The sequence below is a fragment of the Pituophis catenifer genome, unplaced genomic scaffold (assembly GCF_029215685.1).
Source record: "Pituophis catenifer annectens isolate HBS135680 unplaced genomic scaffold, rPitCat1.0.hap2 SCAF_6, whole genome shotgun sequence".
Classification (NCBI taxonomy): Eukaryota; Metazoa; Chordata; class Lepidosauria; order Squamata; family Colubridae; genus Pituophis; species Pituophis catenifer.
Genome location: NW_027256886.1, coordinates 97,554,601 through 97,842,958, shown reverse-complemented (window position 1 = coordinate 97,842,958; position 288,358 = coordinate 97,554,601). Strand labels below are relative to the sequence as shown.

Here is a 288,358-nt window from a genome sequence, read left to right as displayed (position 1 = left end):
TCAGCTGTACATCTCCACCCCAGACCACCCCAACGATGCCCTTGATGTGATGTCTTGCTGCCTGGAGGCCGTGCGGGTCTGGATGGGGAGGAACAGGCTCAGACTCAACCCTTCCAAGACCGAGTGGTTGTGGCTTCTGGGGTCCCAATATAGTCAGCAGCATCGCTAACTATTGGGGGTGAATCTTTACCCCCCACAGAGAGGGCTTGCAATCTGGGTGTCCTCTGGACACACGGCTGTCTTTAGAAGAGCATATGACGGCCGTGGCCAGGGGGGCCTTTTATCAGGTTCGCCTGATTCGCCAGTTGCAGCCCTTTCTGGACCGGGACGCCCTGCGCACAGTCACTCACGCCCTTGTTACCTCCCGGTTGGACTATTGTAATGCTCTCTACATGGGGCTCCCCTTGAAGAGCACTCGGAGGCTCCAACTGGTCCAGAATGCGGCCGCGTGGGTGGTTATGGGTGCAACCCGTTGCGCCCACGTGACGCTCCTCCTGCGCGAGCTGCACTGGCTCCCAGTGGTCTTCCGGGTGCGATTCAAGGTGTTGGTCACCACCTTTAAAGCGCTCCATGGCATAGGACCCGGGTACCTTGGAGACCGTCTTCTGCCACCAATAGCCTCCCACCGGCCAGTCCGCTCCCACAGAGAGGGTCTCCTCAGGGTGCCATCGGCCAAGTCATGTCGGCTGGTGACACCCAGGGGGAGGGCCTTCTCTGTGGGAGCCCCAGCCCTGTGGAATGAACTGCCCCCGGAAATTCGTAAGATTTCTGACCTCCGGGTATTTCGCTGCGCACTCAAGACCCTGTTGTTCTGCCAGGCTGGGTTAGCAACATAATTTTAAATTGGATGTTTTAAATTTTTGGGGTTTTAAATTAAGCCAAATTTATTTAATATTTTTAAATTATTTTAAATTGATGTCTATTCTGTTTTTAAATAGGCTGTACACTGCCCTGAGTCCTTCGGGAGAAGGGCGGTATAGAAATAAAATTATTATTATTATTATTATTATTATTATTATTATTATTATTATTATTATTATTATTATTAATTGGTTAATCTTTAGTGAGATTCACAGCCTTTGAGGCTGGTTAATAGCTCAGCAGCTCGAGTCCTAACCAAGGACCTAGGAACTGTTAAGGTATCGTCGGAGGATGTAAGCTGTTCCGTGTAAGGTGGTTTTTTGTAGAGTCAAAATGTTCAAGTCCGGCAAATTTAGAATTTCTAAATAGCGGGGTAGCCCTTTGGGTATTGCTCCGAGGGCTCCAATTACAATCGGGACAACACACGATTTCTTTTTCCATAGTCGCTCAACTTCAATTTGCAAGTCCCGGTACTTTGTGATTTTTTCTTGCTGCTTATCTTCAATTCGTGCATCACCAGGTATTGCAATGTCAATGAACCATACTTTTTTCTTTTCAACTATTGTTATGTCAGGTGTGTTGTGGACCAAGTGCCTGTCAGTCTGAATCCTAAAGTCCCACAAGATATTGAGTTTCTCATTCTCTAAAACTTTCTCAACCTGATGTTCCCAGTGGTTTTTGCTGTACTCAAATCCAAACTTCTGGCACAATTTCCAGTGAATGATTTTAGCAACACGGTCATGGCGTTGTAGGTAGTCAGTTTGTGAAATTTTGCTGCACCCACTGATCAGGTGGTCAACTGTCTCCTCTTTTTCATTGCAGAGGCGGCATTTGCTGTTGGTGGTAACATGTTGAATTTTTGCCTTCATACAGTTTGTGGCTAGGGCTTGTTCTTGAGCTGCCAAAATAAAGCTTTAAATAAAGTACTCCTGATCTTAACCAGTTCCAAGTTAGTTTCTGGTCAGCTTTGCCTTCAATACTTTTCAAGTATTGGCCATGCAGAGCTTTGTGTTTCCAATTTTCAGCTCGCTGCTCAATTACTTCTTTCTTATATTCTGCTTTTGTTTTAGTTGTCTTTAAAAGGCCTCCTTTATTTACTTCCTTAATCATTGGTTCTTCACTTTTCTGGATCTAACCATTCAAGCTGCATTTTTCTTCTTCCACAGTCTGCTTTACTTGTAGGAGTCCTCGACCACCCTCTGCTCTTGGTAAATATAATCGGTCAACATCACTTTTAGGGTGCAAGGCATGATTCATTGTCATAAGCTTCCTTGTTTTTCTGTCCAAATTGTCTAACTCCATCTGGGTCCAGTCAATTATTCCTGCAGAGTATCTAATCACAGGTATAGCCCAGGTATTTATGGCTTTTATGATGTTTCCTCCACTCAATTTGGACATTAATATCTTACGAATTCGCCGAATGTACTTGGCTGAAGTTAATTCCTTGACTTTATTATGCATTAAGTCAGAGGCTTCTAAAATCCCCAAGTACTTGTAGCCTTCTTCTGATTTTACTGCCTTTATCATTTCTTCATTCTCTAGTTCTATTCCATCCTCTTCTATGATCTTGCCTACATTGGTTGCTATTGTTGCACATTTGTCAATTCCAAACTGCATACCAATGTCTTGGCTGAATTCTTTTGTGTTTTCAATTAATAAATTCAGTTCAGCTTTTGTTTTACCAAACAGCTTCAAATCATCCATGTACATCAAGTGCGAGATTTTCAGTCCTTTCTTTGCAAGTTCGTATCCACAGTTCATCTTCTTCAAAATGATTGTCAGTGGTAGCATTGAGAGTATAAAAAGTAGGAGTGAAAGGGAATCGCCCTGGAAAATGCCTCGTTTAATTTCAACTTCACCCAGTTCTTCTTCATCAGCCATAAGTTTTGTTTTCCAGAGGTTCATTGAAGATTCCATGAATTTTTGTATGTTGCTGCTGATGCCTAATATTTCCAGGCATTTCTTGATCCAGCTATGGGGAACTGAATCAAATGCTTTCTTATAGTCTATCCAAGCCATGAACAGGTTGGTTCGTCTTTTCTTTGAGTTCTTTAGGATTAGCTTGTCGATCAGCAATTGATCTTTTGTTCCTCTTGAGTTTTTGCAGCATCCTTTCTGTTCTACAGGAAGCAAGTTATTTCTTTCCAGGTATCCATAGATTTGGTTTGCAATGATACCAGTAAGAAGCTTGTATGTTGTTGGCAAGCAGGTGATTGGCCTATAGTTTCCAGGGTCCTTTCCTTTTTCTTTATCTTTTTGGATCAAAAATGTCCTTCCAGTTGTCATCCATCCATCATTTCCAGGTGTTTTTAGGATCTGGTTCATCTGGGTTGCCAATCTTTTGTGCAGACTTGTAAGTGCCTTTAACCAGAAGCCATGCAGCTCATCCGGTCCAGGTGCACTCCAGTTCTTCACTTTTCTTGACTGTCTTTGCACCATTGCTTTTGTTATTTTCACGTCTTCCATTTTATGCATTTTAATAGAGTCCTCAACCTGTTTGATCCATTTTGCATTTCTGTTGTGCTTCTTGTTGTTTTCCCACAAATTCTTCCAGAATTTCAGAGCTTTCTCTTTATCAGGCTTTTCATTTGTTGTTACTCCATTTCCATTTTCTAAATTCTTATAAAACTGGTGCTGATTTGCTCTGAACTGTGAGTTTTCCTTGAACTGAGTTACTCGGTTTTCATACCTTTTAATCTTTTCAGCGATGGCAACAACCCTCTGCTTCAGCTCTTCAATTACTATTGCAATCTCCTTATTCCTTAGATCGTATCTTGCTTCCAGGCTGCTTTTGACCTGCTTGTTCTTTAGCTGACCTTGCCTTAGGTTCTTCAAGTTGCTCAAATCTCCACGGCCTTTTTTGATCTTCAATTCTAACCGAATTTTCCACTTAGGCTTCCCCTTCTTGCCTCTTTGGTTCTTTTGTATTTTCAACCCCAGTTCTTTGGTGGTTACGACAGCTGCTGCATACATCAGTTGGTTAGTTTCGGCTAATGTAGTGGTTCGAATAGTTTGCACAGCCTCATTGACCTTTTTTAGTACATTTCTCAATTCTTTCCGGTTCACTTGGTTCAGCTTTGGCAAACGTGTTCTTTCATCATCTTCCATTTGGTGCTTTATTTTTCCAGCTAATTGAGCACTATCTGTTGGTGTTTGTTCTTTAGTGCTTCCTTGTTCTTTATCTTCATCCATTTCAGTATCCTCTTCTTCCCTTTCTTCCTCAATTTGCTTTTGAGTCTGGAAATCATTCTTGATGTTACTCCTCTTTGTTGTTGTACTCAGACCATTAATTGCTTTCTCTTCTATTGCTATTAATTCTTCTGTAGTGAAAAATTTGTGGTTTAGGATTACACGTCATTGGTCCATTAACCTTTGTTCACTGGTGTCACAGTCCGTATGGTTCATCTTCCAAATCTGATACATTCTTTTTTGAAATCCATGTTTTGCTGGTTCAGACTGATAGTAAGCTTTCATAATAGAGGTGTTTTCTTCCCTGGTCCAGATTTTTCGCTTTTATTTAATTATTATTTAATTATTATTTATTTAATTATTATTTTTAAATTATTTTATATTATTATTATTATTATTATTATTATTATTATTATTATTATTATAGCTATCTCCCTGTAGAAGGGAATTATCACTTAGTCTCAACTGAGGCTGACTGCAAGGGTTGTAGGGAAGCCATAAAAGATAAATACGATTCAACATAATACTATTAATTTATATGTTACAATAGAGTCAGCATAGGAGAATCTGCAATCATTTTGACTGCACCAAAACTACTAATTTTATCACTCGGGATTTATTTAGCGTATGGCTGGTCACACACAGTATTAAAACACTTCGTTTTTACAGGTTAAAAACAATTAAAACAATAAAAAAACAGTAAGAAAACCTAAAAGGAAAACAGAAATAACAGAAACAGAAATCACTTGGGAAATATCAACTGATATTTTATCTCAAAATCTGTCAGCATCTTTTTATGACTAAATCTATTACTACACCAGCCTCATAATCAGCCAGAGACCGTTAATGTACAATAAAATTACATGAGATGCCTTTCAGCTTTTTGATGGCAAATATTACTAGAATGAATTTGATAAATCCCAGAATCATATTCAACAAAATCCTAAATAACTATTACAATGAAATGTTTGACTTCCATCAATTTATTTTCCTTCTGGCCCTGGATACATTTTGTACAACTTAGCCTGATGCAAGTGTGACCCCTGACGTTTCACGTGGCTCTATCTGTCAGCCCTAGAGGCCATTTTTTTCTTTGGATCTTCAGGGCTGCCACACTTGGAGGATGGGCATGCTTTGGGAGGGGGGTTGGATGATGATGGGGTGAGATGTATAGCCATAACAACAACATTCTTTCACTGGGAGTCAAGGACGTTCAGCCTGCACCTGGAGAGGTGTGACTAGGAAACTACTCCAGTTAGGATGGTGACCCGATTGGACCATGTGATAGACATGTGGGTGCAGGGGAAGGGGCCTTGACTTTCCTTTGGGTGGGGAAAACCCAAGAGACTTCAGATTCGGGTTTTCCCAGATGTGCCAATATGACATCTCTAATAAAATGGAACTTTAAGGAAATGCCAGCCTTGGAGTCTTACTCTGTTGAGGGAGGTGTTACTTGGAACCCTGACATTAACCCAAATCTCCTTTAAAACCTTAACCCAGCTCCCTGGGTCCAGCCTGGGATTTCGGGGAGAACCATTGGGGTTGCTAAGACCCAACACACCCACCCTCACCAATGGGTTGTCAGGCCGCGTCCTGTTAAGAATATTGTTGTGTCACCACCAGAGTCATGGAGTTCGTAAAGCAGAGTACCATCAGAAGTTTTTATGCACGGAAACGGTTTTGAGAGTAATTGTGAATAACATGCAGACAAACTGGTTTTATATTACTTTACTTTGAGGGTAAAGCGAAATCATAGTCATTTAACATTCCAAGTCTTAGCCATATAAAGTGCAATACAAGATCAATCCAGGGATATAAAACCTGTTTGTAGAAAAATACAAGGAACATTCAGGAACAATATAAAAACAGTTCAATAAATATCAGGAAGCATTAATAAATAAACCATGATCAAACATTGACTATTTAGAGAGATCAAAAATAGTTACAGCATAGTAGCAGGTAAAAATATGGTGTAGTGAACACAACTAACCATAATAAAGCTCTCCTTAAATAAATTGGCTACAGAGCTCATCCAATCAGGATGCAGAATGACTCAGCAATGTTCTTAAAGCAACCTAATACATTTACACAATACAAACATACAATGTTGGATTATATATTGCCTGGCCAACTAGTTAGGCAATGACCATTTCCTAACACATCCCACTGACCAAATCCCCCCTGGCTGGGCCTTCTACCCTAGCCAGGGGCGGATGCAGTACCAGTGGATGCTCATACTACCAAAGGAGGTGGGGGGGAGCAGCTAGTAAAGGCCTTAAGTTAGATTCTCTTGCTGGTTTCAATAAGCTACTGTGAAAAACTGGGTGCACTTTTCCTAATATGCGAGGGAGGCTAAGTTGGACAGTCACTGGGTTAATCACTTTCACTGTAGGGAAGGGACCTATGAATTTGGGTCCAAACGTCTTGCTAGGTAACCTCAATCTTAGGTATTTGCTTGACAAATACACCTTATCTCCTATTTGTGGTGCGATGGGCTCTCCTATCCTGGAGACACTTCCTAGAGGGGGTTAAGGAGCCTTTTGAAGTGTGGACTGTTAGTTTATCCCATGATCTCTGCTATGGTTCCAACCTCCCTGAAGACAAGTTGACAGCAGAGCTAAAAGTGGCGCTCTCAACCAATTCCTGGTTCAAGGAAAACCAGATGGACCTAACCCTAAGAGAGGGATTGGCTTGGAAGGGGAGTAAGATTTATGTGCCCAGCAGCATGCAATTCCTGGTGCTAAGGAGAGGTCATGATTCTCAACTAGGGGGCCACTTTGGATTTTTAAAAACCCTCCATTTGACTAGGAGACAATTCTGGTGGGCAAGAATGAAAGCTGATGTAGAAGACTATGTGAAAAGCTGCGCCACCTGCGCCACCATAAAGTCCAGACCAGGGAAGCCCCCTGGGCTTCTCCAGACCATGGCCGAACCCACCAAACCCAGGCTGAACTCCCTGACAGCGGGGGGAACAAGGTGATTTGGACTGTCATTGATTTATTCTCCAAACAAGCACACTTCACTGCCTGCAACAACTACCCTCGGCCAAGAAGCTGGCAAAGCTTTTCATGAAGCATATCTACAGACTACATGGGGTTCCAAGGAGAATAATATCAGATTGCGGGGTCCAGTTTACTGCTAAGTTCTGAAAGGAGTTCCTGTGGTCCATTGGGTCATCCCAGGGGCTTAGCTCAGCTTTCCACCCATCGACTAACGGATTGGCTGAAAAATTGAACATTAGATGTTATGTAAATTATCAACAAGAAAACTGAGTGGACTTATTACTGTTCCTGGAAGTGGCTTATAATAATGCAGTACACACCAGTACTGGGTTGACTCCTTTTCAGATAAGTACCAGCATGGATTTTGTGCTGATGCCTGAGTTGCCTAGAGAGCCGCCCACTTCCATGTCCCTAACAAAATGTATAACCTCATTAAAAAAGGGTTGGGAGGTTAAAGTTAAAGCATTTGAAATACTGAGCCCAGTGAACCTGCTTAGGGGAAAGTTTCCACGGGGTCTTCAGTGCCTCGAGGTTTTTGTGGTCAGTCCACACTTCAAAAGGCTCCTTAACCCCCTCTAGGAAGTGTCTCCAGGATAGGAGAGCCCATCGCACCACAAAAGCCTCCTTCTCCCATACCACCCATCTGCGCTCAGTGTCCGTTAACTTTCTCAATACATAAGCACATGGCATTAGTTCGTTTTGGGCATTCCTTTGCAGTAGAATATCAGCTACTGCCACATCACTCACGTCAGCCTGGACTACAAAGGGTTTATTTGGGTCAGGGTGCTGGAAGATCAGCTCCACTGTGAATAGGTGTTTTAATTGTTCAAAGGATTTTTGACAGCCCATTGTCCAAGCTAGGGGTTGGCTAGGTTTTGGCTTGGTGGGAGACAGACTGGTTTTTAGTAATTCCATCAAAGGGAGAGCAACCTCAGCGAAGGAAGGGATGAATTGTCTGTAAAAATTTGCAAACCCCAGGAAGCTTTGAAGTTGCTTACAGGTTCATGGGGATTGCCAGTCCAGCAGTGCCTTCACCTTCCCCAGGTCCATTTCTGTTAGGATATGGTGTAAGTCTAACCACAATATATGTGTTCTATAACTTTAAATGTATTCTGTAACTTTAAATGTAATGCTGAGTAATTGTACTGCTGAGTCATTGTAATGACTAATGAGTGCTGACTGAATGCTGACTGCAATTATCATAATTGTACTGTTGAGTCATTGCACTGCTGACTTCACTTATCTTAAGTGGATAATTACTAGTGTAAACTGTATATAAGAAGGAAGCCGAGCTACAGTCATTGTTGGACCTGCTTTCATCATTGTTTGACTTGCTGCTTGGCTTGTTGGTTTGAACTGTTACTGTTGTGTGTGAAGAAGTGGATGGATCTGCTACCATTGTGATTTGTTACCAGCGTGAATTGCTGTTTATTACCGACTGCTGTTTGTCTGGTAAGAAGATATCTGTAACTTCGGACTGATTTGAATGGCTAAAGACTTGGATTGATTAAAAGACTATGCAATTGTTTTTCACTACAAAGTAAAAGCTTTGTTAAACCAGTTTGTTTGTATTGTATTCATTGTTCTCAGTACCGTTTCTCTGTGCACTTATTCTGCTGGTTGGTAACACAACAATATCCTTAACATTGGTTATGGGCCCAGAGCCAACCAGAACTAACTAGGATTGTTCAGAGCTAAGACTGAGAGTTAATGTGAATAATACAGAAAACTGTGTTTGTGATATATAATCCAAGTGAAGATGGCACAAGAACAGTTTTTGAATATTTCCATGATAACCCAGCTGGATGGAACAAACTATGTATCCTGGTCTACAAAATGCAATCTACTTCTGCGTAGAGAAGGACTTTGGGACCTAGTAAATAATCCACCGGATGTAACAACATGGAATCCTGATGATGAAGAAGATGCGAAGAAAATAGCCAAGTTTGCCAGAGACAATGAACGAGCTCTTTGCATAATTGGACTGACACTGAGTGACCAGCAACTTGTTCATATTCGTGGTGAAGAGTCTGCTGCTAGGTGTTGGACCAAGTTGAAGAGACTATATGTTCGTGACACTGGGTGCTCATATAAATCTCAGATGGAAATTGTTTAAGCAACATCTTCTTAAAGGAGGAGATATGATGGCTCATTTGGAATCCATGACCAGAATTTTCCAGGAGCTGCACGAAAAGGAACTTGTTTTCTCGGAACTACAGCAAGTTTATATAATTCTTTCTTCTTTGGACGATAGTTATGACGACTATGTTTCTTCACTGGAGGTTTTGACCAGAGATGACCTCACATTGGCTGGCGTAACCGGTAGGTTGTTGGAAGAATACAGAAGAAAACAAGAAAGGGATCAGTTGAGCGTAAACCAACCAAAAGAAGAAAAAATGTATTCAACTGTCTATGTTGTAAAACGATGTTTTGCTTGTGGGGCTAAAGGGCATATAGCTAAGTATTGTAAGAATAAGAAAATGTCTGTTAGGGATAATAATAGACCCAAGAAGGGTTGTAATTTAGCTATATCCAGTTCAACAACTAATGTTAACCAGGATTGGTGGGTTGTTGATAGTGGTGCTTCTCAATCTATTACTAAGAATAGAAACAATTTTATGAAAATGAATAAGAGTAACCAACATGTTAGATTAGCAAATGGTTGGAAGGTTAAGGTAGCTGGAGAGGGTGTTGCATGTTGGTCATTTAGTAATGAACCATTGCCTATGTTATATAATTCTGGGTTAAAATATAATTTGCTATCTGTTAAATCATTATTGCAAGTTGGGTTTACAGTAACGTTTAAGAATGATAAATGTATTATTGAAAAAGATGGAAAGGTTGTTACTGCAATATTAGAAAATGATTTATTTATTCTAAGAGAGAACCCAGCATTAGTGACAAATTCTAAGTCGGTGTACAGGAATGATAAACCACATGATGAATGTATTCATCTATTACATCAGAGACTAGGGCATATAAATTTCAGGTCGTTAAAGAAAACAGTTCAGCTATCTGAAGGTATAAAACTACAATCATGTAGTAAGTATTTGAATTGCAATGCCTGTAATCAGCAAAAGAGTAAAGTAACACCAGCAAATCGTTTTAATGGTTTTAAAACCAAAAACCCATTAGAAGTTGTGTTTGTAGATTTGATTGGACCCAAGAAACCCAGTATAGGAGGTGCCTGCTATATTCTGAGCATAGTGGACCATTACTCTAGGTACAGATTCTGTTATCTTATGAAAACGAAATGTAACACATTCCAGCATATAAATAACTGGCTGAGATTTGTTGAAAGGAAACAGAAGTATAAAGTAATGTGTTTAGTAAGAGTTAATGGTACAGAATTCACTAACCAAAGGTTAGAGAAGTTTTTGCAAGAGGCAGGAATACAGCATAAACATAGACCACAACACAATGCTTATGTTGAAAGAAGGGGTCAAATATTACAAGCCATGACTAGAACAATGTTGGCAGATTCTGGTTTGCCTGAAACTTTATGGGGTGAAGCTGTTATGTGTGCTAACCATGTATTAAACAACGTGGTACTTTCATCTACTGGTGAAATACCATTTACATTATTGCATGGGAGGAAACCAAATCTTAGTTACTTACACACATTTGGAGCCCCAGCTTGGGTGCATATTCCATCTACTGTGAGAAGGAAGCAACAAGAAAGAGCCAGAAAAATGTTTTTCGTTGGCTATGATTCAAACCATAGGTCTTTTAGATTTTGGGCACAGGGAACTACTAGCATTTACTGTAGTGCTAATGCAAAATTTCTAGAGCACGAAGGATGGGAAAAACGTGAACGTGCAGATTATAGACAGGATGACAATACTGTTAGCATTGAGCATCAAATGAGTAACGATACTCCTGATGAGGATATAGATAATGTAGAATCTTCTATTAAGGTTGAAGAAGAGGAGGTAGCTTTAGGGGAGGATGAAATTGAATCATCTGCAATGAGTCCTGTATTACCTAGGAGATCCAGTAGGGAAAGACATCCACCTGATAGGTATAAAGCAATGGTAGTTTGTCAGGTTAACATAGAACCTTCAAGTTATGAAGATATCAGGTTGTATCCTGAAAAAGAGCAAAATGCTTGGAAGGAGGCAATGAGTAGAGAAATAAACTCATTAACTAAATTAGGTGTTTATGAGGATGTTAAATTACCACCTGGAGAGAAATTGATTGGTTGTAGATGGGTGTATAAAGTAAAGAAAAGTATAGATGGGACAGTAACCCATAAAGCTCGCCTTGTAGCTCAAGGTTTTGCTCAAACGGAGAAAGATTTCGATGAGGTGTTTGCTCCAAGTTTAAGAGCTAGCACATTAAGAACTATGCTAGTGTGGGCGGCAAAGAATAAGTATATTATTAATCATATAGATGTGGAGACAGCATACTTGCATGCTCCATTAAAACATACCATTTATATGAGGAAGCTGTTAGGAGTGAAAATAAATGATCAAACTGATTGTTGGAAATTAAATAAAAGCCTTTACGATTTAAAACAATCAGGGTTTGAATGGAACCAGTGTATAGTGAAAGAACTGAATAATATTGGTTTTCAGGAAGGTGTAGCAGACAAATGTCTCTTTAGAAGAGAGAATAATGGTTTAGTATCATTTTTGCCATTGTTCACGGACAATATAGCAATTGTAACTAAAACTGACAAGGAAGCAATGGATATTGTTAGACAGTTACAAGATAAATTCAAAATTAGAAATTTAGGACATATTAGACACTATTTAGGTCTTGATATTGTTCAAACAGCTAGAGGGTATAAACTGTCACAAGCTAGCAAGATAAGCCAGATGTTGAAACACTATAGCATGGAGCTATGTAAGCCAGCTAAAACGCCTATGGCACAGGATTTTCAACATGAAGAAATCCTGGATTTAGTAAGGAGATCTATCAATCGCTGATAGGGAGTCTATCATATATTAGCAATTGGTCAAGACCTGATATATCATATAACGTAAACCAATTAGCAAGGTTTAATGCAGAACCAACAGATAGGCATTGGCAGGCCACAAAGCGTATATTAAGATATCTGAAAATGACGATGCATTATACATTGTATCTAGAACCTAACAATGATTTAGTACTGAGCGCATATGCTGATGCCAGTTTTGCTACTGATTTGACCACCAGAAAGTCCACATCGGGTATAGCTATAATGTTAGGCAATTGTTTGATTGGATAGAAGTCAATAAGGCAAAAACATATTAGTTTATCCACTATGGAAGCAGAATTTTCCTGTTTGTCACTAGTATGTACTGATTTGATTTATTATAAACAGTTAATGATTGATGTAGGATTAAAGGTAGATTATCCTATTGTAATTTATGAGGATAACCAAGCTGCTATAAAAATGGCAACAAATTTAGCAGTTAAAACTAGATCTAAATTAAGGTGACCAGATTTTAACATTGGTAAAGCGGGACACCTACCATTTTGTGGGCGTGGCTTGGAGGTCATGTGACTGGGTGGGCATGGCTAGCCGGTCATGTGACCGGGTGGCCATGGCTATGTGTATAGAAAAAAGTCATTTCTGACAGGTCCTCGCACTTTTGACTGGTCCTCACACTTATGACTATCCTCACATTTATGCCCGTGTAGCATTCTTAACAACCATGTCACTCATTTCACAACTGCTTCTCTTCACCATGATGACAAGATAGGGCAAAAATGTAACATGTGAGGACAGTCGTAAGTTCGAGGACTGGTCAAAAGTGTGAGGACCAGACCAGTCAAAAATAACTTTTTCAGCCCTCTGAGTAGTCCATATGCATAAAAGGATACAGCAATAGATAGGGATGAAGGAAGGGAAGGGAAATTAGAGTAGGAGTGAGGGTAAGAGAGGGAGGAAGAGAGGAGGAGAAGGAGAAAGGAAGAGGAAGTGGGGAGGAGAAGAAGAGGGGCGGGAAGAGAAAGTAAGAAGGAACGAAAAGAGAGAGGCGGTAAGTTTGAGGAGAAAGATTGCTGTACAAAAAAAAAAAAAGATGAAAAAGAAGAAAGCCAACCCCAAACAAATATAAAGATATTAAGATAAAGAATGAATTGTTAAACTTTAAAGAATAAAAGAGAACAAATATGAATAAATAGCAATAATTAGAAACACACATACAAACATACAATGTATTTTCTTTGAACAGAGTATTTGGCCGGTTCACAAATTTAAACAGTGTTTAGTCATTTCAATTAAATTTACAATTTCTATATTTCCTTTTTGCCATATTTATTCCTCATCTATTTTTTAAAAAAACCAATATTACCCTTCATCCTCATCTCTAATCTTAATCAAATTCAATTTTTCCCTTCTATTCTATATTATACCCCTTCCCATTGTCATCTATTTTTATATACATCCTCACATTGGTTAATTATGTAATTATGTAATACAGTTGTTTAATACAAATTCAACATTTTAATATAAATCAATTAGTTATATAACTATCTTTTTTGTATATTAATCAATATGAACATGAATATTCCAATTATGTCCTTGTAGAGACCACACACACACAAAGGTTGAGGATGTATGTGGTAACTTTATTGTCTTACATAGTGACATTATATAGTTTGTTACTTTCAAGTTACAGTGTACTTGGCAGCATCTCATTGGCTACAGAATCTTCCAGGTAACTAGAGTCTTTGGTTAACCATTACTGCTTTGCTTAAGCACTTATAATGTTAGACTTTAATTAAAGTCTAATACACATATATCCCATTTCCTCTCCTGCTGTTCCTCTTATTTACAGAGTTAGGGTCTTAATGCCTACGTGCAAATAACCTTCCTTATCTGAGGTTTGCCATCCAATATAGGAAAATCCCTGCACATATGCAAACTGCAGATCCCTACATATCCTCTCTTTTTATTTAATTTTGAGGGGACAAAGATTTTTGTATATAACGCATTTGATGAGGAGGCAGAAAGAAAGGAGTAGGATGAAACATAGTAATTAATGAGGGAATACACTGAATGAAACAACAGTAAGCAACTAACATGACAATAATAATCACAGCATAAAAAAAACAACTCCTTAAACCAGGTCAACCAGTCAAAAGAAAAGGAAATAGCATGAACATTATTCTGAAAATATGATTGGAGTTTAGCAAGTTCATCTTCAATGGTTCTGTTCAAAGAGTGAAAATGAACAGCACATCCATGACGCCAACAAGTTTACAAAAATCTCCTTGTTGTGCTAACAAATAGTCAATAGCAAAATGTTGTTGGAGCACATCCTGATTCAGGTCCTCAATTTCATGTTGGAGATCATGAACAATAGCAGCAGTAGCATTAATTGATTTCTCCAGGCGACATGTTAAACCCAAGATAGAATGTCTATTTTTTTGAGCTATTATTCCAGGGTAAGCTCCTAAGGTGATCACCCCAGTAATAGCTCCAGCCACAGCACGGCCAAAGGTATTTAGAGAGGACAGTTGTGTATCAATGATAACTTCATCATTACATGTAGGACCTAATGGAGAACGTTGTTGTCGTGAAGAAGAAGAGAGAGCACCAATCTGCACAGGTGGGGAAAAGTAGCCAATAGCAGCACACTGATAGTTCTGAGGGTGTACGTTGGTTGCATATTTGTCAAAAAAGAACCACACAGAAGCGTTAAAAATAGGAAAATTATCAGGATACATTTCAGGCACAATATTAGGTCCATACAAAGAAGAATTAAAGGTTCCCCAGAGCCAATAATAGTCAGTACAATAACTATAATTCCCTACTTTCAATAAACTATGTCGAGCCTTAGCAAAATAATTCCAATTGTTAAGCCAAGTATGGTGAGCATAACAGCAAAAATATAAGCCTCTAGTATATTGATTAGTATGAAGATAACACCAATGAACAGAATTAAGTTTAGGATTAAGTTGTATAGGTTGAGTGTTATTCAAAGCAGTAACAACTAAGAGCAGACAAGAGAATACAAAAAAGAATTGTGACAGAATTAGCTGTAATAATAGCAAAAACAGCAGCAACTAGATTTTCAGGAGTCTGAAGAAGGTCAGCTTGACTCAATTGTTGTTGAGCTTGGTATGTTGTGGCCTTCACTTGCTCCCATGTGATTAGTGAAGGTCGTTACTCAGGATTAGGAGCAAGATGATACTTTACTAGCGGTCTTGTCAGTGGTTCTATTGCATGAAAATGAACATTAACAGGAATATCTGAAAAAGAATCTACAAGAGTTAAATAATTCCAAGTAAATAAGGCAACAGATAATAAATGTTCTCCATTTCCCATTTTTCTTGTTAATAAAAAAACAGGAGTATGACTGCGTATATGCTCCACATATAAGGGATGTTGTTGATTCTCCAAATGATGCTTAAGAGACAAAAACAAAGGTAGCAAATTTATATCTAATGACAATGCACAATAAGAAAATGGCAAAGATTGCATAGCTAAATAAACATATTGTGTGTCAACTACAAGATTAATGGGTTGCATTGGGAAAAGTTGTAAGGCTAATATCACAGCAGCTAATTCATCCCGCTGAGCAGAAGTCTGAGGTGATGTGAATTTAGAATGCCATTGGGAGTCAGTGTGCCCGACCACCACCCCTCTTTTTGGTGAACCATCTGTAAAAATTGTCAGAGCATCAATAAAAGAAGTACGGACAAAAATAGTAGAAAAAGATGGGTTTAGAGTAGTAGTAACCACAATTCTAGGATCTTTTGGTACTGAATATAAAACTTCTCCAAGATAATTGGAGAAGGCAATCTGATGACTTTCAGATATCATCATAAGATGATCATGCTCAATCTTTGTATGTGTGAACGCAATGCCTATCAAATCCTGTCCAATCAGTTGCAAAGCACGCTTTCAGCCTTTTATAATCAATTCTTCTAAGGCAGACTGGTAAGGATAAATGTTTCTAGGTGGAGTAGCAGATAAATTTAACCACTCATGAATAGCTATTTTTAATGTGCTCTTAATGGTATATAAACACCCAGTAGGCAATGGAGAAGTAGGAAGAATAGTTACTTCTACTGACTCAATTTGGTCAACATATTGTTGCTTAACTTTGTCCAAGATGAGCTGTAAGCACCTTTTTTTATCATTCAGCAAATGAACTGTATCACCAGGGGATTGTGTTCCTTTTAAAGGTTGGAATAGAGGTAACATATCACCAATTGTTATGCAGAAGAAAGGCCTAGCCCAGTTAATAATGCCTAGCAACTTTTGCCATTGAACTAAAGTATAAGACTTTTGTACCTTTAAGTCAGGCAATACTGGAATGGAAGAAGCTTTCAGTAACCTATGACCCAAGTATAGGTAAGGTTCAGTTTTCTGAATTTTATCATCTGCAATAAACAACCCCTTCTGTGCTACAATAGTTTTTAATTCCTGCAGAAGGGTTATAGAATCAAACTGAGGAGCAGCTATTAAGATATCATCCATGTAATGATAAACCAAATAAGATGGAAATTTCTCACAAAATGGCTGAAGTGCATTGTCCACAAAATACTAGGCAAAGTAGGAGAATTAAGCATGCCCTGTGGTAAAACATGCCAATGATATTGTTTAGTTGGCATGCTATTATTAAAAACACCTCACGGGGACAGTAGAGAGCAACTTAAGGAGAAGAGCCATCATCCAAAATCAATTTTGTATTTAAAAAAGAAAGGAGGTCCTGACCCCAAATATTAGTATGAATAACAAAATATAAGGTTGCAGGGCAAAGGATTTACCAGCTGCTGTGGAGAATTGAATCTCTTGTATGCTTCAGCAAGCTTCAGTATCAAGCAACCCTTGAAAAGGTTGCTTATTCAAATAGAGAGTTAAGAAAGGAAGTAACAGAGAGGATTGAACAATAGAGGATTGATCAGAAAGAGTTTGAAGAATAGACACCCAAGCCTGAATTAAAAGAGTTCCAGTGTAATCAGAATCAATAACACCAGGGACACAAAGCACCCCTTTTTATGAGAAGGTAGCGGGAGGAAGCACAGTTTGGGCAGGAATTGAAGCAAATTTTTCTTTATCCTGTAGTTGAAATGGAATAGTAAAGAAACAATCTTTTAAATCAACCGCCAATAATTGATAAAAATTAGAAATTAAATTAGGATTAGGAAGACCACATTGCAAAGGACCCACTAAACCAGAGGGAAGAGGGCCCTTAAATTGAGAAGGAATCAATTTAACCTCCAAAGGAAATTTAAATTCCACAGATTCCTGAGTTATTAAATCAAGCCCAGCATTACCTGCTGTGGCTGGAACTGCGGAAGAGAGACTAGGGGAGGAGACATGGCTACGGGGAAGGCACTCTTTTGTCCCCTCTACCAAGCCTCTGGCAAAATTACCACTAATGCCATACTCTGTATCAGCCTTTTTTAGTTCTCTTAAAATTTGATAAGGTAACCCTTCCCATTCTGCTATCTGCTGTCCTGCCAATTGGCTCTGGCCCTGATGATATTCTACTGGACATACAGACAACAATTCAGCAATTTACTGGGCTGGGAAAAAACCCAGAATAAAGATGAAAATTATACAAGATACACGTGAAAGGGGGGGGGGTCTCAAAATGCCTAATTTAAGATTATATTACGAAGCAGCAGTCTTATCACAAATTAGTGATTGGTTTAACTTAACTGAGGGGAGAATTTTGAATCTAGAAGGTTATGATTTATTATATGGATGGCATGCCTATTTGTTATATGACAAAAAAGTGGATAAAGTATTTAAGGGTTTGGAAAAAATATCAATATAAGTTAAATTATAAGATACCTGTATGGGCAAATCCTAGACATGCAATAGAAAATATAAGTATAGAACAAAAACAGGAGGTGATTACTTATAAAGAGCTTCTTATTATGGAAAGGGGGGTTATGTATTTGAAATCTTTAGATACATTGAGAGAAGAAGGTATAATTTACACATGGTTTCAGTACGGTCAGCTTCAAGTTAGATGGAAAGAAGATCAAAAAACTGGCTTCGTGCAAAATGAGGAGAATTTGGTAAAACAAATTAGAGATCAAAAACAAATGCATATTAAAAGATTGTATAATGCTTTATTGGAAATAGACTCTGAGAAGGAACTGGTTAAAGATTGCATGATTAAATGGGCGCAAAATTTTCAAGAGCCAGTGATGATGGAGACTTGGGAAAAGATTTGGACTAGAAATGTGAAATTTACACAAGCACAAAATTTAAGAGAAAACTTTTATAAAATGTTTTATAGATGGCATTTAGATCCCAAAAAATTATCATGTATGTATCCTAATGTGCAAGCTAAATGTTGGAGATGTGACTGTGATGATGCAACTTATTATCATATATGGTGGACTTGTAAAAAAATCAAAGCATTTTGGATAAAGATTTGGTGGGTGATGCAGAATATTTTTTAAAAAAGACTGAAATTTACTCCGCAGTTGTTTTTACTGGGTATAACTACGGACTGTACAGTTGCAGAGACTAAACTGATTTTGAACTTGATAACAGCAGCAAGATTGTTGATAGCACAACATTGGAAGAAGGACTTTTTGCCTACTATTGATGACTGGATATTGAAAGTAACTAATTTAGCTGAAATGGCTAAAATTTCAGCATATTTGAAGGATCACACACAAGAAAGGTATATACAGGACTGGAGAAGATGGATTGATTATATTCAAAATAAGTATCAGACTAAAAAATATCAAATAGCTTATGAATGATCTTTTTCTAATTGTATAAGCGCTATATAAGTGATATTAGAAATATTATGTCTAAGAAGTAGGATTTTATCTATGGGGGGTTAAGATTTTTTTTTAGGGGGTGTTAGTTTAATGGTTGGTTAAGCAATTTAGTTTATTGTTAAAAGTTAATAGAAATACCTTGTGTTCTGCTCTGGGAAGTCGGGGAGGGGGAGGGGGGTTGGGTGGGAGGGTTGTGGGGAAACTGTGTTTGTTTCACCAATAAAACTTTTTCAAAAAAAAAAAACAATTCAGCAATTTCTTCCCCAGGCATTTCACCATTTTTTGAAAAGAAGATTGAACAACAGAGTTAGAAGGTTTAGCAATCTGACCTGTGTCAGTAGGAGCTGAAGGAGGCAGAATCACATATTCTGGAGAGGAAGGAGGACAGACAACAGCATTGGAATAACTTGGAGGTGAAGGAGTTAAAAGAGACAGTTCAGCAATTCCAAATATTTCCAATAAATGCCATACCGGCAAAATCTCTACCTTAGCTCTTGGTTCAGTATGTAAAACTTTCCCAATTTTTTCCCAATCAGATAATCTTAAAGATCCCTTTTCTGGGTACCATAAACACTTATTTGCAATCTCCTGGACCAGCCTTAAGAGACTGCATTGTGGCACATCAATGTGATTTTTCTTAAATAAATAGCTTAATTCTTCCACATGCTTTCTTTGTCCCTCAGAAAGCGAAGCCCCCATTACTTACAGAAACCTTTAGAAGGTTGAAGAAGCCATGAAGGCTGTCTGGTGCACCAAAGTCCTTGCCAGACGAAGTAAGGGTCCCTGTTCAGGCGCCACTTGTAGAGACCACACACACACAAAGGTTGAGGATGTATGTGGTAACTTTATTGTCTTACATAGTGACATTATATAGTTTGTTACTTTCAAGTTACAGTGTACTTGGCAGCATCTCATTGGCTACAGAATCTTCCAGGTAACTAGAGTCTTTGGTTAACCATTACTGCTTTGCTTAAGCACTTATAATGTTAGACTTTAATTAAAGTCTAATACACATATATCCCATTTCCTCTCCTGCTGTTCCTCTTATTTACAGAGTTAGGGTCTTAATGCCTACGTGCAAATAACCTTCCTTATCTGAGGTTTGCCATCCAATATAGGAAAATCCCTGCACATATGCAAACTGCAGATCCCTACATTTCCATGCAATCCAATTTCTTACAAATCAATTAATTATATTTACCAATAATAATAAACCAAATAATTTCCCCCATATATTCCTCCAAAGCACAACTTAACCATTTCTGCTTTCAACACAATATACAATTAATAGTATCTCAATTATTACAATTCCCTAGTTAAATAGAGCTTTTTTTCTTTTGTGTTTTAAAATCTTGAACTCTCCTCTTTTGCCCTAAATTTCCCATTGTTTGCAGTTTTACACCTACCTTTTTTGGTGAGGAAAAAGAAAAAGAAATCTCTCTCTGCCTCATTTTGCCACATTGCAGCAAAGACCCTGCTTTACTTTCAGTTTCGCTTTTAAAGCATAGTTAGGGGGAAAAAATCTCCAGCACTCTGCAGCTAGCAACTACAGAGCCCTGAGCAAAACAGCTGAGAGCAAATCAGCTGAGAGTCGGGAAGCCGACTTGTGCTAATTAACCTATGCTGAAGCTTTAAGGGGCTGTTTTTTTCTATTTTTGCAGGCATTGGTTTACTCATTTGTTTTCTTTTAACACTGATCAGCTGCAGGGCGGCCCTTTGAAGCCCCGCGGCAAGATTTTAAACAGTTTTTTTCCCTCTAGCCATCAGCTGGAACTCAGGAGGCAGCCGAGAGCAACCCACCACTGCGCCGTGCATTCTTTCCAAAAATCGGGACTTTTTTAAAATGCCGCAGGACGCGGGACAAATTGTTCAAAAGCGGGACTGTCCCACCAAAAGCGGGACGTCTGGTCACCTTAATCTAAGTATACTGACATTCGTTATTTGAATGTTTTTCAGAGTATTCAAAGTAATATGGTTCAGTTAGAATATTGTATGTCTGAAAACAATATTGCTGATAACTTCACCAAAGCGCAGGGTGCAATTAAACATAAAATATGTTGCGAAAGGTATGGCTTGAGAATTTGAACAGGTATATATTAGCCTGTCCAAAGGGGAGAATGTTAGGATATGGTGTAAGTCTAACAAGTTGTCCAGGCAATATATGTGTTCTATAACTTTAAATGTATTCTGTAACTTTAAATGTAATGCTGAGTAATTGTACTGCTGAGTCATTGTAATGACTAATGACTGCTAACTGAATGCTGACTGCAATTATCATAATTGTAATGTTGAGTCATTGCACTGCTGACTTCACTTATCTTAAGTGGATAATTACTAGTGTAAACTGTATATAAGAAGGAAGCCGAGCTATAGTCATTGTTGGACCTGCTCTCATCGTTGCTTAACTTGCTGCTTGGCTTGTTGGTTTGAACTGTTACTGTCATGTGTGAAGAAGTGGATGGATCTGCTACCATCGTGATTTGTTACCAGCGTGAATTGCTGTTTATTACCGACTGCTGTTTGTCTGATAAGAAGATATCTGTAACTTTGGACTGATTTGAATGGCTAAAGACTTGGATTGATTAAAAGACTATGCAATTGTTTTTCACTACTAAGTAAAAGCTTTGTTAAACCAGTTTGTATGTACTGTATTCATTGCTCTCAGTACCGTTTCTCTGTGGACTTACTCTGCTGGTTGGTAACACAACAATATCCTTAACAATTTTGATTCCTTGATTTGACACCCTGTATCCCAGGTAGTTCAAGGACTCCTTATGGAACTCGCATTTTGACAGCTTTGCATAAAGTTTGGCCGCTAGGAGTTTTTTCAGCACTTGCCTGACTAATTTAACATGTTCTTCCATATTTTTGCTCAATATAAGAATGTCATTCAGGTAAACAAGGACCCCCTTATACAGGTGCTCATGCAGAACTTCATTGATCAGTTGCATGAAGACTGCAGGTGGCCCTTAGAGTCCAAAAGGCATGACCAGGAATTGGAAGTTGCCTAGCGGGCAGTTAAAAGCAGTCTTCCATTCGTCTCCCTTCTTTATACGAACCCGGTAGTAGGCTTCCCTTAGATCTAACTTGGTGAAAATCTTGCCTTTTGACAAGTCTTTCATTAGTGGTAGGGGGTAGGTATTTTGTATGCAAATGCAGTTTACTTTCCTAAAGTCGACACATAATCTCAGCCCCCCATCTTTCTTTTCTTTAAACTATATGGGGGTGGCCATCCTGGATTTCGCAGGCTTGATGAACCCTCTGGCTAGGTTGGTGTCAATGTACTTCCTCAACTCAGTCATTTCAGCAGGTGTCATGGAGTACATCCTGGGTTTTGGCAACTTGGCTCCCGGTTCTAATTCGATGGCACAATCCATGGGCCGATGAGGGGGGAGGAGGTTACATTCCTCCTCACTGAATGCTTCGACTAAGTCTGCATATACCTTAGGAATCTGGGGTTCACCTGGAGGCCTGTCTGAACAAGCCGCTGCTGTTTCTGGCAGCTGGCCCTTATGGGTAGCCTGTTCCTGGGGAGGAGGGGCAGGGGGTAATGGGCTGACCCCCATTATGATTTTCCGGTATCCATCTTCCCATTTGATGGTGGGGGCCCATTTGTCCAGCCAAGCCAGGCCCAGTATGACAGATTCTGAAATCTTTGGGGTTACTATAAATCGTTTAAGTTCATGATGTCTTCCGATTTCTAATCTAACCAGTTCTGTTATATGGGTGGTGGGGACCCCTCCAATTAATGTCCCATCCACCTGGTGAAATTTAATTGGGTGCTTTAAGACTGTTGTTTTGATCCCCAATTGTTCAACAATTGGAAGTCCAATTAAACATCTGGTGCAGCTGGTATCTATTATTGCTGGCAGTTCTCCTTGCTTCCCTGTCTCAGGCATCACCAGTTTCACTTTAATTGAAAAGGGGGGGAATGGGTGAATTCACCATCGGGTCTTCATCTCTGCTAGCCTTGCCGGGAGGGGCTTCTTTGGCCGGAGGCTCCTCGCACTCTTCAGTGGGGAGGGAACCTCTATGGCTTGTCTGGCGAATCGACTGGTGTCTGGGGCCTTCCTTTGAGCCCTTCTGCCTCGTACAGCTGTGGCAGGACATTGCTGTGGAACTGAGGTAGGGGCCAGGCACTCAGAAGCTCGATGTCCCAGTTGTCCACACTGATAGCATTTAATCACCCCTGCTGGTTGAGGGGGGGGTGAATTCAGCAGGCTTTGAAAAGGGCCGTCTAGCTGAATCTCTCCGAGGAGGTTTCTCTGCTGGAGTTTTGCAGTGGGGGTGGATTTCTCTGTCTAGAGCTATGGACATGGTATACCAGTCATGCAGTCGGACCCCACAGGCTGTTCTGACTTCAATGGTCTCTTTAAAATAGTGTAGGACTTTGTGGTCTGGCCAATGCCTCAGGTTCTCTGTGACCTGTCTAAAGTCCCATACAAAGTCTTTTATGGGTCGATTACCTTGCTTCATCATCTTTAGTGTGGCTTCATTTTCATTTATTCAATCTGGGTCTTCAAATCTGGCCCAGAGCAGTGCAACAAACCCATCGGCATCATTTAGTTCCACAGCGCCCTCATTGTGCAGCTGGGCCCCTCATTCATCCCATCAGAAATCGTCGATACCAAGTCCCAGTCTGACTCATATTGGTCTCCATATTCATCTACATGAGCCCAGACCCTGCTGAGGAAGTAAGCCAGTTTGGCAGGTGTACCATCAAAGGTTGCTCTGAAGCGGGGTGGCGTTAGCCTGATGTGTTGAGGAGGCCCGGCAATGGGTGGCTGAGCTGGAATCTGTGGTGGAGCTGCTGGTGGTTGTTGGACTCCAGTTGGCTGCTGGGGGAGGGGGGCCAGCTGCTGAGCTGCTTGCCAGGCTGCAGGGGGGGGGACTCCAGCCGGTTGCTGGATTAGTCCCCCCTGTGGTGCTGGGATCGTTGGTCCATACTGGGGCCATGGGGATCCCTGGAAACTTAGATCAGACGGTGCTGGATACAATTGGCACTGGACCCACCCCTGGCCAGGATAAAATCCCCAGCCTGGGGGTATGCATTCAGCAAAAGGTAGCACAAAGGCAGGCCGGCGAGGGGCCCCAAAAAGGGGTTTTTTGCATTACACATGCTGACTGCATCTGATGTCTTCCTGCTGCAAGATGGCCATGCTGCGCTAATCCGCTCATTTCACCCCTGGCCAGGTAGAGAGGTGTCTGCACCCCGCTAATTCCTCCGCCAGGTCCTGGTCAGGGAAGGTGAATGTAGGTTGCACTAATCTCCATCTCACTTGAGGAGGTTGGGAGGGGTGCATAACTTCCCACTTCCATCCATTCAAAATGCTCAGGGAGTCCAGTTAAGGATTGGCTTTGCATTGGGGGCAACAGGTCACAGTCCCAGGAGTCTCCAGATCCCATAACTGTCCCTCTTCTCCACTTTGGCTTATGGGGCAACTTCATTGGGCTGGGAGCAGCCCTATATCCAGGCGGTCTCTCCTCTGGTTTCTGGAGTTGGGTCAGACTGGCAACTTTTCCAGGAATCCAATTCCTTGGGCCGAGCGCCTAGCCATTGGGCTTCCTCTGCCGCCTCAATGGCTTGCACCACTTCTTCAGAAGGATAAAGCAGGGTGTTGGTAAATCCTTGAGTATCTGTCTCCATGGCGCCCTCTACAATCTCTCCTTTCTCCTCCATTTTCACTTACACACCACCCGAGGTTTAGGTAGATGCTGGGGGCTCAGCACCCCTGACAGCCCCCTTTCGGGATGCCATTATGCTTTAAGAGGGATTTGGATTAATATCAGCATTCCAGAACGCCCCCCCCCCCAGCTCCAAATAAAGACTCTGAAGCAAGCATTTTCAAAGTTCTATTTACTAGATAGGTAAACTGGCACATCTGGGAAAACCTGAATCTGAGAGGTCCGGGTTTTCCCTCAGTAAATCAAAAACCCCCAAATCATCCCCCAGTCCTCAGTCGATCACATGCTCCAATCAATCACTGTCCCATCTCGAGACATCACTCTGACTACTCCTCCAGATGCAGGATCGCCCTGACCTTGACCGACAGGAAGAATGCTATTATGTCTACAGACAACCCCTCTACTAAATCCCCGCTCCTACTTTCCCACACATGAGAAGGTGGCAGCATGGAAGCTTCCAGCCTAATATGGCTTCCAAAGCTGATAGCTAGCCTATTTTCTCAACTGGATTTGGTCCCACATTGACTGTTATGGGGACCAATATCAGACCAATCGAGACATAGTGTCAACAATTGCTGACAACATGAATGAGGGGGATGCAGGGGACTCGATAGCCCAGCTACACAATGAAGGAGCCCCGGAGATAAAGGACACTGACGAATTTGTGCAGCTACTCTGGGCCCGATTTGAGGATATGGCCCACAGGGAGGAAGCCACAGGCCAAATCAAAGCCATGAAGCAAGCGGGTCAACCCCCCAAAATAACTCATCTGGGAATTCCGTAGGCTGGCCAGAAAATTGAGAGATTGGCCTGAATACATCTTCATTTACCACTTCAAAGAGGCACTAGACCAGGCAAGCTTGTGGTTACAGGGGAGTTCCGGACCGCATACAGGACTGGTACTGGATGGCCATAGCCATGGACCTAGAGACCCACCTGAACCGGAAGCCCACCCCTGAGAAGCCAGCTAAGAGGGCTCTGGGTCACTGAGCCCCTGCAAAACCAGCTGAAGCACCACAACCGGCATGATCAAGTGCTTCCAATGTGGCCAGCAAGGCCACTGAGCTTCTGAGTGCCTGGCTCCAGCTCCAGCCCCTCAACTCCGAACTCCATCTCGGGCATCTCGGGGAAGGAAAACCCCAAGGAAGCCACCAGACAAGTGAAGGATCACCCGGCAAGCTGTTGAAGTTCCTCCCCTTCCCATAGGAGAAACCCCTTCTTCAGAAACCCCTCTGGGCTCCACTAATGGGAGCAGTGGGGAAGAGGATCCAATGGTGAGTGAAGCCTTCCACCCCTTCTCCATCAAGTCCCAGAAAATAGTACCAAGAACTGGGGCCCAAGGGAACATAGAGGCCATCATAGACACTGGCTACACCAGGTGCCTGATCAGCCTCCCCACTGTCCAACAGTTAGGGATTAGCATGAAAACCCTGGCCCCCAAAATGACTGAATCAATCATACTAGGTCTTGCTTGGCTGGACAAGTGGGGCCTGACCATCACATGGGAAGTGGCTATCGAAAGCTAAAAATAGGCATTGGGCAACTGTCGCCAATCACGCCAGATAAATGCCAACAGGCATCGAACCCCAGCAGCCCCAACCAGCTTAAAAACTCTGCAGCCACTACAGATGGGCTCCCTGGCTGTCCCCAGGTACCCAAAGAATATCAGGATTTGACGACTGCATTTAGTGAGCAGGACAGCAACTTCCTCCCTCCCCACTGCCCGACAGACTGCGCGATTGAGTTTGTACCAGGAGCCAAGTTGCCAAAGCCAAAAATGTACTCCATGACCCCAAAAAAGAAATGCCTGAACTGAGAAAATACATTGGCATCTAACTAGGGGCTTCATCCAACCCACCAAATCTAAAGTGGTGGCCCGCTTGTTGTTCAAAGAGAAAAAAGATGGGGGGGGGATGAGGCTTTGTATTGATTTTCATGGAATTAGTGCTGTGTGCATGGAGAAAACCTACTCCCTATCCTTAATGAAGGACATGCTAAGCCACCTGGCGAAGGTCAGGGTGTTCACCAAGCTGGATCTAAGAGAAGCCTACTACTGGATAAGGATTAGGGAAGGGACAAATGGAAGACTGCATTCAACTGCCCGCTAGGCAGCTTCCAATTTAAGGTCATGCCATTTGGGCTCCAGGGAGCCCCTGCCATATTCATGCAGTTAATCAATGAGGTGCTGCAAGGGGGTCCTAGTTTACCTGAATGACATTCTTTTATTTAGTGAAACGCTGGAAAAACACATTAAATTAGTGTGGCAAGTACTGAAAAAATTCCTCACTGCGAAGCTCTATGTGAAGCTCTCTAAATGTGAATTCCATAAGACTTCCCTACACTACCTGGGCTACTGAGTGTCAAGTGAGGGGATAGAGATGGATCCAGCGAAAGTGAAAGTGGTGCTGGACTGGCAACCCTCATGCAATCACAAGCAGCTCAAGACCTTCCTAGGTTTCACAAATTTCTATAGGCAATTCATTCAGGCATTTGCAGAAGTTGCCCTACCCCTAATGGAGCTACTGAAAACAAGGGCCTCCCCTTCAAAGCTGTGTCCACCCCAACCGCTGGTCTGGTCACTAGCATGTCAAAAAGCGTTCAACAAATTAAAAAAGACACTTCACCAAGGAACTGATCCTCCAGCAACCTGACCCTGAGCAGCAGTTCATTGTTCAAGCTGATGCCAGTGACACAGCCGTAGCAGCAGTGCTTCTGCAAATGATCCCCAGGGTCAGCTTTTGCCTGGCATGTATGTGTCCAAAAAACTCACTGACACTGAGAGATGGTGGGCAATATGAAAGAAGGGGACTTATGCAGTCTGCTGGGCTCTCCTCTCCTGGAGGCATTTCTTAGAAGGGAGCAAAGTGCTATTTGAGGTCTGGACTGATCACAAAAACCTCAAGGCCCTAAAAAAAAAAAACCCAAAACTCTCTCCCAAACAAGTCTACTGGGCACAGTATTTCAAACGGTTTAACTTTGAGCTAAAATACATCCTGGGGGGAAAAACCTGCTAGCAGAAGTGCTATCCAGAAAGGCACAATTCAAGAGTAGGATGGAGGGGCTTCCGGTCTGGCTTCCGTCGCCGCCAGACGGTCCTCTGAGACCGCCAGCCCCGTTGCCTGTAAAGAGCCGCCTTTACATCTAAAAGGCGGCTCGAAAAATTCCATTTCCTGAAGGAAATGTGAGACAGAGCAGGCGAGGGCAGGTAGAGCCCTCTGCGAAGTCCCCAGAGTTCTTTTTTTACTCTTGGGGACGAGCAGGTTGTGGCTCCCTATTTCCGCTCGCCGCTGCTCCGGGCTTCGGGAGAACTCTGCCTTTTTGCAGAGCCAGGCGCTAGGACTGGACCAATCAATGAAATTAACAGATGGTTTAATTAAAGAGGACGAGATTTGGACTTGGGACCCTAAATCGCAAGTATTTTTAATGATTTTACAAGCGTTTTTAAGTGAAGGAAAAAAAAGTTTAAAATGGCAACTGCTGAGGCTTGAGAAGAAGAAGAAAGCTGAAAGCAAAAGTCCTTCCATAACAAGCTACAAAGTAGCGGAATAAACAGTGCTGGCTAGAATCTAGAAGAAAAATATCCATTTTAAGTTTCTTTTTTCTTGGAGATTTGTACTTGATCTTGTTTGGGGAAAAGTTTTCTTTCTTTAAAAAGAGTTTGTTTGTGTGGCAGGATGGTGTTAAAACTAATAAAGCCTGACAAACAAGCAGTGGGGGGGTGTTCCCCCATTTACAATTATGTGAACAAGTTTTGAGCTTACAGACTCAGTAGAATGGCTTTAATTTAAAAGAATTTGTCCTGGAGGAAATGGCAAGATATCACAAGACTGTGAACCAGAAACTTGAAAAATTTAGGCAGGAAATTAAAGAAATGATACAACTAAAGTATGATAATCTGCAATGAAAGATTGTAATAGTGACTAATGCTTTTTCAGAAATTGTTATAAAGATGGATACAAATATCAAGTTATTAGAGTCCAAAATGGAGGAAGTTGATGATAAGATTTATAATCTGGACAATAAAATACAAAGAATTGAAAATGATTTGATAAATATTCAAGACAATAGTTTAGAAGTAAAGTCTAAAAAGGAAGCTGGTCACGAGACTTACAATGCAGAAGATATAAAGCAAGGGATTGAAAAAGAAGTTACAATGATGCAATACAGGCTCACGGAATTTGCGGTTAGAATGAGAGGGTTACAGGAAAATAATAGAGATGATTTAAGAAAAATATCTGCTCAAGTTCTGGCCGGGATTTTAAAGGTTCATCCTAAGGAGGTATCTTGTAAGATTGACAAGGCCTATAGAGTAAATTCTTGGATTGCAAAGCAAAGGCAATTGCCTAGAGATGTGGTGATTTACTTCACAGATAAAGAAATAAGAAATGATATTGTGCAAAAATCCTTTAATTCTACTCTACAATTGTATGGAAGAAAGATCTGGATATATAAAGAGTTGCCGCCTTGAATTTTTGGTGACTGAGCTAAAGAAACAAAATATCTCATTCAGGTGGGACGTTCCAGCTGGAATAATATTGAGATATCAAGGAGAAAGATATCAGCTAAATGCTGTTGAAAAAGCGGAAGAATTCTACTACAAGGTTCTCAAAAAGCAAAATCAACAAGAGATAGAAATTCAAGATAAGCAGAAGGAGGTGGAAGTAATGGAAAAACAACAAGTTACAGAGGTCTTTGTAGATGAGCCGCTTCTGGATTCTCCCTCAGAGGTCTCAGCTGGACTATTTATAAATACAAGAGAGGCGGCTCTGGATTTTAATGTTATCAAGTTACAGACCAGCATGGAAATCAATCAGTTGATATACTACTCATAGAACCAGAATGGAGATTTAAGCCACAAAAGCAAAACCAACAAGATCAAGTTATAGATCAGCATGAAAACCAAACAGTTGATATACAATTTATAGAAAGGAAATCAGGATGGAGATCTAACCCACAAAAAGTCAAGAAAAGAAGAAGCAGGTCTCACAAAAACAAAAACTGATGGGTGATTACACCCAGCGCTGACTTTGAACCAAAACACCGACTTGTACTTTACTTTTGACTGCAAGCTTATCATTGCCAAAGTAAACCCTGATTCTCTGTGTGTTACTGGTGATTATTTCCTATCGCAGTTCTGAACGAACGACAAGCCGAGAGGGGGTTAGGGAGGGGGGAAAGGGGGGAAAAATTTGTATTTGAAAAACTTTTTCAATAAAAAAAAAAAGTAGGATGGAGGAAGTCATCCATGCGATCATCCCCCATCCTCAACCAGCAGCACAAGCCACCACCAGGGGCCAAACCAAATGCCAAAGCGATTCCAAAGCAGGTCAACTGACAGCTGTGCTAAAAGCCACACTTCCAGCTGATCAGTGGTTTAATGAAAACTGGGACACCCTGACCATAAGAGAGGAACTGGCTTGGAAGGGGTCCAAGCTATATGTCCCCACCAGCTTGAGGCTGCAGGTCTTGCAGCGTAGCCATGACTCCTGACTGGCTGGTCACTTCAGCTTCCTAAAAACCCTCCACTTAGCCCAGAGGCAGTTCTGGTGGCCAAAAATGGAAGCCGATGTGGAGGACTATGTAAAAAGTTGTGCTACCTGCACCACCATGAAAATGAAACCAGGAAAGCCCCCCCAGGTTTCTCCAACAAGTAGCTGGCCCCAGAGACTGCGATGGACTTTATAGTTGAACTCCCAGAAAGTGGGGGAAACACAGTCATCTGGACTGTGGTGGATTTATTCTCTAAACAAGCCCACTTTGTTGCCTGCTCTGGATTGCTCTCTACTAGGAAGCTGGCTAAGATGTTTATCAAGCAGATTTACTGGCTGCACAGAGTGCCCTGCCAAGTAATCTCAGGCAGGGGAGTTCAATTCACTGCTAAATTCTGGAGAGAATTTCTGAGGTCCATCAAGTCAACTCAGGGATTCAGCTTGGCTTTTCATCTGAGCACGAATGGAGCCATGGAACATATGAACACCATGGTGCAAAAGATGCTATGTGGATTACCAGCAAGAAAATTGGGCAGATCTGCTGCCTTTCACAGAAGTAGCTTACAACAATGCAGTGCATAGCAGCACCAGACTAAACCCCCCTTTCAAGTCACAAGTGGCATGGAGTTTGTTCCCATGCCTGAACTGCCGAGAAAGCTGCCTTCCTCCATGACTCTAGCTGAATGGATGGAGTCATTCAAGAGGGGTTGGGAAAACCAAGAAAGTGCTAGCGGAGGCAGCAGAAGCATACAAAAAGCAAGTAGATAAATGTCGATCTCTGCAGCCCCCCCTTTCATGTGGGAGATCGAGTTTACCTGTCTACCAAATACATCAAGTTGAAATTGCCCAGCAAAAAGCTAGGATCTTAGAGCTGTTCCCAATAGTGAAAGTAACTAACCCAATAATGGTTCAACTTAGCCCCCCACACCTGTTAGGGAAAGTGCATCCAGTCTTTCACAGCAGCTTGCTGAAGCCTGCTGTTAGTTCAAGACTGAGACCACTACTGGGAGCCTGGGAAACTACTCCAGTTAGGATGGTGACCCGATTGGACCATGTGATGGACATTTGGGTGCAGGAGAAGGGGCCTTGATTTTTGGGTGGGGAAAACCCAAGAGACTTCAGATTTGGGTTTTCCCAGATGTGCCAATATGACATCTCTAATAACATGGAACTTTAAGGAAATGCCTGCCTTGGAGTCTTACTTGATTGAGGGGGAACCCTGACACTATCTTTGTCAGAAATAATGTCTTGAAGCCGGAAAGAGAAACGCACATGACAGTATGAGTACATTTCATTAGACATTATAGTGGGAGGCAATATTTGACATTCTGTTGCCAGTCTTAATTAGCAATCGGATAATTATTGTGATGTGAAGTTTGGCTTTAGTTAAGTCATATTATGATTGGGTGGAAATGTTGCCCTGATACACCAACAACATTTTTAAACAATGAAAGGGCTCTCCCATCTAAAGCAATAGCACTTAGACTTATATATCACTTCACAGTGCTTTCCAGCCCTCTCTAAGCGGTTAACAGTGTCAGCATATTGCCCCCAGCAAGCTGGGTCCTCATTTTACTGACCTCGGAAGGAGGGAAGACTGAATCAACCTTGAGCCTGGTGAGATTCGAACTGACAATTGCAGGCAGGCAGCAGGCAGCAGAAATAGCCTGCAGTACTGCACTCTAACCACTGCACCACCGCAGCTCTTAATAGAAACTGATCAGTGGTGGGTTTCAACAATTTTTACTACCGGTTCAGTGGGTGTGGCTTGGTGGGTGTGGCATGGCTTGGTGGGCATGGCTTGGTGGCGTGGCTTGGTGGGCGTGGCAGGGGAAGGATACTGTAAAATCTCCATTCCCACCATACTCCAGGAGAAGGAAACTGTAAAATCTCCATTCCCACCCCACTCCAGGGGAAGGTTACTGCAAAATCCCCATTTTCTCCCGATCAGCTGGGACTTGGGAGGCAGAGAATAGATGGGGGCGGGGCCAGTCAGAATTTTTACTACCGGTTCTCCGAACTACTCAAAATTTCCGCTACCTGTTCTCCAGAACTGGTCAGAATATGCTGCAACCCACCTCTGAAACTGATGTTGATTGTGACCAAGTCATACTTGAGAGTCAGCTTGGTGTAGAGGTTAAGACCCTTCACTAGAAACTGGAACATGAAGCCAGCTGGGTTATCTTGAGCCAGTCACTTTTTTTCATCCCTAGAAAGGAGGCAATGGCAAATGACTTCTGGAATCTTGTTAAGAAAAATGCAGGGACTTGTCCAGGCAATGACCAGGAATCAGTATTGACTCAAAGGCACATACACACTTATACACAAACAGAGTCATATGAAACCCAATAGAGGTATTCTAGCAATGGGCAACTGGCAAATTTTAGATGACCCCAGAAACCTCCTTTAACCATAACTATAACAAAATAACAGAGTTGGATCTTGGAGGTCTTTTAGTTCAACCCTCTGTTCAAGCAGGAGACCTTATACCATTCCAGATAAATGGCTGTCCTATCTCTTCTTAAAAAATCTCCAGTGTTGGAGCACCCACAATTTCTGGAGGGAAACTCTTCCATTGATTAATTCTTCTTGTTGTCATAAAATTCCTCCATGGTTCCAGGTTGGATCTCTCTCTGTCAAGCCATTGCTTCTTGTCCTGCCTCAGGTGCTATGGAGAGAAAATCGACACCCTCTTCCCTTTGGCAGCCCTATATATTGAAAGGCTGCAGTTTGGCTGAACTGAACCCCAAACCATCTTGGTTGCTGTATTTCAGCCAAGGCTGAATATTTCAGGTTAAATATGGCAAGGCAGATGTGCCTTTCTTCTCCTCTACCAAACCATCCCAGGCACCACATCTTTCTGGTGTTTTCCTCTTGCTTGAAAGTGCCACTGTGCTGAAATGTTATCTACCAGGCTTCCCAAACTTATGTTCCCTTAGCTACACCCACTTATAGCTTTGCTTTTGTCCCTGCAGTCTCCCACTCCAGAACAATTAGGACTGGAACTTCTGTCCTCCAGGTCCACCCCTGGATATTTTGATCAAGGTAGTGCCCACTTCTATCTGGTTATTTGCACATCTGAACTATTTTAGATGTAGACGGAGAAGATGATTACCATATTTTTCAGTGTATAAGATGCAGTGGGTAGAAATCAGGGATTAAATCCAGCAGGTTCTAACAGGTTCTGGAGAACCGGTAGCGGAAATTTTGAGTAGTTCAGAGAACCGGCAAATACCACCTCTGTCTGGCCCCAGAGTGGGGTGGGAATGGAGAGTTTGCAATATCCTTCCCCCAGGAGGGGAGGGAATGGAAATTTTGCAATATCCTTCCCCTGCCACGCCCACCAAGCCACACCCACAGAACCATATAAATTAAAAAGCAAAAGTAAAAAAAAAACCAGTAGGGAAAAATTTTGGATTTCATCCCTGGTAGAAATGTCTGTGCATCTTATAGAGCGAATGTTGCCGAAGCCCCACCCACCTGCCAACCCCCACCCTTTGGCCTCTGCCTCCCAGCAATTTGCCTCCTTGCAGCAAACAGTAAATAGCCTGGTCAGCTTCAGCACAGCCTGATTTAGCATGAGTAGCTGATTGGCAGTTGGATCTGCCTCCCGGAATACCACCTATCAGCTGTTCCAGGCTGCAGGGATTGCCACCACCCTTCACTGACGTCACCGCCCATCACCACCTCCGTCTATTGCTACCTCCATGCAGCCCAATTTCAGCCTCTGCGCATCCCGTTTTCGGCTCCACATGCTCCATTTTCAGTCCTTGTGTACCCCATTTTTGGCTTCTGTGCACCCCATTTCCAGCCCATTCCAGGTGGTGGTGATATCCACCACCTGGAACAGACCAGAAACGGGACATGCGGAGGTCAAAAATGGGGCGCATGGAGGCAGTGATAGGTGGTGGTTGTGGCAACAGCAGCGATGGGTGGTGGTGATTCCCGCAGCCTGGAACAGCTGATAGGCAGTATTCCAGGAGGCCATTCCAACCGCTGATCATTGCTGGAAGGCGGAGGCAGATTTTTTTTTTCTTGTTTTCCTCTCCAAAAGCTAGATGCATCTTATAGTCCGGAGCATCTTATAGTCCGAAAAATACGGTAAATGCATGGACATAGAATTGCCTGCTATGTGCAGGCAATGGAATTATAGGCAGTGCAATGGCTCAGCGGTTAAAAATGCTGAGCTTGCCATCTGAAAAGCTGACAAGCCATGTTCAAGGCCTGGATGCCACACCACAGAGTGAGCTCCCATTCCTTGCCCCAGCTGCTGCCCACCTAGCATTTTGAAAGCATTTAAATGCGAGTAGATACCACTTTAGCGGGATGGTAAAAGCATTCCATGTGTCTTTGACATATAATCATGACAATCACAGGATCACAGAAAGTTTGTTGGACAATACTGGCACCCTTGGTTAAGAAACAGAGACATGTCTGGAAAACAGAGGGAAAACCTTTACCTTGATAATGAAATTTATAGTACCTTTAGGAAAGTATAAGGGAGCCATAAGAATAAGTGAGATACAATTTTTGCAGCTCAAATCTGGTAGCCCAAGGCTAGTTGATCAGTTGTGTACATGCACAATCGCACGCACACAGCTCTGGAAAGCAAATCCCTTCTGAATTTCAAAAGTAATCTATCCTGCTTTAGTTCTAGGCCCTCAAAGGTTTAGAAGCTGGATGGTCTCCCTTTGAGGTCAAATGCCTTTAAAAGATTTTCCTATACTGAATTTTCCATTCTTGGGGCATGTTAGTGCATGTTAATGTCATGTGGAACCCATGACCTTTCTAGTGCTACAGTGACTGAGATAGGATTTGAGTGACTGGCAACTTGTGATAGAACAATCATAAATTTTGGGGTATACATGTGGGTGCAGAATAAACACAAGAGCATGGGAGAGTAAAATTGTACCATGTCTGCTTTTCAAAATTGCAGACAGTTTATTGCAAGTCCATAACTGCACATCCAACAAAACCATTCCCAAGAATGCAATCACTCCCCCCACCACCCCCCGCAAAATGTGAAGCCACTGTCAGGTATGCTTCCTTCAAAGTCCAAGAAAGAATGACCCGAACTCCATTGTTTATAGAAGCAGGTACTTTTACTGGAAAATGAAATGATCGCAACCAAGGAAAAGTAGAATCTGAGGCAAGAGCGCGAAAATTACAGATAGGAAGCATCCCTTCCCACTGTCCAACATAAATCATCCAATCCAAAGGTCTCTCAGGGGTCAGGTGGAAGCACACATCTGGCGGTGTCATCAATCAGGAATGCTGTGGCCGTTGACCCGATAGCAGCTTCAAAGATGCAGCATTATATCTTTTTCAGCTCGTGGAACTCTTGGGTGTATTCTGCCACCAATCTCCGGCCCTGCTGGATATCCTTCATTTGGAGTCTTGCCTTCCGCTCAGCTAGGTGGTCTTCAAACTGCCTCCTAAGAGCCCCCATGAATAGGTTGTAGTTTCTCAGCAAGGGGGAATTGTTATTGTGGAGGACCACCATCCATTCAGCTGCCATTCCCTCTAGGGCTTCGTGATGCATCTCACTTGTGCCGCATCTGACAAGTAGTCCTCCCCCCAGTCCTGCATGTGGTTCCACACTTGGGTCAGGAAAAGCCCCAAGGGCCTTCGGATTCCCTCCATACTTTTCGGTTGGGGGGGGGATTTTTGGTTTTTTGTGTCTCCGGGCTGAGGCCTGCAAGGCTGGGGGTCCCTGGGCTGCTGCATCCCTTGCTTGGGTCCCAGAAGCCTGAGATGTTCCTTCCCCAGCTTCCTCTTCCTCTCCCCCACAAGCAGTTTCCTCTGGATCCACACTAGGGTAGTCTCCTCCCTTCCCCACAGGAAATACATAAGACCCACGGTTTTTTCGGCTTTCTTCGGCATCGTGGAGGAGTTGCATAGCTTGAGCAATCATGAGGCTCTCCTTTTGCTCTTGCAGCCACACTGCCTCTCCCCTATGGGGTCTGGAGCTGGTTACTCCTTGGGGGGTCCTCGCCAGGTCCGGCAGCTTTCCTACTCCCCTCGATCATCTGGCTTCCTCTAGCTCCTCTCTCAGTCAATTTTTTTCCATCCACTCCGCAGCTTTCTTTTCTGCTTGAAGTGAAGTTATCGTAGAGCCAAAAGCCCCTATCTGATCTCCATCACTCTCTTGATCAGACATATTTTGGGTTCAGCCCCTTGGTAGTTATCTGGGATGGCTGGAGAAATGAGATTCTGCTTAATGTCAGGTATGTTTCCTTCAAAGTCCAAGAAAGAATGACCTGAACTCCATTGTTTATAGAAGCAGGTACTTTTACTGGAAAATGAAGTGATTGCAACCAAGAAAAAGCAGAATCTGAGGCAAGAGCGCGAAAATTACAGATAGAAAGCATCCCCTCCCACTGTCCAACATAAATCATCCAATCCAAAGGTCTCTCAGGGGTCAGGTGGAAGCACACATCTGACGGTGTCATCAATTAGGAGGATGGATAGCTCAACAGACAGAGCACTGTAATTTAACACCAGCTGTCTGCAATTAAAGTAAGATTGAATCTCGCCAGGCTCAAGGTTGACTCAGCCTTCCATCCTTTCTAAGGTAGGTAAATTGAGGACCCAGTTTGTGGGGGCAATAAGCTGACTTTGTATAAATATACAAAAGTATGAAGGCTATTGCTTAACGCACTGTAAGCCACCCTGAGTCTCGGGAGAAGACCGGCATATAAATCAAATAAATAAATAAATAATAAATAATCAGGAATGCCATGGCCATTGACCCGATAGCAGCTTCAAAGATGCAGCACTATATCTTAGGATTCACTTTTGTTTCTCTCTCCAGCATGTTTATAACTCTCCCTCCTCCTGTTACCATGGCAGCCAAAGCAGTAAAAAGCGGAGGCTGACAGCCACCTAAATAGAATTAGAACAGGCCATGCCAGAACTAAGGCAAAGCTTTCTAAATGGGGAATGGCTGTGACTGTGGTGCACTAGAACAAACAATAATACACATAGCTTGAGAAGGTCCACTCAGGAAATTCCAAGGCATCTGACATGAGTTCATCGTAGCCACACCAGAAGCAGTTAGACGGCAGTTAGCTTCCTTAAATCAGTGCCCCCCCAACCTTTTGGGCAATTCCATGGAGTGGATTTTCCATGGACCAGAGGGAAGTGGTTTTGTACAATGCCTACATCCCATGTGGATAGGGTTTCACTGCTTATGCAGCACAGTGTGCTGCCCCACTTCACCATTTATTCAACCCTTCCCCCCAAAAAAGGTCTTTGGAAAGCACCCCCATTCCACAGGTCCAGATTCCAAGCTCAGTACAGCAAGACTCACTCTGCAACAGTCCAACAGACACACTGTCAGGGCATTTATTAATCCCATGTTTGGCTCTGGGACTAATTACCCTGGTTTAGAGGAGATGGGTCGTGGCTTAATCCAAGTTGTCAATAATTTGAAAAGAAACGCGAGGAAGGTTTCTAATTGTTGCAATATTTTTAGGATCAGACTCAATAAGATTAGTGAGAGTTAGAGGTTTTAATATATTTTCTTTTATTTACAGCAGGCATTCTATATTCACTGAATATTCACAGATAGAAGCAAGGAAGAAGATGCAGGCAGCTCCTTATATATACAATGGGAGGAGCTAGATGTGGGAGTGGTGAATTATGAATACAATAGGGAATGAAGAATAAATTAACCCCTGATACCCCGTTCATATACTATTTACACATTGGAGAATAAGGCATTTACATCTGACAAATCCCCCTCTAAATGCCGATTCGTTATGCAACACCAATTACATTCAGATTCAGGACAATACAAAACATACAATTTAGAAGTTAAATATTTGTGCTGCTTAGAAGGTAAAGGCTTTGTCAATATGTCAGCTAATTGTTCTGAAGTATCACAATGCACTGCTTTAATAAATCCATCTTGAGATAATTGTCTCACATGTTTAAATTTTATATCTATGTGTCTGGACCTTTGTCCAATGGCGTCAGATCTAGATATTTCAATGGCTGCTTTGTTGTCTTCATACATAACAAAAGGCAAAGCAGGTTTTTTCCAAACATCTGAAATTAAATCATTAAACCATACAAGGTTATTTGCAGCTTTGGATAAACAAACATATTCTGCTTCTGTTGTTGAAGTGGCCACTAGTTCTTGTTTACCAGTGTACCAGTAAACTGGACAGTCATTTAAGAGGAATATATAGCCAGATGTGCTTTTTCTACATGAGGTGTCTCCAGCCCAGTCCACATCTGCGTAACATGTAAGCTTTGGTTCTTTATTATCGTTAGGTTCTAACATTAAACAAAAGTCTAGTGTACTTTTCAGATATCTTAAAATTCTTTTAACAGCTTCCCAGTGATACATTGTTGGCTTGCTGACATGTCTGGATAATAAATTGAGTGGTAAAGCGATATCTGGTCTTGTCCAATTAGATATATAAAGAAGTGAACCTATGATTGATCTATAAAATGTGTTATCTTTGAATTCGGGAGAAGATTCATCAGTATTTCTTAGAAAGTCAGTTTGCATAGGAGTATCACAAGGTTTGGCATTATTTAGATTGCATTTATTTAAAAGTTCTATGATCTTATCTCTCTGAGTAAGTTTGAATCCTCTTTTAGTCTTATTAATTTGAACACCAAGATATTTGTTTACTTTGCCTAGAGATTTTAACGAGAAATGTTCATTTAGCTTAGTTACAAAAGTTTCTCTTCTCTCTTTATGTTTTCCTATGTATAAAATGTCATCCACATAAATCAATACAAATTCTATGTAATCATCACCCTTTTTGACAAAGAAACAGTTATCAGCAGTGGTAGCATTGAAGTCCATGGTTTTAAGTACTTTTACTAAACAATCATACCATTGTTTACCAGATTGTTTTAACCCGTATAAACTCTTGTTTAACAACCAAATCTCATTTTTGTTTGTGTATTGACTGTGAGGTGCTCTTACATATATTTCCTTATCTAGTTTTGCGTGTAGATACGCAGTCTGTATGTCATATTGGAATACATCAAGATTGAGTGCTGATGCTACCACTAGAGCTGTTTTGACACTCTCTGTTCTTACTGTGGGGGAATACGTGTCAGTATAGTCCTCCGGATATTTCTGTGCATAACCTTGTGCAACTAGTCTAGCTTTGTATAGGGTATTGCCTCCCTCTAAGTTCTTAATTTTATATATCCACCTGGTACCAATAATTGTTTTATCTTTAGGTGCAATTGCAGGTGTAAATACATTTAGTCCTTGTAAACTTTCCATCTCTTTTTTCATCGCTAATTCCCATTTTTCTTTTTCTTTACTAGGGAGTTTTAACACTTCCTCATATGTATTAGGTGTTGTTGGCTCACCATCCATATGCATTATATAATCCTTGTATTTATTTGGTATTTGATTTCTGGTGTTCCTAATAGCTTTTTTAGGTTTACTATCGTTATCATGCAAATATCTTGCTTCCTTTTTTGTTAGTGTATCTGTTTTTATTTTGTGTTGGCTATTTGTCCATGTTTTGGTTTTGGTTTTATATTTGTTGATATCTTGCTTTTCTATAGTCTCTTCCTCATGAGGTTTTGTATCTTTGTTGTTATTTGGAAATATTTCATTAAGATGTATTTTAGACCAGTTGGCCTGTTCATGGAACACAGCTGTTCTGGAGACTATAAATTTGTTATTATTATCAATGAATCTGTATCCTTTAGTGCCTGTCTCGTAACCCATAAATCTGAGTCTTCTGGATACGTTTTCTCCCTTTCTTCTTAATTGCTTAGGTATGTGTACGTCTGCAGTGACTCCAAAAATGTGCATGTGTGCTAATTTTGGTTTCCTATTATACATCACTTCATATGGTGTCTTATTTACAATGCTGGACCAGGTTCTATTCTGTGTGTAATTTGAATAATGTAAGGCTTCTGACCAGAATTGTTTGCTTAAGCCAGCATCTTCCAATGTGCATCTAATCATGGTTTGTAATGTTGAGTTCTTCCTCTCCGCAATCCCGTTCTGGAACGCAGAAAATGGGCTAGATGTGTAATGTAACATTCCTTTGTCTTTTAACCATTGGGAGAATTCTTTAGACATGAATTCACATCCCCTCTGTCATAATTTGTTTTATTTTGATATTGTGTTGTGTTTCTATGCGTTTGTAAAATTCTTTAAATTTTTGAAAGGTTTCATCTTTGTGTTTTAATGTATAAACAAATCCATAGCGGCTATAATCGTCTACTATTGTCAAGAAGTAACGTTTTCTATAAGTGATTGATGGAGTTAATGGACCAACTAAGTCCATGTGTACTAAATCAAAAATTTTGTTAGTTGATCTAGTAGATTTTCTTGGTCTGGGACTAGTTTTTAGTTTTGTAGATTTACATACTGAGCATTCCAAATAGTTTTCACAATTTTTTATTTTAACACCTTCTGCGTGTTCAGTCATTTTTTGTACTACAGGAAAACTGGCATGTCCTAACTTCCTATGTAAGATGTGAGCACACTCATCATGAATTGGCTTACCTATTTTTGGTTTTTTTTCATTGTGTGTATCTATGTGATCATGAGATATTTTACATTCATCATTGTCACTGTTGCTAATATTTTCATTATCTACTTCAATACAATCTTCCATATTTGAATCAATGTTATGCAACCATTTTTCCTTTGTTATCAGATAAGGTAGGCCTCCTTTAATCATCACAGTGCCTATATTTATTTTATTCTCCAAAGTCGCTTTTCCTTTAGAAAAAACAATGTTAATGTCAGAATCTCTACTTAGTTTTATGGCACTTAGTATGTTATGAGGTATTTCAGGTATTAACAATACCCCCTCTATTTTTCCTAGACCAGGCAGGGTTACATTCCCTCTACCTAATACTTGAACCTTTTCTTGGTTAGCTACCTTTATTACAAATTTATCTTCTATAAATGAAGACAATATATTTTTGTTATTAGTGGTGTGATTAGTTGCTCCAGAATCAATAAGCCAATTATTGTTCTCATTTTGCTGTATGTTAGTGTTGTCTTGTTTATTTAATCCATTTAGTGAACCAGATTTTCTATCCTTTGAATTATCTCTGCCCCCTCTATTCTCTTTGTAATTTGGTGGGCTTCTATATCTATGTCTATCTATGGAAGACTGTCTATAATTGTATTTGTTTCTATATTCTGATCTATGTCTTTCTTTTGAAATCTTGGGGCAATCTCTCCTATTGTGTTCCCTGGATCCACAGTTATGACATTTAAATGTTTCATTATATTTTTCTTGGAAAGCTACTTTCCTATATGGTTTGTGTTCTATGTGATTGTTAGAACGATTCCTTCTTGAATTGTCTTCTGTTATTAATTTATTGGATAGACTTTCTATGGATAAGTATCCTAGATTGATTGTGTCTAAATGTGTTATATAATTGTCCCATGATGGATCAAGTGAGTTGATAATAACACTTTTCATTGTTTGGTCTGAAATCACCTCCCCCCTCAAATGCAGCTCAGCTCTTATTTTGTTTAAAGATATTAAGTGCTCACTTATGGAAACCCCTGGTTTTATCCTAGATGAAAAGAAATCTTTAGACATCCTTGTGGTGGTAGCTACACTGTCACTGTGAAACAAATTAAACATGCATTGAATAATTTCTGAAACAGTCAGATTTTGCTTAATGCTGTGATACATTGCAGGAGACACACTAGATATTAATAAGAAAAATGCTCTATGGTGTAAACAATCTATTTTTAGAGTCCAAGGTCTTTTTGGGGGACTAGTGATAAAAAACAGTAAGTTTTCCTTCATAAAGACAACCTGGAGCTGTTGATACCATTCTTGCAAATTAATGCCATCTACCCTTAGCTTTGGGAAGTCACTGGGTAAATTTCCGACATTATTAGGTCCATTACTTACAACCTGAGGTAGTCCGTGGTCTCGTAATTGCAGAAAGTTACAAAACGGCATGGGGATGCTCGCAACGAGCCTGCACGGTCTCCTCGCCAGTTCATGTCTTCCCGGGCCGTCTGCGTAGTCTTGCGCATGCGCGTTGTCCATTTCTTCCTTGGAGTCGTCGTGAAAGGTTCTCCTCACCGCGGCTCGCTCGTTCCGCTCCTCCTCAGATGAATCGGTCTCTGGTTCGATTTTGGGAGTCCTGACGACGGCGGCTGTTCTTCCTTTTCTTCTGAGGGCGTTGGTGCTTGCTTCGGTCTGTGGCGTGGGGCGGTATCGGCAGGGCTCTCTGGGTTCGGGCGTCGGCGCTCTCGTAGTCAGGATGGGAGCGGGCAGGTCTTGAGGCATTGGCTTGCTCGCTCGCTTCTTCGTTAGCTTTTTAGTAATTTTTAGTTTTGGCCCAAATGCAGCAAAAAGCGTTTTCATTGCTGATTTTATTTGGTAGTTTGTTGAATCACCTTCACTTTCTGATTCTGATTCTTCTGAGGAGTTTGAATCTTCTTTTTCATTTTCGTTGTCTGATAACGTTTTTCGCGCCAGAAATTTTGAATTGAGCTTTTTGATTGGCTCTGCTTCGCTCACCTTGGAGGCCTGTTGAAACCAAGATGGCTGCCATTCAAAATTTCGCGCTGGATCACCGTTTTTCTTCTTCACAATATTTTTTTCTGCAGTCATATCACTCACTGTTTTTGGGTCTTTAGACTTTTCATTAGTGATGTTTTTCTCTCTCGCTGCTCCGCTGTTCTTCAGCATATCTTGGAGGTTCGCGATGAGGCTTTCATCGTTCTTCTGGCTCTTTAATAGTTTTAATATTTCTGACCTGAGTTCGTTATTCTCTATTTCGATTTCCTCCTGGTCATCATTTTCATCTATAATTTCTTCGTCTTCAGTGGTGTATTCTTCGGATTCTCTCGAAATTGCGTTTGTGGATTCGTTGATTATTTCTTGTTCTGTTTCCATTTCTTTGCTGTATGCCCTGGTGTTGGGCCTATCTTTCTTAGACATTTTTAAGTTTTTATTGAGTCAATTAACCATCCTCTGCTACCAGCTTGTTGCAATATTTTTAGGATCAGACTCAATAAGATTAGTGAGAGTTAGAGGTTTGAATATATTTTCTTTTATTTACAGCAGGCATTCTATATTCACTGAATATTCACAGATAGAAGCAAGGAAGAAGATGCAGGCAGCTCCTTATATATACAATGGGAGGAGCTAGATGTGGGAGTGGTGAATTATGAATACAATAGGGAATGAAGAATAAATTAACCCCTGATACCCCGTTCATATACTATTTACACATTGGAGAATAAGGCATTTACATCTGACACTAATAAAACTCATTTATTTTGTTATAAAGAAAATAAAACACCTCACTAACTAAGAAAAGTTAATTGTTACATTTTTGAAAAGTATTTTCCTGCCGGTCCAAAGACGGACCTTGCTGGCAGGAGAACAAAGGAAAGAGAGTGAGAAGCAAGTGAAGGAATGTGGGTGGATGCGGAAACACGTAGCTTACTGATAACAATTCTTGGCAAGCTACGGAGGGTCAGATAGTCCAGAAATAATGAGCTCAGCTGGTAAATAAAATAACGCAGTGACACACACAAAGTCCAGGACAGCAGTGCAGGAGTCAGACAAACCAGGATACACAGCACGAGTACACAAGGAACAGAACTGAGTACATTATTCCAATAACTGTCAGCGTTCCAAATTAGGCTTTCTTCCAGCGCTGACATAACAAGTTGAAGCAGAAAGAGCGGAAGCTTGATTTATTGCTGAGATGAACTTTTACCTAGTTTTGTATATACAGATAGGGTGTCCTGGGAGACGAGGGTGGGGGGCTGCATTCCTGTGAAAAGAACGTGCCGGGATGTAGAGATGGATTTGTATGATGGCCAATGGGACGTTGGGGCTGGAGAGCGGAAGAGGAGGGGGTTGGAAGGAGGGGCCAGTTTGGCTGCAAATTTGAGTCAGAAATGTCGGATTCTGCTATGCTTAAAAATAAAATGTTTCATTAGACAGCTTGTGCTTGAGAATGAAGTTTATTCAAGATAGCACCGAAACCTGACAGACAGCCAAACTCTCCTCCAAATCCAGGCTGGCTGAGTTTAAATCATCCCGTTCCCTCCCAGACATCTGGTCGGACGGACTATGGCTGAAGCCAAGCTCTCGGAGGAAAGCCTGCTTCAAGAAACGGGAGGAGCAGAAGCGGCCGTGATTCCAGCCAACTTGGAAAATACAAAGGTAAAAGATAAAGAAAAACCCCTAAGTGAATTGGGAAGGGCGAGCTGGGGATGGGAATGGCAGCGAAGCCCAGACAAGGCAGCACCTCCCCACCCCAGGATGAGAGACGAGGCAGAGGACTACCAACACCAAGGCTGGCCCTCCAGAGCTCAGCACAGAGAGGAGAGGGCAGAGAGGGAGGAACCACCCCAGTTCAGAGGGAAATTCGATGGTGACCCAGACAACCTCGCCCAATTCCTCGATTCAGCTGAGATATACATAGAGCGGTTCGGACACCTCTTCCCTTTCCCCAGAGCCCTAGTGAATGCTATCTCGGAAGGGCTGGAGGGAGAAGCAAAGAGGTGGTCAGCATCACTCTACAAATACAGGGCCCCCCAGCTACAAAATGCGGATGGGTTCTTGCAACTATTGAGAGCCCGTTATGAGGAGGAGGAGGAGGACCCCTATGTGGAAGACGAGCTCAGAAACCTAATGCAGAGGGGGAAGCCTATCAGAGAGCATATCCGTGAATTCAGGAGAGTCATTGGGACACTGCCTCCCCTACCAGAGCGATTGCTGGTGTATTTTTTTAGAACAAGCCTAGATAAAAGAATTTCCCAAGTGACTGCCTATCGTGACATCCCAAACCGACTCGCTGAATGGTTCCGGGTAGCGATAAAAGTCGACAGAGGGCTGCGGGCGAGTGACACGTCAAAACCACCAGAGGAAAAGGAGAAAGGCCGACCAGACCAGGGGCCACTCAACAGACGAGAAACCCCAACATCACAGCCCTCCTACAGACCAACTGCCCCACGGAGCCCACTGAAATGCTACAGATGTGGAGGAAGCGGCCACATAGCAGCAAGATGTGGAACGCCTAGACCGGCACCGGCTCCACCGCCCAAAGCACGACCGGAACGAGGGCCCAAGCGCGTCATCCACGTACCACGGGAAGCTACCCAAATCCCTGAGTTTTTCGCTCATCTGACCGAAACCAGAGGAATCCCAGTGGAGGGAGATCAGTCCCCCGAACCCTATGACACGGAAGACGAAGGCGAGGATGACCCGATGGTGAGTGGACCCGTCCATCCTTTTCTTTTCCCCATACGCCTAACAGCCCCCAAAACAGGGGCCCAAGAGACTTTCCAAGCCCTAATAGACTCGGGTAGCACACGGTGCCTAATCAACCTACCCACAGTTCTAAAATTGGGAATCCGGGCTAAACAGCTCAAACAACCAATTCGCTTCGAGCAAGTTGATGGGTCCCTAGTGGGAGGAACGTACGCCACACACTTGACTGAACCCGTGAGACTAGAACTCGCAGATCACTGGGAGACGATCCGCTTCATAATAGCCCCCAAGATGACAGAACCAGTCATATTGGGACTCTCATGGCTCGACAAATGGGGCCCAATCATTTGGTGGCAAGAGGGAACCCGCAGGCTGAGAATAGCAAAGGGGCCCCAACCCCTGCCGCCCCGACCAGAAGAATTCCCTCCCACGCTGAGACCCCAAAGCAGCCCTCCACTACAGAATAAAACACCACCAACACAAGGGTCCCTCCCAGAAGGTGCAGCAAAGCAATTGGCAGCCGCACCCACCACCGCTTGTAACGCAAACCAGATCCCAAGGGAGTACCAAGACCTTGCGGGGGTATTCAGCGAAGCCGAGTGTGACATTCTGCCCCCCCACCGCGAGACCGATTGTGCCATCGAGATTATCCCAGGAGCGAAACTACCCAAACCTAAAATGTATGCCATGACGCCCCGAGAAATGCAGGAAATGCGGGACTACATAGACAAAAACTTACAAAGGGGATTTATTGAGCCAGTGAAACCAAGGGTAGCGGCGCCGGTCATGTTTAAAGAGAAAAAGGACGGCTCCATGAGACTGGTAGTCGACTTTCGAAGTATCAATGCTGTTTGCGTACACAACTTGTACCCCCTCCCCCTCATGAAAGACATGTTAGCCCACCTAGCTAAAGGGAAGGTTTTCACCAAACTAGACCTTCGAGAAGCTTATTACCGAGTACGCATAAAGGCAGGAGATGAATGGAAAACAGCATTCAACTGCCCCCTGGGTAGTTTCCAGTTTAAAGTAATGCCTTTTGGATTGCAAGGAGCCCCAGCAGTATTCATGCAGTTAATAAACGAAGTCTTACATGAACACCTTTACAAAGGGGTCCTCGTCTACCTGGACGATATTCTTATCTACACGGAGACCATAGACGAACATATACCCCTCGTCCGCCAAGTGCTGAAAAAACTGCTACGGGCAAACCTATATGTCAAGCTGCCAAAATGCGATTTCCACCAATCACGGCTAGACTACCTGGGCTACCGAGTATCAAATGAGGGGATAGAGATGGACCCAGCCAAGGTCCAATCAGTTCTACAATGGCAGCCCCCTCGCACCCGCAGACAACTGCAAAGTTTTCTAGGCTTTGCGAATTTCTACAGACAATTCATCCCCTCGTTCGCGAAGATTGCCAAACCTTTGACAGATCTCCTAAAGACAGGAAGCCCAGCGATGAAACCTCGCCCGGGACAACCCCTACAGTGGGACCTGACCTGCCAACAGGCATTTGAGACGCTAAAAGGACTGTTCGCGAAAGAACCTGTCTTAAGACACCCGGATCCAGAACAGCCTTTTGTCATCCAAGCAGATGCAAGTGATGTGGCAGTAGGAGCCGTGTTACTCCAAAAGAACAACCAAGGTGATCTACAACCCTGCGCCTACACCTCCCGCAAACTCACCGATACGGAGAGGCGATGGGCGGCGTGGGAGAAGGAAGCGTTTGCAGTAAGGTGGGCCTTGTTGACCTGGCGGCACCTTCTAGAGGGAGGCCAGAAACCATTTGAAGTCTGGACTGATCATAAAAACCTAGAGGCCCTAAAAACCCCACGAAAACTGTCGCCCAGGCAAGTGCGGTGGGCACAATACTTCAATCGTTTCAATTTCGAGCTTAGGCACATCCCAGGTGGGAGAAATTTCCTGGCTGATGCCCTCTCCCGGATGCCCCAATACAACAGTGAGCGGGAGCAGGTAGTGAATGCCATCATCCCCTCCACCCAAGCTGCGGCCCAAGTGGTAACCAGACGGCAACGACGTGACCAGCAAGGCCAACTTGCAAGTGACTTAACTGCGAAATTAAAAAATGAAATGCTGACAGACCCCTGGTATCGGGACAATCAACATCTCTTGACAAAAAGAGATGAACTAGCATGGAGGGGGACAAAGCTCTATGTCCCACAGAGTTTACGCATCCTGATTCTCAAGAGGAGCCACGATGTTAAACCAGCAGGACACTTCGGGTTCCTAAAGACTCTGCACCTAGTACGAAGGCAGTTCTGGTGGCCACATATGAGAAAGGACGTAGACAGTTATGTAAAAAGCTGCACCATTTGTGCCACGATGAAGACAAGGCCAGGGTGCCCGCCTGGGTTGTTGCAACCAGTAGCTGAGCCAACAAGACCATGGGAGGAGATTGCAATGGACTTTATAGTAGACCTACCGAGGAGCAGTGGAAATACAGTGATCTGGACTGTAATAGACTTATTCTCCAAACAGGCACACTTCATTCCTTGTAGTGGACTGCCTTCAGCCCGTCAGTTATCCAAACTGTTCCTGAAACACATTTACCGCCTACATGGAGTCCCCAGGAGAATCATTTCCGACAGAGGGGTCCAGTTCACAGCAAAGTTCTGGAGGGAGTTTCTACGGTCCATAGGTTCATCCCAAGGGCTCAGCTCAGCATTTCACCCGAGCACCAATGGGGGGGCAGAAAGACTGAACGCTATGATAGAACAGTATTTAAGATGCTACGTCGACTACCAGCAGTCCAATTGGGCAGACCTCCTATCTTTTGCGGAGGTTGCATATAATAATGCTGTCCACAGCAGCACGGGGCTAACCCCGTTCAAAATAGTGAGTGGCATGGATTTTGTTCCCATGCCAGAATACCCGAGGGAGCCCCCTTCCTCAGTCAGTTTGACCGACTGGATGGCAATGTTGAGACAAACGTGGGAAAATGTTAAGAGGGCGCTGGCAAAGGCGGCTCAATCTTATAAGGAACAAGCAGACAAGCACCGAACTCCCCAAAGACCATTTCAGCTAGGAGAGAAAGTTTACCTCTCCACCAAGTACTTGAGACTTAGACTCCCGAGCAGGAAATTGGGCCCAAAATTTATAGGACCATTTCCTATAATAAAAATAATCAACCCCGTTACAGTGCAATTGCAGTTGCCACGGCTTTTGGGGAAAATTCACCCCGTTTTTCACAGTAGCCTTCTAAAACCTGTAGTGGGGTCTACTTTAAGGCCAACGCCACGTGAACCCCCTGGGCCCCTGGTTGTTGGGGGCCAAACGCACTACGAAGTGCAGCGGATTCTTGATTCAAGATGGCACAGGGGGCGCCTTCAGTACTTAATTAAATGGAAAGGTTACCCATTGTCAGAGGCTTCCTGGGTGAAGAGCGCAAACATCCAAGCTGATCGCCTTATAGCAAAATTCCATGCAGACCACCCGGGAAAGCCGGGAGGGGGGGTTGCACAGCCAGGGAGGGGCTGATGAGACTAATCTTGTTGTGTTTTCCCTATGGGATAGGTGATGTCGCAGAAGTGAAGGGAGAGGGGCCGGATGTCAGCGTTCCAAATTAGGCTTTCTTCCAGCGCTGACATAACAAGTTGAAGCAGAAAGAGCGGAAGCTTGATTTATTGCTGAGATGAACTTTTACCTAGTTTTGTATATACAGATAGGGTGTCCTGGGAGACGAGGGTGGGGGGCTGCATTCCTGTGAAAAGAACGTGCCGGGATGTAGAGATGGATTTGTATGATGGCCAATGGGACGTTGGGGCTGGAGAGCGGAAGAGGAGGGGGTTGGAAGGAGGGGCCAGTTTGGCTGCAAATTTGAGTCAGAAATGTCGGATTCTGCTATGCTTAAAAATAAAATGTTTCATTAGACAGCTTGTGCTTGAGAATGAAGTTTATTCAAGATAGCACCGAAACCTGACAATAACACTCAAGTCCTCGGAGCAGGATTAAGTAGACATTGCCAGCATAGCCCTTCATGAAATGAAAGGTTGCCTCCTCATGAGTAGTCTAGCTGTTTGAGGTTTTGAAAGATACAAATTTTTTAGAGAACTTTATAAAATGGGTAAGATCAATTTACATTTTACAGAAGACACGAAGAATTGTTCATGGAGATCTAACAAAATCCAAAGAGATACAAAAAGAAACAGGACAGCAATGCCTGTTATCCCTCTCCTGTTCATTTTATCATGTATTGTATATAATCTTATATTGTACATCTACAATAAAGATGTAAAACAAGATGAAAGAATTCTGGGAATAAAGGTTTAAAAATAAATGTATAAATTAAAGGCTTTTGCAGATGATGTATTGGTTTTGGAAGATTAATGGGCAAATTAAAAGAATTTGATGCATTAGCAGATTTCATGATTAATAAACAGTAGATTTATTTATTTATTTTATTTATTTATTTTATTTTTCAGATTTCTATACCGCCCTTCTCCTTTCGGACTCAGGGCGGTGAACAGCCAAAGTAAAACACTTTATACACAAAAGTTAAAATAGATTTTAAATAATTAAATAATTTGGCCCATAATTTAAAACATTTCAATTTAAAACCAGATGAGGATGTTAACAACAATATGATGAACACACTTGTTGAGTTAAACAGGTTTTGAAATTGAGATAAAGGTAAAATATCTGGGTATCACTACGATAAATATGAATTATATGTTATTCCAAAATAACTATGTTAAGACACAGGGTGAAGTTAAAAATATATCTATAATGGGAGAAATTACAACTGTCACTTGGGGCAGAATTTCTGTGATCAAAGTGGAAGACAATACCTTTTTTTAAAAAAACTGATGCATTTTTTAAACAGTGACAGAAGAATACGTCTAAATGTATGTGGCGGGGGGAAAAACAAGAGTTAAATGTAAAATTTTACAAGATGGAAAGGAAAGAGGAGGATTTATTTATTTTCCTTGGTTTGAAATTGTATTTTTTGCTTGCTGATGGGAAAAAATTAATGGAATTTTGTTTTAGAGATGACAACCGTAACAAAATTATTGTATGCAGAAAGATAGAAAGATTTACATTATACACAATGTAGAAATGGCTGGTGATGGAACTCGCTAAAATGGCTTAGCTGGTTTCTTTGATTAGAAAAAAGACAATATCTAGATTTATTGCTGAGTGGAAATCCCTTATGGACTTTTGGTATAAAATAGAAAAAAGTGAATGTGATTTATGGTTTTCATGATCAGGGAGGTATCTTTTTTTCTTTATTAATTTTGGTTTAGTTTTTTCCTATCTTGCACTTTTGGCTTTTGTTTTGATTTCTTTCTTTTTACTTTATATTAATTTGCATCTGTTTTTACAAAAAATATGTTGAGACTCTAGAAAGAGTGCAGAGAAGACCAACAAAGATGATTAGGGGGTCTGAACAGCTGCAGGAACTGGGTCTGTCTAGTCTAATAAAAAAAAGAACAATCAGTCTTCCAATATTTGAAAGAAGAAGAGGGGGTCCACCTATTTTCCAAAGCACCCAAAGGCAGGACTAGAAGCAACCAGTGGAACCTAATCAAGGAGAGAAGCAACCTGGAATTAAGGAGAAACTTCCTAACAGTGAGGACAATTAACCAGTGGAACAGCTTGCCTCCAGAAGTTGTGGGTGCTCCATCACTGGAGGTTTTTAAGAAGAGACTGGACAGCCACTTGTCTGGAATGGTGTAGAGTGTCCTGCTTGAGCACCAGCTCTGTTATTCCATTATTCTGTTATCTTCCATGGATGGATGGATGGATGGATGGATGGATGGATGGATGGATGGACGGATATAGAAAGATGTGTGTGAGAGAAAATAGGATAGGATAGGATATGATAGGATAGGATAGAATAGAATAGAATAGAATAGAATAGAATAGAATAGAATAGAATAGAATAGAATAGAATAGAATAGAATAGAATAGAATAGAATAGAATAGAATAGTTGGAAGGGACCATGGAGGTCTTCTACTCCAGCCCCCTGCTCAAGAAGGAAACCGTATACCATTTCTTACAAGTGACTGTCCAATCTCTCCTTGAAAGCCTCCAGTCCCACAACATCTGAAGGCAAGCTGTTCCATTGGTTGATTGTTCTCACTGTCAGAAAATTCGTCCTTATTTCTAGGTCTGGTGAAACATGCAGCAAAGGAAAAGCTAGAAAAGATGTTAATGAATTGCCCACAAAACATTTCCCCAGCTAGATGTGTGTTTCTCTTCTAATCAGGCAGAATGTTTTTTAGAAGTTGAGACAATGAGGGCGAACTGCAATCTGAGCCAAGCTGACCTGGAAGATGCCACCTGTCTGAAAGACTAAAGGAGCATCCATTAACACCGGCTGCCCTCAGCCTGTCAGAGCAGTTCGTTTTCCATCCATCACACCAAATGAGATTTGCAGGGCAGCAATCTGGCCACGTTTCAAAGCAGGCAGTCCCTCATTTTCCACCATCCTAGGAATCCCTGTTTCTCTGTCCTTTTTGGGTCAGCCTGTCCATCTGTTCTTGAGTCACTTCTTGTGGCGGAATTCTGAGGCTCCACAGACACTTTGTTGTAAGGAACGTTCGGCCTGATCTGCGCAAAATCTTCATGTACTAAAGGGAGGTCAGGAGGATCAAAAATAGTTTGTGGTCCTGTTCTGGAGGAGAAGAATGGATTGATCAAAACTCTTGAACCTCTCCAAGGTCACCATCTGTTCATTAGCACCAAACTCTGAAGTTTCCTACTGTTTTTCAAAGAAGACAGCTTGCAATTAAAAGGAATTACAGGCTCCCTGTTTATTTATTAATGGGTCACATGTTCTAGCTCTTCTTTTTGGAGAAGAGCTTCAGCCAGAGTTTGGCCTCTAGGTCCACCAGAACCTGAAACAAATTATTTCCTGATTCCCTGGTGGAGAAGAAATACCTGAGGAATTAAGTCCAGTTTTCTCAGATTAATTAAACACTGAGTTCATTAATGGCATAATTTGCACATTGTGATATGCATAATCAGAATTCCATAAGCTGAATAGCACACAGAAGGATAATCGTCTATTCAACTTAAAGCATTAAGGTTTGGGGGGGGGGTGTTAATGGTTATATTCAGTGGTGGGATTCAAGTAATTTAACAACCGGTTCTCTGCCCTAATGATTTCTCCCAACAACCAGTGTGACAAACTGCTCAGAAAGTTAACAACCGGTTCTTCCGAAGTGGTGTGAACTGGCTGAATCCCACCACTGGTTATATTTTTATGTTTATGTTTATTATATATGTATACCGCCCTTCTCCCGAAGGACTCAGGGCAGTGAACAGCCAGCAGATAAAATACAGAAAATACAAAAATTAAAACAATATTAAAATCCAATTAAATTAATTTGGCCCACAGTTAAAACACCCCCATTTTTTTTTATTGAAAAGTTTTAAAATGTTTTACAAACAAATTCCCCCCCTTCCCCCACTCTTTCCCCTCTCCCCCCCCCCCCGACTTCCCAGAGCAAAATACTGGGTATTGCATTTAACAAACATAATCTAACATAAGCAAAGTAACTATAAACTCTTAACTTCCCCTTACTCTTTAACTCCGCCATAGATACTAAGATATCAAAGTAGAAGAAAGAAAAAAGAAATCCCCTTACAAAAGGAAGAATTGGAAGATTTATTAGGCCTCCAGACAGTTAGGAAAATAAAATACTTGGGAATATGGATCACTGCGAGATTCTCCTCATTAAAAGATGATAATTATATCCCCCTTCTGCAGAAAACACACCAAGACCTTGAAAGATGGAAAAAGCTCAAACTGTCTCTGATTGGTAAAATTGCAGCGATTAAAATGAATATCCTACCAAAAATTTTGTTCCTATTCCAAAACATTCCGTTATCTTTAGACAAAAAATTCTTTTTGGACTTGAACAAATATATCAGAAACTTTCTGTGGGAGGGCAAGAAATCGCGGATTTCTTTTAAGATACTCCAAGGGAAAAGGAATTTGGGAGGTTTTGGGCTCCCTGACTGGGAACTATATCAAAAGGCGGCAAAAATAATCTGGATCAAGGAGTGGATCAAGTTACAAGATAGGAGAACCCTGATCTTGGAAGGACATGACCTCCTAGAAGGATGGCACTCCTACCTTTGGGATATAAAGAATAAGAAAAAATCCTATTTTCATAAACATAAAATTAGGGAGACCCTTATTCGCACGTGGGTCGAAATTAGACAGAAGATCTATACGAAAGTACCCAACTGGCTTTCCATCATGGAAGCGTTGGCGGCACCAAACAGGAGAGATGAGTACAAATGGGGTACATACAAGGACATCCTCGATGAAGAAGGGAAACTTAAATCGCTGGATCTATTGAGAGATCAGGGCCTATACTTGGATTGGTGGAACTATTTTCAGATCAACTCAAGATTCCAAAAAGACAGAGACAAACTTGGTATAGCAGCGAAATATGGGAACTTTGACAAAATTATTTGGGGAACAGATAAGAAAATGTTATCAAAAATTTATAACTTTCTATTAGATGAAGATAGGGCAGAGTCCATAGCAAGAAATCAACTGAACATCTGGGAAAAAAATCTAGGACATAGACTAAATTTTAATGATTGGGAGATAGCTTGGAATAGAAACTACAAAATAACTAAATCGACAACGTTTAGGGAAAATCATTACAAATTGTTACACAGGTGGTATCTAGCCCCAGCGAGGCTAGCCAAGATGTTTCCAAATCTCTCTCCCACATGTTGGAAATGTGGAAAAACGGTCGGCACCTTCTATCACCTATGGTGGACTTGCCCTGAGACTAAAAAGTTCTGGTCCAAAATCCGACACTGGCTCTGTGAAATAACGGGACAGGAGGTAGTCCTAGCCCCAGAGCTTTTCCTCCTAGGCATAACCGAAGAAGGCTTTAACAACAATAAAACCCAACTGATAATCCAGATTATAACTGCGGCTAGGTTAGCCTTCACAAAATGCTGGAAAAACAAACTTATGCCCTCAGAAGAAACTCTAATAAATAAGATCCTAGAGTGCGCAGAAATGGCGAAACTGACAAGTGAGTTAAAAAACGAGGACAACTCAAAATATTATGACGTATGGGGTATTTGGTATCACTGGTTGAACAATAAGATGAAAACATGACCTTAGAATTTGACTTGGCACATGAATTATAGTTATATTGTATAAAATAATTTAGAGTTAAGGATGAAGTCTTTTTTTAACTTTTGTTTCACTATATTGTATAAACACTGCACCTCCGAAAGGAGAGATAGATTGTATATTTTCTTTTTTTGTTTTGGAAAACTTAATAAAGTATTTTAAAAAAAAAAAGAAAAAGAAAAAGAAAAAAGAAATCATCTGAATATTTCATTCATAAGCTATTTGCAACTTTTTAGTCCCGTATTTGTTTTGTATATAGTCAATCCATTTTCTCCATTCCAATACATATCTTTCATTCGAACAGTCCTTCAAATATGCAGAAATTTTAGCCATCTCCGCCAGATTGGCTACTTTTAATGTCCATTCTTCAATAGTAGGTATTTCTTCCTTCTTCCAGTATTGCGCCACCAAAAGTCTGGCTGCCGTTATTAAATTCAAAATCAAATCAGTCTCTATGACTGTACATCCTTCAATTATACCCAATAAAAACAACTATGGAGTAAATTTTATCTTCCTTTTAAGAATATTTTGTATAATCCACCATATCTTAATCCAAAATGCCTTAATTTTCTTACATGTCCACCATACATGAAAATATGTTGCATCATCACATTTACATCTCCAACATGTAGGTTGTAAATTTGGGTACATAGAGGCTAACTTTTGGGGATCTAAGTGCCATCTATAAAATATTCTATAAAAATTTTCTCTTAAATTTTGGGCTTGAGTAAACTTCACATTTCTAACCCATATTTTTTCCCATACATCCATAGATATTGATTCCCCAAAGTTTTGTGCCCATTTTATCATACAATCCTACACTAACTCAGTTTCTGAATCTATTTCTATCAGTGCATTATACAACATTTTAATATGCATTGGGCTTTGATCTCTGATTTGTTTTATTAAATTTTCTTCATTTTGCACAATACCAATTTTCTGACCTTCTTTCCACCTAGTATACAATTGCCCATATTGAAACCAAGTTTGAATTTTCCTTTCTTCCTTTAATAACTCTAAAGATTTTAATTGCGATATACCTCTTTCCAAAATAAGAAGCTCTTTATAGGTATTCACATCTTGTTTCTGCTCCACACTTATATTTTCTATCATATGTCTAGGTATTGTCCAAACAGGTAATTTGTTATTTAATTTATATTGATACTTTTTCCATACACGTAACAATTCATTTCTTAATATATGACTTTTAAAATTCTTATCCACCTTTTTATCATATAGTAAATATGCATGCCATCCATATAACAAATCATACCCTTCAATATTCAATATTCTCTCTTCTGTTAAATTAATCCAATCACTAATTGCTGAGAGCACAGCTGCCTCATAATACAATCTTAAGTTAGGCATTTTGAGACCTCCTCTTTCACGTATATCTTGCATTATTTTCCGTTTTATCCTTGGTCTCTTTCCTGCCCACACAAAATTGGTAATACCCTTCTGCCATTCGTTCAAATTTCCATCTTTTTTTAGTATTGGTATCATTTGGAAAAGAAATAAAAATTTTGGCAAAATATTCATCTTTACTGCAGCTATCCTTCCCAGCAATGATAATTGCAATTTTTTCCAACTTTCCATCTCTTTCTGGATTTTTTGCCACAACAATTCATAATTATACTTATATAATTTCACATTTGATGTCATAATATAAACCCCTAAATATTTAACCTTCTTTACTGTTTCAAATCCCGTTATTCTTTCTATTTCTTCTTTTTGACTTGTAACCATATTTTTAGTTATTATCTTTGTTTTCCCTGCATTTATTTTAAATCCAGAAACTTGTTCACATTGGTTAATTATATCCATTAAACCTATAACCGAATGTATTGGTTGGGTCAGAGTCACAACCAGGTCGTCTGCGAATGCTCATACCCTGTAATCCTCATTCCTAATTTTAATTCCCCTTATTTTATCTGAACCACGTATTTTATTCAACAAAATTTCCAAAGTCAAAATAAACAATAATGGAGATAAAGGACATCCTTGTCTTGTTCCCTTTTCTATATTAAAGGTTTCCGTTAAACTACCATTAATTATTACTTGTGCTGTTTGTTGCTGATATATTGCCTTAATAGATTGTATAAAGTACTCTCCAAATTGCATCTTTTCAATTATTTTCAATAAAAAATTCCAGGTCAATTGATCAAACGCTTTTTCCGCATCTAAAAATATGAGCACCACAGGGACCTGGTTGTTTTTTCCCAAATACTCCAATATATTAACTATTTGTCTTATATTACTCTTCATATATCGCCTATTAATAAAACCGGTTTGGTCATTGTGAATCATTTGTTGCATAACTGGCATCAACCTATTTGCCAATATTTTAGTAAAGATCTTGTAATCTGTATTTAACAATGAAATAGGCCTATAGTCTTCCTTTGGAATCAGGGAAATAAATGCTGTTCTCCAGGAAGGAGGCTCTTGTCCTCCAGTTTGTATTTTATTAAATAATTCTTTAAGTGGTTGCACCATTTCTGCCTGCAAATTTTTATAATAAACTGCTGTCAACCCATCTGTCCCGGGGGCTTTTCCCACCTTCAATTGTTTAATTGCTAAAATTATTTCCTCCACAGTTATCAATTGATTCAATCCTTCCCTTTGTTCTTCTGAAATTGTGGAGATATTCCCCCTCTGCAAATATTTATCTATATCTATACCTTGAATCTTATCACTAGTATACAACTTGGTATAAAATTCTGAAAATGCTTTTTTAATCATATTTTGCTGGTACACCTCTTTACCCTTATATTCTATTTTCTCTATAGTACGTAGCTTTTGTTTTTTCCTAAGCAAATATGCCAACCATCTGCCTGGTTTATTCGCATTACAAAAGGAGTTATGTTTGGCATATTGCAAATTAGTTGCTACCTGATCTGCCATCAACATATTAAATTGCCGGCCTTCCGGTTTGCGAGCTTCGGCGACGGCGGTGATTTTTTAAAGACCGCCAGCCCCGCCGCCTGTAGAGCCGCCCCGCGAACGAGGAGCGGCTCGAAAACTCCGAAATCTCGAAGATTGCAGGAGCAGAGACAGCAGGGTACAGGTTGAGCCCCTGTAACCCCCCCAGGGAATTGCTTCTGGGGGTGAAAACAGGAGCGGCTCCCTTCCAACCTGCGGAGACTCCGGGCGGCGTGGGACGATTCTGCCTTCAGCAGAACAAGCCGATAGCAGCAAACTTTTAAAGTGAGAGGAACTAATTCTAACAAATAGCGGAAATATTAACTTGAATCCAGAAACCTGAAAATTGCAAGTATTAGTGCTTTATTGACTTTTTTAAATCAAAGAGAAAGTGAGCGAGTGAAAGTGATTTGAAAAAATATGGCGTCCAGCATTTGAGTTAACGAGCTAGTGAAAGTGGATTTGTGAAGCCTCCCTGCTTTGTTACAAAGTTGAAAAGTTGCTACAAAGTTGTTCTACTTAAAGAAAAAAAAATTTTTTTTTGCTAAAATTTGACTTTGCTTTACTTCAGTTTTACTTGATTAAATCTGGGGGACTTTTTTAGAAGTTTCTGTGGAAGAGGGAAAGGAAAAAGAACTTCCCTCTTCAGAAAAACTAGCTTACGTGGCACGATGGCTTCAAAGAAGCAGGAAGGGAAGGCATCAGGGGGGGGATCCCCCACACACAAACATCAAACGCAACTTCCCCCTGCTCAACAGTTACAAACTCAGAAAAAAGAATTTGATGTGGGAGATTTAAAAGAATTTATTTCTAAAACTTTGGATGACAAATTTCAAGAATCTCAACAGGAAATAGATTGTAAACTTCAAAAATCACATGAGGAATTTTTGCAGGAAATTAATGAAGTTAAAGACATGGTGAAACAGAATCAAAATATGGTGACCAAAAAAATATCAGAAGTGGCGTCTGGCCTGGCAAATTTTATTGGGAAAGTTGATTTTAAACTTGAAGAATTCAAATCAGAAGTTAATGTTAGGATGAAAGATAATGACTATAAAATTGATGAAGTTGACAATAAAATGCAGAGAATTGAAGATGAGATTGTCATGATACAATTCCGGGCGATGGAATTTGCCATACGGCTTCGGGGAATTCGAGAGGAGGAGAGACAGGACTTGAGACAAGTTTGCTCTGAAGCCCTGGCTAAGATTTTACAAGTTAATCCTGATTTGGTATTTCATAAAATAGATAAAATCTACAGAGTGAACTCTTGGGTGGCCAGACAAAGACAACTGCCTAGAGATGTGGTCATATACTTTACTGAGAGAGAAATTAGAAATGAAATCCTCCAAAAATCTTTTCACACCTCTGTACAAGTGGGGGGCTCACGACTTGTAATTTTTAAAGAATTACCTCCTAAAATGCTGAAAGCTAGAAAGGAATTTGGTTTTCTTGTTAAGGAATTGAAAGACTTACAGATACCCTTCCGGTGGGATGCACCAGCTGGGATAATTTTTAGATATAAGGGAGAAGGATATCGGTTGAATACCGTGGAGAAGGCACAACATTTTTATAGTACTATTCTTAAGGAAAGAACACCATCTCCACGTACATCTACAGTTTTGGAGATTAAGGAGAGTGAAGAGAGGCAATTGGAAGAACAGTCTAAGCAGGAATTAGAAGTGCAAGGTGCAGAAGGAGGTTTTCTGAGTGAGCCCTTGTTGGATTCTTCTCCAATTTTGGATTTGATTCAGTTGACTGAAGTTAAAGATCAACGTATAACTAGAGCTCAATCCAAGTTACTTAAACAAAAGCAACAACAACAACAGGAAAGACAAGACAAGATGGCAGCTAAGAGTACCCCACAAGAGAGTGGAGCTATGGGAGGAGCAAGATCGAAGCTCTTGGATGAACTTCAAATATTTTGCTCTGCGCTCCAGAAACAGGCTGATGACTCTTAAGTGTCTATCTTGGAATGTTAATGGGTTGAATTCAGCACAGAAAAGGAAGAAATTATTTACATATTTGAAACAATTTAATAATGATATAATATGTTTACAAGAAACGCATATTACAACTCAAGATCAAAAATATTTGATAAACTCAAAATTAGGAGCACATTATATATCTTCAACTTCGCAGAAAAAGAATGGTGTGGTTATTTATGTAAATAAAAAATTAACAGCAAAAGTTATAGAAGTAGATCAAGATGGTAGGTTTGTAGCAATTGAATTGCTCACTGCAAATGGTCAAATTCTTTTGATTGGAATTTATGCTCCCAACCAACAACAGGATTATTTTTACAAGATGTTACATACTAAAATATTGCAATGGGACTATAGATCTATTTTACTTATGGGAGATTGGAATGGAGTAATTGATTCTAAATTAGATAAAAAGAGCTTGGCAAAGTCTAGAATTAGACTACCGCAGACCTTTTTTGATATGAAAGAAGATATGGAACTAAAAGATGTTTGGAGAATACATAATCCAAATGAATTGGATTACACTTTCTTTTCCGATAGACATAGATCCTTTTCTAGGATTGATTTTATCCTGTTGTCAAATGATCTACTTGTTAAGACAAAAAGAACAAAGATTTTTCCAAGAACTTTGACGGACCATAGCCCTGTATGGATAGAAATCGAGATGGATAAGGTTGAGAGACGTTCTTGGAGATTAAATGAGAACTTGTTTAGATATGAAAAAAATACAATAGAACTTAAAAAGCATTTGAAAGAATTTTTTGAAATAAATTTGAATAAAGGTACTCCAATTGAAATTGTTTGGGACGCAAGTAAAGCTTATATGAGAGGGGTACTTATCTACATGAATTCTAAACATAGACTGTTCCGACAAAAGAAAAGATCTGAGTTGGAAATGGAAATAAAAAATAAAGAACAGTTACTTATTAAAAACCCAACAGATGAAAGAATACGAAGCGCTATAAAACTTTTGAAAGACCAATTTCAAATGCTTATGGCAGAACAAGTTGCAACAAGTTTACAATACGCGAAGCATAATACATTTTGCAACGCTAACAAACCGGGCAGATGGTTGGCTTACACACTGAGGAAAAAACAAAGTATACGGACTATTGATAGTATTGACATTGGAGGGAAAGAAATTTTTCAACAAAAATTAATTAAAGAAGCTTTTGTGGATTATTATACTAAATTATATGCCAAAGAAGAGGTGCAGAATGGACTTATAGAAAAATATTTAAAGGATAAGAGAGTTACAAAAATTACTGATCAACAAAAGGAAAGAATGAATTATCCTATAACAGAGGAGGAGATAATAGCAGCAATTAAGCAGCTAAAAACAGCCAAAGCTCCTGGCACGGATGGTTTGACTGCAGTGTATTACAAAACTTTACAAGCTGAAATGGTGGGACAACTTAGAGATTTATTTTGCAATATTCAACAAGGGGGTAGAATACCCCCATCTTGGACAACTGCTTATATATCTTTGATACCAAAGGAACAAGTTGGTCCTAAAAAACCAGAGAACTACAGACCGATATCTCTTTTGAACACAGACTATAAAATTTATGCGAAGGTGTTAGCCAACAGGTTGATGCCAGTAATCCAAAAAGTGATTCATGAGGACCAAGCGGGATTTATTGAGGGCAGATACATGAAGGACAATGTAAGGCAAGTAATAGACTTATTGGAATATCTTGATAAGAATAAACAGATTTCTGCAGTGCTGGTTTTTTTGGATGCGGAGAAGGCCTTTGATAGAGTGGATTGGAATTTTCTACTAAAGACTTTAAAAAAGATGGGCTTTGGGGACCAATTTATACAGGCGATCTCAGCAATTTATCAAGAGCAAAAAGCACAGATTATTATTAATGGAAGTTTGACGACAGAGTTTAAAATTGAAAAAGGAACAAGACAGGGATGTCCATTGTCCCCACTTTTATTTATTTTAACATTGGAAGTCTTGCTAAATACAATACGGGACTCAAAAATTCTGAAAGGCATAGTGATAAGGCAAGAGGATTATAGAATAAAGGCATTTGCAGATGATCTGGTTGTTACCCTATCACAACCAATGGAATCAACAATCCTGATGAACGACATTATACAAGACTATGGTAGAGTTTCAGGTTTTAGACTGAATTCAAAAAAGACTAAAATGATAGTTAAGAATATGACACAAGATCGTAAACATGAGCTTGAAAGGAGGGCAGGTTTTGAAATTGTACCTAAGGTAAAATATCTTGGAGTTCAGGTTGCAGAATCAAATATGAAATTGTTTCAAAATAATTATGAGGTGTTGTGGCGAGAGATTCAGAAAGACATGGAGACTTGGAAAAAGCTGCAACTGTCTTTACTTGGAAGAATAGCAGCAGTTAAGATGAATATTTTGCCAAGATTTCTGTTTTTGTTTCAAATGATTCCGGTGCTTAAAAGTGATAAACAATTGAAAGTCTGGCAGTCTGGCGTGAATAAGTTTGTCTGGAACGAGAAAAAGCCGAGAGTGAAATTGAAAATTATGCAAGATGTTCCAGAAAGAGGAGGTCTTAAACTCCCAAACCTACAGTTATATTATGATGCAGCAGCTTTAACTTTAACAAGCGATTGGTTTGGAAATAAGAAGGCTGGAATATTGAATGCAGAAAGTTTTGATCTTGAATTTGGATGGCATGCTTACTTATTTTATGATGATAAAGTTGATAAAGTATTTAAAAGTCATATACTCAGAGATTCTTTGATGAGAGTTTGGAAGAAGCACCGACTCAAATGGGATTATAAAATACCGCTATGGCTGGATCTTGGTCATACCTTGTGGAATACAAATATAATGTCACTCGGGGGGTTTTTATACAAAGAGGTTCTTTTTACAGATGCGGGCAGATGGCAGCTGAAGACATTGCAGACACTGTTGGACGAAGGGATTAATTTAACCTGGTTACAATATAATCAATTACAATTGAGATGGAAAGAGGACCAAAAAACTGGTATTATATTGCATGAGGAAGAATTAGTTAGACATATAAGAGAGAAAGGTCCAATGCATATTAAAAGGCTTTATAATGTTTTGTTAGAAAGGGACTCAGAAACTGAATTAGTTAAAGATTGTATGATTAAGTGGGCACAAAATTTTGAAGAACCAGTGATGTTGGAAACATGGGAAAAAATTTGGGTTCAGAATGTTAAGTTCACACAGTCGCAGAATTTGAGGGAAAATTTTTATAAAATGTTTTATAGATGGCATTTGGATCCTAAAAAGTTGTCATGTATGTACCCTAATGTTCAGCCAAAATGTTGGAGATGTGAATGTTTGGATGCTACGTATTATCATGTATGGTGGACCTGTAGGAAAGTTAAGGCTTTTTGGATAAAAATTTGGTGGGTCATGCAGAATGTTTTGAAGAAAAAAATTCAATTTTCTCCACAATTGTTTTTATTGGGTATAGTTAAGGGTTTTACACGGGGTGAAATAAAACTAATATTGTATATGATAACAGCAGCAAGATTGTTGATAGGTAAATATTGGAAGAATGAAGCTTTGCCTACTATCGAGGAATGGACTTTGAAGATGGCTAGTTTTGCAGAGATGGCAAAGATTTCAGCGTATTTAAAAGATTGTTCACAAGAGACTTATGAATGGGAATGGAAAAGGTGGATAGAATATGTTCAGAACAAATACCAAACTAGAAAGTATCAAATAGCTTTTATTTGAAAATAATGTATTAGAAATATTTTAATGTAAAGAGACAAAGAGGAAAAATTATATAGGGGGAGGGATGGGTTCAGGTTTATATATTAGTGTTATTAGTTATGAGTATGTAATAGGGAAGTCTGGGGGGGGAGGGTTTGGGAGGGTTAGGGAGGATGGGAAGTTTGGGGAGGGAGGTGGGGGGGTGAAAAAAGGGGTGAAAATGTAATTGTAAAACTTTTGCAATAAAAAAAAAAAAAACATATTAAATTGCCCTCGCAGTAAATTAATTGCTTCTTTTGTTTTCTTATCAGTTGGGTTAAAAATTAATACTTGCTCTTTATTTTTTATTTCTTCTTCTAACTCCTTCCATTTCCTTTCCCGTTTATGTCTATGTTTATTATTCAAATAAATTAAAATACCTCTCATATATGCCTTACTTGCATCCAAAACCATCTCCATAGGTGTACTTTTATGCAAATTCATAACAAAAAAATTCTTTCATAAATTGTTTACATTCTTTCACATTTTCCTCATATCTAAACAAATTTTCATTCAGCCTCCAGGACTTCCTGGGTGCCTTTTCATATTCTAATTCCATCCAAACATATCTTCGTTTTCTTCACTCTAGAAAGGAATTCATTGGAAATTAATATAAAATCAATCCTGAAAAATGACTGATGCCTGGCAGAAAAAAAAGTAAAATCTTTCTCTTCTCCATTCCTCTCACGCCAAATATCTCTCAGCTCCATATCCTCCATCATATCAAAAAAAGATTTAGGCAATCTAGCACGTGTTTGAATATTTTGTAGAGATCTTTTTTATCCTTTTTAATATCCAAAACTCCATTCCAGTCTCCCATCATTATATGTGTTTTAAAATTCCACTGTATTAATTTAGCATGTAAAGTCTTATAAAAACTTTCTTGTTGGATAGATTATGTGCAGAACAAATATCAAACTAGGAAGTATCAAATAGCTTTTTATTGATAGCATTATATTATATTAAGATAGAAATATTTGAACTATGTGAAGATGAAAAATGATATGGGGGTTGGGGGGGTTTAAAGCTCAAGGTTTTTTTTATATAAAGGGATAATGATGGGGTATATTCTATGGAAGTCCGGGGGGGAGGGGAGGGTTAGGGGGGGTTAGGGAGGGGGGGTTGGGGAGTTCGGGGTGGGTTAGGGGGGTGAAAATGGGGTGAAAATGTAATTGTAAAACTTTTACAATAAAAAAAAAAAACTTTCTTGTTGCTGATTTGGTGCATATAGTCCAATCAATAATGTTTTTTTTCCCTTCTATTAAGATTTCAATTGCAATATATCTTCCTTGTGGATCTGCTTCAATTAATTTAGCAATTAAGTCTTTTTTTAGGTATATAACTATACCATTTTTCTTCTCCGGTGCAGATGCTATAAAATGTGTCCCCAATCTTGCATTTGTTAAATATTTTTGATCTTGCATTCTAATATGTGTCTCTTGTAAGCATATAATATCATTCTTGTACTGCTTCAGATAATGAAATATTTTCCTCCTCTTTTGTGGTGAATTTAATCCATTGACATTCCAAGTTAGAAATTTACTTGCCATTTTTGGCACTTTGAAGCTTTTCAAGCATCAGCTGAAGGTCATCTTTCACTTTGATCTTCGGCCTAGCTCCTCCCACTGCTTCTGATTTTGTGGTTTCTTGTGTTTTGATCTGAGCTTGCTGCACCTTTAATTCCTCTTGGCGTTTCTTTGCTGCTCGAGTCTGCCTTTGATCCCTCGGCTTCTCTACTTTGCCAAATAACTCCACATCTTGGGCAGAGCTCGTAAGTTGTAGTAAATCTTCTTCAACAATCGAAACCCCTCCTTGAGCCTCTCCCAGAGCCTGGGTAATTTCTTTCACTCCCATTCTTGTTTCCTCTATTTCCTTTCTTCTTCTGGTTTCTGGGGAAGAAGAACCTCTAGCCTTCAATACATTAAAGTAGAAATCCCTTGCTTTCCATAATGTATTAAGACGAAATCTCTGTCCTGAATAATCCACCACCAATCCAGTTGGAATCTCCCATCTATACTGTATCTGATGTTTTCTGAGTTCATCCACCACAAAAGCATAGTCCTTCCTTGCTCTCAACATTTTGGGAGGAATTTCTTTTAGTGTTAGAACTTCCTGCCCTGCCACTTGAAGTTTGTTTTTGAAGGAAGCCTGCAATATCATATTTCTTAGCCTTCTTGTTGTAAAGTAAATTACAATATCTCTTGGTAAATTTCTCTGCCTGGCCACCCATGAATTAACGCGATAAATTTTATCCATTTGCCAATCCAGATCCTCCTTTCTTTCTTGAATTATCTGTGCAAAGGCTTCTGCAAAGATCTCTCTCAAATTCTCTTGGGTATTTTCTTTCAGGCCTCTTACCGTATTTTCCGGCGTATAAGACGACTTTTTAACCCAGGAAAATCATTTCAAAAGTCGGGGGTCATCTTATACGCTGGGTACCCGAATCTGAGTTGCTGGCGCTGACCGATGACACTTTGGGAGCGCCGGCAACATTGAGGGGAAGCTGTGCTCTGAATTAGTTCCAACCTACAAGAGGTGCCAGGCAGTGCGGGGCCCACGAGAAAGGAACGCGTCCCCACTCTACCCCGGAATTCGGGTCACCTTCCTTCCTTTCCCAGCAGTCCACGGTGAAAGCGGCGCCGCGGTCGACCTGGGCCAGCGCCTTGCACACCTGGCTCTGCGTCTCCATTATGAGAAACTCCATGCGACTTCGCATGTCTCCGCCCCAGTCGCGCAGCTCTCGCAATCTGCTCACCGGAGGAGCCATGAAGTGCTCGCACTGCCTTGCCAGATCTTCCTCGTCCTCCTTTCCCCACAGCTTTTCCCATTGTAATTGCTGCTGCTGCTGCCGCCGAGGCTGCTCCTTCATCTCCGCCCACCGCACCAGACCCAGCCCGGCCAGCACCACCGTGGCTCCTGCAGTCCAAGCGGATCGGCGCCCGGGCTCGCAGGCGAAGGGTGGGAGTGCGCAGCGATCGACGCCGATCGCTGCCACCCACCATTACCCCAACGGGAAGAACCGTCCAGCAGCAATTCCAAGGAGCCCGAAGCGAACATCCTGGAGCAGCGCAGGCCGGCCCGGAGGCTTAAACCCCGGGAGCCCAGGTGCCGAACCCTGCACAGCAGAAAAGACATGACAGCCGGTGCCCAGTTCCTTCTGCAGCCGTCCGGATCAGCGCCAAGCCAGGAAAGTGCGCTGCGCACTCCCACCCTTCGCCTGCGAGCCCGGGCACTGATCCGGATGGCTGCAGAAGGAACTGGGCACCGGCTGTCATGTCTTTTCTGCTGTGCAGGGTTCGGCACCTGGGCTCCCGGGGTTTAAGCCTCCGGGCCGGCCTGCGCTGCTCCAGGATGTTCGCTTCGGGCTCCTTGGAATCGCTGCTGGGCGGTTCTTCACGTTGGGGCGATGGTGAGTGGCAGCGATCGGCGTCGCTTGGACTGCGGGAGCCACGGTGGATTCCTTCCCCACGAGGTATTGCTCTGTATTTCACCACCTCTTCCAGGCTCGCAGCACCCACCATCGCCGGGCTGGCCGGGCTGGGTCTGGAGATGAAGGAGCAGCCTCGGTGGCAGCAGCAGCAGCAATTACAACAGGAAAAGCTGTGGGGAAAGGAGGACGAGGAAGATCTGGCAAGGCGGTGCGAGCACTTCATGGCTCCTCCAGTGAGCGGATTGCGAGAGCTGCGCGACTGGGGCGGAGACATGCGAAGTCGCATGGAGCTTCTCATAATGGAGACGCAGAGCCAGGTGCAAGGCGCTGGCCCAGGTTGACCGCGGCGCCGCTTTCACCATGGACCTCCTTGGAATCGCCTTGGAATGCTGGAACCAGCTGGTTGCTGAGCGGAGCTTCCCCCAGGCATCTAGGGGGATATTACCGACGCTCTGACTTCCCCAGACCGGTGGGGCTCGCCATCAGTGGGGGTCAGCTGGGGAAGTCGGAGCGTCGGTAATATCCCCCTAGATGCCTGGGGGAAGCTCCGCTCAGCAACCAGCTGGTTCCAGCATTCAGCAGCATGCAGCCTTGACTAGATCGGCACAGCTTCCTGTCAATGTTGTCGGCGCTTCCGTAGCGTCATCAGTCAGTGCCAGCAATTCAGATTCATGAAGCTGTGCAGATCTCGACAAGGCTGCATGGGTGAAGGAAAAAAACCTGGTACAAAACAGCCCTCTTGCCACTACACGTAGCGTAGCCCATTACCTTTCTCTACAGTACAGCAACAATACATACAGTACAGCAACAGTACATACAGTATAGTATACAAATATAACAGTCAAGACCCCATCATGGCTCCACCAGCAAGAAGAAAGAAATATGAAGCCAGTTTTAAACTTAAAGTTGTAAACTTTGCCATGGAACATAATAACTGTGCTGCTGCAAGACAATATGGAGTAACAGAAAAGATGGTTCGGGACTGGAAAGCAAATGTAAAAGCATTAAAGAGTATGCCAAGGGGTAAATGTGCATTAAGAAGAGGCACCCCACATTGGCCAGAACTCGAAAAACATGTAGCAGACATGGTGAATGAGCATCGCCAAAACGGTTATGTAGTTACACGAAATAAAATACGTTTGTTTGCACTTCAGTGGGCCAAATCTAACCCAGATCACAGCAACAGATTTAAGGCCACTGTATCCTGGTGTACTAGATTCTTGGAAAGGCATAATTTGGTTCTGAGGCAAAAGACAAAAATTGCACAAAAATTACCTGCAGATCTTGATGCCAAAGTAAATAGTTTCCATCGATATGTAATAAAACAGCGCAAGAAACATGGCTATGTGTTAAGTAGTATCGGAAATATGGATGAAACTCCAATGAATTTTGATATGATTGGAAATAAAACTGTCCATCCAAAAGGTGAAAAAACAATTTTAATTAAAACAACAGGACATGAGAAGTCCAGTTTTACAGTGGTACTAGCATGCACAGCTGATGGCTCCAAACTGAGACCAATGATTATTTTTAAAAGAAAAACAATGCCGAAACTAAAGTTCCCTGTTGGTTGTTTTGTACATGTGAATGAAAAAGACTGGATGGATGAAGAAGGGGTAAAGCTATGGCTTGATAATATATGGAGCAGGCGACCAGATGGACTTATTCAAAAATGTAGTCTACTGGTGTGGGATATGTTCAGGGCTCATTTAACTCCCAGCACCAAGCAAAGGCTTGCAAGAATAAACACAGATGCGGCAGTTATTCCTGCAGGATTGACATCGTTGGTACAGCCACTGGATGTGTGCCTAAACAAGCCATTTAAAGATCGCATTCGAGAACAGTGGAATGAGTGGATGGTTAGCGGTGAAAAGTCATTCACAAAAGGAGGAAACATGCGTGCTCCACAGTTGGATGTTTTGTGCAAGTTTGTCATAAAAGCCTGGAATGATATTGATGCAGAAACAGTAATCAAGTCTTTCAAGAAGTGTGGCATATCAAATTCATTAGATGGTATGGAGGACGACTACTTGTGGCAAGATGAAGAGGAAGCCGAAGCTGAGACCACACCATCTGATACGGAATTAGAGCCATATGATGACTGCCTTACAAATGTATCACAAGATGTCCTTGATGTACTTATGATATCAGATGATGAACAGGAGGATTTTGAAGGCTTTTAAAGGGAAACTGTCATGCCAGCAAAACCTGTAAAAATAGCTTGCAGTTATGATGGGCGTTACTGACTCACCAGGGACTTGCCCGGCACTGGCTCTCTATTGTTTGTTATCTTCCTCCTATCATAATCAGTTCCAGTTTGGTTGACAGCTTAGAAAACAAACAGCATGGCAGCTCCCATGGGTTTATTGTCTTATCCTTCCTTTCAGCTTTAGAGTGAATTAGGAAAAGTTTAATCCAATTGCACTGTTTTATGTTGACATGTTTGATGACAAACAGCCTTATGTTTATAAGTGACAGTTTTCCTGCTAAGTACCTGCGTGTCATAAGCATTTGAATTAAAATTACCATATTGAAATCAAATCTGATGTTTTTTAATTTTTATTTGGTGTGCGTTGGAAGAGGGGTAGTCTTATACGGCGAGTATAGCCCAAACCCTATATTTTAACAGGAAAAGTAGGGGGTCGTCTTATACGCCCAGTCGTCTTATACGCCGGAAAATACGGTACTCTTAAAGCAAATTCCATCGATCTGTATTGCATCATCATCACCTCTGAATCTGCTTTTTCTATCTGAGTCTGAACTTCTCCCATTTTATTCTCCAAATTCATATTTGATTGATTAACTTCCTCTAGTCTTTCATCTAACCCCGTGATGGCGAATCTATGGCACGCGTGCCACAGGTGGCATGCAGAGCCCTTTCCGACGGCATGCCAGCCGCTGCCCCAGCCCAGGTCCACTGCACACGCGCGCACCTCCAATTGGCCAGCTGGTCTTCTGGTCTCTGCCACGCATGAACGGAGGCAGGGCCTTCCCCGATCTCTGCAGTTTCTACCCTCTGTAGATGCCTCTCCATGGCAGGAAAGCAGGAGAAAGCTAGCACGCGATGGGGGGAGAAACTGCAAAGATCTGAGGAGGCATGGAAGGCAGGAGGCACTCAATCGGGGGAGAAACTTTGGAGATCGTGGAAGGCAGGAAAAAGCTAGGATTTTCCTGCCTAGGTAGGTCTCATATTAAAACCTACCTAGTGGTGATAAAAGTGGTGAAATCTGAGTATTTCTCCGCTCTTATTGCCTCATCAAATAATCACCCAGCCACCCTGTTTAGGGTGACCCGTTCGCTACTCCATCAGGGAGCGAGGGAAGACCCCTTACAGGGAAGAGCTGAGGACTTTGTGCAATATCTGTATGACAAAATCGCTCAGATTCGGGAAGGATTGGACTCTGACTGGGTAGCTTCAGGCGGGGTGATGGAGGCGGGCCTTGAGAATGTCATTTGGGAGGAGTTTGACCCTGTGGCTCCCAAGGACGTGGACAGGATTCTGGGCAGGCTTAGCATGGCCACATATTTACTGGACCCGTGTCCCTCCTGGTTGGTACTGGCCTCCCGGGAGGTAACATGAGGCTGGCTCCAGGGGATTATCAATGCTTCTTTGAGTGAGGGTAACTTCCCCGCCGCCTTGAAGGAGGTGGTGGTAAGGCCCTTCCTTAAGAAGCCTTTCCTGGACCCGATTGTATTAGCAAATTATCGTCCTGTCTCCAACCTTCACTTTGTGGCGAAGGTTGTTGAGAGTGTGGTGGCGTGACAGTTTCCCTGGTTCCTGGAGGAAATGGTTTATCTAGATCCATTCCAGTCGGGTTTCAGGCCTGGGCACAGCACAGAAACGGCATTGGTCGCGTTGGTGGATGTTCTCTGGAGGGCTCAGGACAGGGATTGTTCCTCTGTCCTGGTCCTATTAGATCTCTCGACGGCTTTTGATACCATCGACCATGGTATCATGCTGCGCCGACTGGAGGGGTTGGGGATAGGGGGCACCATGTTGCAGTGGTTCTCCTCCTTCCTCTCCAACCGGTCGCAGTTCGTGTTGACGGGGACAGAGATCGACCTTGAGGCGCCTTGTGTGTGGGGTGCCGCAAGGGTCGGTTCTCTCGCCCCTTCTGTTCAACATTTATGTGAAGCTGCTGGGTGAGATCATCCGTGGTTTTGGGGTGAAGTGTAATCTGTACGCTGATGATACTCAGCTGTACATTTCCACCCTGGACCACCCCTTGATGTGATGTCCCGGTGCCTGGAGGCTGTGAGGATCTGGATGGGGAGAAACAGGCTCAGGCTCAACCCGTCCAAGACCGAGTGGCTGTGGCTTCCAGCATCCCGATATAGTCAGTTGGTACCATCGCTGACTTTTGGGGGCGAGTCGTTGGCCCCCACAGAGAGGGCTCGCAACTTGGGTGTCTTCCTGGATGCACGGCTGTCTTTGGAAGAGCATATGACAGCTGTGGCCAGGGGGGCTTTTTATCAGGTTCGCCTGATCCACCAGTTGTGTCCCTTTCTGGATCGGGATGCCTTACGCACGGTCACTCATGCCCTCGTCACGTCCCGCTTGGACTACTGTAATGCTCTCTACATGGGGCTCCCCTTGAGGAGCACCCGGAGGCTCCAACTGGTCCAGAATGCAGCCACACAGGTGGTGATGGGGGTGAGGCAGATCAAATTCTGATATTGGCTAAACTTCTAATATTAATGTCCTAAAACTGTTTGAACCGTGCACAATAAACTCTTTCCTGCATTGAAGAGCTTGGCCTGGTCCCATTTCTTTTCCTGCAACAGAGGCAACTCGGCGCTCCCATGTAACATCTCTCCTGAGCGAGCTACACTGGCTCCCAGTGGTCTTCCGGGTGCATTTCAAGGTATTGGTTACCACCTTTAGAGCGCTCCATGGCTTAGGACCTGGGTATTTACGAGACTACCTTCTGCCGCCAGTATCCTCCCACCGACCAGTACGCTCCCACAGAGAGGGGCTCCTCAGAGTGCCATTGGCCAAACAATGTCAGCTGGCAGCCCCCAGGGGGAGAGCCTTCTCTGTGGGGGCACCTACCCTCTGGAACGAGTTGCCCCCGGAGGTATGGCGGATCCCGGATCTGCGCACTTTCTGCCGTGCCTTAAAGACATTTTTGTTTCATCAAGCCGGGCTGACCTGACCAAACTTTTTTAAATTGCTTTAATTTTAAATTGTTAAATTATGGGTTTTAATATGGGGGTGTTTTCCAGAAGACTTCCAGTGGCAATGCGTCGTCGAGAGCAGCTCCTTTTGGAGCGCTAGCCCCGCGATCTGTTAAAGCCGCTAAAACAGCGAAAAACAGCTGTTTAGCAGTTTGAAAGTTTTCCCAGAAACAATTCTGGGGCATGAAGGGTGAGACCTCCCTAGAAGCCTGACACAAGCTCCGGACCCGGGACGCTTCTGCATTTAGCAGAACAAGACACCGCGACCATCCCTGAAACATTTTAACACTATTTTGGATACAAAGCAGGCAGAGCAAAGACAGGAGGAACTCCAATTGCAAGTATTAAACTTTAACTCCTGTGTATTGAATACTTCCTTCTTGACTGCTGTGGGAAGAAAGTGAAAGGAAATGGCACCGAGCCTTAATTGGGTGTGGTAGTGAAAGTTAACTTCAAAGTACTCATCTGCACTGACAGTTTCTGCTGCTAATAAATGAGACTAGTCTCAAAAGAAAGAAGAATTAAATTGAACTGTAGAGAAATTTAAATTAACCGAGGACTGAAATTAATTGGAAATTGAGTTAACGTCTGGGAGTGGTTGCTGTAAAAGTTTTACTTTGGAACTGAAAATTTGAAAATGGCTTCTAAGCAAATAAAGATTGCTGGAGCTAAAATTACTGTGAGCTCCCCTATTCCACCACCCAAACCGCAATCTTTGACAGTTCCAGCAGAACCACAAGTTTTAACCCTGGAAGCCTTGCAGCAAGCCTTAAAGCTGCAAGCCTTCTCTTTAGAAGAAAAATTTACTTCTGTTCTTGATGAAAAAATAAAAGTGGTGACTGATAAAATGGATGAAGTAACTCTAGAAGTTACAGAAATCAAGGATGAAATTCAAGCTCGCAATAAGGCAATTAGAGAAGACATTATTTTTGCATTTAAAGGTCTGGCAAGTCATATTGAAGGGTTAGATCAGTGATGGCTAACCTTTTTGCCATCGCGTGCCAAAAGCTTGGGGGGGGGTCACACATGCATGTGCCCACACCCATAATTCAATGCCCCCGTGCCCCCCCCCTCCGCACATGTGCACCCCACACTCTCCTCGCTTTTGGCATGTGATGGCAAAAAGGTTACTGGTGGGCCTGGTAGGCCTGTTTTTCACCTTCCCCAGTTTCCAGAGGCTTTCTTGGAGCCTGAGGAGGGTGAAAACGGCCATCCACACACCCCCGGAAGCCCTCTAGAGGCTCCTCCACTGGGCCCGGAAGGCCCAAAAATCAGCTGGCTGGTGCACACATGCATGCTGCAACTGAGCTAGGGCAACACTCGTGTGCCCACAGATATGGCTCCCCATGCCACCTGTGGCACACATGCCATAGGCTCACCATCATGGCCCTACATCATGGATCCACGCTTGCCTACCGAGCAAATGATGATGCTGTTAATATGACTCTGCACTACATCCTACAACATCTTGAATCTCCAAAGATCTATGCAAGGGTCCTCTTTGTAGACTTCAGCTCAGCATTCAATACCATCATTCTAGACATTCTTCTAACTAAACTAAACCAGCCAGCTGTACCTGACCACACTTGTAAATGGATCATAAGCTTCCTAGCAAACAGGAAGCAATAGGTGAAGCTAGGCAAAAACACATCAGATACCTGTACAATTAGCACACACACACACACACACACACACACACACCCCAGGCTGTTTGCTTTCTCCACTCCTCTTCTCTCTATATACCAATGACCACATCTCAAACGATCCATCTGTTAAAGTACTGAAGTTTGCAGATGATACAACATTGATGGGTCTCATTCGAGACAACGACGAATCTGCATACAGACGGGAGTTTGAACAACTAGCCTTGTGGTGTGACCAGAACAATCTTGAACTAAACACACAGTAGAAATGATGGAAGATTTTAGGAGAAACCCTCCTATACTACCACCTCTTACAATACTAGACAACACAGTATCAACAGTAGAGACCTTCACACAGAGCACTGCACACCAGAACAACTAGACACAAGAACAGTTTTTCCCCAAACGCCATCACTCTGCTAAGCAAATAATTCCCTCAACACTGTCAAACTATTTACTAAGTCTGCACTATTATTAATCTTCTCATCATTCTCATCACCCATCTCCTTCCACTTATGACTGTATGACTGTAACTTTGTTGCTTGTATCCTTACAATTTATATTGACTGTTTCCTAATATGATTTGATTGCTTATTTGTACCCTATGACTATCATTAAGTGTTCTACCTTATGATTCTTGATGAACGTATCTTTTCTTTTATGTACACTGACAGCATATGCACTAAGACAAATTCCTTGTGTGTCCAATCACATTTGGCCAATAAAAAATTCTATTCTATTCTTCAAGTTTCTAGGTTCTATCATACCTCAAGACTTAAAGTGGACACCTAACATCAAATACGTCATCAAAAAAAGCACAACAAAGAATGTTCTTTCTGTGCCAACTCAGAAAGCTCAGACTGCCCAAGGAGCTGCTGATTCAGTTCTAGAGAGGAATTATTGAGTCTGTCATTTGCACCTCTATAACTGTCTGGTTTGGCTCTGCAACCCAACAAGACAGACACAGACTTCAACAGATAATTAGAACTGCAGAAAAAACAACTGCTACCAACCTGCCTTCCATTGAGGACCTGTATACTGTACGAGTCAAAAAGAGGGCTGTGAAAATACCCCTCAAATACTGGACATAAATTGTTCCAACTTCTACCATCAAAACAATGTTATAGAGCATTGCACACCAGAACAACTAGACACAAGGACAGTTTTTTCCCAATGCCATCACTCTGCTAAACAAATAATTCCCTCAACACTGTCAAACTATTACTAAGACTATTATTCTTCTCATCCTTCCTATTACCTTTCTCCTCCTACTTATGACTATAACCTTGTTGCTTGTATCCTTACGATTTATATTGCTTTGTTTAGTTTCCTAGTATGATTTGATTGCTTATTTAGTAATCTATGACTATCACTAAGTGTTTTATCTTATGATTCTTGATTAATGTATTTTTTATGTACACTGAGAGCTTATGCATTGAAGACAAATTCCTTGAGGGTCCAAACACACTTGGCCAATAAAATTCTATTCTATTCTGGACAACCTTCAGTAATGCAGCACCCACAACTTCTGAAGGCAACTTGTTCCACTGATTAATTGTCCTCACTGTCAGGAAATTCCTCCTTAGTTCTAGGTTGTTTCTCTCCTTGATTAGTTTCCACCCATTGCTTCTTGTCCTACCCTCAGGTGCTTTGGAGAATAGCTTGACTCAGTGGTGAAATCTAAGATTTGTTATTACCGGTTCTGTGTGCGTGACTTGGGGGGGGTGTAATGTGACTGGGTGGGCATGGCCAATTTTTTTTTTTACTTTTAAAACAATTTTTAAAAGAAAAAGAGGTTGTAAAAATGCTTTCAAAAGGGTCTGACAATCCCAGCTGAGTTACCTGATCGGCAGAGACTTTTTTTTCTTTTAAATGCCTCTGACAATCAGGCAACTCAGCTTGGATCGTCAGAGGCATTTAAAAGAAAAAAAACAGTTTTTTTTTCTTTTAAAAGCCTTTGCAATCCCAGCTGAGCCGTGCAATCATCAGAGGCTTTTTTTTTTTAACTTTTAAAAGCATTTTTTTGGCCGAAGAGGTTGTAGAAAAAATGCTTTTAAAAGTAAAAAAAAACCTCTGATGATTGGGCGGCTCAGCTGGGCATGTGGGGGGGGCAGGAATTTTTGCTACCAGTTCTCTGAACCACCTGCCTCCATCGCTACCAGATCAGGCAATCCAGTCCGAACTGGGAGCATTTCACCCCTGGCTTGACTCTCTCTTCTTTGTGGTAGTCCCTCAAATATTAGAACACTGTTAACAGTGTTCTCTTTGTTACAGTAAACATACGTAATTTCCCAAATCACTCATCATACACTTAGTCTCCAGTCCCCTAACCATCCTTGTTGCTCTTCTCTGCACTCTTTCTGGAGTCTCAACATTTTTTTGTATCATGGTGACCAGAGTTGTACACAGTATTCCAAGGCATTATAAAGCGGTAATATCACTTCTTGATAAAGAAGTCTGAATAAAGACTGTCTGTTGGTGCACCCTTCACTGGCTTTTTAAAAAAATCATTTTTATAAAATGTTGTATTATTGGACAGTCTCAAAAATGGACAAGAGAATTTTAAATGTTTCCTGGAAATGTAATCAAACTGAGGTATTTCTTTTCATCTTTGGAGGACATGTAAGAAAGTGAAAGAAAATATTGGGATCAAGTGTGTATTTTGATTGCTGGTATCCTTAAGATTTATATTGACTGTTTCCTTATCACTATCATTAAGTGTTGTACCTTATGATGCTTGATGAATGTATCTTTTCTTTTATGTACACTGAGAGCGAATGCACCAAGACAAATTCCTTGTGTGTCCAATCACACTTGGCCAATAAAGAATTCTATTCTATTCTATTCTATTCTATTCTATTCTATTCTATTCTATTCTATTCTATTCTATTCTATTCTATTCTATTCTATTCTATTCTATTCAGAAGATTTTAAAAGTAAATGTATAATTGAAACCAGAGACTGATTTGGAGACTGGAAGCTAAAATATATAAAGAAGGGTTGCAGGAATTGGGTGTGTCTAGTTTAATGAAAAGAAGAACTGGGATGACATGATAGCAGTCTTCCAATATTTAAGGGGCTGCCCCAAAGAAGAGGAGGTCAACCTATTATCCAAAGCATGTCCTAAAGGAAGGAGAAGAAGCAACAGATGGAAACTAATCAAGGAGAGAAGCAACCTAGAAATAATGAGACATTTCTTGACAGTGAGAACAATTAATATTGGAAAGGCTTGTCTTCAGAAGTTGTGGGTGCTCCATCCTGGAGGCTTTTAAGAAGAGATCGGACAGCCACTTGTCTGGAATAGTATAGAGCAGTGGGTTGCACTAGAAGACCTCCAAGGTTCCTTCCAACTCTGTTATTCTGTTATTCTGAACCTGTCCATCCACCTTAACCAGAGTCTTCCCCTTCTTCTAATTCTCTCAATCTTGCCAAGCATAGTTTTTGATTTTTCCCAATCCATGTCAGATGCCCAAAATAGATGAGTTTCTGTTTCCCTCTCATCACCTTGAGGGACTGGTTGTTTCTTCCTGTTTAACATTAACCCAGTTTTCCCTCTTTTTTGTTATCTAATTAGCCCTTCTGTTTCTTTTTCACTTGTAGCTAATGAAGTGACATTGTGTACATATCAAAAAATGTTAAGTGCATTTTCCTCCAACTTTTATTCTAGCTGCCAACTGTTCTGTGCCTGTCAGACGTATAACAAATTTGCTGTATGTTAGTTACATGGGTGTAGGGACAATTTGCATCCTTGTCTAATTTTGTTGATTCTCATTATGAATCACCCTGTTTCTCTTAAGCATAGTTCTTATACCAGCTTCTTATACATTGCAAAAATTCATCAGAAGAATAATCACTTATTCTGGCAAACCCTTTAGTCATAATGTATTCTGCAATCTTGCATGATCTATATAAATTGCATTGTTATAGAGTAGACAATAAAGCAAACGAAAACTTCCTTCTTAATTTCTCTTGCTCCCACCTTCCTTTTAATATTTTGGAACTTACCTATCACCTACCCATTAGTTACCATGGATTCTAGGCAGTTTATAATTTTACATTATGTACACTTAAATGTGTTCCAGAAAATATTGAGCCAGAAGGACAATCTATGTTGGCAAGTTGGCAAGCTATTTGTGGTTTGTTTAAAAAATGTATTTACATTAAGTTAATTGCCATAGGAGAAGCTTCTTCCAACTTCAGTTTCCACTACATGTGCATTGAGCTGAAGTCTAACTCATCGCAAAGCCATCATACTGGCCATAGGAGGAAAGGAAAGGAAAGGAAAGGGAAGGGAAGGGAAGGGAAGGGAAGGGAAGGGAAGGGAAGGGAAGGGAAGGGAAGGGAAGGGAAGGAAAGGAAAGGAAAGGGAAGGGAAGGGAAGGAAAGGAAAGGAAGGGAAGGGAAGGGAAGGGAAGGGAAGGGAAGGGAAGGGAAGGGAAGGGAAGGGAAGGGAAGGGAAAGGAAAGGAAAGGAAAGGAAAGGAAAGGAAAGGAAAGGAAAGGAAAGGAAAGGAAAGGAAAGGAAAGGAAAGGAAAGGAAAGGAAAGGAAAGGAAAGGAAAGGAAAGATGAAATAATGGCAAAAGCTATGGCTGGTTTCTGGAGGCAGCAAGCCATTCCACTGATTAATTGTTCTCACTGTCAGGAAATTACTTCTTAATTCTAAGATCTAGGTTGGATCTTTCTTTGATAAGCTTCCATCCTTGTCCTGCCATCAGGTGCTTTGGAGAATAAGTCAATCTCCTCTTCTTTGTAGCAGTTCCTTGAGATTGGAACACAATTATTGTATCATCCTCAGTCCTTCTCTTCATTAGAAGAGACATACCTAGTTTCCTGATTCATTCATCATACATTTTAGCCTCCAGGGCCCTAATAATCTTTGTTGCTCTTCTCTACACTCTTTCTAGAATCTTAATATCTTTTTTTATATTGTGGTAACCAAAACTGGATGCATTATTCCAAGTGTGGTCTTACCAAGACAATATAAAGTGGTGCTCAGCCATGGTGACACAGTGGTTAAAATTGCAGTATTGCATGCTGACTCTGCCTACTGCCAGGAGTTCAATCCTGATTGGCTCAAGGTTGACTCAGCCATCCATCCTTCCGAGGTCAGTAAAATGAGGACCCAGATTGTTGGGGGGAACATGCTGACTCTGTAAACTGCTTAGAGAGGGCTGTAAAGAAAGCACTGTGAAGCAGTATATAAGTGCTATTGCTATTGACTCAGCCATCCATCCTTCTGAGGTCGGTAAAATGAGGACCCAGATTGTTTGGGGGCAATAGACTGACTCTGTAAAACTGTTTAGAGAGGGCTGTAAAAGCACTCTGAAAGTGGTATATACAGTAAGTCTAAGTGCTAGTGCTGTTGCTACTAATACTTTACTTGATACTCTCTCTCTATTGATGCAGCCTAGGACTGTGTTGGCTTTTTTGGCAGCTGCAGCACACTCCTGGCTCATATTTAAGTGATTGTCCACTAGGACTCCGAGATCCCTCTCAGTTACTGCTGTAGCCATGTATCTCCTATTCTGTTCCTGTGCACTTGGTTTCTCTTACCTAAGTTTAAAACTTTACTTTTCTCTACATTAAATTTCATTTTGTTAGATAGGACCCATTCTTCAAGTCTGTCAAGTACCTTCTGGACCTTGAGCCTATCTTCCAAAATGTTGGCTATTCCCTCCCAGTTTGGTGTCATATCATTATCACATGTCATTCTTGGTTTTGGGTCTGACACCAAAGGAAGAAACCAAATCAACCCTATATGGCAGTGGTTCTCAACCTTCCTAATGCCGCGACCCTTTAATACAGTTCCTCATGTTGTGGTGACCCCCAACCAGGGGTGGGTTCTAAATTTTTTTACTACCGGTTCTGTGAGTGTGGCTTATTTTGTGGGCGTGGCTTGGAGGTCATGCGACTGGGTGGGCGTGGCTAGCTGGTCATGTGACCGGATGGCCATGGTTATGTGGGACTACTCAGAGGGCTGAAAAAAGTCATTTCTGACAGGTCCTCGCACTTTTGACTGGTCCTCACACTTATGACCATCCTCACATTTATGCCTGTGCAGCATTCTTAACAACCATGTCACTCATTTCACAACTGCTTCTCTTCAACATGGTATAAGATAGGGCAAAAAACGTAAAATGTGAGGACAGTCATAAATTTGAGGACTGGTCAAAAGTGCGAGGACCAGTCAAAAATAACTTTTTCAGCCCTCTGAGTAGTCCCTGTGCACAAAAGGACTACCCAGAGGGCTGAAAAATGTGATTTCTGGCAGGTCCTCGCACTTTTGACCGATCTTCGCAGTTATGACTGGTCATCATTTATGCCCATTGTACCATTCTTAACAACCGTGTCACTCATTTCACAACTGCTTCTCTTCACCATGGTGACAAGATAGAGCAAAAACTTATGCATGGGAGTGGAAGAAATGGATAGATTATGTGCAGAATAAATATCAAACTAGGAAGTACCAGATAGCTTTTAGCTGAATGTTGTGTAGAAATGTATAGTTTATAGGGGGCAAAATATTGCTATGCAGAAATGTATAGCGCACAGGGGGGAGAATAGAGGGGTGGTAAAGTATGATACAATATAATGTGGATGGATTTCACCTTGGGGAAGTCATGCGGGGGGGGCCTGGGGGGGTTAGGGAGGGATGGGGGGGAATGGGGGAAAATTGATGTTTGTAAAACTTTTTCAATAAAAGATAGGGCAAAAACGTAAATTGTGAGGACAGTCGTAAGTTCGAGGACTGGTCAAAAGTGCGAGGACCAGTCAAAAATAACTTTTTCAGCCCTCTGAGTAGTCCATATGCATAAAAGGATACAGCAATAGAGAGGGATGAAGGAAGGGAAGGGAAATTAGAGTAGGAGTGAAGGTTCCTCAGACGGCCGGCTGTGAATCCCTCCTTGTGAAATGGGGCCACGGGGTTCAGATGGGTTTGCTGATCACATACCTGGCTCCCTGCCATGTGGCAGCAGCCCTGCCCGAGCTACTCAGTGTCATCGCCACGGTGGCGGTTGAGACCCCTAGGCTTATGGTCATGGGGGATTTCAACTTGCCGTCCGTTGGTGAGGCATCTGAGGTGGCTCGGGAGTTCATGGCTTCCATGACAGCCATGGACCTGACCCAGTTAATTCATGGCCCTACCCACACGGGGGGAAACACGCTGGATCTGGTTTTTGTCTCTGGACAGTGGTTGAGTGATCTCGAGATAGGGGATATAGTCACCGAGCCCTTGTCATGGTCTGATCACTCTCTCCTTCGTCTCGACCTTCGAACCGCTACACCCCGCCGCAGGGAGGCGGAGCCAGTAAGATGGTTCCGCCCCAGGCGCCTGATGGAACCGGATAGGTTCCAGATGGAGCTTGGGCCATTCCCTGAGGCTCTGGCACACGCCTCGACTGGAGACCTAGTGGCCGCCTGGGATAGGGCGGCCGCTGGAGCTCTGGATCGGGTCGTGCCTTTGCGGCCTCTGACCCGGCACCGATCTCATTTAGCTCCTTGGTTCACTGAGGAGCTGAGAGAGTTGAAGCGCCGGAAAAGACGCCTAGAGAGTAGTTGGAGGGCCAGTCTTTCTGAATCTGACCGGACACTGGTAAGAGCTCATATTAGGAATTACCTAGTGGCGATAAAAGCAGCGAAATGTAGCTATTTTGCTGCTCTTATTGCGTCATCAGATAATCGCCCGGCCGCCCTGTTTAGGGTGACCCGCTCCCTGCTCCACCAGGAAGCGCGGGAGGACCCCTTGGAGGGTAGAGCCGAGGATTTTGTCCAATATCTGTATGACAAAATCGCTCAGATTCGGGAAGATCTGGACTTCGACTGGATGGTCTCAGGGGGAGGGACTGGGGCAGGTCTTGAGAATGTTATCTGGGATGAGTTTGATCCTGTGACCCCTGAGGACGTGGACAGGATTCTGGGTAGACTGAACGCGACCACTTGTTTATTGGACCCGTGTCCCTCCTGGTTAGTGCTGGCTTCTCGGGAGGTGACACGAGGCTGGTTCCAGGGGATTATAAATGCTTCGCTGGGTGAGGGTGTCTTTCCTGCCGCCTTGAAAGAGGCGGTGGTGAGGCCTCTCCTCAAGAAGCCTTCCCTGGACCCGGCAATGTTGGTAAATTATCGTCCGGTCTCCAACCTTCGTTTTGTGGCGAAGGTTGCTGAGAGTGTGGTTGCGCAACAGCTTCCCCAGTACCTGGATGAAACGATGTATCTGGATCCGTTCCAGTCGGGCTTCAGGCCTGGGTACAGCACGGAAACGGCATTGGTCGCGTTGGTTGATGATCTCTGGAGGGCTCGGGACAGGGGGTGCTCCTCTGTCCTGGTCCTGTTAGATCTCTCAGCGGCTTTTGATACCATCGACCATGGTATCATGCTGCACCGGTTGGAAGAGTTAGGGGTGGGAGGCACTGTGTTGCGGTGGTTCTCCTCCTTTCTCTCTGACCGGTCGCAGTCTGTGTTGACAGGGGGACAGAGGTCGACCCCGAGGCCCCTCATATGTGGGGTGCCGCAAGGGTCGGTCCTCTCACCTCTCCTGTTCAACATTTATGTGAAGCCGCTGGGCGAGATCATCCGTGGTTTCGGGGTGGAGTACCATCAGTACGCTGATGACACCCAGCTGTACATCTCCACCCCGGATCACCCCAACGATGCCCTTGAAGTGATGTCCCGGTGCCTGGAGGCCGTACGGATCTGGATGGGGAGGAACAGGCTCAGGCTCAACCCATCCAAGACCGAGTGGCTGTGGTTTCCATCGTCCCGATATAGCCAGTTGATGCCATCACTGACTATTGGGGGTGAATCATTGGCCCCCACGGAGAGGGCTCGCAACTTGGGCGTCCTCCTGGATTCACGGCTGTCTTTAGAAGAGCACTTGACGGCCGTGACCGGGAGGATTTTTTATCAGGTCCGCCTGATTCGCCAGTTGCGTCCCTTTCTGGATCGGGACTCGTTACGCACGGTCACTCATGCCCTCGTCACCTCCCGCCTGGACTATTGTAATGCTCTCTACATGGGGCTCCCCTTGAGGAGCACCCGGAGGCTCCAACTGGTGCAGAGTGCGGCCGCGCGGGTGGTAATGGGAGCGACATGGCGCTCCCATGTAACACCTCTCCTGCACGAGCTGCACTGGCTCCCGGTGGTCTTCCGGGTGCGCTTCAAGGTTTTGGTTACCACCTCTAAAGCACTCCATGGCTTAGGGCCTGGTTATTTACGGGAGCGCCTACTACCACCAATAGCCTCCCACCGGCCAGTACGCTCTCATAGAAAGGGACTCCTCCGGGTGCCGTCAGCCAAACAGTGTCGACTGGCGGCCCCTAGGGGGAGAGCCTTCTCTGTGGGGGCACCTACCATCTGGAATGAGCTCCCCCCGGAGATACGGAGGATCCCGGATCTGCGCTCCTTCCGCCGTGCTGTGAAGACCTTTTTATTCCATCAAGCGGGCTTGGCCTGATCTCTTCCCTTTTTAAATATGTAAATTTTAATCTGTTTTTAAATTATTGGGGTATTTTAATTTGTCTGGGCCAAAAAGTTTAATTTGATTTTATCGGGTTTTTAAATTTTGTGTATTTATGTATTTTATTGTTGGCTGTTCACCGCCCTGAGTCCTTCGGGAGTAGGGCGGTATACAAATCAAATCAAATAAATAAATAAATAAATAAATAAATAAATAAATAAATAAATAAGAGAGGGAGGAAGAGAGGAGTAGAAGGAGAAAGAAAGAGGAAGTAGGGAGAAGAAAAAGAGGGGGGGAGAAAGTAAGAAAGAAAGAAAAGACAGAGGTGGTAGGTTTGAGGAGAAAGATTGCTGTACAATAAAAAAGATGAAAGGGAAGAAAGCCAACCCCAAACAAATATTAAGATATTAAGATAAAGAATGAATTGTTAAACATTAAAGAATAAAAGAGAACAAATAGGAATAAATAGCAATAATTAGAAACACACATACAAACATACAACGTATTTTCTTTGAACAGAGTATTTGGCCGGTTCACAAATTTAAACAGTTGTAGGAGGTTAGCACCCACCCATTTCCTAGAAGAATAAAATATTATATTTTATAAATATAAATAAATATTATATTTCCCTGGATGAGAAATGGAGAAGCATATTTTACAGACACAGCAGCTCCCACCTTCCTGCCCCCCACCCTTTGTTAATGGGCCAGAGGCAGAAAGTCAATCCTTTGTCAAAGGACATTTGCAACACAATAGCAACAGAAACTAACACAATGGGCCCCATCAAGCCATGTGATCCTGTCCACCATTAAACCATCTTTCCAAGCAGTCTCCATGTTTCCAGTGTCTTTTTCCCCACTTGGAGCAGAACCCAGAAGGATATTTCTTCCAACACAGTATTTAGTCATTTCAATTAAATTTACAATTTCTATATTTCCTTTTTACCATATTTATTCCTCATCTATTTTTTTAAAAAAACAATATTATCCTTCATCCTCATCTCTAATCTTAATCAAATTCAATTTTTCCCTTCTATTCTATATTATACCCCTTCCCATTGTCATCTATTTTTATATCCATCCTCACATTGGTTAATTATGTAATATTAAATTGTTTAATATAAATTCAACATTTTAATATAAATCAATTAGTTATATAACTACCTTTTTTGTATATTAATCAATATGAACATGAATATTCCAATTATTTCCATGCAATCCAATTTCTTACAAATCAATTAATTATATTTACCAATAATAATAAACCAAATAATTTCCCCCATATATTCCTCCAAACCACAACTTAACCATTTCTGCTTTCAACACAATATACAATTAATAGTATCTCAATTATTACAATTCCCTAGTTAAATAGAGCTTTTTTTCTTTTGTGTTTTAAAATTTTGAACCTCCTCTTGCCCTAAATTTCCCATTGTTTGCAGTTTTGCACCTACCTTTTTTGGTGAGGAAAAAGAAAAAGAAATCTCTCTGCCTCATTTTGTCACGTTGCAGCAAAGACCCTTCTTTACTTTCAATTTCGCTTTTCAGCATAGCTAGGGGGAAAAAAATTTGCTCCAGGAATTTACCTCTTTGCAGCTATTTAAAGTTTTTTCCCCTCTAGCCATCAGCTGGGACTCCGGAGGCAGCAATAGATTGGGAGTGGGCGGGGTAAGCGAACGGCGACCAGGCGATCCAACAGAGGCAGAGGGTGAGGGTGAGGGTGAGGGTGAGTGAAGGCGTATCAACAGGTATATCACCCTGTTGATATGTTTAATCTTTCTCAGATCATCCAAGACAGGGGTGTCAAACTCACATCGTCACAGCAGCATCACATGACATATTGGGACTTTTTTTTCCCTCCCCTAAACTGGGCGTGGGCATGGCCAACATGTGACACATCTGGCCCGCAGGCCGCGAGTTTGACAGCCCTAATCTAAGACAAGTTGAAGAGGAAATAACCATTAAGAGACGAATTGATACATCAGTAAAAATCTAATCAAACAGCACTTGTGGTTCTGAATTAGCCTTTTTGGACCTTAAGTGGTAGTCTTGAAGAGGAGGGGAGTTTTGGATGGAATGTTCTATTTAAAATGTACCTAAAAAGTTCCATCCTTTGATCTTTTATGTCCAAGGAGCAAATCTATTGCACGAGTTGGGTTGTCAAATACCCTGAAATCAAAACTTGATTATGTGGTACTTGCACAGAATTACAAATGCCAATAATTAGAAACATGTTAATATACCGGGTGAACTGATAGAGAGAGGCAGTAAGACAATTCATCTATTAAAAAAAAAAAAAGAATAAAAAATGTTTTTTAAAAAAAAGAATCTATAACCAAAGATTCAATCCTAAGGCATGTGTGGGGCAGGGAGGAATAAAAGTGGAGGAACATTCACTTCAAGGTGATCAGATTGTGACATCTGTGGCCCTATTGATCACCAGTTGGGTATCTTTGTTGTTTGTATCTTATGATTATCTTATGATTTACAATTTATGATTATGTTATTTGTAAGTACACTGAGAGCTTATGTGTGTACACCGAGTTTGTGTTTGTATGCTTGTATGTACACTGTATGTTTATATATACAGAGCTTCTGCACCAGAGACAAATTCTTTGTGTGTTTGTTTGTCTTTGGCCAATAAAGAATTGTGTTCTGTTCTGTTGCTCTATTCTATTCTATTCTATTCTATTCTATTCTATTCTATTCTATTCTATTCTATTCTATTCTATTCTATTCTATTCTATTCTACCCTACCCTACCCTACCCTACCCTGTTTTCCATCCTAGCCTAGCCTAACCATACAGATTAATCTGGTTGTTGAGCTAAAACTCACCCACAATCTATCAAATGCTCAATATGGTTCAGCTAGCTAAGAATGTTTCCTGCAAACTAAAGCCATGTAGAACAGTTGATTGCCTTCAACAGCATGAGGCTGGAGTTCACTTTTATATCCATGTGAGTTTAAATTCCTTACTTCTTCCTGCTTTTCCCATCTTCAAAAGTCTTCTTTGCTTTATGCTCTCTGGCTTTGAATAAGAGTAGTTGTTGACATAATTGATGTGCTACCCTGAGAACTTCAGGCTGTCAGTTTCTACTTCATGGCAGGGGTTCCCTCCATCCTTCATTGCTCTACCTTCACCCCTTCCAGCTGTGCACAGAGAAGACAATACTCAGCCTTGACAGGAACATACCTGGGTTAGAACGATCCAATCAGTTCAGATGTTAGAGAAATTCTGAGTGTGAATAGATGGAAAAGATCTGAGGGCAACATCTTTCATCCCATTGATCACTGGACTTAAATTAATTGACATGATTGGCTGGTTAGGAGGTGGAGTGTTCCTACCCTTCTTCCTCATTCTCTGTGAATCTCTGCTCAAGCTTGGTACTTACTGGAAGCAGATAATGAAAAGAATTTGGATATTCTAAATCTTTCCTAAGTATCCAATGCAGCTCTGCATTTGTTGGAAAATGCAGAATAGTCAAACTGACTGTCTTATATTCCTATTTTAACAGTGTTTCTGAACTTGCTGGGTTTTTTTCTCTCATAACTGCTTCATGCAGATCTCCACAAGTGACAGCAAGCCATGGCAAACCAACTCCTTAAAGTTGCCAAGAAACCTGCATGGATAGGTGTAGGTGGTCACCAGAATCCACCTGGGAAGGAATACTTTAGCTTGCGAAGGGGTGTGTGTGTGTGTGTGTGTGTGTGTGTGTGTGTGTGTGTGAGAGAGAGAGAGAGAGAGAGAGAGAGAGAGAGAGAGAGAGAGAGAGAGAATTTCATTTTAATTCAATTCAATTCAAACCTTTATTTTCAGAGAACATGTGTACAATGAGATTGGCTGAGCCTCCCTTCGTGCATTCCCCCAACACAATACAATTCAGTGAAAGACAAAAAAAAAATCCCTAGTCCAGTGAATCCTACTAACAAACACCCAATCGTATTGCACCATGTAAACTTATTGCATGTCGTGCCGGTCCCACAAGTCAATCGTGCTATGTTCTTGTAGAGTTATTTTTCATTCAGGAGTCTGACAGCCCATGGATAAAAACTGTTCTTCAGCCTGTTTGTGCAGCTGCCTATGCTTCTATATCTCCTTCCCAATGGAAGGAGAATAAAGAAGGGCTGACCAGGGTGTGAGTCATTCCTGAGGATTTTCCTCACTCTTCTAAGGCAGCAAGCCTAAGTAAATGGAGTCTCTGTTGGTTCTTCCTGGCCACCTGGATCGTGTTGTTTTTCCAGGTGAGATCTTCACTGAGATAGACTCCCAGGAATTTAAAGGAGGAAACTCTCTCCACACAGCCCCCCTCAATATAAAGTGGGGCAGGTTACTCTCTCTTCTTCCGGAAGTCTAACACCATCTCCTTTGTCTTGCTGTTGTTCAGATGTAGGTTGTTTTGTAAGCACCATGTGGTTTTTGAACCTCCCCCTGTATGCTGTTTCTTCTCCACCTGTAATAAGGTCTAATATGGTGGTATCATCTGCGAACTTAATGTTCACAGTGGATGGGTCAGACGATACATAATCATGTGTGTACAGTGAATACAGGTAGGGACTGAGCACACAGCCCTGTGGAGAGCCGGTGCGAAGCTTCAGGGAGGTGGATATGACAGACCCAACCCTCACTGTTTGTGGCCAGTCCCTCAGAAAGTCTTTGATCCAGTCGCAAATGGAAGTGGGAAAATCCAAGTAAATCAGCTTTTCAATAAGGATGCTTGGCAGAATGGTATTGAAGACCGAGCTATAATCTATGAAAAGCACTCTGATATAGTTTCTGGGTTTCTCAAGATGGCTTGCTAATGTGTGCCATTGTGCACACACAAGTGACCATAAAGGTTATCTTCTACCTTCTATCTTATTTGGTTTTGTCCGTGGTAGTTCCTTGATTAGTCTGTTGTTTGCTGCCTGATTGTTTACCTGGTGTTAATCCCATCCAGCACTGAAGATGCTAGTAAGGGCAGCACCCCACTGAAGATTTTCCAGTCTGTGGAACATTTCAGGTGGGACTATTTTGGCTCTGAGGTCAGGGGGTTCGAGTTTTCCATTTTGTGCACCTCCCTAATGGGTGCCCTCTGCACCAGATTTTGAACACGACTAATTTCTATTAAGTAGCATGGTCAGGGAAGACAACAACAAAAACAGCAATAACAATAAAAGGTAGCATTTGGCGGTTAGGCACCACCTCTAGGAAATCAAGAATTTACTGCATGCTGTGAATTTACAACATGCCTTTTCTGTCACTATCAAAACCACAGGAAAGGTCTATCTTCAATGCGACTGTCTTTGAGGAAGAGACTCAGAAAGATATTAAACCAGCCCAGCCCAGGAATATACATGCTCCTTGCTTTCACTCAATATCCCTTTTATTTCCCCAAGATGTCTTTCTGGAAACCGTTCCTGGGGAACCTGCTTGAAATGCCTTCAGCCAAGAGGAAGGAAAAGGAAGCCTCAAGAGGATGACCCTCTGTGCAGTTCTGGAACTAATTGCTACACAGATACGAATAATGTTGAGTATTTCATCAACCGATGGATTTTCCAGCCAGTATCTTAACCTTTAGAAGCTCTGCTATAGTCACTGCTGTTGTTTCTTTGCCAGAATCCTGACACTATCCTCTGGGTGAACAATTTATCATTTTCAAGTCTCAAATATTGTTTTGTCCAATTATTCATATGGCCAACAGCTGAGTTTGGTAGAGCTGCTTGGCTGGTTGCCCCACCAATAGAACATAGCATCAAAAAGCTGGAAGGGACCTCACAGGTCTTCTAGTTGTGTCCTCTGCTCAAGGCAGGAGACCTTATATCATCTCAGTCAGATGGTTGTCCGGTCTATTTTTGAAAACCTGCAGTGATGGAGCACCCACCACTCTAGGAGGCAAGTTGTTTCATTGATTAATTGTTCTCACTGCCAGGAAGGTCCTCCTTATTTCCAGGTTGGATGTCCCTCTGACGAGCTTCCCCCCCTAATTGCTTCTTGATCTGCCCTCAGGTGCTTTGGAGAATGAGTCTTCTCTGTGACAGCCCCCCAAGTACTAGAAGACATTTCTCATGTCCCCCTTAATCCTTCTTTTCGAGGGGATAGACCTACCTACTGTAGTTCTCTCAACCCTACATCATATGATTTAGGCTCCAAATCCTTTATCATCTTTGTAGAAGAGTATGGTGGCTTGTACGATTAAACACTGGGTTGGAGGTCAGCAAGCCTGTGTTTGAGACCCGAGTGCTGCTGTGGGATAGGGTGAGCTCCCATCCTTCACTCAAGCTCCTTCGCGGGACATGAAAAAAGTTCCCAACTGGGCGTTCCCTGGGCAATGGTAATGTCATCGGCTAATCCTTTCAACCTGGAAGCACCATTGACACAAGTGTAACATGATTGTCTTTTTCTTCTCTGCACGCTAAATTCTCAGAATCTTTTTTGCATTGTGGTGACAATGAAACATTAACTGGATTTCCTAAAAACATAGAAGGGTTGGAAGGGACCTTGGAAGTCTTCAAAATGAGATAGCTCGCCCCCACCTTTTTTTTTTTTTTTTTTTTTGGTGTTCTGTAATGGATTATGGTAAATAGACACTGGAAAATGGACAGTTTCAGAAATTTGAGTTGACAAAAGAGCTATGTCAAGGGGCCAATGGCTGAAAACCAATATGTCATTCTCAGCCTAATTGCCCCAGAAATGGAGATGCTCAGAACACACTTGCGATTCAGTACTGAAAGCCATCAACACTCCTAATTCTGGTTTCAACTATGCAGCATGAAATGATGGCTGTCCCCTATTCCCCAAAAATGAATCATTTTTCACCAGTCCACATCAGAAACTGTCCTCTCTGGCCATGGATATTCAGCAAACACAACTCAGAATGATTTGTATCCAGTGAAAAAACAACTGACACATTGCAAGAACAACTTTTTTCCCCCACCTTGGCAACGTTTTTGCTTCATTAGTCCACAAAAATAGGGCTGTAAATTCTCAAGAGGCGGGTGTGTTTTAAAACCAACTTTACACAAAACAGTAGCACCCAGTGTTCCTAGCAGAGAAAAGATCTATTTTAGACATGAGAATTGTATAAACAGTGTATAAATTAAAAATAAATTAAAAATGCCCATTGGGGAATATGGACTTGTTTAACAATCACAGTGTTCACTTAATGACCACAAGGTTGACTTAATGACCATGGTGTTTGCCTAACTCAGGGGTCTGCAACCCTAAACACTCAAAGAGCCATTTTTCTATTTTCTTTTAAACAGATATCTCTCTCTCTGTCTCTCTCTTTTCTCCCTCTCCTCTCTTTCTCCCTCTCTCTCTCTCATCTTTTCTAGCAGAGAAAAGATCTATTTTAGACAAGAGAATTGTATAAACAGTGCATTTTTATGGAACTGAATAGCTTTAAAAATATATAAAATTATACAAATTGAAGCTTCATACGGTGTCAGAAAGTTGCATTCCTGAAAAACCAACCACAATGAAAAGTTGTAAAATTCAAGCCACATTATGCACTTTGGCACCCTAATAATTTTCAAAGGACACTCAAACATGCATTTTTGTAGTGGTATGCAAATACTCAACATGGAGACTTACACATAAATAGAACATAGAATAACAGAGTTGGAAGGGACCTTGGAGTCTTCTAGTCCAACCCCCCTGCAGGAGACCCTTTTCAGATACCATTTCAAATAAATGGTTGTCCATTCTTTTTTTGAAAGCCACAACTTTCAAAACCCACAACTTCCGAAGGCAAGCCTTTCCACTGGTTAATTGCTGTCACTATTAAGAAATTTATCCTTAGTTCTAGGTTGCTTCTCTCCTTGATTAGTTTCCATCCATTGTTTCTTCTCTTGCCTTCAGGTGCTTTGGTAAATAAGTTGGCCTCCTCTTCCTTGTGGCAGTTCTTCAAGTATTGAAACACTGCTATCATGTCATCCCTCGTCCTTCTTTTTACTAGACTACATACCCAGTTCCTCCAATCATTCTTTGTATGTTTCATGCATTCTCTTCTCACTGTTGCCTTGAATTACTACTTGAATTACTACTAAGGTTGTAATGATAAACAGGATCACACTTTGCTGAATTGGAGAAATCAGGATGTTGGATACAAAATATGTTATCACAAATTCATTCAGAATCATTGATGCTTGTTAAAATTTAGGGCTGAATGTACAAACAGTTCTGATGTTGATGTGAAAGGGATGTTTGTACTTTTCATTAGACTACACATATCCAATTCCTGTAACTGTTCTTCATATTTTAGCTTCCAGACCCCTAATTATCCTTGTTGCTCTTCTCTGCACTCTTTCCAAAGTCTCAACAACTTTTTTATATTGTGGTGACCACAACAGGATACAGTACTCGAGGTGTGATCTTACTAAGGCTTTGTAAAACCTTATAGTTGATTTGACCACTAGATACTGCAGTATTAAATAGTATATGGTGGTCAAATCAAATTGGAAAGGCAATGTAAATTGTTGAATTGAATGCCTCCAAATCAAGACCAGATCTACACTTAAAAGACTACATCTAATAATAAACGTAACTCAGTTTTCTAAACTGAATTAGAAACCTGAACCAATCTGAAGACATCAGTCCAATTGTAGCTAATCAGCTTTAATGCTTAGATATTTTCTTAAAGTAGTCAAAGTGTTTCATGTCCAGTGTAATCCTCTAAATGCCCATATGGAAATACATCTAGTTAATAAGACTCTCTCCCAAGTAAGTGTGTATTGGCTAAATGACGTACTGTGAAATTATTCTAATAATCCCTGAAATACATAATTGACTACATTGTCCCAAAGCTGTATTTTAGAGGAATATAAACTGAAATTACTGAAGAACCCTCTAAGGTGTAAAAGCTCCAGTCATCAATGCCCATGACAATCACAGATTAGTTTCCTGGAAAAAATAGTGCACGTTCCATAAGACTCAACTGTATTCTTCACATTTTCAGAAAACAAAATTTTTGTCTGATATGTGCCAGATCATTGTCTTCTAAATTGGATCTGCCCTTCATCTTGAACCTGCAAGTCCTCAAATTTCCAACCTGCAGGCTTTGACCATTATTAGAAGATGCCCTGTTGTTGAGCTACAAGCCCCACTGGGCTACCTTCTCCAAAGAACTTGGAAAAGCTAGTTCAGTAAAACCTGAAGGACCACAGAAAATTAAACTCCTGTTTAATTTACAATAGACTGGGCAGGATGACACTCAGCTTTCATATCTGAAGGCCTTCCAGTTTTTATAGGCAGTTCAGCTTTCAGAGAAGCAGTAAATATGAGATTAAATAAGCTGTTGAAGACATCATGCATGGTTTATGTGTTCCAAGCACCAAAGACGTGTTGTAGACCCTTTTTTCAGGTTGAGCTAATGTCCAATAAGTCTAAGTACTCCAACTATCCACAGAAGAAAAGTGGACTATACATAAGGCATTCTGTGTTGTTTTCCCCTGTCAACACATTTGAATGTTAAAATGCATCCAATTTTTCTTTAATATTTAGGAAAACCAGTTTTAAATGCTATCATAGAGAGGGAGGGAAATAGAACGTATTTCAGTTCTATGTGTGACTTTTTTTTTAGAACTATACTTCATTAAATTTAGCAATGACAGTCAGTGAATGTGATTTTGTATCATGTGTAATCACTTCCTGCAATGTTAGCTATGCTGCAGAACAATACATTCTCTTTTCCAAACCTCTATAAATAACAAGACCAATTTTACAAAAGTCTAAAATAAAGAAATGACGAGAATCCAGTCTCGACACCAGAGAATGAAAAGAATAGCATTTGTTTGTTTGTTTTTATAAATCCACTTAGGTAAAGATTTTCAATCTGATGAGAGTTCCTTCTAAAGCAAAGCCAGTGTCCTCTCCAGATCTCATACCATCTCAAATGGATTAATTGGAACTGTTCCACAAGAAGAAAACACCCATCTTCTCTATGCATGAGGTCCAACCAAAGGGTTAAGGAAGATCAGGAATTGTTCATCCCACCCATCCATACAACTCTACATACATGGCTTCCATGTAAAAACTCACAAACAATATACTTCCATTTGTCAACATGCACAATATTCCCTGAACGTGTTTTCAGTATCAGCATAATCTTACAGGCCTTTCTCTCCCATCTCCACACCCTTAAGATATAATTATTTGGCATCGTGCGACTTCTTTTTTTTTTCTAGGCACTGATCAACATTTGGAATGTAACATTCTAATTTCAAAATATTGTAAAGAAAAAGGAGGAAAAAAGAAAATAGAGACAGTGGTCCTGATACGGACATCACTAAGAGGAGGTTGGGGTTGCACGCCCTGGTCTTCACCCATCAGCATGCAGAGGAAGGCTGGAGGTGAATGTGTCTCCTTCAAACAAAACAATGTTGAAAAACAATTCACAAAAATTAGAGCAGGAGGCCATCCAGCATTTTAACCAAAGACATATAGTGGCTTTAAGTTCTAGATGAATTCAATGTTTTCTAAGCCTCCGGCTTCCTTTTGTTTCCCTTTACAATCGTGGTACAAAGAATGATGATCAATTGGTCTTTGTGGATAGTTTTTATCTTGGTAAATAAAAGCCGGACTTCACTGCATCAATATCAGAAATCAGCGTCTTAGCCAGGAAAATCCCAAATATCTAATGAAAAATGGGGGGGTGGGAGGGGGAGAGAGAGAAGTCCAATTTAGAGTAGATAAGTGATTTCACACATTTCCCCAAATAACGACAGAAACCAATATTATCTTGTTGGCTCTTTCATGTCCACAAGGCACGAATGATCAGCCTAAAATTATTGTACCTTGGAGATGTTAGTCAAAGACCTAGTTCTCTGGAGAAGGCTCTGATGCTTGGAAAGGTGGGAAGAGGAACAGGAAAAAGTAGGAAGAGGAAAAGGAGGAGGAGGAGGGGAGGGGGAGGGGGAGGGAGAAGGAGGAGGAGAAGAAGAAGAAGAAGAAGAAGAAGAAGAAGAAGAAGAAGAAGAAGAAGAAGAAGAAGAAGAAGAAGAAGAAGAAGAAGAAGAAGAAGAAGAAGAAGAAGAAGAAGAAGAAGAAGAAGTAGTAGTAGTAGTAGTAGTAGTAGTAGTAGTAGTAGTAGTAGTAGTCTCATCTGGACTATTGTAACGCTCTCTATATTGGGCTCCCCTTGGGGTGCACCCGGAGGCTCCAACTGGTGCAGAATGCGGCTGCGCGGGGGATTATGGGAGCTCCTCTCCTGCGCGAGCTGCATTGGCTTCCGGTGGACTTCCGGGTGCGCTTCAAGGTGTTGGTGATCACCTTTAAAGCGCTCCATGGCTTAGGGCCAGGGTACTTACGGGACCATCTTCTGCCACCAATTGCCTCCCACCGGCCAGTTCGTTCCCACAGAGAGGGCCTCCTCAGGGTGCCGTCGGCCAGACAATGTCGGCTGGCGACCCCCAGGGGGAGAGCCTTCTCTGTGGTGGCACCTACCCTCTGGAACAATCTACCCCCAGAGATACGAGTGATCCCAGACCTTTGGACTTTTCATCGGGCCTTAAAACCTACCTCTTTCAGTTAGCCAGGCTGTCCTGATTTTATGATGGGGTTTTTAAAATTTGAAATTGGTTTTAAATTGAAATGTTTTAATTATGGGCCAAATTATTTAATTATTTTAAATCTATTTTAACTTTTGTATATAAAGTGTTTTACTTGGCTGTTCACCGCCCTGAGTCCGAAAGGAGAAGGGCGGTATAGAAATTTGAAAAATAAATACATAAATAAATAAATAAATAAATAAAGAGGAGGAGGAGGAGGAGGAGGAGGAGGAGGAGGAGGAGGAGGAGGAGGAGGAGGAGGAGGAGGAGGAGAAGCAGCAGCAACAGCAGCAGCAGCAGCAGCAATAGGGTGGACGGACTCTGTTTCAGTGGTGATTGGTGCACCATAGAAGATTTGAAGGATCAAGCTAGGGGCAGATTGTCATGTAGAACAGGGGTCTAGGACCAGCACTGGTCCATGGTATGCCAGAAACAAGCGCAGTCCCATCCTCTCTCCACAGAACTGGTCCCTGGTGCCCAAAGGTTTGGTGATGTAAAAAATCTGTCTATGTGGTTGCTAAGTCAACACAGACATGATGGCACTTAATCAATATTTCATGTGGTTTCAGGCAGTGGTGGTATTCAAATTTTTTTTACTGCCAGTTCTGTGGGTGTGGCTTGTTTGGTGGGCGTGGCTTGGTGGTCATATGACTGGGTGGGTGTAGCTTGGTGGTCATGTGACTGGTGGGTATGGCTTGGTGGTCACGATCCTTGTTCCCCCTACGAGGATTCCTGCATTCCGGACCTTTTGCAATCCCCCAAAGGGTCAAAGGAAACCAGATTCCATACAGCTCTGAACCCTTAAGGCAAACCAAATACAAGTGGTCCTCGCTTAATGGCCAGTTGCTTAGCAAGTGTTCAAATTTACGACTGATCTCCCCACAACTACTTGATCTGTTTTTAGAGTTTTGACAGCCATGCACATACACACACACACGACCAGTTACAACATCCCACACAGTCATGTGACTGAGGTTTTCTATGTTTTTGCCAGTTTCCAACAATTCCTCCTGGTTTCCATTTAAAAATGCCCATTGGGGAAAATGGACTTGTTTAACAACAGTGTTCGCTTAATGACCACAAGGTTCACTTAACGACTATGGTGTTTGCCTAACTCAGGGGTCTGCAACCCTAAACACTCAAAGAGCTATTTTTCTATTTTCTTTTAAACAGGTATCTCTCTCTCTATCTCTCTCTTTTCTCCCTCTCTCCCTCTCCTCTTTCTCCCTCTCTGTCATCTCCTCTCTTTCTCTCTCATCTCTTTCTTTCTCCCTATCTCTCTCATCTCTCCCTCTCTATCTTTCTCTCTCCTCCTCTCCTCTCATCTCTCTCTCATCTTTCTCTGTATCTTGTCTCTCTCTTTCCCCCTTTCTCTGTGTCTGTTCTCTCTTTCCCTTCCCCTCCTCTTCTCTTTCCCTCTCCCCTCTCTGTATCTGTCTCTCTTTCCCTTTCCCCGTCTCTTCTCCCTTTCCCTCCCCCTTCTCTCTCTGTGTCTGTCTCTCTTTCCCTTCCCCCCTCTCTTCTCTCTCTTTTTCCCTCCCTCCCTCTCTCTCTCCCTCTGTCCATGGGTGGGGGGGGGCGGAGGAAGGAACCTCTGAACTGGTGCTGGGTGGTGGGAATCTGACGTCCAGAGGCTGACGAGCCATGTACTGAAGACCAGATTGGGGCAATCCTGCAGTATCCCCAAAAATAACAGATGTTTTGTCACTTGTGAGCACTTCTGGTGAGGAGAAAGAGAAACGTGGTGGGAGGAGGCTTGGCGGGTGTCAGAAGGGCAGCGAGTGCTTCACGGCTCCAAAGGGGTTCAAGCCTCCCCGCTCACTTCTTCACCTGTGCCACCTTCACTGGCAGCTGCTTCCTGCATCGGGAGGTCTGTGCTCTTCTCACTGCTGCTTGGCCTCCTCAATGCACGGAGGCAGGAGGCAGCAGATTTTTCGCTGCCTTCAAGCTGCAGGCAGCGAGCAGCACAGCAAATAAGCCAGCAATCTGCCGGCTGCATCTACTCTGCAGTTTACTCATGAGCACCATGCTCACTAGTAAATGTGCTCACAAGTAAACTGCAGATTAGAGGCATCCGGCAGATCACTGACTTATTCGCTTTGCTGCTCGCCGCCTGCAGCTCGAAGGCGGCGAAAAAAACCGCCGCGTCCTGTCTCTGCGCATCGAGGCCGAGCAGCAGCGAGAAGAGCACAGACCTCCTGACGCAGGAAGCAGCTGCCAGCAATGTCCTCAGGTGAAGATGTTGTGAGCGGTGAGGCTCGACCCCCCTTATGAGCCTCAGTTTATTCGTGAGCACCATTGGCCTTTCTTCATGCCTCTCCTGGCCAATGTTGCTCACAAGTAAACTGCAGCTAGGATCTCCCGCGTGCTTCCCTTGCAGGCCAGGCTGGGAAACACACGGGAAGAGCTCCAATGCCGCGATCTCCCACATACTCCCCTCCCTCCCCATGCCACCCACCGCTGGTATCACCCCTCCGCCAGCTCTCCCTCCCCCACCCACCCACTGGCCCATGCCCTTCAGCCTTACCTTTGCCAGCAACGGTGAGGGGTTAGATTCTGCAAGTAGTGGCTGGGCGGGGTGGGGCAGGATGGGGCAAGGTGGGCAGGCAGGCAGGGCGAGCATCAAGTGGGCGGGCAGGGTGAGCGAGCAGGGACCGGGCAAGCGGTTTGGGGGCATGACCAAACAGAGGTCAGTACCAGTTCGGCGAACTACGCCAAATTTCCACTAACGGTTCGCCTGAACCAGTGCAAATCGGCTGAATACCACCTCTGGTTTCAGGGAACATAAAGTGTTTTGAATTCAAAATGTTCCACTTTCAAATTGAAGAAACTTCTTGGATGATAAGCAAAACATTATCAAAGGAAAAAGAAACCAAGAAAGTCCAGTTGCCTTTTTGGAATAAAACACCTTTGGGACCAGGTTCTAAAGAAAGACATTCTGGCTGAACCTCTGTCCTGGTATTTCTGAAAGTGGCGATGATATTTCTCCAACTTTAAATGATATAGTGAGGTGTTTCCATACTCCTCTGCTGTCTTCTTCTCAAGCTTTTAGAGATGAAAGGAGGGACTGTGATAGGTTTGAAGAAGAATTGAAGAATTGAGAGATGCCTTCTGGACAGGCCTTGTTACAGATGTGTGCAAAACAAGCAGAATTCAGAATAACCTGTTTTCAAACCTCAAGCAGGATGTTCTAACCCCACCAGAAATATTCTGATCTCAAAACACTTCTAGTAAGATCAGAAAAACCTTGAAACCTTCTCTTCGGTTATTGAAATAATTGAAATCTGTCGATTTTCTCAGAGTCATAGCCTTAGAAAAGGTTTTAGCCTTTGCAGTCTAATATATAGAAGTTTTCCAAAGCAGCATGCAGCTCAGTTCTCTCAACCTGGCTTTTACTATGGCCAATAATTCATCGGTAGCAAAAGAAGTATAAAAAAAAGGAAGAGCTGTATACTTCCTCATTCTACATTGCACTGCACTTTAGATAAAATACAGCATCTTTGAATGACATCGTTACATCTCTAACTTGGTGTCCCTCTGTAAGAAATATACAAATTGTAGTGGCGCTCTACAATTTGGTATCAATTTGGTATCTACTGGTATCAGGCTTCAAACTCTGTTCAGGACAAAACTTCACAGCAGGTTCACTTTCCAAGGCCTCTTTTATTCTCAAAATAATGTTAGAAAATGATCCCCCCAAAGCCCATTTGGCCTACAAAACAGGACATGTTGTGAAGTTTTCAGCTCAAACTCGTTTGTAATGAAATGTGTTGCAGACCATCTCTTACAGATGATGGGAATGGGGGTCAATCCTTGACAAGTTGGGAAATGCATAAATTAAATATGTAGCCTGCAGTCACTCACCTGCAATAATGAAATCGCAACAAAGACGCCTGCAACAATATAAATATTTCTGGGCAGCCAGGTTAGCAGAGCAGTGATGCAGCCCCTCATGAAGATTCGTTCATTCCAATTCGATGAAGGCTAAAAGAAGAAATGGAGATGGGTGAGATGGAGGACCCAAAGGAAGATTAGTACTTGGATCGAGACCTACCAAAAAAATTCCAGAACAAGAGAAGTTTTTATTTTATTTATTTAGATTGTTTTTGTTGGTTGGTTGGTTGGTTGGTAGGTTGGTTGGTCGGTCAGTCAGTTGGTTGGTTAGTCGACTGGTTGGTTGGTAGGTTGGTTGGTAGGTTGGTTGGTTGGTTGGTTGGTATGTAGGTAGGTAGATTGGTTAGTTAGTAGGTTGGTTGGTTGGTTGGTTGGTTGGTAGGTTGGTTGGTTGGTTGAAAAATCCCTGAAGACAATGGCAAACCATTTCTGTGATGTTGCCAAAAATACAGGTAGTCCTTGACTTATGACCATAATTGGAACCATTGTTAAGCAAGGCACTTGTTAAGTGAGATTTCACAACCATTTTTGCTATGGCTGTTAAGGAAATCACTGCACTTAGGGAAATCTGGCTTCCCTCATTCACTTTGTTTGTCAGAAGACAGTTGGGAAGTTTGCAAATGCCAATCATGTGACCCCGGGATGCTACAACCATAATATATTCATGCCAGTTGCCATCGCCTGGATTTTGATCATGTGACCATGGGGATGCTGATACAATTTTAAGTCTGAGGACCAATTGTAAGTCACCTTTTTCAGCCATGTTGCAACTTTAAATGATCACTAAATGAATGACTGTAAGGAGAATTAGATGTGAAACAAACAACCAATGAGGTGACATTCATTTTTTTTTCCAATAAAAAGAAGACTCAAAGAACAAGAACAGGAAACAATCTGCTTTGCTTAATAAAATGCTTACAATGATTTTCCTAGAAAAGCTAGTTTCAGCCAAGCAAACCTCATATTTGGGCCCTTTGGTCAGCAAATGTCATCAATGCGATGGATATGTGCGTTACTCAGCAAAATTCCTCCAAATTGCTACCAACAATTATCAGACAGACAGAAATGAACTGAATTGAATTGAGCGGATGTGGACACGAAGAACCATTCATGCAGATGTTTTGTGGGCAACCCTGGAGGGCATCTCTTTCTTCCACCAACATCATCACCCTAAATATATTTTGACTCAACCAAACCATCCTGCAGAATCTGAACATCAGGAGGAAAATCGGTGGTTGCCAGACAGAAAACAAGGCTGAGAACAATTGGATTTTGGTGTGGGATTGAACTAGGCACCATGCCAGTTTACGGTGATAAATAAAGAGGACCTGGAGGAAAAGCTACCCATTCATCCATAAGGGACAAGACAAAAAAATATATTGTGTACTTCTCAAAATTAAACACCGGAGGGAGCAATCTGAAAGTCAACTTGATCCTTACAGGGCAGCCAAAGCTCTAAACAAAATGGCAATTTATCCATTCTGAGAAACACAAGGTTCAAGGAACAAATCTTCAGTTCACCAGCTGCACAAAGGAACCACACCAGCCTGGAGGTAAGAAGTCTTCCATGCTTTAGAGCCGCGGTGGCACAGTGTTTAGAATGCAGTACTGCAGGCTACTTCTGCTGACTGCCAGCTGCCTGTAATTCTGCAGTTCAAATCTCACTGGGCTCAAGCTTTCCATCCTTCCGAAGTAGGTAAAACGAGGACCCAGGTTGTTGGGGGCATGTTTCATTGGCTAATCATTTGCTTTATTCTTTTTTTCCACCCAAAATCCCCTATCTTCTACAGCAGGGGTTCCTAATCCGTGAACCAGCACCAATCCATGGCAGGCCAGTCTGCACAAACAAGCAAAGCCTCATCTGTGGGACGTAGGCAGAACACAAAACCATGCCCCCTCCGGTCCACGGAAAAACCCTCACTCCACGGAACTGGTCCCTGGTGCCCAAAGGTTTGTGGGCTTCTGTTCTACAGAACACTAGGATGATGAAAGGATGTGAGGAATGAGGAAAGGGAAGGAAAGGGAGAATTAGGAAATACTCACCATATTTCTGACATCATAGCCACACTGGGTATTCACCACATTTTGCTGAAGAGAGAGAAGAAAAGGAGTTGACATAACTTCTCACAACACTTCAGGGAAGAGATTTATTTCACCTTTCCACCAAGGATTCTCAATGACACCGTTTTTGCTTCAATTTTCCAACATAGCAATCATAGCAGACCAAAACTGTCTCACAATATTCCAGAACAAAAGTACACCTGAACATGAAGCTCTGTAATCCTTCACTATTAATCTAAATTCTGTAAATGGCTCAATCTGGTTAAAAGGTTAAGCGTCAAGCAGGCTTCTCTGGCACTGCACATGAGGGAACATCCACATCGGTCATTCGTAGATGGCTGCACAGTTGTTGCATTCATACATCTGCAAATGTTAACATTTTGACTAGGGAGCACTTGAACAGCAAAGCACAGAACAGGACGATGGATCAACCAATCAACATGCGGGATGTGCATCTCTACACAACGCCCAGTTGGGCCTTGAGAGGTGTTTGCATTGACCCATCTGTGGCCATCTGGAACCTATGCTAACCCTAACTCTTTGCAGCATAGATATGTGGCAAGAGCTACGGGCAGTTGTGGGCAATCCTATAAATCAGCCTTTATGCATGTGACATGATCAATTCTTATGCCAGAGACCAAAGCTGAAACATGTGAAGCATTCCTGGAAAATGATGTAGCATCAATTTATTTTCAATTTATTACTTTGTCATTTGTGGATTTTTTGATTTAAAAAATACGGTTAAGGAACCAGTAAGAGAATGTATGATAAAGGGAGCTAAAAAAAATTTGGTTGTAATATGGATATGGATATGTAATATGTAATGCATGGAATAAGGGTAAAGACTGCAGCCAAAAGAATTGAAATTTATGTTATGTTATCACCTTGAAGAGATTTTTTACAAAATGACGTACCATTGATAGGAGTAATCAGAGACATTGTCTAGAATGTATAAAGGTGCATCAAATTTATGTTGAAATATGACAATGTGGAGGGATATTTTGTCATTATTTGGTGGATGTGTAAAAAAACTGTAAAATTCTGGATTTAGATATGTATTCTGAGTCAGAGGATTTTAAAGATTAATATGCAATTGAGGCCAGAAGTCTTCCTCTTGGGACTGATGGACAATCAGTGGGGAAAAAAATAATAGAACTTTGTTTTTATATATGATAACCACAACAAAGTTACTGTATGCACAAAGATAGATTTGGTATTGTCCACAATAGAGGAATGGTTGGTGAAGATTATGGAATTTGCTGAAATAGCTAAATCGACTTCTTTGATTAGAGAAAAGATGTTGAGACTCTAGAAAAAGTGCAGAGAAGAACAACAAAGATGATTAGGGGATGGGAGGATAAATATATGAAGAATGGTTGCAGGAATTGGTTAGGTCTTGTCTAATGAAAAGAAGGACTAGGGAGGACATGATAACAGTGCTTCAATATCTGAGGGGTTGTCAGAAAGGAGAGGCCAACCTATTTTCCAAAGCACCTGAAAGCAGGACAACCACCAATGGATGGAAACTAATCAAGGAGAGAAGCAACCTAGAACTAAGGAGAAATTTCCTGACAGTGAGAACAATGAATCAGTGGAACGGGTTGCCTCCAGAAGTTGTGGATGCTCCATCACTGGAGGTTTTCAAAAAGAGATTGGACAACCTTTTGTCTGAAATGGGATAGGGTTTCCTGCCTGATCAAGGGTTCAGATTAGAATGTTGAAGGTCTTCGAGTCCAACACCCTGATCAGGCAGGAAACCCTAAACCATTCCAGAAAAACGGTTGTTCAAACTGTTTTTGAAAACTTTCAGTGATGGAGCACCCACAACTTCTGGAGGTAACCTGTTCCACTGATTCATTGTTCTGTCAGGAAATTTCTCCTTAGTTTTAGGTTGCTTCTCTCCTTGATTAGTTTCCATCCGTTGCTTCTTGTCCTGCCTTCAGGTGCTTTGGAGAATAAGTTGGGACAAGGAGACAGGAAGTAGCTCACTGCAGGATCTTGGATACAACAGGAAAAGGGGACTCCGCATCTTTCCCGACTTTTGCTCGCGCTGCTACAGTTGAAATAAATGTTGAGGTTCCAATCATCTGGATCCTGAGCACCACAACATTGGTTCTACAAGAGAGGAAACAAAAGAGAGAAAATGCATTTGAGTATCTGATATACATAACAACAGCTGAGATGGGGCATGAAGAAGGTAAGCAACATCAGACTGTTTAAGAACAGCTCTTCATTCCAGAGCAGAAACCTAGACTACAAAATTAAATAGCATCCTAGGAAAAATAATGAATCGGAATACAGCTGGAAAGATCTTCTAGTCCAGCCCCCTGCTCAAGCAGGAGACCCTGTACCATTTCAAACAGGTGGCTCTCCAATCTTTTCTTGAAAACCTCCAGTGGTGAAGCACTCACAACTTTTGAAGGCAAGGTGTTCCACTGGTTAATTGTCCTCACTGTTAGGAAGTTTCTCCTTAATTCCATGTTGCTTCTCTCTTTGGTTAGTTTCCACCCATTGTTGCTTCCTCTCCTGCCTTCAGGTGCTTTGGAGAAAAGCTTGATTCCCTCTTCTTTGTGTGGCAGGTGCTTAAATACTAGAAGGATGCTATCAAGTTCTCCCCCTAGTCCTTCTTTTCTCTAGACTAGCCATACTCAATTCCTGCAACTGTTCTTCATATGTTTTTATCTCCAGGCCTTTAATCATCTTAGTCGCTCTTCTTTGCACTTTTTCCAAAGTCTCAACATCTTTTTTGTAATGTGACCAAAACTGGATGAAGTACCCCAGCTGTGGTCTTACCAAGGATTTATAAAGTGGTACTAATACTGCATGTGATTTTGATTCTGTGCCTCTGATTATACAACCAAGGACTTGTATTAGCTTTTTTGGCTGCCACCGCATATTGCTGGCTCATGTTTCAGTGATTGTTCACTAGGACTCCAAGGTCATTCTCACAGTTACTATTTCTGAGTAATCTGTACTTGTACCTTTGTTTTTTCTTGCCTATGTGTAAAACCTTGTTTTTCTCCATTGTAAAACACAACCAGTGACTTAGTGACTGTTTCAAGTTATGACCTACCAGGAAAATGGGACTTATGACCTGGATCCAAATTTCAACAGTCACCCTGCCACCATAATAACTTCAGATATTTGGCATATAGCCATATTTTTAGTATTTGTAGTGTCTTCTGGTCACATGACCCCATGTTATAATGGTTTTGTCTTCCTTCCAGTTTTGGGACTTCCAGTTTTCAGCAAAACTGCACTTTTGCAAACAATGGGTTTTGGCTTAACCACCACAGCATTTGCTTAGCACCACTGTGTTTGCTTAATGACCGCCATAAAGATTTTTAAATCACATGACTGATCTGTTTTATGACCATCACAACTTATGACTATAATGGGTAGGCTCCATGATATTCATAACTCAAGGATTATCTGTACCTCGTTATTATTCCCTGGAAAATGACATGGATGGGACCATGAAGACCAGGAACTAAATTTAGCTTCCATGGACAAAAGTCTTCAGAGGTTAAGAGAACTAAAATGTGGCTATTTAATCTTTTTTATTATTATTCCACTGTCTCCTATGGAAGACACAAATCACTCCTAACAGAAATCTGAACAGATCGCTTGCAAAAGCTTTGGAAATTATGCTGAAGGTCACATGAAATTAAATAGGAGTCTCCAAGCTGCCCACCTCTATGTTAGGAAGAAGAAAAAGTTTTGAAAAGACAACCCAGGAGAAAAACTTGCAAACTTACACAGATGTGCTTCCCCCTCTGTGGTCACCTACCCTGCTGTTCTCCTTGATCAAGTGCTTCCTCCCTTAGAAATGAGGTCTTTTTTTCTAAGTAATGTGGATAAAACAGTTTGGAACCTAATTTCTGCATATGGTGACAGCTGCAAGGATTGCCAAATATTCGAAAGAAAAAGGAATACAGACAGTGGAAGGATGGATTTTGAAATTGAATGAGTTAGCAGAGAATGCGAAATTAATTGCATTGATTTGAGGCAAAGGTTTTGGACAGATTTATAAGAGATTGGAAGCAGTTTGTGGAGTTTCTGGGAATTAAATATAATAATGGACTCTTAACAGAAGGCTTTGAAGTTCAATTTATTTTTGAGGTTCAACAATTAACAGCTTTCTTACACTGAACAGGTATTGGATCGGCTTGATTGACAAACAATATATTTGTATATTTGGGATATTCATTAAGAGAAAGAGATGTAAAATAGTGATTTAGCAAGCACTGATGGAAAATGTATAGCAATTTGTAGATCCCTAATGCAAGGGGAGAGGGGGAACCTATTAGATTTGAGACACAGGTATCAGCATTCAACCAGAGTGGAAGTTACATGCCTACTGTAAATTTTATATTTGTAATATACAGTTTTTTTTTTCTTTTTTGTGTCTTGTTTCTTAATTCTTTTTTTAAATTTTGTATTTTTATCTTTGGGAAGAAAGAAAGAAAGAAAGAAAGAAAGAAAGAAAGAAAGAAAGAAAGAAAGAAAGAAAGAAAGAAAGAAAGAAAGAAAGAAAGAAAGAGGACAGCATTCATTACTGGCTCCACAATTTAAAACAAAATGTGATGTAGATCAGCCATGGTTAACCCAACAACTTACCATTTTTTGCAATGAATCAATGAGGTTCTGCAAGTCAATGTCATCTCTGTAGGCCTTAATGTTGTTTTTGAAGAAAGTTTCTATTCGGTCTTTCACCCAGTCCTGGAACAAGAATGCCAGAACAGCCAAGGCCAACTCCAGAATGAAAATGAGCACGATGGTCCCACAGAACTACAGCAAAGAGAGAAGGAATGGAGAGAGAGAAAGAGTCAACCGATTTTAGGAAGGGGAAGAATGCTTCCATCAAAAACAGAAGAAATCCAGTTGAGGGATCCTTGGTGCTCTCTGAATGAACCAATGTTTCGTGACCCAAACTAGGTAACATCATCAGTGCTAGTCATCATCATGTACATCAATCTAGTTTACCTAATTTGGGTCATGAAACATCTGTAAGAAAACAACCAAGCTCAGAGAGTACCAAGGATCCTTCATTTCAACTCTGAACTACAAATATTCTCCTTTACTGGGAGCCAGTTGGTTTTCAACAGTGCTCCAGAGAATTCAAGCTGATCTTTAGGAGATCATCAGCAATTTAATTGGAAGATTATTCCATGGAAATGGCCAACTGCATTGAAAAGATCAACTGCTCCAATTACACAAGGGTGTAGATAATTCCCAACTGCGATATATCTTGGCTGTTCCCCATGATTGTTTAAGAGAATTTTGAGTTTGGCTCTGGATGTTATAGATGCCAAAGGTTCCCCCAAAGACAAAAAGTCTGAAAATCCTTGAAACAAATCAAGACTTTTCCTGCAGAAAAAAGGCATCTCTCTATTTTCATAAGGAAAATAAAAACTCCCCATGACCTCCCCACCCCAGCAAAACCTCCTAGATGGTGGCATCAACTAACACCCCATGCTTTGCTTGTAACAATCTTCAAAATCTATTAAGATATCATGCCATAATTCACAGCCTTTGACAACAAGGAAAGCTAGATAGAGAAAATTGCTTCTTTGAAAAAAATGGGAGCAGGAGAACAGCAGTCTTCAATAACACATATATCAGATTGATTTGAGCCACGAGATAAACTGAATTGGTAACAAAGAGAGAAACTGAGGTCTTTGAAGCTGCTCACCATTCTTTTTTGTTTCTTCTACCTAGCGGTTCATCAGCCAATTAATGTGACTCCCAAAAAAGCAATATTGTTACAGTTAGGATTTGTATTTTGCTTCATTTTATGCTTTATCTCTGCAGAAGTTTCGTTTTCAGCAATTTGCAAGATATAAAATTGCAGTAAATAAATAAATTGATAAATACAACAGAAAAGTATTGCATCATAGGAATGGTCAGTCACCTTACCTATCAAAAAGAAGTCCTCTTCTCTGATATTCCCTACCTCGTGAAATATTCCCCTGGTTCACACGCAACTACACACATTGTGAAAATTATCTTTGTTATCCCAAAGATGAGAAACTGATGGTATATCTATCTCTGACATTTAGGGCAGGAATTCTGGGATACATCTGGAGAGCAACAGGTTGGAGAAGGTTCATTAAGGCTTTTGTCCTCCTGTATCTTGGTTGATATTGTCCCAAAGGTGCTCTTTCAAAAGGCAACTGGACTTTGTTTTTCCTTGAAGACATTTCAAGCTTCTTCAGTTCTTCCTCTTCATAGATGAGAAGTGAAACGTCTTCAGGGAAGAAGCAGAAAGTCCAATTGCCTTTTGAAAAAGCACCTTTGGGACAGCCATGAACTGGATGACTGAGAATCTCCATAGACACTTGGCTGATATTATTAGGAACATCCAAGATATGAATTCAATTGCCCTAACAAGGCAAAAGCAGACACTCATGCTTAGGTTTGATGGAAGTGTTTCTCAGTCATACTGAATTCTAAGAATTTGTTTTTATGGTAAAGAATGTAGGTTGGAACTACTTTCTCATGTAAATATGTGAGTTTGTGCTCATACTTTGGAACCTGGTTTGATTCTGTACTTTATTTTCTCCTACAGAGGCAACCACAACAAAGAGCTTAATCTCTTTTCCAGAGTAACTGGAAACAGGAACAAATCTGCATCAAAACAATGACATTAGCAGCAATCTAGTAACATATGCTTCATTATATATTTGATCACCTGGTTCTTTCCAATTGTGATGGGATTACAACCTCCAGTATTCCCAAAAGCAGGGTAGTCTGCTGAGTAGTCTGGAAACTACTTTGAGAAAGTCATGTTCAATGTAAGGTAATGAAAATGCAAATTTTCTAAGGCATTGTTCAGAACTTTCCAATTAAGTGACAGCCTTCCAGTAATGCTGTTAGAATTGGGATACAAAGAAATAGATGGTCATTAGATGGCAGGAATGTTGCTGCTTTCTAATGGTGGTTTGGATTTTTTGATAGGGTAGTCCAGTTCTGCACAAATGGCTCCCCCCCACCCCACCCCACAACAAAAATACATCAGAATCCAGCAACTTACAAATTTCAAAAGGCAAATATTTTCACGCAGGGCTCCCACGCAGCCGGCAAACCCCAGAACGAACATCACCCCTCCAACGAACAAGATAAGGAACACAGGATCAAAGCCATGCAGGCGAGTCATCTTGGATAGGTCAGACAACACACCCTAAAATGGAACACAAACAAACAAGGACGAAGTCCTGCTGAAGCTTCACGTGTGACAAACAATGCAGGCATTCCCAATGACAATCAAGTGCCATGAGTATGCCAGGGTTCTACAAAAGTACAGAAAATGTTTAGCCTTTTTTTAAAAAAAATAATTTTTATTGAAGAGTTTTGTGGGGGGTTTTAAAAATGAAAAAGAATCTTTTACAATATTCTTCTTTTCAACAATTCGGTAAACATTTCTTACATATCCATTTTTTCTCCTTTATTTCCATGTATTTATACATATAATTCTAATATTGATTTATTTACCTATATACATATAGATAACAATGTTCACAATTTCAAACCTATGATCTGCATCTTTTCTGTTTCCTCTTGTTTGTTACTGCATTTCCACTCCTATATCTTCCTCATTTACTCTTGCCTTTTATCCCTCTCCTCTAACCATTCATACCATTTCTCCCACACTGTATAATATTCTGTTTCCTCTTTTTCTTGTATTTCCTTTGTAAGTTTGTCCATTTCTGCACACACTTGTTAGAAAACTTTTATAATCAAATTAACTTCTGTTGGTATATTGTTATTTTTCCAATTTTGTGCATATATTATTCCTGCTGCTGTTATAATATGTATAATTAAATATTTTATTTTTTTTGTAAGTCCCTGGGAGGATTCCTAATAAAAATATTTCTGGCTTCATCTCTATATGCTGTTTGGTTATCTCTTCTAATTCTATTCTAATTTTACTCCAATATTGTTTTGCTTTGGGGCACATGCACCACATGTGGTAATAAGTTCCCCAATGTTGTTTACTATAAGGATTGCCTCTCCTTCCAATTTAAGAATGTAAAGACTCTTGAAACGTGGTAGTTCAAAAGGATCCTTTTATTAAGCAGAAGTGATAGCAACCAAGTTAAAGCAAGATCTGAATACCCTTAGGCAAGACAAGTAGGATTAAAGCAGTAGAGACCCCTCCCTTTAAGTCAGAATGCAGATTTTAGCCAATACACAAGTGTGAAAATTTTCACACTATTTTCTTTACTATTTTCCCTGAGAACCTGAATAGCCATGTATTCACACCATTATCCTTTAAAGTGAAACATCCCACATGGCTATCATAAACATTCCTCCACATTAAGAGGATCTCAGGGCTCTGGCGCCAAGATATAGGTTGTAAAATATCTGTTGACACAGGCAATGCTAGTAAATCGAATCCAAGTCTCCCCCTTCTCCCAATTGATTGGCAGTGTTACTTTTAGGGATCTGACATTTACATTTCCAGCACATTGATGGGGTGTTGGGGAACATTTTAACCAGCCTTGCAAGTGGAAGATGCCACCTATAGAACATTTTGTACATATTTTCTTATAGACATTGTCAGTTCGTAATTTTTATTCCATAATTTCTCCCATTTATCCAATTCAATGTTGTATCCAAAATTTTTAGCCCAAATTATCATATTTTCTTTAACTACCTCCTCATCCATTTTGTATCTTAATAAATAATTATATTTTTTTTATCAATTTGTCCTCTGTGCCTTGAAGAATTTTATCTAATTCGTGTGTCTCTTTTTGAAATCCATATTCTGTTAAATCTGTCCTATATCTAGATTGTATCTCCATGTATGGCCACCAATCAATATCTGTACCCTGTTCTTTTAATTCTTGTCTTGTTTTCAATTCTTCTTGACTGTTTAGTAAATCTTTGTATCTTTTAATTTTATCAATATCCAATACATTTGGATAAATTAGCACCTCCATTGTTGAAAACCATTCTGGAGTTTTATTGTAATGATTCTTTTTTATCCTTTGTTTATCCCATGTTTGTAATAGTGCATCTCTAATTAAGTGTCTCTGGAAGTAACTGTGTTGTCTATTTTTCTATCCCATAAAAAGGCATACCACCCTATCTGTAAATCATGTCCCTCTGATGTTAAAATTCTTTTATTCCTTAATTCCATCCAGTCTTTGATCCAAATAAGAGTTGTTGTGTTATAGTATGTTTCCCAGTCTGGGAGTCCGAAACCTCCTCTTTCCGTACTATCCTATAATGATTTTATTTTGATTCTTGATTTTTTCCCTTGCCAGATATAGTTCGTTATTAATTTGTTTAGATCTTTAAAAAATAAAAATATTTTATTTTTTTGGTTGTTTGAATGCCCATTTTATCTTCCAGTTCATTCTCCTATTTTTTGGGTGATGTTTTTCATTAATGCCTTTGTTTTGAGTTTATTAATTTTAAGTCCTGCTACTTTTCCATATTCTTCTATTTGTTGTATTAGTTTGGGTCCTGTCTGTATTGGTTGCTCTAAAATAAATACTAGATCATCAGCGAAGGCTTGAACTTTATATTCTGTTTTTTATTTTCAAGCCTTTTATTTCATTTTCACCTCTTAATTAACAATATTTTTAATATAAGTATAAATAATAAGGGAGATAGGGGACATCCTTGTCTCACTCCTTTTACTATATTAAATTTTTCGGTGGTGTCTCCATTTATTATCTTTGATGTTTGTATTGAATATATCTTTTCTACCATTTTTTTTTTAATTTGATTTATATGCTGCCCTTCTCCGGAGACTCAGGGCAGCTTACAATGCGTTAAGCAATAGCCTTCATACTTTTGTATATTTATACAAAGTCAGTTTATTGCCCCCACAAACTGGGTCCTCAATTTACCTACCTTAGAAAGGATGGAAGGCTGAGTCAACCTTGAGCCTGGTTTTAATTTTAAATAATTTCTCTCTGAATTTCATGCTTTTTAATTGCAAAATAATAAATCTCCTATTTAAATTATCGAAGGTTTTTGGGCATCCAAAAATATTAGTGCCGCTTGTTTGTCTGGGTGTGCCTCATAATATTCTAATATATCTATTATAGTTCTCATGTTGTTTTATATTTGCCTTTTTGGTAAAAATCCATTTTGGTCAGAGTGAATACTCATTTATCACTTCTTTGAGTCTTTCCAAAATTATTCATGTGAATAGTTTATAATCTGCGTTCAGTAGTGAGATGGGTCTGTAATTTTTGATTTGTTGCTGATCTGTGTCTTCTTTTGGGATAAGGGTGATGAGGGCTTCTGTCCAGGAATTAGGTGTTCTGGCCTCCATGAGTGCTTCATTAAAGATTTCTAACAATATTTCAACTAGTGGTTCTTGAATTGCCTTATATAATTCTACCAGAAGTCCATCTGGGCTTGGTGTTTTGTTATTTTTCTGCTTCTTTCTTGCCTCCACTAGTTCCATTATAGTAATTGTCCCATTTACTATCTCTCTTTGTATTTCCTCTAGTTCTAGCAGATCTTGTCTAAGTATTGTTTAATGTCTTCTTCTGATATATTTTCTTGGGAATATAGATTTTGAAAGAAATTTTTTGCTATATTTTTTTTCGTCTCTTCTATAGTGTATCTGTCCCTCCTCATCTTGTAACTGGTGTATTATTCTTTTCTCTTTTCCTTTTTTCAATCTGTATGCTAACCATCACGCTGTTTTGTTTGCATGTTCGAAGTGGTTTTGCTTTGCCAATTTAATTTTCTGTGCCATATCAACTTGTGAAACCAAATTTAACTTGTGTCTTATTAAATCTCTTCTTTCTTTAATTTTATTATTTTGGGGTTCCTTCTGTAAGTCTAGTTCTAATCTTTTAAATTCTTCTTGCAAATTATCTTGTTTTGTTTTGTTTTGCTTTGTTTTCTTTTTGCTGTGTATGCAATTGTGAGCCCTCCTATATATGCTTTTGCAGTGTCCCATAAATTTTGGAGTGATGTTTCTTCTTTTGTATTTATCCTAAAAAATATATTCATTTCTTTTTCAATCATTTGTATATATTCTTTCTCTTTTAATATTTCTTTGTTCATCATCCATCTCTTTCTTTTCTTCTGGCCTTTCTATATCACCCTTAATGGATTATGATCCGCCCAGATATTTGTCATTATTTCCACCTCTTCTGTTTCTTTTCTGAGCTCTGGTGTCATCCATACCATATCAATACTAGACCACGATTGATGTGGATTTGAATAGAATGTATATTGTTTCTTTTCCTTGTTTATTTCTCTCCATGTATCGTGTAAGCATAATTCTTGTGTCATTTCATGGAATGTATCTGGTAAAGTCCTTTTCTTTGTCTTATTTTTCTTATTGCTTTTGTAATCTTTTTTAATATCCATAATTGCATTAAGGTCTCCAATTAACCATATATTTTCATATTCTAATTCTCTTATTTTGTTCTGTATCTTTCTATAAAATTCTTTTTGATTATCATTTGGTGCGTATATTGAGACCAATAGTATTGTTTTTTGTTCTGTTTTTATCTCGATCATTAAGATTCTTCCCTCCTCATCTGTGTATAGTGGTGTCACTGCATTTTTGTATTTACCAGCAGAGCTCATTATTTCTGGACTATCAGACTTTCCGTAGCTTGCCAAGAATCCTTATCAGTAAGCTAAACTGCGCGTGTACTCCACCCACATTCCTTCACACACTTTTTTTTTTTTGTTCTCTTGCCAAAGAAAGGTCCGGCTGCTGAGAAGCAGCTGGCACGAACTTTATTTCAAAATGTAACTAATTAGATCAGTTAGATGTTTTATTTTCTTTATAACAAATAAATGAGTTTTCTTAGAAAATATCTTCGGGTTTTGTTTTCTTAAAGTATGCTTGCAAGGAAGAGTCTCGATCCACCCCTCAAAATCAAGGTGTGATTATCCCAAAGGCAGAATGGGATTAATCAGCACCCTGACATCTGGTAGCCAGAGGATGGTTGAAATTATGGCTTTTTTCCTTGCTCTTTGATAAGACCTCTAGGCTAATTAGACAGATATTTATTTTGCAACCGAAGAACGCTGACTAATTATCTGCTAAGATGCCGAAACAGAAGAAAAAGGGAAAAATGAAACTCAGAGCATTCCCTATTAATGATTTCAACCTCTCCTACGAAAAAGAGGCAGAAAGGAGGATTTCAAACTTCCAGCCCCTTGCTACAGCCACACGCCTGGAACTAGAAGCCGTGGAAGCCGTGGGAGAAGAAACAGACCAAATGCTCTTAAAAAGGCATCAGGAGAGAGATAAGAGAGAAACTGCTTTTGAAGATAACGTGCTACAACTGAGGTCAGTAGCGTCTCCTTCTGAATATGCATGCTCTCAAATAGTCCTCCCAGAGCCTTCTGATTTTGTAACGCTTGGTGCAAGGCCAAAGCATTCACAAACGGCCGAGCATTTTCACCCCCACGCAGAGAGAGAAATAATTCATTATTCTCCTCGAAGCTCTCAGCTCACCCTGGATGAGCAAACTATAAAAGCCTATCATAACCATATAAAGTTTTATGAACATGAGCTATCCCAGGCAAAAATGGCTTTATCTATGCTTGAGCAAGATAAGGGAGACTCTCGTGACTTCAAAATCTCTAAAAGCATCATTTTGGCTCCTTCTTCTTCGGAGCCAAAGACACTCCCCCTGGTGGATTTTGTGTCAGGCCAATCAGAACAGACAGCAGTGCACACGTCATATGTCTTACATAATCACTCCTACTCTAAAGTTCCAAGTGCCACGCAGGCAGAAAGATTATCTGAGCTGCCTAGAACTAAAGTTGCAGCACCATCTGCTGGCGAAAGTAATTTACTAGAAACAGCTGCGATCACACACATTGCTCCTAGAAGCACGAAGCCGAGAACACCAGCCTGAAGATGACGAATGAGACTTCGTCGAAACGTTGCCAAGACACCTCCAATTTTACGTGGGAGAAAAACCGAATAACCAAAGACATACATATATATATATATATATATATATATATATATATATATATATATATATATATATATATATATATATATATATATATATATATATATTGATCTGTCCCCGTCCCCACACACACACACACAGCCAGTCGAGGGTTAAGGAAACACTTTGGAACGCACCCAGTTCTTATCTCCGACTTGGCAGCGATAGACACACCGTCTGCCAAGTTACTTTATTTTCACAAACAGACAGATAAGATACAAACGTTCAAGAAAGTCCAAACAGAAATAATATTCCTCCCAGCAGTTCCGGACAAGGCTTTAGTGACTGTCCAAGGTTTTGCTTTGTTCGTCACAAAAGATCCTTGACTACCACTCTCTATTATATAGTCTCTGGGGTGTGGTCTCTGGGGTGTGGTCCAGTGACTCAGTTCTAATCCCTAGCACGCCTCCCAAGCTGCTGCAAACGTTTATCACGCCTTCGGAGGCGTGCGTCCAGGAATGATGTGTCATTATCACTTTGACTCGAATCAGCTGTCTCCTCTCCCTCGGCCGGCACTTGAGACAATGCCAGAGGGGAGGGGCCTGGAGAGGGAGGCCTGGCTGACTCCTCTTCCTCATGCTCGGAGCTTTCTTCCTCCGATGGGACAGGCTCAGAGGGCGGGGCCACAACATATATATATATATATATATATATATATATATATATATGATTTATATGCCGCCCTTCTCCGGAGACTCAGGGCGGCTTACAATGCGCTAAGCAATAGCCTTCATACTTTTGTATATTTATACAAAGTCAGCTTATTGCCCTCACAACTGGGTCCTCAATTTACCTACCTTAGAAAGGATGGAAGGCTGAGTCAACCTTGAGCCTGGCAAGATTCGAACCTGCAGTAATTGCAGGCAGCTGGTCTTAATAACAGGGTGCTTTAGACCACTGTACTACCAAGGCTCTTGCTTGTTCCATTGTTTCCATTTTTCTGTCTGTTTGCTCCATTTTTCTCTCCACTATTTTAATTCTTTGTTCGTTTTTGAAGATATTTTGCTGGATATTTCCTATTTTGTCATCCATTTTTTAAATATCTTCTTTCTGTCCAAAGTAGATTTTTCCAGAATATCTGTAATGCTCTCTACATGGGGCTCCCTTTGAAGAGCACTCGGACGCTCCAAGTGGTCCAGAATGCAGCCGCGCAGGTGATTATGGGTGCAACCTGTTGCGCTCATGTAACACCTCTCCTGTGCGAGCTGTACTGGCTCCCAGTGGTCTTCCGGGTGCAATTCAAGGTGTTGGTTACCACCTTTAAAGTGCTCCATGGCTCAGGGCCTGGGTACTTACGAGACCGCCTTCTGCCATAGATAGCCTCCCACCGACCAGTTCGCTCCCACAGAGAGGGACTCTTCAGGATGCCATCGGCCAAACTATGTCAGCTGGTGACACCCAGGGGGAGAGCCTTCTCTGTGGGAGCTCCTGCCCTTTGGAACGAACTGCCCCCGGAAATACGCACAATCTCTGACCTTCGAGTTTTTTGTTGTGCCCTCAAGACCCTGCTCTTCCAACAGGCAGGGCTATCTTTGTAAAGGAGTTTTAAATTCAGAGTTTTAAATTTTTGGGTTTTTAATGAATCTTGGCCGTAAATGTAATAATTTTAATAATTTTTAAATTTAATTGGGATTTGTATTGTGTTTTTTACTTGGCTGTGCACCGCCCCGAGTCCTTCAGGAGAGGGGCAGTATAGAAATAAAATTATCTATCTATCTATCTATCGATCGATCGATCGATCGATCTATCTATCTAATATATTAGCTCTAGAGATATTAGCTATAAAAATACTACTGGTATAGCTATAAGTGTGTAGATATAGAAGTATGTATATTTTACTATAGTTCTAAAATCCTTATTCTCTATACTCTATATATTTATTTAAGTCTATGCATAGCTTTATCTATATAAAATTATATGAAGAATTTATACACTTATTACTTAAGATTTAACATAAAAAATAACATAATATATACGTATAGTTGTGTCTTTTTCTTTTTTCATAGGCTTTTATGTGCATATTCTTTCTAGCCAGGTTCCACCTATGTAAGCTAAGTTGTTCTTCAGCCCTAGTTCTGTGAAATCCCAGAAACTTGTGAATGAGATTTCACAGAACTAGGGCTGAAGAACAACTTAGCTTACATAGGTGGAACCTGGCTAGAAAGAATATGCATACGTATAGTTATATAAATATACTATTATATAGATATATGTATTTTATTATGAATATAAACTCCTTAGTTTGAATACACACACACACACACAATTTATATACCTTATTTTTTATTACTTAAAGCTAATCTAAAATACCCAAAATTAATTTTCAGATGTGAACCTTCAAATATATCTCATTAATTGCTTAAATATACAAAACTTTATAGACTTATTATAAATATTCCACAATCTTATCTTAACTACTTTCAATTGGGCAGTTATTTCATCTCTCACAAATGAGTCTATTTCTTAGATTTCTTATATTATTTGTATTTTTGTTTATTTATATTTGTCTTTTATTTTTCTTATTTATTCAATTATCCTCCAGTCCAGTATTCTTCCACATGCTTATGTCTCTTATATCATTTTAGTAAATCTGTACAATCTCCACTCAGTCTTGCATCATTCTTTATATATCCTGCTTCTTTTATCCTGTCAGTCCTTTAGCCTCCAGATGGCGTTTTCTTTTTCCTTCTTTGTTCAGTACCAATGTTCTTTTATAATTCTAATTTATAAAGTTATAGCAACTCTTCAGTTCTCTCCAATTATAAAGTTTTTATCTTTCTCCAGATTATCCGATTGTGACAGCTTTAATCACCAATCTTTTTGTTTTCTGCTTCTATTCCTTCTAGACAGCCAGTAAATTCACCGCGTCCTGAGTCACCACTCAATTTACACAGTTAACTATATCAACCCTTTCAATCCTTAAGATCTTCAGTAAATTTTACAGTCTTGTTAATAATAAAGAAATGGATAAATGCAGTTTCTAGTCACCAATCCACTCTGTCTCAGGATGTATCTAATCAGAGTTTCTTTCCTCTTTTCATCTGCTACTTCTCCTTTTTGTGCTGTCACTGCTTGTCAGTTTGTTTCCTTTGCTCCTCTCCATCCTCCTAGTCGCCATGTCTATTTGGCAGTGTCCCTGCCTCAATTCTTAGAGTCTCAATATTTCAATTCCACCATTCAACAGTATAATTGTATCTCCTTTTTGGGGTTTTCTCTCCTACCGATGCCATTATGTTGCTTTCTTAATCTTCACTTCCTACTCCGCGACTGTCAGTGCTTTGGGCCAGCCAAAATGGCTGGTTTCTTCCCTGCCAGAATCAAGGGGTTTCTCCTGAACCTTCGGGGGAATTGCCTCCCCCCCCCAAGGTCCTCAAAGTTTCCCCTCTTTTTTTCTATCAATCTCTCCAGATTGATAGTGCCTTTTTAGGCTTCCTGGCTGGGAAAGTCGGGCTTCAGGAATGGAGCCCCCTTCCTTCGCTCCATTCATGCTGGCGTCATGACCAGAAGTCCCTCCAGAAAATGTTTATCCTTTACACCACAAGTGCAAAGTCCTATTTTCCGTGAGTCTCATTTAATTTACTCTCTTTAAATAGGTTTATGGGGATATAGCAGAGGATACAAATTGGTTCAATGGGGGGTAGGGGGGAGATGGCAGGATGGGTGGCCAAAAATCATATAGTTAGATGAATGAATGAACAAACAAACGTATGAATCAATCAATCAATCAATCCACCATCAATCTCATGAATTGCCTCCTTCAAAAAAAAAATCATTAATTTCTTTGTAACATGTATCAGCTTTCTATAATCAAACAGTCTGCATATACATTACACTGCAATGTCAAATTCACACTAGCTAGGAAATAGCTTGCTGAGAATTTGGTTAGTTGGGAATGAAAAAATGGTGGAATCAGATTAGGAAGGTTACCTTTCTGGAGAGACCAGTTTGAATCCCAAATACTGAACTACTGGGCTAAAAAATAAAATCCACAAAAGGATATTTGTATATATCATTCTGACCTTAAGTCAGCCTAAGAAAAGACCAAATGAAATTTTCCTTCCTTCCTTCCTTCCTTCCTTCCTTCCTTCCTTCCTTCCTTCCTTTTTCCTCCTCCTCCTGCTCCTCTTCCATCATTTTCCATTTTGCAAACATTTCTTAGCAAACTAGTGTTGCAAATCCAAGGAAACTTTTCTATTTGCAGGATTGTATTAGTGGTATGACAGAATTCTTATTACACTAAACAGTTCATTTGTATTTATTAATCAAATTTGTATAGCCATCGGGAGAGGCGTGGCCAACATCACGGCAGCACAACGCTTTTCTCAGATGCTCCCGAGAAAACATTTTTTTTTTAATTTGATTTATATGCCGCCCTTCTCCGGAGACTCAGGGCGGCTTACAATGCGTTAAGCAATAGCCTTCATTCTTTTGTATATTTTATACAAAGTCAGCTTATTGCCCCCACAAACTGGGTCCTCATTTCACCTACCTTAGAAAGGATGGAAGGCTGAGTCAACCTTGAGCCTTGGCGAGATTCGAACCAGCAGGAATTGCAGGCAGCTGAGTTAATAACAGGGTGCACTAAACCACTGTACTATCAACATACTCTTAACATTGATATTGAAGTAGTTTGGGGTCTTTACTGACCGAAAACTGTCTCGGAGGGACAGTGAGCAAGAAGGGCATGGACTGGCTAACACAGGGAAATTGCAATTCCCTGGTTAGTCAGAAGTAGCTTTTCAACCAAACGATCTAGAAAGCGGCCATTGAGTGAGCTGCAACAAAGCCGGGGCGGTTACAGCGGGACCGGAGAGGCAACAGATGTGGATTCATCTGGGTGAGAAGCCGATCTTTCTTTTTGCTTTCTGATTTGAAGTTCTTTTTATAAAAACCCTGGGAAATAATTTAAAGGAAAGTGAAGTGCGCAAAGAGAAGAGGGGAGAGCTGGGCATGTGTCAGCTCTCTACCTTCAGCTGTGTAGTGACGAAGAAAGTGGATTGGTCCAAGCGGAAGAAATGAATTGAATGAAGTAACAAAATTAATTTTGGAGAGAAAAAAAATAAAAACAGGAAGCCTGATTGAATATTTGTAAACTTTGGACTTGCGGATTTATGCTAAACCAATGAGACTGGGTGGAAATTATTTACAGTTATAAAACTTTTCTTAAATTTTCTTTTTCCTCATTTTCTTTTTTTTCTGAGTGAAAGTGATTTACAGTGCCATCTAGAGACACAAATAAAAAGACTTTGTTTCAAATAAAATTGACTGAGAGGACTGACCTTGAGATGGTAAGATGTAAGCTGATAAGTAACAGCTGTGTCTGGGAAGAATTGCATATTGAGATAGATAGCTTTAACAGAAGTCGAAACAGTGTGCCTTTTGAAGTTTTTGGAAATAGAAATAAGAGTAAGACAATTGAAGAAACAATTCTTTTTCCCTTTCCTTTTTGTATACCCTCTTTTTTTTCTTTTTTTGGCTTGGGAATTGACCATTTTTAGTGATTTTTTTTCTTTTTTTTCTCTTGAATTATTTCATTGATTGGATTGAGATTTACCACCTCTTTTTTTTTTTTACCTTTTATGTTTTGTCCCTCCTTTTTGACTGGTTGGTTTTTGAGTAGTTGAATTTTGATGGCAAATAAAAATTGGATTAAGGTAAGAAGAACCTGAAGAATTTGAAGTTTTTGGTCTTTTCTTTTTCAATTTTTTTTTCTCTTCTTTTATTTTTTTCGTGTTTTATTCTCTTTTGTACTTTTGCTATGTGGTTTTGGGTGTGATGGAGTTTTTTTATTTTTATTTTTAACCAATCCATTCAACGGGGTGGATTGGGTATTTGGATTACAAAACCAAACTTGATTTTGATTACAAATTCAGTGGATTATAATAGACAAGACAGGACAAGATGAAGAAGACAACAACACAACACCTTCCACAACACCAGCTTCAAGTCCTGCAGTGCAGAGGACACTGGACACCATGGCCATCCAACTAGAACTAAAAAATATGATACAGGTCTTTCATGAAGACTTTAAAGAAAGAATGGAGAAAGTAGAAGGAGAACTCAAAGAAGTAAAGGTGATGATTGGAAAGAATGAAGAAAGAATACAGAAAGTGGAGGAAAAGGCAGATTCAACATAAAAAAAAGCGGAGGAAATGGATGACAGACTTACAATGGCTGACAAGAACCAGGAGAAAAAAATTATCTCCCTTGAAATGGACAGAGCGGAGTACTATTTAAGATTTCAAAATATAGAAGAAGAGAAGAGAGAGAATCTGGCAGAAGTGGTGGCGGAGATACTGGCGGAAGTGGTGGAGGAAACCAAGGAAAAGATATTAAATGAGATTGACGAGATATACAGAGTGCATACTTGATATGCAATGAGAAATGAATTGCCAAGAGAGGTGCATATAAGATTCCCTAGGAAAACAATAAAAACAGAAATAATACAAGTAGCCAGAAACACTCCAATAAAATACAAAGACAGAGAGATTGTAGTATTGAAACAGATTTATTTATTTCTTTATTTATGTAATGTATATGCCGCCCTTCTCCCAAAGGACTCAAGGCGGCTTACAAAAGAATGGAACAAAAATTACATAAACATTAAAAATCCAATTAAAATTGATTAAAATAATTTAAAAATCACCCCTGCGGATCAGCCCATTTGATGAAAGAGCCACGTCTTCAATCCGCGGCGAAAGGAGAGGAGGTCAGGGGCCGTCCTAAGGCTGGTGGGCAGCCCATTCCAGAGGATCGGCGCTCCCACAGAGAACGCTCTCTCCCTGGGGGTCGCCAGCCGACATTGTCTGGCTGACAGCATCCTGGGGAGGCCCGCTCTATGGGAGCGCACAGGACGATGGGAGGATGGCAGGAGATGATTCTGCAGCCATGTAGGTGAGCACCAGCACCTTGAAACGGACCCAAAGGACCACCGGTAGCCAGTGCAACTCACGCAGGAGAGGTGTCACACAGGAGTAATGAGAAGCCCCCGTAACAACCTGCGCAGCTGCGTTCTGGACTAGCTGCAGCCTCCGGGTGCATCCCAAGGACAGCCCCATGTAGAGGGCGTTACAGTAGCCCAACCGAGAAGTAACAAGGGCGTGAGTGACCGTGGCAAGGGTCTAGGAAAGGGCGCAACTGGCGCACAAGGCATACTTGTGTGAAGGCCCCCCTGGTCATGGCCGTCAGATGATCTTCTAAGGAAAGCCGTGAATCCAGGAGGACACCCAGATTGCGGGCCCTTTCTGAGGGAGTGAGCACCTCCCCTCCTATCACAAGTGACGGGGCCACTAGATCACAAGATGCCAGTATCCACAGCCACTCAGTCTTGGATGGGTTGAGTCTGAGTCTGTTTCTTCCCATCCAGGCCCGCATCGCTTCCAGGCAGCGGGACATCACAGAAAGGACATCCCCAGGGTGGTCCGGGGTGGAGATATAAAGCTGAGTGTCATCAGCATATTGATGGTACTTCACCCCAAAACCACGAATCATTCACCCAGCGGCTTCATATAGATGTTAAAGAGCAGGGGGGAGAGAATCGACCCCTGAGGTACCCCATATGTGAGGGGCCTTGGGGTGGATCCCTCTCCCGTCCATACAAACTGCACGCGGCAGAGGTAGGAGGAGAACCACCATAAAACGGTGCCTCCAACCCCCAACCCCCCTGCAGTAGGATACCATGGTCGATGGTATCAAAAGCTGCTGAGAGGTCAAGAAGGACAAGGATGGAGGACCAATCCCCATCCTGGGCCCGCCAGAGATCATTCACTAGGGCGACCAATGCCGTTTCCATGCTGTAGCCGCACCTGAAACCCGATTGGTATGGGTCTAGGTAGTCAGTTTCCTCCAGGAACTGCGGGAGCTGCTGTGCCACCACGGACTCAACAACCTTCGCTATGAAGTGAAGGTTGGAGACTGGACGATAGTTGTTAAGGGTTGTCTGGATCAAGGGTGGGCTTCTTAAGGAGGGGTCGAACCACCACCTCTTTAAGTGAGACGGGGAAGACCCCTTCCTTTAAAGAAGCGTTGACAACCGCTTGAATCCAGCCTCCAGTCACCTCTCTGGCCGCAGAGACAAGCCAGGAGGGACAAGGGTCCAATAAACACATGGAGGCACCCAGTTGACCCATAATCCTGTCCACTTCATCCATTGAAACAGGCTCAAACCCAACCCAGACGTTACCTTCAAGACAGACCCTTGTCTCCTCGATGGACTCTGCCCAGTCAGAGTCCAACCCAGTCCGCGATTTTATCTTGCAGAAACTGTACAAAATCCTTAGCTCTGCCCTGCAAGGGGTCCCCTCTCACTCCATGATTGAGAAGAGAGCGGGTCACTCTAAACAGGGCAGCTGGGCGGTTTTCTGCAGATGCAATGAGAGTGGCAAAATAATTATGTTTCGCCGTTTCCATCGCCACAAGATAAGACCTAATATGGGTTCTTAACTGTGCTCGGTCGGATTCAGACCGGGAGGATCTCCAACCGTCCTCCAGGCGTCTTTTCCGACGTTTCATTTCCCTGAGCTCCGTAGTAAACCATGGAGCCACCTGGGATCTGCGTCGGGTCAGAGGCCGCAAAGGCACAATTCGATCCAAGGCCCCCACCGCAGCCTGTTCCCAGGCTGCCACCAGGGCCTCAGACGAATCGTGGGTTAAGAAGGCGGAAAATGGCCCAAGCTCCATCAGGAACCTTTCCGGGTCCATCAGGCGCCTGGGGCAGAACCATCTCACTGGTTCTACCTCCCAGCGGCAGGGTGTGATGGAGAGAAAGTCCAGCCTGAGGAGGGAATGATCGGTCCATGACAGGGGGTAGATGGACAAGTCCCCCCTACCCCGATCATTTATCCACTGTCCAGAGAGAAAAATTAGGTCGAGTGTGTGTCCTCCTTTATGAATTGGGCCCTGTACAACCTGAGTTAAGTCCATGGCCGTCATGGAGGTCATGAACTCCCAGACTAACTCAGATGATTCCCCAGCCGATGGCAAATTGAAGTCTCCTACAACCAAAAGGTTGGGGAGTTCAACCGCCAACTCGGCCAGGCAATCTATAGTGCGGGCAGGGCTGAGGCTACGCAGCTGGGAGATAGGTACGTAACCAACAGACCCGACTGAACTCCAGGGTCCCACTTCAAAAGGAGCAATTCATACCCGCCTATCTGAGGAACAGTGACCTCCCTGGGACTGAGGCTTTCTTTAATATAGACCTAGGAGAGTGAGGGATTTGAGGAGAGAATATCAATTTTTGACAAAACTTTAAATTCAAAAAGGAATAAATTTCAGCTGGTTAATCCCAGAAGGAGTATTGGTCTATTGGCAAGCGCAAAGACATAGACTGGACTCGATAGAGAAAGTGGAATTATTTTATGACCAATATTTGGGGCCCCAAGAAGAACAAAGATTGATAGAGGAAAAAGAAACTAAAGTCCAAGATGAAGCAGTGAAAGAAAAAGATCAAAAAAGAGAGACGATAAAAGAACAAGAAGAAAAGGCAATGAGAGAGGGCGCAAAGCCAAATATCAATAAATATTAATGGTTTGAATTTGGTGATAAAAAGGAACAGAACTTTTAATAAATTAGGGAAACTAAAAATGGATATCGTATGCTTACAAGAAAACATATTAGAAAACAACATAAAAAATTATTGGAACATCCAAAATTGGGCGAGTTGTTTATCGCATTGACACATCAGAGAGGCATAGCATTATATATTAAAAAAAAGACTAGAACCTAAACAAATATATGCGGATGAAGAAGGGAGGACTCTAATGGTGGAAGTGACAATGAATTATAAACAAATATTGTTGGTGGTGATATATGCACCAAATGATAAACAAGAAAAAATTTATGGGAAATTGCACAGGAAAATAATAGAATTTGAATATGACAATATATGTATAATGGGAGACTTCAACGCAATAAAGGAAACAGACTGGGACTATAAGATGACAAAAGTTAGTAAGAAACCTAGAAAACGCTCCCCAAAGCCTTCTTGACAGTGATAGAGGAAATGGGTATCAAAGATGTTTGGAGAGAAAGACATTTGAAAGAAAAACAATATACTTTTTATTCAAACAGATACAAATCATGGCCCAAAATAGACATGATGTGGATGTCAACTGATTTACTAGCAAATGTACAAGATATAAGCATTGAAACAAGTATTTGGGCGGACCACAATCCGATTATAACTATATGGAAGGGACAAAGAAAGAGACTAAGATGGACATTGAATCAAACAATATTAAACAATTTTATATGTTCTGTTTTTTACTTTGGCTGTTCACCGCCCTGAGTCCTATTTGGAGAAGGGCGGTATAGAAATGGAAACAAATTAAATTAAAATTAAATGAAAAAGAGTTTCAACAATCTGTAGAGAAAGAATTAGTTTCTTTTTTAAAGAAAACAGAAAAGACACCTCACTGCAAAATGTGTGGGATACACTTAAAGCATATATTCGAGGGCTGGCAGTGACCTATTTGGGAAAAAGAAATAAAAAGAAAAGACAAACAGAGAGAAAATTGGAAGAAGAATACAAAGAATTAGAGATGGAATTACAAAAAAATACGCAAAATAGGAGGATTAAAAATCAAATGGATTTGAAAAAACATGAAATGAATCTAATTGAAAAAGAAGACTTGGCCTATCAAATAAAAATGCCCAAACAAAACTTTTTTGAAAATGCTAATAAACCAGATAGATGGTTGGCATACAAAATGAAAAAGGAGAAGGAGAAAAAATCAATTAATCAACTAATAGATGAGAGAGGACAGACATGTTACCGAAACGAGGAAAAGAAAAAAGTGGTACAGAAATACTATAAGAAACTCTATGAGCAAGAGATAGTATCAGAAGAGAAGATTATACAATACTTAGAAAAGTCTAATCTACCAAAAATACCAGAAGAATATAAGGAGGTCCTGGATGGAAGAATGATGATGGAAGTGATAGAGAGCATCAAAAGACAGAAGAATGGCAAAACACCAGGTCCAGATGGATTACCAGCAGAATTGTATAAAACTTTTCAGGATGTGCTAAGTAATATAATGCTGGAAGTGTTTGATGAACTTTTAGTAAATGCAGAAATACCTGATTCATGGAGGGAGGCGTATATTACTCTCATACCGAAAGAGGATACAGATCTACAACAAATTAAAAACTATAGGCCGATCTCTTTGTTAAATGTAGACTATAAAATATTTGCATCAATAATGGTGAATAGATATGAGGGATGAGTTGGGTCTTACGGATATATGGCGAGCGCTTCACCCTCAGACAAATCAATATACCTTCTTCTCTCCCAGGCATATAAATCTTAGTCGAGGCTGGATATGATGTGGGCAACTACAGATTTAAAGACCAGAATTGTAGCGACAGAGATAGAACCTAATACCTGGGCAGACCATAGTCCATTATTGGTTAGGTGGAAGAGGGATACAATCAAAAGAAATAAGAGGTGGATGTTGAGAGCAAGTATTTTAACAGAGATGGAATTTCAACAAATGGTAGAGAGAGAAATGGAAGCCTTTTTTAGGGTCAATGATAATAAGGAAACCTCGATACATATTTTGTGGGATACGGCGAAAGCCTATATGAGAGGGTTAGCTATTAAATATATAGTGGGGAAGAAAAGACAGAAATTTAAGGAGAGGGAAATGTGAACAGCGAAGTTGCGGACTGCAGAGAGGAATTTACAGATTAACCCACTAGATGTTAAAGCTAAGGAAGCAGTAGACGCAAGTAAACATCAACTCATACTTCTAGACCAGAAGGAAATAGCACATAATCTTAGAATGGCCAGATAGCACCACTTTGAACATGCTAATAGGGCGGGCCGATGGCTTACTTATAAACTAAAGAAGGAAAGGAAAAGTAGGTAGATAGATCAATTACAGGACAAGACGGGAGTCATATGAGTAGATAATGAACAGAAAAAAGGGATCGCACAGGAATTCTTTTCACAACTTTATGCTAATGAGCAAGTGCCGGATGAGAAAATCAAGGTATACTTGGAACATTTGGATCTTCCCAAATTTCCAGATTCAGTCAAGGACCTGTTGAATAAGGAGATTATGGAAGGAGAGATGGAAATTGCGATCAAGAGGCAGAAGGCCGGTAAAACCCCTGGTACTGATGGCTTGCCTATAAAACCTTTACAGATCTGTATATAAAATATATGAAGGAAATTTTTAATATGGTACTGATGGAGTCTAGGGCTCCCAAATCATGACTAGAGGCCTATATTTCTTTAATACCGAAGGAAGGGGTAGACCACACTCTGATACATAATTATAGGCCTATCTCACTTTTAAATGCCGACTATAAAATTTTTGCAACTGTAATGGCAGCTAGATTTAAGAGATACCTTAGCGAATTTATCCATATAGATCAAAATGGTTTTCTAATGGCCAGACAGTTGAAAGATATGTACGGATCATAATGGATGCCCTGGAATATTACGAGGCCCACCCTGAGAAGCAGCCATATATTTCACAATTGAAATATATGGAGGCGGGCGATCATTTCATGAATGCAATCCAGGCAATTTATAGTCAACAGAAGGCCAAGATTTTGGTAAATGGAGAAGAGTTGGAGGAGGTGACGATAGCGAAGGAAACGAGACAAGTCTGCCCACTCTCCCCATTGTTGTTTATATTCACGCTAGAACCTTTACTTAGGTCAATAAGACAAGAGGTGAGCATAAGAGGACTAAAGATCAAAGAACAAGAATACAAGGTCCAGGCGTTTGCGGACGACCTGGTCTTTGTTCTGGAAGAGCCACTAACCTCCGGAGGGCGACTTATTGACATAATATAGAAATTTGGTGAAGTAGCTGGATTACAAATAAATAGGAAAAAAACAAATATCATAGTTAAAAAGATGACGGAAACACAAAAATTAGAACTACAAAACATTTTGGGCCTCCAAGTAGTTCGTAAAGTTAAATATTTAGGGATTTGGCTGTCTGATAAATGCTCCTCAATAAAGGCGGATAACGATTTAAAATTAACTGAGCAACTAGACAAAGATTTGGAGAAATGGGGCAAGATACAATTGTTATTAATGGGGCGGATAGCCTTAATTAAGACTCACATAGTGCCCAGAATGGTATTTCTCTTTCAAACGGCCCCAGTTAGACTGGATAAAACCATTTTTAGGAACTTGGACAGGGCTACAAATAGATTTATTTGGCAGGGCAAAAAGCCTCAAATTAAGTTGAAAATGATGCAGAAACCGAAAGAACAAGGCGGGTTGGGGGTCCCAAATTGGAAGTATTACTATAATTTGGCGGTATTGGTTTGGATCCATAAATGGATTACACTACAAGGGAGACGTCTGTTAGCAATCGAAGGTCACGATCTCCAACAGGAGTGGCATGCCCACCTATGGTGGGAAAGAGGCAAACCCCCAGCATATTTTACAAAACATCACATGCAAGGAGTCCTGATTGAGAGTTGGATGGAAATTAGGAAAACATATTATAATAAGGTACCACTCTGGGTTTCACCTGTGGAAGCTATGATCTATCCGATTCTGTATAATCCAGAGAAAAAATTGACCTACAAAGAAATATTAGATATGAATGTGAAGTTAAAAACAAAATTGTCACTTCAGGAACAAGGAGTGAACCTAGACTGGTGGAAGTACATGCAAATTAGTAGTAAGTATATGAGAGATAGACAGAGATTTGGGATTAGCCGAGAGGTGCAGATTCTAGATAGGATACTATTGGGGGTAGATGAAAAGGTGTTATCTAGATGCTATAAATTCTTTATGGCTATGGAGGTAGGTGAGGAAGGTGCGAAGACTTCGGTTCATGCCTGGGAGAAGAATCTAGGTTATTCAATAGAGCCTGAGAGGTGGAACGAAATCTGAACTAAGAATATTAAACTAACCTGGTCAATAGGATATAAAGAAAATATATATAAAATGGCATATCGATGGCATTTACCACCGGCCAGACTCGCCAAATTGAACACCCTCAGTCAGTTGGAAATGTGGCGTTAAAGAAGGCACATATTTCCACCAATGGTGGACCTGTCGAGAGGCAATTAAATTTTGAAAGAATATTCAGAAGTGGCTTAATGAGATGTTGGGGCAGCGTATACAATTGCATCCTGAGGTATTTTTATTAGGGATAAGATCCGAAAATGTTAATAGAACGGCATGGTACCTGCTGCTACATTTAACAACAACTGCAAGATTGGCATGGGCCCAATACTGGAAGATGGATGTTAGCCCACCCGAACAAGTAGTAATTCAGAAAATAATGAATTGTGCGGAATCAGATCGGCTTACTATGATACTGAAAGGATGAGGGAACACAGATTACTATATACCTTGGAGTCAATGGTATAATTGGATGTCAAATCGATCTGCAAATAGAGGTACTGGATAAGCATGTCACTTGGTATATGTAATAGACTTTTGTAGGTTACCCTATGTATGTAATGGGACAATTTTATTCCCTTCTCGCGTTGTGATGTAGACCACTATAGATTTAATGTTTGTTGGATGTATAAGATAAAAGAACAGAAAAAAGAAAAGAAAAGAAAAGAAAAAAATAATGGCAAATAGACTGAAGAGATTTTGTACATGTAGATCAAAATGGTTTTTTACCAAAAAGACAAATTAGAGATAATATGAGAATAATTTTGAATATTTTGGAATACTATGAAACACACCCAGGAAAACAAATGGCATTCATGTTTTTAGATGCACAAAAAGCTTTTGATAACGTGAATTGGAAATTTATGACAAAACAATTACAGATTATGGACTTCGGGGGAAGATTTATAAAAATGATTGAGAAAATCTATAATAAACAATTTGAAAAAATAATAATAAATGGAGATATGACGGAAAAAGTTGATATTATGAAAGGAACAAGGCAAGGATGTCCTCTATCACCATTATTATTTGTGTTGACATTAGAAATGTTAAATAGAAATATAAGACAAAATGAGGAGATAAAAGGGACACGGATTAAGAAAGAACGAACGTTGCTTACCTGAACATTCCTTCTTGGCGCGCTGATGGAAAATCCAAAGCGTGGGTAATGTTCACGTTGAGCTTGTCAGAGACTTAGTGTATCACTTTAAATCTTCTGCCTTGGTTCCGCCTCTTCTGCTCGACTGATGTCAGTTTAGTTCACGAAGAACACGTAAGAAGACGACGGTAGTCCTCAGTCAAAGCGCCGGACCTGAATCCTTAAGGTAGGGAGGGTTGAATTCTCCATCAGCGCGCCAAGAAGGAACGTTCAGGTAAGCAACGTTCGTTCTCCAGCGCGCTGCTTGGAGAATCCAAAGCGCGGGATATACCCAAGCAAGTCAATTGGGGGGGCCATCAGGCAGGTCTGGGGCAGGCACTGGAGTAGCGACCGACTGCAGAACACGGCGGCCAAAGGAAGCATCAGCAGCCGCAAAATAATCAATCTTATAGTGCCTAATGAAGGGGGATAAGGTGGTCCAGGTGGCTGCAAGGAGGCTTGTGTCGCCCACGCAGCTGATGTACATTTTCCCCAAAAGAGTCGACAGGAGCAGCAACGGCACCTGGGTCAGCGACAGAACCTGGAGGACCAGGGAACGAATGCTGAGGCGACGATCCTCCGACAGAAAAACCATGCCCAGCTGAGAGTCCAGGATCACCTCTAGATGTATAATCCGAGTAGTGGGATGAAGATGGCTCTTTTTCTCGTTCAGGGTGAAGCCATGCGACCAAAGAGTGGAAATCACCAACTCGAGATCCCTCAGGGCGAGGTCGGGTGTCAACGAAAGGATGAGGATGTCATCGAGGTAACAATAAACCCGGATGGGTATCAGTCGGAGGGAGGCTGCCACGACAGCCAACACCTTCGTGAAGACCCGCGGGGCCGACGACAGGCCGAAAGGCATTGCCCAGTATTGGAAATGCTGGCCGTTGTAGGTGAAGCGGAGGAAGCGACGATGCGCCGCACGGATTGGAATGTGCAGGTACGCTTCCTTCAAGTCGATGGAAGTCATCAGATCCCCGGGGCGAATACAGTCCACAATCGACCGTAGCATCTGCATTTTGAATTGACGAACTGGTTGAGCGCCTTCAGATCCAGGATTCCTCTCCATCCTCCAGAATTTTTGGCCACCAGGAAAAAGATGGAGTAGAAGCCAGTCCCGTGATGACAAGGGGGGGGCCCTCTCTATTGCCCGAATGTCCAGGAGATGTTGAATTTCCATCTCGAACAAGTCCCGTTTCGTCGAGTTGGATAGGACGGGACACCTGATAAATCGTGGAGGAGGGAGAGAACTGAATTCTAGGGTGAGGCCCAAGCTGATGGTCTGGCGGACCCACGCATCTGTGGTGGTACGCTCCCATTGTTCCGCGAAAAGGTGAAGGCGGCCGCCAATGGGAGCTGAATGGTGGGCGTCACTTTCTCCTCCGGAAGGGGCGGTTGCCCGAGCCCCTGGAGGGTTTCCTGAAGGGAGGCTGTCGATGGCCGCGGTCCCGAAAGCTAGACCTGTCAGGCGGTCTGTAGAATCCCTGAGAAGATGATCGGAACTGGTAGGACCCAATGGTCCCAGATGCCTTCCGAAAAGGCGGCCTCTGAGGGTATGGCAAATAGCGACGATCTCCCCGCCGGAAGGAGGTCGGCATCACCTTTCGCTTGTCTTTATCCTCAACGAGGATGGGGTCAAGCGCATCACCAAATAAATTCGACCCTTTGAAGGGGACGGAAGTCAGCTGCCATTTGGACTTGTTATCCGCCTTCCATTGTTGTAGCCACAGGAGGCGGCGCGAGGCAACAGTCGTGGCAAGAGATCGAGAGGCGAACTTGGCGGCGTCCAGAGATGCATCAGCGGAGAATTCCGCAGCCGCAATGATTTTATTGATATCTTGGTGTAAACGCTTATCGTCCTGAGGAAGGCGGTCCTGTAACTGTCAGAGCCATATGATAGAGGCCCGATTGAAAAAGGATGCTGATGTTGCCGCCCTGATCGCCCAAGCTGCCGCCTGATGATTCTTGCATTGGAGGACCTCTGCCCGCCGGTCCTCAGTCCTCAGTCCGTCTGCCACATCGCCAGTGAGAACCGAGGACGCCGTTAGGTGAGCGACTGGGGCGTCCACAGATGGCAGTTGTAGCATCTCCTCCAGGTTAGGAGCAGCACAGTATAACTTCCGTTCCAGGCCGTTAGGAGCCGGCAAGGAAGCTGGCAGGACCCATGGTCTTTTGATGACTTCCGAAAATAGTTGAGGACATGGAATCATATCCTGAGCTGTCGTCTGAACATTGAATAGACCGTCAGAAGGGAGCGACGACGAAGATGCTACTTGTTGTTCGGGAGGAACTGCCAAATTAGTGGAGACCTTTGCTTTGTGCAATAGTGATTTGAACAAAGCCGGGCGAAAAAGTCGTGTGACTGGGGTTTTATCCAGCAGGAGACTGTCATCCTCTGAAAAGTCCGAATCTCGAAGTTCATCGTCCTCCCAGGTGGAGTCCTCACTGTGGACAGAATCCTGATAGGAGTCGTAATCAAGGTAACGACTGGACACATTTGCCGTTGGATTCCAGGTATGATGGTGTGAACCCACGACAGGGGCGGAAGGCCAGGCGCCCGAAGCCATAAGGTTAGAGATGGTAGCCGCCACAATGGACTGAACATCCAATGGTGCATCAGGACGGGAGTCCTCACCATTTCTGAGACCAGCCACTGTCGGAGTATAAGTAGACAACGGAGCGGCCCGGGGGAGGGATCGAAGAGTAGTTGATCCTGATGGAGGATGGGAGGTCACGGAAGTGGCCCCGCTCGAAACAGAAGATAAACCAGGCCTCCCCGAATTGGGTTGGGTCCCAGTGACTATCTGGGGTTGCGAGTCGGAACCAGTGGCGAAATCTGCTGGAGATGAATTGAGGTCAGCGGCCAAGGTCTTCTGCTGTGCAACCAGGAATTGACGTTCTAGGGCCCGATGACGCCTCTGTTCCTCCTTGCTTGACGAAGGCCCGCAAGCGGAGGGTTGGTTTGAAGAAGATGGAGGGGCAGAAGCTGCCCGTGGAGGACATTTTGATCTTGACTTAGCCACTTTTTTTACAGGCACCGGATCAACAGCAGGTTGAACATTGGAGGCATCTGAGTCGGAGGACGGCTCGAGATCCGCCATGGAAGGTTCAGCGTGGAATGAGGTAAGTCGGAAAAGAGGATAGTAATAAAATGAAGGCAAAAAAATTGTTAAGTAATTGTTTTTTTTTTTAAACAGGGACGAGAAAGGGGAGGAGCTTAAGTACAGGTGGTCAATGTACTTGGAGGGATGAAGGCCCTGTCACCAGCCAATGTAGACCTAAGGAGAGTTACTGCAGCAGTCTGGAATGGCAGAAAAAAACTCCTGAAAAAAATGCCCCAAAGTCAGGTAGCAGACAATACCCTGCGCTGCCCCTGATCCAATGCGATGAATCCTTTACTTGGGGCTATAGAAGAAATGGAGTCTGGCTTAGATCTAAAATGGCGGTCGGTTCAGATTCCAAAATGGCGGCCGGTTTCTGTTCCAAAATGGCGGCCGTTTGTAGTTCCAAAGGAGGCCGGTTGTAGTCCACAATGGCGGTGAGCGTAATGTAACGGTAGCATTTAGGAAGAGAACAGGCGGGGCAGTAATGAACAGCCGGGGCGATGCCACACAGGGTCGATCAGCTGCCGGATGATAACGGAGCTGCAGTTAGGGCGCAAACAAGGCGGCACAAGCCTCGCTGTCCAGGAAGTAGGTAGGCCCGAAAAAAACAAAGATGGCGGCAGGCGGGAATCAGACAGCCTCCCCTCCTGTGCCTGCTGAGGAGGTGGATTGACAGCTAGCGATTTTGGGGCGATGCCACGGAGGGTCGATCGGCCAATTTCAATAAGGCAGGGCACAATCTGGCGGTCGCTCAGGCAATTCCGCTCCAGAAGCCCGGGATCGATGTGACAGGCGGCAAGGATCGCAGGCAAGACGAAGGCGGCAAGCGAGGCGCGGGAAACAAAGGGCAGCCACTATAGACGCTAGCAAGGCAGCAAGCTTCAGGCTAAGCGTTTTGGCCAGAATTCTGAAATAATTTTTTTCTTTTTGGTGAAGTATTTTGATAGGAAAAAAATGCCAAGTAGTTAAGCAGGAGAGGCAAACGGCCTCCAAGGAGGGCAGGGAGCCCAGGGAAGACTCACCCAACCCTCACAAGTCCAGAACATTCCAAATTAAGAGCACTGAATTGAGTCAATAGGTCAAATAGGATAATGGAAGAAATCCAAAGCGTGGAGAATGATTAACGATGAGGTTGTCAGAGCAAGCCAAATTTCAGTCTCTTCCACTCGACTGAGTGAACTAAACTGACATCAGTTGAGCAGAAGGGGCGGAACCGAGGCAGAAGATTTAAAGTGATACACTCAGTCTCTGACAAGCTCAACGTGAACATTACCCACACTTTGGATTCTCCAAGCAGCGCACTGGAGAAGAATATAAACTACAAGCATTTGCCGATGATTTAGTGTTTATTCTAGAGGAGCCATTAGAAGTAGGATCCAAACTGATAGAACAAATAGAGGAATATGGAGAAGTGGCAGGACTGAAAATAAACAAAGATAAAACCAAGATATTGGTGGAAAACATTATAGAGAAGCAGAAAAGAGAATTAATGGAGAAATTATTTATTTATTTATTTATTTATTTATTTATTTATTTATTTATTTATTTATTTTCAATTTATATACCGCCCTTCTCCCTGAGGACTCAGGGCGGTGCACAGCCAGAATTAAAAACATGAAATACAAATATTAAAAACAATTAAAATCTATATAAATTTGGCCCAAAAATTTAAAAAAAACACAAAGCAATTAAACATTTAAAACATTTAAAAAATTTCTTCCTAAGCCAGCCCGGCCATTCAAAAGTGTTGAGGTGTCACAAGGAGTGGACTGAGGCTGGAGTCAGTGCATCAAGAGCCACCACACACAGACGGATCCTGGACATGGGCTTCAAATGTCATATTCCTCTTGTCAAGCCACTCCTGAACAACAAACAATGTCAGAAGTATCTTACCTGGGCTAAAGACAAAAAGAACTGGTCTGTTGCTCAGTAGTCCAAAGTCCTCTTTTCTGATGAGAGCAACTTTTTGCATCTCATTTGGAAACCAAGGACCCAGAGTCTGAAGGAAGAATGGAGAGACACAAACTGCAAGATGCTTGAAGTCCAGTGTGAAGTTTCCACAGTCTGTGTTGATTTGGGGAGCCATCTGCTGGTGTTGGTCCACTGTGCTTCATTAAGTCCAGGGTCAACGCAGCCATCTACCAGGAGATTTTGGAGCACTTCATGCTTCCTTCCGCAGACGAGCTTTATGGGGATGCTGACTTTATTTTCCAGCAGGACTTGGCACCTACCCACACTGCCAAAAGTACCAAAACCTGGTTCAATGACCATGGGTTTACTGTGCTTGATTGGCCAGCAAACTCGCCTGACCTGAACCTCATAGAGAATCTATGCGGCATTGCCAAGAGAAAGATGAGAGACATGAGACCGAATAATGCAGAAGAGCTGAAGGCTGCTATTGAAGCATCCTGGTCTTTCATAACACCTCAGCAGTGCCACAGGCTGATAGCATCCATGCCACACCACATTGAGGCAGTAATTGATGCAAAAGGGGCCCAAACCAAGTACTGAGTACATATGCATGCTTATACTTTTCAGAGGTCCGATATTGTTCTATGTACAATCCTTGTTTTATTGATTTCATGTAATATTCTAATTTTCTGAGATTGTGAATTTGGGGTTTTCATGAGCTGTAAGCCATAATCATCAAAATTATGACAAATCAAAGCTTGAACTATCTCACTTTGCATGTAATGAGTCTATCTCATATATTAGTTTCACCTTTTAAGTTGCATTACTGAAATAAATGAACTTTTGCACGATATTCTAATTTTTCGAGTTTCACCTGTATTACCTAGATTGCTGTTCTTATTTCAGGCAATACCAATGAAATTGGAAAAGAACTATTTTAATGTAGAGGTAGGTCAAAGGTCACGGTGCCAAGCTTTGAGCAGCACACTGCCTTAGCTCATGCGCTGTAGGTCTTTCCTGCTTCTATGATCTCATTCTTGGTTTTGATCTACATTATCTCACCTTCAGAGGATGGCATCTTGAGAGAAGGGTGAATAAGTTATCCAATTAGAACACTGTTACTGTCCTGTCTTTGATCTGCCTGTGTAAAAGTGTATAAAAATAAAGCTCTCTACGAAAGCGGGAGAGACATCTTGGAACAGAGCAAAAGCCTGGACCTCTGATTTATAACATTTTGAAAACTTGAATAAAATGATATTGAAATTTATATGGCAGGGCGGAAAAGCAAGAATTAATATGAAAATGCTACAAGATGCAAGATTAAGAGGGGGATTTGGATTACCAAACTGAGAACTATATTATCAAGTAGCAGCACTATCTTGGATAAAAGAATGGATTGTGGTGAGAAACACAAGATTATTAACTTTAGAGGAGCATGATCTACAACTGGGTTGGCGTGCTTTTTTATGGTATGGGAAGAACAAGATGCATAGCTATTTTCAAAAGCACTATATGAGAAATGTATTATTATTAGTATGGGAAAAAAATAGAGAGAAACATTATTTGAAAATACCAATATGGCTTTCAACAATGGGAGCGTTTGTGCATCCAAATCTTATTAACATGAGAAATATTATAAGATATAAAGATATGTTATCAGCAACAGAGGAATTGAAAACAAAACAAGAATTAGACGAACAAGGGATTGAAATGGAATGGTATACTCAGCTGCAAATACAATTGAGATATGAAAAAGATGCAAAGTTATACGGTTTTTACTTGGAAATGACAGTATTAGATGAGATACTCACAGGAACTGAGGAAAAAATGATTAGGAAACTATAATTATTTACTGGAAGTGAAGTTAGAAGAACAAGTCAAAGAAACAATGATAGCATGGGCAAAAAAAAATGGATATTCAATTGAGTTAGATAAATGGTAGCAACTATGGGAAAGGAATTATAAATTAACAATGGCCACAGCATACAAAGAGAACTTGTATAAAATGTTTTATAGATGGCACATGCCACCAGAAAGATTAGCAAAAATGTTTAAATCAGCTGAATCAGCTAAATGTTGGAAATGCCATCAGGAACCAGGATCATATTAGCATATGTGGTGGACATGTCCAGAAGCGAGAAATTATTGGACAAAGATTAGAATATGGCTTGAGAAAATGACACAGTAACATATTGACTTAAAACCAGAATTGTTCCTGTTGGGTATTCTTTCAGAGAAATACAGTAAAGAACACATATATCTGATAATACATGTAATAGCGGCGGCGAGAATTGTATTTGCACAAAACTGGAAAGCAGAAAAAATTCCTACAAAGGGAGAGGTAATTAAGAAAATATTGGTCTGTGCAGAAATGAGTAGGTTGACATTGGCAATTAAAGGGAAAGAAGAGTCAAAGTATTACAACATATGGGGGAAATTTTATCAATGGATAGAAAGTGAGTATAGACAATAACTGTGGCAGAGATAAGAATTTTGGGATAAGTAAAGTGTAGTATATTAGAATTAAATGAAAAAAGAAAGATAAATGTACAGTATGTATTAAGACATGATGATAAATTATAAAGATGGAGGCACAAAAATGTTATACCCAGATGATACATGGATTGATTAATAATGTACAGGGGAGATATATAATTATAAAATGGAAAAGAAATTTGAAATGAAGATATATGTGAATAGAAATTGGGGCTGCTCGAATACCATCTCAGACTAAATTGGAAAAGGGAACTCTTAGGAAATGGTTATTTGTCTAACTAGTTGGTCAGGCAATATATATGTTTGCAGTCAGAAAGATATTATACTGCTTTAAGACTGTATTGCATCATCCTATATCCTGATTGGCTAAGCTCTGTAGCCAAAGTACTTAAGGGAAGTCAGGTTCATGGTTTGTGTGAATACTACACCATTTTACCTGCTTATTTGCTGTAACTCTCTACCTGATCTCTCTGCATGATCACTGTTTGATCATAGCTACATGTTGCTTTCTACTATTTATTGAATGTTTTATATTGAACTTGTTCCTGTTTTGAAACTCAAGAACTGTTTTATTGTGTATGACTACAACTGGTAAGAAGACTTTGTACTTGGAATTTCCCTGGATTGATCTTTTAACTCTCGTCTTATCTGTGTATAACTTGGATTGTTTTTGGACTTTGCTTTATTTTTTTCTAAAAGTAAAAGATTACAACAACTCAGTGTGTTTGTATGTTAACTGTGATTGTTCACAACGACTCCCAGTCGCTTTTCATGCATTTACTCAAAGGGTACTCTGCTCAATAACCCACAACATCGGTTATGAGCCAGGAATAGCCTTAACAGGAACAATAAAGGAGTGGAAAAGGAGAGAGGAGTAGAGAGGGGAAAGGAAGAGAATTGGGAGATGAGAAGAGAAGAAAAGAAGAACGGGAAAAGGAGGGGAAGAAAGAAGGGGGAAAAGAGGAGGAGAGAGGGTAAGCTAGGGAGGAGGAAGAGAGGAGAGGAGAGGAAGTAGAAAAGGGAAGGAGAGGAGGAATGAAGAATAACGATTAATGATGAATAAAAAACTGCACATTTGAATATGTTGATAAAAAATAAAAATAAAAAACTTTATACCAAAAAAAAATTATATAGCCATCCATCTCACCCAAAGCAACCGATTGTGAATGAATCCAATTCTGTAATGGACAAATAGAACTCTGAATAAGAATACTCAAATGAAGGGATAATACAAGATTTTATTTTTTTTTATTTGATTTATATGCCGCCCTTCTCCGGAGACTCAGGGCGGCTTACAATGCGCTAAGCAATAGCCTTCATCCTTTTGTATATTTATACAAAGTCAGCTTATTGCCCCCACAAACTGGGTCCTCAATTTACCTACCTTGGAAAGGATAGAAGGCTGAGTCAACCTTGAGCCTGGCGAGATTCGAACCTGCAGTAATTGCAGGCAGCTGGTCTTAATAACAGGGTGCTTTAGACCACTGTACTACCAAGACTCTAGATTTTTAAATGGGCAAATGGATTTTCAGAATAAATGAAAAGAGAAAAGCAAATGTTGCTTGCCAATGCTGTTCCCAAACGGAATGTGTTTTAACATTTTCCTTTGGCAAGGGGGCAGATCTCATTTGCTTCAATATTTTAAACCATTGGTCCAACAAAATGCAACTTAATATTTACTTTGGATTTTGAAGGGAGGCCTTTTAACAGATAATAATTATTTGCCGTGCACCCAGAAAGCACAGTGCAATTCTATTTCTACTGAGATGTTTTTAAAAATACTTTCAGTCACTTTCTAAAAAGACACAAAAGAGGGCCATCTCTCACATAATTCTCTTGAGTTCTGCACAATGATGTTTTCCAAGAAATAAATTTATTGGAAACCGGGGCATTGTTCAACTAATAAATCCAGAGAACCCGAACAGGCTTCATGTTTTTGATCAGTGTGTCCTTGATGACAAACCAAGTTTATCGCTGGCCAAGGAGCCTCAGAAAGCCAGTCCATCTGAGAACAAGTAGTCCCGCCTGGACTACTGTAATGCTCTCTACATGGGGCTCCCCTTGAAGAGCACCCGGAGGCTCCAACTGGTCCAGAATGAGGCTGTGCGGGTGATTGTGGGAGCGTCATGGCGCTCCCATGTAACACCTCTCCTGAGCGAGCTGCACTGGCTTCCGGTGGTCCTCCAGGTGCGATTCAAGATGTTGGTGACCACCTTTAGAGCGCTCCATGGCTTAGGACCTGGATACCTACGAGACCGCCTTCTGCCACCGAGCCTCCCACCAGCCAGTACGCTCTCACAGAGAGGGGCTCCTCGGGGTGCCGTTGGTCAAACAATGTCAACTGGCGGCCCCCAGGGAGATAGCTTTCTCTGTGGGAGCACCTGCCCTCTGGAACGAGCTCCCCCCAGAGATACGGAGGATTCCGGATTTACGTACTTTCCGCCGGGTCCTCAAGACTTTTTTATTTCAACAAGCCGGGCTGGCCTAATTTCTCCAATTGCTTAATTTTAATTTTAATTTTAAAAGGGGTATTTTAATTGTTGGGCCAAAATTGTTTAATATGTTTTTTAAACTGTTCTTAAATTTTTGTACTCTATGTGTTTAGCTTTGGCTGTTCACCACCCTGAGTCCTTCGGGAGAAGGGCGGTATATAAATTTAAATAAATAAATAAATAAACAAGGAAACATAAGAAGCCTCCATTAGATGGAACAAATGAGCTGAAGATGGCACAGAGTGATTTTATTGCTGTTTGGGGCAGGGTTTGCTGGTGTTCTGCAGTGGTTTCCTGCTTCTGTGACAACAAAGCCACATAGCTATTCATTTGATGGCTGTTCATTAACTAGCACTTCTCAACAAAGAAGCCATCAATTCTCTAGAGTTGCTTCTTGTTTTTAGACACCTGGGCATTCAGCATAAAAGCAATCATAAAATACTTGGTTAGAAAGAGCTGCTTAAGCTAAGACTGCAGAAACAACAGAGGAAAGAATTGTGAAGATGGCAGAATTGCTGAAATGGCTGAATTGACTTCCTTGATCCGGGAGGGAACAGTCCTTTTATAAAGGACTGCAAACCTTTTATGGAGTTTCTGCTGAACAGGGATACGAATCAATTTCTGAATTTATTGATTAATAAGGGTTGAATATGAGGAGAAGGGAACCATGTTATTTAGAAGTGGCAAAACAGTTTCAAGTATATTTATAACTGCCATTAAGAAGATGAGAAGTCACTTTTTAAAGTTTCTTTTCTTTCTCTTCATTTTCTATTGTTTCCAACTCCTTCCTTCCTTCCTTCCTTCCTTCCTTCCTTCCTTCCTTCCTTCCCTTCTTTTCCTTTCCTTTCCCATATTTTCCTGTTAATCTTTTAACTTTGTGTGTTTATACATCTGTGTGTGTGTCTGTATGTAAAAGAATAGCTGTTTGAGTACACTACTCAGTGCAAAAACTACGGTGCAGGAAACAACCTAGACCAGTGTTGGCTAACCTTTTTGCCATCGTGTGCCAGGAGAGGGGGAGGCGGGGGAGGATTGTGGGCGCATGTGCCCACGCGTATGCGCGCGCAACCCCCCCCCCCCCCGCTCCTGGCACATCATGGCCTGGTAGGCCCGTTTTTCTTTCTTACCTGGTTCCAAATCCTCTCTATTTATCTGGGAAGGGTGAAAACAGCCTTTCTCACTCCCTCGGTGGCCTTCCAAAGGCCTGAAATGGCCCATTTCTCAACTCCCGGTGGGACAGGAAGTGACATTTTTTGCTGTCCCCAGCCCCCAGAGCCTCTCTAGGAGTCTCTGGAGGCTGGGGACAGCAAAAAAACATCACTTCCTGTCCCACCGGGAGTTGGGAAATGGGGCCTTTCAGGTCTCCGAGGGAGTGGCAAAAGCTGTTTTTGCCCTTCCTAGATAAATAGAGAGGATCTGGAGCCAGGTAAGAAAGAAAAACAGGCCTTCCCCACCCCCCCCATCCCCACCCCCAGCCCTCCAGAGGCAGGAAACAGGCTGTTTCCCTACTTCTGGTGGGCCCAGAAGGCCCAAAAATCAGCTGGGATGCGCCCCAGAGCTGAGCTGGTGTGCCCACTAATATGGCTTCGCGTGCCATAGGTTCGCCATCACGGACCTAGACAGACTAAGATAGGCAAGCTAGTCTACTTTCAGCTTGAACACACCCAATGAATAGAGACTACCACCTGAGAAGCTTTTGGTAACATCCAAGTGGTGTCGCCTTCTTCTGTATATGTCCTTTTAAGTGTTTGAAGACTATGACCATGTTCTTCCTTAGTCTTCTCAAAGTTAAATATTCCCAATTCTTAAGTACAGTATCTTTAGAGAACTTGGTTTCTAGTTCTCTGATGAACCAAACTGTTCACTCTATATTGGCCTGCACATCCACCAGAGAACATTCAGAAATTATTCATTTGCTTGCTAAGATAAACAAACTTTGGAAGAAAGTATATTGCAGCGTCCAGATGAAAGGCAAAGACCCTAGAAATTGTTTTAACTGCTTTGTAGGAATGTTAGTCATAAAGGACATACTCTTGGTAACTGGTTGTTTTTGGTTACCATTGTTGTTGCTGTTTGTTTGCTTAAATAATGGCACCAGCTATACAAACGGGGAAAGTGTTGGCAAATCAAAAAGGAAATATGAATTGCAGAGTCGAACCTGAACAAACATGGAATTCTGCGACAACTTCAGAAGTCAAACTGTTCCATTGATTATGCCAAACTTTTATTGCCTTTTTGATGAAGTGATTATGGATATGGTTTCCTTGGACTTCAGTATAAAGTAATGGCTCTTTGGCATTCTAGAGATGCTGAAATACCTACCTATTTTTTCAAACGGATGGTTTTGAAAACATTTTTCAAAAACTATCTTCAGCGCCTACGAAGTACTGTACTTCAGCCAAGGCATTTTCATTTAGATTCTATTGGCCTCAGATTTACATCACAACTGATATCCTTTGTGAATGCAGTGGTTCAATGAAGGACACAAATTGGCACAAAAACATACTTCTGAATTTAATGGAGAAGTTCTTCTTACGAAGTAAGAAGTTATATATGCAAAGAACATTGGCTTGAAAACACAAGCTACTCCAGTTTACTCAGAGGTAGGCCTAGTCATGTTTAATGAAACCTACTCCTAGGAAAACATGAAGTTAAAACTCTTACTTAGCTAGGTTTCATTTTGAGACATTGATAGGATTAAGACTAAACTTTTCATTCCTGAATGAAGAACTGATTTCACACCAATGAATAAAATCAGCATGGAGACACATTTTGTCATGTATTCCTTTATTTACTAGTCTTTCTAATCTAGCTCTCTAAAGATAGACGTGTCATATTTCTGCACTGGGAAGAGTCTAGATCCTATGATGGTTAAAAGGAATTCATTTCCTTACCTTTTCACTCCATGCCCAAAGACCAGCTCCAAGAAAGACAACACCAGCTAACTAAAAAAAAAGAAAAAAGAAAAAAATAGATATTATTTTGTGCAACCGATACAAAACAGTCAGCAAACACCAGATACAGAAAGTTCAGAAAATTCATGTGTAAAAGCTTCTCCATGTGATTTCCCTGTAAATGTTTTAGGTCTATGATGCATGTTGTTGGGGGGGGGGGGGCAAAAAGAACATGCCTTAGCAAATTTGCACCAACAAGATCCACACTGGATGTGAGTTGTCTAATAAAGAGATAATGCAATCATTGTATGCTGGATAACTTGGCTCAAACCTTTTCATTTCCAACAGTGGTAACAAATAACCAATATCCATTCTGGGGGTTAGAAGGAAAAGAATGGAAATAAAACTCACCAGGTTATAAAGATTGTACAAAGCTAGGGTGTGGAATATTCTGGGCAACCAATCTCAGAAAGGCTACTCAGCTGTATGGAAACAAGCAAGAGAAGTGAAGTCACAGAAGTGAAGCAAGAGAAGAGGAGCAAGAGAAGAGAAGCAAGAGAAGAGAAGCAAGTGAAGTGAGTAGTAGGGCTGTATTACTATTATCCTTCTCATCTTTCCTATTACCTTCTCCTATTAGTATCTTACGGTATATCATTTTGTTGCTTGTATGTACACTGGGAGCTTCTGCACTGGAGACAAATTTCTTGTGTGCCCAATCACACTTGGCCAATAAAAAATATTCTATCCAAAGGAGAGTGAAGCTTACTAATTGAAAATATGTGGGAAGGAAGAAAGAGAGGCCAGGTTTCTTGCATCCAATGGGAGTCCTGAAAGGAAATGGTGACATTAAAAAAAAGAAACATTGAATTAGTTAAAAAAACAAAGGAGAATAAGGACTCCATCTGGTAGTTGAAGGCACAGGAAGAGAAGAAAATCTCCAGGATGAGTTAACAGATGGTACCAAGTCAATTCTTCTGCTATCTTTTTTTTTAACAAAGGCCATTCTCACTTTCCAAAGGCCAGGGAGACAGCTGAGCTAGCAAGTTAACATGGCCTTCCTGAGCCCCCTTATTTGCTGACTCCACAAGTCTATTGGAAAAGAGAAACTCTGCAAGTAAATTATCAGCATGGCTTGTCCAAGCCTGCATCTGGCCAAGCAGCCTGCATGCAGGCAGAAGGCATAATCTTCACCTACAATTCTCTGGAGCAATAAAATGGGGGGAAAGACAAAACAGAAGTCTAGGGTTGTGCTGAAACAGTTGAAAGCATTCAGATACCATCTCAACATTCCCAAAGTCTTCTGAGACCCAAGCAACACTTTCAACTTCAAAAAAAAAAAATTCCTTGAGCAAAAAAAAAAAAGGTTGTGCTGAAACAGTTGAAAGCATTCAGATACCATCTCAACATTCCCAAAGTCTTCTGAGACCCAAGCAACACTTTCAACTTCAAAAAAAAAAAAAAAAAGACTCTTCCAAGCTAATAACATTTCTGAAAGAGTCAGAACACTTCATGCACGACGAAGCAACTGATTCAAGCTTGAATATTACAAGGTCAACATGCCATGGCAATCCCAACAGATGACTTTTGTCCTTTCTCCAGTAATCACTTTTTTTGAAAGTAACCGAAGGGGGGACATATTAATCCACAATATGAAGAGAGAACTTTGAGTAACTGGTGGCAAAATTGTGTGGACCAGTCAAAGAACTAATCTATACTTTTACCCCCCAAAAAATAAAAATAATAATACATCCTTTGATTCCAAAATCTATTTGTTGAGGAGTGTGTTAAATTGGACCATTCTACCTCACATCCTTGTTTTCTGTAGAAGAAAATTTTCTTATCTATTCCCCATATAAAAGGAATAAATATGAGTCTACGGAAGAGAAAGCAACACAGTAGAAACAGCAAATGGGGGGAGAGGAATACAGACAGATAGGTAAATTGGTAGGTAGGTGAGTAGGTAAGTAGACAGACAGTCATACAGAGAGACAAACAGTCATACAGAGAGACAAACAGGCAGGCAGGCAGGCAGACTTTCAGATAGGACTGGCAACTTTTGCATTAGAACCAATTTCCCCTGTTAACCAGAGTAGACATTGAGATGTGATATATCTTTTATTTTTCCATCACACTAGTACACGTTCCACCCCGTCTGTTCAAAGGAAGTTTATTCTGAGCTCAAAACAATCAACACAGCTGGGCACCATTTCTGCTAATTCACTGTTGCATAAAGTCAGAGAGGAAAACAGAATTTTCATGCGAAAAAAAATATTGAAGAGTAATTTGAGAGAGAGAGAAAGAAATATTCAGAGTTCTAGCTAAGATTAGGGAAATTTGAGGTCGAATAGAATATTAAAATTATAAATCATTATTGTGGCTATTTTGGAATCAAAAACACACCAGAGGAAGACCTTCATAAATTAAATATCAGTTTTTTTAATGTTCCTATTGTGTTTCTATATAAAATAAACTGTTGGATTGGGCGAGTGAAGAGCCAGTAGCCAGGTCAAAGTGAACAACTACTCTTTAATAGATAGTGAGAATCCAGCAACTTTGCAGTTCAACAGCTCTCCTTATATAGCTACTATCCAAGTGTCTTAACCAATGAGCATTGAGATTTTTCCTGCTCTAATTTCCCTCCAAAATTAGATACATAACACTACTCCCCTCCCAGAAGGCATTTTACCGAACTATTTACATACATAATCATGCAGGTGACTAGGGCGTTCCCTGATTCTAGTTGACCTGCGCAATTCAGTCTGAGGCAGGGATTTGGGCTGGTCTGAGGGACCCTTTGTGTCTCCCAGCCCAGCCAATGGGACCTCCTGGAATTTTTTATGGATGTTGCACATTTCGGATGGGCCTGGCTTTTTGAGGAGGCGGCGGTGGACAGCCAAGTCATCAGGTAAGTCTTCCGGCCACTTCGGGTTTGAGTTAGCTGTTGGAGGAATGATTGGTGAGTCAGGGACTGGTTTGTCTATTTTGCTTTCCGGCTTGTCAGGCATTGTTTGGGCCAGACATTTCCTTAACTGGTCAATGTGTCTTCGCCATACCCTTCCATTACTGACTTCTACAACATATGACCTGGGCCCAGTAATATCAGTGATCCACCCAGCCACCCAGAGGAGACCTTCCACGTAATTTCTCGCAAAGACAGCAGACCCCATAGAGAAACTTCTAGTCTTACTTTCGGCTTCCTCAGGGGAGTAATTGGGGTGTAGCCTATCTAGGGTGCAATGGAGTCTCCGGCCCATTAAGAGCTCTGCCGGACTTTGTCCCGTTGCCATGCATGGGATAACATGCTGGGCTGCTAAAAAAGTATCAATCTAGCTTGCCAGTCTCCCGGTCCAAGTCTGGCCAAGGCCTCTTTGGCCAATCTAACAAATCTTTCAGCTTGACCATTACTGGCCGGATGGAAAGGTGCTGTGAGTGCGTGACGGACTCCTATCTCCGCTAGGTACCCCTCGAATTGAGTAGCCGTAAGTTGAGGTCCATTATCTGACACCAGGGTGTCAGGTAACCCATGTGTGGCAAATAGTTTCCGGAGCGCTTTAATTACAGCCTCCGCAGTGGTGGAGTGCATTAGAATGATCTCCAGTCACTTAGAATAAGTGTACACCACAATCAGAAAGGCTTGACCATGGAATGGGCCAGCAAAATCAATATGAATGCGGGACCATGGTCCCGGGGTCTCTCCCACTTTTTGGACTGGGCAACCAGGGGAGCGGGGTGAGACTCTTGACAGGGAGTACACTTGGCCACCCAATCAGCAATACAATTGTCCACATTAGGCCACCATACATAGCTCTGAGCCAGCCTCTTCATTCTCACAATACTTGGGTGTCCAATATGCAATGTTGTTAAAATCTCCTTCCTTAGGCTGGGTGGAATCACCACCTGGTCACCCCATAGCAAACAACCCCCTTGCGTAGACAGCTCATGTTGTTTACATGCAAACGGTTTGAATTCCCCGCCGACCAGATTGATAGGCCACCCCCTATGCACCCAGCTCATAACGGTTCGCAATACAGAATCTTTAGCAGAGGCCCTTGCGACTTCAGCAGAAGTGACAGGGCTAGAGTCCGAAGCGTCAATAAGCAGGACAGGGATGTCCAGGGTTGGGTGCTTCAGCAGGTCAGGCACCTGCTGAGGGTATCGGCGTGTCCTAGGTGCTGGCCAGGCCAATGGATGATACGGTACGAGTAGACAGTCAGAAAAATGGCCCACCTAGTGAAACGGGGGAACACAGCCGCAGGAGTGGGTCTATCCCTGGCCAAAAGTCCGAGCAGGGGTCGGTGGTCTGTGACCAGTTCAAAAGTTCACCCAAACAGGTATTCATGAAATTTCTTGACCCCGGCAACAGCTGCCAGGGCTTCCCTGTCCAGCTGGCTGTAGTTCCGTTCAGCTCTGGACAGGGTGTGAGAGAAGTATGTGATGGGGGCTTCTAGACACGTCGGCAGTCTGTGGCTCAGAACTGCCCCCACTCCGAAAGGGGAGGCATCACAAACGAGGCCAAGGGCCATTTCATTATATTGGATCAGGAGGCTGTCAGCCGAGAGGAGTTTTTTGACAGCCGCAAACGCCGTGGCTTCCCTCCGTCCCCAAACCCAAGTAGACTGTGGAGTCTATGGATTGGTTCGGCCACTGTGGCCTTGTCTTTTAGAAATATTGCATAAAAGTTTAAAAGTCCCAGGAATGCCTGTAGTTCCGCCCGGTTTGTTGGGGTTGGCGTGCTGTGGATAGCCCACATTTTACTTTCATCGCTATCGGTCAGGGCTGATTCCCTGTGGATAGAGGTAGACTTTTGTGCGCCTGAGGTGGCGCCGGTTGCTGAAAGGATTCTGCTGCCTTAGTAGATGATTCATGAGCCCTGGCTTCATCTAGGGCAATGTGAAGGGTGAGGTTTGTCTTGGCCAGTAGTCGCCTCTGGAGGCGAATGTCCCAGGCTCCGCAAATTAGTTGCTCTAGAACAGTGGTTCTCAACCTTCCTAATGCCGCGACCCTTTAATACAGTTCCTCAAGTTGTGGTGACCCCCAACCAGGGGTGGGTTCTAAATTTTTTTACTACCGGTTCTGTGGGTGTGGCTTATTTTGTGGGCGTGACTTGGAGGTCATGTGACTGGGTAGGCGTGGCTAGCTGGTCATGTGACCAGGTGGCCATGGCTATGTGTATAGGGACTACTCAGAGGGCTGAAAAAAGTCATTTCTGACAGGTCCTCGCACTTTTGACTGGTCCTCACACTTATGACCATCTTCACATTTATGCCCATGCAGCTTTCTTAACAACCATGTCACTCATTTCACAACTGCTTCTTTTCACCATGGCGATAAAATAGGGCAAAAAACGTAAAATGTGAGGACAGTCGTAAATTCGAGGACTGGTCAAAAGTGCGAGGACCAGTCAAAAATAACTTTTTCAGCCCTCTGAGTAGTCCATGTGCACAAAAACACTACCCAGAGGGCTGAAAAAAGTGATTTATGACAGGTCCTTGCACTTTTGACCGGTCTTCGCACTTATGACTGGTCATCATTTATGCCCATTGTAGCATTCTTAACAACCGTGTCACTCATTTCACAACTGCTTCTCTTCACCATGGTGACAAGATAGGGCAAAAACGTAAAATGTGAGGACAGTCGTAAGTTCGAGGACTGGTCAAAAGTGCGAGGACCAGTCAAAAATAACTTTTTCAGCCCTCTGAGTAGTCCATATGCACAAAAGGATACAGCAATAGAGAGGGATGAAGGAAGGGAAGGGAAATTAGAGTAGGAGTGAGGGTAAGAGAGGGAGGAAGAGAGGAGGAGAAGGAGAAAGGAAGAGGAAGTAGGGAGGAGAAGAAGAGGGGGAGGAAGAGAAAGTAAGAAGGAAAGAAAAGAGAGAGGTGGTAGGTTTGAGGAGAAAGATTGCTGTACAATAAAAAAGATGAAAGGAAAGAAAGCCAACCCCAAACAAATATAAAGATATTAAGATAAAGAATGAATTGTTAAACTTTAAGGAATAAAAGAGAATAAATATGAATAAATAACAATAATTAGAAACACACATACAAACATACAATGTATTTTCTTTTGTAGGAAGTTAGCACCCACCCCTTTCCTGGAAGAGTGAAATATTTTAGGAAATATGAAAAAGGCAGAATATTATCCCTGGGATAAGCATGTTTTGAAGCAGCTCCCATCTTCCTGCCCCCACCCTTTGTCAATGGGCTATTAAGGCCTGGGCCAGTCTATTCTACATAACAAAGATCTACCTCCTTCAGGCAGAGCCATAATAGGAATTGCCCAAGATCCAATAAAGATAGGATTAGCTCTCTACCCATCTAGCAACAGAAACTCACCACATTTGACCTGGGAAGCACATGTGACCATCAGCCAGCAAGGCTAGCTAAGATCCCCACCCCCTGGGAGTCTGACAACCAATCAGGATATCCTTTCGTGGCCCCAAGAAATGCAGAGCCAGAGAGAGCATAAAAACCCGAGGATTTACTGTATCTGCCCCTTTTCTGTTCAGGAACTCAAGCCATGTGATCCTGTCCACCATTAAACCATCTTTCCAAGCAGTCTCCATGTTTCCAGTGTCTTTTTCCCCACTTGGAGCAGAACCTAGAAGGAGATTTCTTCCAACACTTTGAACAGAGTATTTGGCCGGTTCACAAATTTAAACAGTGTTTAGTCATTTCAATTAAATTTACAATTTCTATATTTCCTTTTTTGCCATATTTATTCCTCATCTATTTTTGTAAAAAAAACCAATATTACCCTTCATCCTCATCTCTAATCTTAATCAAATTCAATTTTTCCCTTCTATTCTATATTATACCCCTTCCCATTGTCATCTATTTTTATATCCATCCTCACATTGGTTAATTATGTAATATTAAATTGTTTAATATAAATTCAACATTTTAATATAAATCAATTAGTTATATAACTACCTTTTTTGTATATTAATCAATATGAACATGAATATTCCAATTATTTCCATGCAATCCAATTTCTTACAAATCAATTAATTATATTTACCAATAATAATAAACCAAATAATTTCCCCCATATATTCCTCCAAACCACAACTTAACCATTTCTGCTTTCAACACAATATACAATTAATAGTATCTCAATTATTACAATTCCCTAGTTAAATAGAGCTTTTTTTCTTTTGTGTTTTAAAATCTTGAACTCTCCTCTTTTTCCCTAAATTTCCCATTGTTTGCACCTACCTTTTTTGGTGAGGAAAAAGAAAAGAAATCTGCCTGCCTAATTTTCCAATTTGCAGCAACAGCAAAGCCAGCAGCCTCTTTACTTTCAGTTTTGTTTTTCAGCATAGCTAAGGGGAAAAAAATCTGCTCGAGCAAACAGCAGAGACCTGAGCAAAACAGCTGAGAGCAAATCAGCTGAGAGCCGGGAGCCGATCTAATCAAGGGCTAATTAGCCTATGCTGAAGCTCTGCAGGCCAATAAAATTACAAAAAAACACCAAACCATTTGTTAAATTGCTGGCGCCCCCGCCCCTCACCCACCACTATTTATTGGCAATAAATAGTGGTGCGGAGGGGTGGGGCAAGCCAGCAATTTAACAAATGGTTCGGTTGCACCACTGGCTATAGGGCAGCCCTTTGAAGCCCAGCGGCAAGAATTTAAACAGTTTTTTTTCCTCTAGCCATCAGCTGGGACTCAGGAAGCAGCAATAGATTGGGAGTGGGCGGGGTAAGCGAATGGCCGGCGATCCAACAGAGCAGAGAGTGAGGGTGAGTGAAGGCGTGGGGGGCGAGAGAGGGCTTTGGCGACCCCTGTGAAATGGCCGTTTGACCCCCAAAGGGGTCACGACCCCCAGGTTGAGAACTGCTGCTCTAGAAGGACATCATCTAGATCACGGTACTTGCAATGCATGGCGGCCTTGCATAGCACTGCCACGTATGTATTTATCGACTTGCTGTCCCTCTGGAGTCTTTGCCGGAACTCATAGCACTGAACGAATTTGGAAGGCACTGGGGCATAGTGCGTCCTCAGCGTGGTCTGCAGGACCTGCCATGGCACTGACTGCACCGGTGTTGGCTCTGACAGTGATTCGGCTGTGTCAAACACGTCGGGGCCGCAGTGGCTCAAAAAGAGGGCTTGCTTCCAATTGTCGGACAGCCCTTGAAGGTCATTTGCTTCAAGGAAGCATTCAAACCGCATCATGTACGATCCCCACTTCTCTTTCGCGGGATCGAACGGCGTTGGCAGTGCGAAGGCAGACATTTCTCTGCTGTGCTCGGCTCATGCAGATTTTCCCGCCTGGCTGGATTCAGTTGTCAGCTCTTATTTGCGCAACCTGTCTACCTCAATCCCACCTTCGTCGCCAATGTTAGGTCGGGCAAGTGAGGACCCAGGAGCCAGGTCAATGTGAACAACAACTCTTTAATATACAGTGAAAATCCAGCAACTTTGCAGTTCAACAGTTCTCCTTATATAGCTACTATCCAAGTGTCTTAGCCAATGAGCATTGAGATTTCTCCTGCTCTAATTTCCCTCCAAAATTAGATACATAACAGAAACTAACCAAGGAGAGAAGCAAGCTAGAACTAAGAAGACATTTCTTAATGGTGAGAGCAATCAACCAATGGAATAGCTTGCCTTCAGAAGTTGTGGTTGCTCCTTCATTGAAGGCTTTCAAGAAAAGACTGGTGGACAGCCATTTGTTTGGAATCAGATAGAATCTCCTGCTTGAGCAGGGGGTTGAATTAGAAGACCTCCAAGGTCCCTTCCAACTCTATTATTTTATGTTATATGTTCTAAGAATGAAATATGACCCTTAAAAGCCGTTTTGCTGCTTTGCCAGATTTCTTACTTGCTATGTATTTCCCAGTTTTGAGCAAGTATGTCTAGATATGGAACCAATTTATATTTAGCTCTGAAGAGTATCTTAGTTTATATGACATGATCCAAATCATCCCTAACCTGTTTGAGGAACATCGTTTCTATCTTCCTTAAGGAGGACCTCTTCTTCTGTCATCAACTCCTTTTGTGCATCTTGTACAAAATGCTACCAGATTACTAAGACTTCAAAACGGTCCAAATTTCAGACCTTTTATTTTCCACTTTTTTCCTGACAACTTGCAGATTAGTCAGGACATCATGAACATGTGGAAGAGAGAGGGAAAAATGGGATTCTAATTAGGTATAGTTTCCAAACAAGGAAATCAATTTTTCTATTTACTACCAAGCGAGAAATGGGATGGAGAGGATACAATAAATTCTGGCCTATTTTTTTTTGGTCTAATTATAGTCTCTCATCAACTGAAAGGATCCCTTCTCAAGATCCAGCTGGCAAAGGATCAGAATGGATTCAATGTTTCTGCTTTGACAAATGGACACAGCTGCTGTTTTTCTGCTAACAGATGTTTCTTGAGAGTACATGCATAATCGTTTGGTTTTGCTTTGCCTGTGAGGATACAACATTCTTCCTATTCTGTCTAGAAAGAGTGCAGAGAAGAGCAACAAAGATGATTAGGGGCTTGGAGCTAAAACATACAAAGAATGGTTGCAGGAATTGGGTATGTCTAGTCTAATGAAAAAGTCACATGAAGTATGAGTACTACTTTATAAATACTTAGTAAGGCCACACCTGGAATACTGCATCCAGTTTTCTAGTAGGTCATAACTTGAAACAGTCACTAAGTCACTGGTTGTGTTTTACAATGGAGAAAAACAAGGTTTTACACATAGGCAAGAAAAAACAAAGATACAAGTACAGATTACTCAAAAATAGTAACTGTGAGAATGACCTTGGAGTCCTAGCGAACAATCAGTGAAACATGAGCCAGCAATGTGCGGTGGCAGCCAAAAAAGCTAATACAAGTCCTTGGTTGTATAATCAGAGGCACAGAATCAAAATCACATGCAGTATTAGTACCACTTTATAAATCCTTAGTAAGACTACAGCTGGGGTACTTCATCCAGTTTTGGTCACCACATTACAAAAAAAGATGTTGAGACTTTGGAAAGAGTGCAAAGAACAGCAACTAAGATGTTTAAAGGCCTGAAGATAAAAACATATGAAGAACGGTTGCAGAAATTGGGTATGGCTAATCTAGAGAAAAGAAGGACTGGAGGGACATGATAGCAGTGTTTCAATATTTGAAGGGCTGCCACCAAGAAGAGGGGGTCCACCTATTCTCCAAAGCACCCGGAGAGCAGGATAAGAAGCGACTGATGGAAAATGATCAAGGAGAGATTCAACCTAGAAATAAGGAGAATTTTTTTAACAGTGAAAACAGTCAACGAGTGGAACAGCTTGCCTTCAGAAGTTGTGGGTGGTCCATCACTGGAGGCTGCACAGCCACTTGTCAGAAATGGTATAAGGTCTCCTGCTTGAACACGGTCTAGAAGACTATAAGGCCTCCAAGGTCCCTTCAAACTCTGCTATTCTGCATCTCGTTCTGTCCTGAAGTCTCAGAGATGTTTTCAGGAGGATCTTCCAGGTTATTGAACAGCAGAAAAAGGTTCATTGCTGAATCAAACTCACAGCCACTCAGATGTATGTGATTCATATGTGGACAATGCTGCGTGCCTCAGCTATTTTTTAAGGATAGCAATTTTTTGAAAGGATGGAGCAACCCTTCCCTATGGAGCTCTGTTCAAATCATGCACCTTGGTCTAGGAGTTTTTTTTTTTTAATTGAAAAAGTTTTATTGATGAAAAAAAAACCATAGTTTTCCCACAACCCTCCCACCCAACCCCCCCTCCCCCTCCCCAACTTCCCAGAGCAGAACACAAGGTATTTCTATTAACTTTTAACAATAAACTAAATTGCTTAACCAACCATTAAACTAACACCCCCTAAAAAAAAAATTCTTAACCCCCCATAGATAAAATCCTACTTCTTAAACATAATACTTCTAATATCACTCATATAGCGCTTGCACAGTTAAAAAAAAAATCATTCATAAACTATTTGATATTTTTTAGTCTGATACTTATTTTGAATATAATCAATCCATCTTCTCCAGTCCTGTATATACCTTTCTTGTGTGTGATCCTTCAAATATGCTGAAATTTTCGCCATTTCAGCTAAATTAGTTACTTTCAATATCCAGTCATCAATAGTAGGCAAAAAATCCTTCTTCCAATGTTGTGCTATCAACAATCTTGCTGCTGTTATCAAGTTCAAAATCAGTTTAGTCTCTACAACTGTACAGTCCGTAGTTATACCCAGTAGAAACAAATGCGGAGTAAATTTCAATCTTTTTTTTAAAATATTCTGCATCACCCACCAAATCTTTATCCAAAATGCTTTGATTTTTTTACAAGTCCACCATATATGATAATAAGTTGCATCATCACAGTCACATCTCCAACATTTAGCTTGCACATTAGGATACATACATGATAATTTTTTGGGATCTAAATGCCATCTATAAAACATTTTATAAAAGTTTTCTCTTAAATTTTGTGCTTGTGTAAATTTCACATTTCTAGTCCAAATCTTTTCCCAAGTCTCCATCATCACTGGCTCTTGAAAATTTTGCGCCCATTTAATCATGCAATCTTTAACCAGTTCCGTCTCAGAGTCTATTTCCAATAAGGCATTATACAGCCTTTTGATATGCATTTGTTTTTGATCTCTAATTTGTTTTACCAAATTTTCCTCATTTTGCACAAAGCCAGTTTTTTGATCTTCCTTCCATCTAGCTTGAAGCTGACCGTACTGAAACCATGTGTAAATTATATCTTCTTCTCTCAATATATCTAAAGATTTCAAATACATTACCCCCCTTTCCATAATAAGAAGCTCTTTATAAGTAATCACCTCCTGTTTTTGTTCTATACTTATATTTTCTATTGCATGTCTAGGATTTGCCCATACAGGTATCTTATAATTTAACTTATATTGATATTTTTTCCAAACCCTCAACAAAGCATTTCTAAGTATATGGGCCTTAAATACTTTATCCACTTTTTTGTCATATAACAAATAGGCATGCCATCCATATAGTAAATCATAACCTTCCAGATTCAAAATTCTCCCCTCAGTTAAGTTAAACTAGTCACTAATTTGTGATAAGACCGCTGCTTCGTAATATAATCTTATATTAGGCATTTTGAGACCCCCCCCCCTTTCACGTGTATCTTGTATAATTTTCATCTTTATTCTGGGTTTTTTCCCAGCCCAAATAAAAGTATTAACACCTTTCTGCCATTCTCTCAAATTTTCATCTTTCTTAAGCACAGGTATCATTTGGAACAAAAATAAGAATCTAGGTAACACATTCATTTTAATTGCTACAATTCTTCCCAATAAAGACAACTGTAATTTTTTGCAATTCTCCATATCCTTCTGTACCTTCTGCCAGAGATCCTCATAGTTATTTTTGTATAATTTTGTATTTGAAGCTGCTATATACACTCCTAGATATTTAACCTTTTTAGCTATTTCAAACCCTGTTATTCTTGCTAGTTCATCTCTTTCAAGTACAGACATATTTTTAGTTATCATCTTTGTCTTATGTGAATTAACTTTAAATCCTGATACTTTCCCGTATTGATCAATTATATCCAATATATATGGAGCCGACTCTATAGGTTGAGATAAGGTAACAACCAAGTCATCTGCAAATGCTCTTAATCTATAATCTTGATGTCTAATTACAATACCCTTCAATTTTTCTGAGTCACGTATCTTATTCAATAGCATTTCCAAAGTCAAAATAAACAACAATGAGGACAGAGGACACCCCTGCCTTGTTCCTTTCTCGATTCTAAAAACCTCTGTTAAACCTCCATTGACTATTATCTGTGCTGCTGGTATATCGCTCTAATTGATTGTGTAAAATACTCTCCAAAATGCATTTTCTCTATTATTTTAAACAAAAATTGCCAGTTCAAGCGATCAAATGCCTTCTCTGCATCCAAAAATATAAACGCTGCGGGGACTTGATTATTTTTTTCCAAATATTCCAGTAGGTTTACAATCTGTCTAACATTATATTTCATTTGTCTCCCTTTTATAAACCCTGATTGGTCATTATGAATTATTTGTTGCATAACTGGCATTAATCTATTGGCTAATATCTTAGCAAAAATCTTATAGTCAGTATTCAAAAGTGACATTGGCCTAACATTCTCAGGTTTGATGGAGTTTTGATCCTCCTTTGGAATTAGTGAGACAAAAGCTGTTTTCCAAGAAGGTGGTACTCCTCCTCCTACCTGTATTTTATTAAATAAAATTTTAAGTGGTTCTAGCATTTCAGATTGTAAAAGTTTATAATAAACAGCTGTTAGTCCATCTGTTCCCGGAGCCTTACCTATTTTTAATTGTTTAATTACCCCAACAATTTCCTCGGAAGTTATTGGCTGGTTCAATCTTTCTCTCTGTTCCAGCGTTAATTCGGGAATGTCTATCTTTAAATATCTATCAATATCAACATCTTGAATTGAATCTTTAGCATATAGCTTTGTATAGAAATCCAAAAAAGCCTTTTTTATTAAATTCTGTTGGTAAATCTCCTTACCTCTAAATTCTATCTTGTCTATAGTACGTGATTTTTGCTTTTTTCTCATCATGTAAGCCAGCCATCTCCCAGGTTTATTGGCATTACAGAATGTATTATGTCTGGCATATTGTATGCTGATTGCTACTTGTCCAGCCATTAACATATTAAATTGCTCTCTTAGAATGTTTATCATATCTTTTGCCTTTTTATCTCCCGGATTAATTATAAGCAATTGTTCTTTCTTTTTAATTTCCTCCTCTATCTCTTTCCGTCTGTTTTGTTGTTTTGATCTATATTTATTATTCAAAAAAATTAATGTTCCCCTCATATATGCCTTACTTGCATCCCATACCATTTCCATCAAGGTACCTTTATTCATATTGTTAACAAAAAATTCTTTCATTTGTTTTTTAAGTTCATTCAAGTTATCTTCATATCTAAATAAATTCTCATTTAACCTCCAAGACCTCCTTTCCCCTCTTTCCTGTTCTAATTCCACCCAAACTGGGCTATGATCAGTTAAAGTTCTTGGACATATCTTCGTTTTCTTCACCCTAGAAAAAAGATCATTTGTGGTTAATATAAAATCAATCCTAGAAAAAGATTGATGCCTATCTGAAAAAAAAGTAAAATCACTTTCCAATATGTTCCTTTCTCTCCAAATGTCTCTTAGCTCCATATCCTCCAAAATATCAAAAAAAGATTTAGGCAACTTAGCACGCATGGATATCTTGGATAAACTTTTTTTATCTTTCTGGGTATTTATTACCCCATTCCAATCACCCATTAAAAGTAAAGATCTGTAATCCCATTGTAGTATTTTAGTATGTAAAAATTTAAAAAATTTGTCTTGCTGTTGGTTAGGTGCATATATTCCAATTACAAGCAGCTTCCCGCTCTGTGTTGTTAATTCAATTGCGATATATCTACCTTGAGTGTCAGCCTCAATTAAATTGGCCGGTAGGCCTCTTTTAACATATATAACTAGGCCATTTTTCTTTTCTGGTGCTGATGCCACAAAGTGTGTACCTAATTTTGAATTTATCAAGTACTTTTGATCTGAAAATTTAATATGCGTTTCTTGCAAACAAATAACATCATTCTGAAATTGCTTCAAGTAGTGAAATATTTTCTTTCTTTTTTGTGGAGAATTTAAACCATTGACATTCCAAGATAAAAATTTATTTGCCATCTCTAGGCCCTCCAAGCTTTGAAAGCATCAACCGAACCTCCTCCGCCATTTTGGACTTCGGTCTAGCTCCTCCCACTGCTTGTGTTTTTTGGGCTTGTTGGGTTGAATCTTGAGATTGTTGTGCCAGATGCTGTTTGTAAGTGGCTCTTGTCAATCATTGTTCTCTTGGCATCTCTATCTTCTTTAATGGCTCAAGGGTTGGTGGTGGACCCCCACTCAGCAATAAGTCTTCTTCCAAATTAGCTCCTCCAGCTAAAGCTTGAGCATAGGTTTGTACTTGCCCTCCATCTTTCTCTTGTTGTATCATTTCCAATTGCTTGCTAGCACCCCCTGGTGAGGGTGGCCGTCCAGCCTTTAAGACATTGGCATAAAAGTCTTTTGCCTTTCCAACTGTGTTTAAACGATGTCTTTGCCCAGCATATGTCACTATTATCCCAAATGGGACATCCCATCTGTACTGGAGCTGTTGGTTTCTTAATTCATTCACCAAAAAACCAAACTGCTTTCTGTCTCTTAACATTTTAGGAGGAAGCTCCTTCAAAACCATCAACTCTTGTCCATCCACTTGAATCTTGTTTTTATAAGAAGCTTGCAGGATATCATTTCTAATTCTCCTTGTTGTGAAATAAATCACCACATCTCTTGGTAGCTGCCTTTGTTTTGCCAGCCAAGAGTTAACCCTATAGATTTTGTCTATTTGAATTGCCACATCTTCTGGCCTTTCTGAAATCAACTCTGCTAAAGCATTGGAGCAAATATCCTTTAAATTTTCACCATTCTTTTCTTTCAAGCCTCTCAGTCTCAGGGCAAATTCCATTGATCTGTATTGTAGCATGACCATTTCATCATCCACTTTCTCTGTTTGTATCATAACCTCTCCTAATTTAGTTGCTAGCTCCAAATTAGCTTCATCAACTTCCCGTACTCTCTCCTCAATCTTTAACATATGATTAGCCAGACCTGAAACTGCAAAAACAATGTCATCTCTTATTGCATCATATTTTTCCTCCACCACATCTTTAATTTTCTTTAACTCCTCCGAAAATTCTTTCATCATTTCTGCCTGATTGTTCAGGGCACCCATTATAAATTCTTTAAGGTCTTGTGACTGTGTATCAGCCGGAAGTTGTTGCTTTTGAGTCACTACAGGGGAACCTCCTCCCCCTTTAGAAGTTGGTGGCTTTAATTGTTTAGCAGCCATTTTATTTTAAAATGAGTTTTTTCTTTTACAGCCACAAAGTCTTATAAACAGTCTTGCAATATTTATTTCAAAGTTTTTCAGAATAAACAATCCTCTCTCCAGTCTTTTCTCAGTCCCCAGCAATTTTCTCTTCAAGCGGAAGACTCTTAACAAGCAGTTTCTCTTTAACTTTCACTTTCCCTTCTGCCCATAACAAAGGCTTCCTCTCCAGCCTCCAGCTCAAGAAAGTTCCGTTTGCAACAATGTATTCACGGAGTTAAGCTCTGTTTCTTTTAAAAAGCTTGCACTCTTGCTTCCGCTCTGTCTGCCTTGTTAGAAATCATTGAAACTCACTGTTTGCCGGCAGAATTGGAAGCGACGTCTGGCTCTGGCTAGCAGAGGCACCAGTGATCCGGAGCAATGGGAGGGGTGAACTGGCGAGCTCTCACCCTCCGAGTCCCTGGGATTAATCCAGGGACTTTCGGGGAGCTCTACCCACCCCCTCCGACTCTCCTCTCCTTCTTTGCCTGGAGGAGAGTTTTTTCAAACCGCCGGACAGCAGTTTAACGCTGTCAGGGCGGTTTTTACAGATTGGGTGGCTAGCGGTCAATGGAGACTGTCCTCGACGTCCGCAGAGCCACCGGAAGTCCGGTCTAGGAGTTTTTGATGTTTCAGTAAGGCACATGAAAATAACAAAGTTCTCCACTTCTCCTTTCATGCAACTCATTGGTGCAAATCATGAGGCTGGTTTACAGAGACGTAAAAAGCCATCCACCCAGCCCTACCTAGTTACAGAGGGATAGGAAAACCTGCTTCTGTCTCCCAGTGCAATAGATCTTACAACTGATCAGGTTCTTGGCTGATCTAGAGTGACAGCAACTTGTTCTCAAAAATCCTTCTGATCACCTGCTGTCCAGTTATTAAAGTAGGAGAGATCATCCACAAGTATAAGGTTTGGGATCATCAATACTCCAATGATATCCAATATATCTGTTAATTCAGATCAACCAATGAGGCTGTCAAGATTCTGTCTCAGTTTGGAGGCGTGAGAGCCTTAATTCTACCAAGGCTGAGTGGGGGTAAATATTATGGCATTCTGGATCTGGGAATATTCCATCTTTAACCTTGGATTGGGTTCCTGTTTCTCATTCAATGTGTATAATCTGGGAGAGTCTTCCTGGACTCACAACTCCTGATCAATGAGCAGAGGGCATCTGTGGCCAAAAGTACCTGTGCATAACTTTATTTGGTGCACCAGCAGTACAATTTCCTGAATCAGGAGCCCATCATTCAATCACCCATGCCCTGATCCCCTTCACCTATTGCAATGCACTCTACACTGGGATTCCCTTGAAGACCCCTCAGAAGCTGAGCAGGTTCAACAGAATGCAACAGCAAACACTAAAAACTAAAAATTATCAAGCAATTTGAAGATGACTGTGATGTAGGCTGAAGATCCAAGGTTATGCACATAAATTTATCTTTTCAGATTACAGAAGGCTTGAAGATAAAGACCCAGTTCCAGCATTAAATTTGGAAACTCTACTGAGATATGCAGAGACAGTCTATTCCTCTGGATATCATTAATCAAGTTCCACATATGGGGATTACAGGCAATGAACTTAGTCAGATCAAGGCGCTGAAAGATATTTAGGCTAACAAAAAGCTAACAGTTTACTAGATTGGTCTGATTTATGAGATGGACATTTTTTTTTTTATCATTCAGCAATTGCTCCCTGATAAAACACAAATATTTGTTGCAACAATTGATCACCCAAATTTTACATCAGATGATAAACCAAGATTGAAAAATGCTTCTCATAGCAGAGATTTAGACAGCTACTGTGGCATCCACCTTCACTAGGAATTGACCAGAATTTCCTAACAGTGACAAAAGTTTTCACAGCTGCACTGAAATGTCATCCACATAACATTAGACCCACAGACAGATGTGTTGATACACATTGCATTACCCAGAAACCATTTCACCAAATACTTCTCTCCAGTGGTGAAATCTGAACTGGTTTGCATGTGCAGTTCAAACCAAACGCGCATTGTGTGCGCATGCGCAATACGCGCCAAAAGGAGGTTTGGGAAGGTAAATAGAACAGCAAGGGGGGAGGAATCAGCTGTGCCATGCGATCATCAGAACCTCTTGTTTTTACTTTTTTAAAGCATTTTTTACTATCGGTTTGGGCAAATAGGTAGTAAAAAAATGCTTTTAAAAAGTAAAAAAAAGGCTCAGACAATCACAGCTGTGCCGCGCGATCGTCCAAGCCTTTTTTTAAACTTTTTTTAAAGCATTTTTTTTTTGCTACCTATTTGTCTGAACCAGTAATAAAAAAAATGCTTAAAATGTAAAAAAAAAAAGTTCCGATGATCAGCTGAGCAACGCGTGATCGTCGGAACTTTTGTTTTTACTTTTTAAAGGATTTTTAACTACCAGTTCCGGAGAACTGGTAGTAAAAAATGCTTAAAAAGTTTTTTTTAAAAAGTTCCAACGATCAGGTATTGCTCAGCTGATCGTTGGAACTTTGTTTTTACATTTTTTTACTACCGGTTTGGTGAACCTGTACCATTTTTTACTACCAGTTTAGGCAAACCAGCCCGAACCAGTAGCATTTCACCCCTGCTTCTCTCCTTTCCATACCTCTCCTTTCTCTTATTCCCAGTATTAGGAACGAGAAGAAGAGGATAAGCACCAGCAAGATGGATAGACTTGGTTATAGTAGCAATGAGTGCATCATTGGAAGACCTGAAAGGTCAGGTTAGGAACAGGTCATCATAGAGAAAATGGAACTATGTGGTTGCTTAAAGCCATAATCTTAATTCTAATTCTTGTCCAAACACCCAACACAATGAAGATCCTTTGAGTTGAATTTGACTTGTGGATTCATAAAGGATTCTTAGAACAATGTGGAAGGGATTTCCTGTACACCAATAGCTGAGCTCCAGATATAATCTTTATATCTGGAGCTCAGCTGTTATGCAAACTTTCTTGAGAACTCTATAATACTGGGAAAGATGGAAAGAAAAGAGAAAATGATGATGACCAGCAACAAGATGGACTCCATTACAAAAGTTGATAGGTGCACCTTTGGAAGACTTGAAGGACCAGGTCCAGATCATCCTGGAGAAGATCCATCTGTGTGATCACCAGAATGATCTGGCTTGATAGAGCACAACCAACCAACAACCAACCAAGTTATACTGTGCCATCAAGTCTCAGTCAATTGGAGTGTTTATAAAAAAAGAAACATTCCCACTATTCAATGGGTGGTTATTTTATTATTCAATTATTTCCTCTTAGCTACCATGAGGGGCAGCCAAAAAAAGCTCTGCTTTTAACAGCTCCTTCTTCCTTTTTAAAAAAATCATTATTATTATACATTTTCCTTTGTTGTACATAACGTTTCTACTGTCTGTATCAAATCTCTTTTAAACAGACATAGTTTTATACACACCATAATTATAACCATTATTCTCATAATACATACAATATAATCTTCCCTTCCAATCGCCCTATACAATTTAATCTATAATCAAATATAATCCAGTGATAATATTGCTTATGGTATTATTGCTTATATATATATATTCTTACTTCTTCGTAGGATTTATGTGTGTTTTTCCTCTAGCCAGGTTTTTCCTACGTAACCTTGGTTACGTAGGAAAAACCTGGCTAGAGGAAAAACACACATAAATCCAGACATAAACCAAGGTTACGTAGGAAAAACCTGGCTAGAGGAAAAACACACACACACATATATATATATATAAACATACATACATACATACACACTTTTATTTTATTAATCATCCTTAATTATAAATTACTAACGTCTGCTTCTATTTTCTAACCATTTATAGAATAGGTCCCAAGTTAAATAGTACTCTGTTCCTCTTTATCCTTGATTTCCTCTTTATCCTTGATCCTACATGGCTCAGGGCCAGGTTATCTTCGAGACTGCCTTCTACCACATAGCTCCCAGTGACCGGTAAGATCCCACAGAGGAGGACCTTCTCTGTGGCTGCCCCAGCTCTCTGGAACCAATGGTGTGAATGGGTATTTATTTATTTATTTATTTATTTTAATTTATATGCCGCCCTTCTCCCGAAGGACTCAGGGTGGCTTACAAAGAAAACATTCAACAAATTCGAAAATTACATAAAAATTAAAATCCAATTAAAAATTAATTAAAATTATTTCAATGTAAAAGTCCCCAACGGGTCAGCCCATTTGATGAAAGAGCCACGTCTTCAGTTCGCAGCGGAAGGAGAGGAGGTCAGGGGCTGTCCTAAGCCCGGTGGGCAATCCATTCCAGAGGGTCAGCGCTCCCACAGAGAACGCTCTCCCCATGGGGACCGCCAATCGACATTGTCTGGCTGATGGCACCCTGAGGAGGCCCGCTCTGTGGGAGCGCACAGGACGATGGGAGGATGGCAGGAGATGATCCTGCAAGTACCCCGGGCCTAACCATGTAGGGCTTTATAGGTGAGCACCAGCACCTTGAAACGGACCCAAAGGACCACTGGCAGCCAGTGCAGCTCGCGCAGGAGAGGTGTCACACGGGAGTAATGAGAAGCCCCTGTAACAACCCGCGCGGCCACATTCTGGACTAGCTGTAGCCTCCGGGTGCATCCCAAGGGCAGCCCCATGTAGAGGGCGTTACAGTAGTCCAACCGAGAAGTAACAAGGGCGTGGGTGACCATGGCACCGTTTTAATTTTTAAATGTTTTTATTATGGATTTTTAAATGCATTGTAAGCCGCCCTGAGTCTCTGGAGAAAGGCAGCATATAAATCGAACTAAATAAATAAAATATATAAATTTTCATTGTTAACCTGTCCATTTAAGCACAGTCTAATATTTTCTTTATTACATTTTCATCTATAGGTATATTTTCATATTTCCAATTTTCTGCGTACATAATTCTCACTGCCATTATCACATGTAATATTAAATATATAATTCTTTTATTATATTTTCCTGGTAATATACCTAGTAAGAACAATTCTGGTTTGAAATCTATTTGTTGTGTTGTCATTTCTTCTAACCACCTTTTTATTTTTAACCAATATTTTATCACCATTGGACAGGTCCACCAGATATGGTAATAGGAACCCGGTATCTGTTTACATTTCCAGCACTCTGGCGATATGTTTTGGAACATCTTCGCCATTCTTGCCAGTGGCAAATGCCATCTGTAGAACATTTTGTAAAGGTTTTCTTTATATGTTGTTGACATCATTAGTTTGTAGTTTCTTTCCCAGAGTTTTTGCCAATTGTCTAATTCTATAGTATATCCAAACTTTTTGGCTCATACTATCATAGTTTCTTTTAGACTCTCTTTTTCCATTTTAAAATTCAATAAGTAGCTTTATATTTTCTTTATTAATTTATCATCTGTCCCTAGAAATATCTCATCTAATTCTAGGGGTTCTTTATAGAATCCATATATTTCTACACCTTTCTTGTATCTCATTTGTATTTGGATATATGGCCACCAGTCCAAATCGATTCCTTGATTTTTTTAGTTCCTGTCTTGATTTTAAGTCTCCTTGTTCATTTAGGATATCTTTATACCTTATGATTTTTTCCAGTTTAAGAGCATTTGGATTTATTAGCGCTTCTTTATTCTTCACACACAGCTGTGACTTGTGCGGCTTTCCTTTAGAAGCTGTGTCTCCAGGTCTATGATAATTTGCTGCAGTCAATATGCCACAGCCAACTTGCCACAGCCCACTCACCATGGCCAACTCACCATGGTCAACTTGCCATGGCCAACTCACTGCGAGATAACTTGCCACAGCAGAACTTGTTGCGGGACAAGAGTTACACTAATATCAAAGAAATGGTGGAATACAGTCATTAAAGAAAGGATGCAAAAGAAGGGACAGAATGAAATGTGAATGATAAAAATTAAATTATTTTATTTATTTTAAATCATTGAATTGAATTATTAAATTATCCCACTGCAAGTTGGCCCACGATGAGTTGGCCATGGTGACTTGTGCCATGGTGAGTTGGTCATGGCAAGTTGTCCTATTCTGGTGTCCTCAATGCTATTGATGACACGCACAGAAGAGACTTCAGTTCAGTCTGAAACCCCAGATCTGAAGTGTCTCTTATTGCACAGACAAAGATTAAACTGTATCATTCTGAAAATCAAAGAACAATGCCGTAACCCTTTGAACTCTCTCTACGGAAATCAAGTAGCTATTCAAAAAGGCCAGACTGCTGCACTTGGGAGACAGGAAGTAACTGTAGATCTGCATACTCATAAAAGTGGAAGCAAGCTGGAATTGCTCAAATAGGTGGATGAAGGGACGGGATCCAAATCCATTGGCCACAACTTGTTCTTTCCACTTAGGTGTTAAACAAGCCTTTTAAAGTACCAAGGGAACAAGATCCATCCTTCGATTGGTGCACTGAATATATATAGAAAAACAGTAGAGTGGAATTCCTTTAGAGATGCGGTTTTTACAATACATTATGTGAGGATTTTAGCTCTTTGGAAAAGCCTCCAAAGCTGAGAAAGTAAAAGTAAGAAAGATCATGTGTAGGAGATGATTAGGCTGAGCACGAGGAATGGAGGGGTCAAATGCATCATCAGTCTTGAATCTCTTCATGCACATAAATCCAGCCCACCTTGAATTCCATTGACTCTTGTCTACCACCTATTTGCTTTGAGCGTTAGTAATTCAGATTCTTGTACAGATTATAAATTAGCAATAAACCTATATATTCATTTGAATTGCTTGGACTCCTGATTTCCTGTATTTGACATGATGAACTATCAAGGTGGGAGCTACATAGTTCTCAGGGGGAACCTTATTTCAGAGGGTAAAGAATTAGACAGTTCAAAGTCTTAGTTATGGCATTGTTCTTTGTTCTTTAATTTGCAGAAGGATACGGTTTAATCTGTACAATTGCCATGGTGATGAATACACTTTGGGAAGACCTGAAGGGACAGTTCATCTTGGAGATCTATCTATGTGATTGCTAAGAGTTGACACTGACATGATGGCAATTGAATAATTCAATCAATCAATTCAATATTTTCTCCCAGCTGGAAACCTGCAGCCTCTATCCTTAAGGATCATAATTCAAAACTAATAAAGGCACTGTTTTCAGCAAACTGTCCTTCACCAAGTATTGGAGGCTCCTGATCTGCTGGACTCCAACTTCATGAGGACTTTGTCAGTCAACAAAACAAATCAGCAGAGATTCTCTTAAGAATGATAATTTCCTTAGCGAAAGTCAGGAAAGAAGCTAGCGAAACTCATAACCCTGATGTAGAAACATGATTTAATGGACACAGGGTTCTTACACTATGCACAACGCTTCAGAGGTGATTCCCAAAAATGCCTTCGGGGCACGCTCAAACTTAACACCTGTCCACAACTCTTCAAAACAGCTTTATCTTTCCTTGGAAAGTGCATGTTTCTCTTTGTCCTTGGCAGCTGTTGTGCAATCCTAAAAAAGCTAAGGTTGCCCAAGTTTAGCCAAGAAAATGTGCCATAAAACAAACACTAAGACTGTCATAAGAGATCTCCAGGACTTCCTAATTCTGCTCCCAGAAATATCAGATCTGGATTATATCAGCAAAGTTCTTCCGAAGCGATGACCGTCTGGATGGAACGCCGTATTGAAAGCTATGTCACACAGTTTCCGATTCTCTCCTTCCTCCCTTTACACTTTACAATGGAAGTGTGGGCTTTCTAAACTGCTTTTAAATCTATTTTAGGGCACTGGCTAGCATTTGTGAATTTCCTGTCTGAAAACGAGAACCTTTTGCTGCTGATTTTCAATGATGATGCCCTTGAAATTCGAATTTACAGATGCAGGAGGCCGACAGAAACAAAAAAGCATCTCGTCTGACAAGATTGCCCATCTTTTAAACCAGTGGTCTGGTTTAAAAGGGTCAGGACCCTTTTGGGGGTCGAACAACCCTTTCACAGGGGTTGCCTAAGACCATTGGAAAACACATATTTTCAATGGTTTTAGGAATAATTTTATGGTTGGGGGTCACTACAACATGAGGAACTGTATTAAAGGGTCGCGGCATTAGGAAGGTTGAGACCCACTGTTTTAAACAAACCATTCCCATTGCAGGGAGTCCTCGACTTACGACCACAATCAGGAGCCAAAAAATTCCATTCTTAAGCAAGGCAGCTGTTCAGTGAGTTTTGCCCCATTTTATGACCTTTTTGCAGTCATTGTTAAGTGAAATTGGGCAACTGTTAAGCCAACCTGGCTTCCTGCATCGACTCTGCTTGTCAGAAGCCGGCTAGAAAGGGTTACAAACGGCAATCACATAGAGACCACGCAACTGTCATAAGTACATGCCAGTTGCCAAATTTTGATCACATGACCATGGGGATGTTGCAACGGTCGTAGGTGTGAAAACGATCAAAAGTCACTTTTTTCAGTGCCATTGTAACTTCAAACAGTCACTAAACAAACGGTTGTAAGTCAAGGAACTACTTATGTGCTTTCCTAGGGCTATTGACCTTTAACAGCATAGGTCTATTATTTAAGAAAAAGATCTCTCCATTAACAGTCATATTCCTATATTCTGAATATAGGAATATTCTAGTACTCTGAATCAAAGTGACAATAAAGTTATTCTACATTCTCTTCTAATGTAGAATGACAAACCTTTTCATTGTTACAGCCATCTTTACTATTAAATTACATTTAGCAAAATATTATTAATTAGAATCTACGGCTAACATCTCCAAAACACTACTATCTTCTTAACTGCAACTCAGGAAATTATTTCAATGTACCCAAGAGAGCTGTTGTTAAGGCTCATATTTCTGCAACCATCTTAAAAAAGAAGGAAAATTCAATGCAATCTGTAAAGCATTTATATTCATGAAGAAGACCACTAGGTAGGACCATGGCACAAGTTATTTTTTGGCTGAGTGCATCTTTTTCTGTGTCCGCAGAATGACAGCAATAATAATATGATTTCAGAACAATGTTCTTGCAAGTTCAGGTATTTATCATGGAACCATAGTAACCCAGTTGGCCAACCTCAGATGATTTCAAAAAAGCTAAGCGGAGTCAGCTCTGCTTAGTAGATAGAAATACCATTCGCTTATTTCTTTACTAGGAACAAGCTATAAAAAAAGAAATACCCAGGGCCAAAATATACTGGAAATCATATATTGTAATGGTGAGGCATCTGAATAGGGGCTTCAGTTGGTTGACCTTGTCTGTTCCCAGAAGTAAAGAAAAGTCAGAGACGGTTCTTACTTGGATGAGACACCAGCTAGGAAATCCCAGGGCTGGAACTCAGACTGAGAAGTGTTTTCTTTTCCTTGAAAATATTTCACTTCTCATCCAAGAAGCTTCTTCAGTTCAGAACTTCCTGTGGATGATCTCACAAGAAGGCAAGGTCAACCATGGCTGAGAAAATGAAATTAGCATCTTCATGAAATCATAAGGAAGCAGACTCAATTTAGGTGAGTCTTTACCTTCTCAGTGGCCAAAGTCAAACACACACACAAACACAGACACAGACACACAGACTTGGGACTTACCCAGAAGATGATGTTGTAGCTGAAGAGGAGATATTTATACCAACAGCTGATTTCAGCAGAAGGATACCGGTAGTAGTGCATCTTTTAGAGGGCAGCAACTGTGCAGAACCAGGGAGAGAGAATTGCTGGTTAGCAAGAGAGAAGTTATTGGATTCAGCTAATGTAGCTATCCAAATAAGACGGTGTGGTGGCCTAGTGGTGAAGACGCTCACCTCCCACTTGGAAGGTTGAGAGTTTACTCCTAGGTAGCAGCAGATATTTCTCTCCTAGATGCAAAGAAAAAAAAATCTGCTGTGAACTCCAGGTAGATGTCAGGACAGGCAGCCAGCCAGTAAATGCTCAGATACATCCAGTCGCCTTGACTCTACTCCAGATTAAGGGATTACAGAGTCATAAAAGGGAGTTTTATGTAGCTATCCAAAAAGGTTCAAATTAGGAGAATGTGCCCCAAAGAAATCTTTAGAGCACTGCATTCTAAAGCAAATTTCCAAGGGGTCAAATTTATATATGAAGTTTGAATGGTGTTCAAGAGATCTCTTTGCCCTTGTTCTAGTTTTTTTTGGGGGGGAGGGGGGAGTCTATATTCTCTTTTTGGGAACATTGATTGAAGATGTCAGTAAGAAAAAAAGAAAGAAAAGCTGAAGTGGTGAAACAAAAACCTAGAAATAAACATGACTCAGACATCAGCAGCTGTTAAGTTCTTATTTTTTAATAACTGTAATTATTCACTACTATAATGAAAATTTATTGTGCAAAACCCAACATCATGTACTTTTTCATCCTTTGCCAAGATTGCAACGATCGTTCCCTGCCCTAATGAAACCAAAAAAAAAATTAAGAATAAATCTTTCAGAATAAAGAAATGACTTTGGTTAAGAGAAGTATGGATTAAAACACTTTTGCTGTTATCTGTCCCAAGGTAACAAATCCTTGCAAACAAACATGACTGTAAGATCAGATTTAAGGCAGTCTTCAACTGGGTTTCTCCCTCCAGAATGCAAGGAAGCTGAAGACTGAGATTAATGCTTTTGCAAATGTTTCTGATAATTAAGAATTATGTGCAATTTTATCAAACTTCAGCTGTTAACATTTCCCCTACTTGCAACCATATCTGCCTTGCTTTCTCATGCCAAATTCCAGATGGAAAGGATAATGTGCCAACAGCTTTTCTCAAAAAAATCTATATACTTACTAAAACTCTGATTCCTGAAACCTTTAATTGGCCGAAACATTATACCATTGGGCAAAATATTTTGAACCCAGGGACTTCAAATGGGCCAAAAATCCATGTGGAATTGAAATTTGGCAAATTTTACCCAACATTTGATGACAAACATGATTATCATTTATGGCATAATGTACAGAATGTCCTAAAATGTTTTGTGCTGTGATGTTTGACAGTTCAACCTGTCATTTTTAAGGCAGAAACATCTCTGAACGTAGTCCAGCTTTTCGAGAGAAGGCAGCATATTGTAAGTTCTGTCACTGTTGAAAGCCTTGAAGCATCCAATAAGGAAATATCTCTGAAAGGATGACTCAAGAGGTCACCGGTTGTCTAGCAACAAACTAAAATGGTAGCCAAGTTAAATGGATTACCTTGCAAAATTTCTGTTAGCTTATCTCCCAGTGGCACACTCAGCTATGGGAAGCTAATAAATAAATAGTATGCAATACATACGCAACAGCTTCCAGGCATGGGTGAAAGCTCAGGAATTTTTATGACTTCCTCGCTTTTAAGGTTCACCATATTTCCTGCCTTAATTTCTGTGCATTTTTATTTTAAATTAGGATTTGTCATGAATCACATTGAGTGGTGATGTTATTGGAAAACAGAGAGTTAATGTCAAGCGCAGGAAATCAGGAGTCAAGATGGTTCAAATGAATGCAAGTTTGTTGCATGCTAAACATTCTCTACAAGAATCTGAACAACTAACAGTCAAAGCAAGTTGGCAGTACATAAGAGTCAATGGAATTCAAGGTGAGCTGGACGTGCATCTCTTGTGGGCACAAAAGGACTCAAGACTAATGATATGCTTGAACCCTCTTTCAGGCTCAGCTTGTCATTTTCTAGTTATCTTTTTTATCTATTGGCAACTGTCTGGGAAGGTTGCAAATGGTGATCACATGATCCTAGGATGTTGCAACCATTATCAATACATGATGATTGCCAAGCACCCAAATTTTGACCATGTGATTGCAGAGATGCTTCATCTATCATAAGTGCAAGGCCATGTCACCTTTTTTTTTAGTGCCATTGTTAATTTCCAACAGTCACTGAACAAATAGTTTTAAATCAAGAACTACCTTTATAGTAAGAAACATAACACATACTAAAATGTCATGGAAGAGTCAGCCTCTATGATGCTTGCTTGCTATCGGCTGCCATAGCAATGGGGGGGGGGAAATGTATAGGTATTTGGGTGGGGGAAGCGAGCTGGTGGAGATGTCTCGTGATGTGACCGAAAAGGGAAGAAAAGGGAGGGATACTCTCATCATCTTCTGAGCAGCTGAATGGACTTGTTGATAGTCAAGGTCAACTGTTCTGGCATACCAAATGGATGGGGCCATCTGAAGATGCACCTCACATGATACCTTGGGGAGCTGGGGATTGGACATTCAGCCAGGGTCCTTGTGGGGAGGGGTTTGGGGAATACTTTCAATATGTAATTTTCAAGCCTTTAGACTCCGATCTTACTTTTCTTTCATTACTATCAGTTCATACTCAGTAAAAGTATCTTTCTCTACAGATATGGAGTTGGGTTTTTTCTTTCTTAAGTTTTGAACGGAGGCACATCTGACAGTGTTCAAAGGGGTACAAATTTATTCCGTGCTAGTTCTGTACAAGAATCTGGACTACTCACAGTCAAAGCAAGTTGGCAGAGGATAAATTTAGAATTTAGAATAACGGAATTGGAAAGGATCTTGTAGGTCATTTAATCCAACCCCCCCCATCCAAGCAGAGACCCTACACCACTTCTGACAAATGGCTGTCAGCCTCTTCTTGAAAGCTTCCAGTGATGAAGATCCCACAATTTCTGAAGACAACTTCTGTTCCATGGGTTGATTGTTCTGTCAGAAAATTTCTGCTTATTTCCAGGTTGAATCTCTCCTTGATCAGTTTCCATCCATTGTTCCTTGTCTGACCTTCAGGTGCTTTGATCCCGTCTTCTCTGTGGCAGCCCCTCAAATATTGGAACACTGCTATCATGTCTCCCCTGGTCCTTCTCTTCTCTTCACTAGACTAGACATGCCCAGTTCCTGCAACCGTTCATCGTATGTTTGAGCCTTTAGTCCCTTAATAATCTTTGTTGCTCTTCTCTGCACTCTTTCTAGAGTCTCAACGTCATTTTTATAGTGTGGTGACCAAAACTGGATATAGTATTCTAGGTGTGGTCTTACTAAAGTTTTACAGAGTGGTATTAGTACCTCACATGATCTTGATTCAATCCCTCTGTTAATGCAATTTAGGATTGCATTGGATAAGAGTCAACAGAATGCAAGGAGGGCTGGACTTAAATCTCTTGTGGGTGCAAAGGGAATCAAGACTGATGACATCCTTGACCCCTCCCTCACTCTCAGACTGGGTGTCTTCTACAGTTATCTTTCTGTACATTATGTTTCTTACTATAAAGATAGTTCTTGATTTACAACTATTTGTTTAGTGACTGTTCAAAGTTAACAATGGCACTGGAAAAAAAGTGACTTATGACCTTACACTTATGACACTGAAGCATCTCTACAATCATGTGATCAAAATCCAGGCACTTGGCAATCGATGAAGGCTGCAACATCCCAGGGTCATGTGATCACCAACCTTCCCAGACAGTTGCCGACAAGCCAAAACAATAGGGGAAGGTGAATTCACTTTACAACTGCAATGTTTCACCTAACAACCAGGGCAAAAAAGGTCATAAAATCAGATACAATTCAGTTAATCCCCACCTAATGTAGCAATGGAAATTCTATTCCCAACTGTGGTTGTAAGTTGAGATCTGCATAATGATAGCAACAACTATTAAGTGTAGTAATTTGTAAAGTCCCAATCAGTCTTTAACAAAAAAACCTGGGAGCTACCTGCAATGTAATTTCACAATAATACTTGAGTTTCAAGATAGTTTATAGCTAAAATAACAACAGTTTCAGTGGGTATGTATTATGGTCCCTGTGAAAGGCCAGTAATCAAATTCTGTGCAGGATAGAAATGTATTCATTTCCAGCACCAAAGGACCATAAAAGAGAATGTCCTGGAAATCTCTATTTTTATTATATTCCTTTCTTTCAGTCAGGAAGTAAAAGCAAGCACATGTTTAATTATTATTATTTTTCTTTTCATGATAAAGTAGAGAAATGGGTTCTTTACCAGACCATGAATTGTACAGGTAGTTCTCAATTTACAAGAGTTCATTTAGTGACAACAACCATTTTGTTGTAAATCAAGCTTACAACACCACTGAAAAAGGTTCTCTTATGACCATTTTTCACATTTACGACCATTCCAGCATCCCTGTGGTCACATGATCAAAATTCAGATGCTTGGCAACTGACTCATATTTATGATGGTTGCAGTGTCCCAGGATCACATGATCCCCTTTTGCGACCTTCTAAGAAGGAAAATAAATGGGGAATCCAGATTCAAGTTACAACCTTCACAAATGCAACAATTCACTTAACAACTGCGTACAGAAAAGTCGTAAAAGGGGGCAAAACTCACCACTTAGCAACATAAATTGGACGTTGACTTACCTGAACGTCCTTTTTCAGAACACTGCGTATACACTCCAGCATTGGGTTCAATCCTCTTTTCTGACAGCAACTGAGAGAACCTTTTATTGATTTAACTTCCTACTCTGTGCTCTCACCACGCCCCCTTTTGCACTCGGATCCCCAGTCTTGAACGAAGACACCACAGGTGAACCACAACAAGCTTTATTAACACAAAAACCACAGTAACTCCAAACTTCTCAGAACAAACAGAACAACTAAAGGGAGGGAAATGGAGTGTATACGCAGCATTCCGAAAAAGGACATTCAGGTAAGTCAACATCCATTTTCCAGAACGCTGCTACTACACTCCAGCATTGGGACATACCCAAGCCTAATTCCCAGGGTCAGGCAAAACACTGCTCCCTTCAGAAGAACCAGAAACCACACTCTGCAACACCCTTCGCCCAAAGGACGCCTCTGCAGAAGCGTAAGCATCAATCCGATAGTGTCTAATGAAAGGTGATAAAGATGTCCAAGTAGCCGCCCTACAGATGTCCAACACTGAAGCCTGGGTAGCCCAGGCCGCCGAGGTAGCTGCACTCCAAGTAGAATGTGGTAGAATTCTCGCCAGAACAGGGCGGGCCTGCTTCTTATAAGCAGACGAAATACAGACTTTAATCCAACGACCAATCGTTGTCGATGACACCTTACGACCCATTGAAGCTGGATGGAACGAAACAAAGAGTGCCTCCGTCTTCCGAAACGACGCAGTCCTACGTATGTAGCGCCTCAGGGCCCTGCGAACATCGAGAGTGTGCCAAAGAACCTCGCGATGATGTCTGGGAGAAGGACAAAAATCCGGGAGAACCAGTTCCTGTGAACGATGAAACCATGAATTAACTTTGGGTGTAAACGCAGGGTCAAGCCGAAGTACCACAGTATTAGCGTGAAAAATGCACAAGTCCTTCCAGATGGACAACGCCGCTAGCTCAGAAATGCGCCTGGCCGATGTGATCGCTAGCAGGAAAGCAACCTTGAATGACAGAAACTTGAGAGAAACAGAACCAAGGGGCTCGAACGGTGGAACCGTGAGGGCCTGCAAAACCAGAGACAAATCCCAAGAAGGGTAACGATGAACCGTAGGCGGCCTCAGGTTTGTAGCTCCATGAAGAAACCCTCTCACCCACGGATGATGAGACAAGGAAGTGTACGGAGGAAAGGACAATACTGTGGCTAAAGCCGCCACTTGACATCTGAGGGTAGCAGGGGTCAGACCTTTGTCCAACCCTGACTGGAGAAAACCCAGAACATCCTGAATCGTCACGGACGTCGGATCCACATGAGCAACCGCACACCATCGGCAAAAAGCCCTCCACGAAGCTTCGTAGATTCTCGTCGTGGATGATCTACGGGCTGCCTGAGTAGTCCCAATCACGGTGTCTGGCAAATGGCCTTTCTTCAGGATGACGCGCTCAAATGCCAAACGGCCAACTGTAGCCATTGGGGCTCAGGATGGCGGATTGCCCCCTGACACAGCACAATCCGGTGAGGAGGAATCACCCACGGCTCCGTCACCGAGAACTCCACTAAGTCTGTGAACCACGGTCTGCGAGGCCAATTTGGCACCACCAGCAACATCTCCGCCTTTTCTTTTTTTTTTTATTGAAAAAGTTTTACAATTACATTTTCACCCCATTTCCCCCCCACCCTCCCTAACCCCCCCTAACCCCCCTAGCCCACCCCTCCCCCCCGGACTTCCACAGAGTATAATCCAAATCCAAATCCCCTTTTTATAAAACTTGAACCCCTCCAACCCCAATATATTTTCCATCTTAACAAAATCCACATATTTCTATCTCTATTTCTATCTCTATATAACACTTTCAATTAAAAGCTATCTGATACTTCCTAGTTTGATATTTGTTCTGCACATAATCTATCCACTTTTTCCATTCCCATACATAAGTCTCTTGTGAGCGATCTTTTAAATATGCTGAAATCTTCGCCATCTCTGCAAAATTGGCCATCTTCAAAGTCCATTCATCAATAGTGGGCATAGCTTCATTTTTCCAAAATTGACCTATCAGTAATCTCGCAGCTGTTATCATATACAATATCAATTTTGTTTCACCCAATGTAAAACCCTTAACTATACCCAATAAAAACAATTGTGGAGAAAACTGAATTTTTTTCTTCAAAACATTCTGCATAACCCACCAAATTTTTATCCAAAAAGCCTTCACTTTCTTACAGGTCCACCAAACATGGTAATATGTAGCATCTAAGCAATCACACCTCCAACATTTTGGTTGAACATTAGGGTACATACATGACAATTTCTTAGGATCTAAATGCCATCTGTAAAACATTTTATAAAAATTCTCCCTCAAATTCTGCGACTGTGTAAATTTAACGTTCTGAATCCAGATTTTTTCCCATGTTTCCAACATCACTGGTTCTGCAAAATTTTGTGCCCACTTAATCATACAATCTTTAACCAATTCAGTTTCTGAATCCCTTTCTAACAAAACATTATAAAGCCTTTTAATATGCATTGGACCTTTTTCTTTTATTTGTCTAACCAATTCTTCCTCATGCAACATTATACCAATTTTTTGGTCCTCTTTCCATCTCAGTTGAAGTTGATTATACTGTAACCAAGTTAGATTAATCCCTTCATCCAACAGAGACTCTCGTGTCTTCAGTTGCCATCTGCCCGCATCTGTAAAAAGAACTTCTTTATATAACAACCCCCCGAGTGACATTATATTTGTATTCCACATAATATGACCAAGATCCAGCCATAGCGGTATTTTGTAATCCCATTTGAGTCGATGCTTCTTCCAAACTCTCATCAAGGAATCTCTAAGTATATGGCTTTTAAATACTTTATCCACTTTGTTATCATAAAATAAGTAAGCATGCCATCCAAATTCAAGATCAAAGCTTTCTATATTCAATATTCCAGTCTTTTTCCTTCCAAACCAATCACTTGCTTGAGTCAAAGCTGCTGCTTCATAATATAATTGTATGTTTGGAAGTTTAAGACCTCCCCTTTCTGGAACATCTTGCAGAATTTTCAATTTCACTCTCGGTTTTTTCTCATTCCAGACAAATTTATTTAGTCCACTTTGCCATTCTTTCAAATATTTATCACTTTTAAGCACCGGAATCATTTGGAACAAAAAAAGAAATCTTGGCAAAATGTTCATCTTAACTGCTGCTATTCTTCCAAGTAAAGACAGCTGCAGTTTTTTCCAAGAGTCCATATCTTTCTGTACTTCTGTACTTCTCGCCACAACACCTCATAGTTATTTTGATACAATTTCATATTCGATTCTGCAACCTGAACTCCTAGATATTTGACCTTTGGTACAATCTCAAAACCTGCCCTCCTTTCAAGTTCGTGTTTTCGATCTTGTGTCATATTTTTGACTATCATCTTAGTTTTTTTCTGGTTCAGTCTAAATCCTGATACTGTACCATAGTCTTTTATAATGTCTTTCATCTGGATTATTGATTCCATCGGCTGTGTAAGGTTAACAACCAGATCATCTGCAAATGCCCTTATTCTATAGTCCTCTTGCCTTATCACTATACCTTTCAAGGTACTCGAGTCCCGTATTATATTCAGCAAAACTTCTAATGTTAAAATGAATAACAGTGGGGATAACGGACAACCTTGTCTTGTTCCTTTTTCAATTTTAAAATCTGTTGTCAAACTTCCATTAATAATAATCTGTGCCTTTTGTTCTTGATAAATTGCTGAAACCGCTTGTATAAATTGATCCCCAAAGTCCATCTTTTTTAACGTCTTTAATAGAAAATTCCAGTCCACCCTATCAAAGGCCTTCTCCGCATCCAAGAAAACCAGCACTGCAGGGATCTGTTTATTCTTCTCAAGATATTCCAATATGTCTATGACTTGCCTTACGTTGTCCTTCATATATCTGCCCTCTATAAATCCCGCTTGATCATCATGAATCAGCTCTTGAATAACTGGCATCAATCTGTTGGCTAATACTTTTGCATATATTTTATAATCGTTATTCAGAAGAGATATTGGTCTATAATTCTGAGGTTTTTTAGGACCTGCTTGCTCTTTTGGTATCAGGGAGATATAAGCTGTTTTCCATGATGGGGGTATTTTACCCCCTTGTTGTATATTACAGAATAAGTCTCTAAGATACTCAACCATTTCTGCTTGCAAAGTTTTATAATACACCGCAGTTAAACCATCCGTTCCAGGAGCTTTAGCTGTTTTCAGTTGCTTTATTGCTGCAATAATCTCCTCAACTGTTATAGGATAATTCGTTCTTTCCTTTTGTTGGTTGGTAATTTTTGTGACTCTCTTATTTTCTAGATATTTTTCTGTAAGTCCATTCTGCACGTCATCTTTAGCATATAGTTTAGTATAATAATCTACAAAAGCCTCTTTGATTAATTTTTGTTGAAAGATTTCTTTCCCTCCAATATCAATACTATCAATAGTCCATATACTCTTCTTCTTCCTTAATGTGTAGGCCAACCATCTGCCTGGTTTATTAACGTTACAAAATGTATTGTGTTTCGCATATTGTAAATTTGTTGCAGTTCGTTCCGCCACAAGCATTTGAAATTGGTCTTTCAAAAGTTTTATAGCACCACGTATTCTTTCATCTGTTGGATTTTTAATAAGTAACTGTTCTTTATTCTTTATTTCTGCTTCCATTTCAGATCTTTTCTTTTGTCAGTTCAGTTTGTGCTTAGAGTTCATATGAATGAGTACCCCTCTCATATATGCTTTACTCGCATCCCACACTATTTCAATTGGGTACCCTTATTTGAATTTATTTCAAAAAATTCTTTCATCTGCTTTTTAAGTTCTATTATATTTTTTTCATACCTAAACAAATTTTCATTTAGTCTCCATGATCTTCTTTCAGTCTTTCCAATCTCAATTTCTATCCATACTGGGCTATGGTCGGTTAGAGTTCTTGGAAAAATCTTTGTTCTTTTTGTCTTAACCAGTAAGTCATCTGATAATAAAATAAAATCAATCCTAGAGAAAGATCTATGTCTATCAGAAAAAAAGGTATAGTCCAATTCTTTTGGATTATGTATTCTCCAAATATCTTTTAATTCCAAATCTTCTTTCATGTCAAAAAAAGTCTGTGGTAAACTAATCCTTGACTTCGCCAGGCTCTTTTTGTCTAATTTGGAATCAATTACTCCATTCCAGTCTCCCATAATTAAAATAGATCTATAATCCCATTGCAATATTTTAGCGTGCAAAGTTTTGTAAAACTGGTCCTGTTGTTGGTTGGGAGCATAAATTCCGATCAAAAGAATTTGGCCGTTTACCGTATGCAGTTCAATTGCTATAAACCTGCCGCTTTCATCTGCTTCTATAATTTTAGCTGACAGTCTTTTATTTACATAAATAACCACACCATTCTTTTTTTCCGAAGTTGAAGCTATAAAATGTGTTCCTAATTTTGAATTTATCAAGTATTTCTGATCTTGTGTTCTGACATGAGTTTCTTGTAAACAGACTATATCATTATTAAATTGTCTCAAATATGTAAATAACTTCTTCCTTTTCTGTGGTGAATTCAATCCATTCGCATTCCAAGATAAAAGCTTAATTGTCATCTGAATCTTTTTGAAGCGACGAGCAGAATTGCCGAATATCTTCCGAAATCTTCAGTTTTGCTCCCCCCATGGCTTCACTTTCTTTTGTAGACCTCTTAGCTCCCTTTTTGTATTGTCTTTCCTGTTGTTGCTTTTCTTTAAGTTGCTTAGAAATTGCACGAGTTATACGCTGGTCTTTGGCTTCAGCCATCTAAGCCAGGTCCAAGGCCACATCTCTTGTAGTCACAATCAGAGAAGGCTCTAACAGGGGCTCCTCCAGAAAACCTCCTGTAGCACCCTGTACTTCCACTGGCTCCACCTGCTTAAGCTGCTCTTCCATCTCTTGCTGAGGTTGCTTCTCCTTATCACTCTCCTTTATCTCCAACACTGTAGATGTACGTGGGGATGGTGATTTCTCTAAAACAGTAGAATAAAAGTGTTCCGCCTTCTCAACAGTATGCAATCGGTATCTTTCTCCATTATACTTCAAAATTATGCCAGTTGGGGCGTCCCACCGAAATGGTATTTGTTGTTTTTTCAATTCATTCACTAAAAAACCAAAATCTTTTCTGTCTTTTAACATCTTAGGTGGTAGTTCTTTATAAATTCCAATTTGAGCTCCCTCAACTTGCACAGAGGAGAGAAAAGATTTTTGCAAAATATCATTTCTTATTCTTCTATCTGTAAAATATATCACCACATCTCTAGGCAATTGTCTTTGTCTGGCCACCCATGAGTTCACTCTGTAAATTTTATCTATTTTGTAAAAAAATCTCTTCAGGATTGATTTTTAATAACACAGCCAGAGCATCAGCACAAATCTGTCTCAAGTCTTGTCTATCATTCTCTCTAATACCTCTAAGCCTTATAGCGAATTCCATGGACCTGAATTGAATCATTGTAATTTCGTTCTCAACTCTCTGCATTTTATTATCAACATCAAAAATTTTATAGTCAGTGTCCTTTATTTTAGCATTAACTTCTGATTTAAATTCTTCCAGTTTGGAATCCACTTTAATAATAATTTCTGACAAGCCAGACACCACATTCGATATTTTGTTAGTCACCTTGCCATAATTCTCTTTCACCACATTTTTAATTTCATTAATTTCTTGCTTAATTTCCTGTTGAGATTTTTGAAATTTATCATCCAAAGCCTGAGTAATAAATTCTTTTAAACTTTCAATATCAAAATCTTTTTTCTGACTCTGCTGACCAGAAGGAGGCTGCAATTCAGGTTTGTGTGTGGGGGATCCCCCCCCCTGCTGCCTTTCCTTCCTGTTTCTTTGAAGCCATACTGCCACGTAGGTTAGCTTTTCTGAAAAAGGAAATCCTTTTCCTTTTTTCTTTTCCACCACCACAAAGTCCTCTAAAAAAATCCCCCAGGTTTAATCAAATTGGACATAGAATTAAACTGAAGCAAGCTCAAGCTTATTTTAAAAAGAATTTCTTCTCTTCTCCTGTTCCTCCTTGTTACAAGCAGCGCAACTTTGTAGCTGGTTAAAATAACTTTGAAAATCCACTCTCACTCTCAGCTTGTTAACGCTGAAGCGGGCGCCATTTTTTCAAGCCACTTTCACTCGCTCGTATTTTCTACTTAAAATGGAAAGTCACAAAGATACTTGCAATTTCCGGATTGAGGGTTCAAGTTATTATTTGCAGTAAATATTGAAGTTAATTTCGCTTAGTTTGAATGGTTGCTGCAGCCGACTTGCTCTGCAAAAAGCAGAGTCGTCCCACGCCGTCCGGAGTCTCCGCAAGTTAAAAGGGAGCCGCACCTGCTTCCTCCCCAGTAGCAATTTTCTGGGGGCTCGCAGGGGCTCAACCTGCTTCTTGCTCACTCTTCTCCTCCAATCCTACAGATTTCGGAGTTTTCAAGCCGCTTCTTGAAACCGCTCTACAGGCGGCGGGGCTGGCGGTCCTAAAAAAAGGACCGTCTTTCACCGATGGCAGACAAACCGGAAGTCAACATCTCCGCCTTTTCCGTAATCATCTTTCGGATCACCTGTTGAATCAACGTGACAGGAGGGAAGGCGTACAGCAGACCGGCCGGCCAGCAACACCGCAGAGCGTTTGTGGCCTCCTCCAGTGGAGTCGGGTAGCGCGAGATGAACTGGGGAAGCTGGGCGTTGGCAGGGCTGGCAAACAGATCGACCACCGGTTGTCCGAAGTGAAGCGAGGCCTCTTGAAACAGACTGGGAAGCAGTTGCCACTTGGCCTGATCGATCACTTCCCTGCTGAGTCAATCCGCCTGGATGTTGGCCGTCCCGGAAATGTGGTCTGCCTGGAGTGACCTTAGATGTCGTTCGACCCAGCTGAACAGACGGTCCGACTCGAGCATCAAGTTCTGCGACCTCGTCCCCCCCTTCTCGGTTTATGTGTGCCTTGGCGGATGTGTTGTCTGTGAGAATTAGCACATGACAACCTTGTATCAGCGACCGGAAATGTAACAGGGCAAGCCGAACCGCTCGCAGCTCTAGAAAATTGATACTGTGGGTACACTCCCCCGGAGTCCATTGCCCCTGGGCTACCTGGACGTCCATGTGGGCCCCCCACCCGTGAAAACTGGCATTGGTGGTGATCACGATCCGGTCCAGTTCCAGGAAGTAGCAGCCCTTCAGAATGGCAGGGGACTTCCACCAAAGCAGCGACAGACGGATCTGTGGCGGCCCGAGCACCTTCCTTACAGAATTGGAACAGCCTTTCCGCTGGAACAGGAGGAGTAGCCATTGTAGTGGACGGGAATGTCTGCGAGCCCACGGCACGATGCGGAAGCACGAGACCATCTTCCCCAACAGTTGCGACAGAGTCAACAGAGGAACTGACCTCCGGGCCAAGACCTGGTCCAGGAGCGACTTGATGCTCCTCACCCTTTCCGATGACAGGAAAACCTGACCCTTCCCAGAGTCTATCACCGACCCGAGGGGTAGAATTGAGGTCGAGGGGACGAGATGGCTCTTGTCCAAGTTGATGGTGAAACCGTGCTCCCGGAAGGCCAAAAGCACCCGATCTATGTCTCTCCTCGCTTGCACCCTGGAGGAAGAGAGGACCAGAACATCGTCCAGATAACAAAGGACTCGCACCAGAACGGCACTGAGGGTCGCAGCCACCACTGCTACCAACTTGGTAAAAGTCCTGGGGCCGAAGAAAGTCCGAATGGCATTGCACAGTACTGGTAATGCCTGCCCGCATATTCGAAGCGTAGAAACTGCCGATGCGAAGGAAGCACTGGTACATGCAGATAGGCCTCTCGTAAGTCCACCGACTGCATCAGATCCCCTCGACGAACTGATGCAAGAATTGAGCGAAGAGAGTGCATCTTGAAACGATGGTAACGTACCGCCCGATTTAAGTCCTTGAGGTTGAGGATCCCCCGGACGCCTCCAGAGTTTTTCAGCACTAAAAACAGAATCGAATAGAAACCGGTCCCTTGTTGGTCTAACAGAATCAGTTCTATCGCTTTGATCTCCAGTAAATGTGATATCTCGTCCACCATCAGATTGCAACAGTCTGTCAAGAGAGGAACAGGACACCGGATGAACCGCCTTGGAGGGCGATCCGTGAATTCGATTGACAGGCCCTCCGAAATCGTGTGACGCACCCACTCGTCCAGTGTGGAACTTTCCCATTGGCGGTGAAAGGATCGGAGGCGACCGCCCACGGGACCAGGAGTCGGTGAGTCATTTGCCCCTTCAAAATGGCCTGGAACTTGACCCACGGTAGGGACGCTTTGAAGCGGTCTGGGGTCTGCCACGGTCCCTGAACCTCTGTCTGTCAGCGAAACGGTCAGATGGCTGGAACGACTGTCGGTAAGTAGAGGGGCCTCCCTGCCCCGAAAAGGGATGAAAGGGCTGACGCTGTGTATATGGGGTATAACGTCTATCCTGTTTGCGAAAAGAGGTTGGCATAACCTTCCGCTTGTCTTTGTCCTCCACAAGTACTGGCTCTAATGCTGCCCCAAATAAATTAGAGGCTTTATACAGGGCCGCCGCCAACTTCCACTTGGTTTTAACATCTGTCTTCCACGGACGTAGCCAAAAGAGGCTACACGTGATGGAAGCCGCCAGCACCCTAGAGGCAAACTTGACAGAATTCAGCGAGGCATCCGCCGAGTATTCAGTGGCCGCAATGATCTTGTTTATATCGTGATGTAAACGAGTTTCTTCAGTACAGACGGGTGCAGACACGGACTGTTGAGCAGGTTCCGTGACCCGGTTGGAAGACGAGGCCGTGGCCTGCCTGGCTTTCTCGCATTGCCCCTCCAAGGCTTTATGGCGTCTGAGTGCGTCCTTGTCGGCCAAAAAGGAGGACTTAGAGAGCCGAGACTTGTGACCGCCAGAGGCGGAACGTTTACCTGACTGTTTCTTGCGGGATTTGGCAGATCTGACAGGGCTGGCCTCCTGATCACTATCTGAAGAGAATGAACAATCCGCCATGTTGTAAGCCCCTTCACCAAGCCTTTATGCAAATGAGGCGCGGCGGGGTTTTTTTTATTATTATTTATTTAATTAATTAATTATATATTTGGAGTTGTGCAAATCTTCGCACCGGAAAGAGATCACGCACAAATCAAAACCTGATTACAATACCAAACTTTGCAATCTGAGTTGCTGTGGGCCCTGCGCTCTACCCAGATGTGTAGGTAGGCTTCACGCACAAATAATGGTATGAATAAATCGTCACAGCCCACAGGGAGGTGAAAGGGGTGGCGAGAGCCTTTGAATACCCCCCCTTCTTTTCTTTTAGAATCTCTGCTCAGTAAGGGAAGTCCACAAACCACAAGCTACGGCCCTTTGAACTGGGGCTCGCGCTCGAGCGGGGTGAGTAAAATGGCGGCCGCCCGAAGATTCAAAATGGCGGCTGCGCTGTGATGATGCAGGTAGAAATGGCGCCCTGCCACACGGTCTCTGTGTTGCCTCCGAGCTTCCCCTAGCTCCCCTGCCACGGGCGCTACGCGGGGAGAGATCCTCGGACCACTTACACATAGCGGGAGGGTGGCGAGCAACCAACAGCCACGCCACACACCCCCCAAACGGCTACTTGTGAATCGGCTGCCTGGTCCCTATCGAGCCGATCTTCGCAGCGCCGCCTGCAGAAGCCTGACGGGACGGTCGCTGGCCACGGCGGTAGCAAGCACCACTAACCATCGGCTCCTCTGAAGTGCCGCCGCCTTGCGCTCATCAGCAGTGAAAACAGCAGTCGGGGAGCGAATCTCCCAGCCCCGAACCTGCCGATCGTAGGAATTCAGCCGGATCCGCCCCGCAGGGACAGAAACCGGCGGCTGGTAGCGCAATGGCGCGAGAGGTCGGCATGACCCGGATCCCCGGGCATGAAACTGACAGCCAGCTGATAGGTGGGGCAGCGAGAACGGCCAAAACAAAGAAAACAGGATTCCTAAACTCCACCGGGAAACAAAAGAAAGGGGCTAATCAAAAATAAACAAAAGCCTAACGCAACTCTCAGAGCACAGAGAAAAACCCTCTCAGTCTGTCAGCAACTGAGAGAAAGACTGGGGATCCGAGTGCAAAAGGGGGCGTGGTGAGAGCACAGAGTAGGAAGTTAAATCAATAAAAGGTTCTCTCAGTTGCTGTCAGAAAAGAGGATTGAACCCAATGCTGGAGTGTAGTAGCAGCGTTCTGGAAAATTTGAGCTTAATTGTGGTAGTAATTCGAGGTCTACCTTTACAGCAAAGTAGCTTACTAAGGGGCTTAACTACATTCCTGAACTGAAGAAGAAAAATAGGGATGTTCAGTTTCAAAGAGTTTTGCAATGCTCTCTTAATCCAAAGCAAATGATCACATGAAGTATTAGTACCGGTGGTGGGTTGCTACCGGTTCGCACCGGTTCAGGAGAACCGGTAGCGATAAATTGGCGAGGGTCGCAGAACCGGTATTAATTGCTGGCTGGCCACGCCCCTGAACCGGTTTCCCCCCCAGTCACTTCCTTTTCCTCCTTACCACCTGGGCGGCTTGCCTGCCTAAGCTGCCTTCCCACGTGGTGCTGGCCCTGCGCCCCAACTGAGCTGCCGCCTCCTGCCTATAGGTAAGTCGTGCTACCCCACTCCCACCGGGCTCACGACCTTCCCTTCCCCGCCCCTTACAGGAGTCCCCCCCGCACCCCGTTTTGGCTCCCTGGGGATGCAGGGAGGCTTGCTAAGACCAAAATGGGGCATGAGGGGGGGTGCCTAGCAAGACTCCCTGCAGCCCCCTGGAAGCAAAAACGGGCTGCGGGGGGGGGCTTCAAGGGAGAAAGAAACAAAGAAATCCTCACTGTTTAGGGAGATCCCCAGGTGCCCTGAGCTTGAGTTGAGAGCTTATTGTTAAGTGGCTGCTAGCTATCCTTGCTCAGGCTAAGATAATCAATAGTGGAGCTCTAAGAATGCCAGATTATCAATGCGCATGTTCTGAGTTTCAAAACGTTTGGCTTTTCTTCCTCCTACCAAAGATCTTCTGGGGTTCTTCACAGAAAGGGAGAAAGGAGAAAGGGAGGGAGAAAGAAATAAATAAAGAAAGAGAGAGAGAGAGAGAGAGAGAGAGAGAGAGAGAGAGAGAGAGAGAGAGAGAGAGAGAGAGAGAAAAGAAAGAGGCAAAGAAAGAAAAAGAAGAAGAAAAAAGAAGGGAGAGAGAGAGAATGCAGGTATTTCTTAACAGAGGCTTGAACTTGCCTGAAATTAGATCAAGCCCTACATCACTTAACCCAATGTATCAGATTAAATTGTTATTGAATTATTTTTGGTATATATACTACATTCTCTTGTGTAATTTAGTTATAGTGTAAAACTAGCCGATTATGTCTCAAAATAAAAGGGAGATCAAAAATCCAATTAGTGCCATGTAAATTCCGGAATCCCCAAAGACTTTTCCCACTGTATTTATTAAACAAATTTATATAGCTACCCAACTCATATACAGTGACTTTATCACTATCGTGTTCCTTTCATGTAGTTCTCAATGTGTCAATCTCCTTGCTACTCTATTTCCTCCACCAAAATTCTATTATAAATAATATTACCACATTACAGCTCTAATTTTGTGTATTTGCGCCAGTAATTTTCAAAAAAAGATTTATTCCTCTCTCACATAGTTATTTAGAGGTAGCTTCAGATGTCAGTTTACTTTTACCATTAAAAATGTTTTGTTGCATTATATGACTGCAAAAGCCTTTTAGCAGTTTCATGTAACAGGAAATATCCAGTAACAATTTTGAAAGTAGTTGTCATAGCCACAAACACTCTCCCCCCAAAAAGACAGAGAAAGAGAGAAAAAAAGAGGAAGGGAGAGAGAGAGAAAAAAAACCTCTGTGCTATTATTTTTAATTGTTCCCTTATTTATCATGTGTTAATATTTTACACTGTCCCTACACCTAGAATGATGTTACTGCCTGATGTTAATACCACTTTATAAAACCCTTGTAAGGCCACACCTGGAATCCTGCAACCAATTTTGATCACCATACTACAAAAAAGATGTTGAGACTTTGAAAAAACTTCAGAAAAGAGCAACTAAGATGATCAAAGGCCTGGAGACTAAAACACATGAAGAACGGCTGCAGGATTTGGGTTTGGATGGTCTAGAGCCATGATGGCGAACCTATGGCACACGTGCCACAGGTGGCACGCGGAGGCATATTAGTGGGCACGCCAGCTCAGCTCTGGGGCGCATGCGCATACCGGCCAGCTGATTTTCTGGCCTTCTGGGCCCACCAGAAGTAGGGAAACAGGCTGTTTCCTGCCTCTGGAGGGCCTGGGGGCGGGGTGGGGAAGGCCCGTTTTTCTTTCCTACCTGGCTCCAGATCCTCTCTGTGTATCTGGGAAGGGCAAAAACAGCCTTTTTCACTCCCTTGGAGGCCCTACGGAGGCTGAAAGGGCCCATTTCCTGACTCCCGGTGGGACAGGAAGTGACATTTTTTCCTGTCCCCAGCCTCCAGAGACTCCTAGAGAGGCTCCTAGAGACTCCTAGAGAAGCTCCTAGAGACTCCTAGAGAGGTTCTGGAGGCTGGGGACAGCAAAAAATGTCACTTCCTGTCCCACCGAGAGTTGGGAAATGGGCCTTCAGCCTCCATAGGGCCTCCAAGGGAGTGGGAAAGGCTGTTTTCGCCCTTCCCAGATACACAGAGAGGATCTGGAACCAGGTAAGAAAGAAAAATGGGCCTACCAGGCCATCATGTGCCAGGAGCGGGGGGGGAGAGGGGAGGGGGCTGCGCACACATGCGCGTGGGCACGTGCACGCGCTACCCTCCCCCGCCCCCCTCTCCTGGCACGCGATGGCAAAAAGGTTAGCCATCACTGGTCTAGAGAATCCCTAGTGCCGCGTAACAGGGTGAGCTCCTGTTACTTGTCCCAGCTTCTGCCAACCTAGCAGTTCGAAAACACATAAAAAATGCAAGTAGAAAAATAGGGACCACCTTTGGTGGGAAGGTAACAGCATTTCGTGCGCCTTTGGTGTTAAGTCATGCCAGCCACATGACCACGGAAACGTCTTCGGACAGCACTGGCTCTTTGGCTTTGAAATGGAGATGAGCACCACTCCCTAGAGTCGGGAATGATTAGCACATATCTGCAAGGGAAACCTTTACCTTTACCTTTAGTCTAGAGAAAAGAATAATTAGGGGAGACATGATAGCAGGATTCCAGTATTTGAGGTGCTGCCACAAAGAGGGAGTCAAATTATTCTCCAAAGCACCTGAAGGCAGGAGAAGAAGCAATGGGTGGAAACTAATCAAGGAGAGAAGCAACCTGGAATTAAGGAGAAACTTCCTAACAGTGAAGACAATTAACCAGTGGAACAGCTTCGGAAGTTGTAGGTGCTCCATCACTGGAGGTTTTTAAGAATAGACTGGACAGTCACTTGTCTGAAATGGTATACGTTCTCCTGCTTGAGCAGGGGGCTGGACTAGAAGACCTCCAAGATCCCTTCCAGCTCATTCAATATTGCCCACTAGGGCTCTGCCTTCAGCAGTGCAGTTGGTCCTACTTTTTGACCTACTTTGGTCCTACCGTTTTCTTTCAATCAAATTTAGTAATCCAGCATTTGTTCAATTGGAGGAATCAGAAGATTCACATGAAAGGAGGAGACCTTACAGGGTGACACTGCCTTTGATTCTGGGTGGTCATGGTGGGCTTTCTGTTATGTATCTAATTTTGGAGGGAAAATTAAGCGGGAAAAAGCTCGATGATTATTGGCTAGCACCCTGGGTAAGAAGCTATATAAGGAGAACTGTTCTACTGTACATTTGCTGGATTTTCACTGTGTATTAAAGAGCTGTTGTTCACATAGACCTGTCTCCTGTCTCCTCACTCGCCCGATCTAACACTGGCGATGAGGGTGGGATCGAGGTAGACAGGTTGCACAAAAAGAGCTGACAACCAACGAATCCAGCCAGGCGGGAAAGTCTTCACGAGCTGAGCACGACAGAACGATGTCCGCTGTCGCACCACCAATGTCATTCAATCCCGTGAAAGAGAAGTGGGGATTGTACATGACGTGGTTTGAATGCTTCCTTGAAGCAAATGATCTCCAAGGGCTGTCCGACAATCGGAAGTGTGCCCTCTTCTTGAGCCACTGCGGCCCTGAAGTGTTTGACACAGCCAAGTCGCTGTTGGAGCCAACACTGGTACAGTCTGTACCATGGCAGGTCTTACAGACCACATTGAGGACACACTATGCCCCGGTACCATCCAAATGTGTTCAGCGCTCTGAGTTCTGGCAAAGACTACAAAGGGACGGAGAGCCGATAAATGCCTACATGTCAGCGCTGCGTAAGGCCGCCACACTCTGTGAGTACCGAGACCTCGATGATGTGCTTCTAGAGCAACTAATCTGCGGTGTTAGAGATATTCACCTCCAGAGACAACTGTTGGCTAAGACAAACCTTACCCTTCACATCGCACTAGATGAAGCCAGGGCACACGAATCATCCAACAAGGTAGCAGAGACCTTGATAACGAGGAAGAGGGCGATGTGGACGTTTTCAAGATGGACAGAAATAAGTGTAATGAGGGTGACCAGAAAGAGAGCTGTGCTAGCTGTGGGGGATTCCACCAGAGGCAGACATGCCAGTTCAAAGATGCCATTTGCAGGCGCTGTGACAAAAAGGGACACTTGGCATGGGTGTGCAGGGCAAGTCAGCCATCCAGCCACAAACAAAGAGCATTCACCAGTCAAGCCAGCCAGCAGCGGCCGCAAAAGAAGGACAGAAACATCCAGCAAAAACGAAGTGCCTACTCCAAAACTCCTGAGACATTTCAGACCCGCATCAGCCAAGCTACCATGTCTCCGCATGTAACCGTCGAAATTGAGGGATCTCCATGTCAAATGGAAATAGACACTGGCTCATCCATCACTATCATGTCATGGGCCAAGCTTAAAGCTGCAATCCCGAATTTCAAAAAACACCAGCTGAAGCACCAGTGCCTGAGACTAAATGACTACCAGGGGAATCGCATTCCCGTTGAAGGCTGCGGGACATTCCAGGTAAAATTCGGCCAGTTCAACAAGCAGCTGCCCATCACAGTGGTCAGCAGATGTCTACCGAGTCTTCTAGGCCTTGACTGGTTCAAAGCCCTGGGCATGGGGGTCACTGGAATCCACTCTACCAGCAGCAGCTTGATGGACAACCTACTATGTGAATTCCAGGACATTTTTGACGACCGTCTTGGCAAGTATATGGGGACCCCTATTTCTTTTAACCTGGACCCTAATGTAGCCCCCATCAGAATGAACGCAAGGAGGGTGCCCTTTGTGCTCAAGTCTAAAGCAGATCAGGAGCTGAACAAGCTCATACCGCAGGGCATCCTAATACTGGTTGACCATGCAAAATGGGAAACACTGATAGTCACCCCGCTTAAGTCTGACGGGTCAGTGTGCATCTGCGCCGACTATAAGTGCACCCTAAACAAAGCCCTCCAACAAAGCGCCTATCCTGTCCCCATTGTGCAGCACCTATTACATTCCTTGGGCCCTGGCAAGGTTTTCGCTAAACTCGATCTTGCGCAGGCGTACCAGCAACTGCCAGTAGATAGCGCTACCGCAGAGGCACAAACTATAGTAACACATAGAGGTGCCTTCAAATGCACAAGACTACAGTTCAGGGTTAGTGTAGCCCCCGGACTATTCCAAAGTGTGATGGAGCGTCTGCTGCAAGGACTACCAGGGTTCGTCCCCTATTTTGACGATGTCCTTGTCACCACAGCAGATAAGCAACAACTAGGGGTCCGTTTAAGGAAGGTGCTGACTATTTTTCGAAATGCAGGACTATGAGTTAAGCGAAACAAATGTCAAATTGCAGTGCCTGCCGTTGAATTTTAGGGTACAAAGTAGATGGGACTGGCATTCACCCCACGGAAAGTAAAATAAGAGCTATCCACAACGTGCCAACTCCAAAGAACAAAGCGGAGCTACAGGCGTTCCTGGGATTTCTATTCAATTTTCTTAAAGGACAAAGCCACAGTGGCTGAACCCCTCCACAAATTGTTAGTGAAAAAATCCCTGTGGGTTTGGGATAAGGTGGAAGCCAAGGTGTTTGCAGCTGTCAAGGGACTTCTATCTGCCAACAGCCTCCTTATCCAACATAATGAACTACTTCCCCTTGTCTTAGTCTGTGACACATCCCCTTTTGGCGTGGGGGCTGTCTTGAGTCATAGACTGCTGAACGGACTAGAAGCCCCCATCGCCTATTTCTCCTACACCCTGTCTAGCACTGAGCGAAACTACAGAAAGCTGGACAGGGAGGCCCTGGAAGCTATGGCACGGGTTAAAAAGTTTCACGAATACCTGTTCGGATGGACCTTTGAACTCGTTACCGACCCCTGCTAGGACTTTTGGCTGGAGATCGCCCCACTCCGGCAGCCATGTCTCCCCGTCTGACTAGGTGGGCTATTTTTCTGGCTGCCTACTCCTACCGCCTCATCCATCGCCCCGGTCAGAGCCTTGGGCATGCCGATGCCCTCAGCAGGTGTTCATTGCCAGAATTGCTGGAAGACCCGACCCCGGGCATTCCTGTTCTGCTTATTGACTCTATGGACTCGGGGCCTCTCACTTCTGCTGAAGTTGCACGAGTCTCTGCTAAAGACTCTGTGTTGCGAACTGTTATTGGCTGGGTACATAGGGGATGGCCAGCTGGCTCTATGGGTGGGGAATTTAAACCGTTTATCAGCAAACAGCATGAGCTGTCTACTCAAGGGGGTTGTTTGCTGTGGGGTGACCGAGTGGTTGTGCCGATGTGTCTAGGGGAACAAGTGTTGGCTACATTGCATGTTGGGCACCTGGGAATTGTGAGGATGAAGGGGTTGGCAAGGAGCTATGTATGGTGTCCCAACATGGACGACAGCATTGCCGAATGGTTGGCCAAGTGTACCCATTAGGAGTCTCGCTCTGCTCCCCCAACGGCCCCAACTAAAGAATGGGAAAGACCCCGGGGACCCTGGTCGCGTATTCCTATCGATTTTGCAGGTCCATTCCATGGTCAAACTTTTCTTATTTTTTAATTTTTTTAATTTTTTTTTATTTATATGCCGCCCTTCTCCGGAGACTCAGGGCGGTTTACAATGCGTTAAGCAATAGCCTTCATACTTTTGTATATTTATACAAAGTCAGCTTATTGCCCCCACAAACTGGGTCCTCATTTAACCTACCTTAGAAAGGATGGAAGGCTGAGTCAACCTTGAGCCTGGTAAGATTCGAACCTGCAGTAATTGCAGGCAGCTGTGTTAATAACAGGGTGCTTTAAACCACTGTACTACCAAGGCTCCTCTTATAATGGTGGACGCTTATTCTAAGTGGCTAGAGATATTATTATTATTATTATTATTATTATTATTATTATTATTATTATTATTATTATTATTATTATTTATTAGATTTCTATACCGCCCTACTCCCGAAGGACTCAGGGCGGTGCACAGCCAGACAATAAAAACACATACAATACAAAATTTAAAAAATAGAATAAAATCAAATTAAATAATTTTGGCCCCGACAAATTTAAAACCCCAAACTTTTAAAACCAATTTAAAATTGAATATATAAATACTAAAAGATATTTAAAATTTTAAAAATCTTTTATAAAAGAGGGGGAAAATTAGGCCAGGCCGGCCTGGTGAAATAGCGGCGGAAGGTGCGCAGATCCGGGATCCTCCGTATCTCTGGGGGGAGCTCGTTCCAGATAGTAGGTGCCCCCACAGAGAAGGCTCTCCCCCTGGGGGCCGCCAGTCAGCATTGCTTGGCTGACGGCACCCGGAGGAGCCCCTCTCTATGGGAGCGTACCGGCCGGTGGGAGGCTATTGGTGGTAGTAGGCGGTCCCGCAAGTACCCGGGTCCTAAGCCATGGAGCGCTTTAAAGGTGGTAACCAATTAATGGTAACGCTTTAAAGGTGGTAACCATATTAATGCACTCTACCACTGTGGAGGCTATAATTAAAGCGCTCCGGAAACTATTCGCCACACATGGGCTACCGGACACACTGGTATCCAATAATGGGCTTCAACTCACGGCTACACAATTCAAAGGATACTTTGCAGGGATTGGGGTCCGACATGCACTCACAGCACCTTTTCATCCAGCCAGTAATGGTCAAGCTGAAAGATTTGTGAGATCGGCCAAAGAGGCATTGGCCAGATTCGGCCCGGGAGACTGGCAGGCCATACTTTCCTGACTGCCCAACATGTTACTCTATACATGGCTATGGGACAAAGTCCGGCAGAGCTCTTAATGGGCTGGAGACTCCACTGTACTCTAGATAGGCTGCATCCCAATTACTCCCCTGACGGGTATATGGAAGCCAAGAGTAAGGCTAGAAGTTTCTCCATTGGGTCCCCGGTGTTCATAAGGAACTACGTGGACGGTCCCCTCTGGGTGGCGGGGCACATCTCTGACATTACTGGACCCAGGTCTCATCTTGTTGAAATGGGAAACGGAAGGGTATGACGCAGACACATAGACCAGTTAAGGAAACGCCGGGGCCAAACAATCCTCACTGAGCCAGACTACCAAACAGATAAACCAGTCCCTGACTCACCAACCATTCCTCCAACAGCTAACTCAAACCCGAAGTGGCCGGAAGACTTACCTGATGACTTCGGTGTCCAGCGCTGCCCTCTCGAGAAGCCAGGCCCATCCGGAGGGTGCAACGCCCATAAGAAAATCCAGGAGGTTCCGTTGGCTGGGCTGGGAGAGACAAAGAGTCCCTCCGACCAGCCCAAATCCCCGCCTCAGACTGAATTACGCAGGTCAATTAGAATCAAGGAACACCCTAGTCACCTGCATGATTATGTATGTAAATAGCTGCCTAAGTGTCTTCTGGGAGGGGAGGAGTGTTATGTATCTAATTTTGGAGGGAAAATTAAGCGGGAAAAAGCTCGATGATTATTGGCTAGCACCCTGGGTAAGAAGCTATATAAGGAGAACTGTTCTACTGTACATTTGCTGGATTCTCACTGTGTATTAAAGAACTGTTGTTCACATAGACCTGACTCCTGTCTCCTCACTCGCCCGATCTAACATTTTCCATATTCTGATCTTGATCTGGTCCAACAAGGCTTCATCTCTTAAATTTGTAGTTTACAACCATTTGTTTAGTGACAATTCAAATTTACAATGGTACTAAGAAAAGTGACTTAGGATATTTACCACTGCAGCAGCCCCATGGCGATCAAAATTCAGACGCTTGACAACTGCCTCGTATTTATGACGGTTGCAGTATCCCAGGATTACGCGATCATCTTTTGTGACCCTCGGACAAGCCAAGTCAACAGGGGAAGTCAGGTTTGCTTAACAATCATATTACGAACTTAAGAACTGCAGAGATTCGCTTAACATCTCCAGCAAGAAAGGTCATAAAAGGGGGCAAAACCTCACTTAACAACTGTCTCATTTATCAATGGAAATGTTGGGCTCAAATTGTGGTCATAAAATCCAGGATTACCCGTGCAAGATATATTAATGACATGCTCTTTACTACCCTGTAGGAACAGAGGCTATTTCTACAGAGACCATGTATTAAAACAAAGTCCATCACAACGCACGAAAGTTCAATGAAGCCAGGCTGAATTGACAAATAAAATATTGAAAAGAGAAGTCTGGGTACAGTCTCAGTTCTGCATTTTGGATCCCAGCCTTTTCCTCTACAGAGAAATTATACCCAGCCACCAAACTAGAACTCACATCTAGAAAAAGGGCAAAGCTGACGCTGAATATGATAGGAAAACGAAGATCTAGAAAAGGGGGGGGTAAGCACCCTGCCCTGCTCGCTTTCTGGCAGATATAGAAACCAACTGCCATCAAGTTTGCACAAAGGAAACATTGGGGATGACATGGAAAGGGGACAGATGTGTTTGAACACCACACCCACCCACAACAGTTTTGGTTGTAATGAAATCTCCATTGTGGGTGGCTTTTACAGTTGGGATCCAAATCTGGTTTTCTTTCCCAACAGTAGATCTCTAGATAGAAGATCCATCAGGATTCCATCAGTGGCAACAGATAACCAGGGAATATAAACATACACAGAGATATACAGTCCCTTTGATGTTTCTCTCAAATGGCTGTCCTTGAGCAAACTAATTCAGTTGGGAATTTGTGTCCTATTAGAAACTTTTTAAAAAAAAAACCTCACAAGTGAGAAAGGACCTAATTCTTTAATTAGTCCTTGACTTACAATCATTCCCTTAGTGACCTTTTTGAAGTTACAACGGCAGCATCCCGAGGGTCACGTGATCAAAATTCAGATGCATGGCAACTGGCATGGATTTAGGATGGTTGCAGCATCTTGGGGTCATGCAACCAACTCTTGCAACCTTCTGAAAAGCAAAGTCAATGGGGAAGCCAGATTCACTCAACAACTGCAGTGATTAACACTTAACAATGGCAAGGAAGTTCACAAAATGGAGCAAAGCCCACTTAATAACCATCTTGGTTAGCATTGGAAATGTTGAGCTTAATTGTGCTTGTAAATTGAGGGCTAGACTCTGCGTTTCCTGCCCTTTTGTGACTCATCCCACTTAAATATTTAGGGAAAGATTGCCCAAAATTTAGCCTAACAATGAAGTAACTCAACTGGAGTTGGAGAGATGGGTCAGGAAAAACCATAGTCTTTTTTGTGACACAATGGGCTTTTGAACATTTCAGAAGAATCTGTTGAATGTCACTCAGGGCCCCAAGCTAAGGCTGAGAAAGGAATGGCATAGCAGCCAAGTTCTCCCACTCAACTTCTGATAGCACACAAGTGTTGAAGGAAACATTTCCCTCCTTGATTTATAAAGGCCTAGACTGCAGTTACTTTCAAAACAGGAAAGAAACAAAAGGTCTATTTTGTGGGCACATCCCAACTCCCAAACTGCCAGCTGGCAAGATCTCCTGGACCTTAAAATACAGGTTGTCCTTCACCTACGATGACAATTCAGCCCCAAATGTCTGTTGCTCGGCAAAATATTTGTTCAGTGAGTTTGGCCCCATTTTACGACTTTTCTTGCCACTGTTAAGTGAATCATTGTGGTTGTTAAGTTAGGAACATGATTGTTCAGTGAATCTGGCTTCCCCATTTGACTTTGCTTATCAGAAGGTCACAAAAGAGGATCAGGTGACCCCTAGGATTCTGCGACCATCATAAATATGAATCAGTTGCCAAGTGTCTGAATTTTGATCACATGGGAATGCTGCAATGATTCTAAATGTGAAAAACAGTTGTAAGTCGTTTTTTTTTCAGTGCTGTTGTAACGTCAAACAGTCAGTGAATGAACTGCTGTAAATCAAGGATTATCCGTACTGCTTCGAAAGCATGAAATAAAACCCAACTGGCAACTGCCAGCACTTGGAAAGTCAACATGCTTTCACAACGTGGTTGTATAATGCAAGCACTAAATCTTATTTCCCTTCTTCCTCTTCAGATGTTTGCATCCTATCTATGTTTCCTGATAATCAAGTTTCTCTGAGTTCAGCAAAATTGCATCACATCGCATTGGGCCCCATCTTCTCATCCTCCCTTCCGCACGTTTCCTCACTGACTCCAACTGACTGGATCAGGCTCCTGTCCACTCTTCTCTGGCTCTTTTAGCCCTGCTTAGGAGCATCTCTCCAAGAACCAGACACGCTTAGCGTGGAATGATGAAATTGTGTAGATGAGGAAGGAAGCCGCCCAGGAGACAAACAGCATTGTGCCTCACTTCTCGGCAAAGTGATTTCCTCCAATTGAGGAGGCAGATGGGACAATGGAGCTGTTGGCCATTGGAGAGGAGGAAGAGGATGCGTAAGACAAATGTGGCAAAACAAGAGATATATACCGTACTTTTCAGAATATAAAACACACTTTTTTCCCTCTAAAAGAGGGTGGAAATGTTGATGCATCTTATAGACCAAATACAGCCATTTTTGACCTCCCAAAGCCCCACCCGTGTCCCGTTTTTGCGAACAACGGGCCCTTTTTTTTTGCAAAAATGGGGTGTGCAGAGGCTCTGGGAGGCCTGCAGAGTGGTCCTGTGGGCTGGGAAGGGCAAAAACTTTTATTTCCTTGTTTACCTCTTCAAAATCTTGGTGTGTCTTATAGTCCAAAAAATACGGTATATATTTTTTTTCTTGGTTGCAAAAATTGTTCTTGTTCAAAATCTATCTGCAATCTCAAAAAGGGATTCCACACCTCAACTATGTTCATAGTGAAAGGTAGCTCCACTTGAAAAAACAAAAAGGACTATGGATGACATCATAGCAGTCTTCCAATATTTGAGCGGCTGCCACAAAGAAGTGGGAGTCAACCTATTCTCCAAAGCACCCTGAAGGCAGGACAAGAAGCAACGGATGAAAACTAATCAAAGAGAGAAGCAACCTAGAACGAAGGAAAAATTTAATAAACAGAACACACAATAAACCAGTGGAACACCTGCCTCCAGAAGTTGTGTATGCTTCAACACAGGAGGTTTTTAAGAAGAGATTGGGCAGCCAATAGTCTGAAATGGTATAGGGTTTTTCTACTTGAGCAGGGGGTCGGACTAGAAGTTCTCCAAGGTCCCTTCCAACTCTGTTATTGTGTTACTCTCCCTTGAGAATAAAAATTAAATATCTGGCAGATTTCCAACGGAGAAAAACTGGCTACATTTCCAAATTGAATATACATTTTTTTCTTATTTCACTGATTTAGAATACAGAGAGAGAGAGAATGAGAGAGAGAGAGAGAGAGAGAGAGAAACACAAACTCACCACTCTTTTACTGCCTGTGCGTAATTGGAAGGCAAGGTCTACAACAATTGAAAATAAAACTCCCTGCTCTGAGATATTCTCCTCCAGTCGGGCACGGCAGTCAGGATGGGTGGTGACTTGGAAGAGTTGCTATTGGACCAGGTTAACTTGGAAGGTCGGAAGTCCCTCCTCCTGCCTGTGACTGACAGTTTTTCGACTCGGTCGAGTCAGGACCGGTCGTGTTTAGGGAGACTTCTGTCAGTCCTAACCATAAAAATACAAAGAAAATAGAAGAGCAATACAAAGGGCGAAACATCAGAAGGCAGACTAAGCGAGGCTGATTTCCTCTCAGCGTTGCAGCTGCTTAGCTCCGCTGTTGTCTCGCTAGGTGGATTCGCCGGCTGGCGATCCACCTGCTGCACGCACGAGTTCGCTCCATCGCGTCGGCCATTCTGCCCTGCAGCCGGGGAGCGCTAATTTTAACATTCGAGCGCCCGGCTTCTTACTTCTTAGCGCGAGGTGTTTTCCGCGCTTTTCCAGTGCCTTGCCGGCTGGCTAGCACTCAGTTTGATTGCCACCTACAACGGGAGCCGCTGGAGAGCGGAGGAAGGCCCCCAAGGATGGTGGCGGCAGCATGAGCCTTTGAAGTCGGAAGAGAGGTTCATTTGGATAGCGTTTGCCTGGATTGGAGCGTGGGCGGACTCGACGCTATTTATCGTGCTACGACCGGCTGGCTAGCACCTTTTTCTGTGTACTGCCCCCTAACTATTGAACTTCGATCGGGCGCAGTAAGTACGATCATTGTGACAGTTGCGGCCTATTGATCTGAGGGAGAGCCGCCATTTTGGAGCCCTTGGGCTAATTCAGCCTCCATTTTGTGTCACTACTGTGAGCCATCTGCCTTGTCCCAGCGGCCATTTATTCAACCTCCCTTATGGCTGAGGTCATTATTTCTAGTAAAAGCAAGAAGGGGAAACGCCCTCACCCACAGCGAGGCACTGAAGGGGAATCTTCCTCGGGCTCCCAACCTAAGAAATCTAAAACGGGTATTCTGCAAGAGCTGACTATGTCCAGGGATGAACAGAGGAGACACAAGGCCATGGAGAAGGCATGTAATAAGGCAGCTTCCTCCTCTAAAGCGCTCCCGGAGGATCCCTCTAATCCAGAATCCCTTCAGGCAGCTCCCAGGTGTGAGGCCTTACCACAACAAGACCTGATTCCTCCTCTCTCTCCAGATATCTCCGTTACGGGGGATTCCTGGGTACCTGACACAGCCACTGTTTTTCCAACTGAGGCTTCTGTGGTTGCCCCAGCCCAAGGGGCTAACAATCCAAAGGCTGTTTCTAGTGAGATTGGACATCCTGAGTTGCAGGCCTCTCAAAATCAGAAACTGGATGTTACCCCTGCCTTAGCCCAATTAATCGCTGATTCCATACGACAGGGTATTACACAGGGGTTACAGGAGAGAGCATCATCTAAAGTCTCAGAGTACTTGAGCCGTCAGGCCCCTTCAGTTAGCTCTCAACCCTTGCAGACCTCTTCTCAGGCCCCGGCTAGGGCAGCTTCCCCTTCTAGAGACAGCCAGGCATCACTATCAGGGGAGGAGGACCAGGCAGTCATAGAGAATGACTTGTTGGAGGATGAGGGCTTAGAGCCTGAACAACCTTCCTTTGTCGGTCTGTTCCAGCCTCAGATGTTTCGATCTCTGTTGCACAAGGCCCAGATCACCACGGGACTTGGCCTCCCGGCGACCTCCGACCAACCGCAACCTGGGACTTCCACTTCTTCTTCTTCCTTATTTGATGTACCTACGGTACAAGCTGAGATCGTTCCAGCTCCTAAGCTATTTACAGAGGTTTTGCAGAGGCAATGGAAGAATCCTAGTACAGGGCCAATCCCTAACAGCTTGGATAGGCGTTTATTTAATTTGGCGGCGAAGTATGCTTCTCTCTTGCAGATTCCCTCCATGGATGCGCCGGTGGCGGCTTTATCTTCTCCTTTACCTTGGAAGAGTTGCTATTGGACCGGGTTAACTTGGAAGGTCGGAAGTCCCTCCTCCTGCCTGTGACTGACAGTTTTGAGACGAGGGAGGAAATACAGGAAAATGTATCTAGGGAGATAAACCAACAACATTAGAAGACCCCAACCCCCTCCCAGAGGAGCTAGTGCCGGGACCGGCCTCCCCACGTAGGGTGGGGCTGACTGCCGTGCCCAACAGTCCGAGAAGAGGCGTATCAGGTAAGTACCAATGCCCATTCTCCTCCAGTCGGGCACGGCAGTCAGGATGGGATATACCAAAGCCATGTGTCCAGTCGGGAGGGAGGAGGCCGATCCCAAGTTAGGAGGTTGAATGGACGCCTTGGAGGACTCTACGTCCAAAGGCTGCATCCGCCGACGCAAACGTATCCAAGCGATAGTGGCGCACAAAGGGGGAAGGCGATGTCCAGGCTGCCGCCCTACAAATCTCTTCAATGGAGGCTCTGGTAGACCATGCTGCCGAAGTGGCCGCGCTCCTTGTCGAATGCGCAGTTATCCTGCGTGGCACTGGAAGATCCGAGGCTTCATACGCCGCCGAAATGCACGCTCGAATCCATCGTCCCAAGGTGGTGGAGGAAATTTTTGATCCCAAGGAAGCTGGTAAGAAAGAGACGAATAGAGCGTCCGATCGCCGGAAGGCCGCCGTACGGGAAACGTACACCTTTAATGCTCGACGGACGTCTAGGGTATGCCATCACCTTTCAAGAGGATGCCGAGGATTAGGGCAGAAGTTCGGGAGCACCACCTCTTGTGCTCGATGAAAAATGGAATTTACTTTTGGGATGAAAGAGGGGTCCAATCTCAGTACTACCCGATCCTGGTGGAAGATACAGAGCTCCTTACGAATGGACAGAGCTGCCATTTCAGAAATCCTGCGTGCGGAGGTGACTGCCACTAGAAAGGCGACCTTGAAAGAGAGGTGTTTCAAAGAAACGTCCCTTAGAGGCTCGAACGGAGGGGCTGTAAGAGCCCGGAGGACTTTGGGCAAATCCCAAGACGGGTAGCGGTGGATTACAGGAGGGCGGATGTTGGTAGTGCCTCGGAGAAACTGGCGAATCAGAGGATCCCGTGACATTGGCTCTGACGAGGAACCGGACAAGACCGTGGAAAGGGCCGCTATCTGTCGTCGAAGTGTATTAGGCGAAAGGCCAGAGACAAAGCCATTCTGCAGGAACTCAATGACGGAAAGAACCGATGCCGATGTCAGAGAGATAAGCCGCCTTTCACACCACAGAGAGAAAGCCCTCCAGGTAGCATCATAAATGCGGGTAGTCGAGGCTCGTCGTGCCGCCTGGATGGTTGAAATAGCACCGGCCAAAAGGGGAAGTCTGGTCATAAACTCCCGCTCAATCGCCACGCGGTGAGATGGTACCAGTGCGGATCTGGATGTTCCAGCTGTCCTTGTTTGATGTTTTTTGTTTTTTTTTAATTTGATTTATATGCCGCCCTTCTCCAGAGACTGAGGGCAGCTTACAATGCGCTAAGCAATAGCCTTCATCCTTTTGTATATTTATACAAAGTCAGCTTATTGCCCCCACAACTGGATCCTCAATTTACCTACCTTAGAAAGGATGGAAGGCTGAGTCAACCTTGAGCCTGGTGAGATTCGAACCTGCAGTAATTGCAGGCAGCTGGTCTTAATAACAGGGTGCTTTAGACCACTGTACTACCAAGGCTCTAACAGTGTTAGAGTAACAGTGCTTTAGTCTGCTGCGCCACCAGGCTCCTTTGAATTCTGTTGACTCTTATTTCGCACTAATTTGCTTTGACTGTTAGTAGCTCAGATTCTTGTAGCGAGCTAGCATGGATTCAACTCGTTCTCATTTGAACAACCTTGGTTCCTTATTTCTTGTGCCTGACATCTGGTCGACAAGCACACACCCTGTTCTGCCGATCACATCGCCTCTTGTCTAATCAGTGAATTTCCTCTGTTCTGTGAATTTCCTTTTCACTTTCTCTGACCCATCTGAAGCCTCCTGTAGTCCCAGGCAAAACAGCTTAGCAGCTCTTGGATTGTAGGAAAGAATCTCACAATGATCTGGTTGTGGCTCCTCACTGGGAAAATGGGAAGATGATGCCAATTGAGGATGGAATCGTAAGCTTAAGCCAACTTTCCTTTCTACATGGATCCACATACGTATCTTAGAAACCCCCCAAGGCGTGTAGGTTCAGTTTCAATCGAGGCCACCCAAGTTGCAATAGTAAAGTAACTTGTTCCTACTAGGAATATAGGTGTAACATATACTGGTTACCCAAGAAGGAAAGACAGAAAGATGACTGAGAACAAGAGACTATTTTTCTCTTGTTTCTTTTCTTCTTTTTTTGCAACCACAGCTGTTTTTGTGAGCACAAACAGCTCAGCAGAAGTCATAAAACAAGAGCTTGCAATTATTCTGCTAATTAAACTCATTATTTTCTTCATCCAGGCAGTGAGTGGAGTAAAAAAAAAAAGTTCACTCTTTTTTTCTATGCTGGAATTTATTAAATAAATCTGCGACATCATATAATTAATTAGTCACGTCATGAAGGAATACAATACAGAGCAAAATATAAGTCTGATTATTAATCAACTATAAAATAAATGTAATTAGCAATCCTCCCAAGTAATTACATATGGATGTGCCCATGCAGAGGGTTTTTCAAACACAAATAGTTAAATCATTCTGAGCACTTTAGAGACTGAAATTCAGTTGTGGTTCAAGCCATTGGCAAGTACACCAATTAGGAACATTAAATGTTGTGAATTTAAACCAAATTAAGGTTAATTCATTAATTTCCTCTTAATAAATTATCCACTTCAGCTCTTTTAGATACCCATAATGCTTGTAGAATGTACAATTAATGGAGATATGTAAGATGCCATCACCTGCTCCTATGTCTTAGGGAAAATCTGCAGAGGTCCTTAATAACAACAAATTTCACCAGCATTGAGAATTTGATAATTGGGAATCTGGGGTTGCCACAAAGAAGAGGGAGTCAAGCTATTCCCCAAAGCACCAGAATGCAGGACAAGAAGCAATGGATGGAAACTGATCAAGGAGAGAAGCAACCTAGAACTAAGGAGAAATTCCCTGACAGAACAATTAACAGCTTGCCACCAGAAGCTTGTGGAACAGCTTGCCACCAGAAGTTATGAATTCTCCAACACTGGAAGTTTTTAAGAAGAGATTGAATAGTTATTTGTCTGAACTGGTATAGGGTTTCCTACCTGAGCAGGGGGTTGGACTAAAAAATCTCCAAGGCCTCCTTCCAATTCTGTTATTCTGTTCTGTTGTGTTCCTAATCCTTTATTCTCTTCCCTTCCCTTCCCTTCCCATCTCATCTCCTATTCTATTCTACATTCTCTTCTCTTCTACTCTGTTCTGTTCCTAATTGTTTATTCTCTCTCCTCTCCTTCTACTCTACTCTACTCTACTCTACTCTATTCTATTCTGCATTCTCCTCTATTCTATTCTATTCTATTCTATTCTATTCTATTCTATTCTATTCTGTTCTGTTCTGTTCTGTTCTGTTCTGTTCTATTCTATTCTATTCTATTCTGCATTCTCTTATCTTCTACTCTATTCTCTTCTACTCTCTTCTATTTTACTCTTCTTGTTGTTAGTTGCAAAGTCGTGTCCGACTCATTGCAACCCCATGGATAACGTTCCTCCAGGCTTTCCTGTCCTCTACCATCATCTGGAGTTCATTTAAGCTCACACCTACTGCTACAGTGACTCCATCCAATCACTTCGTTCTCTGTCGTCCCCTTCTTTTGTCCTCAATCTTTCCTAGCATTAGGCTCTTCTCCAGTGAGTCCTTCCTTCTCATTAGGTAGCCAAAGTATTTGAGTTTCATCTTCAGGATCTGGTCTTCTAAAGAGCAGTCAGAGTTGATCTCCTCTAGGACTGACTTGTTTGTCCGCCTTGCAGTCCAAGGGACTCGCAGGAGTCTTCTCCAGCACCATAGTTCAAAGGCTCAATTCTTTGTTGCTCAGCCTTTCTTATGGTCCAACTTTCACAGCCATACATTGCAACTGGGAAAACCATAGCACTTTTGTTGGCAGGTAATGTCTCTGCTTTTTAGAATGCTGTCTAGATTTGACATAGTTTTCCTCCCCAGGAGCAAGCGTCTTTTTATTTCTTGGCTGCAGTCCTCATCTACGGTGATCTTGGAGCCCAGGAAAATAAAATCTGTCACTACCTCCATTTCTTCCCCATCTATTTGCCAGGAATTGAGAGGGCCGGATGCCATGATCCTACTCTACTCTATTCTGCTCTGCTCTGCTCTGCTCTATTCTATTCTGCATTCTCTTCTACTCTATTCTATTCTACTCTGAAGAGCAAACACACTATGGAAGTCGCTACTATCAGACCAAACCCAGCCTGTTGATCCTGTTTTTCCTCTTTGAAAAAAGAAAGTATTTTGCAATGGAGCAGTTGAGCAAGGAAGACAGCTAGATCTGGAAAGTCAGATGTGCAGTTGTGTCAAAATATTCAGCTGAAGTCATTCTGCAAAGGTTCTCAGAAGACAAAAAGCTGATAAAAAGAGAAGCATATTTTAAAAAAGGTTTTAGAAGTATTGTTTTTTTTAACTAAATGATTACTCACTGAGATGATTACAATGATTACTCCCAGTTTAACTAAGAAGAATTCTCAGTGGGAAACATTTGAGACTGATTTTAAAAAGGAAGTAAGGGAGGGTCTGGAAGCCAGGGACAATATTCCAAAATTTCTGAGAGAAATATAAGATTCAGCTGGAGAAGGTTTGGTTGCATCCATGTCTACATTTAAAGAGATATTATAAACAAGGTTGCATGTACGGAAGGCTTTGGGAGGCATAAAGCTGAAGATTTGCAGTTCTGCCTTTTTACATGTGTTCTTCCTAGGAGCAGATCTACAACGAAGGGCTCGAAAAGAGTTACGAGCAAAATAAAACTGTCTCTTTTAAGGACGTTCTGTTTCTCCCCTTGGAGAAGAACCTTGAAAGTCATTTGGACATTTTCAGAACTTCAGCTTCCAAATCCAGATATGGTTCATAACACTATGGACACAAATTTCTGGGATGGCAAGAACCTCTTCAGAAAACAGATTTCCAAAAAGGGACAGACCACCCCTTCCCCATCAACCAAGTGTCAGACCTAGAAGCCATCTTTCTACCTTTGTGCCTTCAGGCTTCAGGCCTGCCACAAGCCTACCATGGGAAGTTGGGAGGGGGGATAGTATAGAGTGAAGAAAATATGTAGTCAAAATAAAATTCTTTATAGAAAGTCAAGGACAAGGTGCCCTGCAGCTGTGCTGAGAAGAGGAGGATGTCTTCTGTTCCGGACTGTATATGATTGGATGTGTGGTGGACATATGGGTGAGGGGCAAGGTCTTGAACTTTCTTTTGGGTGTAGAAAACCCGGAAGCTCTCAGATTCGGGTTTTCCCAGATGTGCCAATATGACATCTCTAATAAAAGTTAGCTTTGAGGAATTTCAAGCCTCAGAGTTTGATTTTGTTTGGGGTGTTACTTGGAATCCTGACACCAAGGTTTTGAAAATACAGCGTTCCAAGGAATACAACATTCCTATTTTGCACCTCCATATCAGAAGTCCTCTAAGTAAGGAGGAGGAGGCCTTTGGAGATTTAAGAAAAAAGAGCATTTAAACAGAGATTTGGGGTCTTGAGTTCCTGTAATTTTTTCTTAGAGCTAAGGCTCTAAGCATTTTAGCAAATCAAGGTCAGCCTTGGGAAACCTCATATACCATCTGCATATTTTTCTGGACAATAATATACAAGTGGTTTATCATTGTCTTTTTCTGGGTTCTTCTGTCAGATGCAATACAGCTTTTCAAGATCAGTGGAAGCTGTTTAAGTTCCCAACTGAGCAAAATCTTCACAAAAACGCTCAATCAAACCTTGGCCTACTGGAACATGGGTGGACTTCAACTCCCAGAATTCCCCAGCTAGCCTGCTGGGAATTGAAGTCCACCTATCTTCAAGGAGGCCAAGGTTAAGAAACACAGGTCTATCATTCTACAGAGATTCTCCATCATCCAGGACAGGTCATGGTTGTCCCAAAGGTGTTTTCCCCAAAGGCAACTGGACTTTTCTTGGATTTTTCCTTGAAAATATTTCGAAGAAGCAGCTTCTTGGATGAGAAGCAAAATGTTTTCAAGGAAAACAAAACTCAAGAAAGTCCAGTTGCCTGGACTTTTGTTTAGGATGTACAGAATGCAGACACAGCAAAGGTGGAAATGAGTGCTTTTTTTACAGAAGGGCCGAGCGATTTCTTCTTTCTGAGCTGTTGTTTTCCCTTTAAATATTAGCTGGGTTGAGCCTGCTTTAAAGAACACGCTGCAGCTTTGTGTCTCCACCACCTTAAAACCACATCGTCTTTTTCAGCCTCTGAGTAAAAGTTCTCTTTTCTGAGTTCTCTTGCCAAGAAAACGACTTTAGGCAAATGTAGCAACACTAACCTGACCCCCAAATACCTCTTGCTATGACTTTGTGTATTTTTAATAAATCCTTCTCTGTTGTACAGGACCATAATGCATCCATGAACTGGAAGGAATTGGGAATTTACACTGAATTTACCAATGGTTTGAAGCACTTGGGGGTGGGAATCTCTGGAGTCACGAAACAATTCGGTTTTTGTGGTTACTATGCTTGTATTTCCTCACTGTAAAAGTTTTAATAGGCCTATATGTCTATACACACCCTCGTTTCCTCCATTTCCTCCTTAAAGAAATTAAAGAATATACAACAAACAAGGTGAACATCCGGTTCCCTCCCCATTTCGTGCAATTAACCCCTCCCCTTGAAAGAACAGTGGGGACGTTGTGAACATTGTGAACAGTAAAGATGAAGAGACCTTGGAGTCCTAGTGGATGATCACTTAAATGTGAGCCAGCCTTGTGCGGCAGCAGCCAAAAAAGCTAATACAATCCTTGGTTGCATAAACTGAGGCATAGAATCAAAATCACGTGAAGTATTAGTGCTGCTTTATAAAACCTTAGTTTTAAGGTTGGAATACTGGGCTCCATACCTGGAATACTGCATCCTGTTTTGGTCACCACATTACAAAAAGAGATTTTGAGACTTTGGAAAAGAGCAAGTAAGATGATCAAAGGCCTGGAGACTAAAATATATGAAGAACCGTTGCAGGAATTGGGTTTGGCTAGTTTAGAGAAAAGAAGGACTAGGGGTGACATGATAGTGGCATTCCAGTATTTGAGGGGCTGCAACAAAGAAGAGGGGGTCAACCTATTCTCCTAAGTACCTGAAGACAGGACAAGAAACCATGGATGTCAATTAATCAAGGAGAGAAGCAACCTGGAATTAAGGAGAAACTTCCTAACAGTGAGGACAATTAACCAGTGGAACAGAAGTTGCCTTCAGAAGTTGTGGGTGCTCCATCACTGGAGGTTTTTAAGAAGAGATTGGACAACCACTTGTCTGAAAGGGTACAGGGTCTCCTGCTTGAACAGGGGGTTGGATTAGAAGACCTCCAAGGTCCCTTCCAGCTCTATTCTGAAAAAAAAAATGATTAAAACATCTTCAGTTTAAAAAGAGAAGCTATAGTCTATCCACTATAAGGGGTTAATTGGCAAAATTACACTGTATGGCTATTTTCTGAATAATACTAATCCATGGGTTGGGCCAACTCACACTAAAGAAAGCTTTGCATGAATGTTGCCATGATAAACTATGAGCTGTTCTAAGTCCTCACCAGTCTAACCTCCCAAAGTAACTTAAACATGTAAATTCATGCGGTATATCAGGGTTTTTGTTACTTTTTTCCCCCCCAGTCTGAGAACAACACTTTGTTTTGAATATCATGTCAGGAATTGCAAATCTCATTACTTAATTATTCCTCCCCACTACCGCTCCATCCCATCAAACATTTCAAGTTGGTGTTCTGTCCCCGTCTCACACACGCACACAAACAGACAGCCGGGGGTTAAATAAACTGGCAGACAACCAATTCTTCCGATAAGAAGCTTGGCAGCAACCCAGTAGCTGCTTGCCAAGAACTTTACTCAAAAACAAAATACACACAGTCAAGAATTGTCCACTTCGTAAAATAAATCCAAGGCCGATAATGTTGTTTCCAAAGATGCAATGTGACTCGATAGTAGTTAGTTTTGTCCGTCACAGAGTCTGAATGGCCACCTCACCCCCTTTTATACCCTGTGGGGTGTGGTCCAGTGACTCAGCTTAATCTCTGGCATGCCTTTTCTTCTGTTGCGCGCACTTATCTCTGCAACGCTGAGCCAAGACTCATTTCCCTCATCACTGTCCACCTGTGGCTGCGTGGACGTGCTTGGCCCCGGCCCTATCTCTTGCCCTTCAGTGGACACCGAAGGCATTGCCAGAGAGGGGGGTCCTGGAGAGGGAGGCCTTGCCAACTCCTCTCCTTCACTCTCGGAGTCCTCTCCTGCCGATGACACAGGCTCAGGTAACGGAGCCACAACAGTTGGTTAGAATGATTTGGAAATCTGGGAGGCACAGCAAGGGTTTTAGAGGTCACACTTGAGACTTCAAATGACAACTGAAGGTGGAAGCCCATGATCTAGTCTAGTGAAAAGAACGACTAAGGATGACATGATTGCACTGTTTCAATATTTGAGGAGCTGCCCCAAAGAAGAAGTGGTCAACTTATTTTCCAAAGCCCCTGAAGGCAGGACAAGAAACAATGGGTGGAAACTAATCAAGGAGAGAAGCAACCTAGAATTGAGCAGAAACTTCTCAACAGTGAGGGCAATCAACCAATGGAACAGCTGGCCTTCAAAAGTTGTGGGTGCTCTATCACTGGAGGTTTTTAAGAAGAGACTGGACAATCACTTGCCAGAAATAGCGTAGGATAGCATCTCCTGCTTGAGCAGAGTATTGGACTCGAAGACCTCCAAGATCTCTTCCAACTATGTTATTCTGTTATTCTGATCCTTTAATTGCTATCAATTTCAGTTCTCATCAGCTCTGTTCTGTAAAATCAATGGCCCAGGACATATATAATCCTCAGTGTACTGCCACCATTGAGCCCAAAATTTCTGTTGCTAAGCAACACAATTGTTAAGTCAATTTTGTGCCATTTCACAGCCTTCCTTGCCACAATGGTTAAGTGAATCCCTGCAGTGGATAAGTTAGTCACTTGGTTGTTAAGTAAATCTGGCTTCTCGATGGACTTTGTTTGTCAGAGGGTCTCAGAAGGGGATCATGTGACCCTGGGACATTGAGACCATCATAAATATGAGTCACTTCCCAAGTGTCTGAATTTTGCTCACGTGACCATGGGGATGCCGCAACAGTTGTTAAATGTGGGAAAGTCATACGTCACATTTTTCAGTGTCATTAAAATTTTGGATGGTCACTAAACAAACCATTGTAAGTCAAGAACTACCTGTAACCATAGACCACTAATAATTCTATTTATCTGATATAAACCAGCCTTTCTCTTCTTTAGTCCAAGAGCAATGTAGAACATTTTTTTTTCAGAGAAATGTCAGGATTGCGGGGTGGTATTATTTTTTATTTTATTTTAGGTTCCAATATTCTGAAAGTTTATTTGAAACTGACCTTCAAAGATAGCTAGGGAAGAAGTAGAAATATATCAAGAGGAATAGTAGCCCAAGTTTCTCTATCCAAAACGTGGCAATCTTATCCACTAATCCAAACAATGAATTAATTCCAGTAAAAGGAATAAAGTATATTTCAATGAGATCATCATGACTAGTTAGAAATGATGATCTCATTGAAACGTACTGTACTCCTCTTACAAGAATCACACCCATGTGCAAAACCAGGCATTCATGCAATCCTTAGACTCGCTTAGTGTTGCAACCATGTCTTGCACTAACTACAAATACTGGCTAGCATTAACATGTTCACCAGAACATGAAGTTTACAAAGCCTACTTCATTCTAATTATGATTTAACAGGATAACAGGATTGGAAGGGACTTTGGATGTCTTCCAGTCCAACCCCCTGCTCAGGCAGGAAACTCTGTACCATTTCAGATAAATAGTTATCCAAGCATTCCATGTATTCTCTAACATTCCGACTGGTATGTAACAAATATGCATGCCAGTAACCCAATTCAGCTCATAAGATATAGAATAGGGTTGGAAGGGACCTTGGAGGTCTTCTAGTCCAACACCCTTGCTCAAGCAGGAGACCCTATACTATTCTGGACAAATGGCTGCCAGACTCTTCTTAAAGACTTCCAGTGATGGAGCACCCACAACTTCATAGTTGTTCCACTGGTTAATTGTTCTCACTGTTAGGAAGTTTCTCCTTAATTCCAGGTTGCTTCTGTCAGAAGTTTCCACCCGTTGCTTCTTGTCCTGCCCTCAGGTGCTTTGGAGAATAGCTTGACTCCCTCTCCTTTGTGGCAGCCCCTGAGGTATTGGAAGACTGCCATCATGTCACCCCTAGTCCTTCTTTTCACTAGACTGGCCAAATCCAGTTCTTGCAACCATTCATCTTATGTCTTAGCCTCCATCCTCCTGATCATCTTTGTTGCTCTTCTCAAAAATATGGAATGCTTCACGAATGTGTGTGTTTTCTCAGTGCAGTTATAACTTTGAGTCATGGTGAACTCGACATAAGCGTTCATCCCTCTCCTGATCTGTTATCCAGTGTTAAAGAGTTCAGCAGGATTTTTTTGAATGGAGCCTCCAAATTATAACCTTTCACCACTCATCCCAAAACACAGTTTGCAAGAGTATTATTTTTAGTAAAGCCAGCAACAATGCTATCATTTGCTCTCCATCTTTCACTCTACCCAAGTATTTGCAAAAGATACAAAAAGCATTTGCAGGCAAAACACAAAAGTTTTTATGGACTGAAACAGAATGGCAAAATGTGTCCAGTATTTCCTATTTGGATTTTAACCTAAAGTTATATAAATTTGAAATTTAAAGCTATATAAATAAAGCTATAGGTATCACAATTCAGACATACAAATTACAATTTAATTAAGTTCCTCATGTGTATGAAGCTGGAATAAAACCTGGTTAAACCTATGGTTTTGAGGGATTGTTGTAAGGGAAAATTAGGGTCAACTGAAGTTAATCAGGAGTTGGGCATGTCTAGTCTAAAGAAAAGAACAATTATAGGTGACATGATAGCAGTTTTCCAATATTTAAGGGACTGCTACAAAGAGAGGGGGACAACCTAGTCTCCAAAGCATCTGAAGGCAGGACAAGAAGCAATGAAAAGAAACTAATCAATGAGAGAACCAACCTAAAACTAAGGAGAAATTTCCTGACAGTAAGAACAATTAATCAGTGGAACAGCTTGCCTCCAGAAGTTGTGGGTGCTCCAACTCTGGAGGTTTTTAAGAAGAGATTGGACAACCATTTGTCTGAAATGGTATAGGGCCTGCTTAAGCAGAGGGTTGGATTAGAAAACAGAATAACAGAGTTGAAAGAGGTTTGGAGATCTTCTAGTCCAATCCCCTCCAACATCATCCAAGATCTCTTCCAACTTTGTTATTCTGTTGATCATACCATGCTACTCCCCTTTAATACTCACAAAATTGAAGATGTGAGGAAGAAGTTCTAAAATGAACCCTACCTTGTGAAGGTTGCTCTCGAAACCTTAAGTTAAGTACAAAGATGGGTTCTTGCTGACTTTCCCCCTCAGTGCATGGTCTCTGAGACAATGAAAATGGGAGCAGATGAATAGATAAAGAATCCTGTCCACCAATTGTGGTCAATCAAAGCATGCCAAAATGCTGCTCCTAAATTATGAAATTTATCTTCAAATTAGAGCTGGGCCACAAAGGACTTTCTTTGCACAAAAATACACACAGTGATATTGGAAGTCACCATACCATCTAAAACACAGTTCTGCAGCTGCTAAGACACTGAGCCAGACTACAGAAAGCCAAACAGTGTGTGGATCTTAGATATTGATTCCACCATAATTCCAAAGAAAAGAGTTTGGCCAGTCTAGGAAGCATAATGGTTTTAGATCCTTGTAAACAAAATTCAAAAGGTCAAGACAAAGGGTCTTTCAAATGAAGCTGGACTGCATGGACACATCCATGTAATTTATCCTGGTAGCACTGCATAAAACCTATGCCATTGACTTCTTCTGGGATGTCTTCTTGTCTTTCCAACCAGCTTTTGGTCTTGGATTTTTGTGGTGTCCAACAACCTTTTTCAGCCTTGCTTTTGGCTTTTGGAGATCAGTCAAGTCAACTGATGTTCTCCTAGTGGTTGACCTATCTGAGCAGTGAAGCTGCAGGGAAGGGCTGAAACAGAGATAAGGCTTTCCCACCCTTGTGCTGATTCATCTTCCTTAAGCAACACAGCTGAACTGGCACAAGATATGGATGGAAGGTTCAGCCCAATACACTTGGACAAAAGCTCACAATACTTCTACAGTAGAACAGGTTGGGAAAAAACCAATGTATCCCAAAGATGGGGGGGGGTGTTTCCCAAAAGGCAACTGGAGTTTCTTTGGGGGGTTTTCTCTGAAAACATTTCACTTCTCATCTAAGAAGCTTCTTCAGTTCAGAACCTGAAGAAGCTTCTTGGATGAGAAGTGAAATGTTTCCAGAGAACAAAACCAAGCAAGTCTAGTTGCCTTTTGGAAAAAGCACCTTTGGGACAACCATGACCTGGATGATGGAGAATCTCCATAGCCAAAGACCCAATGTAGAGCATGCAAATACTAATGAGCACTTTCCTTCAGAAGTTCAGTTGCAAAGTTTCCTGCAGAGTTTCCTTCCATGAACTTTAGATCTACTGCATTGGGGACATATAGGAAGGAAGACAAGGCCAAATTTGATGGATTCAACCTGTCCTTTTCACCTAGAGCAGGGATGTCCAACCTTGGCAACTTTAAGACCAGTGTGGCAACACACTGGCTGGGGAATTCTGGGAGTTGAAGTCCACAAATCTTAAACTTGCCAAGGTTGGACACCCATGGCCTAAAGCATAGCCTACCACCAGCAATCTTTTTAGAAAAGATGGGGATAACCTATTCTTTGGTTTATCTTTAAACCAAAAACTCAATTGAAGCCCAACCCAAAAGCATGTAAGCACCTAAAGGAAAGTTCTCCTTCAACAATAAGAATAAGAGAGCTCTTATCCATTGCTCTCCATTCTCTTGAAACTGAAATAAAAGTAACATTTAACACAGGTTAGACCTTAGTTCAGGAATTTCTCTGGATGCTCAAATCCTTATCTCAGCACCTGCCCCAAATTTAGGAAATCCAGCTGAGAAAAGCCAAAGGCTGCTAACAAAACAATAAAGGCTCACTCAGTGTTCTCTTAGCCATAATACAGCTGCTGCATGATTTGCAAGCCATGACTTTAAGGCAGTCCTTGTCTTACAACCATCCATTTAATGACCAAAGTTATGATGGTGCTGGGGGGAAAAAAAGATTTTTTTTCTGGTCCTCATGCTTACAACTGTCCCAGCATCTTCACGGCCGAGGGGGGGGTTTCAACATTTTGGCATGTATTTAAAACCATTGCAGCATCTAGGGGTCCCATGATCCCATTTGTTTTACACACACACACACATACACACCACCAGGGTGTGTTTCTTTGCTTGCAAGAAACAAAGTCAGTAGGGGAAATAAGATTCACTTAACAACCGTGATGCTTTTTAACTACCGCAGCAAAAAAAAAAAAAAGTCATAAAATCAGATGTAACTCATTTAACGACTGCACTGCTTAGCAACGGAAGCTCCAGTTCCCAACTGTGGTGGTAAATCAAGGACTACTTGTATAGTTTGGACTTTGGGGTAATCCCAGGCCATAATGAGGCTTCGAATTAAGACAAGCCAATGACAGCACATGTGGGATCTAAATCCCTTCCAGCCTATTGTCAAGCTTCACCCCCAAAGACAGATGAGTCACTTCAGTATGCTCCAAAAAATGTCAGTCATTATTCACTGTTGTGGTGAGAACTAACTCTTTAGAGGCAGGAATGGTCAGGCTCATCCCATGAAATTCATCATCCAAGTTTTCGCCCTTTGGTTATATTCTTGTCGAAATTTCATAGCTAACTACATTACTCTCTATTTCCTTCTCCACTACAGTTTGGGTTGTCCTTTGACTGCATTTTTTTAATTTCAAATGTGTTTTTATTCATTTATCAAGCTCTAAATATAAAATACAAAAATACAAAGAAAAAAGTAAGAGTAAAATAAGGGAGGGGAAGGGGAAGAGAGAAAAGTGTAGGGTAAAAGAGATGAAGGGGGGAAAAAACATTGACTTCCAACTCCTTTGGGCACAGTAGAATAAGATAACACAAAACCTCAACGTTTTACGTTTTGCATAATACATACTAGCCACTTACTTTTGCATCATAATATATACACTAGCCATTTCTTACTTTTGCATAATAACATATACTATTTCTTACTTTTGCATCATAATATATACACTAGCCATTTCCATAACAAGAAACCTATCTAATCAGCAAAACCCCAAAGTTTCATTTTTTTTCCACTCAAGCACAAAGTCCAGAAACAGTTTCCAAGTACAAACAAAAATAACTATTTTTTTTTCTTTAATGAAAGCAGTAAATTTGGCCATCTCTGCTCACCCCATCACCATTCATCCATTGTGGGAATCAAAGTGTCCTTCCATTTTTGCGGGTAAAATAACCTTGTTGCCTTCAGGTTGTCCTTTAACTATATTAAAGGCATTGCCAATTACTTGGACATTACATTGTCAGCCATCAGCTAATTTTCCCAGAAGGCTAAATTTAATCTACCTCTAGATGGCCTTTTTTGTAAAAATGATTCCTAATGAACCATTTTATCCCTGTGATGAAGAGGCAGCAGAAATTTCAATGCACACTGTTCTTTCTCCATAACTTTCAAATCAATTAACCAAGTAGATTACTCACAGCCAGCTATCTGAATATCTCTGAAAGAATCTTGAGTGGTATTTGACATTTTTATGAGCAGACGCCAATAAAACTATTGCTCTCTGCCAAAGTTTGAAATTCTGCGGCAAACTTGCAAAAGTTTATTAGACACATTTCAGTTTAAGATGGTTCTTGCCTTTATAATCGATGGATTTAATTGTATTTATTGGGATTTTTATTTTTTATTTTATTTTTTATTATTTTTTATAATAATATTATAGATTTTAATTTTTATTATTTTTACAAATGACACAAGGTGGTGAAAGTATCCAACATGACTTCCTCCTCCTATTTTCCCCACAACAACAATCCTGTCAGTGGGCTGAGAGAGAATGACTGGCCCAAAGTCACCCAGACGGCTTTCATGCCTAAGGTGGGACTACAACACCCTGTTTTGGGTGATTGGCCCAAAATCACCCAGCTGGCTTTAATGAGTAAGCTGCAGAGGTGGTATTCAGCCAGTTTGGACTGGTTCAGGTGAACCGATAGCAGAAATTTTAACTAGTTCAGAGAACCAGCAAATACCACCTCTGGCTGGCCCCGCCTCCACCGCCCAGTCACCTGGTCGCTGCTCACCCCCACCTACCCACTCACCACTTCACCCGGCCCTGCCCGCTCACCCCGCCCCACCTGCTCACCATGCCACACCACGCCCAATCACTCCTCATCTTGCCCAATTGCCTGCCATTGCTAGCCTTCCCCCACCCGCCATTGCTGCCTGCCTTCTGCCATGGCCCTAATCTCCCTGGGTGAGTGAGCCTGCAAGCAAGCCCCAGTCAAGTTGACACCCGGGCCGGCCTAGGCCGTCACAAGCCCCAATAGAGTTGACTCCCGGCCTGGCCTACATGCCTCTGCCACAAGCCATGTTGATTGCCGACTTCCGGGCCGGCCTAGGCCGCCACCTCGAGGAGGACACAGTGAGGCTCAGCCACCTTTCAGACCTGGCTCTCGATATCCTTCCACCCGCATGCTGCCCACTCACTCGCCCTCCGCCTCAGGTCAGGGGATGTGCCAGTCCCTGGCAAAGGCCTTCCATGGGGCCTCTGCCCAGATGCCACCTGCTTGCCCTCCGCCTTGGGTCAGGGAACGCGTCAGTCCCTGGCTCAGGCCTTCCCCAGGGCTTCGACCTGCATGCCGCCTGCTCAACTTCCACCTTAGGTCAGGGGACATGCCAGTTCCTGGCTCTGGCTTTCCCAGGGGCCTCCGCCCACATGCCACCTGCTCACCCTCTGCCTCGCTCACCTTCTGAAGGACCGCCTTGGTGGGTGGGGGGGACACAGCAAGGCTCTGCCGCCTTTTGCAACAAACCTCCAGAACTAACAAAACTGATAGTTTTCGGCACGAGAAGCCTCCAGCCGCCAGTAGTTTTCGGGGCAAGAAGAAGCCTCCAGCCACTGCTGCCAGCTTGGTTCCGGCTGGCAAAGAGGCAGTGGCTGGAGGCTTCTTGTGCCGAAAAAGAGGCGGTGGCTGCAGGCTTCTTGTGCTGAAAACTACAGTTGGCTGGAGGCTTCTCATGCCAAAAAAGAGGCCTGGAGTCCTGTCGCCGCCCTGTTCTTCGTGCCAACCATGCATGCGCTTCCCATTGCCTGCCAGTGCCACTCATAGCCAGACCTAGCCAAGAGAACAGCCTGCTGACAAGCTTCAGGCTGATGCTGCATGGCATCTCCCTGAGCTCCCAAGGTTCGGCATACTGCACCAGACACTTTCCCAGCAAGAGCAGCAACAGAGAGAAGCAGCCACTGACTCGGAGAACACGTGGAGCGGCTCCATGTGCTCTCCAGGTCAGCGGCTGTTTCTCTCCTTCACTGCTTTTGCTGGGAAAGCGTCTGGTGCCACAAAGTGAAATTTAGCACCGGGAGTTGCTGCTTCGGGTCCTGTAAGTCCCATCCAGAAAGCACTGTGGGCAGCAAAGAGAAAACAGCATTCAACCTGGCTGCTTCTCTCTGCACAGCGCTTTCCAGATGAGACTTAAAGGAAAGTGGCAGCTCATGGCTGCTAAATTTCACTGTGCTGCGCAAGACACTTTCCCAGGGCCCCGAGGGCCACCCTCCCAGAGTGCTGCTGCCACCACTCTGGAGTTGTCCTTCTGCCACCTCTGCCGCTGCCACTCTGGAACTCCCCTTGGATGGATCAGTAAGTTCTTGCTTTGCTGCCCAGGAAGGGCTCCGTCATGGAGGACTGTCTGGGGTGCTTTCTCTCGGGCCTCCTGCCTCACATGGAGCAGTGGGAGTAGGAAGTGTGTGTGGTGGGGAAGGCTGCCTGCAGTTCTTGCAGCCAAAGCCGGGATGTCTGCAAACTTGCGTATGTATGAGGTCTTCTGCCTTGAGCAGAAGGTTGAACTATAAGACCTCCAAGGTACCTTCTGATTCTAAAGTCTCCAAAACAAGGGAAATTGCTTAAATTGTGTGTGTGTGTGTGTGTGTGTGTGTGTGTGTGTGTGTGTGTGTGACATGACCACCAAGTCACATGACCACCAAGCCACGACCACCCAGTCACACGACCACCAAGCCACGATCACAGAACCGATAGTAAAAAAAATTGAATTCCACCAACGGTAAGCTGGGATTAGAACTCACTGTCTCCCACTTTGTAGCCTGGTGGTTTTACCACTAGACTAGAGCAAACTGGCACTCTAGAAGATGCTTCTGAAGACAACCCTTCTTAAAGTTTTAAGTCTTGATTAATAAAACAAAATGAAATCTAACAGGAGTAACAGCCAGCCTTTCCTCTCAGAAACTGAAACAACTGCACTGCTACAATCATAAATGCAAGTCAGTTGCCAAGTTTCTGAATTTTGATCACATGACTATGAGGATGTTTGCAATGGTCATAAGTATGAACAAGCTCCTAAGTCACTCTTTTTCAGTGATGTTGTAACTTCGAACGTTCGCTAAATGAACTAATGTAAGTGGAGGACTTCCTGTATCTTGGACAGCCAAGAAAACAAGCAAATGGACCATCGAACAAACCAAGCCAGAGCTTTCACTCAAGGCATTAATGACCGACCAGGCTCTAATTATCTAATTTGGATACCTTATGCAAAGATCCAGTTCTCTGAAGGAAGTTCTGATGCTTGGAAAAGGTGGAAGGAAACAGAAGATGACAATCAGCAGCAAGGTCCATAATGTCAGCTATGATGGTGATGGGTGCAACCTTTGGAAGACCTGAAGACCACGTTAGCAATGGATCTTCATGGAGAAAACCTATCTTCATGGTGGCGCAGTGGTTAGAGTGCAGTACTGCAGACTACTTTTGCTGACTGCCAGCTGCCAGCAGTTTGGCAGTTCGAATCTCACCAGGCTCAAGGTTGACTTGCCTTCCATCCAGGGGTGGGTTCTACTTACCTTTAATACTGGTTCGCAGAGGGGCTGCACACATGTGCAGAAGCATTTTGGTGACGTCGGGGTCAGTGGGTGGAGCCTCCCGCCGGTTTTACTACCGGTTCTACAGAACCAGTGCGAACCGGTGGCAACCCACCACTGCTTCCATCCTTCCAAGGTCGGTAAAATGAGGACCCAGATTGTTGGGGGCAATATGCTGACTCTGTAAACCGTGTAGAGAAGGCTGTAAAAGCACTGTGAAGAGGTATATAAGTCTAAGTGCTATGGCTACTGCTATCAGTAGCAAATTGAGCCAAATTGAGGAGCTTTGGTAGTACGGTGGTTTAAAGCATCCTGTTATTAACACAGCTGCCTGCAATTACTGCAGGTTCGAATCTCCCCAGGCTCAAGGTTGACTCAGCCTTCCATCCTTTCTAAAGTAGGTTAAATGAGGACCCAGATTGTGGGGGCAATAAGCTGACTTTGTATAAATATACAAAAGTATGAAGGCTATTGCTTAATGCATTGTAAGCCGCCCTGAGTCTCCGGAGAAGGGCGGCATATAAATCAATTTTTTAAAAAAAAAATATTTTAAATTGCTTCTATTTCACATTTTTATATGTATGTTATTTTGACTGTTCACCACCCTGAGTCCTTCGGGAGAAGGGCGGTATAAAAATTAAATAAATAAATAAATAAATATCAACCATGACTTGATGGCACCTAATCTAAGTCAACCAACCAACCTTGATTGATCCAAAAAGCTGGTTGGCACCTGAATGGGGCAAATCATCAGGAAATTCTCCCAAATGAATTGTCACCTTCTTAGCTAACTCTACTAAGGGAAATAGCAGAGGGCATGGAAGAAGGGTTTCAGAGGCAAACCTGGAGGCCAAACAATGGAGCAGAAAGTGAAACTAGAATCAAGGAGGGAGGCTGCCTTCTGGCAGATTTTGAGGTATGAATTATGCACATCCTCCCCCTGCATTTATTTTAAGAGTTACTGAGAAAACTAGCAAAGCAGGCTGCTGAGAAAGAGACACTTTTGGGAAAAATTAGTCCCGAATCAATGCTTTACTATGCCACAAAATGAAACCTATATTTATCTCAGGAAAAGAAAAAAAAAAGAGCTGAATTATGCATTAAAAGGTTAGCTCCAGCCATAAATGCACTCACTCTGCCTTTAAAAATGTTGATGAAGAGAAACTTTCAGATCTCTTGATTGAAACTTCACGTTATCACTCCAAGCCCAACCTTAGCAACAGCATGCAAACTGCAGAGCCCTGTACCCCTGCACAAATTAGCACATCAAACAATAATAATCTTTCTGTATGTTGGGTTCTCATTGTAAACATGGGGACCTCTTCAAACCTGCTACTGTTGTGGGTGGAGTCTGAAGGGGTCAACGTTAGAAAGGGTTGAACCACTTTTTTTTAACAGTTTGAATTTAGACTGCACTCAACAACCAACAATGTGAATGGTCAGAGAATTCAGACAACCTAGATTTAACACATTTGGTATCTGGGGCTCAGCCGAAAATAAATTTCCCATTCCTGCTTTCCAGTCTACTCAAGTCACTCCACAACATATTATCCCAGACCATTCAATGTCTCTTTGTGCCATAAAAACTGCCACAAAAACAACTTAGGCAATATCACAACTGTCAAAGTCTTCACAGGTGGTGGCACCTGCTCAGCATGCTCTGAACTGGGAAATGAAGCAAAGTCCTAGGCCAAATTTGTGCATGGATGGGAGACCATCAAGAGAGCTCAGATCTGTGGTTAGCATGGAAAGTTGGGGGGGGGGATCCTTTAAAAAAAATCACAGCAAATCAGTTCAATACTATTCTCAAAAGACTGACAGTCCATGAAATTTCCTGGAGTTGAGCTCCACTCAAGAAATTTTTTAGTTGCTATATCCTGCATAAACAAGATACTCAGAGCTGTGAAAGGTTGTTTCTTCTCCAACAACAACAATGTCCACAACAAAGATTATGATTATCTGGAAGTGTTATTAGGGCCCTACATCAATATTTGTTTCAAAGTTGGCAAGTTTAAGATGTACAGACTTCAACTCCCAGAATTCCCTAGCCAAATCTGGATGTTGGAAGTACACACATCTCAACATTGCCACATTTGAAACTGCACTCCATGAGACTGCTTTGTATCTACAAGGAGATGCAAAATCTTGTGGCTACATAATCAGTCCCAAACCTCAAGATAAATTCAAGGTGCTTTTAACACGACTCAAGGGGAGCATTATTCCATACGTTATTTAACAGAATAACAGAGTTAGAAGGGACCTTGGAGATCATCTAGTCCAACCCCCTGCTCAAGCAGATGACCTTATACAATTTCAGACAAAGTAGCTGTCCAGTTTTCTTTTTACAGAATAGCAGAGTTGGAAGGGACCTTCTAGGTCATCCAGCCCAACCCCCACCCAAGCAGAAGACTCTACACCATTTCTGACAGATGGCAATCAATCCATTAAACATATGTTCATATGTTTAACATATGTTCACAAACCCCTTTATCCAGACTGTGAGGAAAAAAAACCCGCAAGCAGCATCTGCACAATACTTAGCCAATAGGATCCCATCCAAGCTGATCCAGCCACCCAGAGAAGTTGGATTAAGGGATCTCAACCCAAGTGACCTGAAGTTTTAATAATTCTAATTGCACTGATTTCAACAAAAGGCAGCTAAACTTCAAACTGCAGGTTCTTCCCCCTGACAGTTGTAAGTCGAAGACTTATACTCCTCGACTTACAACAGTTCATTTAGTGACCAAAGTTACAACGGCATGGGAAAAACAGTGACTCATGTTTGTTTTTCACACTTCTGATACCTGCAGCAGCCCCACAAGCACATCATCAAAATTCAAGTCCTCGGCAACTGACTCGAATTTATGATGGTTCCAGTGTATGGGGGTGGAGTTCACGTGATCCCCTCTTGCAACCTTCCGGCAAGCAAAGTCTGTGGGGGAAGCCAGATTCACTTAACAATGGTGTGACTAACTGAACAGCTGCAGGGAGTCACTTAACAACTGAAGCAAGAAAGGCCATAAGATGGAGCAAAGCTCACTTAACAACTGAGTCGCTTACCAACTGCGGTCGTTGCCAGCACAGCCCTTTCCACCACCAGGGCTGGATCAAGTCTGTCTACTCCTCCAGGGTTTCCCTCCCTGTCAATCGGGGGCAGAACCAAATCAAATTCAGTTTAAATGCAATCATTCACCCTGCTTACTTCTGCAGATGAGCCACGGTACCTCAAAGTTTTGCAATATTAGGGGGTGCAAGCTGAGAAACCAGTCCCCCCCTCCCCACTAAACTTACTCATGCAACTGCAATGGAAATATTGAGTGGATTTTTGGAATTAGGTTTAGGTTTAGGTTTATTAAATTTGTATACCACCCTGCTCCTGAAGGACTCAGGGCGGTGAACAGCCAAAATTAAAATACATACAGTATAAAAATTAAAATAAATTAAAACGGAATTAGATCAGTTTGGCTTCCCCAAATTTTAAAACCCTTTACCCATAAAATAGCCCATTAAAATTTTAAGCCAGCCTGGCTTGCTGAAATAAGGTCTTCAACGCTCGGCGGAAAGTACGGAGGTCCGGGATCAGTCGTATTCCTGGGGGTAGCTCGTTCCAGAGGGCGGGTGCCCCCACAGAGAAGGCTCTTCCCCTGGGGGTTGTCAGTCGACATTGCTTGACCAACGGTACCCTGGGGAGACCCTCTCTGTGGGAGCGGATTGGCTGGTGGGAGGTTATCAGTGGCAGAAGGTGGTCTCGTAAATACCCGGGCCCTAAGCCATGGAGCGCTTTAAAGATGAGAACCAATACCTTGAAGCGCACCCGGAAGACCACAGGGAGCCAGTGCAGCTCGCGCAGGAGAGGTGTTACATGGGAGCGCCATGTCGCCCCCATAATTACCTGCGCGGTTGCATTCTGGACCAGCTGGAGCCTTCGGGTGCTCCTCAAGGGGAGCCCCATGTAGAGAGCATTGCAGTAGTCCAGGCGAGAGGTGACGAGGGCGTGAGTGACCGTGCATAAGGAGTCCCAATCCAGAAAGGGCTGCAACTGGCGTATCAGGCGAACCTGATAAAAAGCCCCCCTGGCCACGGCCGTCATATGCTCTTCTAAAGACAGCCATGCATCCAGGAGGACGCCCAAGTTACGAGCCCTCTCCGTGGGGGCCAATGACTCGCCCCCAATAGCCAGTGATGGCACCAGGTGGCTATATCAGGACGCCGGCAGCCACAGCCACTCGGTCTTGGAGGGGTTGAGTCTGAGCCTGTTCCTCCCCATCCAGACCCGCAGGGCCTCCAGGCACCAGGACATCACTTCAAGGACATCGTTGGGGTGGTCTGGGGTGGAGATGTACAGCTGAGTGTCATCAGCGTACAGATGGCACCGCACCCCAAATCCACGGATGATCTCACCCAGTGGCTTCACATAAATGTTGAACAGGAGAGGCGAGAGGACCGACCCCTGCGGCACCCCACAAACAAGGTGCCTCAAGGTCGACCTCTGCCCCCCAGCCAACACGGACTGCAACCGGTCGGAGAGTTAGGAGGAGAACCACCGAAGGACGGAGCCTCCCACTCCCAACCCCTCCAGCCGGCGCAGCATGATACCATGGTCAATGGTATCAAAAGCCGCTGAGAGATCTAATAGGACCAGAACAGAAGAACATCCCCTGTACCGAGCCCTCCAGAGATCATCAACCAACGCGACCAATGCCGTTTCCGTGCTGTACCCAGGCCTGAAGCCGGACTGGAACGGATCCAAATAGACAGTTTCATCCAGGTACTGTGGGAGCTGTCACGCAACCACACTCTCAACAACCTTTGCCACAAAGCAAAGGTTGGAGACAGGACGGTAATTTGCCAAAACGGCTGGATCCAGAGAGGGCTTCTTGAGGAGGGCCCTCACCACCGCCTCTTTCAAGGCGGGAGGTAAGAAACCCTCACTCAAAGAAGCATTTATAATCCTCTGGAGCCAGCCTCATGTAACCTCCCGGATAGCCAGCACCAGCCAGGAGGGACACGGGTCCAATAAACATGTGGTTGCGTTCAACCTCCCCAGCATCCTGTCCACGTCCTTGGGAGTCACAGGATCAAACTCCTCCCAGATAACATTCTCAAGACCCGCCTCGGACACCTCGCCTGAACCCACCCAGTCAGAGTCCAGGCCATCCTGAATTTGAGCGATTTTATCATGCAGATAATGCGCAAAATCCTCAGCACACCCTTGCAAGGGGTCTTCCCGCGCTCCCAGGTGGAGAAGAGAGCCGGTCACCCTAAACAGGGCAGCTGGGCGATTATCTGCCGACACGATAAGAGCGGAAAAGTAGTTTCACTTTGCCGCTTTTATCGCCACTAAGTAGGTCTTGATATAAGACCTCACTAGTGCTCGGTCAGATCCAGAACGACTAGCCCTCCAACTACTCTCTAGGCATCTTTTCCGATGCTTCATCTCCCTCAGCTCCTCGGAGAACCAAGGAGCTGGGCCGATTCGGCACTGGGTCAGAGGTTGGAAAGGCACGACCCGATCTAAAGCACCAGCGGCCTCCCTATCCCAGGCGGCCAGCAGGTCTTCCGTCGAGTCGTGAGCCAGAGTCTCAGGGAATGGCCCAAGCTCCATTTGGAACCTATCAGGATCCATCAGGCGCCTGGGGCGGAACCACCTGATCGGTTCCGCCTCCCTGCAGCGGGGTGTAGCGGTCAGGAAGTTAAGTCTAAGGAGAGAATGGTCTGACCATGACAAGGGTTCGATGACTATATCCCCTGTATCTAGAATTAATACATATAAATGATTGGAAGCAGACCTGAACAAAAAAAATGACTTTTTGTTTGAGCTAGTTACAGAACTCGCTATCAGTTAGGCTTCTGGCTCAGCCCAACCCACTTCACAGGATTACTCTTGGAGTGGGGGGTTTTTAAGGGAGCAGAGATCCTCATGGAAGCTGGTTGGATTTCAGAGGAAAATACAGAGGAAGAAGCCACACAGGGTTGACCTGATCACTTCTAGATTTCTGCCAGGACAAGTACCCCAACTCTTATCCAAAAATTGCTTGGGAATCCCAACAGGTGATTGAAGAGTCAAGACCGGGCAGGTCAAAGTTTCGACGAAACGCAGGAAATGGGGAAACACTTTAAGGGGTAGGTGGGGGGAGCAGGATTCCCTTTTCCCTCGTTTAACAAAGCGACCAATAGATTCAACCAGCAAGCATCCAGGAAGAGGAAGTTTCAAGTTTGTTGAAGGTAAAGGGGAGGGGGGAAGGAGCGAGAAAAGCCAGAGCCCGCAACCAATCGGAACCGGTCCTCCCAAACCCGAACCGCGATTCGAAACGAGCCCGAAACGGAGCGCGGTTCCCACGTCCCAAACGCCAGCTTCAAGGTGTCTTCCGACCCACCGCCGCCCTTCAGAAGAGCGGATCGCTTCCTGCGGGCGATGGGCTGGGCCACATGGGCCTCGTAGACAGGGGGGTGACTCGTTGGAAGGGGGGTGGGGGTGGAGAACAAGGCCAGTGATCCCCCCCCCAAGCTCCTCAATCGCGCGATTGGGAGGAACAAAGGAAACCTCTTCCCCCCTTCCCCCGAAGAGGCAGGGTTCGGCCTTAAAGCGAAGGGTTTGCAGAGGAAGGGAGGACCCGGGATAGAATACCCCCACCCCCTCAAAAAGAGGGGGGACCCTAAGAGGGAAGAAAGACCCCCGCCTTACCGCTGGAGCAGCCTGATGGGAACTGGGGAACTTTGCGTCAAGTTGGCTCGGCTTTTTCAAGCTTGTGGCCGGCGCCAATGGGGTCCCATCGGTTCCTCTTCCTCTTCCTCGCCGGGAAACGGGGGTCCCCGCCGCCGCCTCCGCCCTGCTGGCCGAGCAAACAAGCCTCTCGGGGCCGCTTTGGCCACGCCCGGTGGCCGAGCCGCCCCAGCGCCCGCCCCGCCTGCCTGCCTCCGCCGCGGAGGAGCGCTCGCTTCAGAGCTCGCAAAGACAAACCCAGCGCCCAGAAATCGCTCCGTCCGGAAGCATCGCGGCTGCCGCATTGGAGTGCCCCCCGCCCTGCCTCCCCCAACCGGGAAGCGTTGGGGTCTGCGGAGAAGCTGAGCCGAGGAGGGCTTGGAGAGGAGGCCACCAGGAAAGGCCAATGTCTTTGCTAGCCTAAAAGAGCGCGGGCGGGCGGGCGGGCGGGCGGTGGGGGGAAAACAAGCCTTCCCTCTCTTTAGATGGGCTGGCAAGAAATACGAAATAAATATTTTTAGAATGTTTTTGTTAGAATACGGGAAGGGAAGGGATGAAAGAAGAGAGCTGGAAGGAACCTTTGAGGTCTTCTAGTCCAGCCCCCTGTTGGAACATAACACATCTAGTGCTCCTTGCTCGGTTTATCTTCCCTACAACAACCCTGTGAGGTGAGGGAGTGACTGCCCAGCTGGTTTTCATGGCTAAGGAGAGACTAGAACTCACCATCTCCTGGTGATTGGCACAAAATCACCCTGCCAGCTTTCAGGCCTAAGGCGGAACTAGAACTCATGGTCTCCTGGTGATTGGCACAGTCATCCAGCCAGCTTTCATACCTAAAGTGGGACTAGAACTCACCATCTCCTGGTTTCTAGCTACTAGACCAGATTGGTTCTTCCAGCTGCAGTTAATGCCATGGGCACAAGATCCTTCAATTTCACAGCTACTGAGAAATCAACATCCAGAAAAGTGGATGTTCCACTTCCATCTCAGCTCTGCTAAGAATCTACTACAAGCAACCTATGACCTCCAATAAGGTTGTAATATTTCCAGAGATATTCTAATAATTTTTTTTTATATGCCACCCTTCTCCGAAGACTCAGGGCAGCTACAATGTGTTAAGCAATAGCCTTCATACTTTTGTATATTTATACAAAATCTTTCTTAAACTCTCCATCCTTTTGATGGGTTGTCCTTCCTTTCTTCTGGGTCCTTCAGTAGCTTTCAAGACCTAAAACCATATTTTCTTTTTGTAGTCCATCATCCACTTCCCAAAGTATGGGAGTTTGGTGACTGGACATAATCTCAAGGAGTGACCATCCTTATTGAGATCCATCACGGATTGACTAAATCTCATTGTTATTAACTCTTAAGAGCCACCTTCAATCCACCATCTGAAGGCACCTTCTTCTTTCTCTAGCACTGATGATGCTACTTGGTTGGGTAATGAAACATCCGCAAGAAAACAACCAGGCTCAGTGAGCACCAAAGATCCCACAGTCCTCCTCCTCTGCAAGCGTCATTCCCTTCTATCACTGATGATGTTTATTTTATTTATTTTATTAAACTTATATGCCGCCCTCTCTCCCAAAGGACTCAGGGCAGCTCACAACAATAGAAAAAACACATAAAATTCAGTATTCAAATATAAAAACCAATAAAATCCCCTTTAAAAAACCCCTTCAGTCCAATCCGGCCAGGCCAAATAACCATGTTTTGAGGTCACGGCGGAAAGAGCGAAGGTCAGGGGCCATCCGGAGCCTCAGGGGGAGCTGATTCCACAGAGTAGGCGTGCCCACAGAAAAGGCCCGCTCCCTGGGAGTCGCCAGCCAACACTGTCTGGCTGACGGGACCCCAAGGAGGCCCTCCCTGTGAAAGCGCACCGGGCGATGGGGAGCTGTCGCTGGCCGCAGATGGTCCACCAGGTACCCTGGGCCTAAGCCATGTAGGGCTTTATAGGTAATTACCAGCACCTTGAATCTCACCCAGAGGGCAACCAGTAGCCAATGCAGGTCCCGCAGGAGGGGTGTAACATGAGAGTGTCGGGACACTCCCATCACTACCCGCGCGGCTGCATTCTGCACCAGCTGAAGCCTCCGGGTGGTCTTCAAGGGCAGCCCCATGTTACCTAGTTGGGTCATGAAACATCGGCAAGAAAACCACCAAGCTCAAGAAAGCATCAAGGACCTCCTCCTCCCTCCTCCTCCTCCACAAACCACTCTCTTTTCTAGCACTGATGATGTTACCTGGTTGAGTCATGAAACGTCTGCAAGAAAACAACCAAGCTTAGGGAACATCAGGGACCCTTCATTTCAACCTTGAGTTACAAATAATCTCCTTTATTGGCTCCTTCCTTTTGCTCTTCCTCAATTCCAAGCTCCCGGACCAAAACATTACTCCTGGAAAATTAATTGCTTTAACTATTGACCTTTCCTGTCCATCTTTGGCTGTTCTTCAGCCCAGGGAAACCAAGCCAAGTGTCTCATTAATGTCTTTTCAATCCGCAATACATTATTTCAGTGTATGAGTGGAAGTTAGCTGTGCAATTAAAAAGCAGCTGGGGGGGTGACTTTCTTCACCCTGTGTCCATCTGTACTTCTCCACTGCACCTTGAGAATTTTACAGCTGTAAACTGTGCAGTGGTGGAAAGTTAACATCTGGAAGATGATGAATGAAAAGTAAAGTAGGTTGGAAATAAAAAGCAGAGCCAGGTTTAATTCTCTGCCCTCCCCCTGCTTGTTTGCTGATTGTTCTACTGAACATGCTCTATTCTAAAAGTCAGGTATTATTAAGCATGTATCCACACTTACATATTAATACTTTTAACTATGCTAGAACAAGATAGAAAAATAAAATTGAAGATTCTTTGGGCTGACCAGCAGAGGGCAATATTGTAACAAAATTAGCAACAACTTTTGTAAGTAGGATAAATAAATACCATAAGTTTTCTAAATATTGCTAAGGATATCCGTATTTTAATCCTCAGAATAAATTACTCATGCAAGGCTTTATCTTTATTTGAATGTATTCCATCAGTTGGTGTAATAGTTTTGAGTCTTCATTCATACTTCCTTAAAAAAGGAAAGAGAATTCAAAAGGGCATTAACGACACTACCTAAATTATTACTTATTTATTTATTATTATTTAACTTAAAAGAGGAAAATTAAGGTTTGAAATTCCATGTATTCTGAAACAATCTGACTGGCCTGTAACAAAGAGACATGCCAGCAAACAGATTCATCTCACAGAATATAAAATAGGGTTGGAAGGGACCTTGAAGGTCTTCTAGTCCAACCCACCTGCTTGTGGAAGGAGATCCTACACCATTCCAGACTTTCTTTGGGCTTGTTGAGATGGATACACATGATCATAGAAAGAATAATAGAATAGAATACTAGAGTTGGAAGGGACATTGTCCAACCTACCCAAGGAGGAGATCCTATTCCATTCTGTCCAATCTCTTCTTGAAAACCTCTAGGGATGGAGCAACCCACAACTTCGAGAGGCAAGTTGTTCCACTGATTGATTGTTCTCACGGTCAGGAAATTTCTCCTTAGTTCTAGGTTGGATCTCTCTTTAATGAGCTTCCACCTTCTTTCTTCTCCTGCCTTCTGGTGCTTTGAAAAATAAGTTGACTCCCTCATCTCGACTAGACGTACCTAGTTCCCTGAATCATTCAGGGAATATAAATTATTGGTTAAATAAATCATATGGTTTATCCTCCAGACCACTTACCATCTTAGTTGCTCTTCCCTGTGCTCTTTCTAGGACTTCCCGCAGTCACTAAGTAATGAGTACACAATACCTGTATTGTGCTTTAATGTCATTCCACACTTAATGCAGCGGTGAAATCCTCCCCGGTTCTATCCGGCTCACCGAACCAGTAGCGCCAGCGGTGGGAGGCTTTGCCCACCCACTGGGATGTCATTACATCCTGTTTTTTTACCATCTGCGCATGTGCAGAAGGTTCTGCGCATGTGCAGAAGGTTCTGCACATGTGCAGAAGAGGTGCATGTATGCATAGTGCGCACCTGTTCCCGAACCTGTAGCAAAGGTAAGTGGATTTCACCGCTGACTTAATGCTGTAGGAAGTTAGCACCCACCCTTTTCCTAGAAGAATGAAATATTTTAGGAAATATTAAAAAGGCAGAATATTATGTTTCCCTGGATGAGAAATGGAGAAGCATGTTTTAAAGACGAAGCAGCTCCCACCTTCTTGGCCCCTCCACCCTTTGTCAATGGGCCAGAGGCAGAAATTCAATTCCTCCCATCTTTGTCAATGGGCCATCATCTGCAACACAATAGGACCCATCTAGCAACAGAAACTAACCACATGGCACCTGGGAAGATTACATCAGCCAGCAAGGCTAGCTAAGACCCTCACCCCCTGGGAGTCTGACAACCAATCAGGATATTCTTTCAGGGCCCCAGGAAGTTCAAAGCTAGAGAGGGCATAAAACCAAGGGATTCTCAGCATCTCTGCCCTTTTTTTCTGTTCAGGAATTCAAACCATGTGATCCTGTTCACCATTAAACCATCTTTCCAAGCAGTCTCCATGTTTCCAGGGTCTTTTTCCCCACTTGGAGCTGAACCCAGGATATTTCTTCTAACAATTTGGTGACCCAGATGGGACTCCACGCTAACCTAACCAATGGACTTGGCCCAGGTAAGCCTCCCTTGCTAGCAGGAGACCCATTGAGTCTGTGGGCATGTTTTCGTGGACCTTGGCCATTTAGAACTAGATTTTAAAGGGGTTTTGAGTGTTGAGCTCAAAGGCTGCTTGGAAAGAAGGTGAGTACCTCTAAATTTTGGGAAATATGTGTATGCCTGCATGTATGTGTGTGAGGGCCCTTCTCCCAATCACAGCTGGATCTTGCTTCCTCTGTGCATTTCCTAACCGCAGAAAGACCAACAGTCTGGAGAGCATGGGGGTTTTGCCAGAGCACACAGGACCTTCTGTTAGGGAAGGAGGAAGTGTGTGTGGGGCGGGAGGGGATTCCACCTGAAAAACAGTCTGATTTCACCTCTGAGCGACCTCTAGCCACACCTCTGCCTACCGCTAGCTCCACCAAGCTGTGACTGGTAGGATAGAGAAAGCAAGGGGGGGTCGCCAAACGTGGAACTTTGTGTTTAAAAGGAATGGAAGCTGAGCGAAAGCCAAGCAAAAATGAAAGGGGTATTAAAAGTAATAAAGGGAGTCCACGGTGTTCCAAAGAAAGCAGCCCGGTGTATGTGTATTGCACGGGGAGATACTGGTACTAGCTGTAGGGGCAGTGAGATCCTCCCAGATCCCTTTTTGATCCACAAACCCAGGCAGATTCCGCTTCTGTGTCCTTCTCAGAACTATTTTTTCTGAAACGAAGGAGATTCACCCGGCTAAGCCAAGTATCATGGGAAGCTGTAGCTCGAGGGTGAGGGAAAATCCCCTGTGGCCTGGGATGCCAGGTGGATGCCAGTGTTACCTGGCATGAGCAAAAGGAAAGCTCAGAAATTGTGCAGGAAATGGGCTATGCTAAGGGACAACACCAGGAGACAAATTTGGCTAAATAAAGGTACTTAGAAGAAAAGGGAAATATATAAATAGGAACGTTGGAGTTTTTGTTTGTCTCTTTCTCTGTCTTCTATGCAACCACATGGTATGTTTAAGATTTGTGCCTTCCCTAATTTAACTGAGATTTATGGCGGGAATGATCAGTGTGTGTGTAAATCTTAGAGTTCTGTTTTCCTTTCTTTTGTCCTCCTTGTTTTTATGTGTGTATGTCTAAGTCTTTGTGCCACCCTCGAGGTAATTGTAACTGTAAAATGTATCTGATCCCTAGAGACAAGAATTTGAAATTGTTAGGGGAAAAAAAATAGATTGAAGCAATGAAAAATGGGGGAGAGAGAGAGAAAAGAAAGAAAGAGCCTTTGCCCTGTGTTTGTCTGGCCAACAAGAATAGAGTAAAGAGAACTTTTCATTTTATTTCTACTTTTTCCCCTCCTTCCTTCTCTGTATCTTAAAGTAACAACTCAAGTTTATGAGGAAATGTTTTACGTTCATTTACAAGAAAAAAAATTCAGTCTTGCACTCACTGTATCTGTTTAAATGGTTTTACATGTTCATCTCTTCCCTGAAGCATGTGAATCCAGGTTTTTCTTTCTCATCTGTTGTGTCTCCATTTTGTTGAAACTGCATTATCTGTTTAGTAACTGCAATACTGATGTGTTGTTGTTTCCTTTCAGCTATCTACCCCCCATCTCTAATCCTGTTACAATGCCTTTCCTGGGAAGATTACCCACAAAAGGGGGGAGGGGACCCTGTTCTAATGTCTTTCAGCCCTGCACAAATGACTCTGCAACCTGTGTAAGCAGAGCACATGGATCTAGATGCTGCCTCCAGAGGAGACCTTCCATCTGTTTGAACCAGGAATTGGGTTTGAATTCAGACTCCACTGAAAGCCATCACAGCAACCAGAGTGAAGCAGACCTTCCCAAGCCTGACTGACCAGCCTTACCACCAAGCACGTCACCCAGCAGACATGAAAAAAAAGACACTGAGATGTACAAGTAGGGCCTGGTGGCTCAGCAGACTGATAGCATTGTGATTAACACCAGCTGTCTGCAGTTACTGTAAGTTCGAATCTCACCAGGCTCAAGGTTGACTCAGCCTTCCATCCTTTCTAAGGTAGGTAAATTGAGGACCCAGTTTGTGGGGGCAATAAGCTGACTTTGTATAAATATACAAAAGTATGAAGGCTATTGCTTAACGCATTGTAAGCCGCCCTGAGTCTCTGGAGAAGGGCGGCATATAAATCAAATTAAAAAAAAAAAAGTAAAGACCAAAAGACTCTTTTCAATTCCCAGAAGACAGCTGGAAAGACTATGGGGGATGGTGGAAATTCATTGTAAGGTTTTCTTTTTTTCCCATTTATATTGTAATCAGTTTATTATAAGAATTGTATTTGGGAGCAGTTGCCACAGCAAGTTATGTACATCTTAGTTTTCTGTCTGGTGGGGAGGAGAAATATGTCCAAAATGTTTGTATTGCCTGTATTGTAAAAGTAGCTGCATACACATGCACACACAGAGAGACACACCATTCAGAATTAGACTGAAATATTCCCTTCACTTACCTCCACACAAAGCTTCTCCTAGATTGACTTTGGCTCTGTGGAATTAAAAGCCCAAGTAGTCACATCTCCTTTCTAATTCCATGGGGGAGGGGGCAATCCCCCTCAGGCAATTCCCTCACTTGAAGAGATAGCAAAAAAAGTGATATCCAAAACCCAAGCCCTGACTGTGACTCACAAATGATGCTGCCCAGTTGCCCAGTAAAGCACGATTGCGCTGGTGGTCTCATGAGTAGAAGTCCCAGGGCTCATTGTGTGTAATTTAAAAAAGAAAAAGAAAAAAAGCCTAGATTGCACAGACTAACCTCAATTCGGACTCACAAATCCTGGATGCACTAAAGTAAGAGCTAGGCAGGTTTAGTAACAAACCCATGAAATGGGCAGCCTGTAATTTAAAGGAAAACCATGGCTGTGAAAAATTTTGGGATGTGTGCTTGCTTGAAACCTGACTGGAAGCTCACAGAAAGTGATATCTGAAATCTGAAATTAATTGGCATAGAAATTGGATACTGTAAAATTCTTACCAGAACTTTTTTCCTGGCTGCTAGACCTTCATGGTTGAAAGCTTTTGGGAGCCACTGAAGGAATCCTTTTCTGTTGCCTCTATCAATGCCTGCCCCTTTGCATCAGAACAACTAAAAGCACCCATCAAGCCTCCCTGACCTGATCAATTTTAATCTTTTGCCAAGAACATGTTTCAAAACTCACGTTTTTTTTTTTAAAAAAAGGAGGGATTGTAGGAAGTTAGCACCCACCTTTCCTAGAAGAATGAAATATTTTAGGAAGTATTAAAAAGGCAGAATATTATGTTTCCATGGATTAGAAATGGAGAAGCATGTTTTAAAGACGAAGCAACTCCCACCTTCTTGCCCCCTCCACCCTTTGTCAATGGGCCAGAGGCAGAAACTCAATTCTGTCCCATCTTTGTCAATGGACCATCATCTGCAACACAATAGGACCCATCTAGCTGTCAGCCTTGGAAGCCATATTAGGCCGGAAGCTTCAATGCTGCAACCTCATTTGTGGGAAAGTAGGAGGGGGGATTTAGGAGAGGGGAATTAGTAGACATAATAGCATTCTTCCTATCGTCAAGGTCAGGGGTTGGGTCGAGGTGGAACGGATGTTGATTGGAGCATGACTGGGGAGAAGGGGGATGGTTTTAGGAGCTTTGAATTACTGAAGGAAAGCCCGGGCTTTTCAGATTTGGGATTTCCCAGATGTGCCAGTTTACCTATTCTAGTAAAGAGAACTTTGGAAAATGCCTGCTTCCGCGTCTTTACTGGGAGTTGGGGGTTTTCTGGAATGCTGACATTATCCCGAATCTCTATAAAACCTAACAGCACCCCATAAGGGGGCTGTCAAGGGTACTGAGCCCCAGCATCAACCTAAAACCCCAGGTGATGCAAAGACTCAGTGAAGATGGAGGAGAAAGGAGAAATCGGAGGGAGGCCTGCCAGGATGCTCGAGGAATTGCCTATCTTTCTGAAAAGATGGGACGAGCCATGGAGGCTGCAGAGGAAGCCCGTCGGCTTGGGCCGAGGCGTCAGATTTCTGGGAGAATTTTGAGCGGATGGAAGTGGGGAGCTTGCCCCCCCCCCTTCCCAACCCCTGGAGGTGAGCTGGAGGCTAGCAAAACCAACATTCACCCTCCCTGATCCAGGACATGGGGGAGGGATTCGTAGGACGCAGACCCCCCCCTTACCCACCCAGAGGCCAAACAACAGGATTAGTGCAACATTCCAATCCTGCAGCAGTGGGGCATCAGGCTCAGCCGGCATACGGAAGGCAAGACCCCCTTTTTGGGACCCTTGCCAGTCTGCATTAGCATTACCTCCTGCGGAGAGCATACCACCCGGATGGGCTTTCTGTCCCAGCCAGGGATGGATCCAGTGCCAGTGGTATCCCGCGCCGTCTGTTCCAAGCTTCCAGGGATCCCCCTGGCCCCCCTCCTATGGCCAAACGATCCTGGCACCACAGGGGGGACTAATCCAGCAGCCGGCTAGAGTGCCCCCCCCCTCCAGCCCAGCAAGCTTTACACCAGTCTGTTGGAATGCAACAGCCTGTTAGAATGCAACAACCAGGAGCAGCCCCGCAGCAAGTTCTACCCCAACCAGCCGCGGCCGCTGCCCCCCCACCTGCGAGGCCACCACCACCCCGCTTCAGAGCAACCTTTGATGGGATGCCAGCCAAGCTAGCTTATTTCCTCACCAGGGTCTGGGCTCACGTGGATCAGTATGATGAGCAATACGAATCAGAACAAGACTTACTGTTGGCAATCTCAGATGGAATGAATGAGGGGGAGGCTTCTTCTTTTTTTGATAATTTTTTTTTATTTTTTTTAAACATAAACATAAAATACATCTTTTAGAACGAAGCATTGATCCGGTTATTAATTGGTACAATCAATAATTCATCTTTAATAATATTTCATCTCCACTAATTATCATCTTGTAAAAATAATCACAATAAAAAAAAAAAAGAGAAAAAACCAGCTCACAGTTCACTCAAAAATAACTACCTTTCTATTTTTTCACCTCAAATCTTAATTTCCAAATAACACAACTTAATGTTTTAAACAATTGTTTCCCTAAATTCTATCTATTTTATAATCCCATTATCCAAAAACCCGTTACTTAAATCTTTAGATCTTAACTCAATATCTTCTTATTATCTTTTTAGTTTACTATTATCTTAAACAGTATCTTAACAATTACTCACAACAAATCATCTTCATTATTATTTATCTCAATATAGTCATCCTAATTTAACTAATAATCGCAACATATTTATCTTTAATTATTTATCCCAACACATCATCTTCATTTTAGATCATTTATTATTACTGTAATTTCCAGCAAAATCATCTTTATTTTTATTATTAAACCCAATATAATCATATTTATTTTTACTATTAATCCCAACTTCAGCATCTAAGTCTTACTATCACACCCAGTATGGTCATTCTTGTTTTTGCTGTCAAACCCAGCATAATCCTCTGAATTTTACTGTTAAAACCAGTAGAATCACTTTATTTTTTGCTGTCAATCCCAGCATAATCTTCAAAGTTTTACTGTTAAACCCAGTGTAATCCTTTTTGTTTTGCTGTCAATCCAAGCATAATCCTCTGAATTTTACTGTTAAACCCAGTAGAATCATTTTATTTTTTGCTGTCAATCCCAGCAGAATTATCAAAGTTTTACTGTTAAACCCTGTAATAATCGTTCTTGTTTTGCTGTACATCCCAGCATAATCTTCTGAATTTTACTGTTAAACCCAGTGTGGTCATTTTTAATCTCAAGATAAGTTTCTTTAATTTTACTATTATACCCAATATAATCACCTTATTTTATAGTCATTCATATCATTCACTTATTCATATTCATTCACATTCTCTAATTCAGTATATCTGATCTTATTTTCATTCTCAGCTTTGTTTACAATTTAACATTGAGGCTTAATTCTTACCTCTAGCATATCCACATATAAAGTCAATAAAGTTTCTTGGATTCTTCTCATAATCATATATTTTCTTATTCATCTATAAAAAGCTCCTTTTTATCAAAACTATCCATCTTTACTTCATTTTTCTATTTTAATCACATTATTTTATTTTCCATACAAACACCTCCTTTTTAATGTACATCTAAACAATACAATTTCATTTTTTAATCAGACTAGTTTTTAATCTTCTTTCCAGCCGTGGATATTTTATTTCTTCATTTCTTTGTCTATCAAGTTATAATCCATTTCAAATTCAGTGTTCCCAATATTAATCTTTCATGTATCATTTTAATTCTTTTTTGTTCTTTATATTTCCTGCAAAGTACATCGTCTTCCTTCTTTCATTCTTACGCCATCTTGCTTCTTTTGTTCCTATGCCAAATAATATCAATTATAAAGGTTCCGTTGTATTTCCTCTTTTTTTTCCATCAAAAAACCATCTGTAGACAAAGGGAAAACTTCTAATCCAAACCACTCACGACTGTTTCTCCGTAGTTTCACCATGCTCCCAGACAAATGGCAAGTTACAATGTTTCTTTTTAAAATGGAAGGTGTTACTCTGCAATCCTCATTCCTTTTCATCAGATCCATCTCCATTTTATTGTAGTTATATAACAGTCCAATTCAGTCCATTTCTTCTTTTAAATTTTAAAAGTATTAAGTCTCTTCTTTTTTCCAAGTCCAAATCTAATTTACACAAATTCTTTCCAAATACAATATGCCTCAATGTTTTTTTTATTCTAATTAGTTCAAAGCCAAAGTAGTTTGCCTCCGGGTCTTTTCCTTCTAAAGTCACTTTTCAAAATCTTCTATGCCCCTGTAATACACAGCTGCTCTATTTAGGCTAGAGGTCTTTCAAATGTTAATTATTGCTCTAGCGTTGTTAAAAGCCTAGGTTGGTGTCACTCACCCAGCTTCAAAGAGCTCCGTTCTTTTCACTTTCCTCCTGCACATCTCTTGTTTCGGTTTGTCCCAGCTTCGTGGCAGCCGCCATGGCTGCCGCCCCCCACCGCCGATGCAGAGAGTTCTCTCCCACCTCCGAGGAACTTGCCTGTTCCTCTTGGTCGTCCGAGGCACCTCTCTTTCACTCCTGTCCCTGCAGGACAGTTCGGGTCCAAAGACCCACCGGCAGTGGTTCGGCAGCCGGGGTTTTTGCGGGGCTCATCAGAGCCCACTATTTCCCCGACTCTCTTGCCGCGACGTCAAACTGGAAGTCTGAGGGGGAGGCTTCTGAATGGATAGCCCAGCTGCATAATGAGGGTGCTGTTGAACTGAATTATGCCAATGGGTTTATCACGCTGCTCCGGTTCCAATTTGAGGACCCAAACTGCGTAAATGAAAACAAAGCCACACTAAAGGTCATGAAGCAAGGTAATCAACCTATAAAAGTCTTTGTATGGGATTTTAGATGAGTTGCAGGGAATCTAGGCCATTGGCCTGACCGCATACTCCTGCACTACTTTAAAGAAGCTATTGACCCAGAAGTCAGAAAAGCCTGTGGGATCCGGGGGGTGCCTGAGCATCTCCACGACTGGTATACCACGTCCATTGCTCTAGACAGAGAAGTCCACCCAACTAGCCAAACCTCAGCACAGCAGCTGCCTCGAAAAACGTTATCCAGAAAGCCCATTTCAAAAGCTACAGATCTCACCCCCCCCTCAACCGGGGGGGGGGGTGATTAAGTGCTATCGCTGTGGACAGACAGGACATCAAGCTTCTGAGTGCCTGGCCCCTGCCCCAGTTCCACAACAATGACCCGCCACAGCTGCACGAGGCAGGAGGGCTCCAAGGAAAGCCCAAACACCAGCTGATTTGCCAGACAAGCCATGGAGATTCCCCTCCCCACTGAAGAGAGCGAGGACCCTCTGGCAAAAGGAGTCCCTCCCGACGGGGCTAGCGGAGAAGAAGACCCGATGGTGAGTGCACCCATCTCCCCCTTCTCAATTAAAGTAAAACTAGTGCTGCTAGAAACAGGGAAACAAGCAGAACTCCCAGCAATAATAGATACCAGCTGCACCAGATGTTTAATCGGGCTTAAAGTGGTAGAACAGCTGGGGATAAGAACAACACCCTTAAAGCACCCGATTAAATTTCACCAGGTGGATGGGACGTTGATTGGGGGAATCCCTGCCACCCATATTACTGAACTGATTAAATTAGAGATGGGGAAACATCATGAACTTATACGATTTATAGTAACCCCAAAGATGTCAGAATCTATCATACTGGGCCTGGCTTGGCTGGACAAATGGGGCCCCACCATCACATGGGAAGATGGATACCGAAAAATCAGAATAAGGGTTGGCCCAACACCCCCTGTCCCTCCCCCCAAACACCAACCTACCCAGAATGGCCAGAAGCCAGAAACAGCAGCAGCTTGTTCAGACAGGCCTCCAGGCGAACACCAAATCCCTAAAGTGTATGCAGACTTAGCCAAAGCCTTCAGTGAGGAGGAATGTAACCTCCTCCCCCCTCACCAGCCCACAGACTGTGCCATCAAATTACAACCGGGGGTTAAATTGCCAAAACCTAGAATGTACTCCATGACACCTGCTGAGATGACTGAATTGAGGAAGTACATTGACACCAACCTAGCCAGAGGATTCATCGAGCCTGCGAAATCCAGCATGGCCGCCCCAGTATTGTTTACAGAGAAAAAGGATGGTACTTTAAGATTATGTATTGATTTTCGTTCTGTCAACGCCATTTGCATACAAAATTCCTACCCCCTCCTACTGATGAAGGACTTACTGAACCACCTATCAAAAGGAAAAATTTTCACCAATCTAGATCTAAGAGAAGCCTACTACCGAGTTCACATAAAGGAGGGAGACGAATGGAAGACTGCTTTTTTTTTTAACTTGATTTATATGCCGCCCTTCTCCGGAGACTCAGGGTGGCTTACAATGCGTTAAGCAATAGCCTTCATACTTTTGTATATTTTTATACAAAGTCAGCTTATTTCCCCCACAATCTGGGTCCTCAATTTACCTCCCTTAGAAAGGATGGAAGGCTGAGTCAACCTTGAGCCTGGTGAGATTTGAACTTGCAGTAATTGCAGGCAGCTGATGTTAATAACTGTTAATAACAGTGCTTTAGTCTGCCGCGCCACCAAGCTCCAGGCTTTTAACTGCCCCTTGGGCAACTTCCAATTCTGGGTCATGCCTTTTGGACTCCAGGGGGCCCCAGGGGTCTTCATGCAACTGATCAACAAAATGTTGCATGAGCATTTATATAGGAGTTCTTGTTTATCTCGATGACATTCTTATATTCAGCGAAAATATGGAAGACCACATCAAATTGGTCAGACAGGTGCTGAAAAAACTCCCAGCGGCCAAACTTTATGCAAAATTATCCAAATGTGAGTTCCATAAGGAAGCTCTTGACTACCTGGGATACAGGGTGTCGAATAAGGGGATCGAAATGGACCCAGAGAAGGTGAGGGCAGTACTGGACTGGCAGCCCACACACAACCCTAAGCAACTCCAGAGCTTCCTGGGGTTTGCAAACTTTTACAGACAATTCATCCCTTCCTTCGCTGAGGTCGCACTCCCTTTGACAGAATTGCTAAAAACCGGCCCGTCTCCCACCAAGCCAAAACCTAGCCAGCCCTTAGCTTGAACAATGGACTGCCAAAAATCCTTTGAATGGTTAAAACGCCTATTTGCTGTGGAGCCGATCCTACAGCATCCTGACCTGAATAAGTCCTTTGTGGTTCAGGCAGACACAAGTGATGTGGTGGTGGCGGCTATTCTACTACAAAGGGACCCCTGGAACAACCTAATGCCGTGTACTTATGTATCAAGGAAGTTAACGGACACTGAGCGCAGATGGGCAGTATGGGAAAAGGAGGCGTTTGCGATGCGATGGGCTCTCTTGTCCTGGAGACATTTCCTGGAGGGGGTGGAGGAGCCTTTTGAGGTTTGGACTGACCACAACAATCTCGAGGCACTGAAGATCCCGAGGAAGTTTTCTCCAAAGCAGGTTCGTTGGGCTCAATATTTCAAATGCTTTAACTTTAACCTGAAATATATCCCGGGGGGTAAGAACCTTCTGGCTGACGCTCTCTCCCGCAAACCCCAATTTGACAGCCGATGGGAAGAGATAGTTCACGCCATGATCTCAGAGACTCAGCCAGCCGCCCAAGCCCGCACCAGAGCGCAAACGCGCCAGGGTTCTAATCTCCCCAAAGACAAGTTGACAGCGGAGCTAAAAGCGGCGCTCTCTAATGACTCCTGGTTCAAAGAAAACCAGGCGGATCTAACCCTAAGGGACGGGTTGGCATGGAAGGGGACTAAACTTTACATGCCCTACAGCCTGCAGCTCCTGGTACTGAAGAGAAGTCATGATTCTCGCCTAGGGGGCCACTTTGGTTTTTAAAAACCCTCCATTTGACTAGGAAGCAATTCTGGTGGCCAAAGATGAAAACTGATGTGGAAGACTATGTGAGGAGCTGTGCCACCTGCGCCACCATGAAATACCGAACAGGGAAGCCCCCTGAACTTCTCCAGGCTGTGGCAGAACCCACCAAGCCCTGGGAGGAGATTGCGATGGACCTCATAGTTGAGCTCCCTGACAGTGGGGGCAACCGGGTCATTTGGACTGTCATTGATTTATTCTCCAAGCAAGCCCACTTCAGTGCCTGCAGCGGACTACCCTCAGCCAAAAAACTGGCAAAGCTGTTTGTGAAACACATCTACAGGCTATATGGAGTCCCAAGAAGAAGAATATTGGACCGCGGCGTCCAGTTTATCACTAAATTCTGGAGGGAGTTTCTACGATCCATTGGGTCATCCCAGGGACTTAGCTCGGCTTTTCACCCATCGACTAACGGATCGGTTGAAAAATTGAACTCAATTGTGGAACAGTACATTAGGTGTTATGTGAATTATCAACAGGAGAACTGGACGGACTTGCTACCATTCGCAGAAGTCGCTTATAATAATGCAGTACACAGCAATAGTGGGTTGACTCCTTTTCAAATAACTACGGGCATGGATTTTGTGCCGATGCCTGAGGTGCCTAGAAAGCCACCCACTTCCATGTCCTTAATGGACTGGATGACCGCATTGAAAAGGGGTTGGGAGAATAATAAAAAGGCTTTAGCAGAGACAGCGGAAAAATATAAGGCCCAGGCCGACAAACACCGGGGTCTCCAACCATCTTTCCGAATAGGTGATAAGGTGTATTTTTCAACCAAGTACCTAAGATTGAGGGTGCCCAGCAAGAGGCTTGGACCCAAATTCATAAGTCCCTTTCCTATAGTGAAAGTGATTAATCCAGTGACTGTCCAATTTAGACTCCCTTGCATATTAAGGAAAATACACCCCATTTTCCATAGTAGTTTATTGAAACTGGTCAGAGAATCTACCCTCAGACCTTTGCCAGCTGCTCCGACCCCTCCTTTAATAATACAAGGGGAGACTCATTATGAGGTGAAGAAAATCTTGGACTCTAGACACTACAGGGGTCGATTACAATATTTGTAATCGGCTACCGTTTGGCTGAAGCTACTTGGGTTAAGAGTTGGGATGTGAAGGCTGATGCACTCGTGAAACAGTTTCATGACAAATTTCCGGACAAACCGAAAGGTCCTCCAGGGAGGGGTGGTGGTTAAAGGGATTGGTGCTAAGAGAAAACCCCTTCTTTTGTGTTTTGTCTGTTTTATTTTTCAGGATGTGGTTCTTTCTGCAGGGGGGGGGGATGCCTGTCAGCCTTAGAAGCCATATTAGGCCGGAAGCTTCAATGCTGCAACCTCATTTGTGTGAAAGTAGGAGGGGGGATTTAGGAGAGGGGAATTAGTAGACATAATAGCATTCTTCCTATCGTCAAGGTCAGGGGTTGGGTCGAGGTGGAACGGACGTTGATTGGAGCATGTGATCGACTGGGGAGAAATGGGATGGTTTTGGGAGCTTTGAATTACTGAAGGAAAGCCCGGGCTTTTCAGATTCGGGATTTCCCAGATGTGCCAGTTTACCTATTCTAGTAAAGAGAACTTTGGAAAATGCTTGCTTCTGCATCTTTACTGGGAGTTGGGGGTTTTCTGGAACACTGACACTAGCAACAGAAACTAACCACATGGCACCTGGGAAGATTACATCAGCCAGCAAGGCTAGCTAAGACCCCCACCCTCTGGGAGTCTGACAACCAATAAGGATACTCTTTCGGGGCTCCAGGAAGTTCAAAGCCAGGGAGGACATAAAACCAAGGGACTCGCAGCATCTTTGCCCTTTTTTTCTGTTCAGGAATTCAAACCATGCGATCCTGTCCACCATTAAACCATCTTTCCAAGCAGTCTCCATGTTTCCAGGGTCTTTTTCCCCATTTGGTGCTGAACCCAGAAGGATATTTCTTCTGACAATGCCATTCCATAACTCACAGAAGTCTGCCTGAAATCCATCAAAGTGCTAGAAATAGCACCTAAATAAGTATGTCACTAGACAGTAATAATTTAAATGACTATGTTTTGCTAATTTGAAAAAACTGAGCATAAAAGACCTGGTTAATACTTAGACCCATTAAATGTCAGGAATGCCCACCAGGATAGAAAGTAAAAAAAAAGAAGAAGAAGAAAAGTACATGGACGTAATCCCAAAACTTGATTGCAGTTTTAGGGAGTATTTAATTGTTACATCTTTTCATTCAAGACAGAACATGATGTTGAGACATCCACCCACAAAATAAAGGCCTCTAACACGTTATCCTCTTTCAAATGCTTATCTTGTCATTTTTAATCTCAATCTGATGTAATCTAATATTTTCAGAAATAGATATTAAATATTCTTAGCTGCCTCAGGTGCTTTTTAAAAAAAAAGAAAAGCAAAATTACAGATATTTCCCACCAGCACATGATTCACAGTGATTTCTAGCCAAACATTTGTGAGACAGTAGGGTTTGTCCTGAAAAACAAGGACAAAAACCCATTGAGTTAATCATCTCACCTGTCTTTGAAGACCAGGTTGGTGGAGTCTGCAGTACTTAGACAAGAAGAGACGAGAAGTGGGCGTGGCCATACATGACACATCCGGCCCACGGGCCGGGAGTTTAACAGGCATGTTCTAGTCCAACCCACTGCTTAGGCAGGAAACCCTACACCACTTCAGACAAATGGTTATCCAATCTCTTCTTAAAAACTTCCAGTGTTGGAGCTTTAACAACTTCTGGAGGCAAGTTGTTCCACTGATTAATTGTTCTGTCAAGAAATTTATCCTTAGTTCTAGGTTGCTTCTCTCCTTGATTAGATTCCATCCATTGCTTCTTGTCCTGCCCTCAGGGGTTTTGGAGAATAGCTTGACTCCCTCTTCTTTGTGGTAGCCCCTGAGATATTGGAAGACTGCTATCTTGTTACCTCTAGTTCTTTTCATCAGACTAGACATACCCAATTCCAGCAATCATTCTTTATATGTTTTAGCTCCAGTCCCCTAATCATCTTTCTTGATCTTCTCTGCACTCTTTCTAGTGTCTCCACATCTTTTTTATATTATGGCGACCAAAACTGGATATAGTATTCCAAGTGTGACCTTACCAAGGCATTATAAAGTGGTATTAACACTTCACGTGATCTTGACAAGTATGAACTTTGTTCATTGCTGGTTGGCATCACATCCCCGGCACATTTATTTGTATTTTTGAATGGTCACCTTTCTGCCTTTTCCCCAAGAGATGGACGATAAAGGAAGGGAATGACATTCAGTGATGTAACTCTGCCTCTTCTCAGCAGAGGGAAAATTATCTTTCATGATGGAGACTTGGTGACCTCACCACGTGGGAAAGTCCTACCTCAGCTGAAAGTTGACCCAGGTCTGGGAACAGGCTGGATTAGAAGAACCAGAAACAGGTGTGAGATCTTCCAAGGAGGCAAAGGTTGAGCAGAGGATGGGGGCACGGATGTTGGAAAGGAATGAGGAGGGGAAAAGCACCAACAAATAACAGAGCTGACTCAACTAGATTATGATGTAAGTGTAGGACATTTTCTCCCAGAAATGGGTCCAACTACTGGTATATGTAATAGATTTAGTACTAGCTAGCACAGGTAGAGGGCAGCACCTAGTTTATCTTGGCAAGCTCAGATTGTCAGTGTTCCAGAAAAATCCAATTCCAACTAAAAACTCCGAGACAGTCATTTTGTCAGGTGTGCTTCCTTCAAAATCCAGGAAAGAATGATCCATGATTTATAGAGACAGGTACTTTTACTAGAAATGAAATGAACGCAACCACGGCTAAGCTGAAATTAAAGCAATAGGCGCGAAAAGTGCATATAGAAAGCATCCCCTCCCACTGTCCATCGTAAATCATCCAGTCCAAAGGTCTTCCAGGGTCAGGTGGAAGCACGTTGGCAGCATCATCAATGGAATGCCATGACGGTTACCCGATAGCCACTCCAAGGATTCAGTTTCGTTTCTTCCGAAGCCACACCCCTCCTCCAGCATGCTTCCCCCCCCCAAGCTCCCTAGTTCTCCCCGCTCCCGGTTCCTATGGCAGCCAAAGCAGCAAAAGCGGAGGCTGACACATTTTCTCAAAGTTCCCATTTATTGGAGTAGGTACTCTGGCACATCTGGGGAAACCCGAATCTGAGAGCTCTGGGTTTTCCCTCAGGAATTCAAAACCTCGAGACACCATTTCAACCACTCCTTCTCCAGATGCAGGACTGTCCCGACCTTGACCAAAAAGAAGAATGCTATTTTGTCTAACTACATTCCCTCTACTAAATCCCCCCCTCCAGAGATGAAATCTAAACATTTTCGCTACCGGTTCTGTGGGCGTGGCTTAATTAGTGGGTGGGGCTTGTTGGTCAGGTGACTGGGTGGGCATGGCTTGTTGGTCAGGTGGGCGTGGCCAAGTCGACGTCACTTCTTTGCCCTTTTTTAACCTACAAAACACAACACAACACAACTGGCTCACCCAATGTAAAAGCAGCTGTGCTAGACCCAAAATGGCCCCTGCAAGAAGCAGGAACCTCATACAGCCACAAAAAGCCCAAAAAAACAACGTTCACACTTTACACACACACAACACAACACAACACAACTGGCTCACCCACAATGTAAAAGCAGCTGTGCTAGACCCAAAATGACCCCTGCAATAAGCAGGACTCTCACACAGCCACAAAAAGTCCCAAAAACCAGCTTTCACACTTTACACACACACAACACAACTGGCTCACCCACAGTGTAAAAGCAACTGTGCTAGACCCAAAATGACCCCTGCAACAAGCAGGACTCTCACACAATGACAAAAAGCCCAAAAAAAACCAACTTTCACACTTTACACACACACAACACAACACAACTGGCTCACCCACAATGTAAAAGCAGGGGCAAAATGGCCCCTGCAACAAGCAGGAACCTCACACAGCCACAAAAAGTCCAAAAAACCAACTTTCACACTTTACACACACAAAATTCCACATACAGCTTTATGAGATTTTGTGTGTTTGTGTAGTTAGAGTGAAACACTACAGAAACACACAAAATCTCAAAAAGCTGCACAAATATTATTTTATTTTATTTTTATTTTTATATAGAAGCAGCTAAATTTAAAACTTCCTAAACTTTAAATGGCTAGATCTAAAAAAAGAACAACTAAAAAAAAACCCAATTAACTATTTTTTTTAAAGCTCCCAAAGGGGGAAAAAATGTGCAGGCAGGCAGATAGGCAGATAGAGTTGCTCACCGATGAGCAGGCAAGGAGATTCAGTTGCTTGCTGATGCAATGGATTGCAGGGATTACAGCAAGCGAAGCAAGGCAGGCATGCGAAGGTAAGCAAGCTGGAGGCTGGGGGAGAAGGTATTTTTGCTACCGGTTCTCTGAACTGCCCACCGCCATCCTACCTACTCGCCTGAGCCAGTCCGAACCGAGAGCATTTCACCCCTGCCCCCCTCCTACTTTCTCAAGCACAAGAAGGTGGCAGCGTGGAAGCTTCCAGTATTAATATGACTTCCAAAGCTAACACAGATGTCATGCATCCTACCATATAAACCAGCCTTACAATGAAGTAGAATTAGCCAGAACCCAGACAGGACACAAGACTGGGCGAGCTAATTCTACTTTATTGTAAAGCCAAATTAACAGAATCTTGCAAGTCTGAAAGTACAAATCTCTCATCATCTTTTATACCTTGATTCACCAAAGGCAGGTTCTTCCCAAGTTATTTTTTCTGACTGTTAAGCCATTAGGGAATCGTGCCTCCCTTCTCTGATCCTTCCCCTAGGCAGCATCTCTTTCCCTTGTCTGTCAAGTTCATTCCCACATACTGTAGTTACTGTTAAACACGGTTGAAGCCCATCAGACTTTGGGGCCTAAGACCACCCAATCACCTGCACTGTAGCCATGTGTCCATGGGGTTAGACTAGAAGACCTCACAGGTCCCTTCCAACTCATTATTCTAGTTGCTAGAAGCCAAACTCACAGCAGGCAACAGCACCTGGGCTGATCTCAAAACACCTAAGCAGAGTTTACCCTGGTGGCTCTTTGGATGGAAGAACATGAAAAAAACACCAGTGCCACTGTGGACCAGGTATCTTATCTTGAAAAATAGACCATGAGTAATTCTTTTGTATAATTGGCTTGAAAACATAACTAGAGGCCTAACTAGGACATCGCTGGAAATTGAGCTGACTCAAGATTTTCTTTTATGTTCTCTAGATCAGCGTAGATACTATGGTATTTACTATCCAAGTCATCCAGTTCACCACCTGCAGATTACTGACTAATACATTGGGAAGAGAGACCTGCCTGAAGGAAAGGATTTAACCAGAGATTTCCCAGCTTGTATTTCTATCAAGTGCTCCAAGCCTGGATTCAGTATCAGTTCTCCAGATCGGTTATTTTCTTTGCTCCAAGTAGTAAACCCAATTTAATAACAGTAATGCCTACAGCAACCAATCATCTCAGTCTGGAATCAACCATCTTCTGAACCACATATCACACAGCTGAAATGTGGAAACATTTTCATGTTGTTTTTTTCCTCCCGTCATTGACGAAAACTTTGGAGAATTTGGAACCTCCACCTCTTTTGATAGTCCTAATGAATATCTTTAATCATCATGAAGACGAGTCCATAACAACAAAAAAGAAAATCAGTGGAAAGATTGGAAAAATAGATTTATAAGCAGTGGTATTGCAGAACTATGCTTGAGTAGCGTTTTCTAATTCATTGATTCCTTTGGATTTTCCTGACTTCTTCCCACGGACTGAAAGCAACATACTTTCATTTAACTGTTTGTTTGTGTACATCAGGGGTCCTCAAACTTTTTAAACAGGGGGCCAATTCACGGTCCCTCAAACTGTTGGGGGGCCAGATTGGCTGGGAGGGCGTGGCTAGGTGGTCATGTGACTAGGTGGGCGTGGCTAGGCCATGTGACTGGGTGGGCCAATTTAACAGTCCATTGAACAATGCACACAAATTAAACTTTGTTTTTCTCCTGGAGGTGTTTTGCTTTTGTTTGCATGTTGCTCTTTTGGTTGCCTTTTCTTTTTACTGGATCGTTTTTTCAGTTGTTTAGGAGTCTAGTGGTTGCTGCAATTCTCAGCCCCAAGGAGTTTGAGAAATCTGTCTCTGTCTCTTTTTTCTCTCTCCTTCTCTCTCTCCCTTTCTTTCTCTCCTTCTCTCCCTCATTTTCTCTCTCCGTCTTTGTCTCTCCCTCCCCTTTTCTTTGACTCTCCCTTTCTCTCCTTCTCCCTTTGTCTCTCTTTTCTTTATTTCTCTCTCTTTCCTTCTCTCCCTCCCTCCCTCTTCTCTGTCTCTCTCTCCCTCTTTTCTCTCTATCTTGTGCAGGCGGTGAAGGTGAAAAATGGGCTGTTTTTGCCTCCTTTCATTTCCCCCCCACCTCCACAAGCATTCTGCAGGCTAAAACCAGGCAAAAATGGCTCATTTTTTTGGCCAAAAACGGGCCATTTTTGCCTGTTTTTTTTTTTTTTTTGCCTCTTCTAACCCCCACCCCTCACCTCCACAAGCATTCTGCAGGCTAAAATTGTTGAACTTACCTTTTGGTTCCAGCCTGTAGCTCTCCCGAAGGCAAGTCCTGCACTCTGCTGAAGGGTGGGTTGGGTGATGTGGGTGGGGCAACCTCGTGGTGCTCCGTGGGCCAGATTAATTGGTTCAGCGGGCCGCATGCAGCCCGCGGGCTGTAGTTTGAGGGCTGTAGTTTGAGGACCCATGGTGTACATGATGCACTTTGGTTATTTAGTTTTCTAGAATACAATGTTTTAACAAAGTTTGTAAATAAATTGGTTGAATTTGTGGAAACGCAGCCTTGAGCTGAAGAGAACCTTAATGCATGTTGTTAAATAGGGTGGCTTACTACTTACTCTTACTACTTAATTTTAAATAAAGGTTTACAATGCTGTCCAGGGTTATTCATTTTTTATTTTAATGTTGAAGATAATTTCGTTTACACCCAGGCCTACTGAAAGATATGTCCTTTCCCACTGTACCAATTATCCTCTTGGTGCCAATAGACTCTGTGCATGAATGGGTGTAAAAGTATGCATTTCCTAATGGCTTCAGGAGGAAAGAAAATTTAAGGTTTTGTCCCATTTTGAACTGGCATCTCCCAGTTCAGAATGGAAACTCCTTTATCTTTTATTAAAATGCTTTCCAAAAATTGCTGTTCCATAAAGGCAGAATGCAGAATCACAAATCCAGATGCAAAGCAGATCTTTTTTCTTTTTCTGTCTTTCCTTCCTTCCTTCCAATCTTTTCTTTCTTTTTTCTTCCTTCCTGGGCTTTCCTTCCTATTTTTTCTTCTTTCTTCCATCTTTCCTTCCTTCCTTCCTTCCTCCCAATTTTTTCTTTTCTTTCTTCCTTTTCTTCCTTCTTTGTCTTTCCTTCATATCTCCCTATTTCTTTTTCCTTCGTTCCCTCCTTTTCTTGATAGTAACCTCAGACGTCAATATATTCCCCTTTTTGGACTATTTGCTGAATGAATAAGAGCTTTGGGAATGATCTTGATTGAAGAAAATAGCACTGTTTGAAATATTTTTTTAATTTTGCTCGTTGGATTGTTTTAGTTCTACAGAGAGACGACATAGAACTTCCCCCTCCACCTTCCTCATCATCACAATAAAAACCATGGGATTTAGATTGTGGGCTGGAAGTAACTGGCCCAGTTATCTTTCCACTGCTGAAGGTAGAATATCCAGTCACCATTAAACACCTTAATTGTTACATCTTATAAACTTTAGTTCTGCTGAGTCCAAGTGCTGCTCCAATAAGATATGTCCATGTTATTATCAAAAATGATAATATTCTGAAAAGGCCTCCAAGGTGATGACTACTTACCATTTTTAAGATGTCTAGTTTGACCTTCAGCCCTGAAATTATCCAGCCTAACTAGATGCCATTTGAGTCATGGAAAGTGGCAAGTTCGCACACTGGGTTTTCAAAAATCATGACCAAAACCACATCATTTAAACTTCCAAACAATGTTTATTAAGCTTTCCATCATCCCCGATACCCTGATGCACCTGAATGTTTTGTTCCAACTGGAAAGGATCTTGGTCAGATCTTCAAATTTCAGATCTGGCCTTTCATTGACCCAGTAGAACAAAGACAGAAGGAATCAGTGGTGTCTGAAGAGCAAATGGAAAGAGCTACTAGGAGCTGGACTTTTTGATGAGGGTATTTGGGAGAAATTGAGAACCTGGCAGAAATACGGCCCACGTTTGCGCGGCAACATTAGCATTTGCAACAAAAAAAGAAAGGGTGCTTTATTCTCCATGGTCTGAAGGTTGCACTTTGATCTTCTTAACAGCATCAAGGACAGCATCATGGCTGACTTTATCTCCAAATTCTTTCTCACGGTGTTCCAAGAGAATCCCCTGAAAAAAGATACAGAGCTCAGGAACAGTTTTCCCCCAAAAAACTGCAATCTGAAAACTCTTTAACATCTCCACAATTCATTTAGTTATCCCCTTCTGGAAGTAGGAAGAATGTTATACTGAGATTTTCAAATTTAAAATCATCGATATTGTCAACTTCCAGTTCTCCATATTAAATTTTATAAAATTAAATAGAAATTTGGTTGCCACACAAGAGAAGATTTATATCATCAAAATAACAATTAAAATAAATGGAAACATGCGGGGAGAGAGAGAGAAATAGAGAATTAAAGAGAATGAGAGATAGGGAGAAAGAGAGAAGGAGAGAAGGAGAAAAAGAGAAAGGGAGATAGAAAGGAGAGAGCAAGAGAAATAGAAGAGAGAAGAAGATAGAGGAAGAATGGAGAAAGAGACAGAAGGAGAAAAAAGAGCAAAAGAGGCAGAAGGAGAGGGAAAAAGAGGAGAAAGAGAAGGAAAAAAGGGAAAGGGAAAGAAAGGAGGAGGAGAAAGAAAAAGAAAGAAAGAAAGAACAGAAGGAGAAAAAAGCAAGAGGAAGGTAGAGAAAGAGAGAGAAAGAGAAGGAGGAAAAGACTGAGGGAGATAGAGACACAAAGAGAGAAGGGAGAGAGCAAGAAAAATAGAAGAGAAAGAGGGAGACAGAGAAAGAGAAGGAGAGCAAGAGGCAGATATTGAAAGAGAAAAAGAGAAGGAGAAAGAGAGAGGGAGAGAGGAAAAGTGTGTGTGTGTGCGTGCATGTGTGTGAGAGAGAGAGAGAGGGAGAGGGAGAGAGAGAGAAAGAGACATCCTTCAATCTGGAGTAGAAAGCCAATTGCCAAGGTCCTTTTTCATGGGCTGAAAGCTGCAGAGAAGCAAGTCTGCCAAGCCAGACACAGAATATGTGGCGTTCCCAGCCCCATTTCTCCACTCTTCTACCTGTTTGCCTGGGCCGATCACAAAAACCCCTCCCAGGATCATGCCTTCTCCATCAATGTTGCCGGTGTAGCCGCTCCTCCAAGCACGCCAGAAGTTCCTCCAGACGTTCCAGCGGAAAAGAGCCAGGAGCAGCATTGTTCTTCTCTGAGGACCGTAGAATTTTCTCTGGAAAGGGGATGAGAAGGAACTCAGCTCAAAACTGGAAGTCTTCCTATAGAGAAGACCTCCTGAAAAATGACCCACTGATCTTGGAAAAAAGAAACAGGATCCAACCTGGTAAGTAGAGGTATCTGTCGACTTACGAGTCCCCAAATTCCTGTTGCTAAGCGAAACAGTGGTTAAGTGAGTTTTGTCTCATTTTACGACCTTTCTTGCCAAGGTTAAGCGTTAAGCAAATCACAGCAGTCATTAGTCACACAATTGTTAAGTGATTCTGGCTTCCCCATGGACTTTGCTTGTCAGAAAGCCACAAAAGGGGATCGCTTGACTCCGGGGACACTACAACCATCATAAATACGAGTTAGCAGCCGACTGTCTGAATTTTGATCAGGTGACCATGGGGAAGATGCAATGGTTGTTTGAAAAACGGTTGCAAGTCGTTTTTTTCAGTGCCATTGTAACTGCGAATGGTCACTAAATGAACTGTTCCAAGTCAAGGACTGTGTTTTCCCAAAAATAAGACCCAACCAGGAAAATAAGCCCTAATGCATCTTTTGGAGAAAAAAATAATGTAAGACCTGGTCTTATTTTCGGGGAAACATGGTACCTGTATTTCAAGGAGACATCCCCTGGAAACCCGAGGGCTGTAGCCTAGATTGGAAGGGGGCACATGATGTGGCTCAGAAGGGAACATGGATGGGTCCCATGTACACATTAGGAGACTTCACACTTTTTTTTTTTGTAGTGGTGTTTCACCTCCGCAAACAGACCACAAGGATGTAAGCTATGTCCACCTCTTCATTTTTCACTATCGATTGATGGCCTGGGCTTTTAGAAATAGGATTTGGAGAACAACTCAACCATCTCCATTGCCCAGAATTTAGATAATTAATCATTTTGGGAGCTTTAGCCATGATCAAGTTCCCTATGGCAATGAAGTTGATAGTCAATGAAGTTGATAGTCAATGAAAATGGTACTAGAATATTCATAGGTTGGGGTTGTTATGGGGCTATCTGAGCCTGGGCATTTTCTTGCAGACATTTCATTACCCAACTAGATAACTTCATCAGTTTAGAAGGCAATGAGGTTTGCAGGGAGGAGGAGGAGGACTGTGGGTCTCTCTTCAAGTTTGGTTGTTTTGTTGCAGACATTTCATTACCCAAGGTAACATTATCAGTGCTAGAAGAGAGAGCGGTTTGTGGAGAGGAGGAAGGGGGGGGTTGCTCTCTGTGTATATACTACTGACTTACCTTGTCAGTATTAGTGGGAATGTTCTTGGTGGTTCCTTTATTAGGCTGTGGTTTATTATTAGGTTGTTCATTTGAGTTGGTAGTTCCTTGATTTTTCTACCCCCCTCCCTTCTAGCACTGATGATGTTACCTATTTATAGCTCAAGGTTGAAATGAGGCTCTCTGAGCTTGGGTGTTTTCTGGCAGACATTTCATTACCCAAGTAGGCTACCTCATCAAGGCTAGAAGGGAGTGAGGTTTACTCTCTGTTTATGGACAAGTGGTTTGCTCTATCAGTGTTGGTGGGAGTGTTCTTGGTGGTTCCTTGACTGTTTACTCTTAGCTTGCTGATCTGAGTTGATAGTTCCATTATTCCTCTACCCCACTCCCTTCTAGCACTGATGACATTACCTAGTTCGGTAATGAAACATCTTCAAGAAAATGACCAAGATCAGAGACCACCAAGGACCCCTAAAAGAAAACCACAACAGAATATAGAAGAATCAGCTTGCCTTTTCCTAACTTCGTCTTATTAGGAGACAATAGTAGTGGTACAGTGGTTACAATGCAGTATTGCAGGCTAACTCTGTTCACTGCCAGGAGTTTGATCTTGACTGGCTCAAGGTTAACTCAGCCTTCTGTCCTTCCGAGGATGGTGAAATGAGGACCCAGATTGATGGGGGCAAGATGCTGATTCTATAAACCGCTTAGAGAGGGCTGTAAATCACTAAAGGGGTATGTAAGTCTAAGTGCTATTGCTATTTTCCTTCCTTCCTTCCTTCCTTCCTTCCTTCCTTCCTTCCCTCCCTCCCTCCCTCCCTCCCTCCCTCCCAGTGGTTAGAAGGCAGCATTGCAGGCTGACTGCCCACAGCCAGAAGTTTGATCCTGACCTGGTCAAGTTTGACTCAGCCTTCCATCCTTCCGAGGTCGGTAAAATGAGGACCCAGATTGTTGGGGACAATAGGCTGGCTCTGTAAACTACTTAGAGAAGGCTGTAAAAGCACTGTGAATCGGTAATAAGATTATCCTGCAATGGAGACTCCTGTTGTCTATAAAGGCTTCTTCCTCAAAATATATCTGCAGGGCATACCAACCAATCCTCCCAAGATCAGCACTGCCATGTTCTGTTACTTCCCCCTGTTGATTTAATGTCAATCCTTTATTTTTTAACGTTTGAGAAGACAGGATGACTCACTGGGGAACACACCTCAATTTCTAGAAAGGATGAAAAGGGCAGGCGGGGTGAATCTTTTTTGTTGATCTAGTGTTTAATATCAGGAATCCTGCATGAGCAAGTCAATCCTTCAAAGGCAAAGCGTGCTCTATCCGTGACAATTAATGACACAACGGTGAAATCCGATTAACCTCTTAAGGAGCAACTCTGCAAAGCTAATTTCAAGGCCAGCAGCTTCCCTCGGCAAACCCCTTATTGTAGCTCATTTGATGGGATCCATATTCCTGTTCGCTCACATAGGGCTGCTCTCCTCAGGGTTCCGACGGCAAGCCAATGTTGTCTGGCCGCGCCCAGGGGTAGGGCGTTCTCTGTGGGTGCTCCCACCCTCTGGAATGAATTGCCTACCGAGCTCCGGACGGCTCCTGAACTCCGCTCCTTCCGTCGGGACCTGAAGACTTGGCTGTTCAAGCAAATAGGCTGACTCTGATTCTGGGTTTTATTATTTATTATTTAATTTGGATTAAAATGGGATTTTGTTGTACATGTTTTTAACTTGTGTTCGCCGCCCTGAGTCCTTCTGGAGAAGGGCGGCATACAAATACATGAAATAAATAAATAAATAAATATTCCATGGCTTGAGACAATGGGAAATCGCAGGCCCAGAAAACTCAATTTATGGCTGGAATGTCAGTTCCGCATTCTTGTGTTCCTGTCAGGACATTTTTCCATTAAAAATCAACAAGCAATCAGCCTCTCTGCAGAGGGTGCATTCATTCCCCCAAATCTTTTGACACTGCTGTTCTAGATTCTCTATCAATATGTCTATGGAGATTCTCATTCATCCAGGTCATGGTTGTCCCAAAAGTGCTATTTTTTCAAGAGGCAACTGGTCTTTCTGGTTTTTCTCTGAAGACATTTCGCTTCTCATCCAAGAAGTTTCTTCAGCTCTGACTGGATGGTGGAAGGATTTATACTCCTTGCAGACAGCTGGTCATTTGCATCCTTTTAGAGAGTTGTTGAGGCCACCTGGAGGTTTATCTGTGTCCTCAAGAGTCACCTGAATGGTGCAAATGTGTGTGGAGCCTTCTTGGAACTGCTGAAAGGACTGTGTTGTAGACTGGAGATAGATAAAGTCCTATCCCTCACCCTGTCAAGAGAAGGCTGTTCAATTTTGACATAGATGGCCTCTTTGACCCCTCTTTCAAACCAGAGATTCTCTCTGTGCAAAATATGGACTTTGCTGTCTTCAAAAGAGTGGCCTGTGTCTTTGGAATGCAGATGGACTGCTGAATCTAGTCCTGATGGGTTTGTTCTCCTATGTTGTGCCATGTGTTTATGAAGTGGCTGTTTTGTTTCCCCAATATACAGATGTGCAAATCTTTCCATTCCCCACCATCCAGTCAAAGCTGAAGGAGCTTCTTGGATGAGAAGTGAAACGTCATCAAAGAAAAAGAGCTGAAGAAGCTTCTTGGGTGAGAAGAATCAGGTTAATTTTAAGTCCATTTTAATGTTAATATTTATTGTTTTCATGTTTTATCTTGTTGCTTTCATTTGGTTGCGAGCCACCTATATTCCTCTAGGCATGATGGGAGGCATATAAATTTAAAAATAATTAAGAAAGAAATAAGGTCTGGATCAGGGGTGAAATGCTCCCCGTTTGGACCGGATCGCCCAATCCGGTAGCGATGGAGGCGGGTGGTTTGGAGAACCGGTAGCAAAAATCCCCACCCCCACCCCATGCCTAGCTGAGCCGCACAATCATCAGAGGCTTTTTTTTTTAACTTTTAAAAGCATTTTTTCTACAACTTCGGCCGAAAAAATACTTTTAAAAGTTAAAAAAAAAAAAAGCCTCTGATGATTGCGCGGCTCGTCAAAGGCATTTAAAAGAAAAAAAACCCTTTTTTTCTTTTAAATGCTCTGACGATCCCAGCTGAGTTCCTTAAAAAGCCTCTGCCGATCAGGGAACTCAGCTTGGATCGTCAGAGCCTTTTGAAAGCATTTTTTTACAACCTCTTAGCCGAAGAGGTTGTAGAAAAAATGGTTTTAAAAGAAAAAAAAAATTGGCCACGCCCAGTCACATTACACCCCCCCCCCAAGCCATGCCCACAGAACCGGTAGTAACAAATTTTAGATTTCACCCCTGGTCTGGATATCATCCAGAATTGCAAAATCTCAAGTTTTTAAACTCTGAAGCTCAAGCCACAGTGGGGCCTTTTCCAAACACATAGAATCCTTACTCCAAAAAATGCCAGGCGTTTGCTAGGTGATCAAAGGAACCAAATATAGGAACCGAATTCACAATATAGGAACCAAAATATCTCCCCAAATAGGGCAAGGATAGCCTTATGCTTCAATAGGTCATCTCCTCCTTGTCAAAAAAATCCCACCTACCTTTTCATCCAGAAATATTTCTCCCTTGAAGTATGGCCGAAAGTCTGCCACCTCCGTCCCAATGTTCTCTTTCACCACAGCATAAAGAGGGACCCCGACCTGGTCGAGTTGGGGTTTCAGAGAGGACAGCTCAGAGGCCTCCTACAAATAGAAAGACAACTTGAGTCAACAATCATCCAGCCCAACTGTAATAGATCTATTAAAACAGATGGTTATTCTCAATGAATGACTACAACAGAGCCTGAAATTTCTGTTGTTAAGTGAGACATTTTTAAAGTGAATTTTGCTCCATTTTATGGCCTTTCTTGCGAAGGTTCTTAAGTGAATAATTGTAGTCGATCAGTTAGGAACCCGGTAGTTGAGTGAATTTGGCTTCCCCATTGCTTGTCAAAAGGTTGTCAAAGGGGATCACATGATCTTGGGACACAGCAGTGGTCATATCTATGAGCCAATAGACAAACATCTGAATTCTGATCACACTATCATGGGGATGCTGGAAAGGTCGTAACTGTGAAAAATGGTCATAAGTCACTTTTTTCAGTGCTGTTGTAAAAAGCCAGCCACTTTTCTCATGCGTCAAGGATCTGATGGCGCAGTGGTTAGAATGCATTGTAGGCGAACTCTGCCCACTGCCAGAAGTTTGATCCTGACTGGCTCAAGGTTGACTCAGCCTTCCAAACTTCCGAGGTCAGTAAAATGAGGACCCAGATTGTTGGGGGCAATGTGCTGACTCTGTAAACTGCTTAGAGAGGGCTGCAAAAGAAGCGGTGTAGAAGTCTAAGTCAGTGGTGGAATTCAAATAATTTAACAACCAGTTCTCTGCCCTAATGACCAGCTGGGTGGTCATGTGACTGGGTGGGTGTGGCCAACTTGATTCATTTCACCCTTAGGAAGTTTCTCCTTAGTCTAACTCTTACTCAAAATAAAATAGCACTGTTCCAATATATAGAACAAAACAGAACAAACTGAGTTGGAAGGGACCTTGGAGGTCTTCTAGTCCAACCCCTTGCTTTGGCAGGAAACCCTACACCACTTCAGACAAAGTTATCCAATCTCTTCTTTAAAACTTCCAGTGTTGGAGCTATTACAATTTCTGGAGACAAGTTGTTCCACTGATTAATTGTACTGTCAGGAAATTTGAGGGGCTCCTTCAGAAATGAGGGGGTCAATCTACCGTATTTTCCGGCGTATAAGACGACTTTTTAACACATGAAAATCTTCTCAAAAGTCGGGGGTCGTCTTATACGCCGGGTGTCGTTCTCCTGTAACCAGGCAGATCAGCCCGAAAGGCTCTGACGAGCCTTAAGTGGCTCTGGCAATCCCAGCTCTGACAATCCCAGCTGAGTTCCCTGCAGCTCAGCTGGGATCGCCAGAAACCACGTAAAAGGAAAAAAGTTTTTTCCCTTTTACTCTGACGATCCCAGCTGAGTTCCCTGCAGCTCAGCTGGGATCGCCAGAAACCGCGTAAAAGGAAAAAAGTTTTTTCCCTTTTACTCTGAGGATCCCAGCTCTGACGATCCCAGCTGAGTTCCCTGCAACTCAGCTGGGATCGCCAGAACCATGGCTCTGACGGTCCCAGTTCTGACGGTCGATCCCATCCCAGCTGAGTTCCCTGCAACTCAGCTGGGATGGCCAGAGCCATGTAAAAGGGAAAAAGTTTTCCCCCTCCAGCTTGCTTACCTCAGCTGCTAGTCCCAACGCTTGCCTTGCTTTGCTTGCCTGAATCTATTCAGGCAAGCAAGCAACTCCCTGCCTGCAATCAAGCAAGGAGTTAGTTGTGGACTTCAACTCCCAGAATTCCTCAGCCAGCAAAGCAAAGCTGGCTGAGGAATTCTGGGAGTTGAAGTCTACAAGTCTTAAAGTTGCCAAGGTTGGAGACCCCTGTTCTATTGGGTAAGTTTTTTTCCCCTTTGGGAGCTTTAAAAAATATAGTCAATTGAGGGTTTTTTAGTTGTTCTTTTTTAGACCTAGCCATTTAAAGTTTAGGAAGTTTTAAATTTAGCTTTCATATAAAAATAAAAATAAAATAAAACAAAACAATATTTGTGCAGCTTTCTGAGATTTAGTGTGTTTCTGTAGTGTTTCACTCCAACTACACAAACACACAAAATCTCACAAAGCTGTATGTGGAATTTTGTGTGTGTAAAGTGTGAAAGTTGGTTTTTTGGACTTTTTGTGGCTGTGTGAGGTTCCTGCTTGTTGCAGGGGCCATTTTGGGTCTAGCACAGCTGCTTTTGTGGGTGAGCCAGTTGTGTTGTGTTGTGTGTGTTTAGAGTGTGAAAGTTTTTTGGGGGGGCTTTTTGTGGCTGTGTGAGGTTCCTGCTTGTTGCAGGGGCCATTTTGGGTCTAGCACAGCTGCTTTTACATTGTGGGTGAGCCAGTTGTGTTGTGTTGTGTGTGTTTAGAGTGTGAAAGTTTTTTGGGGGGGCTTTTTGTGGCTGTGTGAGGTTCCTGCTTGTTGCAGGGGCCATTTTGGGTCTAGCACAGCTGCTTTTGTGGGTGAGCCAGTTGTGTTGTGTTGTGTGTGTTTAGAGTGTGAAAGTTTTTTGGGGGGGCTTTTTGTGGCTGTGTGAGGTTCCTGCTTGTTGCAGGGGCCATTTTGGGTCTAGCACAGCTGCTTTTGTGGGTGAGCCAGTTGTGTTGTGTTGTGTGTGTTTAGAGTGTGAAAGTTTTTTGGGGGGGCTTTTTGTGGCTGTGTGAGGTTCCTGCTTGTTACAGGGGCCATTTTGGGTCTAGCACAGCTGCTTTTACATTGTAGGTGAGCCAGTTGATGTTTTTTAATTTTTATTTGGTGTGCATTGGAAGAGGGGCAGTCTTATATGGCGAGTATAGCCCAAACCCTATATTTTAACAGGAAAAGTTGGGGGTCGTCTTATACGCCCAGTCGTCTTATACGCCGGAAAATACGGTATTTTCCAAAGCACCAAAAGACACAAGAAATAATGGATGGAAACTAATCCAAGAGAGAAGCAACCTAGGACTAAGAAGAAACCAATCAACCAATGCTTGCCTGGGAAACCGGAAGCGTCACGACAAGACTGACTGGAAAATAGCGGGCTCCGATGAGCCTCATGAAAATCTAGCCAGAAAAACCACTGTCTTCGGACCGGAACCATCCTATAGGAATGGTGAAAAAGGAGAGGAGCCTCAGACGACCAAGAGGAACAGGCAAGTTCCTCGAAAGGTCAGAGGCAGCTCTTCGAACCAGTGGTGGGGGTGGCGGCCATTAAAAAGACCGCTTTGAAGTTGGGGCAATAAGATTTTGTGCAGGAGCGGTGTCTGAACGGAGTACTGGTACTGGGTGAGTGATTGGCCAACTCACAGGTAAAAAAGAAAATTTTTAAAAACTTTAAAAGGTGTCCCGGCAAGGAAACAAGCAGCTAATTGGCACGGGGATTTTAATGGAGGGAGAAGAACAAAGAGGTAGTTAAAGTACTAAAGCCCGAAAAAGAAAACTTTATATTTGGATTTAAAATTGGACTTGGGAGAAATTAAAACTAATACAAGAAAAAGAAAGCTGAGGGAAAGCACCTTTTAATGAGGATTTGAATTATTTCTGACAGTTTTGACATTTGAAGGAAGAATAAAGAGGAGGTCAAAGTATTAAAGCCTATGAAAGAAAATTTTACAATTGGATTTAAAACTGAATTTGGAGAAATTAAAATCATTAAAATGAAAAGAAATCTGAGAGAAAGTATTTTCTATGTGGATTTAAAACATTTTTGTAAGCTTGATACTTTGTTGTTCTGGGAATTGTGGATTGGAGACATTGCTGGTGGAAAGAAAGCACTACAACAACCAGCCTGAAAATTGAAGGAAATAACTGCAGTGACCTTGACGACTGTGAGAAACTTTAAGGAGTATTTGTTTCTTTTTAAACTGCTTGGTCTCGATTTTTAAAGGAGGTGAAAAACAACAAAGCTTTAAATTGGAGTGGATTGGACAAACATTTGAACTGGATATTATCTGGAAATAAAAAAGAGACTATGGAGTTAAACCTTAATTAAACATGTTAAAATATTAATAATTTTTAAATTGATAACATGGAGCCTTGGATATATGAGGAATTGAGATGCTTAAAAACATGCGTGAATTATTAAATAAAATAAAAAGTCAGAAACTTTGCTAGAACACATGAAACAGGTAAAAGAGAATATAAATGAGAAGCAAGAAAATAATATTGAAGGAAAAGGAATTGAAGGTAAAAAGTTAAGATGATTACACTGGGATTTACAGTGACAAAAAAAGAATGGATGGGGGGGAATATCCCCCCAAAAAGAATCACCTAAAGGGAAGCGAAGGAAATGGAAAAAGATAAAAGGTAAAAGCTGGGGGAGAATTATCCAAGTAATAAACTCAAAAGTTAGAGAAAGGATTCAGGAGAAAAGATACAATAAATATAAAAAGAAGAAGAAGAAGAAAACAGAAATTAAGGGAGAAAATCATTAAGATTGCGCGCAAAGAGCGTGTGCAAAGAGAACCAGTGGTAACACCGGTTGGAACCCACCACTGGTCTAAGTGCTATTGCTTTTGCTGTCTTCCAATAGGAAATTGCTGCCTCATCCTGCTTTAGGGATATCTGAATCAAGTCAAACATTCCAACTTGTGAAGAACTCAGAGGTCTGGAGGATGAGAATGTCTGCATGGTTAACTGAATTTATCTTCTTCTCCGAAGGAATGTTGGTTTAGGAAGAGCCAGGTTACAAGTTTAGCTTCCCTGAGTTTTTTCCTATAGTAACCTAAACTTTACATATCAACCTCAAATTCTTCCTCCTTTGACCAACTAGGTACCCAACTATTGTTAACAGCTCTACTTCTAATGGAGCAGAGAACATCCTACCTCTGTCCTTTGTGCACTTTGCTCCCTTCCCTCTCTATCCTGCTAAGTTTTAATTGGATTTTTTTATTTTAAGATCTTTTAATTGTTTTAATGTTTTATAGGGCATTTTAAGCAATGCCTGTAAGCTGCCTTTCGCATACAAGTTTAATACATAAAGAAAAGAAACCACCACAAAATTCCAGGGTTGTAAGCTAGGCTGTTTGTTAAAAAAAAAAAAAACCACACAATCTTGAAAAAAGGCAGAAGAAGAAAATTAACACGGATGTGTTTGTGAATTCACTAAAAGCGCAGCATGACTCAGAAGGGGATTTTATTTCGAATTTCTAAGCAGAAGCTAACAAACCATAAGCTGTTTTCCTTTCCAGGTGCCCAAATAATACCCATAACTACTAGAAGCTCCTTGGGGCCCTGAGCAAGCAATTGGCATGTAAAGGGATATTCTTAAAAACTGGTCTAAACTTGTCTTGATTTAGTTCTTTCTAAGATCCAGCATTTGTACTTGGGGTAAACAACTTCAGGTTGCTCCTAGGATTTTATGCTCTGAAACACACACACACGAAAACAACGAACACATAAACCTTCTGCCCCCATAGGAAAATCAGATTGCAGGAATGAGATGTGTTGTTTTACTAGGTTGAGGAAGATAGGTAAGAAAAGAAAGACAAATGTGGAAAACAGGAATCACTTAAAATGGACATTGACTTACCTGAATGTCCTTTTTCGGAACGCTGCGTATACACTCCAGCATTGGGAAAATCCTCTTATCTGACAGCAACTGTGAGAACTTTTTTTCCACTTATCTACCCACTCTGTGCTCTCTCCACGCCCCCTTTTGCACCCGAATCCCCAGTCTTGAACGAAGACACAACAGGTGAACCACAACAAAATTTATTAACACAAAACAACCACAAGCCAACATTCAAAAAAGGGGAGGGAAATGGAGTGTATACGCAGCGTTCCGAAAAAGGACATTCAGGTAAGTCAATGTCCATTTTCCAGAACGCTGCTACTACACTCCAGCATTGGGACATACCCAAGCCTAACTTCCAGGGTCGGGCAAAACACTAGTCACCTCAGTAGACCCAGACACCACTGCTTGCAAAACTCTTCGCCCAAAAGACGCCTCAGCCGAAGCGTAGGCATCAATCCGATAATGTCTTATGAAGGGCGACAAAGAAGTCCAAGTAGCCGCCCTACAGATGTTCAACACAGAAGCCTGGGTAGCCCAGGCGGCCGAAGTAGCCGCACTCCGAGTTGAATGAGGTAAAATATTCCCAGGAACAGGACGCCGCTGATTCTCATAAGCAGAAGCAATACAGGCCTTAATCCAACGACCAATTGTGGTCGACGACACTTTCTGACCCATGGATGCAGGATGGAACGAAACAAAAAGGGCTTCCGTCTTCCGAAACGCCGCCGTCCTACGCATGTAACGTCTCAATGCCCTGCGCACATCCAGAGTGTGCCAAAGAAACTCACGGTGATGTCTCGGCGATGGACAGAAATCCGGAAGCACTAATTCCTGCGCCCGGTGAAACCACGAATTAACTTTGGGCATAAAGGCAGGGTCCATCCTCAGGACCACAGTATTAGCATGAAAAATGCACAAGTCTTTCCTGACTGATAAAGCAGCGAGCTCCAAAATGCGTCTAGCCGACGTGATCGCCAGGAGAAATGCAACTTTGAACGACAGGAACTTAAGCGAAGTGGAACCCAGCGGCTCAAACGGAGACAAAGTGAGAGCCTGCAAAACTAGAGATAAATCCCAAGAGGGATAACGATGAACCGTAGGCGGTCTCAGGTTCGTAGCTCCATGAAGAAACCCCTTCACCCACGGATGATGAGCCAAGGAGGTGTACGGTGGACAGGATAACACAGTGGCCAGGGCCGCCACCTGACGTCTGAGAGTGGCAGGAGACAAACCCCGTTCCAATCCCGCCTGTAGAAAAATGAGGACATCCTGAATCGTCGCAGATGTAGGATCCACATGAGCAGTCGCTCACCAACGGCAAAAGGCTCTCCACGAAGCTTCGTAGATCCTCGTCGTGGATGGCCGACGGGCCAACTGAATCGTACCGATCACCGTATCCGGCAAACGGCCTTTCTTCAAGAGACGCGCTCAAATGCCAGACGGCCAACTGCAGCCACTGGGGCTCGGGATGACGAATGGCCCCCTGACACAGCACGATCCGATGTGGAGGAATCACCCACGGGTCTGTCACCGAAAACTCCACAAGATCCGCGAACCACGGCCTGCGGGGCCAATGTGGTGCCACCAGTAACATCTCCGCCCTCTCCGCTATCATCTTGCGGACCACCTGCTGAATCAGTGTGACGGGAGGGAAGGCGTATAATAGACCCGCTGGCCAACGACACCGAGAGCGTTTGTGTCTTCTGCCGCTGGAGCCGGATACCGAGTGATGAACCGGGGAAGTTGGGCGTTGGTCGGACTGGCGAACAGGTCTACCAGAGGTCGTCCGAAGCGAAGAGAAATCTCCTGAAATAGACTGGGAAGCAGCTGCCATTCGGCCTGGTCTATCACTTCCCTGCTGAGCCAATCCGCTCTTGTGTTGGCTTTCCCCGAAATGTGGTCTGCGAGGATTGACTCCAGATTTCTCTCCGCCCAGTTGAACAGACGTATCGACTCGAGCATCGACGTCTGTGACTTCGTCCCCCCTTCCCAGTTTATGTGCGCTTTGGCAGATGTATTGTCCGTGAGAATCAGGACATGACGACCCCAAACCAGCGCCCGGAAATGCAGAAGAGCGAGACGAATGGCTCGCAGTTCTAATAGGTTAATGCTCTGTGCACGTTCCTCTGGAGACCATTGTCCTTGGCCCACGTGGGCACCCAGGTGGGCTCCCCAACCATGGAGACTGGCGTCGGTGGTGATCACGACCCGGTCTAGTTCCAGGAAACTGCATCCTCGCAGGATGGCCAGCGACCTCCACCAACTCAGTGACAGTCTGACTTGTGGAGGCACGAACACTGTCCTTGCGGAGTTGGAACTGCCTGTTCTCTGGAACGGAAGAAGTAGCCATTGCAGTGGACGAGAATGTCTGCGTGCCCACGGAACAATGCGGAAGCACGAGACCATCTTCCCCAACAATCGTGATAGTGTCAATAGAGGAGCTTTCCTCCGGGTCAGCACTTGGCCCACAAGCGACTTGATGTTCTTCGCCCTCTCTGAAGACAGGAAAACCTGACCCTTCTCGGAGTCTATCAGGGCCCCGAGGTGTAGATTTGAGGTCGTGGGGACGAGCTGGCTCTTGTCCAAGTTGATGGAGAATCCGTGCTCTCGGAACGCCGAAAGCACCCTGTCCCTGTCTTGCGCTGCTTGTGTCCTGGATGAGGACAGGATTAGAATGTCGTCCAGGTAACATAACATTCTCACCGGAACGGCATTGAGAGACGCGGCCACTACCGCCACCAGCTTGGTGAAAGTCCTGGGAGCCGAGGAAAGACCGAACGGCATCGCACAGTACTGGTAATGCCTGCCCGCATACTCGAATCGCAGAAACTGTCGATGCGAAGGAAGCACTGGAACATGCAGGTATGCCTCTCGCAAATCCACCGACTGCATCAGGTCCCCTTGGCAAATAGATGCCAGAATGGACCGAAGAGAATGGATCTTGAAACGACGGTAACGTACCGCCCGGTTCAACTCCTTGAGGTTGAGAATGCCTCTGACCCCGCCCGAACTTTTGGGAACCAAAAACAGTATCGAATAGAAGCCGGTCCCCAGTTGGTCCAACGGAACCGGTTCTATCGCGTTGATCTCCAGCAGGTGTGCTATCTCTTCCACCATCAGGCTGCGAGAATCTGTGGACAGGGGAACTGGGCACCGGATGAACCGTCGTGGGGGCCGATCCGTGAAGTCGATTGCGAGGCCCTCCGAAATTGTGCGACGCACCCACTCGTCCGGAGTGGACCGGGCCCACTGATGACGAAAGGCCCGGAGACGTCCCCCCACTGGCCCCGGAGTCGGGGAGTCATTTGCCCCTTCTGAAGGGCCTAGAAGTGGACCCACGATAGGGGCGCTTGGAGGAGGACTGTGATCTGCCACGCTCTCTGAAACGCTGTCTATCGGAAAAGCGGTCTGGAGCTTGGAACGACTGTCGGTAAGTAGAGGGGCCTCCCTACCCCGCGTAGGAACGAAATGGCTGACGTTGCGTGTAAGGGGTGTAACGCCTGTCTTGTCTGTGAAAGGACAAGGGCATAATTTTGCGTTTGTCTTTGTCCTCCACAAGGACCGGCTCCAATGCCGTGCCAAACAGGTTCGGGGCTTTATACGGGGCCGCCGCCAACTTCCATTTGGTTTTCACATCGGCCTTCCACGGGCGTAGCCAGAAAAGGCGTCGCGATGTGACAGATGTCGCCAACGCCCGCGATGCAAACTTGACAGAGTTCAACGAAGCATCCGCCGAATATTCTGTGGCTGCAATAATCTTGTTAACATCGTGGCGCAAACGGGTATCCTCTGGAGGGAGCCGTTCCTGAAGTTGGCGCAACCAGATCAAAGAGGCCCTATTGAAGAATGAAGTAGCCGTGGCAGTTCTAACAGTCCAGGCCACGGCTTGATGAGACCTACGAAAAGCCAATTCCGTGCGCCTGTCCTCCGATTTGAGACCCTCCAGCGGATCAGATGAAACCATCGAATGAGAAGTGAGAGACGCTACCGGTGCATCCACTGTGGGCAAGTCCAACATGGCCTCAAGTTCGGGCGCCGCACAGAACAGTTTCTTATCTAAATTGCTTGATGCAGTGAACGACCCTGGTTGGGCCCAAGGCGCCTGCAGAACATCCGCGAACAGTTGAGGGCACGGAATAAAGTCCTTCTCCTGCTTGACTTGCTTAAATAGGGCATCATGAGGACCGGTCTCAGACGGGGTTGTCGGGGGTTGTGCTCCCACCGAACCCAAATTAGTAGTCAAGCGAGCCTTGTGAAGGAGGGACTTAAAAAGTGCGGGACGAAACAAGCCCGTGAAGGCTGGAGTGTCAAGTACCAGTCCTTCATCCTCAGAGAATTCGAGGTCGTCAGGGCCCTCCTCGTCATGGCACGAGCCCTCCGACGAAACAGACTCACGAGGCGAGGGGGAGCGAGCCCTGCGGGAGCTTGAAGTGGCCAACGTGCTTGAAGAAGTCCCCGCCGCCGATGTCTGGGCCGCTGACTGCGCTCCAGCCGCCATAATAGAAGCCAACGCCATAGACAACATCGTCTGGAAGTTGAACTGAGACGGAGGCGGAGGATTGTCCACCGCTCAGAGTCCCGCTGCTGTAGGCGTGAAGGTGGCCAAAGGTTGGCGCCGAGGGGGCGGAAAGGCTTCCAAACCCGCTGAGGAAACATCAGGCATCGACTGGGACACGCCCTTCTACCAGGCCAAAGAACCGGATTGGACCCCTCTCCGCTCTGAAACGTCTGGAACAGGAACAGAATGTTGGGCGGATCCCGCATCACCACTGTATAAAGAGGCTGACGCCCGCTTGGCTTTCTCACATTGTTTCTCCAACGCCTTATGACGCCTGAGAGCATCCTTATCAGTGGCAGAGGAAGTCTTAGAGTGGCGGGACTTGTGACCGCCAGACGCAGAGCGTTTGCCCGATTGGTTCTTGCGGGACTTAGATCTGACAGGGTGACCTCCTGATCACTGTCTGAGGAGAACGAACAGTCCGCCATGGTGAGAAAGCCTCAAGCTGAATAGTAATTAGTTATTAATTGATTGACAGATTGATTTGTAATAAGAATAAGAAATGAATCAATAATTGATTGATTGATTAATAGATATCAGCTTGCTTGATTAATTGATTGGATGAATGCTTGATTGCTTAATTAATTGGTTGATTGAATGACTGGTTGCTTTGATTGCTTAACTGATTAATAGATATCAGCTTGCTTGATTAATTAATTGATTGATTGATTGAAGGAATGCTTGCTTAAATGATTAATTGATTGATGAATTGATAGTCTGGCTACAGCTCTGGGCAATGCACTATACCCAACAAGCAGTGCTGGCACTCCTGCCACGCTAAGTACGAGGGCACCCCTGTCTCTGCCCAGGTGCGTGGGAAGGCCTTGCACAAAAGGCTGCAAAAGGGGTGAGCGATAAACTGCCAACGCTCCCCCCCCCTTTTTCTTCCTCCTGAGTCAATGCCCAGACCGGGACAGAGACTCAGTCAGCAAGCCCTCACAATAAAGGCTGCGGCCCTTTAATTAGGGTCCGCGTTGCCACGAGGTGATTCCAAAATGGCGGCCACCCTGATGGTTCAAAATGGCGGCCGCAAGTTGGTGGCGTAGTAATAAAATGGAGGCCCGCCCGAGCTTCGAAGGATGGCGGAGCGCTTTCCCCTGGCGCCGCTCTCACGCGGACGCCAATTAGGGATGGTGACCGGGCCGGCTGCAGTACGGCGGGAGGGTAGCGAGCCCCGACAGCCACGCCGCACCCCCACCCAGCGATCACTTACAGCAGAAGCCTTGAGGCAGAATACGCCGTCAATCTCAGCGCCACCCGCAGAAGCCTGACGGGACGGCCGCTAGATGAGTCACGCCACCAAATACAGCGAGCCGGTAGCCGCTCCTGATAACACCTCCGTTCCGGCTCGCTGGTCCACACGGGAGTCGGGGAGCGATCCACTCAGCCCCGACCTCTCCGGCAATAAAAGACCCTTACCGGATCCACCCCGCAGGGACAGAAGCCAGCAGCAGCAGGCGCAGAAGCGCGAAAGCCGGCACGACCCAGCTCCCTGGGCACGAAACCGACGAGCAGCTGATTGACTCACAGGAAATCAATTTAAAGCTAAACTTAACCGAAAGAAAGCAGAAATAAAAAAAGGGGGCTTGTCAGCATCAGCTTTCCTGCTTTAGCTGCCATAAGAAACGGGGAGGGATTAGGTATGGAGCAAAGGGGGGGGGAAGAGAGCAGGAGGGGGTTTGTCTTTGTAGGAGGGGACTTCGTGGGAATCGAAACTGGATTTCAGAAGGGGATGAGCGACCAACTGTCTCGACATTCCTGATGGATGACGCTGCCAGACGTGTTGCCACCTGACCTTTGGAAGACCTTTAGATTGGCTGAGAAAATATAAACACGAGGGGGGGGAAGAAGCTTAGTAGATGCATTTCGCGCGTTTTGGTCACTTCCAGCTTTTCACTGGGATGTTAATCTTTTCATATTCAGTAAAAGTACCAAATTCTTCAAAATGCTTGAGTTTGGGGTTTTCTTTCCTGGATACTGAAGGAAGCATACCTGACATTAAGCTGGAAGTCATCTCAGTCATCCCGGACAAAACCCGAGGGGACTGAAAATCCAAAGTATGTCAGATCGAGGGAGTGATGACGAAGGGAAGATGGGGGCAGCGAGTTCAACCGCCCTCCAGTCGGAAAGAGAAACTACAGAATGGCTGGAAAAACTCAGTTTGGAACCGGAGGAAGCTAGATGGTCCAAAGGTGTGGGCAGACTGCCGGACTGGGGGGAGAATCCCCGGGGAGTGACGACTTCCAGACCCCGAAAAAGGGAGGCAGTGTGGATGCAACAGCAGAAGGAACGTCTCATGATAGATCAAGCCTTGCAGCTTATCCGTGATGTGGAAGAAAGCAGAAAAAACCGTGAGTCTTTTGAAACTCCTGTGGAGAAGGGGGAAGCAGACCCCAGGGGGGAGGCCGAAGAGACAGCCTGCGGGGGAGAGGAAGAGTTTGAGGAGGGAACATCCCAGGCTTCGGCAGCTTGAGGAAGAGATGCAGCCGGCCAGAGAACCCCAGCCCTGCAGGCCCCCCCCCCGCAGACGTAAAAAGCCAAAAATCCCCCCCCTTCCTGGAAAGTTTGATGGAAATCCTAAAACCTTGGGATTTTTCCTGACCCAAGTGTGGAACCACATGCAGGATTGGGGGGAGGACTACGAAACAGATGCGGCTAAAGTCAGAAGCGTTGCGAATGCCCTAGAGGGAGTGGCGGCTGAGTGGATGGTAGTTCTCCACAATAACAACTCCCTCCTGCTGAGAAATTACAACCAGTTCATGAGGGCCCTTAGAAGACGTTTTGAAGACCATTTAGCTGAACGAAAGGCGAGACTCAGAATGAAGAGCATTCAGCAGGGCCGGAGGCCGGTGGCAGAGTATATCCAAGAGTTTCGTGAACTGGCACCTTATATGACAGGCTGGTCAGAAATGGCGCTTTTGGAGAGCTTCAAGGATGGATTGAATGATGAGATATATCGAGATTGCAGGAGCATGGGGGTCCCCGATGATTTGGATAGATGGTACATAGTAGCTGAGGATGTGGAGATCGAGCTGAAACGGAGCGAACTCCGAGGAAGGCGGATGGGGGACCAGTCATCCTCTCTCTACCGTAAGGGGGCGGCCAAGATGACTGGCGGGAAGACCGAATTCAAACCCAAGTCAAAGCCCTTCACCTGTTTCAAATGTGGGAAGGAGGGTCACCGGGCGGCCGAATGTTTCTCCAAACCACCGCCAAAAGCCACCGGGGCCAGCCAAAAGAAAAGCGATAAAATACCCGCCAAAACCCGCGGCACCGCCCTGAAAGGAGAAGTCGTTGAGTTCACTCCCCGGAACCAGCGTGAGTTGGGAACTCCGACCAACGATGACGACAGCGAGACAGACTCCGACTCGGACATCGATGAACGGGTGAGTCACACGGAAGAACCCTTACTCATCCCCGTAGAAGTAAGGGTGCCCTCCACAGGAACTCACGCGCAATTGTTAGCCCTGTTGGACTCGGGATGCACTAGGTGCATAATTAGCCCCAAAGTAGTGGAGGAAATGGGACTGAGACTGAAAACTTTAAAAAGACCCATTGCATTTTGTCAATTAGATGGGTCGATTGCAGGGGGGGGGGGGGCCCAGCTAGTTTTATGACCGAACCCCTTGAACTACAGTTGGGGAATCATATAGAAAAGCTCAGCTTTATCGTAGCACCTGGCATGGAAAGGCCCCTAATTCTAGGACTGCCTTGGCTTCGTAAATGGAACCCACGAGTAAATTGGAAAACGGGGGTCCTGCGCATCCGTACGGCAGAACCACCTCCGGAAAAGGAAGGCCCCTCCCTAAGGGACGACGTAAGACCAGAAGGGGCAGCAGTAGCCATTAACTATATTGAGGGAGAAGAGAAAATTCCAAAGGAATATTGGGACCTCAAGGAAGTGTTTAGTGAAAAAGCGTCTGATAATCTGCCTCCCCACAGGGCCACTGACTGCACCATTGAAATACTCCCAGGGGTGAAGCTTCCCAAACCAAAAATATACCCCATGACACCTCGAGAATTGGAGGAATTGCGGAATTTTATTGACAAAAACTTAGAACGGGGATTTATCGAACGAGCCAAACCCAAGGTAGCAGCGCCAGTAATGTTCCGCGAAAAGAAAGATGGATCCTTCAGATTAGTTGTTGATTATAGAAACATGAACGCCATTTGCGTGGAAAATGTCTATCCCCTCCCACTTATGAAGGACATGTTGGCCCATTTAGGAAAGGGAAAATTTTTTACCAAACTTGATTTAAGAGAGGCATACTACCGAGTGAGAATAAAAGAGGGAGATGAATGGAAGACAGCATTTAATTGCCCACTGGGGTGTTTCCAATTTAGAGTACTCCCTTTTGGACTACAGGGGGCCCCGGCCGTATTCATGCAGTTGATCAACGAAGTGTTGCATGAGCATCTATATAAGGGGGTGTTGGTCTATTTGGACGATATTCTAATTTATTCTGACAACATGGCCGACCATATAAGATTGGTTCGAGCGGTCTTGAATAAACTCAGAGCAGCTGAACTCTATGCTAAACTTTCTAAATGTGAATTCCATCAAGACAAAATCGACTATCTTGGATATCGTATATCGCATGAGGGAATAGAGATGGACCCGGAAAAGGTCCGGGCAGTAATGGAATGGGCCGCACCACGCACCCGTAAACAGTTACAGAGTTTCTTAGGGTTTGCTAACTTTTATAGACAATTTATCCCCTCTTTCGCAAAAATCGCACTGCCAATTACAAACTTGCTCAAAACCAAAGGGGAAATAAAACCCAAACCCTCGAAACCACTAGAATGGACTATGGACTGTCAGGCCGCTTTCGAAAAACTGAAACGGTTGTTTGCAGCTGAACCTGTGCTCAAACACCCCGACATAGAACAACCTTTTGTAATACAAGCGGATGCTAGCGACGTTGCCGTAGGAGCGATACTCTTGCAAAAGAATGAGAATGGAATATTACAACCTTGTGCTTACACATCCCGTAAACTATCTGAAACAGAAAGGAGATGGGCCATATGGGAGAAGGAAGCGTTTGCAGTTAGATGGGCGCTGTTAACATGGAGACAATTTTTAGAAGGGGCAAAACATCCTTTCGAGGTGTGGACTGACCATAAGAATCTAGAAGCATTAAAAACACCACGCAAATTGTCACCCAAACAGGCACGCTGGGCCCAACATTTCAAGCGTTTCAATTTCACTTTACGTTACCTTCCTGGGGGAAAAAATTTCATGGCAGACGCACTTTCCAGATTACCACAGTACAACAGCATAAAGAAGGAACTGGTTCAACCAATGCTCCCTTTAACGCAATTGGCAACACCTGTCACTACCAGAGCGCAGAGTAAAACCGATCCAGAACTCTCAGGAGATTTACTTGAAAAGTTACGAGAAGCACTAAAAGCTGACGAGTGGTTTAAAATCCACTCGAATGAATGCACACTTCGCGATGGACTAGCTTGGGTTGGATCAAAATTGTATGTTCCGGCCACATTAAGACCAACCGTATTGCAATATGCGCATGATGCCAAAGCCGCAGGACACTTTGCATTTGTCAAAACTTTACATCTTGTTAAGAGGCAGTTTTGGTGGCCTGCACTAAAAAAGGACATACAGACATATGTGGCTAGCTGTCCAGTATGTGCCTCGGCTAAAAGACCTCCAGGAAAATCCCCTGGATTACTGCAAAGTGTGGCTAGACCGAACGCCCCATGGAAGGAAATATCTATGGATTTTGTGGTGGACTTACCCGACAGTGAGGGCTGCACTGTCATTTGGGTAGTAACTGATTTGTTTTCCAAACAAGTACATTTCATACCTTGCTCAAAGATCCCTTCAGCAAAAACCCTCGCAAAATTATTTATTCGGCAGATTTACCGACTACATGGGTCTCCGAAAAGAATAATTTCTGATAGGGGTGTGCAATTTACTTCCAGGTTCTGGAGAGAATTTTTAAGATTGATAGGCTCCGCACAGGGGTTGAGTTCCAGTCACCACCCTCAGACAAATGGTGCTTGTGAAAGAACCAATGGGGTGCTCGAACAATACCTTAGGTGTTACGTGAATTACCAGCAGGACAATTGGGTAGACTTGTTGCCATTTGCAGAAGTGGCGTATAACAATTCTGTGCATAGTAGCACCGGATTCACCCCTTTTAAGGTTGCATCGGGCCAGGATTTTGTACCCATTCCCGAGTTACCTCAAGATGATCCCCAAAATCCCTCTTTGATAGATTGGATGGAACAATTAAGGAGCACCTGGACAGTGACTCGGAAGGCATTAGATGAGGCACACCGAGCTCATAAGGCACAAGCCGATAAGAAAAGGTCCCCAGCTCACATTTACAAAGTGGGGGATAAAGTCTATTTGTCTACCAAATACTTACAAACCACCCAGAGGTCAAAAAAGCTGGGGCCTAAGTATGTAGGACCATTCCGGGTGATTAGACTGATAAATCCAGTGACAGTTGAATTAGAATTACCAAAAACCTTGAGACGGATACATCCTGTATTTCATGTTAGTTTATTGAAACCTGAACACTCATCTCCCCTAAGGGTTGATCATAGCAACCCCCCAATTCCCATCCTCATAGAAGGGGAGCAACATTTTGAGGTTAAGGAAATCTTGGACTCTAGAAAACACCATGGTAAAGTCCAATATCTGATTGCCTGGAAACATTTTCCACTATCTCAGGCTGAATGGGTGAATAAACGGGATGTCCGAGCTCCCAAGAAAGTACAACAGTTCTATGCCAAATACCCTGATAAACCTTGATCATTGTATATATTCTGTTTCTCTTTCTCTTTTTCCTTTTAATTAGGACTAACGTCTCTTCTGCAAGAGGGGCCGAATGTCAGCATCAGCTTTCCTGCTTTAGCTGCCATAAGAAACGGGGAGGGATTAGGTATGGAGCAAAGGGGGGGGAAGAGAGCAGGAGGGGGTTTGTCTTTGTAGGAGGGGACTTCGTGGGAATCGAAACTGGATTTCAGAAGGGGATGAGCGACCAACTGTCTCGACATTCCTGATGGATGACGCTGCCAGACGTGTTGCCACCTGACCTTTGGAAGACCTTTAGATTGGCTGAGAAAATATAAACACGAGGGGGGGAAGAAGCTTAGTAGATGCATTTCGCGCGTTTTGGTCACTTCCAGCTTTTCACTGGGATGTTAATCTTTTCATATTCAGTAAAAGTACCAAATTCTTCAAAATGCTTGAGTTTGGGGTTTTCTTTCCTGGATACTGAAGGAAGCATACCTGACAGGGCTAATCAAAAATAACCAAAAGGCCTAACGCAACACTCAGAGCACAGAGAAAATCCTCCCAGTGTGTCAGCAACTGAGAGAAAGACTGGGGATTCGGGTGCAAAAGGGGGCGTGGAGAGAGCACAGAGTAGGTAGATAAGTGGAAAAAAAGTTCTCTCAGTTGCTGTCAGATAAGAGGATTTTCCCAATGCTCGAGTGTAGTAGCAGCGTTCTGGAAAATAGTAATGGTATCTCAATGTAAGACTCCACTTCAACATAGTGTCACGTTATTTTGTCAGACAGCTGGTCATTTGCATCCTTTCAGAGAGTCGTTGAGGCCACTTGTGTCCATTCACAAGTTCCTGTGCCTGTGTTCATCATGACGAGACACAGGGTGGAAACATCCTGCAGAAAGCACAGCTCCACAATCCATTTGCACTATTCAGGTGTCCCTGAGGACACAGACAAACCTCCAAGTGGCCTCAACGACTCTCTGAAAGGATGCAAATGACCAGCTGTCTGCAAGGAATATAAATCCTTCCGTTCCCCACCATCCAGTCAGAGCTGAAGAAGCTTCTTCGATGAGAAGCGAAACATCTTCAAAGAAAAAACAGAAAGTCCAGTTGCCTCTTGAAAAAAAGCACCTTTGGGACATCCTGGACAAATGTTGTCTAATCGTTCTTTAAAAACTTCCAGTGATGGAACATCCACAACTCTGGGAAGCAGCTGTTCTATAGTTGTTCTGCCAAGAAATTTCAAGTTGGATCTCTTTAACAAGGTTCCACACATTGTTTCTTGTCCTGCCTTCAGGGCCCTGCAGAATAGTTAATCGCCTCTTCCCTGTGGCAGCTCTTCCAGGGATTGTCCATGACTGTGAACCTGTACCAAGAACTCCTGCTAAGCCAGTTCAAACCAGTCATCCCGCTAGGTATCTGGCCTATTTCCAGTTTAATAAGCTGCTGTCTCTGCTAAACTGCAGTGTTTCTTCTTTTCGGTTCGATGTTTTCAAATCCCCGTTCTCTGCCTTTTGTGCTCCTAGAGATTATACAGCGTTTTGTTCTTTGCCATTTTATTTTTGTCCAATTTCCCTGTACCTGCCAGGTGTTGTTTTTTTTAACATAGATTTAGAAATGTTTAAAAGCTTTGCTCTTCTGTGTTCCTTTTGATTCACTGCCCAAAGGATTGGCAGCTAAGGAACACAGAATATAATGGTATGCTTGAAACCAGAGAAAGATTTGCATTCTAACTAACTGAACATTCCTCCATTCTCAGTTAACAGAACAAACTTATAATCATGTTTACAGGAGAATTATAAATAAAAAGTCACCAGATGAAATGAGTTGCTGAGATTTCCATAATCTTATTCTATCCTCTTTCAATAAATCTTACCAAACCTATTACTGGAAAAAGCCTTGCTTTCTGGCCTGATATAATAGAGTAACAAGAGTTGGAAGGGACCTTGGAGATCTTCTAGTCCAACCCCTTGCTCAAGCAAAAGACTCTATACTGTTTCAGACAAAAGGCTGTCCAATCTCTTCTTAAAAACCTCCAGCAATGGCGCAGCCCAACTTCTGGGGCAAAGTCATTCAGGTGGGGTAGGTTATCCAAGAACTTGGTACACAAGCTGGAATTATTGTTCACATGTTGTGTGCACAGTGGTGGTAACAGAGAAGGCTCATGATCCAAGATGATCATGAGCCAAGTTGTGTCAACTTGGAGACATGTCCTTCTTTCCAGCCTCCTTCTGTGTTCTATTCATCCATAAGGTTCGATTGTTTACAACCTCATGGGTTTTATCAAAAATATGAGCCGCACAGTGCTTAGAATGCAGTACTGCAATTTGGCAGTTCGAATCTCACCAGGCTCAAGGTTGACTCAGTCTTCCATTCCAAGGTCGGTAAAATGAGGACCCAGATTGTTGGGGGCAAGAGGCTGACTCTGTAAACCACATAGAGAGGGTTGTAAAGCACTGTAAAAGCGGTATGTAAGTCTAAGTGCTATTGCTATGCAAGCTAGGCTACATTTTATCCAGTTTGAGGTGCATTCATTCATTTTAAAATTTGTGAACTATGGGCAGACTACCTCAATATAAATACAGTCCTGAATGAATATATCTAAACCAAAGCAATACCTACCCAAGGCTGGATATAGCAAAACATTCTTGTAACAGAACCAGACCATCTATCATCATGGTCCAATGCTTGTTCAAGTTTCACAGCTCTACTGAAGGCCAATGAAATATTTTATCCCACATCTCATATACTTTATTAACCATTTCTAAGCTCTGGTGGCGCAGTGGTTAGAATGCAGTATTGCAGGCTAACTCATTACCTACAGCCAGCAATTTGATCCTGACCGGCTGGCTCAAAGTTGACTCAGCCTTCCATCCTTCTGAGGTTGGTAAAATGAAGACCCAGATTGTTGGGGGCAATAGGCTAATTCTATAAACTGCTTAGAGAGCGCTGTAAAAAAAACATGAAATGTATGGTATGTAAGTCTAAGTTTAATTGCTATTAGCTTTATTCCTCTCCTGTAGATCTATTCTATTCCTATATAATGATCCTATTTCCTTTCTTGTAAACGCTGATCCTTTATTTCAGAAAATTGTCCTTTAGATTCATTCATTCATTCATTCATTCATTCATTCATTCATTCATTTATAAAGAGTTGTGGTGGCACAGTGGTTAGAATGCAGTATTGCAGGCTGACTCTGCTCACTGCCAGCAGTTCAACCCTAACCGGCTCAAGGTTGACTTGGCCTTCCATCCTTCCGAGGTTGGTAAAATGAGGACCCAGATTGTTTGGGGGCAAGAGGCTGACTCTGTAAGCCTGTACTCTTTACAGCCCTTAGAGGCTGACTCTGTAAGCCTGTACTCTTTACAGCCCTTAGAGAGGGCTGTAAAGCACTGTGAAGTGATATATAAGCCTAAGTGCTATTACTATTCTACTAACCTGTTCAGATAGATCTGAATAGGGTCTGCACCATGCATGGCATGTGTCAAATCTGTTTAAATGGGGCAGAAGATTCTTTCCTGAATGTGACTTTATGATACTCCTCACCAAACATTGGATCATGTAATGACTAGCTGCCATTTGAGAGGAAATGGGATTTCAGATTGAGAGGAAATCAGATTTTCTCCAACTAACGAATACTCTGTTTAACTGGATAAATGGCCTAGATACTAATATATAGAACATTCCATTCTCATTAAACAATGCATTTCTAAATGTGACCTATAACTAACATGGAGAAGTATCTTCTCTTGCATTATGAATTTGTATTATTAGTGATTCTATTATAAGTCTCCTGCACATAGCACCAGATCACCGCATAGTTTTGCTAGAGTGTTATCACTGCATTTTTGTGTCTAGGCGAGTCTTGTTGGTACATTAGTATTCAGAAAATGTAGACAGCACATCAAGCACCCAAGCTGTGATTTCTGTCCAAGACAATAACTGATGGGCAAGTCAATAGGGCAGCTGGTTTCAATCAATTCTGTTCTACTGGAGAACATACATTACCTCTCTGCACAAAAATCATCCAGGCCGCCTCACCGCCATGATGACCGCACCCTTCATCTTCCACAGATCCTTGGCTTTGAATGTTCTCTGTTCTCCTTGAGGTCCAGGGAAAGAAAGTTAAAGTGAAGATCCTTTAAATTGTGCTCACATCCTGGTAAACTCATGGAGAAGTCCAGATTGTTGTTTTAGCAGCCAAGATGGAAGTGATTACCAAACTAGGTAACATCATCAAGGTTAGGACCACTAGCACTGATGATGCTATTTAGAAAACAACCAAGCTTAGAAAGCACCAAGGACCCCACAATTGAACCCTGAGCTACAAATATTTGCTTCTATTGGTAGCCTGTAACTCTGAGATTCTCCCATCCAACTTCTAAACAAGTCCGACTCTGCTTGGCTTTTCAAGATCAATCAAAGCGTACCTTAAATCATGAAGAAATGATCTGGAGACAATTAATTCTATTACCATCTATTGGGTCAGTTTGAGCCATGCTTCCCAGGAGTTGTAACCCAATATATTGAAGAACAGCAAGTGGAAGAAAGTCTGTGCTATTTTAACTCCATTTGCATTTACTTTCTCCTGAAGAGTGTTTTGGAAGAACATCTGAATTCTAAAAGTCCACAAGTTCACCTATTTTCCAAACTAAGCCCCACCTTCTGTTCCCAAACTATAGAACCACAAAGGTGTTTTTTCAGGAGGCAACTGGACTTTCTTGTTTTTTCTTTGAAGACGTTTCGCTTCTCATCCAAGAAGCTGAAGAAGCTTCTTGGGTAAGAAGTGAAACGTCTTCAAAGAAAAAAACAAGAAAGTCCAGTTGCTCTTCAAAAAGCACCTTTGGAACAATCATGACCTGGATGCTGAGAATATTTAGACTTACAGAACCACAACTGGAACACAAGAGGGAATGTATTTTTGTATGCATTCTTGTATTTTGAGTGGAAAGGGGGTGCTTTTTTCTGAAAAAACAAACTTCACACGTAAATGAAATGAAACTCTAGACAATTTTCCAAGTGATGAATGTTTCCACCTCTACATCTCTCTAGCAGAGTAAAATCTGAGGTTTGCTATTAGCCCTTTACTCACTCCAGAAAAAAAGTAGATTTGTCTCTCCGGTGCATTTCTATAATTTGCAATTAGGAACTGGTGTGTTCTGGTCCACCAGCAGCCCGCGGAGCTGGCAGCGGAGTCAGACAGTGAGGAGGCTGGGGAGGACCATGAGCCAGTCCTGGAGTCTGGGGAAGGCCCGGACGAGGGCTCTGCGTCGGAGGCAGAGATGGGGCCGGGCCATCTGGGAGTGATGTGCAGACTCCGGAGCCTCCAGAGTTGGACAGCAGAGAGGCAGAGGAACAGGCAGAGCCTGTTCCTAGCGCACGCATGCGCAGAGCTGCCAGAAGGCAAGAGCAGCTAAAGCAAAAAGGATGACTCGGGAGTAAGGCCAGGAGATGATTGGCCCCTCCCATAAGGCTTAAAAGAGCAGCAAAGGCTCTTGGGGTCTTTGTAGGAAAGCAACGTTGCTAAATCTGTTTTCCAGTCGGCATCTCATTTCTGAACTTTGTGGGGCTTTGCCAAGAAAGGCCTTTGGCAAGGTGCCAAAGAAGATAAAGGTTTGTGATAAGCCTGAAGGACTTTTTCTGAAGGACTTGTTTTGGAATTAATTTGGACTAAGCTGGGAATGAAGTAATTCTCAGCTGTTACAATAAAATAGTTTTGTTTGAGACTAATTGTGTCCTGTAATGACTAAGAGAGCCTAGGTCACAACATGGTGAAGGATCTTCCTTCTAAGTCTTACCTTGGCCCAGAGTCTTCAGATCAATTTCTTCTAGAAAGTCCATTGAGGCCATTTCTGCTTTAGGGAGAAACAAATCCGTGTTGGCGAGGATCATCCCTGTTACAGCAGCCCCGATGGCTCCAAGTCCGAGCGTCCACATTGCTACCGAGAGGTCAATCGGTAAAGACATCTCTAGAAAATGAAGGAAAGACCGGTCACCCCAGCTGCCCAAAAGATTTTAAAATTTTAAAAAGGAAATGAAGACGAGCTGGAAGGAATAACTTAAATTGAATGTCTAATTAATTAATTAGAACAGATTTTAAAAGTGTGATATATGCACTGAAAGGAAGTTTTAAGTCAGTTTTGTATGTATAAAATGAGTAGGAAAATGCATGTTCTGTTTCTTTAAGTAATGCTGAATAATTCCAAAGTCTGTAAAATACTATTGATTAGATTTTGAAGTAAGAAAAGAAAAAAGTTCCATTGCATGAGGATAAACTCGAGGGAGAGATTCGAATGTCATGAACTAAATGGACTTAATTGGACCTATAATTAGTAAAATACCAAAACTAAAAAAAAAAAGAAAGAAAGAAATGTTTTCTCCCTTTAGGGTTAAAAAAAAAATTAAAATGCTGTATTATTCCCCAAAACAAAGAGAAGCAGAGATGGTCAAATTGATTCTTTTATCCAAAGGAGAGAATATATGTAATTTTGTCTTTATTCTGAAATTGCTTCCAGATTTTGTGCTTGCAATGGAAAAAAAAAAAAAAAGAAACTTTGATTTTGTTTTTGTTAACTAGATAGGCTTATGGTTATAGAAATGGCTTGTACATACTGTTGTGTAAAAGTTGTGATTATAATATTCTCTTCTGAAACTTCTGAAGTCAGTGCCTTTTTCTTTTCTTTTCTCCCTTTACACTATTATCTCTTTTTTCCCCTTTTCTTGTTTTTCATGTCTTTTTATTTCTTTGTATTTTATACTTGGATAAACTAATAAAAAATTTTCAAATTTTAAAAAGGGAGAAAAGGAACGAATCTCATCCAGGACATCAGTACAACGGGAAGGTAAATAAGGTTTCTGTTGAGTCAAACTCAGCTTCTACTGTAGTGACCACAGAGATACGTCCGTGCAATGTTTTCTCAACAATTGCATTACCCATTTGATAATGAAATAATCTTGCTTGCTTTGCTGCAAAAAAATGGAAATGCTTTCCAGAGCAGAACTGGACACTGGGGCTGGCTGCCAAATTAGAGTTCACATCATGCCCCAAGCATTGATAATACAGGCAGTCCTTGACCCTACAACCATTCCTTTAATGAGCATTTGAAGTTACAATGGCATCGAAAAAAGGAACTTATGACCTGTTTTCACACTTATAACCGTTGCAGCATCCCCATGGTCACATGATCAAAACTCAAGACGCTTGGCAACTGGCATGTGTTTATGACAGTTGCAGTGTCCTGGGGTTACGTGATCCCCTCTCACAAGCAAACTCAATGGGGAAGCCAGATTTACTTTACATCCGAGTTACTAACTGAACAACTGCAGTGATCCGCTTAATAACAGTGGTAAGAAAGCTTGTAAAATGGGGGCAAAGCTCACTTCACAACGGTCTTGCTTAGCAGCAGAAATTTTGGGCTTAACTGTGGTTATAAGTCAAGGACTACCTGTGCACATCGCAAATAATTTATTCTGGAGTTACGAGAACATGGGTAATTGATCCCTGTCCGGAAAGAAAAGAATTTTGCAATTGGATTTCTACTAAATAGCAAGAAACCAGAAAGGCAACTGAGCTTTTAGATTAGACTGCAGGAAGGAATGAAATTTCCTCCAGGATGGCCGCCATTGCACGAGCCATTCTACTAACCATGTTCGTGGAGGTGTAGGGAACTTTCACGCAATCCCAAGCACGAATGGAGTACATCCAAGGCATCTCCTTAACACAGGGCTTCTGAATCCAAACTTCTGTGAAAAAGTAGACCTTAGCAATAGTCCTTAAACTTATCTATCATTTCACAGTGTTTTACAGCCCTTTCTAAGTTGTTCAGAGTCAGCCTCTTGCACCCAACAATCTGGGTGCTCATTTTACTGACCTCGGAAGGATGGAGGGCTGAGTCAACCTTGAGCTGGTCAGGATCGAACTGCTGGCAGCTGGCTGAGTTAGCCTGTAATTCTAACCACTGCGCCACCACGGAGGGACGGACAGTTAGATGATTAGATAGATAGATAGATAGATAGATAGATAGATAGATAGATAGCAATAGCACTTAGACTTATATACCGCTTCACAGTGCTTTTACAGCCCCCTCTAAGCAGTTTACAGAGTCAGCCTCTTGTTCCCAACAATCTGGGTCCTCGTTTTACCAACTTCGAAAAGGATGGAAGACTGAGTCAAAGTATCACTTTGAGAACTTTTCCTTCTGGTTCCCAACAAAGTAAACTCTCCTCGCCAGCAACCTAGTTTCCAGAGGGGGACACTGAGTCAGAAGTTGTTTCTGAAGCCAGACCTTGGAAGCTATCAAAGTCTCCCTTAGGGCAATCTTCCAAAACAAGGTGTGATTGCACAATGTTACAAGCCACCAGCTGGGAAGGAAAGGATCATCTCAGATGTTTAACATGGAGGATTTCATGTGCAAACTCATGCAGAGCTGATAGGCTTAATCTGTATGTATGCACGCGCGCACCCACACACATTGATAAAAAGGAAGATAATTTCAGGCAATCATGGAGCATCCTTATCCTAGCATGGTGGGGAAAGAGAAGAATAGGAAAAGGATTGTTTTTGGAGTTCTGATATACAACACAACCACATCCACGTGACACCGGATTGCCAAAGACAAAGTATTGAACTGAGTCTTATCATCCCCAGCCAGTAACGGCCTATGTGCTCGGCTCCATGAAAGAACCCCAATGGAAATAATTCTGATCAAGACATATGGCTCAGTCTCCTGTTTGCATGTGCTTGTATTTGAGAGCTTTAAGGAAGTGAAAGCAAGGAAAGCCAAATAATGCTAAAAATTGGCCACCTGAATTTATGCCATCGAGTGCTGCGATGACCCAGATCCTGAGGATCATCAAAGCCTCAAACTAAGTCTCAGCAAATGACAAACTCTACTTTAATCTAGATTTATCCCAGGCTTTCTGGGTTCTAAAGGGGTAGCCCATACTTGCTAATGAAAGAACAGTTGTCTACTGGCAAGTCTATGAAGAGTGGAACTGGAAGAACAGAAGCTTAACTAGCTACCTAGCATTATGCCCATCAAATTTATTATTACTGCTTATGACTGAATGCAAAATAATGATTTATTAAATGTATATACTGCCCAACTCCAAGCAAACTTGTTTCTCTTATCATCATTCAATGAAATTCTAGCCAAACTAATATCTATGAAGTTAGCATTTTTTAAAAAAGAAATCCAAGGTTTAAATTGTGTGTCCACAATTGGTTAACAGCTGAATAATATTATTAATGCTGGAACCAATCTTCTCCCACATAAGCATTTTCCAGATGTTTAGAATTCTTTGAACCTAATCTAGTTACTTCACAATTCAGGTTTACATCCTTTGGATAGATCCTAAGTTTCTGCCTAGTGTGTAGTTCAAAAAATTAAAAACACTGAACCATCCATCATTCCCAGTTTTCCTGAAATATAAATTTCTTTGTCAAATGTTTGTGACAGTGTTTAAGCAAGGTTTTTTTAACAGCTTTGTTCATCTCATATAACAGATTAACAGAGTTGGAAGGGACCTTGCAGGTCATCTAGTCCTGCCCAAGCAGGAAACCCTACATCTGCCTCTACCCAGGATTGAACTCACAACCTCCTGATTGTGAGGCAAGAGCTCTATCTCTAGGCCACAAATAGCACATAATCGTGAATGTGTAATGCAAACACTAAGACCATCATTAATCTGGAAAATTGCTGACTGTGACATTAATCCATGCTTGGTGCTATCTGCAATGAGAAAGAGGCAACACCACCCCGAACCAGTGGTAAATTGCTACTGGTTTGCCCCGGATCAGATGAACCAGTAGCGGCGGCAGCAGAAGGCTCCACTCACCTGCCCGGACGTCTCTGTACATGCTCAGAAGCATTGTGCGTGAGTGCAAGTGCGCACGCACCCACGAGTGAACCGTAGCGATGGGATTTGAATCCCATTACTGCCCCGAACCCACTGATGTTGTGATGCTTTAGAGGTTTCACAGAAGTACACAACTAACAGGAAGATGTTTTGACGTCTGCCCTGTTGCAAATCTGTCTTGTAGGGTCTCCTGAATTGGCAACAGGAAGAACAGAAGTGAGAAGAGAAAGTCTCCCTTGGGTCAAGCTCAACTTCTGGTGACCTTCCAAGAAATTGTCCTGACAAGAACAACAATGTTGGTGCCACAATGGAGAACGTATGTTGAATTGTTGGGTCCTTGGTATTTTCTGAGTTTTCTTCGGATTGCATGTCACCTAGCCTGGTTTTAAATTTTAAAATATTTTAAATTTTGTGCCATATAGTATGCCTTACTTTACTTGTGTAATGAATAAACAAACCTAGGTTGGTAATGAAACATCTGCAGAAGAGAAGCAAGCATGGAGAATACCAAGAACCCAGTATTCAAAGTAGTTTGCTATACCCTTTTTCTGAAATGTTTTCTGGACTTCCCCATCTGGTCTGGAGCCCTGGGATTTCTTGCAGTTGTCCATCTAAGTATAATTAGTTTGAATCTTTGCTTAAGTTTTTTCAGATCAGCCAAGGTTGGATAGCTGCTGCTATCTACCCAATTATATCAATCAGAATAGAGCTGGAAGGGACCTTGGAGGTCTTGTAGTCCAACCCCCTGCTCAAGCAGGGGGCCCTATACAATTTCAGATAAGCGGCTGTCCAGTGTCTTCTTTAAAACCTTCAGTGATGGAGCACCTACAACCTCTGGAGGCAAGCTTGTTCCACTGGTTAATTGCCCTCACCGTTAGGAAGTTCCTCTTTAATTCCAGGTTGCTTCTCTCGATTAGTTTCCACCCATTGCTTCTTCTCCTGCCTTCAGGTGCTTTGGAGAATAATTTGACCCCCTCTTCTTTGTTGCAGCCCCTCAAATACTGGAATACCACTATCATGTCCCCCCTAGTCCTTCCTTCCTCTAGACTAGCCAAACCCAAATCCTGCAATGGTTCTTTGTATGTTTTTGTCTCCAGGTCTTTAATTATCTTAGTTGCTCTTCTCTGCACTTTTTCCAATATTTTTCAATATTCAATATTTTTCCCAAAAATTTTTTTTCAATGAATCAATAGTCTGAACTTGGATAAAGTAGCTTAGTCTACCTTTATGTACATCTTCCAGAGCATTTTGTACACTGCAACTACTGTTAAACCTTCCTAGTACTTCAGACCGCACTAGAGCAAAATGCAAGCACTAGCTATGCAGCTAGTAATCAATGTATGATCATTTACAACGGCACTGGAAAAAAAAGAGAGATTTATGACCAGTCCTTGCACTCATGACTGCTTCAGCAGCCCCATGGTCACATCAAAATTTGATTGCTTGGCAACAGGTGTCCTGGGGATCACGTGACCATCATTTGTGACCTTCCCAATTGGCCTCCTACAAGCAAAATCAATGGGGAGGGGGAAACTATTCACGTAACGACCGTGTGATTCACTTAACAACTGCAGTGATTTGCTTAAATGTGGCTAAAATAGGTTGTAAAGTCAGACATGATTCACTCTACAACTGCCTCGCTTAGCAATGGAAATTCTGTCCCCAACTGCCATCGTAAATCGAGGACCACCGATAATGAACGTCCCCTACAAAAAGCAGAATCACTTTTCTCCCTGTTATTTTCCTACCTTTTTTGTAGGATATAGAATCCATATCCTATTATCATTTTGACTTAAAAAGAATAAAATAATCCAAATACAATATGCATTGCTTACATAAAAAACTAAAACATTGCATTTATCATTATAATCTACCTTTCCTTAACAACAGTAAGCAAAATAAACAAGTACTAACCCCTCCATACAGCGTATCCCATTGCCTCAATTCTATTCTATTGCATATATTCTATAATTCAATTTTATTGCATTATATGCTGATCAAGTGTTAAGGTTTTGGCTTTGCAGAAATTCTTAACTATTCTTAATAATTTCTGGATTATTTTGGTTTCATAAAGCCTTGGTACTTTCCATGACAAATACCAGAGTTCCTTTTATGTGGCTGCATTAAAATTCAACCTAAGCGCCTTCCCTGATGAATGAAGAAGAAACATTCACATAATTTTAGGACAAGATGGGGGGGGGGTGTAGCTCCACCAAATAGCCTTTCCTTCTAGTATGAAACACGAATGAGAAGTAGCATGGAATACATTGGAGGAGGCTATGGCGGTCTTCAGAGTTTGGCATGAATTCCAAATATATCATAGGAATAAAAAGAGACACCTACCGGCTCTCACATGGATGCTAAACTTTTGGAGACCTGAAGACCTTCCCCTTTGAGAAGTCAAAACCTCTCTGAGCAAGTAGAAGGCAGGTTCCGCAGGAAAAGTCTCCAGGAAACAGGGAGATGTTAATTCAGCCCCTCTTAAAACAAAACGTGGGTAGGACAGGCTGGTTGCCAGCCAGAGGAACCTTGGCGTTCCCTCCAGTGAGTTGCTCCAAGCAAGATCTTACCCAACACGCCTTGTGTGGAAACAGGGCTGGGTGATTAGACAATTGTACAAAGAACGCAGTTCCCTAGGGATCAGGAGTCTTGGGTGAGGTTATCACAAGGAGGGATCTGAATTAAGACACGATTCACCAGTATGTAAAGGAGGTGTCACACTTAGGCTTACAAATGTTAATTGAAAACATTAGCAGCCTACTTGACAAGAAAGAGAAGAGGGAGGGAGGGAGGGAAAGAAAGAAGGGAGGGAGGGAGAGAGAAAAAGAAAGAGAGAAAAGAAAGAAAAAAGAAAGACGAGGGGAGAAGGGAGGGAGGAAGGGAGAAAGGAATCCAAGATCACATCTTCCAGTTCAGTTGGACTCAAATTCCCATAATCCCTAGACAGCAAGGCTGATAACCTCATGCCCTGGGAGCTGAAGCACCAGACACTCAGAAAAAAAATGGGGGAGGCTGATTTAAACAACTGTATCTTTGTGCATTGTTTATTGATTGTTGTGACACTGGACTCCATGCATCTGCAAATGCTCAAGATTTTGCTTGCAACAATTCTAGCAGGGATGCAAACACCTCCCGTTGGCATTATTGCAAATCTTGATTGCAGATTATACTGCTGAATTTTAACAGATCCTGAAAACTAAAACCATCATAAATACGAGTCAGTTGCCAAGCGTCTGAATTTTGATCACCTGACCATGAGGATGCGGTCGTGTGAAAAACAGTCGTAAGTCACTTTTGTCAATGCCGTTGTAACTTTGAACATTCACTAAATGAACATTTGTAAATCTAGGACTATCTGTACCATACTATGTGAACTCAGTATAGCTGGAAGAAAATGTCTAAACTGGTTTAAAGTTTTAAATTTTCATTTTTAAAAAACTGAAGTAATTTAATAAATAAATAAAATCTATACAATAAAATGAAAAAAGAAATCTATTTGCTATTTGTATGCATATATACCTGACAGAAATGTCAATAGAGATTCTCCGTCATCCAGGTCACGGTTGTCCCAAAGGTGCTTTTTCAAGAGGCAACTGGACTTTATTGGTTTTTCTTTGAAGACGTTTTGTTTCTCATCCAAGAAGCTTCTTCACTTCTGAACTTCTTGGACGAGAAGCAAAACGTCTTCATGGAAAAACAAGGAAAGTCCAGTTGCCTTTTGAGAAAGCTCCTTTATATACATTTTTTTTTTTTTTACCTCTGCCGCATTTCTTCGTGCTTTTTTTTTTCTTGCCTTGGTTGCCATTTACCATTAGTCCTCGACTTACGACCTCAATTGAGCCCCAAATTTCTGCTGCTAAGCAAGACATTTGTTAAGTGAATTTTGTCCCATTTTACGACCTTTCTTGCCACAGTTGTTAAGTGAATCACTGCAGTTGTTTAGTAAGTTGTTATTAAGTGAATCCGATTTTCCCATGGATTTTGCTCGTCAGAAGGTTGCCAAATGGTATCATGTGATCTCGGGCGCTTGCAACTGTCATAAACATGAACCAGTTTGCCAAGCCTCTGAATTTTGATCACGCGACCATGGGTAGGCTGCAGCGGTTGTAAATGTGAAAAATGGTCATAAGTCGCTTTTTTCAGTGCCGCGGTAACTTTGAACAGTCACTAAAGTCGGTCCCTAATTATTCCGTAGACTGAGTCAGAAAGAATTTATTCTCTACATTCAAATTTGAACTGAACCCCAATAATACCAGAAATCTAACCCATTTAAGGCTGAGGCATTAAACAAATATTGTGAATGTTTCACCATGTGTTTTTCTTTCACCAAATCACCATACAATGGAGTTATATTTATATTGTAAATAATTGTATACAAATAATTGTAAATAAAATGAAGGGGACAAGTAGTAAATTGGAATAATACAAAGAGAAATAAGGGGAAATTGTGAATAACAAAGAAAGACCATCACGAAATAGCTGTAAAAAGAGTATTCATATAAATGTTGTATGTCTTGTATTGTTATATTATGTTATTAAAATAATAAAAAAAATTAAAAAAGAAAAAGCACTTTGGGGACCACACGGGCTATGACAATCTTGCAGAGAGACGGGCAGCAAATAAATTGAATAAATAATTATTTTTGGTTAGAAACATCTCTCCCCAAAATAGGTAGTCCTCAACCTTACGACCACAACCAAGACTGGAATGCTCATCACTAAGTAAAGTGGTCATTAAGTGACTTGTTGCCACTTTACCTACCTTTTTTTTTTTTTTGGGGCCGTGATTGTTAACTGAATCAACCATGGTTACTAAATCTGCAAATCCAGCTTTGAATCTGCAAATCCAGGCTCTCCCAATGGAGTTTGTTTGTCCAAAGCTAGCTGGGAAGATCACGGATGGAGATCGAGTAACCCTGAGATGCTGCAACAGTCATAAATACATGCTAGATGCCCAGCAACGGAATACAGGTAGTCCTCAATTTACAACAGTTCCATTTAGTGACCATTCGAACAGCACTGAAAAAAGGGGGTTATGACCATTTTCCACACTTACGAACACTGCATTGCATTGCAACTCATGGTCACGTGATCAACCTTTGAACACTTGGCTACTGCCTCATATTTATGATGGTCTCGGGTGTGCTCGGCTCACGCCATCCCCTTTTGCAACCTTCTGACAAGCAAATTCAAGGGGGAAGCCATGTGACTGACTGCAGCAATTCGTTTAACAAACTGTGACCAGAAAGGTTGTACAATGGGGCAAAACTCAACTCATCTCACTTAGCAACGGAAACACTGGGCTCCATTGTGGTTGTAAGTCAAGGACTACCTGTACTGAGCACGCTGCAATGGACACAAGGGCAAGGACCTGCTGAAAGTTTTTTTTTTCAGTATTGTCATAACTTAAAATGTTGGCTAAACGAACAGTTTTTAAATGGAAGATTAACTGGAAATCATTCTACATTAAGAACTATGAATGTTCGCTAACTGACTTCACATGAAGGAATGCACTGATCTCACTGCTTTTTATTTATTTTTATTTTATTTTGCACCCAGGGCTATTTTTGCATATTAAAAAGGAACTGCAGGGTTTTTAAAGCTTACAATTTACATGCATAAGTTTTGAGTTGCACTGAGACATGTTCAGGGATGCAACAACCTGAGGTCTCCTATGCAACTTTGAAGGTAATTGCTACAGCTTGTATCCACCCTGTATATTTTAATTCCATTCTAATTCCATTCAACAGCACGAGGCAGCTTTAATAAATTATAGTCCCACCCACAATGCCACTTGTTTGTTTCAGATTAAGGGTGGCAAGCAAATCCAGTTAATTATCAGGTCCACCTTAGGTTTTCAAACCCAGATCTAGGTTGCTTCTTTTTTAAAAAAATTAAAATTTAACAAAATCTATTTTTTCTATACATTAGATTGTATGATATGTATTAAATAGGTTTAAATAATGGTTTAAAACTGATTTATCTTTTCTGCGTGTTTAAAATCTGGGTTTATTTAAATCCAAAATAGGGGGGAGGGAGGGAACTGGCAAACACCACTGGCAACCCAAAAGGTGCTTTTTCAAGAGGCAACTGGACAATTGCCTCTTGAAAAAACATCTTTGAGACAACCATGACCTGGATGACTGAGAATCTCCATAGACACCCACTGGGAAATCCGGAATTCAATAAGATAAAAATAATTTAGTTTAAAATATTTGGGTTTTTTTTTTTTTGGTCTTTCTTTTTTTGGCAATCTGAGTTTATTTGAGCACAAAATCTTGTGGGGTTTTTTTGTTAAGGAAACCCCACCAGCAACCCTAATAACTCAACTTTGCGGTAAGCAAACCTCTGGAGCCGATTCTACAAAAATGTCTGTAAGAAACCAGGACTTTATTCTTCTTACCGAATCCAATTTCTCAATGCGGTTGAACCTACGCGTGTCCCGATTGAGCAGAATAAGGCTTTCAGAAATAGAGAAACCTCTTTTCAACATTTGTACTTCTGATTTAGCCAATAAAAAAAGAAGAAATCGCGGTCGTCCCGTTTTCCTGTCTTTGGTGAAGCTAATGGATAAATAGGTTAATTTCTTAAGCCTCATTCGGAGCGCACACCTAAAAACATTTACATCTGAAAAACCTGCAGGGAAACCTGAAACAGCTAGCTTTCTCTCGTAGCATTCCTTCTAAGCGATAAAACACCCATAAGTTTTCCTAATTGCACAAATTGTGACACTTTGCACTGGCGTTATTTGCTTTTACTGCATTGCATTCCCAAACATGTGATCGGAGCGCAAGAGAACAGAGAAAAAAATGCCATTTCCATGGGGGTGGGGGAAAATTCTTAAAACACAAAAGCAGCAGAGGTCCTTTGTCCTAAAGAAGGGCTCGTAACCCCCTTTGGAGCCACGTTTTCTGTTTCTGCAGCATAAAAAGATCGGATACAAACGTGCATGCAATGAAATGGGGCTTTGCTCCCCGATTTCGACAAAAGTTCTATCCAAGCTTGTTTCTATCCCACATTCGTAGCTAGCAGCAAAAGGGGGAGAGGAACGGCGGGGGTCGGAAAAGCAAGCTTGAATCTAAGCCTCTCCAAATACAAAGTCAGGGAACTTACAGAATCGCAGAGTTGGAAGGGATCTTGGCGGTGATCCAATCCCACCCCCAAACTCAACCCTGGAGATGCTTACAGGATTATAGAATCAGAGTTGGAAGGGACCTTGGAGGTTATCTAGTCCCAACCCCTTGCTCCAGTTGCAGAAAGCACCAAGTTCGAAGAGCCACCCCGCGGACTCCTCCCTTCTAGCTGGACTCCTGAGGATTTTGCAAATAGGTCTATCCTGGGTTTTATTTTATTTTTTTAACCAAGAGATGGGAAACGGTTTAAGGTCTACCTTGCTTTCTCCACTTTGCATCAACGCTGCTGCTTCTGGCACCTGGTCCCCGTGGTCAGTGCTTCTAACCCTCCCCCCACCCTGTTGCAAAACCCCGGATGGCCACTAGAGGGCGGCAACCAACCAAATGTGCCACCTCTTTCTGCTGCTCTCTAGCGGCCGCCCGACTAATTGCAGCTCCGAGCCGAGTCCACGCGTGAATCTTTCGTAAAATAACTCATCTCTCCACACCACCAGTCCTCTCCCACTGGGAGTGGATGATGCTCTCGGTGTGGCACCCATAAACTTCCAAAGGGGGGGATAAAGCCCCCAAGCCTGAGTCTTTGCAGAGGACAAATACCGCTTCCCGGGGAGAGGGGGTTCTGCAAGGCTTGACACCCGCCTTGGCTGGCGTAAGGATCGCGAACTCACATTCAGATCTGCAAATGATGCTCTCGCCGGCTCTCCATCCCCGCGCTCCTGCACCACAACCGCCAGCCCACACCTGTCCTCACCTGCAGCCTAAATCCGCAGTTCTGGCAGCCTTCCCATAGCCCATAAGCCCCCAGGGCACGGGGGCGGGGGAGTCTCCATTCAGGCCGACTAAATCAATCGGTGAGACGGCGATTCAATCCAGCATCCGGAGCGATCAGGGTTTTAACCAAGCGATGCGCAAAAAAGCCCTTTGATCCGTAGGCCCAAAAGGGCTGCAGCCGCCTAGTTTGCAAAGCTGATGTTTCTTTTGTCCTTCGGAAGAGCTGTAGATGTTTGTGGATGTGTTTGTCGGGCTCAGCTAACCCAATACCGATTGGCTTTGGCTCAGAATAGCATCTCTGCAAAACTGGGCTGCAAAACACTGCGCGTTGACACCCCAGGGTGGTTGTTGGGCTCTTTCCTTGTATTTTACCCCCCCCCTAGCAGCCGTCCTGGAGTATTGCAGCCCTGGTTTTAACAAGCCTGGATTACAGCCTCCAAACAGAGAAAAGGGGTTCAGATGATGAAATGAGTTGTGTGAAGGGGTTGCGGGACCGAAAAGTGAGATGTTTCAATTCCTGTAATGTTCAGCCTTGACTGTGACCACTGGGGAAGTCTATGGAAGGAGTGGAAAAATCCCAATGGCCAGATTGAGGAAGTCCTGAATGCAGGTTCTCCCAGGGCTGGCAATTCAGAGTGGGACAGAAGTTGGAAAGCATGGAATGGGCACAGAATTTTTGGGAAATGAGCTGAAATTGTGGTTTTGGGCAGATTTGAGGATATTGGGACTCTACTCCATACCCTAACGTGACTCTTGAACAGAAAAACAACATTTCTGCTCTCTGGATCCATACATTGACACCTTCAGGACCTTCTCAGGAAGGGGATCTTGGAGCCTGGCAGTAAAATCACCCAGTATTTCCAGATTCGGAGAACTGCTTTAGGGGAGACACCGAAGTAAACGTCTTGGTGTTATCACTTCTAAGCTGAATGAAGTCTCACCCACCATTTTAAAAGAATGGCCTCGCTTATTTCTAAGACCACACCTGGAATACTGCAACCAATTTTGGTCACCATAATACAAAAAAGATGTTGAGACTTTGGAAAAAGTTCAGAGAAGAGCATCTAAGATGATCAAAGGCCTGGAAACTAAAACATATGAACAACAGCTGCAGGATTTGGGTTTGGCTAGTATAAAGAAAAGAAGAATTAGGAGTGACATGATAGCAGAATTCCAGTACTTGAGGGGCTGCCGCAAAGAAGAGGGGGTCAAATTCTCCAAAGCATCACAAGGCAGAACAAGAAACAATGGATGGAAACCGATCAAGAAGAGAAGCAACCTGGAATTAAGGAGAAACTTCCCCAGTGGAAGGCAAGCGCCTTCAGAAATCGTGGGCATTCCATCACTGGAGGTTTTAAAGAAGAGACTGGACAGTCACTTATCTGAAATAGATAGGGTCTCCTGCTTGAGCAGGGGGCTGGACTAGAAGACCTCCAAGGTTCCTTCCAGCTCATTCATTCTATTCTCTGGCTACTTTGATAAGCTACGCAGGGCACAAAAAGCAAGTGAACCTAAGGCCAGGCCAAGGTTTAACTAAGTTGAATAGACAACACAAGGATTCCTGGAGATTTCACAGATATGTTTGTGATGATGTAGTCCCAGAACACAGAGCACCATCTTATTTTA

The 288,358-nt window shown here is 42.6% G+C and overlaps 2 protein-coding genes across 5 annotated transcripts; both read right to left on the bottom strand.

Moving 5' to 3' along the window:
• Positions 1-86,393: 86,393 nt before the first annotated feature.
• Positions 86,394-221,951, bottom strand: TSPAN14 (tetraspanin 14). Of its 3 annotated transcripts, none has more exons than XM_070946444.1 (9): positions 221,786-221,951; positions 166,363-166,460; positions 140,966-141,016; positions 107,118-107,264; positions 104,702-104,872; positions 102,071-102,196; positions 100,064-100,108; positions 97,991-98,110; positions 86,394-93,213 (listed from the first exon to the last, which is right to left on the bottom strand). In XM_070946444.1, the coding sequence occupies exons 2-9, from the start codon at positions 166,441-166,443 to the stop codon at positions 93,136-93,138; spliced, it is 819 nt and encodes a 272-aa protein (XP_070802545.1). In that variant the 5' UTR covers positions 166,444-166,460; positions 221,786-221,951; the 3' UTR covers positions 86,394-93,135. The 3 variants fall into 3 exon arrangements, with proteins under 3 accessions (XP_070802545.1, XP_070802546.1, XP_070802547.1); XM_070946445.1 differs by lacking the exon at positions 221,786-221,951 and adding an exon at positions 166,575-166,758; XM_070946446.1 differs by lacking the exons at positions 166,363-166,460; positions 221,786-221,951 and adding an exon at positions 151,965-151,998.
• A 23,869-nt stretch (positions 221,952-245,820) lies between these two features.
• On the bottom strand, positions 245,821-286,805 carry PRXL2A (peroxiredoxin like 2A). Of its 2 annotated transcripts, none has more exons than XM_070945485.1 (6): positions 286,713-286,805; positions 274,769-274,939; positions 272,979-273,073; positions 252,120-252,260; positions 247,166-247,330; positions 245,821-246,232 (listed from the first exon to the last, which is right to left on the bottom strand). In XM_070945485.1, exons 2-6 carry the CDS (start codon positions 274,935-274,937, stop codon positions 246,122-246,124), a joined length of 681 nt encoding a protein of 226 aa, XP_070801586.1. In that variant the 5' UTR covers positions 274,938-274,939; positions 286,713-286,805; the 3' UTR covers positions 245,821-246,121. The 2 variants fall into 2 exon arrangements, with proteins under 2 accessions (XP_070801586.1, XP_070801585.1); XM_070945484.1 differs by having other exon boundaries at positions 286,630-286,749.
• Positions 286,806-288,358: the final 1,553 nt, after the last annotated feature.

Bases quoted from the DNA above. Each gene is read 5' to 3' on its own strand.
- TSPAN14 (XM_070946444.1), bottom strand. From the start codon at position 166,443: ATGCACTACTACCGGTATCCTTCTGCTGAAATCAGCTGTTGGTATAAA. The intron at 107,265-140,965 runs GTAAGGAAATGA...GTTCCATTTTAG, and splicing joins TTTGGGCATGGAGTGAAAAG to GGTGTGTTGTCTGACCTATC. The intron at 100,109-102,070 runs GTGAGCTACTTC...CTCTCTCTTCAG, and splicing joins GTTGTATCCAAGATCCTGCA to CAAAATGTGGTGAATACCCA.